The 260570-nt window shown below is 44.5% G+C and overlaps 8 protein-coding genes and 1 long non-coding RNA gene across 16 annotated transcripts; 5 read left to right on the forward strand and 4 right to left on the reverse strand.

Moving 5' to 3' along the window:
* The first annotated feature begins 10956 nt into the window (after positions 1 to 10956).
* On the forward strand, positions 10957 to 13909 carry LOC115151548 (claudin-1). Its single transcript, XM_029695580.1, has 4 exons — positions 10957 to 11435; positions 11780 to 11944; positions 12200 to 12290; positions 12900 to 13909. Exons 1-4 carry the CDS (start codon positions 11216 to 11218, stop codon positions 13063 to 13065), a joined length of 642 nt encoding a protein of 213 aa, XP_029551440.1. The 5' UTR covers positions 10957 to 11215; the 3' UTR covers positions 13066 to 13909.
* Positions 13910 to 22250: 8341 nt separating this feature from the next.
* On the reverse strand, positions 22251 to 24857 carry LOC115151550 (uncharacterized). Its single transcript, XR_003867323.1, has 2 exons — positions 24732 to 24857; positions 22251 to 22818 (listed from the first exon to the last, which is right to left on the reverse strand). It is a non-coding gene; the product is annotated as an uncharacterized LOC115151550 (long non-coding RNA).
* p3h2 (prolyl 3-hydroxylase 2) lies at positions 24595 to 139751 on the forward strand. The gene is made up of 15 exons (XM_029695581.1): positions 24595 to 25251; positions 98028 to 98180; positions 101256 to 101445; positions 112519 to 112650; positions 117707 to 117834; positions 124941 to 125030; positions 125430 to 125470; positions 125976 to 126067; positions 126668 to 126795; positions 131002 to 131097; positions 132549 to 132699; positions 133266 to 133383; positions 137293 to 137368; positions 137583 to 137723; positions 138364 to 139751. The coding sequence occupies exons 1-15, from the start codon at positions 24829 to 24831 to the stop codon at positions 138463 to 138465; spliced, it is 2061 nt and encodes a 686-aa protein (XP_029551441.1). The 5' UTR covers positions 24595 to 24828; the 3' UTR covers positions 138466 to 139751.
* Positions 139752 to 141943: 2192 nt separating this feature from the next.
* Positions 141944 to 143054, reverse strand: LOC115151252 (coiled-coil domain-containing protein 181-like). The gene is made up of 3 exons (XM_029695208.1): positions 143034 to 143054; positions 142507 to 142594; positions 141944 to 142395 (listed from the first exon to the last, which is right to left on the reverse strand). The coding sequence occupies exons 1-3, from the start codon at positions 143052 to 143054 to the stop codon at positions 141944 to 141946; spliced, it is 561 nt and encodes a 186-aa protein (XP_029551068.1).
* Positions 143055 to 151189: 8135 nt separating this feature from the next.
* On the forward strand, positions 151190 to 157221 carry cpox (coproporphyrinogen oxidase). Its single transcript, XM_029695582.1, has 7 exons — positions 151190 to 151833; positions 152544 to 152687; positions 152907 to 153017; positions 153112 to 153253; positions 155660 to 155878; positions 155981 to 156085; positions 156605 to 157221. The coding sequence occupies exons 1-7, from the start codon at positions 151335 to 151337 to the stop codon at positions 156687 to 156689; spliced, it is 1305 nt and encodes a 434-aa protein (XP_029551442.1). The 5' UTR covers positions 151190 to 151334; the 3' UTR covers positions 156690 to 157221.
* A 3346-nt stretch (positions 157222 to 160567) lies between these two features.
* LOC115151553 (transmembrane gamma-carboxyglutamic acid protein 1-like) lies at positions 160568 to 164751 on the reverse strand. Its single transcript, XM_029695583.1, has 4 exons — positions 164416 to 164751; positions 163596 to 163641; positions 162356 to 162519; positions 160568 to 161647 (listed from the first exon to the last, which is right to left on the reverse strand). Exons 2-4 carry the CDS (start codon positions 163603 to 163605, stop codon positions 161261 to 161263), a joined length of 561 nt encoding a protein of 186 aa, XP_029551443.1. The 5' UTR covers positions 163606 to 163641; positions 164416 to 164751; the 3' UTR covers positions 160568 to 161260.
* An 8444-nt stretch (positions 164752 to 173195) lies between these two features.
* On the forward strand, positions 173196 to 183653 carry tmem47 (transmembrane protein 47). The gene is made up of 3 exons (XM_029695584.1): positions 173196 to 173594; positions 182335 to 182475; positions 182637 to 183653. The coding sequence occupies exons 1-3, from the start codon at positions 173369 to 173371 to the stop codon at positions 182813 to 182815; spliced, it is 546 nt and encodes a 181-aa protein (XP_029551444.1). The 5' UTR covers positions 173196 to 173368; the 3' UTR covers positions 182816 to 183653.
* A 2336-nt stretch (positions 183654 to 185989) lies between these two features.
* On the reverse strand, positions 185990 to 201117 carry LOC115151555 (TGF-beta-activated kinase 1 and MAP3K7-binding protein 3-like). Of its 4 annotated transcripts, none has more exons than XM_029695589.1 (8): positions 201009 to 201117; positions 199722 to 199767; positions 199401 to 199571; positions 196014 to 197283; positions 194331 to 194491; positions 187627 to 187720; positions 187431 to 187514; positions 185990 to 186846 (listed from the first exon to the last, which is right to left on the reverse strand). In XM_029695589.1, the coding sequence occupies exons 3-8, from the start codon at positions 199500 to 199502 to the stop codon at positions 186695 to 186697; spliced, it is 1863 nt and encodes a 620-aa protein (XP_029551449.1). In that variant the 5' UTR covers positions 199503 to 199571; positions 199722 to 199767; positions 201009 to 201117; the 3' UTR covers positions 185990 to 186694. The 4 variants fall into 4 exon arrangements, with proteins under 4 accessions (XP_029551449.1, XP_029551446.1, XP_029551448.1 ...); XM_029695586.1 differs by having other exon boundaries at positions 200816 to 201042; XM_029695588.1 differs by lacking the exon at positions 201009 to 201117 and adding an exon at positions 200172 to 200799.
* A 20488-nt stretch (positions 201118 to 221605) lies between these two features.
* On the forward strand, positions 221606 to 247856 carry nexn (nexilin (F actin binding protein)). 5 transcript variants are annotated; one of them, XM_029695591.1, is made up of 16 exons: positions 221615 to 221764; positions 225355 to 225439; positions 230840 to 231401; positions 231913 to 232104; positions 232727 to 232811; positions 233077 to 233225; positions 236515 to 236712; positions 236957 to 237133; positions 238756 to 238944; positions 239155 to 239346; positions 240790 to 240852; positions 245092 to 245289; positions 245640 to 245861; positions 245944 to 246135; positions 246296 to 246659; positions 246948 to 247856. In XM_029695591.1, the coding sequence occupies exons 3-16, from the start codon at positions 230886 to 230888 to the stop codon at positions 246959 to 246961; spliced, it is 2751 nt and encodes a 916-aa protein (XP_029551451.1). In that variant the 5' UTR covers positions 221615 to 221764; positions 225355 to 225439; positions 230840 to 230885; the 3' UTR covers positions 246962 to 247856. The 5 variants fall into 5 exon arrangements, with proteins under 5 accessions (XP_029551450.1, XP_029551452.1, XP_029551454.1 ...); XM_029695590.1 differs by lacking the exon at positions 225355 to 225439 and having other exon boundaries at positions 221606 to 221764; XM_029695592.1 differs by lacking the exon at positions 225355 to 225439 and having other exon boundaries at positions 221606 to 221764; positions 240805 to 240852.
* Positions 247857 to 260570: the final 12714 nt, after the last annotated feature.

Here is a 260570-nt window from a genome sequence, read left to right on the forward strand (position 1 = left end):
TCAAGCATACAGCAATGAATATACTACTGACAGGTCAAGGTGTACATTGGCTAACTCACCTGTTTCGGTCTTTCAGCATCATAAAATGTTCCATGTAATAAACATGTCATAATATATCAAGTAGAGCGTGTAGTAAACTTGAACTATGTAGATATATATTGATCCTGAAGAGCAGTCACTCATGTCTCACCTGAGAATTGAAAGTAAATGCAGACGTCCTGAAATGAGAACATGCCGTGTTGAGACATGGAAAACTAGGAAAATACACACGCCCAGTTTTATCAGATCAACTTTTCGTGCACTCATTGGAGAGGACAGGACAACTCCTAAACAATTCACCCGAGACAGCGGTTTTACTGTTGATGGCAAGCCCAAGAAATGATCTTTACCTTGTTCCTTTGCCACTCCAAATGTGCCAAACCCCTTTTAATTCATGCCATTTACATTTTTCTTGAGCTGATAAGCCTTGGGCACATCTTCAGGAAAAACCGGTAGAGGTTGTCAAAGGCAGAGAGGATTTCTTATTATCAGACTCAAGCAAGCAACTTCTGTAATTACACCAGCCTTTTGAATAGTGTTGACTCAAACTGTGTGAAATTACTTCATAGTAGCCAAAGGTTCTGCTATTTCCCCTAAAAACATTATGGTTGCATTGTTTAACTTTTTTCCACTCCACTGCACTGCAATGAACTGAAATTTGTCAATGTTTGTACATTTTTGCCTTAAAATGATAATGATTCATGGCTTATTTCTTCTGCAGACAGTATTTCAGCCAATGCAGTATTTTATGAAGTGGAAATTGGAGTTAAATGATTTAATGAGTTAATGAGTTAATTATTTGTTCAGTTGTTAATGAGAGATCAGAAGAGGGACACTAAAGGAGGGAAAGATTATGGAGCAGGAATAACATCTCCCCCCTCCCTTATGGAGCAGGAGTAACATCTCCCCCCTCCCTGATGGAGCAGGAGTAACATCTCCCCCCTCCCTTATGGAGCAGGAGTAACATCTCCCCCTCCCTGATGGAACAGGAGTAACATCTCCCCCTCCCTGATGGAGCAGGAGTAACATCTCCCCCCTCTCTGATGGAGCAGGAGTAACATCTCCCCCCTCCCTGATGGAGCAGGAGTAACATCTCCCCCTCCCTGATGGAACAGGAGTAACATCTCCCCCTCCCTGATGGAGCAGGAGTAACATCTCCCCCCTCCCTGATGGAGCAGGAATAACATCTCCCCCCTCCCTGATGGAGCAGGAATAACATCTCCCCCTCCCTGATGGAGCAGGAATAACATCTCCCCCCTCCCTGATGGAGCAGGAATAACATCTCCCCCCTCTCTGATGGAGCAGGAGTAACATCTCCCCCTCCCTGATGGAGCAGGAGTAACATCTCCCCCTCCCTGATGGAGCAGGAGTAACATCTCCCCCTCCCTGATGGAGCAGGAATAACATCTCCCCCCTCCCTGATGGAGCAGGAGTAACATCTCCCCCTCCCTAATGGAGCAGGAATAACATCTCCCCCCTCTCTGATGGAGCAGGAATAACATCTCCCCCTCCCTGATGGAGCAGGAGTAACATCTCCCCCTCCCTGATGGAGCAGGAGTAACATCTCCCCCTCCCTGATGGAGCAGAAGTAACATCTCCCCCTCCCTGATGGAGCAGGAGTAACATCTCCCCCTGCCTTATGGAGCAGGAGTAACATCTCCCCCTCCCTTATGGAGCAGGAATAACATCTCCCCCCTCCCTGATGGAGCAGGAGTAACATCTCCCCCTCCCTTATGGAGCAGGAATAACATCTCCCCCTCCCTGATGGAGCAGGAGTAACATCTCCCCCTGCCTTATGGAGCAGGAGTAACATCTCCCCCTCCCTTATGGAGCAGGAATAACATCTCCCCCCTCCCTGATGGAGCAGGAGTAACATGTCCTCTCTCTAAGCTTATGGAGCAGGAATAACATCTCCCCCTCCCTTATGGAGCAGGAATAACATCTCCCCCCTCCCTGATGGAGCAGGAGTAACATGTCCTCTCTCTAAGCTTATGGAGCAGGATAAGATGTTCTACTCTGCGTAGAAGTGAGGACTTGAGTAAATACGCATGGTTCTTGACTTTGAGTAATAGCCTATCTTAATTAACATTGTCATTGACTGTATGATTCCCATTAGCAGAAACAATTTGTCAGTCAGTGTAATATCATTTCGGCCATAGTTTGGGAAGTAGTTTGGGGGTGGGGTGTGCTGCGATTTTTTTCGCAGACGGCTATATACTGTAGATGTTTTTCTGTGGCTGCAGACGCTATATCGATGTTTTTCTGTGGCTGCAGACGCTATATCGATGTTTTTCTGTGGCTGCAGACGCTATATCGATGTTTTTCTGTGGCTGCAGACGCTATATAGATGTTTTTTGTGGCTGCAGACGCTATATAGATGTTTTTTGCTGCTGCAGACGCTATATAGATGTTTTTTGCTGCTACAGACGCTATATAGATGTTTTTTGCTGCTACAGACGCTATATAGATGTTTTTTGCTGCTACAGATGCTATATAGGTGTTTTTTTGTGGTTACAGACGCTATATAGATGTTTTTTGCTGCTACAGACGCTATATCGATGTTTTTCTGTGGCTGCAGACGCTATATCGATGTTTTTCTGTGGCTGCAGACGCTATATCGATGTTTTTCTGTGGCTGCAGACGCTATATAGATGTTTTTTTATAGATGTCTTTTTGCGGCTACAGATGTCTACCGTAAATTCCGGACTAAAAGCGCAACTTTTTTCCCACGCTTTGAACCTCGCGGCTTAAACAATGACGCGGCTAATATATGGGTTTTTCCCGCTTTCAATTTTTTATTTTTTGTTACAAGCCGTGTTTCGTTAAAGCCTATTTATTTTTGTTACAAGCCGTGCTTCGTTAAAGCCTATTTATTTTTGTTACAAGCCGTGTTTCGTTAAAGCCTGTGTAAAGTTCATTTGTTTCAATGTACCGGTAGGCACCTGTGGCTTATAGACATGTGCGGCTTATTTATGTTCAAAATAAAATAAAAAATGTAATTCAGTGGGTGCGGCTTATATTCAGGTGTGCTCAATAGTCCGGAAATTACGGTATATAGATGTTTTTTTGCGGATACAGACACTATATAGATGTTTTTTGCGGCTACAGACACTTTTTGCATCACCCCTACTTCCCGCGGCTATGATTCTGGCTACCCTCTCAGCAAAAGTGGTGGATCGGAAACATATTAACCTGTATAGTGATTTAATCTGCATCAGCACCCTGTTGAATGCTGGTAGGTGGGAAGCGCGAGAGAGAGAGAGAGGAAGCAAGCATTCACATCATGTTAATAAAAAATAGGCAGCGGACTGTTTGGCCCAGGGCATTGTGCTCTTTGAGCTGTGTGCTGTGCCTGATGCAGGAATGACATCGGACTGGTTTGAGAGCAGCAGTCCTGAGGCCTGTGCTAAGAATGAGTCACCTCCAATACATGCCAAAGCAGTCCTCCGCATGTGTTCAGTCACATCTCTGCTATAGGCCTCAGCCTACCATGAAAGGACGTTTTGTTTTACTGCATTACTGGTGTTACTTCCTGTATGCTATGTAGTTAGTTAACTTGTAATTACTTTGGTGAAGAGAATGTATTCATGTAGTCTGTATCTGCAGATAAGGTACATAAAACAAAACATTAAGTTTGAATGAAAAGAGTTGTATTGCAAAGAAACTGGACAAATGAGTTTATTGTATAGTTACTGTACATGTAGGTCTACATAATAATACATTGTAAATGCATGGTGTCTGTACAATTTACTATAACCTATTAAGTGTGACCAAATTCTGACATTTTAGCAGACACTCTTATCCAGAGCGACTTGGAGTTAGGTTCTTTCCTCAAGGGCATATCAACAGATTTTTTTAACTAGTCGGCTTGGGGATTCAAACCAGCGACCTTTCGGTTACTGGCCCAACACTCTTAACCACTAGGCTACCTGCTGCTCCATGTTACTTTCCCAAGAACGACATTATTGTGAGATGATTTATGTGTCCTTTCTGGTCCAGTCAGTGTCAGTCAGTGTACATATTATCAAACTTCACAGATCTGCCCCCCCTCCAAAACTATGCTGTTTAAATATCCTAAGTATGATTTAACTGATCAAATACATTCTAGATCTATGTCAAAGGTCACAAAGTTCAGTCAGTAATAGGAAAGTGAATAGTGTTTGGGGATAATGAGAATGGGATAATGCTACATTTGGTATTAGGAAGTGATCATGATATTTCAGGGAATAACTGAGGTCAGTATGTGAGATGCTCTAGTTCACAGATCTGACTGCCACTTGTCTTGTAGATCTGTTACTTAGATAGTCTACTAGATGGCAATCTTATCCCAGAATGACAATGGATAGTTAAGCAATAAGGCCCGAGGAGGTGTGATATATGGCCAATATACCACGGCTAAGGGCTGCTCTTTTGCACAACGCAACACGGAGTGCCTGGACACAGCTCTTAGCCGTGGTATATTGGCCATATATCACAAACCCCTGAGGAGCCTTACTGCTATTATAAACTGGTTACCAACGTAATTAGGACAGTAAAACTAAACGTTTTGTCATACCCGTGTTATATGGTCTGATATACCACGGCTGTCAGCCAATCAGAATTCAGGGTTCAAACCACCCAGTTTATAATACCAGATATACTCTACACTACACACAGTGCTGCTCCACAGGTATGTACATAGAACAATTAGCTGGCTTCCTTTTCAGATCTGGAAATTAAGTCACCATTGTTTTTGATTTGCAGGTCATTCTAAATTACGGCAAAGAATTGACCTGCAAACATGTTTTACTTATTGTGTCAGTTTTACCTAGTATGACCTTCCCCGACATTCAGTGAGTAGCCTTGCATTGATTGATTGCAGGGTTACCTCCTCAGACCTGTGACAGGATACAAATGACAAGATAAGAAATTAGAGGCCTGTTTTAGTTGTGGTTGTTAACCTATTGCATTTTTGAGGATACTGTACATTCTATCCAGTGACTATACAGCAGGCCTGGGTTCAAATACTATTTGAAATATTTTAAATACTTTGAACATTTGATGTAGCCTGCCTTGAGTGCCAGATAGGCATGATCTGCACTTTTGGGACTATTCTATTGCTCAATCAATCACAGATAAAGTATTTGAAATGATTTCAAATAGGATTTGAACCCCTTAGTGTTGAGCGATAAAACCAAAATCTTTGTTATTTTTTGTTTTTTTTAACAACTAGACCTAATTGACCAACATTTTTTGATTGTTTGAATCCATTGCGCACCGACCTGTCCGGTCTGAGACAGTGAGACGAGACAGTTGCTTCGTGAGGTATCTCTACCTGAAAATACATGATCTAAGATTGATAGTTGGTATTCAGCAGTCATAAAAGTATGCCTTATTTACTTTGAAGAACTACTGAGATAGTGATGTTGTCAGACAGCATCTCTAATTTACTTTCATTGTGACCAACCTGTGATAATGTGCTGCACAATGTCTGTAACACACACAAATACAGGTCCTATGTGCGATCTAATCAGGATTGTTTGTTAATTAGCCTACGAAACCTCATTTCCAGGAATCAGAACTGGGTGGACCGGCATAGTGCCCTTCCTCCACCATCTTGCTTTTGTGTGATTCCTACGAGCTTTAGCTACAGCTCATCACCTTGAATGTAAATGGCGTCTCTATGTCAGAGTGGAACTGTATTATGATTATGAATACAGCTGCTCAAGGGACAATAATTCTGCTCTAATTATCCATTGTCATATTCTGAAAATGACGCAGAACCCCCGGACACATCATGATGAGGATGTTGGCCTATATTTCAGTGGAAATCAGCATGGACTTGGGCCAAACAATGGAGAATCTAATTCCCCCATGCTATGGAGGCCTCTGTGTTCTTGGGGACCTTCAATGCTGCAGAAATGTTTTGGTACCCTTCCCCAGATCTGTACCTCGACACAATTCCTTCGACCTCATGGCTTGGTTTTTGCTCTGACATGCACTGTCAGCTGTGGGATCTTATATAGACAGGTGTGTGCCTTTCCAAGTCATGTTCAATCAATTGAATTTACCACAGGTGGACTCCAATCAAGTTGTAAAACATCAAGGATGATCAATGGAAACAGGATGCACCTAAGGTCAATTTCGAGTCTCATAGCAAAGGGTCTGAATACTTATGTAAATGATATATTTCTTGAGGATTTTTTTATATCTCCAAGATTTAGAACTGACAAACCTTGTTTATTATGCAATTGTTTTTACTGTATTTTTTTCAATTTATAAATGTTACTCAATGTGGTTATATGGGCTTTAGTAGTAAAGGCCAAAATCTATATTTTTTCAAATGTTTATATTTTTATGGATACCTAATGAGGTCCTAAAATTCAAAATCAAATAGCTAAATTATCCATAGTATGATCATCTTAAAACAATTCCATATGTCAGCTTACACCCCCTCGCCTCCCCCAACGGCTTATAAATAATACATAGTACAGTGCAAATTACAGTACAAGATACATAAAATGGCTGTGTCTCTTCACAGTCCCCTTTGTGCAGTCAGGTATTCTTTTATACATTTTTTAATATGGTTTTATTTCTAGCTTGAGTTACCTGCAGTGGCAGAGTTCCATGTAGTCACGGCTCTATTTAATACTGTGCGTTTTCCAGCCTCTGTTCTGGACCTGGGGACTGTGAAGAGACCTCTGGTTGCATGTGTTGTGTTGTACTGATGAGTGTCTGAACTGTGTGTATCTGTTCTGGACCTGGGGACTGTGAAGAGACCTCTGGTTGCATGTGTTGTGTTGTACTGATGAGTGTCTGAACTGTGTGTATCTGTTCTGGACCTGGGGACTGTGAAGAGACCTCTGGTTGCATGTGTTGTGTTGTACTGATGAGTGTCTGAACTGTGTGTATCTGTTCTGGACCTGGGGACTGTGAAGAGACCTCTGGTTGCATGTGTTGTACTGATGAGTGTCTGAACTGTGTGTATCTGTTCTGGACCTGGGGACTGTGAAGAGACCTCTGGTTGCATGTGTTGTGTTGTACTGATGAGTGTCTGAACTGTGTGTATCTGTTCTGGACCTGGGGACTGTGAAGAGACCTCTGGTTGCATGTGTTGTGTTGTACTGATGAGTGTCTGAACTGTGTGTATCTGTTCTGGACCTGGGGACTGTGAAGAGACCTCTGGTTGCATGTGTTGTGTTGTACCGACGAGTGTCCGAACTGTGTGCCAACTGCTTCAACAGGTAATTCTGTACCTTCAACACATCAATACCTCACACAAAGACCCATAGTGATGCAATCAATCTCTCCTCAACTTTGAATCAGGAGAGATTGACATGCATGTTACTGACATATGCCCTCTGTGTACATCTAAGTGCAATACGTGCTGCTTTGTTCTGGACCACCAATTGCAATTTACCTATGTTCATCGTTGCCGCAGTTGACCACACAGCTGGGCAGTAGTCCAAGTACGACAAAACTAGGGCCTGTAGAACCTGTCTGGTCGACTCAGATGTCAAGAAGGCAGAGCAACGCCCTATCACAGACAGATCTCTTCCCATTTTAACAACCATTGAGTCTATATGTTTTCACCATGACAGCTTGCTATCTAGGGTTACACCCAGCAGTGTAGTCTCCTTAACTTGCTCAATTGCAACAATCTTCAATAATAGATCGAAATGAGGTTTAGCGTTGAGTGACTGATTTGTCTAAAAAATGATGCTTTTAGTTTTTGAGACATTTGTACCAGTCTATTGCTAGTTATCCATTCTAAAACTGACTGGAGCTCTATGTTAAGCCTATTGCTAGTTATCCATTCTATAACTGACTGGAGCTCTGTGTTAAGGGTGTCAGTTATTTATTTTACTGTTGCAGCCAACATGTATACTGTTGAGTCATCAATGTACATAGACACACAGGCATTATTCAAGGTCAGTGGATGTCATTAGTAAAAATAAAAAATAATAATGGCTCAACTGAATTTCCATTAGAAAGGCTTCCATTTACAAAAAACCTTTGTGTGTGTTCTACTAGATAGGTAACTCTCAATCCATAATAAGGCAGAGGAGGCAAATCCATAACACTTTTAACAGTAGGTTATGATAAATTACAATCAAAACTGCACTCAAGTCTAAAAATAGCTCCCACAATCTTCTTTCTATCAATTTCTTTCAGCCAATCATTAGTAATTTGTGTCAGTGTCAAGTATGTTGAGTGCCCTTCCCTATAAGCCTTTTGAAAGTCTGTTGTTCATTTGTTTTCTGTAAAATAACTTTGTATTTGAGCAAACACTATTTTTTTAGGTCATCATGTTGAACCATTAAAGGGTTATCAGCTAATCTTGGGTAGCGGAATGACCTTTGCCCCCCTCCATGTCTGAGGGCACACACTGTCTTCTAGTCTTCTAGTTTTTCTAAATATGTCTATTATATTATGATCACTACATCTGGTGGGTGTACACTGCTTTAGTGAAGAGTGAAGAGGTGACTCCTGGATGCTGGCCTTCTAGGCAGAGTTGCAAAGAAAAAGCCATATCTCTGACTGGCTAATAAAAATAAAAGATTAGGATGGGCAAAAGAACACAGACACTGGACAGAGAAACTCTGCCTGGAAGGCCAGCATCCCGGAGTCACCTCTTAACTGTTGACGTTGAGACTGGTGTTTTGGGGGTACTATTTAATGAAGCTGCCAGTTGAGGACTTGTGAGGCGTCTGTTTCTCAAACTAGACACTCTAATGTACTTGTCCTCTTGCTTAGTTGTGCACCCAGGCCTCCCACTCCTCTTTCTATTCTGGTTAGAGCCAGTTTGCGCTGTTCTGTGAAGGGAGTAGTACACAGTGTTGTACGAGATCTTCAGTTTCTTGGCAATTTCTCGCATGGAATAGCCTTCATTTCTCAGATCAAGAATAGACTGACGAGTTTCAGAAGAAAGTTATTTGTTTCTGGCCATTTTGAGCCTGTAGTCGAACCCACAAATGCTGATGCTCCAGATACTCAACTTTTCTAAAAACGGTACGTTGTTGAAGCACTTTTGGCAGCGATTACAGCCTCGAGTCTTCTTGGGTATGATGCTACAAGCTTGGCACACTTGTAATTGAGGAGTTTCTCCCATTCTTCTCTGCAGATCCTCTTAAGCTATGTCAGGTTGAATGGGAAGCGTTGCTGCACAGCTATTTTCAGGTCTCTCCAGAGATGTTCGATCAGGTTCAAGTCCAGGCTCTGGCTGGGCCACTCAAGGACATTCAGAGACTTTTCCCTAAGCCACTCCTACGTTGTCTTGGCTGTGTGCTTAGGGTCGTTGTCCTGTTGGAAGGTGAACTTTTGCTCTAGTCTGAGGTCCTGAACACTCTGGAGCAGGTTTCCATCAAGGATCTCTCTGTACTTTGCTCCGTTCACCTTTCCCTTGATCCTGACTATTCTCCCAGTCCCTGCCACAACTCCATGTGGGCTGTCAGGTGCCTTTTACTGAGGAGTGACTTTCGTCTCGTCACTCTGCCATAAAGGCCTGATTGGTGGAGTGCTGCAGAGTTGGTTGTCCTTCTGGAAGGTTCTCCCATCTCCACAGAGGAACTCTGTCAGAGTGACCATCGGGTTCTTGGTCACCTCCCTGACCAAGGCCATTCTCCCCCGATTACTCAGTTTGGCCGGACGGCCAGCTCTAGGAAGGGTTTCGGTGGTTCCAAACTTCTTCCATTTTAAGAATGATGGAGGACACTGTGTTCTTTGGGACCTTCAATGCTGCAGACATTTTTGGTACCATTAACCAGATCTGTGCCTTGACACAATCCTGTCTAGGTGCTCCATGGACAATTCCTTCGACCTCATGGCTTGGTTTTTGCTCTGACGTGCACTGTCAACTGTGGGACCTTATATACACAGGTGTGTGCCTTTCCAAATCATGTCCAATCAATTGAATTTACCACAGTTGTAGAAACATCTCAAGGCTGATCAATGGAAACAGGATGCACCTGAGCTCAATTTCGTGTCTCATAGCAAAGGGTCTGAATACTTATGTAAATAAGGTATTTCTTTTTTATGTTTTTTATTCATTTGCAAAAATGTCTAAAAACCTGTTTTTGCTTTGTCATTATGGGGTATTGTGTGTAGATTGATGAGGTTTGTTTTTGTTTTTTTACATTTTCGAATAAGGCTGGAACGTAACAAAATGTGGAAAAAGTCGAGGTGTCTGAATACTTTCCGAATGCATTGTATGTAAATGTGATGTTTCAGGTTTATATATATATATATATATATAAACCTGAAACATCACATTAAGTTTTTGCTTTGTCATTATGGGGTATTGTGTGTAGATTGATGAGGGTGGAGGAGATGATTTAATACATTTTAGAATAAGGCTGTAACGTAACAAAATATGGAAAAAGTCAAGGGGTCCGAATACTCTCCGAATGCATTGTATGTAAACATAAACTGTGTTTAGTATGTGTTTGTGAAACATTTAAATACAGTAAAACTGGCTAGTTTTCAATACAAATTGCATACAAAACCTGTCAATCCTGAAAATGTAAGTCCATTACATAGGCCTAAAATCATCTGCATTGGTTGGAATTTAAAACTGGTTTGGATTTTGTGTCAAACTGGGGAAAAAAATCACCAAGGGTTTGATTTTCATATGGGTTGGAAAAACAGCTCAGACTATGTCATAAACATATACATTTTAATTAGGTGGAAGGCCATCTAATGTGAATATATTGTAATGAAATTAATAAAACACAATTATCACATCACAGCTTTAGTTTTGTACCGTGGAATAAATTTGTCTCAATTGATTTTCGCGTAGTTCTTTAAAAAAAAATTTAAACAGGGCATGAATGATAGAGGGAAAGACTATCACACCCATTATGAGAACGTGCTGAGCTTGTCATAGAAATCGATCTATGTATAACCACTAGCATGCGCTAGTGAATTGTCCCGCAGAAGGTTTAAAAAGCCAAGAGTGAATGCACTACTCACTGAACACAGGCGCAACGCTGAGAGTACGAGATAACGGTCCACAACGCGGCAGGAATATAACTATAACGGAGTCGGGTTTGCTTCAATACATTAAACAGACATTGAGAATCAAGGACATTTCAACAATTTAAAGATTAGATTTTCCACTGTTCATGTGTTTTGTCTATTTTTCATCAACTCCCGTTTTAGTAGCCTTTATTATCAAACATCATCTCATCGGAATACCATGACGAGCTCTGCAGTTCAACTTCCCGGTTATGCTCTTGCTTTGATCGGTCTTGTTGGCTCAATGATTGCCACCACCATGGTGGAGTGGAAAAGGCACTCTTACACAGAGAGCACGGTAACATCAAAGGAAACTTACCTGGGGTTATGGATGTCATGCACCGTCGACGCCACAAGACACACGATGTGCGTCAATTACAAGTCACTCTTTCACCTGCCAGGTAAGTTTTCCTTAGCCATCATCACCCACTATTCGTTCACTAGTGGTCACTCACCTTCAGAGCAGGCACAATATAGCTTAATATAATGGTAGGCTACTTGTTGATGTCCTATTGCAATGAAAAGATACAAATAACCTAATAATACACAATACATGTTGATAATTGAAACAGATGACTACAACCATTTATTATTACAAATGATACTTGTTCACACACTGTTCCAGTGTCTATGTTCTTTCTCTCAGTAAGTTTCACACTGACTTGTGACTTTGATATGGATGTGTTGAATCTTAGTGTATGTTGAGAGTATGCGTTGGCCTTTGACATTTGCCCTGTGCGTGTAGCGGAGATTCTGACCACCCGAGTGGTGATGATCCTCAGTGTCCTGTTGTCAGCCGTTGGGGTGCTGGTAGCCACGCTGGGGATGCGATGCACCCGTTGCCTGGAGGAGGATGAAAAGCAGAAGGATAGAGTAGCCATTGTTGGAGGATTCCTCTTCATCATTGCAGGTACAGTCGGCTACATTATCATGTCAGTAATGAAAGTTGTTTTTATCCATTTAGCTCTGAACAGTAAATGCTACATTGTGAAATGCCCCCAAAAATTGTCCCATCTGATATTACATAACTCTGTGCTTTAGCGTGTAGCCCAAAATGCTGCTTTTACCACTGAAAATGCTGATAGTTTTAACTTTAGGTTGAGTGACAGAAGCTGATAATGAAATAGTGTGTAATAAGATGTTCTAATATTGCTCTTCTCTGTAGGTGTTCTGGCCATATCGGTAACCTCCTGGTTTGCCAACGCCATCATCCAGTCCTTTGAATTCTCAGACTCACCTACTTCCTTACATAACAGGTACTGTCGAGTAGCACGGTAGCAGCATCATCCACAACTCTGTGTGTTAAGAATTGTAATAGTCTTTAGACTGAGCCTTATGAATGCACTACTTTTGACTAAGGACCTATAGGGTGGATCTAGTCAAAAGAAGGGGACAAACTAGGGAATAGGGTGCCATTTGGTGTACAAGCTAAGAAACTACACCTGGCTGTAGTGCAATTTATATCAAATTGTTATTTAGATTTTGAATTCTACACAGTTTATTTAAGCAATAAGGGACGAGGGGTCTAGTATATGTCCAATATACCACAGCTAAGGGCTGTTCTTAGGCACAACGCATTGTGGAGTGCCTGGATACAGCCCTTAGCCGTGGTATATTGGCCATATACCACAAACCCCCGAGGAGCCTTATTGCTATTATAAACTAGTTACCAACGTAATTAGAGCAGTAAAAACAAATGATTTGTCATTCCCGTGGTATATGGTCTGATATACCACGGCTGTCAGCCAATCAGAATTTTGGGCTCGAACCACCCAGTTTATAATCTGTGTTTTGCGGCTGATGTGGACTACATTCTGGGGTGTTGACTGGGTGTGTTCTTTTGTGTTTCTTTTTTAAACCGATAGGTTTGAGTTTGGCAACGCTGTGCTGGTGAGCTGGGGTGCAGGTATCTGCTCTGTGGTGGGCGGATTTCTCCTGGGCTGCAGGTTTCTGTGGAGTTGTCCCCAGGGCTCACGCTCAGTCTCATCCTTCACCCAACCCAAAGTAATCCCTGGCACCCACTATGTTTAAGGGGCCTCACTATGCCTAGAGGAAGCCCTAGGAAGCTGAATTCGTTGAGGCTTAAACCAAGAGAGCCTACTATTCACACCGAAGGACTACAGTAGAGCAGAATACGTGTAGTTACTCAAGTACTCTACTGTGTGTGATTCGCCTACATTATAATTGTGAGAGTTCATTTGGGAGGTCTGTGTGCTCCATGAAAGTATTTTTCTAATTAATTGTGTTTGGATGTGTGGTCATGATGTGTAACACCTGCCATATATCTGTTTTCAACCTCAAGTCAAGTGCCTCCACTAAAGGAATTTTCACATATCGCCAATGTAGCTACCATTTCATTATATACCATCACCAATGTACAATGCTGCAGAGTAGCATTCCTATGACTTCCTCAAAATGTACAGGGGGGAATAAGCAGGAAATCTGGGATCCCCTAACCAGGACTTCTGGGAAACCTAGGAATATTGGTAATGCTACTGGAACTGTGCGACTCTACTGCAGAGTAAGCGTCCATAAATATCAGCTTTATTGAACTGTGCCTGATTGTGTTCTGTTGGTGCCAACAGATTAGAATGCACCTTCCATTTAATGATTTTAACTTTTTACCAAGGGAAAGTATTGGTTTGGACATGCAGATGTGCATACGGTTGGTTGACCAACGACACAGATTGCACATAACAAGAAACTTTATTTTCAAATTTGTAAATTTGAAATGTGCACTTTAGAGTGTACTGTACTGTACTGAAATATTCCCTTAATTTAGTACTTGATCATGTGTTATATATGGTAAATTTGTCATAAATCTTCTGTATTATCAAGATTAATTTGCATAAAGATACTTCATTAGATAAAGATACGACTGAATGTGTAATGTTTTTTTTACAGCCTTCAAATGATGTCCTTTTTACATTTTCTCTTGCTTTGCTTCTATTTGACTCTTTCAGGTTTCAGGTTTTTATAACCTACTACCAAACCCCATTCAAAGACACTTATAACCTACTACCAAACCCCTGTTCAAAGACACTTATAACCTATACCAAACCCCGTTCAAAGGAACTTATAACCTACTACCAAACCCCGTTCAAAGACACTTATAACCTACTACCAAACCCCGTTCAAAGACACTTATAACCTACTACCAAACCCCGTTCAAAGACACTTATAACCTACTACCAAACCCCGTTCAAAGACACTTATAACCTACTACCATACCCCATTCAAAGACACTTATAACCTACTACCAAACCCCGTTCAAAGGCACTTATAACCTACTACCATACCCCATTCAAAGACACTTATAACCTACTACCATACCCCGTTCAAAGACACTTATAACCTACTACCATACCCCATTCAAAGACACTTATAACCTACTACCAAACCCCGTTCAAAGACACTTATAACCTACTACCAAACCCCGTTCAAAGGCACTTCAATATTGGTATTGCCCATTCACCCTCTGAATGACACACATACACTATCCATGTCTCAATTGTCTCAAGGCTTAAAAATCCTTATTTAATCTGTCTCCTACCCTTCACCTACACTGGTTGAAGTGGATTTAACAGGTGACATCAATAAGGGATCATAGCTTTCACCTGGTCAGTCTGTCATGGAAAGAGCAGGTGTTCCTAATGTTTTGTCCACTATATAATAATCAGTTGTAAATTAAAACATAATACTGTACTTGCATCAGCATCAAATGCTTTTGCAAATCATCAAAGGTCTGCATTTCTCTCTCTCCATGACCAGGGTTAGCTATCGGAAATCCCACACACATGTAACAGGTAAGAACTGAAACGCACTTGGCGGCCATTTTAGGGCAGAGTCTATTTAAGGCCGTTTCAATAAAACACTCAGAAACACTACTGATTCCTGGTCCTTTCAGTGAACAACCTGTCAGTTGTTTGACATGTGACAGTAGACCCATGTGTCTCATGCCATTTTAAACAATGTGTATTGAAACCAAATCACACTAAGCCAGTTCTTTTCACACACACATCACACAATGATAAGATCATTATTTCATGTAATTTGCTGGACACAAACTAGGGGTTAAACTGCTCTTGTATGGTAAAAAGCACCAATAGACATTACCTTATTTCTATGTTGTCTGTGGGTGTATTCTTTCCATAAACTGAAAGAGTGGATGGTTCTTCTGTCTGACTATTGCTGTTCTGTTGTTTCGCTCTATATGAAGGTCCTTTATGTCTCCGTGTGAGATTTATAATATAAATGAAAAGGCCTAGTGAGATGCCAGGTTTTTTCAGAAATATATTAATGTTGCCAGGAGAAGCCTAGTAATGGACTAAAGGAGCCCAACATTTCTCCTTTTAGTCCAAGGATCTTACATGTTCTGTTTAAAGGCGAATTGGCTCTGGAAGCCAAAACAGCCAAATACTCCATCTAAACGTGAATTGATTCTCAATTGTGTTACAGTTCTAGAAACAAAAATCCCTTTACTTTTATATCACATCCAAATAATTTCACAAATTCAAAATACACACTGTTTTACTGCTTCTACACCTGCATTGCTTGCTGTTTGGGGGTTTAGGCTGGGTTTCTGTACAGCACTTTGTGACATCAGCTGATGGAAGAAGGGCTTTATAAATACATTTGATTGAATTTGATTGATTACAGACGACAGTATTTCTCAGTGACAACACATTTGTGGCGGCTGTCTTCCATTTACACACAGGTGTTCGGCGATGCAGATAGCTAATTAGCACAGGTAGTCCACTCTGTCTCCCTTCTGTTTGCCGGAAACAAGCGCTGTAACATGGAAACATAGCCGTGTGGGAGACACTAACCTTATAAAGGGGTGCATCAATGTAACTTTTTTTTCTTGTCCATTTGTCCATGAAAAGTCGTGTTTGTAGTCTAATTCAACTAGACTAGCCGGAAAGACCCAAGATGTACAGTTTAAGAATTTCAGTTGGTTTAGTCAATTTGTTTACAATGCCAAAAATATCCCATTCAAGATGACAACTAATTCAATCCAGTGTGCTAGTATATTTTGAAATCAGAATAGCCAGTTGGCAGGTTGGTTAGCTCTCGTTACCTTCAAACACTGTACTTTCACATACAGTACAATGATCTGACATGATGTAGGAGACACCGGCACTGTGTTTTTACTCTGGTCTGGTTGGTCTGTGACAGGGTCAAGGCAAGGACCACATGCAGGCTTCAGTAACGATCCTATTAGTAGTGATGTGTGTATAATGCAAAGGAGAGGAGGTAGGGGAGTGGAGTCGATAGGGACATCTCCTGTTGATGCTCACTATAAATCAGTGTACATAAGATAGAAACCAGTTCACCCATATCTCTCTTATTAAACCTAGCTAGTGCATAATGAGACATGATGTAATGCATTAGTCCAAAATTAGTTTAAAAGGATGTCAAAAGTGTTAAGGTTTTCAGATTTCATAGTCAATATAAATGCTTTTGTCAAACCTTTCTTTGGATGTGCAATTGAGTAAAAGGCTGTAATGACTAATAGTTGGAAGCCTGTTCAAACTACGCCAAATACAGTATTGACTAATAGTTGGAAGCCTGTTCAAATACAGTATTGCAGTTAAAAAAACTAAAAAAACAGAATTAATAAAAGAGCACCTATGCATTAGCATTTCTGTTGTGTCCTTTTTGGGAGATGCCATCAACTTTTTTAATATATATATATATTTTTTTACAGTATTCCAGTCACTCAGGATATCCCATGGATCTTCATCCTCTTCCTCTCTTGCCTACCCACTGCTCGCAAGGTCAACTTTTTACTGGCAGCTACAGTACGTAATGTTATTATACTAAGGTGGCTGGCTAGATAAGAAATTCTTCAGAAAGACAGGAATTACATGAACTCCTGCCTCACCACAGTTTCATTATGAGATGGGCTGTGAGGGAGGAGTAGGGCATAGGCCTAAGACATAACACATTCACTAGTATTACTTCTGTGTACCTAGTAACGAAACAAACAGAAATGGCCTCCCACACAGAACGGATGGGAAGCACACTCCCCATTCTCCCGTAAGTCTAGAATTAGCATATCTACTGTAGGTCCGAGAATTGTCCAGACCTTAACCTCTGACCTAGAAGCAGGGATAGGACACAATGAGATGGTGGTATGCATAGGAAATAATGGTTCTGTGTAGTCCATTCAGTTCTTTTAATATTTGGTCCAGGCATAGAGATACATACTGTACATGTATGTATGTTCAATATCAATGGTTACATTAATAATTGATCTCTATGGGTCCAGGTCCATCCATACTGGATTATTCCTATAATAATGCTCTGGGAGAACCTTGAAGTTAATCACAACATCCTTACTGATTCAAATGCTCGTACTAGATACCAAAGGTTCTCAGTGCTGATCAAAAGTTTGTTGGGAGAAGTAGGGTGGCAAGTAGCATTTGTCAATGTGCCCTTGAGCAAGGCACTGAACACTTAAATTACTAAAATGTCAATGTAAAATTAGTGAGAAACTAATCTTTATCCTAAGTGTTGCTGCCCACTCCCATTGTACCAAGTGCATTTTAATAACAATATCAAAACAGAAAGGGTGAAAATATGACAGGAAGCATTCATTACGAGTTGGCTCTAAAGCAAAAGTGAAAGTAAGGCGGTATGGTCCGGTACAGCGTCCGTACCAGCCAAATAAATAGTCGGGGTAGCCTCCTACGCCTTACCAGTAAAACTTGAGGGAGAGGTTATTTTCCTGGCACCACTCCATCAGGGCCCTCACCATCAGGAAGTCCAGGACCCAGTTGCACAGTGTGGGGTTCAGACCCAAGGCCCTGAGCTTAGTGATGAGCTTAGAGGGCACTATGGTGTTGAAAACTGTAGTTGATGAACATCATTTTTACATAGGTATTCCTCATGTCCAGAAGGGATATGGCAGTGTGCAGTGAGATGGCGATTGTGTCATTTGTGGATCTGTTGGAGCGGTATACAAATTGAAGTGGGTCTAGGGTTTCAAGTAAGGTGGAGGTGATATGATCCTTGACTAGCCTTTCAATGCACTTCATGATGACAGAAGTGAGTGCTACAAGGTGATAGTCATTTAGTTCAGGTACCTTTGCTTTCTTGGGTACAGGAACAATGGTGGACATCTTGAAGCAAGTGGGGACAACAGACTGGGATAAGGAGAGATTGAATGTGTCCGTAAACACTCCAGCCAGCTGGTCTGCTCATGCTCTGAGGAGCGGCTTGGGATGCGTTCTGGGCCGGCAGCCTTGCAAGGGTTAACACGCTGAAATGTCTTACTCACATCGACCATGGATAACGAAAGCTCACAGTCCTCATGAGTGGTGGTGGTCCACGTCAGCAGCACTGTTTTTATCAAAGTGGGCAAAGAAGGTGTGTAGCTTGTCCGACGGCAAGGCAGCAGTGTCTGCGACGTTGTTGTAAAAGTGAAATGACAAATGTTTACGACTAGGCCCCTATTGAATTAAGGCCAGGCACCACAAGCTGAAATGAAAATGTTGCACCTACAGTTGAAGTCGGAAGTTTACATACACCTTAGCAATTTACATTTAAACTCAGTTTTCACAATTCCTGACATTTAATCCTAGTAAAAATTCTCTGTTTTAGGTCAGTTAGGATCACCATTTTATTTGAAGAATGTGAAATGTCAGAATAATAGTAAAGAAAATGATTTATTTCAGCTTTTATTTTTTTCATCACATTCCCAGTGGGTCAGAAATGTACATACACTCAATTAGTATTTGGTAACATAGCCTTTAAATTGTTTAACTTGGGTCAAACGTTTTGGGTAGCCTTCCACAAACTTCCCACAATAAGTTGGGTGAATTTTGGCCCATTCCTCCTGACAGAGCGGTGTAACTGAGTCAGGTTTGTAGGATCCTTGCTCGCACACGCTTTTTCAGTTCTGCCCACAAATTTTCAATAGGATTTAGGTCAGGGCTTTGTGACGGCCACTCCAATACCTTGACTTTGTTGTCCCTAAGCCATTTTGCCACAACTTTGTAAGTATGCTTGGGGTAGGTGTACATCTGTATAATTCAGTGTAGTGAGCTCTGAAATGATTGATTTATGTCCATTTTAAAGTGGATAAAATTCATAGTAGTATGATAAACTAATGAAAATATACTCTATATTTTCATACATTTTTGGAAAAGTTTGTTTACTTTCTAAAAATGTGAATATTAATGGACCAAAATACCAACAAGTCTCAAAATTGATAGGTACAGTTCAAGTCGGAAGTTTACATACAATTAGGTTGGTGTCATTAAAACTCGTTTTTCAATCACTCCACCAATTTCTTGTTAACAAACTATAGTTTTGGCAAGTCGGCTAGGACATCTACTTTGTGCATGACAAAAGTAATTTTTCCAACAATTGTTTACAGACAGATTATTTCACTTACAATTCACTGTATCACAATGGGTCAAACGTTTACATACACTAAGTTGACAGTGCCTTTAAACAGCTTGGAAAATTCAAGAAAATTATGTCATTGCTTTAGAAGCTTCTGATAAGTTAATTGACATAATTTGAGTCAATTGGAGGTGTACCTGTGGATGTATTTCAAGGCCTACCTTCAAACTCAGTGCCTCTTTGCTTGACATCATGGGAAAATCTAAAGAAATCAGCCAAGACCTCAGATAACAAATTGTAGACCTCCACAAGTCTGGTTCATCCTTGGGAGCAATTTCCAAATGCCTGAAGGTACCACGATCATCTGTACAAACAATAGTACGCACGCATTAACACCATGGGACCACGCAGACGTCATACCGCTCAGGAAGGAGATGCGTTCTGTCTCCTAGAGATGAACGTACTTTGGTGTGAAAAGTGCAATCCCAGAACAACAGCTAAGGACCTTGTGAAGATGCTGGAAGAAACAGGTACAAAAGTATCTATATCCACAGTAAAACGAGTCCTATATTGACAACCTGAAAGTCCGCTCAGCAAGGAAGAAGCCACTGCTCCAAAACTGCCATAAAAAAGCCAGACTACGGTTTGCAACTGCACATGGGGAAAAGATCATACTTTTTGGAGAAATGTCCTGTGGTCTGATGAAACAAAAATAGAACTGTTTGGCCATAATGACAATCGTTATGTTTGGAGGAAAAAGGGGGAGGCTTGCAAGCCATAGAACACCATCCCAACTGTGAAGCACGGGGGTGGCAGCATCCGTGCTTTGCTGCAGGAGGGTCTGGTGCACTTCACAAAATGGATGGCTTCATGAGGCAGTAAAATTATGTGGATATATTGAAGCAACATCTCAAGACATCAGTCAGGAAGTTAAAGCTTGGTCGCAAATAGGTCTTCCAAATGGACAATGACCCCAAGCATACTTACAAAGTTGTGGCAAAATGGCTACAGGACAACAAAGTCAAGGTATTGAAGTGGCCATCACAAAGCCCTGACCAAAATCCTATAGAACATTTGTGGGCAGAACTGAAAAAGTGTGTGCGAGCATGGAGGCCTACAAACATGACTCAGTCACACCAGCTCTGTCAGGAGGAAAATTCACCCAACTTATTGTGGGAAGCTTGTGGAAGGCTACCCAAAACGTCTGACCCAAGTTAAGCAATTTAAAGGCAATGCTACCAAATACTAATTGAGTGTATGTAAACTTCTGACCCACTGGGAATGTGATGAAAGAAATAAAAGCTGAAATAAATTATTCTCTCTACTATTATTCTGACATTTCACACTCTTAAAATAAAGTGTTTATCTTAACTGACCTAAGTTAGGGAATTTTTACTCTGATTAAATGTCAGGAATTGTGAAAACTGAGTTTAAATGTATAATAGAGTAAGGCTGTAACGGAACAAAATTGGGAAAAAGTCAAGAGAGCCTGAATACTTTTCGAAGGCACTGTATGCTCCAAAAATGCATTTTACATACAGTACCTGTCAAAAGTTTAGACACCTACTCATTCAAGGGTTTTTCTTTATTTTTACTATTTTCTGGCCATTTTGAGCCTGTATTTGAACCCGCAAATGCTGATGCTCCAGATACAAAACTAGTCAAAGGCCAGTTTTATTGCTTCTTTAATTAGCGCAACAGTTTTTAGCTGTGCTAACATAATTGCAAAAGGGTTTTCTAATGATCAATTAGCCTTTTAAAATAAACTTGGATTAGCTAACAACGTGCCATTGGAACACAGGAGTGATGGTTGCTGGTAATGGGCCTCTGTACGCCTATGTAGATATTCCACACACAAAAAAAAAAAAAATTCACCAATTTCCACCTTCAATAGTCATTTACAACATTAACAATGTCAACACTGTATTTCGGATCAATTTGATGTTATTTTAATGGACAACAAATTTGCTTTTTTTTCCCTTCCAAAAACAAGTTAATTTCTAAGTGACCCCAAACTTTTGAACAGTAGTGTATATATTCCCTTTAGTATATAGAGCATTACTTCTGCCAGGGCTCATAGTGCACTACTTCTGACCAGAGCCCTATGTAGGGAATAGGGTACCATTTGGGACACATATCAGCCTAGTGTGGGGGTTCATTATTAAAGAGAGATACAGTTGGTCTCCATGGCGCACACTAAAACTTGGAATAGTGAAATCGGAAATCTTATCCCTTTGCCAAAACATGCTTTCTGCGCCTGAGCCGAGTTGCCGACTTTTGAAAGTTATCCAAATTACTTAATTTTGACTGGAGTGTAATATGCCTTGCCGCTCATTATATCTAGTGTCAGATAATACCTGTATTGAAGGGTATTGGCTAGACACATGGTTCACCAGTGCCAAACATGTTTATGTTGACAGAGGTGCCTACAGAGTTATCGGTAATCTGAGAAAGTTAACTGTTGTGTAAAGATGACCTAATTGCTGGCTTACTAAACCGATGTAGATGCAGTGGGCCATATACTTTTCACTGTTTAAAAGCATTGAGTGCCCTCTACTGGGGCAATAACAGCATTCATTCAGCAACAGTTGAGTTAGCTGGCAGGTCGAGGATTGTATTACATAGGCTGCAATTATATTCATGACTTAGCTAATCATCCATAGGTAAAAATTTGACAGATCACTTGACGGGTTCCCCAATGGATTAATGAGTTGCCAACAGGTATATCATGGGGATGGTTAATATCACTGTTACGTACGCCTCTAGGAAGAGGGAACGCAACACCCTGCTACAACTCAACTCCATGGAGTGACAGAGGTATGGGATTGTAGGTGCGAGTAAGGATGACAAAAGGCAGAGAATTTACCGTTTACTAGGAATTTATTCCATCACACTGTAAATTTGGGGAAAAGGGGCTGAACAGAACCAAAGCAAGTAAATATCAAAGCCCCCCCTCTCCTACCCACTACTTAACACCACCTGGTGCACTAACCAAAATACAGGGGGTGAATACTACAGGTTATGTATGCCCGCGGGCCTCTTGCCTAAGCACTCCCTAGGTGCCTTCTCCCCTAGGAACAAATTAAACAGAACACAAACATAAGTACACAATTTCAATCATCAAAAACACTGCATCCTATTGGCACACACATACCTCAGAAGCAGCTACACAATTCTCTCACAACCAACACAGGACATAACAATCATCTCTCTCTCTGCAAAAACCAACATAGGACATACCAATCAGCTCTCTTAACAACAACACAGGACATAACAATCATCACTCTTCTGAGCAATAGAACACTGGCTTATATAGCTGGAGAAGGAGTCTGTAATGGGATACAGCTGTATCCTGACGAGGGGGCGGGGTCAGCTCCAATTAGCAATGGCCGACCAATCAGCTGCTTGGGGGAATTCCAGGAAGCCATCCTGCAACACACACATGTAAACAAAACCACAACACAGGAACTGGGGAACGTAACAATCACAATCCATATGGCTCATATTGTGATATGGAAATAGTTATTCTTCCCCATCCAAAACATGGTTGCATTGATTCATAGATACTGTATGCTGTCTTAAGATCTTGTTGTTGAAAGGAATAAAGCAGGTTTCCCCAACAGGCGGCCTGCGGGGCGGTGATTTTAAATGCCCCCAGTTTTCTGAGCACAAAAAATACATGTCTTTTTTATATTTATTTTTGGACATAAAATACTGTAAAAACACCAGCAAATCAGCTCCAAGTGTTTTAATTTGGGAAATTTGTCCCAAAGTATTCCCAAGCATAAAGGAGAGATATATGTGATCGTATACAAATGTAAGCAAGGTTTGAAAGGATTGTTTTAGTCTGTTTGGGCCTCTTGCGGTCAATTTGCAATCTACAAATTATTTGTAATTATGGTCCGGCCCCCTGACCATCACCTCAAGAAAAAAAATCGTCCCACGGCTAGTTGATGATCCCTGGAATAAAGTATTGTTGATATACAGGTAACTGCCAAAATAAAGGAAACACCAACACAAAGTGTCTTAATAGGGCATTGGGCCAGCATGAGCCACCAGAACAGCTTCACGTGTCTAGAAGTCTTCTATGAGAAACTCCATCATTTGGTGTTTTGTTGATGGTGGTGGAAAACACTGTCTGAGGCACCGCTCCAGAATCTCCCATAAGTGTTCAATTGGTCTTAGTTGTGGTGACTGACACACACACACACCGTTTTGTATTGCTATCTTTGTAGGGACCAAGGAATTGATTCCCATCCAAACTCCTATTTTCCCTAACCCTAAATCTAACCCTAACCCCTTAATCCTAACCCCAATTGTAACCCTAAACCTAACCTCTAAACCTAAAATAGCATTTTTCCTCAAATATCTCCAATTTTCCTTGTTTTACCATCCTTGTGAGGACTTCTGGTACCCACAAGGAAAGTTAAACAAACAAAAAACACACACACCAGCCTTTAAACCCCCTACGCTCCTTTGAGACTCCTCTTTTAAAGTCACTGAGATGTCTTCTTCTAGCCATGGTAACCAACATAATGGACCCTAAGCATGATAGGATGTTAATTGTTTAATTAACTCAGGAACTACACCTGTGGAAGCAACTGCTTTCAATATATTTCCTTGTTTTATTTATTTTGGCAGTTACCTATATATGCCATAGGGGCAAGTAATGAAGCTCTGCAGAAAGTACTAGAAAGAGTATTGGGACCTGTAGGGGGAGACCATGTACAGTGATTGAACATTTTCACAGCGTGTTACTCGAGATGATTTGAGCTACTGTGGCGTTGTTCCACTCTAGCCATTCTTCGATCTCAGAGATCACAGAACAAGTTTGGATAAAGGAAAACGTGGATTGAAAAGAGTCCCATTTAACATTGTGTCGCCAAACGTGTGTATTTGTAGGAAAATATAGACTAGAAGGTAGACCTGCAGGGTAGCCTTACCAAACCGTACTATAAAACTCTAAAACTGAACAGTAGTTACTGAATCCCGTGTGTTACTAGTACAGACTATAGATATATATGTTGACACTTTAAACAGTAGGCTACGTCCAGTTAGGATTTCTATTTTTTGTTGTGAAATAGCCTATAGATCTAGGCTGAATGTTGCTATGATCAAATAGTTATTTCGTGTAGTGCCATCGGGCAAATCATAAAGCTTAGTCTAGTAACTTTACAATTGTGTCAAATGACTGCTAATATCGTAAGAACTGTGAGATGTCACCATGCATTTAATCGCCGTGGGGTCGGAGTTAGTGGAGCGAGAGTGGGGGGGTCATTACAGAAAATGTTTCCTTGACTGAAGTAGTCCGATTTCCAAACCGGGTTCAACTTTTAGCTTACCACGTGACTATCACATCTTCTATCTGGACTCCGCAAGCTGCCCTGGTCATTTTAGCACAAAACCCGAGGAGCGTGAAAAACATAACTAACGCCGAAGATGGATGTTGTGCATGTTTCTATCGGTAGTATCTTGTCGATTGTTCTTCAAGCGCTGTTGTTGTCTTCTTCTTCACATGGTTCGTTGGAGCCCTACGACCTTTTATACAACAATGCCGTCGAAGCCTTTTACAGAAGTGACTATAGAGATGTGGTGCGACACATGGAGGGAGCGCTCAGCAGCTACGCAGAGGTCCGCCAGACTAAAGTCCGATGTCGGCTGAGATGCCAGAACCAGCACCCGTTTGATTCCGCCTCCATGGACCTGCAGTTCTTTGACGTGGTTCTCCGAAGATCTAATTGTCAGAACGAGTGCATTGAAGAGACAGTTGGAACACAGTCCATGCACAGAGTTAGCGAGGATGTCATCCAGGATTTCCACAGACGAATCCCGTACAACTATCTTCAGTTGGCTTATCAGAAGGTAAAATATTTTTTTTTAGTAAAATCTCACCAACAACTTTTGATGTAGTTATTTATTATGTGAGTCATCTTTATTGGGCTACAGTGCATCATTTGGTGTCCTACACAGGCAGCTGTATTCTCACCCAGCTGTTGCTGCTGCTGAGCAACGTGACGCCGTCTCTACCCGGTGTGCGGTACGGTGTGCGGTACGGTGTTGCCCTTTCCGTAGCGACGCGACAAAACACATTGTTACGCTCAAGTATATCTGATATAGCCTACTGTATCAGTTTTGGGACTTGAGTGAAACTTTTGTCTTTCCCCATCCCTACTGTCTCCAATTACTAGCGTAAATATAACACATACCGGGCTGTAGTAGCTCAGGTTAGACACTGAGAGGGGAATTACCGTCAGTTCTGTGAAGCATCCCCACAAAACGTACTATTTCTCTGAAGCCAACAGGACTTTCTCACGCAGGTACATCCATAGTGGGCCTACACACCGCAGGTTATGGAATGGTAATAGCCTCTCTGCCTGCGTTCATAACGTTTTCCAGACAATACCTCTGCCATTCAATCGAAACAGGTACACACATCTGTGAACTTGTTCTCCATCAGAGAATTTCATGGTTCCTTTTTAATGGCCTGATGGTGTGCCGTTGTCATGCCAACAGCTGGCAGCAGCCACAGAAGTGTGTGTTTGCTTTGGATGACCGACCAGCCCGTTACACAGAAACTACTACACTGGTATCTGATTACTTTTATTTCTATTTATTTAACAATGCAAGTCGGTTAAGAACAAATTCTTATTTACAATGACACCTACCCCGGCCAAACCCGGACGATGCTGGGCCAATTGTTTTCTGCCCTATGGGACTCCCAATCACGGCCAGATGTGATACAGCCTGGATTACATGGTGGTGCCCCTCAAATCCAGATTTGACATTGGACTGTCTAAAAACACAAACATGTATATGCCTGCCTAACAACATCTCAAAAATAGTGAATTATTCCCATCTCTAAAGCACCAACAACGTCAAATCTATTTGATCAAGATCTATTTGAACTGTGAAGAAATCTCAAGTGCCCCGTTCACCTCCCCTCTTTACCACTAGAACCGCTAAAGCAGTCATTTTCACTGCTCATGATTTTATATTTCTTATTACTCTGCCATTTGTAAAAAAGTCAAGCCCCCTACTTCAAATCAAATTTATTTATGTAGCCCTTCGTACATCAGCTGAAATCTCAAAGTGCTGTACAGAAACCCAGCCTAAAACCCCAAACAGCAAGCAATGCATGTGAAAGAAGCATGACGATGTACTTCATCGACATGTCCTAAATAAGTCTATATAAATAAGTCTATATAAATAAGTCTATATAAATAAGTATATTTAACACACTGTGCTTGTTAGAATCTTAATATCACAAACAGAACTGGAGTTAAAACCAGTTTTATGAGAGCATGTCACTTTTTAAAATGTTTTTCCACCGTTGCTCCTCCTTCTCGTGACAGTAGGGCCTGCTCCGCTCCTTCTCCTGACAGTAGGGCCTGCTCCGCTCCTTCTTCTGACAGTAGGGCCTGCTCCGCTCCTTCTTCTGACAGTAGGGCCTGCTCCGCTCCTTCTCCTGACAGTAGGGCCTGCTCCGCTCCTTCTTCTGACAGTAGGGCCTGCTCCGCTCCTTCTTCTGACAGTAGGGCCTGCTCCTTCTTCTGACAGTAGGGCCTGCTCCTCTCCTTCTTCTGACAGTAGGGCCTGCTCCGCTCCTTCTCCTGACAGTAGGGCCTGCTCCGCTCCTTCTCCTGACAGTAGGGCCTGCTCCGCTCCTTCTCGTGACAGTAGGGCCTGCTCCGCTCCTTCTTCTGACAGTAGGGCCTGCTCCGCTCCTTCTCCTGACAGTAGGGCCTGCTCCGCTCCTTCTTCTGACAGTAGGGCCTGCTCCGCTCCTTCTCCTGACAGTAGGGCCTGCTCCGCTCCTTCTCCTGACAGTAGGGCCTGCTCCGCTCCTTCTCCTGACAGTAGGGCCTGCTCCGCTCCTTCTTCTGACAGTAGGGCCTGCTCCGCTCCTTCTTCTGACAGTAGGGCCTGCTCCGCTCCTTCTTCTGACAGTAGGGCCTGCTCCGCTCCTTCTTCTGACAGTAGGGCCTGCTCCGCTCCTTCTCCTGACAGTAGGGCCTGCTCCGCTCCTTCTTCTGACAGTAGGGCCTGCTCCGCTCCTTCTTCTGACAGTAGGGCCTGCTCCTTCTTCTGACAGTAGGGCCTGCTCCTCTCCTTCTTCTGACAGTAGGGCCTGCTCCGCTCCTTCTCCTGACAGTAGGGCCTGCTCCGCTCCTTCTCCTGACAGTAGGGCCTGCTCCGCTCCTTCTCCTGACAGTAGGGCCTGCTCCGCTCCTTCTCCTGACAGTAGGGCCTGCTCCGCTCCTTCTTCTGACAGTAGGGCCTGCTCCTTCTTCTGACAGTAGGGCCTGCTCCTCTCCTTCTTCTGACAGTAGGGCCTGCTCCGCTCCTTCTTCTGACAGTAGGGCCTGCTAATCTCCTTCTTCTGACAGTAGGGCCTGCTCCGCTCCTTCTCGTGACAGTAGGGCCTGCTCCGCTCCTTCTCCTGACAGTAGGGCCTGCTCCGCTCCTTCTCCTGACAGTAGGGCCTGCTCCGCTCCTTCTCCTGACAGTAGGGCCTGCTCCGCTCCTTCTCGTGACAGTAGGGCCTGCTCCGCTCCTTCTCCTGACAGTAGGGCCTGCTCCGCTCCTTCTCCTGACAGTAGGGCCTGCTCCGCTCCTTCTCCTGACAGTAGGGCCTGCTCCGCTCCTTCTTCTGACAGTAGGGCCTGCTCCGCTCCTTCTTCTGACAGTAGGGCCTGCTCCGCTCCTTCTTCTGACAGTAGGGCCTGCTCCTTCTTCTGACAGTAGGGCCTGCTCCTCTCCTTCTTCTGACAGTAGGGCCTGCTCCGCTCCTTCTCCTGACAGTAGGGCCTGCTCCGCTCCTTCTCCTGACAGTAGGGCCTGCTCCGCTCCTTCTCCTGACAGTAGGGCCTGCTCCGCTCCTTCTTCTGTCAGTAGGGCCTGCTCCCCTCCTTCTCTGACAGTAGGGCCTGCTCCGCTCCTTCTCCTGACAGTAGGGCCTGCTCCGCTCCTTCTCCTGACAGTAGGGCCTGCTCCGCTCCTTCTCCTGACAGTAGGGCCTGCTCCGCTCCTTCTTCTGACAGTAGGGCCTGCTCCGCTCCTTCTTCTGACAGTAGGGCCTGCTCCGCTCCTTCTTCTGACAGTAGGGCCTGCTCCGCTCCTTCTCCTGACAGTAGGGCCTGCTCCGCTCCTTCTTCTGACAGTAGGGCCTGCTCCGCTCCTTCTTCTGACAGTAGGGCCTGCTCCTTCTTCTGACAGTAGGGCCTGCTCCTCTCCTTCTTCTGACAGTAGGGCCTGCTCCGCTCCTTCTCCTGACAGTAGGGCCTGCTCCGCTCCTTCTCCTGACAGTAGGGCCTGCTCCGCTCCTTCTCCTGACAGTAGGGCCTGCTCCGCTCCTTCTCCTGACAGTAGGGCCTGCTCCGCTCCTTCTTCTGACAGTAGGGCCTGCTCCTTCTTCTGACAGTAGGGCCTGCTCCTCTCCTTCTTCTGACAGTAGGGCCTGCTCCGCTCCTTCTTCTGACAGTAGGGCCTGCTAATCTCCTTCTTCTGACAGTAGGGCCTGCTCCGCTCCTTCTCGTGACAGTAGGGCCTGCTCCGCTCCTTCTCCTGACAGTAGGGCCTGCTCCGCTCCTTCTCCTGACAGTAGGGCCTGCTCCGCTCCTTCTCCTGACAGTAGGGCCTGCTCCGCTCCTTCTCGTGACAGTAGGGCCTGCTCCGCTCCTTCTCGTGACAGTAGGGCCTGCTCCGCTCCTTCTCGTGACAGTAGGGCCTGCTCCGCTCCTTCTCGTGACAGTAGGGCCTGCTCCGCTCCTTCTCGTGACAGTAGGGCCTGCTCCGCTCCTTCTCGTGACAGTAGGGCCTGCTCCGCTCCTTCTCCTGACAGTAGGGCCTGCTCCGCTCCTTCTCCTGACAGTAGGGCCTGCTCCGCTCCTTCTCCTGACAGTAGGGCCTGCTCCGCTCCTTCTCCTGACAGTAGGGCCTGCTCCGCTCCTTCTCCTGACAGTAGGGCCTGCTCCGCTCCTTCTTCTGACAGTAGGGCCTGCTCCGCTCCTTCTCGTGACAGTAGGGCCTGCTCCGCTCCTTCTCGTGACAGTAGGGCCTGCTCCGCTCCTTCTCGTGACAGTAGGGCCTGCTCCGCTCCTTCTCGTGACAGTAGGGCCTGCTCCGCTCCTTCTCGTGACAGTAGGGCCTGCTCCGCTCCTTCTCGTGACAGTAGGGCCTGCTCCGCTCCTTCTCCTGACAGTAGGGCCTGCTCCGCTCCTTCTCCTGACAGTAGGGCCTGCTCCGCTCCTTCTCTTGACAGTAGGGCCTGCTCCGCTCCTTCTCCTGACAGTAGGGCCTGCTCCGCTCCTTCTCCTGACAGTAGGGCCTGCTCCTCTCCTTTTTCTGACAGTAGGGCCTGCTCCGCTCCTTCTCCTGACAGTAGGGCCTGCTCCGCTCCTTCTCCTGACAGTAGGGCCTGCTCCGCTCCTTCTCCTGACAGTAGGGCCTGCTCCGCTCCTTTTTCTGACAGTAGGGCCTGCTCCGCTCCTTCTCCTGACAGTAGGGCCTGCTCCGCTCCTTCTCCTGACAGTAGGGCCTGCTCCGCTCCTTCTTCTGACAGTAGGGCCTGCTCCGCTCCTTCTCGTGACAGTAGGGCCTGCTCCGCTCCTTCTCGTGACAGTAGGGCCTGCTCCGCTCTTTCTCGTGACAGTAGGGCCTGCTCCGCTCCTTCTTGTGACAGTAGGGCCTGCTCCGCTCCTTCTCGTGACAGTAGGGCCTGCTCCGCTCCTTCTCGTGACAGTAGGGCCTGCTCCGCTCCTTCTCGTGACAGTAGGGCCTGCTCCGCTCCTTCTCCTGACAGTAGGGCCTGCTCCGCTCCTTCTCGTGACAGTAGGGCCTGCTCCGCTCCTTCTCGTGACAGTAGGGCCTGCTCCGCTCCTTCTCGTGACAGTAGGGCCTGCTCCGCTCCTTCTCGTGACAGTAGGGCCTGCTCCGCTCCTTCTCGTGACAGTAGGGCCTGCTCCGCTCCTTCTCGTGACAGTAGGGCCTGCTCCGCTCCTTCTCCTGACAGTAGGGCCTGCTCCGCTCCTTCTCCTGACAGTAGGGCCTGCTCCGCTCCTTCTCCTGACAGTAGGGCCTGCTCCGCTCCTTCTCCTGACAGTAGGGCCTGCTCCGCTCCTTCTTCTGACAGTAGGGCCTGCTCCGCTCCTTCTCGTGACAGTAGGGCCTGCTCCGCTCCTTCTCGTGACAGTAGGGCCTGCTCCGCTCCTTCTCGTGACAGTAGGGCCTGCTCCGCTCCTTCTCGTGACAGTAGGGCCTGCTCCGCTCCTTCTCGTGACAGTAGGGCCTGCTCCGCTCCTTCTCGTGACAGTAGGGCCTGCTCCGCTCCTTCTCGTGACAGTAGGGCCTGCTCCGCTCCTTCTCGTGACAGTAGGGCCTGCTCCGCTCCTTCTCGTGACAGTAGGGCCTGCTCCGCTCCTTCTCCTGACAGTAGGGCCTGCTCCGCTCCTTCTCCTGACAGTAGGGCCTGCTCCGCTCCTTCTCTTGACAGTAGGGCCTGCTCCGCTCCTTCTCCTGACAGTAGGGCCTGCTCCGCTCCTTCTCCTGACAGTAGGGCCTGCTCCTCTCCTTTTTCTGACAGTAGGGCCTGCTCCGCTCCTTCTCCTGACAGTAGGGCCTGCTCCGCTCCTTCTCCTGACAGTAGGGCCTGCTCCGCTCCTTCTCCTGACAGTAGGGCCTGCTCCGCTCCTTCTCCTGACAGTAGGGCCTGCTCCGCTCCTTCTCCTGACAGTAGGGCCTGCTCCGCTCCTTCTTCTGACAGTAGGGCCTGCTCCGCTCCTTCTTCTGACAGTAGGGCCTGCTCCGCTCCTTCTTCTGACAGTAGGGCCTGCTCCGCTCCTTCTTCTGACAGTAGGGCCTGCTCCGCTCCTTCTTCTGACAGTAGGGCCTGCTCCGCTCCTTCTTCTGACAGTAGGGCCTGCTCCGCTCCTTCTCGTGACAGTAGGGCCTGCTCCGCTCCTTCTCGTGACAGTAGGGCCTGCTCCGCTCTTCTCGTGACAGTAGGGCCTGCTCCGCTCCTTCTCGTGACAGTAGGGCCTGCTCCGCTCCTTCTCGTGACAGTAGGGCCTGCTCCGCTCCTTCTCGTGACAGTAGGGCCTGCTCCGCTCCTTCTCGTGACAGTAGGGCCTGCTCCGCTCCTTCTCGTGACAGTAGGGCCTGCTCCGCTCCTTCTCGTGACAGTAGGGCCTGCTCCGCTCCTTCTCGTGACAGTAGGGCCTGCTCCGCTCCTTCTCGTGACAGTAGGGCCTGCTCCGCTCCTTCTCGTGACAGTAGGGCCTGCTCCGCTCCTTCTCGTGACAGTAGGGCCTGCTCCGCTCCTTCTCGTGACAGTAGGGCCTGCTCCGCTCCTTCTCGTGACAGTAGGGCCTGCTCCGCTCCTTCTCGTGACAGTAGGGCCTGCTCCGCTCCTTCTCGTGACAGTAGGGCCTGCTCCGCTCCTTCTCGTGACAGTAGGGCCTGCTCCGCTCCTTCTCGTGACAGTAGGGCCTGCTCCGCTCCTTCTCCTGACAGTAGGGCCTGCTCCGCTCCTTCTCCTGACAGTAGGGCCTGCTCCGCTCCTTCTCCTGACAGTATGAGAGCATGTCACTTTTTAAAATGTTTTTCCACCGTTGCTCCTCCTTCTCGTGACAGTAGGGCCTGCTCTGCTCCTTTTTCTGACAGTAGGGCCTGCTCCTCTCCTTTTTCTGACAGTAGGGCCTGCTCCTCTCCTTTTTCTGACAGTAGGGCCTGCTCCGCTCCTTTTTCTGACAGTAGGGCCTGCTCCGCTCCTTCTTGTGACTGTTAAAAGTGCATCTGATAATCACCCTGATAATTGCCTCAACTGAACCTAAACCAAACCGAAACAAATTTCACACATATAACAGCAGATTAAATACTTTAAGAAAAGTATGATGGGGGAGAATGGGCGAGTTTAATGAAGCGAACAATGAATAATTATGCAATCACCAATAGTGAATGAAGAACAGATCTATTCTAACTGTAATCTTAGTGGTATGTACCCGATATCAGTCCACTAAATTACATTTACATTAACGTCATTTAGCAGACGCTCTTATCCAGAGCGACTTACAAATTGGTGCATTCACCTTATGATATCCAGTGGAACAACCACTTTACAATAGTGCATCTAAATCTTTTAAGGGGGGGGGGTTAAAGGGTTACTTAATCCTATCCCAGGTATTCCTTAAAGAGGTGGGGTTTCAGGTGTCTCCGGAAGGTGGTGATTGACTCAGTAGAAGCAGTAGTCTAATCTGGCCTACTTGGAGAAGGCTACACAGTGAGAGTGTGCGTTATTGTACATGCTGAACAGCTTTCAATATCTGGGAATATTTCCACATTGGGCAGCAGGTGAGCCAGTGTCTGAGGATGTGGTGGTGAGGCTTGTGGAGCTTTACGTTGGCAAGGGAAGAAATGTCACCATGGATAATTTCTTCACTTCACTGTCAATGGCGAACAAGTTGCTTGTAAAGAAAACAAGTCTGGCCGGCACCATGAACAAAGACAGGAGCTCCCTCCCTCTTCACCAAATAGGGCACATGCATAGCCATGGTACCCCACAACAGTGCTGAAGAATGACAGCATGACAGGGTCACGATAAGGAGAAAACCGGAGACTTTTACGCACAACAAACCAAACAAAAGTGTGTCAAGTAAGTGAAAGTTACCAAAATTGTGTCAACTGTTAGGAAAGGGGATAACGGCTAAATGGAATTCAACTGTTAGAACGTGGCAGTCAGAATGACTGCTCATTAGCTTGAAGGGAGGGTGGGAGTGGTCCGTCAGGGCCCAGCGCTTCTAGTGTACAAAACTTTAGGAACGCCTTCCTAATATTGAGTTGCACCCCCTTTTGGATTTAACAAGTGACATCAATAAGGGATCATATCCTTCACCTGGATTCACCTGGTCAGTCTGTCATGGAAAGAGCAGTAGTTCCTAATGTTTTGTACACTCAGTGTTGTGTGTTGTCGAGCCGGGGGCCGCGTTCGTGGTGTTGTCGAGCCGGGGGCCGCGTTCGTGGTGTTGTCGAGCCGGGGGCGTGCGTGCGCGGTGTTGTCGAGCTGGGGGCCGCGTGTGTGGTGTTGTCGAGCTGGGGGCCGCGTTCGTGGTGTTGTCGAGCCGGGGGCGTGCGTGCGTGGTGTTGTCGAGCCGGGGGCGTGCGTGCGTGGTGTTGTCGAGTTGGGGGGAGCGTTCGTGGTGTTGTCGAGTTGGGGGGAGCGTTCGTGGTGTTGTCGAGCTGGGGGGAGCGTTCGTGGTGTTGTCGAGCTGGGGGGAGCGTTCGTGGAGTTGTCGAGTTGGGGGCGTGCGTGGGTGTTGTCGAGCCGGGGGGTGCTCGCGAAAATGAACAACATTCCTCCATTATTTAACATTCCAGCCTCACACACCCACCTCTGGACCCGCTCTCTGGCATAATGGCCCCTTTCGGGCCTGGCAGCAGAAGGGCCCACAGACACCAACACAGACACGCCAACTGTTCTACCCTAGTCTGACGGGTGCGTGTCCCCAATTCTCCCACCATTTAGCCAGGCAAATATTTTGTTTTCCAGTTGTTTGCTTTACTAAAAGGAGAGACACGCCAGGCTTGTGCAGGAGGTAAAGGGAGACTCTTGTTCTGCCCAAGGTAGCCCCCAGTAGTAGCTGGTGGTTGGCCAGAGCTGGCTCCACATCCTAAAGCCACAGCAGGATCAAAAGCCCTCCGCGGCCCCTGGACTCCCAGGACCTGGACTCATCGGCTCCATTGGCCTCTAGGCTAGGTGCTTATCTCCAGCACATCCTGGGGAGGGTGACCGGTAGGCCACTCTGAGAGATGTGTGAACTGGTGTGAACTGGTGTGAACTGGGGGGGGGGGGGGGTTGCGTCTCTTCAGTGACTTGTTTCCATGCCCATGTTTTGATGTTTTGTTTGTGGCTAGGAAAGTTATTGTGTTAGTGTTCACCATTTATTGCCAATTAACCACAACACATTTATAGAGACAAAGGAACGCAAGGAAATGTCATCACTTGAACATCTGTATTTATTTTGGATTTGGCTAGGGTCAGAGGTTATATACAGCTCTAAATAGGGACAGATGGCCCAACTGTTTGATTTATAATTAATTCATGAAGTTATTTGACATATGAGGATCTGCCTTTGCAAATTCCATCTGGCCCACCATATGACACATTGGACTGCATGTCGCTATGTATCTCATTGTGGATAAACTGATTTCCCATTGTCACTTTGTTTGGGAAACTCCCCCCCACTAGGTCACCACACTGTCTGGATCCTGCTGTTCTTGGAGCCACAGTGTTCCACAGTATTTACTTTGTTTACTTTATGTGACTTTTATTGTTGCATTGTTGAGAAGGAACCTGCCAGTAAGCATTGTGTTGGACATGCGTCTAATAAAACCTCTCTCTCCGGAGTGCCACGTTTATCACCAGTTTTCGCTCAAGGCTCTACACACATGAGCAATTCAGGTACTTGTTTCTCCACTGTGAATGATGGTTTGATATCCACTCAGCAGGCTACCTGTTGTTGTTGTTCAGCTCCAACCCTCTCCTACCTGGATCTCTGAGACGAAGACATGGGCTGGACTTCTGTGGACCTGGGGGGGGGGGGGGGGGTTGTGACCTTAACCAATTACTAGGACTCATTTTTCAGTGATCATCGTGGCATCGGTCTCCTTGAAAGCGTTGTCGTCACGCTGATCCAATTAGCCAACCTGAGCCAACCAGCCAAGAACAGGAGGAAAAGGAGTAGAACCCCAGTAAGGAGGGATCCCACACCAAATGGATCACCAGCTAGGAGGCATCCCCACACCAAATGGATCACCAGCTAGGAGGGATCCCCACACCAAATGGATCACCAGCTAGGAGGGATCCCCACACCAAATGGATCACCAGCTAGGAGGGATCCCCACACCAAATGGATCACCAGCTAGGAGGGATCCCCACACCAAATGGATCACCAGCTAGGAGGGATCCCCACACCAAATGGATCACCAGCTAGGAGGGATCCCCACACCAAATGGATCACCAGCTAGGAGGGATCCCCACACCAAATGGATCACCAGCTAGGAGGCATCCCCACACCAAATGGATCACCAGCTAGGAGGGATCCCCACACCAAATGGATCACCAGCTAGGAGGGATCCCCACACCAAATGGATCACCAGCTAGGAGGGATCCCCACACCAAATGGATCACCAGCTAGGAGGGATCCCCACACCAAATGGATCACCAGCTAGGAGGGATCCCCACACCAAATGGATCACCAGCTAGGAGGCATCACCACACCAAATGGATCACCAGCTAGGAGGGATCCCCCCACCAAATGGATCACCAGCTAGGAGGCATCCCCACACCAAATGGATCACCAGCTAGGAGGGATCCCCACACCGCATGGATCCCCAGCTAGGAGGGATCCCCACACCGAATGGAAGCCCAGCTAGGAGGGATCCCCACACCAAATGGATCACCAGCTAGGAGGGATCCCCACACCAAATGGAACCCCAGCTAGGAGGGATCCCCACACCAAATGGATCACCAGCTAGGAGGGATTCCCACACCAAATGGATCACCAGCTAGGAGGGATCCCCACACCAAATGGATCACCAGCTAGGAGGGATTCCCACACCAAATGGATCACCAGCTAGGAGGGATCCCCACACCAAATGGATCACCAGCTAGGAGGGATCCCCACACCAAATGGATCACCAGCTAGGAGGGATCCCCACACCAAATGGATCACCAGCTAGGAGGGATCCCCACACCAAATGGATCACCAGCTAGGAGGGATCCCCACACTGAATGGATCACCAGCTAGGAGGGATCCCCACACCGAATGGAAGCCCAGCTAGGAGGGATCCCCACACCGAATGGAAGCCCAGCTAGGAGGGATCCCCACACCGAATGGAAGCCCAGCTAGGAGGGATCCCCACACCGAATGGAAGCCCAGCTAGGAGGGATCCCCACACTGAATGGATCACCAGCTAGGAGGGATCCCCACACCGAATGGAAGCCCAGCTAGGAAGGTTGGAGTTGGAAGCTGGGGTTTTTCGAGTGGAAAAATATCAAACAAATTCTCTCACCCACATTTCTATTACACAATGTTCTGGAGCAGTATCTGGCATGGGGAGAGCAGATCCTGGTGTTGTCCTCTGTTGCTGATAATTGAAGAGGATTTAAGTGCTGAGAAGGAGGAAGGGGTCGAGGGACTGAGTATTATTTACATCAAACAGAAATCCATCCCATAATGGCGGTGTCCTGGTGACCCCGGAATAGAGAGAATTTATCTCTGGAACCTGTTGATAAGGGATATTGCTCACCGATGAAGGATAGGAGCTTAGACAGGGAAGATGCATGGTGAAAGAGCCAGAGCACAACCTTCGTCTCCACATTCCTGTGTTGAGAGCCAGCTCTAGCCCACAGGTTAAGGACCAGGAGCGATGCAGGGTTTTCTCTACATGCATTTATTAAGTGGCCCACCTCACTTTTAAATGGATAATCGTTGGATCGATGACTGGAAGTCTACGGGAACAGCTAGCATGTCATTGCTAGCTTTCCCCCTGCTAGTAGCAGTGCACATTAATTTCTGCATGTGTGCCACTCCTGAATCCAGCGCTGGTTGGTTGACTCTGAAGAATGCCATAACTAACTTACTGCACTGTGCCCACGGTGATCATGGCTGGATCTAGACAGAGTGGCACTGGGCTCGGCCAAAGACTGTCTGCATGACTGCCTCTGAGCGGATACCAGCACAGCAGGAATGTGGGTGCAGTCTCCCTAATGAACTGTTCTATGTTACAGCATCACGCTAATGCTCCCTACCTCATTTAACAATCAGAAGGCTAGGGGAAAGGAGGGAAGACGCTGGTGTCGTGTCTTTGGGTACCATTAAACTGAAGATAGGTTTATCAATTAACTCCCTGTAATTATTATCACGCGATTAAACTGATTTAATCGTTTAATTGTAATTAACTAGGAGATCGGGGCACCAAGAAAAATATTCAGATTACAAAGTTATAATTTTTCTAATATAACTTTCCTATATTATAATATAGGCAGATTATCTTCTGGTTTGAATGGTGTATTTTACCTCGCGTCCAGTCTCATTCCAAACGTCGTAAATTGTTGTATCTGCACGAACCCAGTCTTTACTAAAATCATCCATACATCAATTGTCTTAAAATCATTTATTTACTACACTAAGTAATTAACAGAAAACATACAAACAGTAATTATCGTCACAAAGGATTGGTATAGTAATGTGCCCTAATGGCTAACAAGCATGTCTAGTCTGTTAGACAATGGGTCATAAACGGTCAGCTGAGAAGTTACACAGAGTTCATTAATATTAACAATTGACAATTGAAGGCTCACTCATTCGGGAACAATTGCAATCAATATATATTTACGCTCATGTGTCGTCGGGATCCCTTTGGAAGAGTTATGTTCTGATGGAGAGTTTTGTCCGCGTTCTCTCTCTCTCGGTTAGAATGTATCTTTCAGAGCGACATTCATTAATGTCGTCATAGAATGGATGTGGTTGGTCTTCGCGTTCGATGATATAATTTACTTAGCTGCAGACTAATAATTAATATCAAAGACTTGTTCTTATTCTGTCGATATCGATAGTCTAAAAGTTAACCACGTGGTATGGTTCACTTTCAGTAGAGTACTTGGATGATAAAACCTAATGGCCATGGAGTGCAGGCCTGGTCTAAAGAAATGTAAATCAGGGGGTGTTTTATAGTGCCCATAGAACAGGCTTGTCAAATGACGCCTGGTCCTGTATGTGTCCCTGGGGGCGTGCCTATGACTGAGTTAGACTTGGTTACAGAAATACAATTCTATCACATTAACATCAGTACATACATTGAGATGCTATTACAAATAGCTTTATCCTTATTAATACATTTTATACAACCATTATGATGCCAGTCTCATCGCTGAGGCTATTATATAAACAGTTTTATGGTAATATGGCTATATTGTCTCTCTATGAAACATGTGGTAGTAGATTCTCCTCTTGGAATTTTTACAACCCTGGGTTGGGGGGAAGGTAGGTTGGGTGATGGTACAAAGGGGAGGGGGTCAACTGTCCTTCCTGTACCCAACGAGGCCAACGTCATGACACTGGGAAGCACTGCCTAGAAGACTGCAGTGTTTGCGACGGGAGATGAGGCTGCAAAGAGAGCGAGAGAGAGAGAAGAGAGAAACCTGGCCAGGAAGTGACATTCTCAACTGTGTTGACATAATTGTAAAGACTTAATCAATCCACAGAGAGAAGTTGGTTGTCCATGCACTCATTTCTGCATCCAGGAGCAGGGGTAGTGGGGTAGTGTATACTGGGTAGTGTACACTAAAGGCAGGACAGGTGCTTCTGCTGTTTGTTTGATATTGATTCCAGCTCCTTGCTTTAGATCAACCTGGGAATTTGGCTCAATGACACACAGTGCATTCTTAATCAGGTGTAATGTATTGGAGGATCATGGCAGAGAGCAGTAGCCTGATCCAACCAGCCGGTGACCACAGTGGAGGGTTTATCTTACTACTTCTTCTTTTCATTAAAGAGGCGTTCATCAGTTTGAGTGGAGGGCTCCGGGTTTGGCATTGAAGTGAGAGAGTTTTGTGGTTCCTGTATGCTCCGTCCGTGCGTGTGTGTGTGTGTGTGAGTAAATATGTGATGTGATTTCTTGTGTGGCCTGTGAGGGGATGAACTTGAGTGTATCCTTGGGAAGGATCCTTCCATCTTATCAGTTCTGAATGAACTATCTGGGAAGTGAAACTTCCGACAGCTTTGTGAGGATGGACTGCTGTGAGGCCAGACAGCACATCCAGAGAGACCAAAGGGCCATTTGTCTATGGAACTGACCGTTTACTCTTTATCCAGTTTACTGTTAATCCCACAGAACTACACTATGGGCTTTGAGGGAGCGCTGTAGAGGGAGCGGTGTAGAGGGAGCGCTGTAGAGCTGTAGAGGGAGCGCTGTCTGTAGAGCTGTAGAGGGAGCGCTGTAGAGGTGTAGAGGGAGCGCTGTAGAGGTGTAGAGGGAGCGCTGTAGAGGTGTAGAGGGAGCGCTGTAGAGGGAGCGCTGTAGAGGTGTAGAGGGAGCGCTGTAGAGGGAGCGCTGTAGAGGGAGCGCTGTAGAGGTGTAGAGGGAGCGCTGTAGAGGTGTAGAGGGAGCGCTGCAGAGGTGTAGAGGGAGCGCTGTAGAGGTGTAGAGGGAGCGCTGTAGAGGTGTAGAGGGAGCGGTGTAGAGGGAGCGCTGTAGAGGTGTAGAGGGAGCGCTGTAGAGGGAGCGCTGTAGAGGTGTAGAGGGAGCGCTGTAGAGGTGTAGAGGGAGCGCTGTAGAGGTGTAGAGGGAGCGCTGTAGAGGGAGCGCTGTAGAGGGAGCGCTGTAGAGGGAGTGCTGTAGAGGTGTAGAGGGAGCGGTGTAGAGGTGTAGAGGGAGCGCTGTAGAGGGAGCGCTGTAGAGGTGTAGAGGGAGCGCTGTAGAGGTGTAGAGGGAGCGCTGTAGAGGTGTAGAGGGAGCGCTGTAGAGGGAGCGCTGTAGAGGTGTAGAGGGAGCGCTGTAGAGGTGTAGAGGGAGCGGTGTAGAGGGAGCGGTGCAGAGGTGTAGAGGGAGCGCTGTAGAGGGAGCGCTGTAGAGGGAGCGCTGTAGAGGTGTAGAGGGAGCGCTGTAGAGGGAGCGCTGTAGAGGTGTAGAGGGAGCGCTGTAGAGGTGTAGAGGGAGCGCTGTAGAGGTGTAGAGGGAGCGCTGTAGAGGTGTAGAGGGAGCGCTGTAGAGGTGTAGAGGGAGCGGTGCAGAGGTGTAGAGGGAGCGCTGCAGAGGTGTAGAGGGAGCGCTGTAGAGGGAGCGGTGCAGAGGTGTAGAGGGAGCGCTGTAAAGCTGTAGAGGGAGCGCTGTAGAGGGAGTGCTGTAGAGGTGTAGAGGGAGCGCTGCAGAGGTGTAGAGGGAGCGCTGTAAAGCTGTAGAGGGAGCGCTGTAGAGGGAGTGCTGTAGAGGTGTAGAGGGAGCGCTGTAGAGGTGTAGAGGGAGCGGTGTAGAGGGAGCGCTGTAGAGGGAGTGCTGTAGAGGTGTAGAGGGAGCGCTGTAGAGGTGTAGAGGGAGCGGTGTAGAGGGAGCGCTGTAGAGGTGTACAGGGAGCGCTGTAGAGGTGTAGAGGGAGCGGTGTAGAGGGAGCGGTGTAGAGGTGTAGAGGGAGCGCTGTAGAGGTGTAGAGGGAGCGGTGTAGAGGGAGTGCTGTAGAGGTGTACAGGGAGCGCTGTAGAGGGAGCGGTGCAGAGGTGTAGAGGGTCAGTGTAGAGCTGGCGTTGCAACCACCATGCTCTACCAACTGAGCCACAGGGAAGCCTGGTGTAGGGGTAGAGGGGTAGAGGGAGCGCTGTAGAGGGAGAGCGCTGGGTTGGGGTTGGGGAGGGTTGAGATGCTGAGGAGAAAGACTGTGTTGGGGAGGATAGAGATGCTGAGGAGAAAGACTGTGTTGGGGAGGATAGAGATGCTGAGGGGAAAGACTGTGTTGGGGAGGATAGAGATGCTGAGGAGAAAGACTGTGTTGGGGAGGATAGAGATGCTGAGGGGAAAGACTGTGTTGGGGAGGATAGAGATGCTGAGGAGAAAGACTGTGTTGGGGAGGATAGAGATGCTGAGGAGAGACTGGGTTGGGGAGGATTGAGATGCTGAGGAGAAAGACTGTGTTGGGGAGGATAGAGATGCTGAGGAGAAAGACTGTGTTGGGGAGGATAGAGATGCTGAGGGGAAAGACTGTGTTGGGGAGGATAGAGATGCTGAGGAGAGACTGTGTTGGGGAGGATAGAGATGCTGAGGAGAAAGACTGTGTTGGGGAGGATAGAGATGCTGAGGAGAAAGACTGTGTTGGGGAGGATAGAGATGCTGAGGAGAGACTGGGTTGGGGAGGATTGAGATGCTGAGGAGAAAGACTGTGTTGGGGAGGATAGAGATGCTGAGGAGAAAGACTGTGTTGGGGAGGATAGAGATGCTGAGGGGAAAGACTGTGTTGGGGAGGATAGAGATGCTGAGGAGAAAGACTGTGTTGGGGAGGATAGAGATGCTGAGGGGAAAGACTGTGTTGGGGAGGATAGAGATGCTGAGGAGAAAGACTGTGTTGGGGAGGATAGAGATGCTGAGGAGAAAGACTGTGTTGGGGAGGATAGAGATGCTGAGGGGAAAGACTAACTGTGGTGGATTCTTCCTGGGTGTGTCTCACTGTCCAGTCTGTCACAGTGGGGAGAAATGAGAAAGGGGTTGTGTAAACTGGGTTGTGTAAACTGGGTTGTGTAAACTGGGTTGTGTAAACTGGGTTGTGTAAACTGGGTTGTGTAAACTGGGTTGTGTAAACTGGGTTGTGTAAACTGGGTTGTGTAAACTGGGTTGTGTACACTGGGTTGTGTACACTGGGTTGTGTAAACTGGGTTGTGTACACTGGGTTGTGTAAACTGGGTTGTGTACACTGGGTTGTGTAAACTGGGTTGTGTAAACTGGGTTGTGTAAACTGGGTTGTGTAAACTGGGTTGTGTACACTAATGGCAGGACAGAGTTAGTCACCACCAGTTTGGGGTTTTGACTAAGATGACATTGACTGATATTGTGTTCTTATGTTCTTGATTTAAGAGAGTCAGTTTTAGCATTGACTAAGCCCTTGTCTGAGAAGTTACCACATGGAAAGTGACATTCTCAGTGTTTGCTGAGGGATCTTACGTCAGTCTATACTGTAGCTAATTCTGCCTAGCCATGTGCTATAAATTCAGCTAGGTTCTCATGTTGCTTCTCTCCCCTGCGCGGTATTTCCTGGAAGTTCTGGAGAGCTGATGTGTTTAGGGTGGGCGCTATCGAGGTCATGGGGGCAGGAAGTACACTCTATTTTTAAATATTTGGAGAAAAGGGACTTTGAAATTGTCCTCGTCTTTTTATTTTTTCAAATAAATCTAGACGTTATCATCTTCTGTGAAGCCTGGACCATTGCTTAATTGTACATCTGAGGAGATTAGTCTAGCTAGCTTGTACTCTGTGTGCTGCACATTCATGCGATGAATTGAACTCTGTTCTAGTGAATTGAGTTAAACTCAGGGAGGACGACTACCCCCTAACATTGAAGCCACGAAGTTCAAGGCAAACAGCGGTACTGCAGGCCTTGTTTGCAAAAAACAGGATCTTCCATTATAGTGAATTGGAAAATGGCAATCTTAGTGTTTTAATAAAAAATGTAAAAACAATCATGGTACCAATAATTACTTCTGTTACACCAGATGTATCTCCTATAACCGATTATTTTAAAATCACAGAAGAAGTTATAAGGATAATTCAGTTGCTAATAAAAATGTTTAAAAAGGGTTTATTTTAATAAGAACAAATTCTTATTTACAATGACGGCCTACCACGGCCAAACCCGGGCCAATTGTGCACCACCCTATGGGACTCCCAATCACGGCCAGATGTGATGCAGCCTGGATTCAAACCAGGGACTGCAGTGACACCTCTTACACTGAGATGCAGTGACTTAGATCACTGCGCCACTCAATGGCAGCCTGCAGTACCCTGTAGGCCTTCAACTTGAGAGACTCAATGAGAGGGGGCAGCACTGAGTTAGCCTGCAACATCACTTCCTGGAGTAGCTCACTCTGCATGTTATGTCTACATACATTTCCCACACAAGACGCCATCTTAACCAACTTCCTTGGCTTGAAATGTGAGTCTTCATATAGGAATGAATTGTGTCACATGATTGATGGCTTTGTCCATTCATATGTACAGTCATTGGTTAAACTTGACTGAAGTCCTCTGTAGAAACAGAGAACTGAGGAGCTTTGGTATGTGGCTGGGATAGTATAGCAGTGGCCTGGTTCTCAGATGTCAGAGCAGATCCATATGTCTCTGATTACCCACTGGAATACAATCAACACAGCCACACTGCAGGAGCTGATCTGGGGCCTGTGTTGTGCAAGCCATGTCCAATCAGACAGTAGGACAAATGTAGTAGCAATGTTGGATGACATCTACTTTCTGATGCATGAGTCCAATGTGGCAGCTATGTTAGTATTGTTTAAGGCCTTTTGAAATGGCAGACTGGTGACATGTTGCATGTCTCCTTCAATGTCTCGTGATGAATAGTGTTGAAAAATTCATGTATCTCCCCATTCCAGGAATCCTATTTTAAGGATTCCGGATATCTTGCTAATATTCTAATGGGTATTTCTGGAAAACCTAGGGATTTTGGAAAAGTTACCAGAGTTTTGCTGAGAAGACTTAAACAGTTAATGCATCTTTAAGTTTCTATATGAGTGTGAAAAACATGAGTCAGAGGTGCGGTCGCTCTCAGCTCTCACTCGTCAATCCTGAGGCTATGAGGTTGTTTCCTGTGAAATTCAATTAGAGGTGTTCATTGTTTACCCACGGCCTCTATGCTGTCATCAACCCTAGACCCGAGTTTCAGAGAGGCTGGACAACAAACACATGTGTTTATATGACTATGTGTGTCTGTGTGGTGTGTGTGAGAGAGGGGGAAAGAGAGATGGGGGAGATAGAGTACAAACTAAAGGCCAATCTGTTTTGAAAAGCTGGGCTTTATCAAATTGGGAAAAATATGTTCTCTAGTGCATGAAAACCCTAACAAGACCATCGGCTAAGACAACCTTAATCTCCACGGATCAGAATTTGTCTAAATGTCCATCCTTCTTGTCAGATCACTGCCAGACGTCCATCCTTCTTGTCAGATCACTGCCAGACATCCATCCTTCTTGTCAGACCACTGCCAGACGTCCATCCTTCTTGTCAGACCACTGCCAGACGTCCATCCTTCTTGTCAGACCACTGCCAGACGTCCATCCTTCTTGTCAGACCACTGCCAGACGTCCATCCTTCTTGTCAGACCACTGCCAGACGTCCATCCTTCTTGTCAGACCACTGCCAGACGTCCATCCTTCTTGTCAGACCACTGCCAGACGTCCATCCTTCTTGTCAGACCACTGCCAGACGTCCATCCTTCTTGTCAGACCACTGCCAGACGTCCATCCTTCTTGTCAGACCACTGCCAGACGTCCATCCTTCTTGTCAGACCACTGCCAGACGTCCATCCTTCTTGTCAGACCACTGCCAAATGTGCAACGTAGTGATGCACCGATATTACATTTTTGGTCGACACCTATATCCAATATTTTCCTTGCCCAACAAAAACAATACCGATAACTGATATTTAACATTTTAGCGGCCTTATAAGCATTCTAGCACAGTTAAATGAACTTCTTCAGGATTGGTGGGTCCCCTGCGAGACGGTTGAGCTAATATAGGCTAATGCGATTAGCATGAGGTTGTAAGTAACAAGAACATTTCCCAGGACATAGACATATCTGATATTGTCAGAAAGCTTAAATTATTGTTAATCTAAGTGCACTGTCCAATTTTCAGTAGCTATTACAGTGAAAGAATACCATGCTATTGTTTGAGGAGAGTGCACAGTTTTGAACATGAAAAGTTATTAATAAACAAATTAGGCACATTTGGGCAGTCTTGATACAAAATTTTGAAGAGAAATGCAATGGTTCATTGGATCAGCTAAAACTTTGCACAAACACTGCTGCCATGTAGTGGCCAATATCTAGATTGCATCTGGGCTGGAATAATACATTATGGCCTTTCTCTTACATTTCAAATATGATGGTACAAAAACAATACAAAAAAAGTTTCTTTGTATTATCTTTTACCAGATCTAATGTGTTATATTCTCCTACATTCCTTTTCCATTCCCAAAAACTTAAAAGTGTTTCCTTTCAAATGGTACCAAGAAAATGTATATCCTTGCTTCAGGGCCTGACCTACAGGCAGTTAGATTTAGGTATGTAATTTTAGGTGAAAAATGTAAAAAAGGGGGTAATCCTTAAGACTTGCCTTGTTAGTGATAGGGGGCAGTATTCGGAAATTCGGGATAAATGACGTGCCCAAATTAAACTGCCTGCTACTCTGTCCCAGAAGGTAGGATGTGCATATTATTAGTAGATTTGGATAGGAAACACTCTGAAGTTTCTAAAACTGTTTGAATGATGTCTGTGAGTATAACAGAACTCACATGGCAGGCAAAAACCTGAGAAAAATCCAACCAGGAAGTGGGAAATCTGATGCTTGTAGTATTTTCAAGTCATTGCCTAACACACAGTGACTTAGGGTTCATTTTGCACTTCCTAGGCTTCCACTAGATATCAACAGTCTTTAGAACCTTGTTTCAGGCTTTTGCAGTGAACAGAGAGCAAACAAGAAGGCCTTGAAGTTGGTGACTCAGAAAATGACATGACTTCAGTGGTGCGTGTTCACGTGAGAGGTAGCTGTGTTCCATAACGTTTTTGAAGACATTGGAATCGTCCGGTTGGAATATTATGGAAGATTTATGTTAAAAAGGCCCTAAAGATTGATGCCATACGTTGTTTGACATGTTTCTACGAACGTAAATATAACTTTTTTTGATTTTTCGTCGTGAAATTTTTGTCACGCTTCCTACATTTGGAGTAGCTTACTGAATGCGCTAACAACAAGGAGGTATTTGGACACAAATGATGGACTTTATCGAACAAAACAACATTTATTGTGGACCTGGGATAGCTGAGAGTGCGTTCTGATGAAGATCATCAAAGGTAAGTGAATATTTATAATGCTATTTATGATCTTAGATGACTCCAAAATGGCGGGTATCTGTATTGCCTGCTGTTGTTTTCTGAGCGCTGTACTCAGATTATTGCAAAGTGTGCTTTCCCCGTGAAGCTTTTTGAAATCTGTCACAGCGGTTGCATTAAGGAGATGTTTATCTATAATTCTTTGAATAACAGTTTAATATTTTATCAATGTTTATGATGAGTATTTTTGTAAATTGTTGTGCTCATTCACCGGAAGTTTTGGAGGCAAAATATTTTCTGAACATCACGCGCCAATGTAAAATGGGTTTTTTGGATATAAATATGAACTTTATCAAACAAAACATACATGTATTGTGTAACATTGAGTCCTAGGAGTGTCATCTGATGAAGATCGCCAAAGGTTAGTGCTTAATTTTAGCTGTATTTCTGTTTTTTGTGACGCCTCTCCTGCTTGGAAAATGGCTGTGTGGTTTTTCTTGTTTTTAGGCTCTGCAACAGGGTTAAGTAGCTGGTTAGCTATTTATTTTCATGAACTGAAGTTAAATTTCAATAGGCGAACAACAAGTGGCTACCTAGCTAATACTTACTCACAAGGATTCCTAAATCATTGCTAAGAATAATGAAAATGACTGCAGTTTCTACTGGTCATTGTTTTCAGGCTGGTTGTATTGGTGCTAGCTAGGTACCAAGCTAAAGCTAGCTAGCTGCCCCAGCAGTTGTGGTCGAACAAATAATGCTTCGTTCATGGCCGGTGTTTGCTTGTTTGCAGACTTTTTTGTACAGCTTTGACAGTGTTACTGATAGTAGTGGTGGCACTTGGCTTGCACATGCAAATTCAGAACACACAACATTCTATAATAGAAAATAGTTCCATAGTATGTATGTCGTGATGCTGTTACTGTAGTGCAACATCTGAAAGATAGAGCACTTGGTAGTGTGTACCAGTTGGCGAAAGCCAACATCGCCCACGACAGAGAACGGTTGATTGTCAAGGGCAATGAATTCCATTATCTTGGCGTCAATAGATTTCGCCTTTGAGTTGTCTCACTGAAATGTTCTTACTCTTTCAAATGACTGCTCGACTTGTTGACTGCTCAATCCACACAGCAGACATTGTGGGCTAGGTTAGGAGTGCTGTGTTGCACGTGTAGCGCAAAATTACGTCATGTACCTACGTCATATAGGTATGCACATCAGCTTTGACATCGGTTTTTCACATCGGCGTTAAGCTAGACATCGGCCAGATACCGATGTGGCAGTTTTAGCTGATATCGGCCGATTCCGATATGTTCACCGATATATCGTGCATCCCTAGTGCGCAGTACAGGAATACAGCAAGTTCATCCTGGCTTCCCTGTTGATTGTTATTGCACCATTGTCTTAGTGCAGCTTCAATAACCAAACATCTAAGTTTATTTGATACACGTTTTACGAAAAGTGCCTCACTGTCCTCACTCTTCCCCAGACAGCCCTGCTGAAAAGTCTAACATGTGGCAGGTGCGCAACTCTTGACTTTCACTAGGTTATTATGACAAAACGTAGTGCTGAGGGAGAGTGTGTGTATGTTGGCATCATCTACCACTTAGGCCAGATGTCCTCGCAGAACCTTCACTGTACATCCCGTGGCTTCCCCAAAACTCTGGGGTATGTATGTCACGACCCTCACGGAAAGAATCTAGAGTTATTTCACAAGAAGATGTTCCGCTGGCTTCCACAGCACCCCAAGAAGATTAGCTTGGTTGATGGATGGGATGTGGAGAGAGTTTGAGAAGGGGATGGCTGTGATCTGGCACGTCCTGATGACCATAGCAGTCAGTTTGGGTTCATGCCTTTTGGATAACAAAGCCTTTGTCTTGTGAAATAAACCTTCGTAACAGCACTACTGAGAGTGTAATCGGGTTTATGAGCATTGAGCATTCTTGGTTGGGATTCAATCAAATGCAGTTGGCTGACTGCTTCCTGCCAAGGTCATAACCCTGTGAAGATCCCACATGGGGTGTTGGGTTGGAGAGGTAGCTATTTCTTGTGTTAACCTCCCCTGACCAATATGGAAGAAAACCTCCAGTGAGTGTGACAGCTTAGAGATCAGTGTCTGGCTGATCCCCTGACATGGGCCACACATGGTCCCTGTTTGTACAGGGCTTGTTTTTGTTGTCTTAGCTGTATAAAAAGACACTCCACAAGCTTAACCCCCAGTTCAACCTATCGATGTTTCCCTTATGTCAGAGACCTGTCTTGTTAAGTGAAGTATTACATGTATTCTGAATGGAATATCTTTGCTGGTAGTGAGTGTCAGGACTAGCTAGCTCTCCCTGGTGGAGTCTTTCCACTTGCTGTGGAGATTCCTCGTTAGAATGACTTAGTTCCTGGTGAGAACAGACCAGACCAGCACAGATGACAGACAGCTGGTGCCCCTGTCTGCTGTGAGGAGATGAGGTGTGCACTGTTTGGAAAAACATTGAAAGCAGTGTAGAAAGAAGCCATGTAGCCGGCTAGCCACTGAGATCAGCTAAAGCAAGTTACAGAACAAGCGAGTAAATTGTGTTTTGTGCATTTGAAGTGAATGAGCAGGTCTATTTGCAATAGGTCTTCGCGATCGAGACCTTGCCAAATGGATGCTGTGATGTGTACACATCTAGAACAAACTACGCTCTCGTCTGCCCAGGAAAGCAGGCAGCATTAGCTGTGCTCTCTCCATTTAGTACTGAAGGCTTACTTGGAGAAGGAGGGATAATGAGGAAGGATTAACTCTCACTTTAAACCTCTGCCATTGAAACAGAGTAAAACCTGCTTAAAATTCTTCGACAACTATTAGCTCAAGTAGTCTGCTATCGATAAACGTGTGCAGAGTTTTATTTTACAACTGTTTTTACAACGCCCGCCTGCACTTGACTTTATTAGGTCTTGTCAGCTTTATTTTCCAGGCTATTAACTTGTCATTAGGGTGCTAGTTTCAAATCAGACTTGCTGTGTAACATGGTCGGGGAAGCCCTCCTCGTGTTTCAAATCAGACTTGCTGTGTAACATGGTCGGGGAAGCCCTCCTCGTGTTTCAAATCAGACTTGCTGTGTAACATGGTCGGGGAAGCCCTCCTCGTGTTCATTTTCAAAGTATGTAGAGGCTTTGTCTCAGTCATGATTTTCAGGAAGAATTACTGCATTGCCAAAACGACGTCCACATGCATAAGAGGCAAGGCATATGTCTTCCTGGATGCCTACACACAAAAGTGACCATAAAACTCTGGAAAGTAGAGGATGGGAGAGTAAACGAAAGAGATTCCTTGCGGTGAAATCGCAAACATCGTGACAAACCCCCTAAAGACACCATGCAGAATACGTTGGAGTGAAGGAAGAGAGAGTTCTAGAAACTGTCTGCTTGCAGTCTCACGGACGCTAATGCAATCAAATAACTGTATCTGACCATGCATCTCTTAGGAAGATGTTTATTGGGTGGCATGTTTACATTTCTGTGTTGTTTTGTCTCGGAAGCAGGTTTGTTTCGTCAGGCTCCAATCTAACACAGAATTGGGCTTTATTGTAGCTATGCCTTGAGTATAGAGATTCTTGAGGCTCTCAAGGCCACAGAGAGAGGGAGTTAGGGTAAGTTTGGACAATGATTGTCCTAGTTTTTTCTTCTTTGGGAACATGTTGTTTAGAGTTCTCTCAGCTGTTTTTCTGGGGGCTCACATAGTTATAGCATGTCCCCATCGGAAAAGACTTGTCAGATGTGTGTACACAGAGCTGCTCCCCATAATTCTCACGCTTTCCCATCTCAATTAGCCTGGTAAATATAGATGTTTGGTGATCTACACAACTCCTTTCTGTGTACACATTGGTGTCACTCACCTGCTTTGAAGTCTCTTGTTGGGGCTTGAGAGATCATTTTGCATATTGAATGAGATGAGAAAATGGATTAAAGGTTTATTATATGCTCTAGGCCTGTTATGAGAACACAATAATTATTAGTTCAGCACATCACAGCTCGTATACACTGAATGTTCAAAATATTAATAACACCTTCCTAATATTGAGTTGCACCCCCTTTTGCCCTCAGAACAGCCTCAATTCATCGGGACATGGACTCTAAAAGGTGTTGAGAGCTTTTCACAGGGATAGTGGCCCATGTTGACTCCAATGTTTCCCACAGTTGTGTAAAGTTGGCTGGAGGCCCTTTGGGTGGTGGACCATTCTTGATACACATGGGAAACTGTTGAATGTAAAAAACCCAGCAGCGATGCAGTTCTTGACACACTCAAACCGTTTATCTTTTTTCTTAGCATGCCGAAGCAACTACTCTCATTTGCATATAGAACATGTTGCCAATGGCATGTCAGAATATGACTAATTGTGCTAAGTATGTATCTATCTAATGAAGGAGCCCCACATGAGATCAAACACTTGGCAAGACAGTTTACAGTCTAGGAAAAATTAAATCAAGAAAACAATGCCTCTTTTTTGTTCTTGTACAGTGGGCTTCAGCTCAATCACCATATCAGACATCTCCATCTCCATCTCTCCTAGCATTTCCGCAGAACATCCGGAAAACAATCATCTGGGGAATTCTCTCAATTCTCCTGCCATCTTTCAACTTGAAAATGACTCTCAAGAGCTTACTCAGACATGTTCTAAACTGTTCTCAAGAGCTTTCTCAGACATGTTCTAAACTGTTCTCAAGAGCTTACTCAGACATGTTCTAAACTGTTCTCAAGAGCTTACTCAGACATGTTCTAAACTGTTCTCAAGAGCTTTCTCAGACATGTTCTAAACTGTTCTCAAGAGCTTACTCAGACATGTTCTAAACTGTTCTCAAGAGCTTACTCAGACATGTTCTAAACTGTTCTCAAGAGCTTTCTCAGACATGTTCTAAACTGTTCTCAAGAGCTTACTCAGACATGTTCTAAACTGTTCTCAAGAGCTTACTCAGACATGTTCTAAACTGTTCTCAAGAGCTTTCTCAGACATGTTCTAAACTGTTCTCAAGAGCTTACTCAGACATGTTCTAAACTGTTCTCAAGAGCTTACTCAGACATGTTCTAAACTGTTCTCAAGAGCTTACTCAGACATGTTCTAAACTGTTCTCAAGAGCTTTCTCAGACATGTTCTAAACTGTTCTCAAGAGCTTTCTCAGACATGTTCTAAACTGTTCTCAAGAGCTTACTCAGACATGTTCTAAACTGTTCTCAAGAGCTTACTCAGACATGTTCTAAACTGTTCTCAAGAGCTTTCTCAGACATGTTCTAAACTGTTTTCAAGAGCTTACTCAGACATGTTGTAAACTGTTCTCAAGAGCTTACTCAGACATGTTCTAAACTGTTCTCAAGAGCTTACTCAGACATGTTCTAAACTGTTCTCAAGAGCTTTCTCAGACATGTTCTAAACTGTTCTCAAGAGCTTTCTCAGACATGTTCTAAACTGTTTTCAAGAGCTTACTCAGACATGTTCTAAACTGTTCTCCGGGTTGGAGCATAAGATTAAGAGTGAAGCAGCATTTTCCAGGATGTGGGGACCTCGCTGGTACAGTGGAATCATTTCTGGGGAACTACAGTTTCATAAAAAGCTGACGTCTTAGAAATTTGATGGGGCTCATAGTTTCAGAGGCTGGCTTTGATGTTAGTTTACTGGTTAACCCTAAACTCTTGTAAATTTAAGCTCAACATATTCTCTCTTAATGATCTAAATAAGAGTATGCGCGATAGTTACGTGGTTTCAGTTAATTATAGGTGCTATTCCTAAATACTTTTCACATGTTTACTCCATATGCTTTTGAAAGAGAGAGACACTGGGGTCTTGGTGGCCTACTGTACACAAATGTTAATATTCATTACTTAAATTGTAAGGCAGACCTACATTGTATAACTGAGTTAAGTCAGTTTGAGTAATTTTGGTACTCACTATTCATGCAATAGGAATTCCTGAGGGGAACCCTCAAACCAAACCATTCCATGCTTTGAGCGATGGTGCAGATTTCTGGAATGGCTTTCTGCTTGTTTATTTTCACGTCTCCCCTGAGTGAATAAATACTTATGAATTCTACACAGTAGGATGCAGTCATGATTAACCTCTTTGAGGCTGGTTGCTAAGCATCAGTGAAACAAACAGAAGGACCAATGACAGGTCTGGTTCTCTGTGTGGAGACTGCAGGCATCTCTTCATCAGGGTGGAATGTATTTTTATTGGGCTGAGCTGATGGTGAGCCTCACTTCACTGTTCGCTTTGTGGCCTCTAGCAGATGTCTAACTCCTGATGCATACTGGACAGACCAGCTATGACATTCATGAGAAAATTAGGTCCATTTCCCAAGATGGTCTCCTAACAGACTGATTCAGTCTGAATCGGAAGAGAAGTACAGTATGGCATTGTTCCACCATGGTATTTGGACCGTGGTTGGACAGATTGTTGGATATTAAACAACCAGCCTTTTATAGCTTTTTAGGGAGAAATTAGCTCAGTACTGTAGGTTATTACAGTCTATGAATGCGTCCATGCTTGCTTTTCATTTACAGTACATGCTCACCTGTTGTGTCAATATTAGCTTCATTCTAAATTTGATTTGTGCAAAATAATCACTATAATTCTTTGTGCTCAAAAGCATATGAATATTGCATTTCAGCCAATTTAATTGTTAAAGGGGGGAAATTATCACTTAAATTACTTTAAATGTCATAACAGTGCTGCCTGGAGTTGGAGGCAGAGGAGGCACCAGAGTGGTGGGGCAAAAAAAATTCCCTGGGCCCAAGCGATGCAGAACTCCCAAACCAAACAAGCTAAATGTGTTTTAAAGCTCTCTTTGAGGAATACAACACTGAGTTGAAAGCACCTGTTGTTCCGGAAGACTGTGTGATCTTGCTCTCCGTGGCCGACGTGAGAAACTTTTAAACAGTTTAACACTAGCATGGCCGCCGGGCCAGATGGACGGCAGGTAGCCTAGTGGTTAGCGTTGGACTTGTAACCGAAAGGTTGCTAGATCGAATCCCCGAGCTGACAAGGTAAAAATCTGTTGTTCTGCCCCTCAACAAGGCAGTTAACCCACTGTTCCTAGGCCGTCATTGTAAATATGAATTTGTTCTTAACTGACTTATCCATTTAAATAAAGTTAAATGAAATTAAATCACCAAGCTGGGGTTCCTGGGACTAACCATCTCCCTCTGTAACTGAATCCTGGACTTCCTGACGTGACGGACCCAGGTGGTGAGGGTAGGCAACAACACCTCCGCCATGCTGACCCTCAATATGGGGGCTCCTCAAGCGTGTGTGCTTAGTCCCCTCCTGTGCTCCCTGTTCACGACTGCGTGGCTGCGAACAACTCCGACACCATCATCAAGTTGGCTGACGACACGACGGTGGTAGGCTTTATCACCGACGGCGATGAGACGGCCTATAGGGAGAAGGTCAGAGACTTGGCAGTGTGGTGCCATGACAACAACCTCTCCCTCATCGTCAGTAAGTCAAAGGAGCTGATTGTAGACTAGAGGAGAAATAGGGGAGAGCACACCCCCATCCACGTTGATGGGGCTGTTGTGGCAGCATCATCGCTTGGTATGTTAAATGCACCAACCTCTTCCACAAAGTGCTACAGAGGGTGGAGCGGAGAGCCCAGTACATCACTGGGGCTGAGCTCCCTGCCATCCAGGACCTCTATATCAGGCGGTGTCAGAGGAAGGGCCGAAAAATTGCCAAAGGCTCCAGCCACCCAAGCCATAGACTGTTCACTCTGCTACCGTCCGGCAAACGGTACCTGAGCATCGGCTCTCAGACCAACAGGCTCCGAGACAGCTTCTACCCCCAAGCCATAAGACTAATAAATAGCCATAAGACTGCTAAATAGTTAATGAATGGTTACGGGGACTATCTACACTGACCCACATGACTGCACTATATACAGTACACACTCACACTTTTGTACTTATCCTATGCTGCTGTTACATTCTTCATTTTACTCATATTATTATCTACCCTGATGCCTAGTCACTTGAACCTGGTTTCATTTATTTATTCAACCAAGCAAGTCAGTTAAGAACAAATTCTTATTTACAATGATGACCAACCCCGGCCAAACCTGGACCATTTGTGCGCCGCCCTATGGGACTCCCAATCACAGCCAGATGGAATGCAGCCTGGATTCAAACCAGGGACTAGAGTGGAGCAGCGGTCTAAGGCACTGCCTCTCAGTGCAAGAGGCGTCACTCTAGTCCCTTGAGTGGCGCAGTGCCTTAGACCACTGCGCCACTCGGGAGCCCTTCATGTACATACCTACCTCAAATACCTCATACCACTGCACATTCATCTGATACTGCTACTCCCTGTATATATAGTACCAGTCAAAAGTTTGTACACACCTACTCATTCCAGGCCTTTTCTTTATATTTATTATTTTCTACATTGTCGAATAATAGTGAAGACATCAAAACCTATGAAATAACACATGGAATTATGTAGTAACCAAAGAAGTGTTAAACAAATAAAAAATATATTTGAGATTCTTCAAAGTAGCCACCCTTTGCCTTGATGACAGCTTTGCACACTCTTGGCATTCTCTAAACCAGCTTCATGAGGTAGTCACCTGGAATGCTTTTCAATTAACAGGTGTGCCTTGTTAAAAGTTAATTTGTGGAATTTATTTCCTTAATGCGTTTGAGCCAATAATTAGGTAGGGGTGGTTTACAGAAGATCGCCCTATTTGGTAAAAGACCAAGTCCATATTATGGCAAGAACAGCTCAAGTAAGCAAAGAGGAACAACAGTCCATCATTACTTTTAAGACATGAAGGTCAGGCAATCTGGAAAATGTCAAGAACTTTGAAAGTTTCTTCAAGTGCAGCCGCAAAACCATCAAGCGCTATGATGAAACTGGCTCTCGTGAGGACCACCACAGGAAAGGAAGACCCAGAGTTACCTCAAATCATTGCTTCACAAAGTTCAAGTAACAGACACATCTCAACATCAACTGTACAGAGGAGACGTGATTCAGGCCTTCATGGTCGAATTGCTGCAAAGAAACCACTACTGAAGGACACCAATAATAATAAGAAGAGACTTGCTTGGGCCAAGAAACACGAGCAAGGGACATTAGACTGGTGGAAATCTGTCCTTTTGTCTGGTGAGTCCAAATTTGAGATTTTTGGTTCCAACCGCCGTGTCTTTGTGAGTTGCAGAGTAGGTGAATGAATGATCTCTGCATGTGTGGTTCCCACTGTGAAGCATGGAGGAGGAGGTGTGGGGGTGCTTTGCTGGTGACACTGTCAGTGATTGATTTAGAATTCAAGGCACACTTAATCAGCATGTCTACCACAGCATTCTGCAGGGATACACCATCCCATCTGGTTTGGGTTTAGTGGGACTATCATTTGTTTTTCAACAGGACAATGACCCAACACACCTCCAGGCTGTGTAAGGGCTATTTGACCAAGATGGAGAGTGATGGAGTGCTGCATCATGATCTGACCTCCACAATCACCCGACCTCAACCCAACTGAGATGGTTTGGGATGAGTTGGACAGCAGAGTGAAGGAAAAGCAGCCAAAAGGTACTCAGCAAATGTGGGAACTCCTTCAAGATTGTTGGAAAAGCATTCCAGGTGAATCCGGTTCAGAGAATACCAAGAGTGTGCAAAGCTGTCATCAAGGCAAAGGGTGGCTACTTTGAATAATCTCAAATATAAAGTATATTTTGATTTGTTCAACACTTTTTTGGGGTTACAACGTGATTCCCTATGGGTTATTTCATAGTCTTGATGTTTTCACTATTATTTTACAATGTAGAAAACAGTAAAAATAAAGAAACTCAAGTAGGTGTGTCCAAACTGACTGGTACTGTAGCTCCATTCTTGTGTATTTTATTCCTCTCATGTTTCTAATTTGTAGACTCTGCATCGTTGGGAAGCATTTCACCGTTAAGTCTCATGTTTCTAATTTGTAGACTCTGCATCGTTGGGAAGCATTTCGCCGTTAAGTCTACACTTGTTGTATTCAGTGCATGTGACAAATAAAACATTTGATTTGACAGTGATTAATCCATTGTTAAAAAGGTTTTCTGTGGGCTATGATGGGAACAGTTTTTCTAATCAGGTCACATGTTGTTGTTTTTTTTAACTCCTTGGAAAAACTCCTGACCCTGGGGAGGATGTAAACCCTGTCAAACTGTAGCAACCTTGTTCTTGTTCATATGAATTATATTTGTATAAACTAGACTAATGGCGGTTTCCTCTGTAGACACCATGACAACCGTATAGAAAAAGGAATTCATTTTCCCTATAGGAATGGCTGAAATAACCAGAGGTACTCAGTGTTTTAGGACTTCACAAGCTGGCAAGCTCTATTCTGTTGATTGATTACTTGCGGTTAATCCTTTTGAATTTAAAAGGTCTAGCCAGACCACGTTTCAATATCAGCCAAGTTTGATCACGTTCACATGTTCTGCTAACACAAGCAAATGTACTATAAATACATAACGTTATCACTTGGTTTACCCTGGCCAGATTGACAGGGCGAATAGGCTGTATGCAGCTGCTGTTGTTAGTTGCCTACAGTTGATCAGACTGAAAAATCCTCTTGTTTTCTTCTGATAGGCATACGTGCATACATAAATAAATCATATTTGGGTGTAGCATAGGCTGTTGCAACATTTATGTGAAGAGTTATGGCTTGTCTGATGGGAGTGATGTGACAGTTTGCTGAATAAATACCAGAGTAGTGGAAAGCACACTTGAGCATGTGCTCGTGATTTCTGTTAATCTGATTGGACAAGGCGCGCACAGAACCTGCAGCACTCCAATGTGAAGGACATATAAATTGTGCTAGAGTTGACAAATCCTGAGGCAAATCAGTCTAAAAAACTATACCTCTTTTAATACTTTTGTGTCTATTTTTTTTTTTTAAAGCTATATCAAAGTGGTGAGGCACTGCCCCACCTGACTGAAAAGTGCTCGGGCAAATCCCAGCTCACCACACGTTTTCCAGTGGCTCTGGCTCGACGAACATCTCTCTGCTCTCTCTGTCCTCGCTGAGCTCACTAAAAAGGCAGTGTGGTCCTTGCATTAACTGCTCTCTCCCAGCCAACAGTAACCCCAGCTTCTTTTCCTCTCACTCGCCGAGCCCGATGTGGTCTGTCGAAACGTGCAGGCATGTGATAGGCGCCCCGTTCTACAGTATGTTTTCCATGAGCTGTGTCCCAGCCTCTACAGCGGAGGCTGGTCATGACGCCAGGCCACTGCGAGGGTTTTCTGCCCCGTCATGCTGCAGGGAGGCCGTGTGGTGGTAACCATAGTGAAAAGCCTCTGTAATAGGAAGGCCAGGCACTAGGCAATGTCACACTCTGTATCATGTGACCTCAAAGACTGAATCGTGCTGGAATATGACAGGATGGGACTGTAAAAGGAAATGAATTATATGGGAGTCTTGTGTATTCTCTGACTGTGCAGCTGAATTTGCAGAGGTTCTGTTGCACTGTCGATCCAGCCATTACATAACTACCGTATTTTCTAGCCTACAGTACGACTATACCAAAGGTTAGCAGGGATTATGTGAGTGAGGAATTTGATGCTTGAGGGCTTTAGGGAGAAGTGTTGAGAAAATAATTTCTGGCCTGAATGACTGATTTCAATCAGGGCCCCCTGTCCATTGGGAATGCTGTTATGGATGGTAATAGCTGTCACCTTCGGTTCACCCTCTTTCCCCAGTGCCCTCAGACTTACTCCGACTCGTTGGGTCTTGGACAAGGTTTCTAAACAAGTACCACCCTCTGGCTAGACTTTCTGGATGAGGGGGGAGGGGTTATTTTAGTTTTTGTTCATCACCAAGAACACCCCCCTCGAGTACAAGAAGGAAAAAACAGCGTTACACCTCTGTGGGAAGCTGTATACCTCTAAGACCTCTGTTATATTTACCCTGTAAACTGCCAGGGGCGACTTTCACTCACCATCACCTGGTTGACATTTGAAAGGAAGGTAAATGTTTGAAGGGTTTAGAGATGTCTTCAGCCTGGCTTTCTTTTGTCAGCCCCACAACTAACAGCTCTGTGTGGAAAACTCACATAGAAAACAAACAGACATCTCTGTCCCAGGACATAGGACAGGTATAATGAAAGGCTGTAACTATAGCTTACTACTACATGGCTTTGTGGAGTGCCTGGTGAGAGTTGAGCATGCAGACAAGTAGGTCACTTACCTGTCAACCCCGTCCTTGTAATTAAGCATGCTCTTTGGGAATGACCTCCCTTTTGGAAGATCTTACACTATCTTTAGACATACAGGTTGCTCCCAGCACATACCGTACATCTTACACTATCTTTAGACATTAACTCAGGTTGCTCCCAGCACATACCGTACATCTTACACTATCTTTAGACATTAACTCAGGTTGCTCCCAGCACATAGCGTACATCTTACACTATCTTTAGACATTAACTCAGATTGCTCCCAGCACATACCGTACATCTTACACTATCTTTAGACATGCAGGTTGCTCCCAGCACATACCGTACATCTTACACTATCTTTAGACATGCAGGTTGCTCCCAGCACATACCGTACATACTCCCCAGGCTGTCACATAGCAGTTCCCATTGTGACCTTTTTTTACAATGACGTTAACATGTGGAATGCGAAGCTGCAACCTTTTTATTGCTGTGATTATTTCATTTAGACCGTGCTGCTCCCTGCTATTAGCTTTCGGTGCCACACACAATCAGGACCCCAGGACTGCTTACTGCTCAGCAGGGAAAGCTGTGGGGGAACATGTATAGCTCTGCCATCTCAGGATATTGTGTATGATTCCTGGTCAGGAGTGTACTGAATGAACCTAATGGAAATAACAGTCACGACTAGAGGCTTCATGCGGGGCTGTGTCAGGCCACTTCCCTTCCTCTCCAGTTGTGACGCGAGGCAGGAACTAAAGATCAGAGTGGAGCCACCTGCAGGGTTCATGCTCAGGGGTATGTATGACCCCCGTCCCACCCCCGCCTAAACAGGAAATGATGTCAATAACTAATCAGGGAGTTAAAGGGATACCTTTTCTTCCACAGGCCCTGGTGTCCCAATCCCGTCACCAATGATAGTCACTGTGTTCCCCAGTTGTTCATTTACTGTCTATGCCCTCCCCTGCCTGTTATTCTATGGAGAATCTCCCTCCAGGAATCTGTGGGAGGTCCCCCAGGATCCTGTTACTCCTCTGGCTGGCTTACCTCTCGGCTGACTCCTCAAGCTGAAAGCCAGATGGTGACCATGCTTTGGTGGCGGTGTGAGTTTCCCAGACTGCTTTGTGTGCGGAGGCCTGATGGCATTGCTAGGGATTTCCTTTCGTTCCTGGGGATGGACAACTTTCCTCACCATCAAACTGCATGTCTCACTCCTTTCGCTCTGTTCACCTCTTCTCACAGGTCTGAGAGGTCAAGCAGTAGCTGAAAGCACATGGTAAAGGTTTCATGCATTCCTCATGTTGACTAGACATCATTTCCACCATGGCTTACGCTTATCCATTACCTTTACAGTAGATATGTAAAAGGTAAGCCAATAAGGGAAGGGAATAATCTAGCTGATTGGAATGGGGCCAGTCTGTACTCATGCGCTCCTGGCTTGGAGGCCGTCTGTGGAATCATGGCTTGGATCTGGAGAGACACAGTACAATGGAAAGTACTGTATGCTCCACCCATTTACCCTGCAGGGGGTGAACTCTCATCCTTTCTGAAGAAACTCATCCCTTCATGCATCTTCCATTTCCTCATCTACTGGCAGACTGGGCCTCTCCATGTCACTCTGTCAGGGAGACATTTCAGAATAATGGGAAAGAGTTTTGAAAGCGTGGCTTACAGTACCTACAATGGAGGAGAAAGGGTAGGGATGTGTTTCCACATGAAGAACTTGGAAGGTCAATACAGGATTAGTGTGGAGAAAGATTTTTAAATGTGTTGTAGTACATTTATAGTTGATGGGCCGTGGACGATACTGTAAACCTAATGAACTTGCTGAGGTTTTGAACCCAGGGAGGTTTTCTTGTTTCAGTACAAAACTATTGCATGTGTTAGCATAGGATCATAAATCGTCTGGATTATTTCATGTGGGCTTGATGTTTCCTGCCAGGCTCTTACAAATAGTTCAACTTTTCCATCTGAGGGGTTCCTCAGTGGCCATGAGAGTGTGGGCCTTCCCCGGCAGGTCTTGTTAAACGGGAGAGTGATTTATGTTAACGCTGTTGACTGATGAGGAAACCCCTAGACTTGGTGGGCTTGATGACAGAACTGAGGACATTCGGGGCGAGAGTATTTTTTTCCCAACCTGACACTTTTTCCTTCTAAAAATCCTGCGCTTATGATGTAACAGACGATATAAACCTCAACGTATCAAATCAAATTTTCTTAGTCACATGTGTTGAATACACCTTACCGTCAAATGCTTACTTTCAAGTCCTTAACTTTAATTGTTAAAGTATTTACTAAAATAAACTGAAGTAAAAAAAGAAGAAGAAGAAGAAAATAGAAAAATAACAAATAATTAAAGAGCAACAATAACATAACAGTAGCGAGGCTATATACAGGGGGTACTGGTACAGAGTCAATGTGGAGGCTATATACAGGGGGTACCGGTACAGAGTCAATGTGGAGGCTATATACAGGGGGTACCGGTACAGAGTCAATGTGGAGGATATATACAGGGGGTACCGGTACAGAGTCAATGTGGAGGTTATATACAGGGGGTACCGGTACAGAGTCAATGTGGAGGCTATATACAGGGGGTACCGGTACAGAGTCAATGTGGAGGCTATATACAGGGGGTACCGGTACAGAGTCAATGTGGAGGATATATACAGGGGGTACCGGTACAGAGTCAATGTGGAGGTTATATACAGGGGGTACCGGTACAGAGTCAATGTGGAGGATATATACAGGGGGTACCGGTACAGAGTCAATGTGGAGGATATATACAGGGGGTACCGGTACAGAGTCAATGTGGAGGCTATATACAGGGGGTACCGGTACAGAGTCAATGTGGAGGCTATATACAGGGGGTACCGGTACAGAGTCAATGTGGAGGCTATATACAGGGGGTACCGGTACAGAGTCAATGTGGAGGCTATATACAGGGGGTACCGGTACAGAGTCAATGTGGAGGCTATATACAGGGGGTACCGGTACAGAGTCAATGTGGAGGCTATATACAGGGGGTACCGGTACAGAGTCAATGTGGAGGCTATATACAGGGGGTACCGGTACAGAGTCAATGTGGAGGCTATATACAGGGGGTACCGGTACAGAGTCAATGTGGAGGCTATATACAGGGGGTACCGGTACAGAGTCAATGTGGAGGCTATATACAGGGGGTACCGGTACAGAGTCAATGTGGAGGCTATATACAGGGGGTACCGGTACAGAGTCAATGTGGAGGCTATATACAGGGGGTACCGGTACAGAGTCAATGTGGAGGATATATACAGGGGGGTACCGGTACAGAGTCAATGTGGAGGTTATATACAGGGGGTACCGGTACAGAGTCAATGTGGAGGATATATACAGGGGGTACCGGTACAGAGTCAATGTGGAGGTTATATACAGGGGGTACCGGTACAGAGTCAATGTGGAGGCTATATACAGGGGGTACCGGTACAGAGTCAATGTGGAGGCTATATACAGGGGGTACCGGTACAGAGTCAATGTGGAGGCGATATACAGGGGGTACCGGTACAGAGTCAATGTGGAGGCTATATACAGGGGGTACCGGTACAGAGTCAATGTGGAGGCTATATACAGGGGGGTACCGGTACAGAGTCAATGTGGAGGCGATATACAGGGGTACCGGTACAGAGTCAATGTGGAGGCTATATACAGAGGGTACCGGTACAGAGTCAATGTGGAGGCTATATACAGGGGGTACCGGTACAGAGTCAATGTGGAGGCGATATACAGGGGGTACCGGTACAGAGTCAATGTGGAGGCTATATACAGGGGGTACCGGTACAGAGTCAATGTGGAGGCGATATACAGGGGGTACCGGTACAGAGTCAATGTGGAGGCGATATACAGGGGGTACCGGTACAGAGTCAATGTGGAGGCTATATACAGGGGGTACCGGTACAGAGTCAATGTGGAGGCTATATACAGGGGGTACCGGTACAGAGTCAATGTGGAGGCGATATACAGGGGGTACCGGTACAGAGTCAATGTGGAGGATATATACAGGGGGTACCGGTACAGAGTCAATGTGGAGGCTATATACAGGGGGTACCGGTACAGAGTCAATGTGGAGGCGATATACAGGGGGGTACCGGTACAGAGTCAATGTGGAGGCTATATACAGGGGGTACCGGTACAGAGTCAATGTGGAGGCTATATACAGGGGGTACCGGTACAGAGTCAATGTGGAGGCTATATACAGAGGGTACCGGTACAGAGTCAATGTGGAGGCTATATACAGGGGGTACCGGTACAGAGTCAATGTGGAGGCTATATACAGGGGGTACCGGTACAGAGTCAATGTGGAGGATATATACAGGGGGTACCGGTACAGAGTCAATGTGGAGGCTATATACAGGGGGTACCGGTACAGAGTCAATGTGGAGGCGATATACAGGGGGTACCGGTACAGAGTCAATGTGGAGGCTATATACAGGGGGTACCGGTACAGAGTCAATGTGGAGGCTATATACAGGGGGTACCGGTACAGAGTCAATGTGGAGGCTATATACAGGGGGTACCGGTACAGAGTCAATGTGGAGGCTATATACAGGGGGTACCGGTACAGAGTCAATGTGCGGGGGCACAAGTTAGTTGAGGTAATTGAGGTAATATGTACAGTACAGTTCAAAAGTTTGGGGTCACTTAGAAATGTCCTTGTTTTTGAAAGAAAAACACATTTGTTTTGTCCATCAAAATATCATCAAATTGATCAGAAATACAGTGTAGACATTGTTAATGTTGTAAATTACTATTGTAGCTGGAAACAACTGATTTCTTCATAAGTGTACAGAGGCCCATTATCATCAACCATCACTCCTGTGTTCCAATGGCATGTTGTGTTAGCTAATCCAAGTTGATCATTTTAAAAGGCTAATTGATCATTAGAAAACACTTTTGCAATTGTGCTGTCAACTGTAGTTGAACATCTTTCTCTGCTCGAACCATCTCTGTTTGATCCTCATTAGTCGGACCTAGAGAAGCCTGTCCTCCCCGTCCTAGCCCAGTCTAACCCAGTCACTGAGTCAGGCTGCTCTCTGTCCTAGCCCAGTCTAACCCAGTCACTGAGTCAGGCTGCTCTCTGTCCTAGCCCAGTCTAACCCAGTCACAGAGTCAGTCTGCTCTCTGTCCTAGCCCAGTCTAACCCAGTCACTGAGTCAGTCTGCTCTCTGTCCTAGCCCAGTCTAACCCAGTCACTGAGTCAGTCTGCTCTCTGTCCTAGCCCAGTGTAACCCAGTCACTGAGTCAGTCTGCTCTCTGTCCTAGCCCAGTCTAACCCAGTCACTGAGTCACAGTCTGACCTCTGAGTTTGTGGGTAAACAGCGGTGTGTGGACAGTGTTCCAGATTCACCATCCAAGTTTAATACCAGTCTGGGACTCTACAGTGATGAAGATGGACCTTTCAATTAAAGGGATATCTCAGGATTTTAGTAATGAGGCCCTTTATCTACTTATCTAACTTTTCTCTTTCACACTCACTCTCTCCTCCTGTCTCACTCACTCACTCACTCACTCACTCGCACGCACACACCCTCTCTCGCTCTGTCTGTCAGAAAGGGAAGTCGCACGTGGGCGAGAGCATTCTCTTCTTGGTCAAACGGTCTCGCACCGTGTAGTCCGGACGGGCTGCTGGATGATGTTAGCACATGGTTGTCTGTTTCTGGCCTGCTAGCTAGACGCTTGTTACTGTACATCACAGGGCAGATGCATGACACGGTAGCGGTTAAGGGAAAGATGTAGGCTTACATGACTGGTTGCTAGTTATGCTCTCTCTTTGATGCCTGTGAATGAGTGTGTGTCATCAGTTAGTCTGCGATAGGTATTACTGCCTACTGTTCTGTGTTTTAGATTAGTTCATGCCGTGGTATTGTTGTAATACACTCAGAATAGAAACATAAGTACTGCTCATAATTTGGCTGATATCCTTCTCATTCTACTTAATTCTGTTATTTCTGTAGATTCATCTAATAGGAGACATCATGAACAACTCTATAATGACCAAGATATTGACTTTCATTGGTTGTAAAATGTTTGAAAGTGTTTCTTCGTCTTTCATCACATCAAAGCTTGAGACCTCTTTCATGACATCAGTAATCATGCTTGTCCTGTTCAAGGGCCCAATGTGTCTTTTCAGAAGCTCCTAAGCACAAAGGCACACACAAACACTTTCAAGGTTACCAGAAGGAGCGGGGGCCGGGGATTGCAGGATCAGAGGAAAAAGTTGAGCCTTTCAGGAAACCCTTTAATGTTGTTTAATGATGAATTGCTACATTGCTTTTGGGAACGACAGACTCTGGCTGGTGGAAGCATGCCTTTGACTGGGGTTTCTCACTGTGTTGCTGGCAGAAGGCCACACCAACGGATTTTTAATGACCTTAGAAATAGCCCTGGCTGGCAACACCTCTCAACCATCTCAGTCGGTCAGAGGTGTTTTTTTTAGCTTTTTAATGACAGCTATTTTGCGTTTCATAGTGTTGGTCAGTTGGAAAATGTCTTCAACTGAACAGCTTTCCATTTACTCTGACGTGAGACATGCGGTGGTTGTTTTAATTCAGGGTTTAGCTTGTCTAGGCTACAGACTTCTACGCTGTGCTTCTACACCTCCATTGCTTGCTGTTTGGGGTTTTAGGCTGGGTTTCTGTACAGCACTTTGATATATCAAATCAAAGTTTATTTGTCATGTGCGCAGAATAGAGCAGGTGTAGACCTTACAGTGAAATGCTTACTTACAGGCTCTAACCAATAGTGCAAAAAAAGGTGTGTGTGTGTGTGTGTGTCTGTGTGTGTGTGTGTGTGTGTAGGTAAGTAAATAAATAAAACAACAGTAAAAAGACATTTGAAAATAACAGTAGCGAGGCTACATACAGACACCGGTTAGTCAGGCTGATTGTGGTAGTATGTACATGTAGATATGGTTAAAGTGACTATGCATATATGATGAACAGAGAGTAGCAGTAGCGTCAAAGAGGGGTTGGCGGGTGGTGGGACACAATGCAGATAGCCTGGTTAGCCAATGTGCGGGAGCACTGGTTGGTCGGGCCAATTGAGGTAGTATGTACATGAATGTATAGTTAACGTGACTGTGCATATATGATAAACAGAGAGTAGCAGCAGCGTAAAAGAGGGGTTGGGGGGGGCACACAATGCAAATAGTCCGGGTAACCATTTGGTTACCTGTTCAGGAGTCTTATGGCTTGGGAGTAAAAACTGTTGAGAAGCCTTTTTGTCCTAGACTTGGCACTCCGGTACCGCTTGCCATGCGGTAGTAGAGAGAACAATCTATGACTGGGGTGGCTGGGGTCTTTGACAATTTTTAGGGCCTTCCTCTGACACCGCCTGGTGTAGAGGTCCTGGATGGCAGGCAGCTTAGCCCCAGTGATGTACTGGGCCGTACGCACTACCCTCTGTAGTGCCTTGTGGTCGGAGGCCGAGCAATTGCCGTACCAGGCAGTGATGCAACCGGTCAGGATGCTCTCGATGTTGCAGCTGTAGAACCTTTTGAGGATCTCAGGACCCATGCCAAATCTTTTTAGTTTCCTGAGGGGGAATAGGCTTTGTCGTGCTCTCTTCACGACTGTCTTGGTGTGTTTGGACCATTCTAGTTTGTTGGTGATGTGGACACCAAGGAACTTGAAGCTCTCAACCTGCTCCACTACAGCCCCGTCGATGAGAATGGGGACGTGCTCGGTGCTCCTTTTCCTGTAGTCCACAATCATCTCCTTGGTCTTGGTTACGCTGAGGGATAGGTTGTTATTCTGGCACCACCCGGCCAGGTCTCTGACCTCCCTATAGGCTGTCTCGTTGTTGTTGGTGATCAGGCCTACCACTGTTGTGTCGTCAGCAAACTTAATGATGGTGTTGGAGTCGTGCCTGGCCATGCAGTCGTGGGTGAACAGGGAGTACAGGAGGGGACTGAGCACGCACCCCTGGGGAGCTCCAGTGTTGAGGATCAGCGTGGCAGATGTGTTGCTACCTACCCTCACCACCTGGGGGCGGCCCGTCAGGAAGTCCAGGATCCAGTTGCAGAGGGAGGCATTTAGTCCCAGGTTCCTTAGCTTAGTGATGAGCTTTGAGGGTACTATGGTGTTAAACACTGATGTAAGAAGGGCTATATAAATAAATTTGATTTGATTTATAGACGAGGATGTTATCTTTTTAATGATGGAGCATGTTCTGTGCAGTCTTAGTGGTGGGTGATTTTGATGAAAAAGTGTTTTATACTTCAATCGGGATCAGGTGAATGTAAATATTTTGCGACATTCAGCAACTTGAAGAGACCTCTCTCGCTCTCCATCTCTCCCTCCCCTCGCTCTTTCACCCCCCCCCACACTATCCCCTCTTGCCACCTTGGCTCATTCCGAAATGTCATCAATCCCCCAAAATGTCCTGAAATACTTGTATAGTCCCTTGTGTCCAAAGCTGCCACTGAACTATGGGAATTCCACAGTAACAGAGTGATGCTGAGACTCAGATTTTTCCCATTAAAATGCATGTCAAACAAAAACCAATGATTTATAAAATTTAAACAAACCATACAATTCTATGCACAAGGAGTACTTGTAACAATTCGCGCAGAAAAGTTTACAAAGCACGTTTACTTGAAGAACAGTGCAGATGTGCAGAGGTTTGGTAACAGAATGAGGGGACAAACAGCCCCAACCTGGTGAAAGCAAGCCTTTTGACTGGTGTTTATACCTGGAAGTATACAACTGTAAGTGTTTAATGCTCTAATTAAATCAGGTGAATATAAATATTTAGTGACATTCATCAACTTGAAGACGTCCTGTTTCTTCAGACGGTCACGGGACTTGTGTTAGGATGTCACGGGACTGTTAGGTTAGGTTGTCACGGGACTGTTAGGTTAGGTTGTCACGGGACTGTTAGGTTAGGTTGTCACGGGACTGTTAGGTTAGGATGTCACGGGACTTGTGTTAGGATGTCACGGGACTGTTAGGTTAGGTTGTCACGGGACTGTTAGGTTAGGTTGTCACGGGACTGTTAGGTTAGGATGTCACGGGACTTGTGTTAGGATGTCACGGGACTTGTGTTAGGATGTCACGGGACTGTTAGGTTAGGATGTCACGGGACTTGTGTTAGGATGTCACAGGACTTGTGTTAGGATGTCACAGGACTTGTGTTAGGATGTCACAGGACTTGTGTTAGGATGTCACGGGACTTGTGTTAGGTTGTCACGGGACTGTTAGGTTGTCACGGGACTTGTGTTAGGATGTCACGGGACTTGTGTTAGGTTAGGATGTCACGGGACTGTTAGGTTAGGTTGTCACGGGACTTGTGTTAGGTTGTCACGGGACTGTTAGGTTAGGTTGTCACGGGACTTGTGTTAGGTTGTCACGGGACTGTAAGGTTAGGTTGTCACGGGACTTGTGTTAGGTTGTCACGGGACTGTTAGGTTAGGTTGTCACGGGACTGTTAGGTTAGGTTGTCATGTGAGATGTTTTTCTGTGGGTAATGCCTTTTTAAAATGTATAGGGTTTGTGAATGTGCCATATCAGCAGCCAGACAGAACCAGAATTCCTCCAGAAAAGAGCTTGGTTGCATCCCAAATGCCATGCCCTACATTTATTTGTATTTATTTAACTAGGCAAGTCAGTTAAGAACAAATTCTTATTTTCAATGACAGCCTAGGAACAGTGGGTTAACTGCCTTGTTCAGGGGCAGAACGACAGATTTGTACCTTGTCAGCTCGGGGATTTGAACTTGCAACCTTTCCAGCCCAACGCTCTAACCACTAGGCTACCCAGCCCAATGGGCTATAAGGAATCAGTTTGTGTTTGTGTACTCACGTGTGTGTCTCGTTAAATGAGCGGTTAAAGACCTTATTGGATTTAAGCTGGATCCTTATTGACTCCTCTTTAACCTCCTGCTCCTAATCTCTGACATGTGTTTTTATTTCAGAAGACCTCTGCAGGAAAAATACAATATTCAACTGTACCGTATATATGCCGATCTTATTGTATCTGAGCCAAAGCGGGCGGGGTTGAAACCACTGAAACCACTGCCAGGTGGAATGTTTTAGTACAGACCCTGTGAGACCATGTGCCCCGAATGGCACCCTATTCTCAAAATAAAGTGCGCTACTTTCAACCAGAGCCCTATGGGCCCTGGCCTAAAGTAGTAATGGACTACCCTATGGGCCCTGGTCTAAAGTAGTAGAGGACTACCCTATGGGCCCTGGTCTAAAGTAGTAGTGCACTACCCTATGGGCCCTGGTCTAAAGTAGTAGTGGACTACCCTATGGGCCCTGGTCTAAAGTAGTAGTGGACTACCCTATGGGCCCTGGTCTAAAGTAGTAGTGGACTACCCTATGGGCCCTGGTCTAAAGTAGTAGTGGACTACCCTATGGGCCCTGGTCTAAAGTAGTAGTACACTACCCTATGGGCCCTGGTCTAAAGTAGTAGTGGACTACCCTATGGGCCCTGGTCTAAAGTAGTAGTGGACTACCCTATGGGCCCTGGTCTAAAGTAGTAGTGGACTACCCTATGGGCCCTGGTCTAAAGTAGTAGTACACTACCCTATGGGCCCTGGTCTAAAGTAGTAGTGGACTACCCTATGGGCCCTGGTCTAAAGTAGTAGTACACTACCCTATGGGCCCTGGTCTAAAGTAGTAGTACACTACCCTATGGGCCCTGGTCTAAAGTAGTAGTGGACTACCCTATGGGCTCTGGTCTAAAGTAGTACACTACCCTATGGGCTCTGGTCTAAAGTAGTACACTACCCTATGGGCTCTGGTCTAAAGTAGTACACTACCCTATGGGCTCTGGTCTAAAGTAGTGGACTATATAGCGAATAGTGTGTCATTTGGGACTTATCCTGAGACTCTGTGTAGACGAATATCTCTCTCTCTGTAAGTGTTCCAGGATGTCCCATTTTAGAAGCATTACGAAGTGTCTGTCAGTCACTGTCGTCCATGGCATTGATGCCCCAAGTCAGATGAAGGCCACATCTAGAAACGTTTAACTCATATGAACACTACCTATCTTCTGTAGCTTCCTGTACAAAGGAGGTTGATTCAGCATAATAATGTGCTGTCTGTCAGTCACAATGCCTCATCGACGTAGATCTCTCAGGAGGAGGAACGTATAAGATGTAGCAGAGCTCCAGTGGTTACATCCAGGCAGGGGACCTCTGGGCCTCAGCCTGCCCAGGACGGGAGGCCTCTTTGTGGGTTGATGGTGGAGATTGCGCCGCTCTCCTGGAGTGCGGTGGCCTTCTGGCCTAGTTCGCTTACTGTAAGTGGATCGGCTGTTTAGAGCAATCCCTCAACATGCACATACCCATTCAGCAACCCATTGATCGGTGCCGTTTAAGATGAGGGCGATCGTTTTTTTTTACGAACATGGCCTTATTTCTATTACAGCATATTAGATGACTGTCATTCATATTCCATTCACCCAGCTCAATGTAACAGCAATAGGTTTAGGCTACTACATTATACTCAAATTTTTCCTGTACCCATCATGAGGTTGTTACAACCAAGCCTATGAATGAAAGTTTACAACGCAGTTGCAGACAGGTCAAGAGAGAAATTTGAGGTGACAGACAGTGACACATTCAATACCGCCTACACTCTTGCCTGCATCTAGATGATCTAGGGTGTAATCATTAGTCTAACAGAATTGGCGGAATGAATACAACCCTGATCACACAAATGGTTCACTTTCATAGCCACATGCAAACAGCTTGTTGTATTCCTTCTGGTATCTACACACTCTCCTCATCTCACCTTTTTCCCTTCGCTTGTGGACTTCAATGCGTAACACATCAGCTGTCTGTGACCAGGCGAAAAAGCCTTTCCAAACCAAACCTTCATATCATAACCGCTACACGCAGCCTATATCGTTGTCACCATATTAGCTAAAGTATCGTCATAGTCAACATGGCTAATAGAACTAACGTGTTAGTAAACCCGCCAAAATAATGCAGTACAGTCACTAAGCAGTTTAGCAGTTACACTGGCGGGCCTCAGTGGCAAGTAAGTCCAAAAGCTTACTTGCCACTGAGCTTACCCAACTAGCTAACATAGCATCTATCTGTTTGAGCCGGATGTTTGAGTAGGCTAAACTAGCTAGTTGCATTTGGTAGCTAAGTAAGTGAAGTGAAAATAAATGACAATATAGCTAGCTTTCTCTCTCTCTCTCTCTCTCGCTCCTCCTTCATATTTGAATAAATTAATTTGTTCAACTATTGTCTTTCTCTCTCTTTGAGTCAACTACTCACCACATTTAATGCACTGCAGTGCTAGCTAGCTGTAGCTTATACTTTCAATACTAGATTCATTCTCTGATCCTTTGATTGGGTGGACATGTCAGTTCATGCTGCAAGAGCTCAAATTGGTTGGAGGAAGTCCTCCAGAAGTTGTCATAATTACTGTGCAAGTCTATGGAAGGGGGTGAGAACCATGAGCCTCCTAGGTTTTGTATTGAAGTCAGTGTACCCAGAGGAGGACGGAAGCTAGCTGTCCTCCTGCTACACCATGGTGCTACCCTACAGAGTGCTGTTGAGGCTACTGTAGACCTTCTTTGCAAAACAATGTTATAGTCAATTATTTGGTGACGAGAATATATTTTCTGTCATTTTATCTAAAAATTTAACTTTTTATGAAATTCACTGAAGATGGTCCGCCCCTTCCTCCTATGAGGAGCATCAACTGATGCAACCCCCAAACTCCCCCCAAAGCCCACATGCAAACATCCCCACATAGCCTACATACGCACAGAGATTTCCTCTCAGCCATACCCCCAAGCTGGTCCCTGCTGAAGACATTCATAGGGACATGGATCATATTAATGGATTCCATTCCGTATGGTTTGGGTTAAACTCGGCACCTTTCAGGTGCTCAGCTCTGTGACCTTTTAAATGCAGTATCCAGAGCTCAGTGTGTGGCCAAGGGCTATGTGTGTCATGTGTCTTTAAGTTTGCTAGTTAGACAGGATATGGACTATAAATGATCAGACAGAGGGATGTGTGATTGTAAACAAACCACAGCTGGGGTGGTCCTGTTTCTGTTGGTGTTTGTCACACCATCCACAAATCAGGCCTGTGCTTATTTTCTCTTGCGGTTGCTAGTGTTAGTGGCCTTACTGGCTTAGCTAAGAGCTCAGTTTGCTCTGTAATGGGCTCAATCACAGGGAATCATATAGATACTGAGCCAGGTTCTGGTTCTCACCAGGCACGGAATGAAAACCAAATGCACAAGAGGCCTACAGTACACTGCCATGGTCAATTGACTTCCACCAGAAGACGTCCGCAACCGCTCCCGGCCATACCTCCAACAGACAATGCTTAAGACTTGTTCTGAGGGAAGGTTTGTCAGCATAGCAATGAACAGTGGAGGTAGAAAAAGTCAATTGGAAACAGCCTTTTCATAATGAAGTATGAAAATCATTGCTAGCAGTTAGCCTTATCCCCCTGAACAACACATGGACCACATTACCAATGTTTAGGGTTTTGAATTGGAGATTGTCAAGTGTTATGATAGCCAGGGGATACAATATTTTTAATTCCTTACAGATTTAATTTGAAAATATGGTCTAAACTTAATTTCTTACCATTTTTAAGTGTATTTGAAGAAAATAGTCCAAAAGTTATATCTTTATATATACAGTGTGTTTCAAACCGTGTGCTGAACTTAACCACGGAACAAATGACAATTGAAAGTGATGTCAATGTAACTTAATGACAAGGTTGTGCTGAGCCTGCGCTAGAGCTTCACGTTCCGTCCATGTCGTACAACCACAAATAACTTAATGACAGGACACTCACCGTCCCCTCCTAGACCTGCTAGCACGTTCCCTTTCTCCCTTTTCTATTATAGGCCATCACCAAAACCCTGCAACGAGTCATCAGGCGATGGGAGGGCCATGACAGCATCCGTTAGATCTGCTGCTCCCCTCAGGCGGACCCAGGTCTAAAACGGGCAGCTGCTCCTAATGTACAGATAGGCTAGTGGTTTGAGAAGGGTTCCACTGCTAGGAGACGCCAGCCTGCTCTTCGGTGGTTTCAATCTCTCCACTGCTGCCTCGATGATGATGATGATGATATCTGTCAGTAGGTAGGCGTCTCCCAATAGTCTAAAGTGTCTTCTTTGATCTTTTCACCAGTTATTTTATAGCCTTGCAGATGGAGACAAGGAGAGAGAGAGAGAGACTTTAGACTGACACATAGACGTTGAAGACCACTGCTGATTGCTGACACTGTCCATTCCATGTGGCCTTGAGCTCCGTGGCCTTGAGCTTTTGTATATACAGTTGAAGTCGGAAGTTTACATACACCTTAGCCAACTACATTTAAACTCAGTTTTTCCACAATTCCTGACATTTAATCCTAGTAAAAATTCCCTGTCTTAGGTCAGTTAGGATCACCATTTTATTTTATGAATGTGAAATATCAAAATAATAGTAGAGAGAATGATTTATTTCAGCTTTCATCACATTCCCAGTGGGTCAGAAGTTTACATACACTCAATTAGTATTTGGTAGCATTGCCTTTAAATTGTTTAACTTGGGTCAACGTTTCAGGAAGCCTTCAACAAGCTTCCCACAATAAGTTGGGTGAATGTTGGCCCATTCCTCCTGACAGAGCTGGTGTAACTGAGTCAGGTTTGTAAGGCCTCCTTGCTCGCACACACTTTTTCAATTCTGCCCACAAATTTTCCATAGGATTGAGGTCAGGGCTTTGTGATGGCCACTCCAATATCTTGACTTTGTTGTCCTTAAGCCATTTTGCCACAACTTTGTAAGTATGCTTGGGGTCATTGTCCATTTGGAAGACCCATTTGTGACCAAGCTTTAACTTCCTGACTGATGTCTTGAGATGTTGCTTCAATATATCCACAGAATTTTACTGCCTCATGAAGCCATCTATTTTGTGAAGTGCACCAGTCCCTCCTGCAGCAAAGCACCCCCCCAACATGATGCTGCCACCCCCGTGCTTCATGGTTGGGATGGTGTTCTTCAGCTTGCAGGCCTCCCCATTTTTCCATCCAAACATAATGATGGTCATTATGGCCAAACACTATTTTTGTTTCATCAGACCAGAGGACATTTCTCCAAAAAGTATGATCTTTGTCCCCATGTGCAGTTGCAAACCGTATCTGGCTTTTTTATGGAGGTTTTGGAGCAGTGGCATCTTCCTTTTTGAGCAGCCTTTCAGGTTATGTCAATATAGGACTCATTTTACTGTGGATATAGATACTTTTGTACCTGTTTTCTCCAGCATCTTCATAAGGTCCTTTGCTGTTGTTCTGGGATTGATTTGCACTTTTCGCACCAAAGTACGTTTATCTCTAGGAGACAGAACGCCTATCCTTCCTGAGCGGTATGATGGCTGCATGGTCCCATGGTGTTTATACTTGTGTACTATTGTTTGTACAGATGAACGTGGTATCTTCAGGCATTTGGAAATTGCTCCCAAGGATGAACCAGACTTTGTGGAGGTCTACAAAAGAAATTCTGAGGTTTTGACTGATTTCTTTAGATTTTTCCATGATGTCAAGCAAAGAGGCACTGAGGTTGAAGGTAGGCCTTGAAATACATCCACAGGTACACCTCCAATTGACTAAAATTATGTAAATTATGTCAGTTAGCCTATAAGAAGCTTCTAAAGCCGTGACATCATTTTCTGGAATTTTCCAAGCTGTTTAACTTCTTTTGGCTCAAATCCCATTAACGGGATCGATTTGACAACAGCCAATGAAATTGCAGGGTGCCAAATTCAAACAACAGAAATCTCATAATTAAAATTCCTCAAACATACAAGTATTATACACAATTTTAAAGATAAAGTTCTTGTTAATCCAACCACAGTGTCCGATTTCAAAAAGGCTTTACGGCGACAGCATACCTTGCGATTATGTTAGGTCAGCGCCTAGTCACAAAACAACACAGCCATTTTCCAGCCAAAGAGAGGAGTCACAAAAAGCAGAAATAGAGATAAAATGAATCACTAACCTTTGATGATCATCATCAGATGGCACTCATAGGACTTCATGTTACACAATACATGTATGTTTTGTTCGATAAAGTTCATATTTATATCCAAAAATCTCAGTTTACATTGGCGCGTTATGTTCAGTAATGTTTTGCCTCCAAAACATGCGGTGAATTTGCAGAGAGCCACATCAATTTACAGAAATACTCATCATAAACTTTGATGAAAGATACAAGTGTTATACATAGGATTAGAGAGAAACTTCTCCTAAATGCAACCGCGGTGTCAGATTTAAAAAAAGCTTTACGCCGAAAGCACGCCATGCGATGATCTGAGTACAGCGCTCAGCCACCAAAACAAGCCATACAGATACCCGCCATGTTGTGGAGTCAACAAAAGTCAGAAATAGCGTTATAAATATTCACTTACCTTTGATGATCTTCATCGGAATGCACTCCCAGGGATCCCAGTTCCACAATAAATGTTAGTTTTGTTCGATAAAGTCCATTTATGTCCAAATACCTCCTTTTTTTAGTTCACTAATCCAAGTTCACAAACCGCGGGCACTAAGTCCAGACGAAAAGTCAAAAAAGTTCCATTACAGTTCATAGAAACATGTCAAACAATGTATATAATCAATCTTTAGGATGTTTTAATCATAAATCTTCAATAATATTCCAACCGGACAATTCCGTTGTCATTAGAAAGGAAAGGGAACGGAGCTCGCGCTTCACGGCCGCGCGCGATAAACAACTCATAGCTTTCAGCTGAGGCACTTACTGTGACTGGTCTTATTCGTTCCCCTTTCACAATAGAAGCCTGAAACAACTTTCTAAAGACTGTTGACATCTAGTGGAAGCCTTAGGAAGTGCAATCTGACCCCACAGACACTGGATATCGGATAGGAAATCACTTGAAAAACTACAAACCTCAGATTTCCCACTTCCTGGTTGGATTATATGCATATTCTAGCTTCTGGGCCTGAGTAACAGGCAGTTTACTTTGGGCACGCTTTTCATCCAGACGTGAAAATACTGCCCCCTTGCATAACAGGTTAAAAGCACAGTAAACGTAGTGTATGTAAACTTCTGACCCACTGGAATTGTGATACAGTGATTTATAAGTGAAAAAATCTGTCTGTAAACAATTGTTAGAAAAATTTATTTTGTCATGCACAAGGTAGATGTCCTAACCGACTTGCCAAAACTATAGTTTGTTAACAAGAAATTTGTTGAGTTGTTGAAAACGAGTTTTAATGACTCCAACCTAAGTGTATGTAAACTTCCGACTTCAACTGTTTACATACACTTAGGTTGGAGTCATTAAACAGGGGGTACGCAGCTGGAGGGTGAATGTTTGAAGGGGTACGGGACTATAAAAAGTTTGGGAACCACTGCCGTAGAGGAAGGAAACCGCTCAGGGATTTCACCATGAGGCCAATGGTGACTTTAAAACTGTTATGGAGTTGAGTGGCTGTGATAGTTTTTTCCTAAGGATGGATTAACAACATTGTAGTTACTCCGCAATACTAACCTAATTGACAGGGTGAAAAGGAAGCCTGTACAGAATACAAATAGACATTCTTACCCCTTTCTTACAATGACAAAATTTGTTGGGTGGTGGTTGTTAATTTCCAACCCTGTTGAAGGCAGGCCAGGAGATTTTATTAAATCAGCCCCTCTCGAGCAGTAGATCAGCATATCATCCATACACATGTAAGCACGTAACACACACACAACACATGCACACACACACACACACACACACACACACATGCACACACACACATGCACAGACACAACACACACACAGGGACAGACACAACACACACACAGGGACAGTGAGCGAGTGAATGTGAAAGGAAAATATGTAATGTTGCCACATGGTGACCCCCAGGGTCACCAAGATGGCAGGGTGTCGGTGCTACAGAGCAGTACCCCTGAGGGAAGTAGCGAGTCACTGAGAATATGGACAAAAAGAGTTGGCTGTGAGGCTCCTAACACTGCCATACCGCCTGGTTCACTTCTACTGAAGAGTTATTGCTGCTGTCTCACACACACACACACACACACACACACACACACACACACACACACACACACACACACACACACACACACACACACACACACACACACACACACACACACACACACACACACATTCCAAGTCACACTGTGTGTATATGTGTGAGTTTCGGGGTGGGGGTGCTTACTTGTGTGTCTGTGTGTCCTGCTGGTGCTATTGTGGTGCGTAGGATACAGTGTTTTATGGGTAGAATGATTTACTGTACATTCTCTCAGGATTAAAGGGAAAGTTCACCCAGATTACAAAATTACATATTGGTTTTCTTACCCTGTAAGCAGTCTTTGGACAAGGTATGACAGCAATCCATGCTTTCAATTAGTTTCCCTGGCACTGTTTCCAAATGCTAACATTTTAGGATTTGTGGCACAAATCCCATTCAAGTCATGAGACTGATATTAGCATTTTCCACACATGTTCAAATCATCTAAAAGGGTATTTTTGTCAAACCTTGTCCATAGACTGCTTACAGGAACCCAATGTGTCATTTTGTAATTTGGGTGAACTCTCCCTTTAACACATTCATATCCTTTGTTCTCATTGTGTGCATCCAAAATCGCACCCTTTTCCCTATATAGTGCACTACTTTTGACCAGGGTGACATTTAGGACTCCGCCATTGTGTAGCCAAATAAAGTGTTCAAACATGTCTTTGTGATGGAGTTGCCACCCTTTCCTCACTACTTTATATAGGGCCCTATCAAACCTGTGTTGCGGAGAATGCAGGCGGAAATCACAGAATTTTGACATTATAACAGAATTCAACAATATTAAAACTTTGTAGGAAATGAACTAAATGTATTGAACTTATTAGAACATGCATACATTTGGCCAAGTTAATCATAAGACATGAACGCAATCCATCTGCTGATTATTTTCCAGTAACTTTCGTAAAACACAGTGTGAGTGTGTGGTGCGTGACTATGTCTACACTTTGTTTAGCCATTAGCGATGATGCTAATGATAGCTGTCTTCTGGTAGATGGAAAGGCTTTCCCAGAATTCTTCTCAGTTTAATGTTAACTACAAAGTAGCCTATGCCTACCTGGCAGAATTATATTTTTATTTGCATCAATCCAGTGGCCATTTGTTTTGTAGAAACTCTTCAATCACATAAGTGCTACAGAAACATCGCTAACCAAACAATGGTTTCTGGGCTAAAAATCTACATTTCTGTTCACAGAGCTCAGTGGTCTCCTGATGTGGTTTAAGCATCGTTGTGGACTTAGAACATCCAATTATGTTGTTTTCCTATTAAAAAGTTAGATTTTTGAGAACTAAAAAACTAAAAAAAACAGAACTGAATTTAGGAAAAAACTAAATGGAATCAAGTCAAAAATGTAACGGATGTTATAGGGTCCTATTTATACAACCAGTGCCAGCTTGTTAACGCAATGTCAGCTTTTTAACAAAACACTTTGCCTAAACTCCTGTGATTTATGTGTTTTTTATTGTGTGCAGCATATGTTTATGTGCGTTGCTTAATAGAGTTTAATGTTGCACTGTATTTATTCATGGTATGACAGGATTTATTAGACATCCCAAATGGCACCCTATTCTCTACATAGTGTACTACTTTTATGGGCACTGGTCAAAAGTAGTGTACTACATAGGGAATAGGGTGCCATTTGAGATGCATCCTTTGTACAATAGGGGTTCTCTGAGGACTGGACATGAGTTCTGGGTCAGACTAGAGAGGATTTCTTTTTAAGGACACAACCTCATAAACCTTCCCAGCACTGTCCCGTTTGTACAAGACGTCGAGGAAGGAAGGAAGATTAGCCTTGAGGAGAGGATAGCGCTGCTCAGCTATAAACACAGCTAAGAGGCTTGGCGATGATGGACTTCTTCCGTTTCACTGATCTGTGTAAAGAGTCATGAAGAGAAGCAGCAAGCACGTTAACGCTTAAAGGATCATTAGTCCACTGTTAATACTATACCAAAAAAATGGTGTATATCAACAGTCAAATTTTCAAGATTTCAGTACAGAGAAAAAAAAACTGTGGTGATGATGATGATGATGCGTTTTGCATCATGATGATTTAAGTGGTCGCTATACTGTGAGAACCCCGATGTTTAACTGTCTAACCCATATTGGATGCATTTTATGTTTTGATAAACTGCGCTCTGCACTGCCTCCCCCAGAGCTTTCAGAAAACAAACTTCATCCCTGTGTCTTGTTGGCTAAGCCTCCTAAAGATATTTGACCGGAGGAGTAAAACCCTCCTCGGCTGTTGTCCAGGTTAAATGGATTACTGGCCTTATAGTGGCCTCCTAGACTGCTCTTCTGTTTCCTATTGCCTCCTCTTTGCTGTTATGTTGTCCTCAGTAGGGAAACTCCTATGAGAGAAAGGGAGGGCGATGGGAAGAGAGGGAGAGGAGGGGTAAAGAGAGTCTGAGAGGGGGGAGAGTGAGGAAGATGTGTTCCTGAGCCAGGTCTGGTTCTATGTTCCATTATGAGCCAGGTCTGGTTCTATGTTCCATTAGGAGCCAGGTCTGGTTCTATGTTCCATTATGAGCCAGGTCTGGTTCTATGTTCCATTAGGAGCCAGGTCTGGTTCTATGTTCCATTGTGAGCCAGGTCTGGTTCTATGTTCCATTGTGAGCCAGGTCTGGTTCTATGTTCCATTGTGAGCCAGGTCTGGTTCTATGTTCCATTGTGAGCCAGGTCTGGTTCTATGTTCCATTGTGAGCCATGTCTGGTTCTATGTTCCATTGTGAGCCAGGTCTGGTTCTATGTTCCATTAGGAGCCAGGTCTGGTTCTATGTTCCATTAGGAGCCAGGTCTGGTTCTATGTTCCATTAGGAGCCAGGTCTGGTTCTATGTTCCATTAGGAGCCAGGTCTGGTTCTATGTTCCATTAGGAGCCAGGTCTGGTTCTATGTTCCATTGTGAGCCAGGTCTGGTTCTATGTTCCATTGTGAGCCAGGTCTGGTTCTATGTTCCATTGTGAGCCAGGTCTGGTTCTATGTTCCATTAGGAGCCAGGTCTGGTTCTATGTTCCATTGTGAGCCATGTCTGGTTCTATGTTCCATTGTGAGCCAGGTCTGGTTCTATGTTCCATTAGGAGCCAGGTCTGGTTCTATGTTCCATTAGGAGCCAGGTCTGGTTCTATGTTCCATTAGGAGCCAGGTCTGGTTCTATGTTCCATTAGGAGCCAGGTCTGGTTCTATGTTCCATTATTCACATTTACGTCATTTAGCAGACGCTCTTATGCAGAGCGACTTACAAATTGGTGCATTCACCTTATGATATCCAGTGGAACAACCACTTTACAATAGTACATCTATATCTTTTTTTGGGGGGGGTTAGAAGGATTACTTAATCCTATCCCAGGTATTCCTTAAAGGGGTGGGGTTTCAGGTGTCTCCGGAAGGTGGTGAGGGAGCTTGTTCCACCATTGGGGTGCCAGGGCAGCGAACAGTTTTGAGCCATGTCTGGTTCTATGTTCCATTATGAGAATCCAGTAGAGTCGACGGCCAAGAGAGCTGGCAGGCTACTGTCAGAACCAAGGCTCAGTCTCCACTCCTTTCCAAAAATCCCAACCCTTTAGCCACTCACAGACACTCACACAGACACTCACACAGACACTCACACAGACACTCACACACACTCACACAGACACTCACACAGACACTCACACCACCCTGCCACACCGACCTGCCAGCCTGCCTGGTTACTTTGTTAAATGACCCCACGCTGTGCTGTGAGACAATGGTCTTATCAGAACCTCTGGTGAATGGACTCTGCATGGCAGCCCTCCACACACACACACTCTGTCCCTCCCTTTTACAGGAGTCTAACAGTTATCTCATCTCTGTTATTGTCTCACTCAGAGCAGCTTAGCCCTGGCTAACTGATTACATCAAGATAACAAGCTAATTGGAAGTTAGCTAGCTGATGACATTGAATTCACTTAGCTAAACTGTGCGTAAAGTTAGCTAGCTTACAGCTCAGTTGACTTAGCCTACAAAGTGGCCTATTGTAGCCAGCTAGCTAGCTAATCATTTATTGTTTTTTAACATTTAAAAAATATTCACTTATTTGAATTGGTTCTCTCACTGCCTCCGTTTTTTGCATCCTTACAAAAACGAAATAATGGGCACGATCTTCACAATAATTTCGGTGGTAGCAAAGCGCAGCCATGTGGATGAATGGAGACAAGGAACAAAGTATGTTTGTCACCAGAGTGGTTTAGAACGTGTTGTGTCGTTTGACTTTACAAGCGTAATCCACTTTCAATTTCATTAAATCTAAATCACAGTCTGCCACACTTGAAAGCTAGCTCTTGAAACTAACATAGGCAACAACTTCCCCGGATGGAAAACAGTGACGCCCCTTCTACTGGGTGTGGGGAGAGGGGTGTGGAAATGGAACATGGAAATGGAACATGGAAATGGACTCCCCCCCCATTTGATAATGTATTAAAAATCAAAAACTTATATAACACATTTACATAAGTATTCAGACCCTTTACTCAGTCCTTTATTGAAGGACCTTTGGCAGCGATTACAGCCTCGAGTCTTCTTGGGTATGACGCTAAAGCTTGGCATACCTGTATTTGGGGAGTTTCTCCCATTCTTCTGTGCAGATCCTCTCAAGCTCTGTCAGGTTAGATGAGGAGCACTTCTGCACAACTATTTTTAGGTCTCTCCAGAGGATGTTCGATCAGGTTCAAGTCCGGACTCTGGCTGGGCCACTCAAGGACATTCAGAGACTTGTCCCAAAGCCACTCCTGCGTTGTCTTGGCTGTGTGCTTAGGGTTGTTGTCCTGTTGGAAGGTGAACCTTCACCCCAGTCTGAGGTCCTGAGCGCTTTGGAGCAGGCTTTCATCAAGCATCTCTGTACTTTGCTCCATTCATCTTTGCCTCGATCCTGACCAGTCTCCCAGTCCCTGCCACTGAAAACATCCCCACAGCATGATGCTGCCACCACCATGCTTCACCGTAGGGATGGTGCCATTTTTCCTACACACGTGACGCTTGGCATTCAGGACAAAGAGTTCTTGGTTTTCATGGTCTGAGAGTCTTTAGGTGCTTTTTACTGAGGAGTGTCTTCCGTCTGGCCACTCTACCATAAAGGCCTGATTGGTGGAGTGCTGCAGAGATGGTTGTCCTTCTGGAAGGTTCTCCATCTCCACAGAGAACTGATACTATATACTTGTTGTTGGGGTGGGATTGGTATGGGGCGTGTCTAACTCATCGATATATTTATTGAATATTATATGAATCCTACACATTAAAATGGCCAATTTGAGTGCAATCAGTATCTGAGATCAAATTATATTTCAACAAAATAATGTTGCAGGAATGTTAATCTTATCAGTTTCTAACAACAGAAACGATTTCGGAACAATCTGAGATGGTAGATGTCAAAATCCTCTTTCCTGTGCTTTTTGAGGATGTTGATATTTGGAATAGGAGCTGTGCCTGTGAGGGACTCCTCAGAATGTTCTGCTTTTTAAGGTAATGGCTGTGACTTGTGAGGGACTTCTCAGAATGTTCTGCTTTTTAAGGTAATGGCTGTGACTTGTGAGGGACTTCTCAGAATGTTCTGCTTTTTAAGGTAATGGCTGTGACTTGTGAGACTCAATATTGTGCTCTTTTTAAGAATTTGTTTGAGGATGTTGGTGGGATGTTGATACACAGCAGTCCAGAGCAAAGATCAACATTCTTGTGTGACATGTCAATGGTAATATCCTTAAGTGCAGACCCACTTACAGCTAAAGGTTAGGGAGCTAGTAGAAAGGTTATGGAAAATGTAAATGATGTATGTTTTGCATACTGTGACTGGTCTTGAAGATCTGCTCTCCATTTTAAAATGATTTGGACAGCAGGTGAAAAACCATGTGAATGATCCATTTAATTTCAGCTTGCTTTAAATTCATCTAGGGTTCCTAAAGTGTCTGAATGTGTTTCCTTTAAGTAAAGCTTTTCAAATGGAGATGCCTGACACTGCACGCTATGTGAACCGCCTTCCTTTTAAGAACCTCTCATAACTACATGAGCAGATTGATTTCAACATGGAAAAATACATTTTATATTTCTCTGGGGAGGAGGCTGTGAGGGATAGAGTGAATGCTGGGTGGCTGGATGAATGCTGGCATTGTCTGGGCACACACACATACCATAGCCTCCGTTGTGTGTGTGAACAAAGTGCTGGCCTGCTTTTGATTTAACACTCTAACACTGCAGAGAATGACCCCTGACCTGTCTCTGAGGGGTCTGTCTATAAATGTTTCTGGGAAATGTGACTTACTTCCTGAATGTCATCCTCAGGTGGGAACCCCTCTTCAGAGTGATTTTGTGGGAGAGAATTAAACTTTAGAAGTCGTTATCTCATGTTATCTCCTCGGTGGCGTTGGTCAGTTGTATGGGACCAAGAAGCCATTTTGGTGATGAGGGTAGACACTGGCCATTGGCCAGCATGCCACTGCTTTGGCCTGCTGAGGAATGCCATATAGTGCGGGTCTGAAAGCATAGCTATGTATAGCCCACACACACACACAGGCTGACCCACAGACACACCCATTTAACCCTACAGAGTGACAGGGACAAAACACATCGATTGGCTACATTTTCTGGTGCTAATATCTAATTGGAAATCTTTTCCGTTTTCCACCAGAAAGGCCTCCTTTTGGCTGGTGGAAATCATAGATGTTTGAAATTGTGGGCAAGAGTGGTTTAAAATAACACTGGGCTGCCAGGCCTGTTTTTAGAAGCTCCTGGGACAAAGGATTTAATGTTACTGTACACGGGGAGGGAAGGAGGGAGGGAACGTGAGAGAAGTTTAAAGCCCTGATTTCCACCCTGTCTGAAAGTCTCATGCCTCACACACCCACACCTTCTGTTTTCAGGGTGCCACACAAAGCAGACCTTGTGTGGCAGCACAGTTCAAGAAAAGGGGTCAGACTGCGCAGAGTGGGTGATGGTTGACTGAGGATACAGTAGCCAGTGTTGCTTCAGGATAGGTGAGGAGAAACGGGCTAGTCTTTCAATGTCAGTGATTTGACAACAACTCCCATGGGGGTAGAGACATGAGTCCCTCAGGAGTCATAGGAAGTGGTCTGTCCTGTCCAATTACTGACCTCCTGAGAATAGTGATGTTGCCCACAGGACCAGTTTTGGTTACAGAGTACTGCTGTTAGAAACCATAATAAACATCTAGATTTTCTAGCTGGTCAAACCCAGATTTCCACCAGGAGACTGGCATCTGAGATTCTTCATAATGGGCACGGATTGTGTTTTGTTTGCTAATACGTTCTCTACGATGGCCCGCTGTTTCCCACTCTGGGTCCTCTCTCTGTTCCGACCGCAGTGACTGAGCCTCAGTGTTCTCTAATCAAAACCAGCTGGCCCCATCCAGACCACACAGCCAGGGAACCTCTACTGTGTAAAGTGGCAAGATTATTACACCACTGTTTTCTTTGCTTTTCAACAAACATATCTGGACAAGGCCTTTAAAGACGAGAGGGATAAAGAGGGAGGGATAGAGAGGGAGGGATAGATAGAGAGGGAGGGATAGATAGAGAGGGAGGGATAGATAGAGAGGGAGGGATAGATAGAGAGGGATAGATAGAGAGGGATAGATAGAGAGGGATAGATAGAGAGGGATAGATAGAGAGGGAGGGATAGAGAGGGAGGGATAGAGAGGGAGGGATAGAGAGGGAGGGATGAAGACGTCTTGTCTTAGTGAAAGGGGCTGTGTGATGTCTCCCGTCTTATGGACAATTTTTTGCTTCGCTGTGCTGCTTCCCAGATTGCAGTTCCACTGAGATACATATTTAATTGGTCACTGGAAAAGGGGATGTTTGCAAATGTATGGAAGCATGCGAACTGTGTCCTATTCTGAAAGACTGCAAAGAACCCATTACTCCTGCCAATAGTCGACCAATTAGTCTACTCCCTACACTCAGTGAGATATTGGAGGGTATTGTGAGTAGACAAATATGGGAGTACATGGAAAAGAATGATCTGATTACAGCCAATCAGCATGCTTATCGCAAAAAACATTCCACTCCCACTGCATTGGTTGACATGACTGACCAGTGGCTCAATGCTATGGATAATGGCAAGTTTGTGGTTGTACTATTTTTAGATTTCCGTGCAGCATTTGATTTAGTGGATCATGAAATAATTTTGACAAAATTTTTTTTTTTTTACCTTTTATTTAACTAGGCGAGTCAGTTAAGAACATATTCTTATTTTCAATGACGGCCTAGGAACAGTGGGTTAACTGCCTTGTTCAGGGGCAGAACGACAGATTTTTACCTGGTCAGCTCGGGGATTCGATCTTGCAACCTTTCGGTTACTAGTCCAAGGCTACCACTAGGCTACCTGCCGCCCAAAATTAATGCATTATGGTTTTAAGGAGGTAGCATTGAATTGGGTACAGTCATATCTAACTGACAGGAAACAGTCACCTATATCAATGGTTCATTTTCTTCCCCTCATGCGGTAAACTGTGGAATACCGCAGGGCAGCTGCCTTGGGCCACTTCTTTATTTAATATATACCAACGACCTTCCCTATGACTTAGCTGAAACTGAAGCTACTATATTTGCAGATGATACTACAATTTATGCAGCAATACAATCGGTTCAACAGGTACAGCAAGCTTTACAAGGAGATTTGGAGAATATCAGGGAGTGGGTTTCCCAGAACAAACTTGTTTTAAACACCAAGAAAACCAAAGTTATGTTGGTCTGTTCAACTAGGAAAAGGCAAAAACAGCATGGGATACAATTAAGTATGGGAGGAGTACAAATTGAAGAAGTGACAGAAACCAAACTATTGGGAGTGCAGCTAGACAACTGCTTATCATGGTCGTCTCAAATAAATAATCTATGTAAAAAAATATATATTAAAACAGCATGCATAATCAGAAGGATAGCTAAATATTTACCAGGAAAAATTCTTAAGCAAATAACATAAGCATTAATTGAGAGTCAGGTGAACTACTGTTCTGTGGTCTGGGGAAATGCATCAGCAAGTGAAGTTAGGAGGCTGCAGAATGCACAGAACAAAGCGGTAAGGATTGTTTTAAGGTGGAGATATGGTTCTTCTGTTGCAGTCATGCGCAATGTTCTTGGTTGGTCATCAATCGACAAGATATTTGAAAAAAACATGCTTATTTTATAATATACATCATTTAAAATGGCCAAGTTCTATTCACAACGGTATTCAGTTGGTAAGAGACAGACATTCCGTAAATACTAGGAATAGATTGTCCACCATCTATGCGTTATCCAGACAGAAAAGAGAAATAGGCAAAAGAACATTTCAATTTAGAGCAATAAAGAAATGGAATAAATTAACTGAGCAAACCAGAAACCTTTCAATATATACATTTAAACATTATTTTAAAACGATTTAAATATAATACATAAAAATGTTGTGGAACTATAGTAGATGAAGAATCAATATTTTTTAGATTGAGTATTTATTGGGTCATTATGTTAGTATATTATGTATGTTTGTAATAGTGTGTTATGTGAAAATGTGTTCGTATTATAAATTGTATTTTAATGTTTAAGGACTCTTGGAAGATTAGTCCAAATGGGGACTAAAAGACAATCAAATCAAATCAATCAAGCGGTCTTGTCTTAGTGAAAGGGGCTGTGTGATGTCTCTTCAAGCGGCCCATCAGGCTTTTAAGGCATTTCTACCTTACTAGATGAACACACGTTGGGCCCTGGGTGGGGCGAGGACAGCCAGAATGGGGCCAGGTGGGGCGAGGACAGCCAGAATGGTTAAGGGTGGGGTGAGGACAGCCAGAATGGGACCAGGGTGGGGCGAGGACAGCCAGAATGGTTAAGGGTGGGGCGAGGACAGCCAGAATGGTTAAGGGTGGGGCGAGGACAGCCAGAATGGTTAAGGGTGGGGCGAGGACAGCCAGAATGGTTAAGGGTGGGGCGAGGACAGCCAGAATGGGGCCAGGTGGGGTGAGGACAGCCAGAATGGGACCAGGGTGGGGCGAGGACAGCCAGAATGGTTAAGGGTGGGGCGAGGACAGCCAGAATGGTTAAGGGTGGGGCGAGGACAGCCAGAATGGTTAAGGGTGGGGTGAGGACAGCCAGAATGGTTAAGGGTGGGGCGAGGACAGCCAGAATGGGGCCAGGTGGGGTGAGGACAGCCAGAATGGGACCAGGGTGGGGCGAGGACAGCCAGAATGGTTAAGGGTGGGGCGAGGACAGCCAGAATGGTTAAGGGTGGGGCGAGGACAGCCAGAATGGTTAAGGGTGGGGCGAGGACAGCCAGAATGGGGCCAGGTGGGGTGAGGACAGCCAGAATGGGACCAGGGTGGGGCGAGGACAGCCAGAATGGTTAAGGGTGGGGCGAGGACAGCCAGAATGGTTAAGGGTGGGGCGAGGACAGCCAGAATGGTTAAGGGTGGGGTGAGGACAGCCAGAATGGTTAAGGGTGGGGCGAGGACAGCCAGAATGGGGCCAGGTGGGGTGAGGACAGCCAGAATGGGACCAGGGTGGGGCGAGGACAGCCAGAATGGTTAAGGGTGGGGTGAGGACAGCCAGAATGGGGCCAGGTGGGGCGAGGACAGCCAGAATGGGGCCAGGGTGGGGTGAGGACAGCCAGAATGGTTAAGGGTGGGGTGAGGACAGCCAGAATGGTTAAGGGTGGGGCGAGGACAGCCAGAATGGGGCCAGGTGGGGCGAGGACAGCCAGAATGGTTAAGGGTGGGGCGAGGACAGCCAGAATGGTTAAGGGTGGGGTGAGGACAGCCAGAATGGTTAAGGGTGGGGCGAGGACAGCCAGAATGGTTAAGGGTGGGGCGAGGACAGCCAGAATGGTTAAGGGTGGGGTGAGGACAGCCAGAATGGGGCCAGGTGGGGTGAGGACAGCCAGAATGGGGCCAGGTGGGGCGAGGACAGCCAGAATGGTTAAGGGTGGGGTGAGGACAGCCAGAATGGGGCCAGGATGGGGTGAGGACAGCCAGAATGGGACCAGGGTGGGGTGAGGACAGCCAGAATGGGACCAGTGTGGGGGCTGTCAACAGGAAACGGACAGGGGGAGGGAGGGAAGGATGGGGTGAATGTAGGAGGGTTGAGGCAGGGCCGAAAGCTCACAAGTAAGACCCGAAAGCACACTTATGACATCACATAGGAATGTTCCCTTATCACACCCCACGTTCTTAGTACAGACACAGTTTCATTGAGATGTGCTAAACGTGTTATATACGCTAGCCGTGTTGCAGTGTATATAATGGACACTGCGGCTGGCTGGCTGGTTATAGTTGAGAGCTTGTGTGTTAGTGTTTTGTGTTTGAGGAGGAAAAACAAGTCCATGTCTGGTTATTGTAACCGCTGAGCAGAAGTGATCAGAGTCAATGTACCGTAGCCTACTGACGATCTACGGTCCTTGTTTATGTAGCATGAAACGGCTTTAATTAATTAGCTTAACGACTTGAAATGTTTTGAAAGATTTATTTGGAGTAACGTCACAAGAAGCACTCTCTCGCAGGAATTCCACTAACAGTCCGTATGTAGCCATACGTAGCTGCTACTCATGTTGGTATCTGTACTGACGGCGCAAAAACCATGACAGGGAGATGTAGTGGAGTGGTAACGTGCGTACAAGCAGTTGTTCCCGACGCCACTTGGGTACACTGCAGCATCCACAGAGAGGCTCTTGCTGACAAGGGAATGCCTGACAGCTTGAAAGATGTTTTGGACACTACAGTGAAAATGGTCAACTTTGCTAAAGTAAGGCCCCTGAACTCTCGTGTATTTTCTGCTCTATGCAATGATATGGGCTGCGACCACGTAACACTTTTACAACATACAGAAGTCTGCTGGTTATCAAGGGGCAAAGTATTGACATGTTTTTTATTTTACATTGAGAGACGAGCTTAAAGTTTTTTTTACTGACTATAATTTTCACTTGTCTGACCGCTTGCATGATGACGAGTTTCTCACACGACTGGCCTATCTGGGTGATGTTTTTTCTTTCATGGATGATCTGAATCTAGGATTACAGGGACTCTCCGCAACTATATTCAATGTGCGGGGATCAAAATTGAGACTATGATAAAGAAGTAGGAGCTCTTCTCTGTCTGCATTAACAAGGACAACACACAGGTCTTTCCATCATTGTATGATTTTTTGTGTACAAATGAACTCAAGCTTACGGACAATGTCAAATGTGATATAGCGAAGCACCTGAGTGAGTTGGGTGCGCAATTACACAGGTACTTTCCCGAAATGGATGACACAAACAACTGGATTCGTTGTCCCTTTCATGCCTCCAGTTCACTTACCGATATCTGAACAAGAGAGCCTCATCGAAATTGCAACAAGCGGTTCTGTGAAAATGTAATTTAATCAGAAACCACTAAAAGATTTCTAGATTGGGCTGCGCTCAGAGTATCCTGCCTTGGCAAATCGCGTTGTTAAGACACTGATGCCCTTTGCAACCAGGTACCTATGTGAGAGTGGATTCTCGGCCCTCACTAGCATGACAACTAAATACAGGCAGACTGTGTGGAAAATGATTTAAGACTGAGTCTCTCTCCAATACAACCCAACATTACAGAGTTATGAGCATCCTTTCAAGCACACCCTTCTCATTAATCTGTGGTGAGTTATTCACCATTTCCGATGAACAAATCAAGTTTTATATGTAAGATGGTTAAATAAAGAGCAAAATTATTGATTATTATTATATTATTATTTGTGCCCTGATCCTATAAGAGCTCTTTGTCTCTTCCCACAAGCCGGGTTGTGACAAAAACTCACAGTCATTCTTCTGTTTAATAAATGTATCGTATAGTGTGTGTGTGTGGTAGGCTTACAATGATGGCAAAAAACATAATTTGAGAGTGCGCTGATCCTGGTGCTAGAGGGGGTACGCAGCTGGAGGTTGAATGTTTGAAGGGGTACGGGATAGTAAAAAGGTTTGGGAACCATTGCTCTAATAGAACAGTTCATTGAACATACACACATTTTCCTATAGTTGGGGCACACAATGCAGAATACTTCTGCCAAAAACACAGCTGCTACAGCTAGTAATGCCCGTTTACACAAATGAAATGGTTTGTTTAATGCGCCAGTGAGTGCATTTCCAATTACTTTTCTGGGCAAATAGAAGTCCACTCATACTCCCAATTATTAATGATTTACAGTACACACTGTTGAATGGGGATGGTAGTTTTCTTGGACTTTTCGCCAGATGTTTTTATCAAGGTGCCAAGCAGTGATGAATTGTGTGGTAGCTTCTGAAAGTCCAAATTTGACTCAACTTCATAAATATTGGGTTAGCAACAGTAAACTGTCTGTTTGTAAAATGACTGTCTTTAGACCAGTAAATATTATAACACATTATCAAATAAATGTAGTCTGGATTAATACATTATCTTATCATCTTTTATTGCCAGCATTACTTAGTGACTTAAGAGATGACTGGAATGTACTGTATGTGAAGAGCAGTAGGTGATGGAAGTAAATATTGTCTGATGGTATGACGAGTGAAGGAATGTACAGCACTGTCAGTGCCGCTCTGTTTCATCTTGAAATATTCTCCATACATCACACTTCAATATGCACCACCTGGTTTGTGACTTGACTTGAGAAACAATGTCTTCTTTCTAGACTAGGGGTGGCCCGGGGGCCACATTCGGTCTTCAACGAGGTCAAGAGGGTTGCACTGAAAATGTGTTATATTTCCTTGCTGTCAGAATTTGCATAAAAATAGTCCTCTATCCATTGATTTTGGAATTTACGATGCTCCCTGAATGTCTAGCTTTCCTTTTGGGTGATTATTAGTGAGCTGGACACAGTCAACAAAAGAAGAATGTTGGTCCGTTATCATTTATACACAATTTCGATTTGGTTTTAGACTTTTTAAAGTATATCGAGTTTGTCAACAAAAACACTAAAAATAGCACCCCTTGTGTGCACATTCGGTTGTTACTGTATACCCTGTAATGGTACAGAAACGGTATGACCCAACCCGAGCACTAAACTGCTGGCAGTTGTGAAAAAAGTAAATAGTTGGAAGAGTTACAAGGTTGAAAATAATGACATTGTTAATTAGATGCTTTTTTTTCATTAACCGGGCTATTTTCTCTTGAACAATATGGTCTATCTACTGGAAACTCGTGGACAATATGGTCTATCTACTGGAAACTTGTGGACAATATGGTCTATCTGCTGGAAACTCGTGGACAATATGGTCTATCTACTGGAAACTCGTGGACAATATGGTCTATCTGCTGGAAACTCGTGGACAATATGGTCTATCTACTGGAAACTCGTGGACAATATGGACACAGATATAATAATTGAATACATATTTTTTTAAAGTTATTCTATTATAAATTACCGAAGTTAAAATAGATTGCCATAGATTACCTGTTAATTACCAAAAATTCTGGTAACTTTAGTAAACTGCCAGTAGTTTTGCAACCCTAGAGATAATGGATATAATATCAACAAAGCAAGTTTCCTCTTAGATACCTTCTCTGACAGATGTTTAAATTCTACGCTAGTCAGCAGCGGCTAGTCAGCAGCGGCTAGTCAGCAGCGGCTAGTCAGCAGCGGCTAGTCAGCAGCGGCTAGTCAGCAGCGGCTAGTCAGCAGCGCTAGTCAGCAGCGGCTAGTCAGCAGCGCTAGTCAGCAGTGACTAGTCAGCAGTGACTAGTCAGCAGCGCTAGTTAGCAGTGACTAGTCAGCAGTGACTAGTCAGCAGTGACTAGTCAGCAGCGCTAGTTAGCAGTGACTAGTCAGCAGTGACTAGTCAGCAGCGCTAGTCAGCAGCGCTAGTCAGCAGTGGCTAGTCAGCAGCGCTAGTCAGCAGCGCTAGTCAGCAGCGCTAGTCAGCAGTGACTAGTTAGCAGTGACTAGTCAGCAGCGCTAGTCAGCAGCGCTAGTCAGCAGTGACTAGTCAGCAGCGCTAGTTAGCAGTGACTAGTCAGCAGCGCTAGTCAGTAGTGACTAGTCAGCAGCGCTAGTCAGTAGTGACTAGTCAGCAGCGCTAGTCAGCAGCGGCTAGTCAGCAGCGGCTAGTCAGCAGCGCTAGTCAGCAGCGCTAGTCAGCAGTGACTAGTCAGTAGTGGCTAGTCAGCAGTAACTAGTCAGCAGTAACTAGTCAGCAGTGGCTAGTCAGCAGTGGCTAGTCAGCAGCGCTACTCTACTATTACCTCAGAAGTCGTAAACCATTATTGGCTGATGTTGGAGTGCTTTTGTTGTCACACAGACATATCTGCAACTGGAATGTGTTAAATGCAAATTACCAGGGCTAAGGAGCTCACTGTACTGTACTTCTCTAATCGGTGAGCCTTTTTAGCGAAGGTCACACTTCTGTCAGTGAAGGATTAGCAGGCTATGCCGGGTGTTTTAATAGTAGCGGTGAAGAATGTTTATACATGTAATAGCCACTGGCATACATTTGACACCTCAAACGCTACATGCACTCAATGCTATTAGAGAGTAGTTAGGGTGGTGTTGTTCTACAGGTCCCAAGAGAAGGCTCACTCAGTAATAAGCCTGGATGAGGCTAGGGAGTATAGACATCTCTGCCTGTTTCCATTTCTGTGTCCTGACTTCAGATATACTGTAGCGTACACAGTGTGGTACCGTGGAGTTTTGGCATAATTCCTCGAAAGCCCATGCGTGTCTCCCGATCATTTGTGAGGGAGGGATACAGTATGTGCTGGTCTCCTGATCATTTGTGAGGGAGGGATACAGTATGTGTTGGTCTCCTGATCATTTGTGAGGGAGGGATACAGTATGTGCTGGTCTCCCGATCATTTGTGAGGGAGGGATACAGTATGTGCTGGTCTCCCGATCATTTGTGAGGGAGGGATACAGTATGTGCTGGTCTCCTGATCATTTGTGAGGGAGGGATACAGTACGTGCTGGTCTCCCGATCATTTGTGAGGGAGGGATACAGTATGTGCTTGCCGTGACAGCGTCTTTGGCCTGGCTACAGCACTGTTTACATATTTTTGAAGTGAGTGGCTCCTGGGGAGAGAGACCTGCACATGGCCATTTTGACTTGGGCTTCTCACCTGTATCACATCAAGAGGTTTTTACTCAGAGAGTAGCAGGGTTTCCAGAGTACTAGCACCTCTGAACAGAGCGGGCTGTAATTTGCAAACCAAGTGCAATGCGAAAATGTCAGCAGTCAGAACGCAATTAACATTCGGTGTGTGTGTGTGTGTGTGTGTGTGTGTGTGTGTGTGTGGTCCCTAACACAGGTTAGTGTTTAGCTGGGAGGGCAGAGTGAGGGCACTAGTTATTTCCCCCAATACAGGTGCTCCTTTGTACAAGGAGTGCTGGTGGGTAATGGTAGGGTTGTGAGCTTTGAAGTTAAACAGGTGATATACATATTCGTGTGTATAATTTTTTTTTTCTGTTTTGAAATGAAAGGAAAAATCGAACATGTTGATGTGGGGAAAGCCTTATAAGGAACCGTTGATAACAAGGATTGGGGAGGTCAACTGAAAGCAGTTGATCTATTTTGTAAAACTTGCTACTAGAAGACGGTCTGTATCAGAATGATAGTGTTTCTGTGGGAACAGGACGTTTTCTCATCCATCCCACTCACCCACCCCCAAATTGTATCTTAGATGTCCTCCTCGCATCCTGGTTAGGGGGTCAAACCTCCTCCCCTATTTACTAATAGTCTGTCACCACGGCAACTCAACACAGCCCCGGGGAAAGCCCACTGATGCATGTAAGAGAGATTGTGACTGTTGGAGTCCTCACTAGATAAAGAGTATGTGGCTGATTCAACTTCACTTTTCGATACGAGTCCCCTTTCTTGATAATGGAAAGATTTTTGATATACCAGCATTACCTGTGCTACCAAATACACAATTTGATACTGTTAATCTATTGTGCTGTATTCCATCTTTAAACATTTGATCTGCACTGTCATACCCAGGGGATATTTTGACTCATTTCAGGGGGTTTGATTTATGTGCACATGTTTCTAATGAAATAATCTGAGTGGTTGAATCAGGCTTTAATATGTGACAGTTTGATACTGTACTCCTGGCAGTCTCCTCCAAGCCCCTCCAGCCTCCCAGATCTTTTGTCTCTCCATAAACTAGCGACCTCACTGGATGTGTGAGGTCAGCACTGTGGAGTTCCGCTGTAGATGTACCATCGCTAGAGAATGAGTCACTCAGCACGGCTCCTCCAGTCCTGTCTGTTGCCAATGGGATACCCCTGAGGTTCTCATGTTACACTTTTTCATAGGGAACCTTCACGCTTACTTCACCGTTTTTATTTCATTGCGCCATTTTTTTGAAACATCTGTTTTTCCTAGAGGAAACTACTTCACATAATGTAGATTTAAGCAAATGTTGTGAAAACTTTACTTTTGGCACTTTGACCTTCTCTAAGGGTTTTGATGTTGATACAGAATTGTGAACAGAGGTTTGTGATGGTATGGTGGGCAGTCTCCTCCTCCGCTTTCTCTCTCTAGTCTCTCATGTCTCGGGACAATAGGTCTTGCAGTGCTAAGACGCAGCTGTGTTTGTACTGCAGTGGCGTGCTGGACTTTATCCCCATTCCTCCTGCTGACCCTCTCTGGGGGGGAAGGGGGGAGGTTGGGGAGAGGAGAGGAGAGGAGCAGAGTGGTAGGTGGGCTTAGACACTCCCCAGGTGGCTGAATCTCCCCCATCTCCTTTCCTGGACGCCACAGTCCTATCCTTGGCTCTTACTCTCGGACGCAGAAAACTATGGTGGAATTAGCTGTGATTACCGGAAAAGTGGAGAGGTCAGCATTTGGATGGGACACAATAATGCCTCCCCCGTCCTCCTGGCTGTCCTGCCGACAGGCCCTTAGCCTCAGCATGGGTAGTAAGAGGGAGAGGTAGACTGTGCAGGAATGCAGTCAACGGCAGTTTGCTGTTTGGCCTTTCAGAGGTAACCAAGCATGTCCACCCAGTTTTTCTTTCCCCTGCTCCTCTCCGGCAGAGATAAGAGGCTGCTTGGAAAATGAGAGGGGGGAAAAAAGAGGATGATTGTTGATCGGCACAGCCCCAAGTAAAGGGCTCAGCAGCCAGCCTTCCTAGTCAGGAGAGAGCCTGGAGCCGGCCTTTCTGGTCGGGAGAGAGCCTGGAGCCGGCCTTTCTGGTCGGGAGAGAGCCTGGAGCCGGCCTTTCTGGTCGGGAGAGAGCCTGGAGCCGGCCTTCCTGGTCGGGAGAGAGCCTGGAGCCGGCCTTCCTGGTCGGGAGAGAGCCTGGAGCCGGCCTTCCTGGTCGGGAGAGAGCCTGGAGCCGGCCTTCCTGGTCGGGAGAGAGCCTGGAGCCGGCTGTGGAGTTAAAAGCTTGGAGCTGGGTCTTTGGTCCCTGGTCCCTGGTCTCAGACCATTCTTAACTGTAGTCCCAAGGTAAAAAACGTTGCCTTTAGGTTCCACACATCTGGAAGTTCTCACAAAGACTTGTACAATAGCCCACCTGTGCTTCATAACTGCAGCGGTGCTGGTGAAGACAGGAGAATTAAGTCCTCAAGTTTCACAGCACAGGGGGAATCATGTCTGTCTACTGAGAGCTCAGTGCTGTTAGTGAATGATGCTGTTCGTCTGGTTATATTCACCAGCTATGGAGCCTTTGAGTCAGTTTCCCAAATGGTGCTATGGTACCCATGGTGTGTCTTGGCTATTTCAAAGGAAAGAAACATTGGCTAATTCCATTTGTCTGGAGAACAAATGGAAATGGCATGTTATCAAGAACGTTATAAAATCATTAGGTTTTTGGCCAAAACATTTTAAGAGCTACTGCCTTGGAGAACTTTTAGAATAACACTACATGTATGGGGAATATGAGTGTCGAAACAGACCTGCTGGTAGTCAACAAATGTCACACAGGTCACTGAAAGCATCATTGGGCTGTTCTACGGCTAGTTAACATGGACCCTATGTGAGAGTTCAGAGCAATTCGGAGCGGAGATTGTGTCGGTAGGCTGCCAAGCCTAAGACATAACAGCTGCTGGCTTTTACTGAGCTCATTTGTTCCCACTTCCAACGAATTACAACTTATAAAGGCTTTATATAGCATACATAAAGGCTTCATAACCACTACATGAATGCTTCACAAATGATCTCTAAGCATATATCATACTCTTTGTCATTATTATGAAGTCTTTATGTATGCTCTATAAAGCCTTTATAAGCTGTACTTGGTTTAATGTGTGACTGCTCATTTAGATCGTCTGCCCCAAGGCCTGTACAGTATCCATATCACTATTACTAAAACACCCTATCAGGCCTCAGATAGGTGGTTAGTTCAGGAGGCCTCTGATAGGTGGTTAGTTCAGGAGGCCTCTGATAGGTGGTTAGTTCAGGAGGCCTCTGATAGGTGGTTAGTTCAGGAGGCCTCTGATAGGTGGTTAATTCAGGAGGACTCTGATAGGTGGTTAGTTCAGGAGGCCTCTGATAGGTGGTTAGTTCAGGAGGCCTCTGATAGGTGGTTAGTTCAGGAGGCCTCTGATAGGTGGTTAGTTCAGGAGGACTCTGATAGGTGGTTAGTTCAGGAGGCCTCTGATAGTAGTTAGTTCAGGAGGCCTCTGATAGTAGTTAGTTCAGGGGGCCTCTGATAGAAGTCAAAGATGCTTGGAAGGCCCCGTTTCATCCTTCTGTTGTTATTCTAGTTGCATTTTTCTGTAATGGAAGAGAATGCTTGGGATTGGGATCATTATTTCACGCCAATATGCCCACATTTTTATTCCCACCTGTTTCAGATGAGGGTGATGTTGACTGAACGAATGGTGGATTTCCATACCAACAGGATGTGGATAAGAACAGTGTGTCCTTTAAAATCCCTATTCTTCTCTCCTGCTGATCTCCTGCTCAACCAGAAGCATTTTTACTGCAAACTAGATAACTTCATGAATGATAAGCCACAGGAGGCCTTTTGCCTTTTGTAAAGTATTTTGTATTTTTATGCTCAAGTCACTTCTGGTTTTACGGTCCTCTTTGAACTGTAGCTAATGATATGTCACTTTCTTAGGGTACGGTAGATTCCATGCCAATCTTAATTAACACTATCTTTTGTACAGAAAAAGTGTCAGGTCATGAACCTGAACCCGTTCTTTGAATGGCACGATATACACCACATTTTGACTTCATGTTCTCTCTGCTACTGCACGGCAAGTGGTACCGGAGCGCCAAGTCTAGGACCAAAAGGCTCCTTAACAGCTTCTACCCTCAAGCCATAAGACTGCTGAACAATTAATCAAATGCCCCCCTTCCATTTGTTTTGCACACTGCTGCTACTCGATGTTTATTGTCTATGCATATTCACTTCACTCCTACCTATAGTACATGTACACATTACCTCAACTACCTCCGCACACTGACTCAGTATCGGTACCCCCTGTATATAGCCTCATTATTGTTATTTTATTGTTCATTTTTGATTATTTTTTACTTTAGTTTATTTGGTCAATATTTTCTTAACTCTTCTTGAACTGCACTGTTAGTTAAGGGCTTGGAAGTATGCATTTCACGGTAAAGTCTACAATTGTTGTATTCGGCGCATGTGACAAAGTTTGATTCGAAAGCTGCTGCAGTGTCTGCACTGTCAGCATCAATATAATCAAAGACTTTGAGGCCATTGCCTCGGGATGATTACAGGCAATTGTAGTGGCCACTTCTGTAGAAGTGATCAATACCCTTAGGACTTGTCTCGGTGTAGGAGACTGGGAAAGCTTGTCTCGTCTCGGTGTAGGAGACTGGGAAAGCTTGTCTCGTCTCGGTGTAGGAGACTGGGAAAGCTTGTCTCGTCTCGGTGTAGGAGACTAGGAAAGCTTGTCTCGTCTCGGTGTAGGAGGCTGGGAAAGCTTGTCTCGTCTCGGTGTAGGAGACTGGGAAAGCTTGTCTCGTCTCGGTGTAGGAGGCTGGGAAAGCTTGTCTCGGTGTAGGAGACTGGGAAAGCTTGTCTCGGTGTAGGAGACTGGGAAAGCTTGTCTCGTCTCGGTGTAGGAGGCTGGGAAAGCTCGTCTCGGTGTAGGAGACTGGGAAAGCTTGTCTCGTCTCGGTGTAGGAGGCTGGGAAAGCTTGTCTCGTCTCGGTGTAGGAGACTGGGAAAGCTTGTCTCGTCTCGGTGTAGGAGGCTGGGAAAGCTTGTCTCGGTGTAGGAGACTGGGAAAGCTTGTCTCGTCTCGGTGTAGGAGGCTGGGAAAGCTTGTCTCGTCTCAGTGTAGGAGACTGGGAAAGCCTGTCTCGGTGTAGGAGACTGGGAAAGCTCGTCTCGGTGTAGGAGGCTGGGAAAGCTTGTCTCGTCTCGGTGTAGGAGGCTGGGAAAGCTTGTCTCGTCTCGGTGTAGGAGACTGGGAAAGCTTGTCTCGTCTCGGTGTAGGAGACTGGGAAAGCTTGTCTCGGTGTAGGAGGCTGGGAAAGCTTGTCTCTTCGGTGTAGGAGACTGGGAAAGCCTGTCTCGGTGTAGGAGACTGGGAAAGCTTGTCTCGTCTCGGTGTAGGAGACTGGGAAAGCTTGTCTCGTCTCAATGTAGGAGACTGGGAAAGCTTGTCTCGGTGTAGGAGACTGAGAAAGCTTGTCTCGTCTCGGTGTAGGAGACTGGGAAAGCTTGTCTCGTCTCGGTGTAGGAGACGTGTATCGTCTTTGTGTGAGATCAGTGCCATGCTTTGTGTTTCATGTGAAGGGGGCGGTGATGAAAAGGCGAGTCAGGGTGTGTCTCCACTTCCTGAGGTGAACACTGTCATTAATATACTCCACTGTCCTGTACTTACCTTGGCCACACTGATGTAGTTGGTGTTCTGTGCTAATGTCTCTCGCTCTCTTTTTCTCTCTCTTTCTCTCTCCCTCTTGCTCTTTCTCTCTCCTCCCCCATCCTCCCTGTATAGTTGAAACAGTTGGACAAGGCAGCGGCGGCGGCCCACACCTATTTCCAGGCAAACCCGGAGAGCGTGGAGATGGATCAGAACCTGGAGCAGTACAAGGCTCTGGAGGGCACCAACCTGGACCACTTTGTGGACAGAGAGGCACGACCACATCAGGTGAGAGTGTGGAACAGGAACATTTTGTGTCGGTTTTCCAGACTTAGATTAAGCCTAGTCCTGAACCATGAAGTACTTTCAATTGAGTTTTTCTTTTGAGAATGATTTTTGAATCCAGGACTAGGCTTAATCTATGTCCAGGAAACCGCCCCTCGGAGTCCATATCAGGACCTGAAATAAACAACTGTCAATGTTCTTTAGACTGTCACTGATCCATGGAACTTACCGAGGGCCTTTTTGATTACTTAACAAAGTCAGGCTTTGTGTCAATACCTTTAAACGACATCCTTCTATTCTATTTTCCCTGATTTGCTAATCACTAATCTGACATGGTTGGATTGGCAATAGTGTGCTAAGAACCCATGGTTTTACTTATCCAATCACTTATGGGTCAGTAATTACCTAAAGGGAGAAAGGATGCATTGTAATGCTATTGGAACAGGCCCTGCTACAGACAGAGGCTCCTCAGAGCACCCAGTGCTTGCCTTACCGTTGCTTTGGCAGGACCAGGCAGGGTGCTCTCTCTTAAACCCTCTTGCCTCTTTCTGCCAAATAGAATTTGGTATACAGTCTTGGAGTTGAACGTGAGGGTGTTGTCAGGTCTTCATATTGCATTGAATACCGTATGAATCCTGCCTACAGTACAGTTCATACATAGTCCATGCCGGTTAGCGTTATCTGAACCAGGGTCTGTTTTTATCATTGTTTTCCTGCTTCCTTTCTCTCTTTTGCCGTTCTAAATTAAACTTTATGTGGCTGCTTTCTTTGTCTAAATGGTTATTTTGTGGATATATTTTCATGTCTTTAGGATGACAGTGGTCACTACAGTTTAATGAGAGGAGATAAGTTTAGTCCATTGACCTCTGCTTGCGGAGAGCACGGAAGCCAATAAAGGTCTGGCTGTGGAGGGCTGTGTCAATGCTCACACACACTGTTCTCTTTCTGTGGAGGGCTGTGTCAATGCTCACACACACTGTTCTCTTTCTGTGGAGGGCTGTGTCAATGCTCACACACACTGTTCTCATTCTGTGGAGGGCTGTGTCATTGCACACACACACTGTTCTCATTCTGTGGAGGGCTGTGTCAATGCTCACACACACTGTTCTCTTTCTGTGGAGGGCTGTGTCAATGCTCACACACACTGTTCTCATTCTGTGGAGGGCTGTGTCAATGCTCACACACACTGTTCTCATTCTCTGGAGGGCTGTGTCAATGCTCACACACACTGTTCTCTTTCTGTGGAGGGCTGTGTCAATGCTCACACACACTGTTCTCATTCTGTGGAGGGCTGTGTCATTGCACACACACACTGTTCTCATTCTGTGGAGGGCTGTGTCAATGCTCACACACACTGTTCTCTTTCTGTGGAGGGCTGTGTCAATGCTCACACACACTGTTCTCATTCTGTGGAGGGCTGTGTCAATGCTCACACACACTGTTCTCATTCTCTGGAGGGCTGTGTCAATGCTCACACACACTGTTCTCTTTCTGTGGAGGGCTGTGTCAATGCTCACACACACTGTTCTCATTCTGTGGAGGGCTGTGTCAATGCTCACACACACTGTTCTCATTCTGTGGAGGGCTGTGTCAATGCTCACACACACTGTTCTCTTTCTGTGGAGGGCTGTGTCAATGCTCACACACACTGTTCTCATTCTGTGGAGGGCTGTGTCAATGCTCACACACACTGTTCTCATTCTGTGGAGGGCTGTGTCAATGCTCACACACACTGTTCTCATTCTGTGGAGGGCTGTGTCAATGCTCACACACACTATTCTCATTCTGTGGAGGGCTTTGTCAATGCTCACACACACTGTTCTCTTTCTGTGGAGGGCTGTGTCAATGCTCACACACACTGTTCTCATTCTGTGGAGGGCTGTGTCAATGCACACACACACTATTCTCAGTCTGTGGAGGGCTGTGTCAATGCTCACACACACTGTTCTCATTCTGTGGAGGGCTGTGTCAATGCACACACACACTATTCTCATTCTGTGGAGGGCTGTGTCAATGCTCACACACACTAATCTTATTCTGTGGAGGGCTGTGTCAATGCTCACACACACTATTCTCAGTCTGTGGAGGGCTGTGTCAATGCTCACACACACTGTTCTCTTTCTGTGGAGGGCTGTGTCAATGCTCACACACACTATTCTCTTTCTGTGGAGGGCTGTGTCAATGCTCACACACACTGTTCTCATTCTGTGGAGGGCTGTGTCAATGCACACACACACTAATCTCATTCTGTGGAAGGCTGTGTCAATGCACACACACACTGTTCTCATTCTGTGGAGGGCTGTGTCAATGCACACACACACTAATCTCATTCTGTGGAAGGCTGTGTCAATGCACACACACACTAATCTCATTCTGTGGAGGGCTGTGTCAATGCTCACACACACTAATCTTATTCTGTGGAGGGCTGTGTCAATGCTCACACACACTATTCTCAGTCTGTGGAGGGCTGTGTCAATGCTCACACACACTGTTCTCTTTCTGTGGAGGGCTGTGTCAATGCTCACACACACTATTCTCTTTCTGTGGAGGGCTGTGTCAATGCTCACACACACTGTTCTCATTCTGTGGAGGGCTGTGTCAATGCACACACACACTAATCTCATTCTGTGGAGGGCTGTGTCAATGCTCACACACACTATTCTCATTCATTGTATCACTCGGTGGTGTCTTTCTGCCTGTCTGTCTCCACATACAGACTACACTACACAGGTTTACTCTTATGTTTTTGTCATGTAGAAGGCAGATGCAACTTGTATTGAGTAGGTCACAGTAACTGTCTTGGCTGCAACTCTGTGTGTATAGTTATCATGGTCCCAAGCTCAGCTAATTTCTTTCTCCTCTTTTCTCCCCAATGCTCCCCTCACTTATCCTCTCCATCTCTCCCTCTTTGTCCTCCTCCCAAACCCTGTTTTTCCTACCTCTCTCCCTCTCTGTCCTATTCTCAACCTTCTCTCTTCCCCTCTCTCTCTCTTCCCACACTCTACCCCTCTCTCTCTCTCTTCCCACCCTTCATCCCTCCCTCTCTCCCCATTCCACTCTCCCCTTTTCTCCCCACAGAGGTCCTTCTCAGCGGGGGTGAAGCTGTATGACAAGGCAAACTATGAGGAGGCCATCTCCCTGTTCGAGGAGGCCCTCCAAGAGTACTACAGGGCTGACGTGGAGTGTCGGGCCCTCTGCCAGGGGCCCCAGAGGTTTGAGGAGCAGGACCATGTCCTCTACCGCTACAGCCTCTACCAACTGGTCTCAGGTCAGTCACTATCTTGTCCTATGTTTCATAATTCTAGTGTCTATAACACCTCCTTTGTGGTGTCTATGTAGTGTCTTGAACACCTATGTAGGGTCTAGAACACATCCTATGTAGGGTCTATAACACCTATATGTAGTGTCTATAACACCTATGTAGGGTCTATAACTCCTATGTAGTGTCTATAACACCTATGTAGTATATATGTAGGGCCTATAACACCTAGATGAAGTGTGTAACAGCTATGTAGTGTCTAACACCTATGTGTAGTGTCTAACACCTATGTAGTATATATGTAGGGTGTGTAACAGCTATGTAGTGTCTATAACACATGTGTAGTGTCTAAAACCTATGTAGTGTCTAACACCTGTATGTAGTATCTATAACACCTATGCAGTATCTATGTAGGGTCTATAACACCTATATGTAGTGTCTATGTTGTGTCTTATACACCTATGTTATTCATATTGTCTCATGTTTTGTTTTATATACTATTCTTTTTACATATTGTTTTACTGAAATCAGAGTTTGCATTTGTTGGCTCTGAAAGAATTCAACTCTTGTTGTACTCTGATGCTAGGTGACTCAGTGTGTTGACATGAATAGACATACATGAATATGTAGTATGTGGTGTATAGACATACATGAATATGTGGTGTATAGACATACATGAATATTTAGTATGTGGTGTATGGATGTGAGCTGCTTGTTCTGTGTGCTGAGTGTGGCTCCACAGTGCCAGACCAGAACACCTTAGGTCAGAGGTGTCATTTTGCCCCGCAGGCTGCATTTGGTCTTTACCGAGGTCCAGAGGGCCCCACTTAAAATTGGTTATATTGCCTCGCTGTCAAAATTTGCCCATAATTATACTCTATTCATCACTTTTGGCATTTTTGATACCCCTGACTGTCTAGCTTTCATTTTGAAGTCAATAGTCTATACATGTAGATACATTAGAATTTCTACAGTTATTTTTTTATTTTAAATTACTTGAAACTGTCTGCTTTAGTAAATCAAATCAAATCAAATGTATTTATATAGCCCTTCTTACATCAGCTGATATCTCAAAGTGCTGTACAGAAACCCAGCCTAAAACCCCAAACAGCAAGCAATGCAGGTGTAGAAGCACGGTGGCTAGGAAAAACTCCCTAGAAAGGCCAAAACCTAGGAAGAAACCTAGAGAGGAACCAGGCTATGAGGGGTGGCCAGTCCTCTTCTGGCTGTGCCGGGTGGAGATTATAACAGCACATGGCCAAGATGTTCAAATGTTCATAAATGACCAGCATGGTCAAATAATAATAATCATAGTAGTTGTCGAGGGTGCAAGAAGTCAGCAACTCAAGAGTAAGTGTCAGTTGGCTTTTTCATAGCCGATCTTCGAGAGTATCTCTACCGCTCCTGCTGTCTCTAGAGAGTTGAAAACAGCAGGTCTGGGACAGGTAGCACGTCCGGTGAACAGGTCAGGGTTCCATAGCCGCAGGCAGAACAGTTGAAACTGGAGCAGCAGCATGGCCAGGTGGACTGGGGACAGCAAGGAGTCATCATGCCAGGTAGTCCTAAGGCATGGTCCTAGGGCTCAGGTCCTCCGAGAGAGAGAAAGAAAGAAAGAGAGAATAAGAGAGAGCATATTTAAATTCACACAGGACACCGGATAAGACAAGAGAAATACTCCAGATGTAACAGACTGACCCTAGCCCCCCGACACAAACTACTGCAGCATAAATACTGGAGGCTGAGACAGGAGGGGTCAGGAGACACTGTGGCTCCATCCGATGAAACCCCCGGACAGGGCCAAACAGGCAGGATATAACCCCACCCACTTTGCCAAAGCACAGCCCCCACACCACTGGAGGGATATCTCCAACCACCAACTTACCATCCTGAGACAAGGCCGAGTATAGCCCACAAAGATCTCCGCCACGGCACAACCCAAGGGGGGGCGCCAACCCAGACAGGAAGACCACGTCAGTGACTCAACCCACTCAAGTGACGCACACCTCCCAGGGAAGGCATGGAAGAACACCAGTAAGCCAGTGACTCAGCCCCTGTAATAGGGTTAGAGGCAGAGAATCCCAGTGGAGAGAGGGGAACCGGCCAGGCAGAGACAGCAAGGGCGGTTCGTTGCTCCAGCCTTTCCGTTCACCTTCACACCCCTGGGCCAGACTACACTTAATCATAGGACCTACTGATGCATCTCTCACATGGGTAGGCAGACCATTCCATAAAAATGGAGCTCTATAGGAGAAAGCCCTGCCTCCAGCTGTTTGCTTAGAAATTCTAGGGACAATTAGGAGGCCCGCGTCTTGTGACCGTAGCGTACGTGTAGGTATGTACGGCAGGACCAAATCGGAAAGATAGGTAGGAGCAAGCCCATGTAATGCTTTGTAGGTTAGCAGTAAAACCTTGAAATCAGCCCTTGCCTTAACAGGAAGCCAGTGTAGGGAGGCTAACACTGGAGTAATATGATCAAATTTTTTGGTTCTAGTCAGGATTCTAGCAGCCGTATTTAGCACTAACTGAAGTTTATTTAGTGCTTTATCCGGGTAGCCGGAAAGTAGAGCATTGCAGTAGTCCAACCTAGAAGTAACAAAAGCATGGATTAATTTTTCTGCATCATTTTTGGACAGAAAGTTTCAGATTTTTGCAATGTTACGTAGATGGAAAAAAGCTGTCCTTGAAACGGTCTTGATATGTTCTTCAAAAGAGAGATCAGGGTCCAGAGTAACGCTGAGGTCCTTCACAGTTTTATTTGAGACGACTGTACAACCATCCAGATTAATTGTCAGATTCAACAGAAGATCTCTTTGTTTCTTGGGACCTAGAAAAAGCATCTCTGTTTTGTCCGAGTTTAAAAGTAGAAAGTTTGCAGCCATCCACTTCCTTATGTCTGAAACACAGGCTTCTAGCGAGGGAAATTTTGGGGCTTCACCATGTTTCATTGAAATGTACAGCTGTGTGTCATCCGCATAGCAGTGAAATTTAACATTGTGTTTTCGAATGACATCCCCAAGAGGTAAAATATATAGTGAAAACAATAGGAACCTTAAGGAACACCGAAATTTACAGTTGAGGACAAACCATTCACAGAGACAAACTGATATCTTTCTGACAGATAAGATCTAAACCAGGCCAGAACTTGTCCATGTAGACCTATTTGGGTTTCCAATCTCTCCAAAAGAATGTGGTGATCGATGGTATCAAAAGCAGCACTAAGATCTAGGAGCACGAGGACAGACGCAGAACCTCGGTCTGACGTCATTAAAAGGTCATTTACCACCTTCACAAGTGCAGTCTCAGTGCTATGATGGGGTCTAAAACCAGACTGAAGCGTTTCGTATACATTGTTTGTCTTCAGGAAGGCAGTGAGTTGCTGCGCAACAGCTTTTTCTAAAATTTTTGAGAGGAATGGAAGATTCGAAATAGGCCGATTTAGTTTTTTATAATTTCTGGGTCAAGATTTGGCTTTTTCAAGAGAGGCTTTATTACTGCCACTTTTAGTGGTGGATAGAGAGCCGTTTATTATGTTCAACATAGGAGGGCTAAGCACAGGAAGCAGCTCTTTCAGTAGTTTAGTTGGGATAGGGTCCAGTATGCAGCTTGAAGGTTTAGAGGCCATGATTATTTTCATCATTGTGTCAAGAGATATAGTACTAAAACACTTTAGTGTCTCCCTTGATCCTAGGTCCTGGCAGAGTTGTACAGACTAAGGACAATGGAGCTTTGGAGCAATACGCCGATTTAAAGAGGAGTCCGTAATTTGCTTTCTAATGATCATGATCTTTTCCTCAAAGAAGTTCATGAATTCATTACTGCTGAAGTGAAAGCCATCCTCTCTTGGGGAATGCTGCTTTTTAGTTAGCTTTGCGACAGTATCAAAAAGAAATTTCGGATTGTTCTTATTTTCCTCAATTAAGTTGGAAAAATAGGATGATCGAGCAGCAGTGAGGGCTCTTCGATACTGCACGGTACTGTCTTTCCAAGCTAGTCGGAAGACTTCCAGTTTGGTGTGGCGCCATTTCCGTTCCAATTTTCTGGAAGCTTGCTTCAGAGCTTGTGTATTTTCTGTATACCAGGGAGCTAGTTTCTTATGACAAATGTTTTTAGTTTTTAGGGGTGCAACTGCATCTAGGGTATTGTGCAAGTTTAAATTGAGTTCCTCAGTTAGGTGGTTAACTGATTTTTGTCCTCTGATGTCCTTGGGCAGGCAGAGGGAGTCTGGAAGGGCATCAAGGAATCTTTGGGTTGTCTGAGAATTTATAGCACGACTTTAGTAGTTGATTTTTCGGTTTTACAGCTAAGAGAAGGGGTGAAGCTGGACTAAAAACAGAGCTCTCTTCTTCCAGCGGTGGTTAACATTGTTTACAAGCCCCTGGTGCAAAATGTCATTCTCCCCCTCAGAGAAACACAGCCTTGAGTGAAAACAGCAACTTATCATGTTATGGAAGTGTAGCTTTAATGTAGGATGAGAAACTGCTCTTGATATTCAAGTGTTTTGATATGGCGTACAGACCCTTTTTTATATTATCATGACTTTTCTCCCGACACTAGAAAGGATGTACTGACTTGTTTTTGACGTCACACTTTTTGTGTTGAAGATTAGTCCTAGATTAAAAGATATTTGAATCAGGTGAAGTTTGAGATGGCTGCCATGGTTGGGTCAACATTTTCTCAGATTAAGAAGAATTAGCTGAAACATTCTTGCAAACAGGATCTTGATTGATTTGACAAAAACTATTCCCTTGGTTTGGAAATTACTAAGAAAAATTCATATTATGAGGTCAAAACAACATGAATGTTCAAATAAATGAACTGCTATTTCATTTTGAAGGGAGTACCGTTAAACTCTATTTAACAGCAATTATCCCTATGCCATATCTCATGTGGTTCTGCCATTCATTTTCAAGGAGAGCTACTTACCGGGAATTACCTCCTCGAGGATCCTTTTTTCAGATAAATTATTTTTCCACCTGGACTGCTTTATGGCAGAGCTCATTTTGAATGTACCTCCCTTCATCTCTGTTGGCCGTTCAAAGAAAATGTCATGCAAGACTTGATACACCAATGACTCCTCAAACATATTGTGGTTCTTGGCCTTTCCTGTGTAATATCTTGCTATTGTCGTTTCAAAACATTGTTATAGCCAGGAGTTACTCTTTGGCTAAGTGATCCAACAGACCACTGACCATCTTGAAAGGAACTCTAAAAGGGTGGAGATGAGTGTAGGAAAATCAAATTGCTAGTCCAGAGGGTGTTTCAAGGTAACATATTGATTGTTTTAAACAACACAGACGGAGTGTAATGTGTACTTCACACATTCCTCCTTAGTGAATGGTGTGTGTTTGTGGTGGTGTGTTAGCCGTGTCGGTATGTGTGTGTATGACTGCACATGCATAGCCTCATGGGATCTGTATGACGTGCTCCTTAACTACCTTAGACCAGTGTATCCCAGCTACGTTCCTCCAGTAACCCCAACAGCACAAAAACACCTGATTCAGTTTGTCACGGGCTTGATGATTAGTTGACAAGTAGAGTCAGGTGTGCTTGTCTGGGGCCACAACAAAAACATTCACATTCCAGTTCAGGCTTCATCCGTACTAGGACGGTGGATATTGTTCGTCCTCCTGCCGCGAACTCTAGCAGGCTTGTAACTTTGCATGCATGATGTCGCACATGGCTAATTGAATGCCGAACTCTTCATTTAGCTGAAACATCAATCCATGGGTGAGTCAGACCTCTTCATTGAGACAATGCTGAAACATCAATCCATGGGAGAGTCAGTGGCACATTTTCCATTGGTGCCAAAATCAAAATTAAATAAAAGTTATCTTGCAAATTCAGCAGGCTATGGTGTGAAATAGGTTTTTAGAAGTGCTGTCTTTATTTCATTACTTATCGTTGGTGTGAAATAGGTTTTTAGAAGTGCTGTCTTTATTTCATTACTTATCGTTGGTGTGAAATAGGTTTTTAGAAGTGCTGTCTTTATTTCATTACTTATCGTTGGTGTGAAATAGGTTTTTAGAAGTGCTGTCTTTATTTCATTACTTATCGTTGGTGTGAAATAGGTTTTTAGAAGTGCTGTCTTTATTTCATTACTTATCGTTGGTGTGAAATAGGTTTTTAGAAGTGCTGTCTTTATTTCATTACTTATCGTTGGTGTGAAATAGGTTTTTAGAAGTGCTGTCTTTATTTCATTACTTATCGTTGGTGTGAAATAGGTTTTTAGAAGTGCTGTCTTTATTTCATTACTTATCGTTGGTGTGAAATAGGTTTTTAGAAGTGCTGTCTTTATTTCATTACTTATCGTTGGTGTGCTTATCAATGCGCAAGCACCTTTTTTTCTCACTCCGATTAATATTTTTTTATCATTTTATTCAATCAAATGTGTTACTTTTGCGTGAAGTTTAAAATTCATTCTGTCATTACTAAATGTGTAATGTGATATATTTTAACATTACACATTTTTTACACAGAAAAACCCATTTGATTAATAAAATATTTAGTCTGTTGTCTCCCTCAAAGGAAGTGGATGATGACACAATCTTTGCAAGAGGGAAGGAATCTGATTTCATTGGTCCTCAACTCGCAGCTTAGTCATTTAATTGAGGATAAGTGGAGTTAGTCATGAGTTAGCCTGCCCCCGGTTATCCCAAGTTGAACTCAGAGTTGACCAAACTCCTTTAAACCTGCTTCGTAGGATTCCCCTTCTGCTCTGAACCAGTTCCTATCGACACATTTACAGACAAAATACTTTACAATTTACATACTACATGTTAATGTTTTTAAGTGTGTGTGTGTGTGTGTGTGTGTGTGTGTGTGCATCTGTTACACATACGTCAGTACATACACACAACAAGTAGGTCACATGGGGGAGAGGCGTTGTGCGTTGTGTTGCTTTATTTGTTTTTTGGTAAACAAGGTTTGCTTGAGCAATATGAGATGGAACGGAGATCCAGGCACTCATGGCTCTGTATAATACTGTACATTTTCTTGAATTTGTTCTGGACTTGGGGGCTATGAAAAGACCCCTGGTGGCATGTCTGGCGGGTTAAGTGTGTTTTCACTGCTGTGTGTAAATTGACTATGCAAAGAAATTAGAATTTTCAACTCATTCATGTTTCTTAGAAAAACAAGAAGTGATGCAGTCAGTCTTTCCTCAACTCTTAGCCAAGAGAGACTGGCATGCATAGTATTAATATTAGCCTTCTAATTACAATGAAGAGCAAGACATGCCCCTCTGTTCTGTGCCAGCTGCAGCTTAACTAGGTCTTTCTTGGCAGCTCTTGACCATATGACTGGACAATAATCAAGATAAGATAAAACTAGAGCCTGCAGCACTTGCTTTCTGTGGTGTCAAAAAAGTAGAGCATCTCTTTTTTACGGCCAGACCTCTCCCCCATCTTTACAACTATTGAATCTATATGTTTTGACCATGACAATTTATAATCTAAGGTAACAACAAGTAATTTAGTCTCCTCAACTTGTTCAACAGCCACACCATTCATTACCAGATTCAGCTGAGGTCTAGAACTTAGGGAATGATTTGTACCAAATACAATGCTCTTAGTTTTAGATGTTCAGGACCAGTTTATTACTGGTCATCCATTCCAAAAATGTCTGCAACTCTTTGTTAAGGGTTTCAGTGACTTCATTAGCTGTGGTAGTTCACACAGGCTTTGTTTAATGCCAGTGTCACATCATTGGTAAAAAAAATAAGAGAAGAGGACCTAGAGAGCTGCTCTACGGTACACCACACTTTACATGTTTGACATTAGTGAAGCATCCATTAAAGAAAACCCTGAGTTCTATTTGATAGATAGCTCTGAATCCACAATATGGCAGAGGTTGAAAAGCCATAACACATACCGGTGAAATCTAACAGTACAGCTCCCACAATCTTCTTCTTCTTAATTTATTTAAACCAATCATTAGTCATTTGTGTCAGTGCAGTACATGTTGAGTGCCTTTCTCTATCAGCATGCTGAACGTCTGTTGTAAATTTGTTTACAGAGAAATAGCATTATATTTGGTCAAACACAATTTTTTCCAACTGATTGCTAAGCTGATAGGTCTGCTGTTAGAACCAGTAAAGGCCACTTTACCACTCTTGGGTAGCGGAATTACTTTGGCTTCCCTCCAGGCCTGAGGACAAAGACTTTCCTCTAGGCTCAGATTAAAGATATGACAGGTAGGAGAGGCTGTAGAGTCAGCTACCATCCTCAGTAGCTTTCCATCTACGTTGTCAATGCCAGGAGGTTTGTCATTATTGATTGATAATCATTTTTCCACCTCTCCCACTAACTTTACAAAACTCAAACTAATAATGCTTTTCTTTCGTTATTAGTTTTTTATGCATGAGTACGATGGCTCACTGTTTGTTGTTGGCAATTTGTGCCTAAATTTACCCACTTTGCAAATAAAGTAATCATTAAATGAATTGCCAACATCAAATGGTTTTGAGATGAATAACCCATCAGATTTAATGAAAGAAGGAGTTAATCTGCTCATAAATTAATTTACAGTACTTCAAACTTTTCTTTCCATCATTCTTTATATCATTGATCTTGGCTTCATAATACAGTACTATCATCACTATCACAACCACTATCATCATTATCACCACTATCATGACTATCACCACTATTATCACCATCAACATCACTATCACAACCACTACTACTATCACCACTACCACCACTACTATCATCACTAGCACCACTACCATCACTATCAACACCATCATCATCACTATCACAACCACTACCACCACTACTACCACCACCACTATCATCACTACCATCACTACTACTACCACCATCACTATCACTACTACAACCACTACTATCACTATCACCATGACTATCACCACTACCACCACTACTATCACTTTCACCATGACTATCACCACTACCATCACTTTCACCCTCACTACCACCACTACCATCCCTATCACCCTCACTACCATCACTATCACCATCACTATCACCCTCACTACCATCACTATCACCATCACTATCACCATCACTACCACCACTATCACCATCACTACCACCACTACTATCACCACTACCACCACTACTATCACCATCACTATCACCATCACTACCACCACTACCATCACCATCACTACCACCACTACTATCACCATCACTACCACCACTACCATCACCATCACTACCACCACTACTATCACCATCACTATCACCACTATCACCACCACTATCACCACTACCACCACTACTACTGTCACCATCACTACCACCACTACCATCACTATCACCATCACCACCACTATTGCCACTATCCAATTGGCTCCTGTCCTCTCCACTGACTGAACACCTGGCTCCAGCCCCTCCAGCCTGATATCAGTGAACGATACAGTAACGTTACACCACAGCATCATGAAATCAAAATACTGCCTCTCCTAAAGAATCAAAATAGGATTTATTGATAACATCAGGATTTTTTCTCCAATGTGTGAGGGCAACAAATACAAACATGGGCTGGACATCAAATTAACCAATACAAAGACTATCAATGACAGAGTAGACTATCAACGACAGAGTAGACTATCAACGACAGAGTAGGCTATCAACGAGAGAGTAGGCTATCAACGAGAGAGTAGGCTATCAACGAGAGAGTAGGCTATCAACGAGAGAGTAGGCTATCAACGAGAGAGTAGACTACTCTGTCGTAGCCTACTCTACTCTCTGGTAGAACCCAGTGTTGGACTGACCTGTCTAGAATGACCTCTGGTAGAACCCAGTGTTGGACTGACCTGTCTAGAATGATCTCTGGTAGAACCCAGTGTTGGACTGACCTGTCTAGAATGATCTCTGGTAGAACCCAGTGTTGGACTGACCTGTCTAGAATGATCTCTGGTAGAACCCAGTGTTGGACTGACCTGTCTAGAATGACCTCTGGTAGAACCCAGTGTTGGACTGACCTGTCTAGAATGACCTCTGGTAGAACCCAGTGTTGGACTGACCTGTCTAGAATGATCTCTGGGAGAACCCAGTGTTGGACTGACCTGTCTAGAATGATCTCTGGTAGAACCCAGTGTTGGACTGACCTGTCTAGAATGATCTCTGGTAGAACCCAGTGTTGGACTGACCTGTCTAGAATGACCTCTGGTAGAACCCAGTGTTGGACTGACCTGTCTAGAATGATCTCTGGTAGAACCCAGTGTTGGACTGACCTGTCTAGAATGACCTCTGGTAGAACCCAGTGTTGGACTGACCTGTCTAGAATGACCTCTGGTAGAACCCAGTGTTGGACTGACCTGTCTAGAATGATCTCTGGTAGAACCCAGTGTTGGACTGACCTGTCTAGAATTATTATAAATCTAGTACAGAGAATGCAAAGCACAATATCTAAATCAGTGGTGAGATGGCTGACTTATGTGATTTATTTTTTTATTTAACCTTTATTTAACCAGGTAGGCCAGTTGAGAACAAGTTCTCATTTACAACTGCAACCTGGCCAAGATAGAGCAAAGCAGTGCGACACAAACAACAATTACACACAGTCCTATATACAGTGTGTGCAAATGTAGTAAGATTCGGGAGGTAAGGCAATAAATAGGCCATAGTGGCAAAAATAATTACAATTTTGCAATTAAACACTGGAGTGATAGATGTGCAGAAGATGAATGTGCAAGTAGAGATACTGGGGTGCAAAGGAGTAAAAAATAAAAACAATATGGGGATGAGGTAGTTGGGTAGGCTATTTAAAGATGGGCTGTGTACAGATGCAATGATCGGTAAGCTGCTCTGACAGCTGATGCTTAAAGTTAGTGAGGGAGATATAAGACTCCAGCTTCAGTGATTTTTGCAATTCGTTCCAGTCTTTGGCAGCAGAGAACTGGAAGGAAAGGCAGCCAAAGGAGGAGTTGGCTGATGGAGTTGGCTGGTGATAACAATCAAGAATGTATGGTAACCAGTGGAATGAAAAACACTGTATGAAATACCAACATTAGGATAGCCAAATATTGTTAGTGGTTCATCATCATTATTAAACAACTCAATGCTTTCTCATGAATTCACCTGTATCCCCTCCACCCTCCTGTGTATATTTCAGACCACTTCACCCAGGTGCTGCACTGTGAACACGAGTGTGTTAGAGACCTGTCCACCCGGCCCGGTCGTCTGTCTCCCATGGAGAACTACCTGCCTCTACACTACGACTACCTGCAGTTTGCCTACTACCAGCGTGAGTAACATTACCTTACTGCACCATACTGCACCTTACTCTGCCTCTACACTACGACTACCTGCAGTTTGCCTACTACCAGCGTGAGTAACATTACCTTACTGCACTTTACTCTGCCTCTACACTATGACTACCTGCAGTTCACCTACTTCTTGAGTGAGTAACGTTACCTTACTGCACCTTACTGAACCTTACTTCACCTTACTCTGCCTCTACACTATGACTACCTGTAGTTCGCCTACTACCTGAGTGAGTAATGTTACCTTACTGAACCTTACTCTACCCTACTGCACCTTACTGAACCTTACTCTATCCTACTGCACCTTACTGAACCTTACTCTAACCTACTGCACCTTACTGAACTTTACTCTACCCTACTGCACCTTACTGAACCTTACTCTAACCTACTGCACCTTACTGAACCTTACTCTACCCTACTGCACCTTACTGAACCTTACTCTAACCTACTGCACCTTACTGAACCTTACTCTATCCTACTGCACCTTACTGAACCTTACTCTAACCTACTGCACCTTACTGAACCTTACTCTACCCTACTGCACCTTACTGAACCTTACTCTATCCTACTGCACCTTACTGAACCTTACTCTACCCTACTGCACCTTACTGAACCTTACTCTACCATAGTGCACCTTACTGAACCTTACTCTACCCTACTGCACCTTACTGAACCTTACTCTAACCTACTGCACCTTACTGAACCTTACTCTATCCTACTGCACCTTACTGAACCTTACTCTACCCTACTGCACCTTACTGAACCTTACTCTACCCTACTGCACCTTACTTAACCTTACTCTACCCTACTGCACCTTACTTAACCTTACTCTACCCTACTGCACCTTACTGAACCTTACTCTACCCTACTGCACCTTACTGAACCTTACTCTAACCTACTGCACCTTACTGAACCTTACTCTATCCTACTGCACCTTACTGAACCTTACTCTATCCTACTGCACCTTACTGAACCTTACTCTACCCTACTGCACCTTACTGAACCTTACTCTACCCTACTGCACCTTACTTAACCTTACTCTACCCTACTGCACCTTACTGAACCTTACTCTACCCTACTGCACCTTACTGAACCTTACTCTAACCTACTGCACCTTACTGAACCTTACTCTATCCTACTGCACCTTACTGAACCTTACTCTACCCTACTGAACCTTACTGAACCTTACTCTATCCTACTGCACCTTACTGAACCTTACTCTACCCTACTGAACCTTACTGAACCTTACTCTACCCTACTGAACCTTACTGACTCTTACTCTACCCTACTGCACCTTACTGACTCTTACTCTGTCCGACTGCACCTCTAAACTATGGCTGCGTCCAAAATGGCTCCCTATTCCCTATATAGTGCACTACTTTTGACCAGAGCCATTTGGACCCTGGTCTAAAGTAGTGCACTATATAGGGAATAGGGGTGGCATTTGGGATATAGGTTATTACGATTACCTGAAGTTCACCTACTACCAGCATGAGTATTACCTTACTGCACCTTACTTCACCCTGCTTGACCTTGCTTGCAGACAGGGTGTGGTGCTCAGACTACAGGGGTGGCCAACCCTCATCCTGGAGGGTTGCTGTGTATACAGACGTTTGTTGATTGACTAACACACCCACACCCATCTTTAATTAGATAAGTATTCACCTGATGACTCACACAGAGAGCTGGGAAATGCCCAGTCACAGACATTTGAAGGAGCCCTCAAAGAGAGGAAATCACAAAGAGCTGTGGAGAAGACTAGGAACTGTATTCATAAAGCTTAGAGTTAGAGTGCTGATCTAGGATCAGTTTTACCTTTTAGATTGGATGGACAGCACTCTTAATCTGTGATGTTTTGTGAATACAGGCCTACACAATCAACACCCAACAGACTAGGACCACACCTCAGTAGAGAACCACACACTGTTCCATTCAAACTCATCCAGCAACATGAATCCATTATCTGGTGTCCGTATCTAAAAATGTATGCACACATGACTGTAAGTCTCTCTAGATAAAAACGTCTGCTACATGGCATATATTATAATAGGCCGCCAGCCTTTGGTTTCATCCTAAATGGCACCCTATTCACTGTATAGTACACTACTTTTGACCAGAGTCCATCTAGAAATAGGGTGCCTAAATAGGGAATAGGGGGCCATTTGGGACGGTCTGTGTAGTCTGGGCTGATTGGGGATCAGACGTTAGAGGGAGAGAGAGACGGGTTGGCAGGACAGGACAGCACAGCAGCGGAGAGAAGGAGGGAAAAGACGATGTGATGAATACTTATGAGCTCATCAGATCATGTCTAATGCCCCTGCACCATATGTCTAATAAACCAAGTGGATCATGGGATTCTAGGAAAAACAAAGAGCTCAATGAATCATTCCCAACAGCGGCACTTACTGTGTCTTCTTCCCTACATAGTGCACTATTCCCTATATAAAGAACAGGGTACCATTTGGGACACATCTGTGTGAATACCGTGTGAATACCGTGTGAAGCTCTGCAAGGCTCTACAGTTGATGTTACTTGGAGACTGTGGGAGATGCTGTTAACATAATGAGTTATTTATATACAGTTGACGTTAGACTGTGGGAGATGCTGTTAACATAATGAGTTATTTATATACAGTTGACGTTAGACTGTGGGAGATGCTGTTAACATAATGAGTTATTTATATACAGTTGATGTTAGACTGTGAGAGATGCTGTTAACATAATGAGTTATTTATATACAGTTGATGTTAGACTGTGGGAGATGCTGTTAACATAATGAGTTATTTATATACAGGTGATGTTAGACTGTGAGAGATGCTGTTAACATAATGAGTTATTTATATACAGTTGACGTTAGACTGTGGGAGATGCTGTTAACATAATGAGTTATTTATATACAGTTGATGTTAGACTGTGAGAGATGCTGTTAACATAATGAGTTATTTATATACAGTTGATGTTAGACTGTGGGAGATGCTGTTAACATAATGAGTTATTTATATACAGTTGACGTTAGACTGTGGGAGATGCTGTTAACATAATGAGTTATTTATATACAGGTGATGTTAGACTGTGGGAGATGCTGTTAACATAATGAGTTATTTATATACAGTTGACGTTAGACTGTGGGAGATGCTGTTAACATAATGAGTTATTTATATACAGTTGATGTTAGACTGTGAGAGATGCTGTTAACATAATGAGTTATTTATATACAGTTGATGTTAGACTGTGGGAGATGCTGTTAACATAATGAGTTATTTATATACAGTTGATGTTAGACTGTGGGAGATGCTGTTAACATAATGAGTTATTTAATAGGATCTCTATGCTGTTGACAGTGAGGAGTGTCAACGCTGAGTCTATAGCAGGCTGGACTTTCGAGGCAAAGGATAGATTTTCAGTCAGGTTTAAATGCAAAGGCCTTGTTACCCTTTGAGATCATATGGGATTTAAGTTTAAAGTATATGTCTAACTTTTAAATGGGGGAGAGAGGTAAAGAGAGAGAGAGACAGATTGAGAAAAAAGAGCAAGAAAAACTGTCTTAAATGTTCCAAAATGTTTTTCATTGTCTATTGCAATGTTTCATGTCATGCCAATAAACATTTTTAAATTGTTAAAATGGAAATTGAGCGAGAGAGAGAATGTGCAGTCATCCATCAAGTCTCTAATCGCTTGTTAGAAAGACAAGTCTCCTCACTCAGCAGCCTCTCATTGCTCTGCGGGAAGCTGTTTCCTCAATGATCCGTACGGTGACAGTGTAGTTTTTATGGCCTGAAAGCCCCTCGCTGTTTAAGACCTGTGAACCAGGGGAACCTGAGGAGATGTGCTGACCACAGAAACACTCGCTGCCTCTGCCCCTCCAAGAAGTGGTTTCAGAGCCAAGCTGCTTTACAAGCTAGTAAAGCGCACGTGTGTCAGGGTGTATGTGTGTGTGTGTGTGTGGGGGGTGTACAGTGTGTGTTACTAGCAAGTCACTACTCGCTGTAAGATCTTTAGATACAGCAGATATACTGCACGTCCTCCTCACACCTCCCCAGTCCCACCAGCCATCCTCCCCAGTCCCACCAGCCATCCTCCCCAGTCCCACCAGCCATCCTCCCCAGTCCCACCAGCCATCCTCCCCAGTCCCACCAGCCATCCTCCCCAGTCCCACCAGCCATCCTCCCCAGTCCCACCAGCCATCCTCCCCAGTCCCACCAGCCATCCTCCCCAGTCCCACCAGCCATCCTCCCCAGTCCCACCAGCCATCCTCCCCAGTCCCACCAGCCATCCTCCCCAGTCCCACCAGCCATCCTCCCCAGTCCCAGTTCCCTCCTAGCCTGGAGCAGCGGTGTGGGAGTGCGTGTCTGTGTTTCCACTATCTCACCCAGCCTCTGACTGCCTGTCACTGTTCTACAGTCTTGCTCCAGTGTGCTCATGGTTCTGGAATGTTCAGCTGCTAGACTTCCAAAAGCTCCAGACACACATCTCATCCTAGGCCTACGGGGCTTTGTTAGATGTGGCTCTGTCTGTGCTGACCTGTATGAGTGGGAAAACTCTCTTCCTCAACGGTGCAGAAAGTGTAAAGTAGCAAAACTATCCATATACATTAGTGCACTCTGTAGGGAACAGGATGCCATTGGGGACGCAGCCTTACAGGGTAGTTCAGGGAGGGAGTCTGAGGTCTGGTGACAGGTCCTCACACCTAATTCTATTGATCATGTTTCTCTCTCTTTGTTCATCTCGCTCTCTTTTTCTCACTCCTTACCCCCTTCTTTCAATTTCAGTATTCGATTCCATGTTCAATGTTCAGCTTTATTGCCATAGTAGGAACAAGCCAGTGTCGCCAAAGCAACACAACACAGTAATATCTATCTACCTGATAATGTGCACTTTCTCTCACTCTGTCTCTCCAGTCAATTTCAATATTCAATACCGTTTTCAATTCAAACAAGCTTTATCGACACAAGAACCTCACAACGTTGCCAAACAATACAACAGAACAAAACACTACTGTCCATTTCATAATGTCTTCTTTATCTCTCTGTCTCTCCAGTTAACATGGTGGAGGAGGCCTTGGAGTGCGCCCAGTCCTACCTGCTGTTCCACGAGGGGGACGAGTTTATGACAGAAAACGTGGAGTACTATAGAGAGGCTATAGGTCACGACCTCAAACCCCGGGAGGTAAGACCTTAGCTCTTAGCTCTGTTCCCGATATAGTGCACTACTATTAACCAGGACCCATATGGGCTATTCCCTATATAGTACACTACTATTAACCAGGACCCATATGGGCTATTCCCTATATAGTACACTACTATTAACCAGGACCCATATGGGCTATTCCCTATATAGTACACTACTATTAACCAGGACCCATATGGGCTATTCCCTATATAGTACACTACTATTAACCAGGACCCATATGGGCTATTCCCTATATAGTACACTACTATTAACCAGGACCCATATGGGCTATTCCCTATATAGTGCACTACTATTAACCAGGACCCATATGGGCTATTCCCTATATAGTACACTACTATTAACCAGGACCCATATGGGCTATTCCCTATATAGTACACTACTATTACCCAGGACCCATATGGGCTATTCCCTATATAGTACACTACTATTAACCAGGACCCATATGGGCTATTCCCTATATAGTACACTACTATTAACCAGGACCCATATGGGCTATTCCCTATATAGTGCACTACTATTAACCAGGACCCATATGGGCTATTCCCTATATAGTACACTACTATTAACCAGGACCCATATGGGCTATTCCCTATATAGTACACTACTATTAACCAGGACCCATATGGGCTATTCCCTATATAGTACACTACTATTAACCAGGACCCATATGGGCTATTCCCTATATAGTACACTACTATTAACCAGGACCCATATGGGCTATTCCCTATATAGTACACTACTATTAACCAGGACCATAAGAGCTTTTGTAACTTGCATAATTTGTGTTTACTGGGAATGTAAATGTGGCAGTAATTCAGAGCAGACATTGGGGACAGTATGCATTCCACATGGGACACAGCTGTCTACATAAGGAACAAGGTTCTATTTAGGACAGTATGCATTCCACATGGGACACAGCTGTCTACATAAAGAACAAGGTTCTATTTAGGACAGTATGCATTCTACATGGGACATAGCTGTCTACATAAGGAACAAGGTTCTATTTAGGACAGTATGCATTCTACATGGGACACAGCTGTCTACATAGGGAACAAGCTTATTTTTAGGACAGTATGCATTCTACATGGGACACAGCTGTCTACATAGGGAACAAGGTTCTATTTAGGACAGTATGCATTCTACATGGGACACAGTGTCATGTTCTTCAAAATGAGCGGACCAAGACGTAGCGTAAATGGAGTTCCACATCTTTCTAATACTAAGTGAAACTAGAAGCAAAACCACAAAACTTATAGAACGTGAAGTCGTAGTGCCCAAACACACTAACACAAACAATATCCCACAACCAAGGTGGGAACAATGGGGAACTTAAGTATGACCCCCAATTAGAGACAACGATAATCAGCTGCCTCTAATTGGGAACCAAACGAAGCTCACCAACATAGAAATAGGAAAAACTAGAACACCCCCTAGTCACGCCCTGACCTACTACACCATAAAGAACCAAGGAATCTCTATGGTCAGGGCGTGACAGTACCCCCCTCCCCCCCCCACCCAAAGGTGCGGACTCTGGCTGCAAAACCTGAAACCAAATGGGGAGGATAGGGGGGGTGACTAGAACCGGCCATGGTGCCGGGCTGAACGCCGTGCCTGGACTGGGCACCGGCGCAGAGGAAGGCTCCTGCCATGGAGCGGGACCGGACACCGTGCCTGGACTGGGCATCGGCGCAGAGGAAGGCTCCGGCCATGGAGTGAGACTGGACGCCTTGCCTGGAAGCTCCTGGCCGTTGACCGTCCCGGGAAGCTCCGGGCCGTTGACCGTCCCTGGAAGCTCCGGACCGTCGCCGGAGGTTCCGGGCCGTGGACCGTCGCCGGAGGTTCCGGACCATCGCCGGAGGCTCCGGGCCGTTGAACGTCGCCGGAAGGTCCGGGCCGTTGACCATCCCTGGAAACTCCGGACCGTCGCTGGAGGTTCCGGGCCGTGGACCGTCGCCGGAGGTTCCGGGCCGTGGACCGTCGCCGGAGGTTCCGGGCCGTCGCCAGAGGCTCTGGACCGTGAATGCGCACTGGAGGCCTAGTGAGTGGAGCCGGCACAGGTGGCACCGGACTGGTGACACGCACTTCAGGGCGAGTGCGGGGAGCTGGCACAGGACGTACCGGACTGGGGAGGCGCACTGGAGGTCTGGTGCGTGGAGCCGGCACCGGTTTGGTGACACGCACTTCAGGGTTAGTGCGGGGAGCAGGCACAGGACGTACCGGACTGGGGAGGCGCACTGGAGACCTGGTGCGTGGAGCCGGCACAGGTTGTACCAGACTGGTAACACGCTCTTCAGGGCCAATGCTGTGCCGAACACACCAAACCAACATCTCTCTCCCAACTTCTCCATTGCCTCCCTGACGGTCTCTGGCTCTTCAGGGTGAGTGCAGGGAACCGGCACAGGACGTACCGGGCTGGGGAGGCGCACTGGTGGCCTGGTGCGTGGAGCCAGCACAGATGGTACCGGGCAGAGAAGGCGCTCTTCAGCGCGCCTCCGCTGCAGCATACTCCTCGCCAAAACCTCTCTCCGGTATCCCTCGTTGAACTCCTCCAGAGATTGCCATTCGGGCTCTGGCACTCCCCGCTGCTCCGCCGACTGCTTTATGTGCCCCCAACACCCAACAAATGGGGTTTCTGTGGCCGTGGTCCCCGGCGTTGTTGCTGTCTCCCTACGCTCCTTGGCGACTCCCGCCAAGGAAGGATCTCGTGTCCTCCCATGATTTCCTCCCAAGTCCAACTCACTTTCTCCTCCACCGCACGCTGCTTGGTCCTTTCTTGGTGGGATATTCTGTCACGATCGTGAGGATAGACGGACCAAGGCGCAGTGTGAATTGAGTTCCACATCTTTTTAATACAAAGTGAAACTAGAAGCAAAACAACAAAACTTACAAAGAACGTGAAGTCGTAGTGCCCAAACACACTAACACAAACAATATCCCACAACGCAGGTAGGAACAATGGGGAACTTAAGTATGATCCCCAATTAGAGACAACGATAATCAGCTGCCTCTAATTGGGAACCATACCATGCTCACCAACATAGAAATAGGAAAAACTAGAACACCCCCTAGTCACGCCCAGACCTACTACACCATAGAGAACCAAGGGCTCTCTATGGTCAGGGCGTGACAGTACCCCCCCCCCCCCAAAGGTGCGGACTCTGGCCACAAAACCTGAAACCAAATGGGGAGGGTAGGGGGGTGACTAGATCCGGCCATGGCGCCGGGCTGGACTGGGCATCGGCGCAAAGGAGGGCTCCGGCCATGGAGCTGGGCTGGAGGCCGTGCCTGGACTGGACACCGGCGCAGTCGTGTGACACACAGCTGTCTACATAGGGAACAAGGTTCTATTTAGTACAGTATGCATTCCACATGGGACACAGCTGTCTTCATAGGGAACAAGGTTATATTTAGTACCATATGCATTCTACATGGGACACAGCTGTCTACATAGGGAACAAGGTTATTTTTAGGACAGTGTGCATTCTACATGGGACACAGCTGTCTACATAGGGAACAAGGTTCTATTTAGGACAGTATGCATTCTACATGGGACACAGCTGTCTACATAAGGAACAAGGTTCTATTTAGGACAGTGTGCATTCTACATGGGACACAGCTGTCTACATAGGGAACAAGGTTCTATTTAGTACAGTATGCATTCTACATGGGACAATGCGTGCCAGCGGACATTCTGTGCAGCTTATGACTGGTCAGTACTAGTGTGTTTGTATTCCTCAAACCTTCATTCCATATCAATTCAATTTAACAGGTTTTATTGGCATGGAAAACATATCATTGCCAGAGCAAGTGAGGTAGATGATAAACAAAAGTGAAATAAACATATATTTTTTTTTATAGTAAACATTCACTCACAAGTTCCAAAACTAAAGACATTTCAAATGTCATATTATGTATATATACAGTGTTGTAACGATGTGCAAATAGTTCAAGTACAAAAGGGAAAATAAATAAACATAAATATGGGTTGTATTTACAATGGTGTTTGTTCTTCACTGGTTTCCCTTTTCTTGTGGCAACAGGACACATCTTACTGCTGTGATGGCACACTGTGGTATTTCACCCAGTAGATATTGGATTTTATCAAAATTGGGTTTGTTTTTTCGAATTCTTTGTGGGTCTGTGTAATCTGAGGTAAATATCTGTCTCTAATATGGTCATACATTTGGCAGGAGGTTAGGAAGTGCAGCTCAGTTTCCACCTCATTTTGAAGGCAGTGTGCATTTAGCCTGTCTTCTCTTGAGAGCCAGGTATGCCTATGGTGGCCTTTCTCAATTGCAAGGCTATGCTCACTGAGTCTGTACATAGTCAAAGCGTTCCTTAAGTTTGGGTCAGTCACAGTGATCAGGTATTCTGCCACTGTGTTCTCTCTGTTTAGGGCCAAATAGCATTCTAGTTTGCTCTGTTTTTTTGTTAATTCTTTCCAATGTGTCAAGTAATTATCTTTTTGCTTTCTCATGATTTGGTTGGGTCTAATTGTGTTGCTGTCCTGGGGCTCTGTAGGGCCTGTTCGTGTTTGTGAACAGAGCCCCAGGACCAGCTTACTTAGGGGACTCTTCTCCAGGTTCATTTCTCTGTAGGTGATGGCTTTGTTATGGAAGGTTTGGGAATCGCTTCCTTTTAGGTGGTTGTAGAATTTAACGGCTCTTTTCTGGATTTGATTATTACCGGGTATCGGCCCAATTCTGCTCTGCATGCATTATTTAGAGTTTTATGTTGTACACAGAGGATATTTTTGCAGAATTCTACATGCAGAGTCTCAATTTGGTGTTTGTCCCATTTTGTGAATTCCTTGTTGGTGAGCGGACCCCAGACCTCACAACCATAAAGGGCAATGGGTTCTATAACTGATTCAAGTATTTTTAGCCAGATCCTAATTGGTATGTCAAATGTTATGTTCCTTTTGATGGCATAGAAGGCCTTTCTTGCCTTGTCTCTCAGATCGTTCACAGCTTTGTGGAAGTTACCTGTGGTGCTGATGTTTAGACCAAGGTATGTATAGTTTTTGTGTGCTCTAGGGCATTGGTGCCTAGATGGAATTAGTATTTGTGGTCCCGGCGACTGGACCTTTTTTGGAACACCATTATTTTGGTCTTACTGAGATTTACTGTCAGGGCCCAGGTCTGGCAGAATCTGTGTAGAAGATCTAGGTGCTGCTGTAGGCCTTCCTTGGTTGGTGACAGACGCACCAGATCATCAGCACACAGTAAACATTTGACTTTTGACAGATTCTAGTAGGGTGAGGCCGGGTGCTGTAGACTGTTCTATTTCTAGCTTCATTTTGTACTCTTTTCTTGCCTTATTATTTTTGACTTACAGAGGGTACTGTATTTTAATTACCTCTGAACAGCGGGAGGCAGCTTCAAAACCCTCTGCATTTGGTTGGGGTAGCCTGTTTGATTCTCCTGCCATCGTTGGGCTAAAGGGCTTTGACACCTCTCACTTGACACGTCAGTGCTAATTGAAGATGTATCTCTTTGTCCTAGCAAGCTTGGTAGCCTAACTTAGCATTCAGTCCTTATAAAGTAAAATCTATCGTTGTAATATATTTTTCTTCTTGGCTTTTGAAAGTAAAAAAATAGCTTCAGACTAAACATTAGTCACTCAGTTCCAGGTTGGATGTTGTTTTCAGTTTGTTTGCCAGAGCATTTGCTGTATAGCTTGGGCCTTCCAGGAAATTCTATAATTCCGTCCAAAATCAGGTTATAGGTTTGGAGTTTTGATTTGAAGTGAAGGTTATGTTGTGGAGGGTAGCATCCTGTATGTGTCCCTGCCAAAAAATACAAGTTTATCTATCTCTAAATCTATCTTTTTTTAAGAACATGCTGAAAAATGCAGGAGCTCATCTGCTCATCTGCTCATGACATCTCTGTCTCTCTCTGTCCCTTGCTATCTCTCTCGCTCTCTCCCCCTTTCTCTCTCTCATACTCGTCTCACTCTCTCCCTCCTTCCCCCTCTCTGTCTCTCTATGTCTCTCTCTCTCCCTCTCATGTCTCTGTCTCTCTCTCTGACTCTCTCTGTCTCTCTCTCTCTCTCTCTCTCTCTCTCTCCCTCATGTCTCTGTCTCTCTCTCTCTCTCTCTCTCTCTCTCTGTCGCTCTCTCTTTCCCGCTTTCACACTCTCTCTCCCCCCTTTCTTCCCCCATTCTCCCTCTCCCCCTTTCTCCCTCTCGCTCGCTCTCTCTTTTTCTCTCTCCTGCTCTCTCCCGCTCTCTCTCTCTCTCTCTCCCGCTTTCACTCCCTCTCCTCTCTCTCTCTCCCTCCCCCCTTTCTCCCTCTCTTGCTCTCTCTCTCTTTGTCTCTCTCGCTTTCTTTTTCTCTCTCCTGCTCTCTCTCTCTGTCTCTCTGAGGACTCAGGGACCTCATTTACTCAGTATAGAGCAGTAGAGAGCTGTGGTCTGCCTCCCTGCCAAATAGACCTTTCAGCAACAGGGAGTAGGGGGAAATCATGTCCCAATGCCCACAGAAACTCACTGAAACAATTTAGGAGCTGTATGCATTACAAGTGAAAAGAGGATTTTTCTGGCAACCACAAACGCTACTGGCTGCTCGGGTTTCATAACAAAGCGTCACTCCTTTTCGTCTATTGCAGATCTTCGCCCATTCTTTCCCTCATTCTCCCTCTCCTCCTCTCCTCTCCTACTCCCAGCTACTATAATGTAAGTCCAAGACAAGCCTTTTTTATCGGGTCAGGTCCATGCTTAAGAGACGTCAGGCTGCGTTCCTGCCACTCCAGTCACAGCAGTCCTCCTTTAAGGCCCTGCCAGAAAGAACTAGTAAAAAGCTAATCTGTGAAATGCTGAGAGGGCAATATAGCACAGCCCATTGGGTCCATCACTGAGGAGAGGAGAGGATGGTACCCCCCCACTGGGTCATGCCTGTAGGATGCTTGGCAGCTGAAAAGGAAGTAGGGATGTACGTACGGGGGTATAGTACTACAGATGTGTAGTGGTTAGGGTCTTCCTAAACGTTATGCTTCAAAGGAGATTCAATAGATAGGTGATGTGCTAAGTCAAAATGGATTTAACCTTGGAGATTAACAGCCCAACACCTGTGTGTCTCCAGAAGGCTGAGTGGTACCTGCGGCGCCATAGGCAGGAGCTGGAGCTACTGATGATTGGCAGTGAGAACATGCACGTGGAGCTGTCAGAGGGGGTGAGTAGTACGATGAGGACCAATGGCAACCTAGTCTCTTATTGGAACTCTTTGGCCTGTCTGTAAAACTTGTGAATGGCTTTCCTGACTAATGAAAGAGCTTGGGCCGTATGAAGCGTCTCATAGTAGGAGCGCTGATTTAGGATCAGTTTTTGCTTTTTAAATTACAAAATGAATAAGATAGCATGGATGGGGGAGGACCTGATCCTAGATCAGCACTCCTACTCTGAGACACTTGATTCATACTGTGTAGCACAGTAACAGGTGCCTGGTAGTTACACCATTACTCCCTCAGCACACAGCACCGCCTGGTGGCCATGATGGAGAACCGTTGGTGCTGTGTGCTGCATCATTTCCATGTTGTGGACATTTTCTGATCTGTCAATGTTTTCCTTGTAGCATTACTGGACCAGCACAGGAGGCAGAGAGGATTCTAACAGGTGAGCAAGCCCTGAAATATCCCCTTGGAAATGTTCAATAGTTATAATATTTAAAAATAAATTGTATATCTTACGAAGATATGATGCGTTTTACATAGACCGCTAGTAAAACCAGGCTGTATCACATCAGGCCGTGATTGGGAGTCCCATAAGGCGGCGCACAATTGGCCCAGCGTCGTCTGGGTTTGGCCGGGGTAGGCCGTCATTGTAAATAAGAATTTGTTCTTAACTGACGTGCCTAGTTAAATAAAGGTTAAATAAAGAATCTATCTATCTGAATACTTCAATATGTGGTACTTTGAACTGGAGTACTTTGTCTTCTATAAAATTGCACTGACATCTACTGCATACTTCCAGTATGGCAGCCTATATGATGTCACTAGTCTCGTAGTTACTCCTTGACGAGAGACAAAGAAAGGTGTATTTCAGCTGTATTGATGGTCTCCGCCTTATTTAAATGAACTTGATGTACTGACCATACTCTGTTCTTCCATTCCCCCTGCAGGATCCCTTCTGGTACTGATGGATGGATGGAGTACGTGCCCATCTCAGAGAAGAAGAACTTCACCCTGGCCCCGCCACAGGAGCTCAGAGAAGGTACGTCCACATCCTCTGTTCTCTTCACAACTGCTCAAATGTAATGGAATTATTCAATTAGAGTTGACAAAGACATGAGCAAAAAAGGTAATGCCTCAAAATGTTACCATTTGGTAAACTCAGGCCCCCTTTCCAGCGTTGGGGAACGTCCTCCTGTTGGTGTAGAGAACAATTAGCAGGTTAAAAGATTATTTCCTGCAACTCTACACATTTTGTCATGGGGTTCAGAGAACATTTAGCCATTTTTAAGCTCATTTTCTCAGTGTACTCATGTGATATTTGAGTGGACTCAAACATTACAACAAAATCTATGGACTTAAAAACCTAGCTAAAAAACCCTGCTGACATGGGCTAGTTGATCTGCACATGTCTGACAAGTTATAAATAGCTCTCTAAGGTATGCAATGACTGACATGACAAGAGGAAAACGGATTATTCACTACCCAGTTTCAAAATGGCAACCTTTGTATTGTACTATTGCAAGAGGAAGTTGAAAGCCGGACTGGGTTCTTTTCTGGGGGGGGCAACAGTTTGGGAACCACTGCCATTGAGGGGTTAACACGTTTCCTGATCCTCTGTGCTGGTCTGTGTGTTCTGTAGGAGGGCCCCTGGTGTATGACAGTGTGCAGCTGATCCAGAACTCACAGGCCCTGAACGGAACTCAGAGGGTTCTCCTGGATGATGTCATGTCTGTGGAGGAGTGCGCCGAGCTCAAAAACCTGGCCCATGTAAGAGAATTGATATTAAACATATATTAACTACAGTCGATTTGATGTATTTTATCATATTTACACTGGGAACAGTATCGACGTATACACTGTGTGGACACGGTGACTGGGTTCATCAGGAAATGCATAGAGGATGTTGTTCCTACTGTGTCGATTACAACTTATCCAAACCAAAAACACTTGAATCATGGCAGTATTCACACAAAACTGAAAGCGCGTTACACCGCATTTAACCAAAAATCTCATTTTATTGGTCACATACACATGGTTAGCAGATGTTATTGTGAGTGTAGCGAAATGCTTAACCACGGCAAGATGACTGGGAATACGTGTACAAACAGACCAGCTATGCCCTCCGTAAGGCAATCAAATAGGCAAAATGACAGTACAGGGACAAAGTGGAGTCGCAATTCAACGGCTTAGACACGAAACACGTGGCAGGGACTCCATACAACTACTGACTCTAAGGGGAAAGCCTGCCGTATCGCGGACACCATCGCCTCGCTCCCGGACAAGTTCAACACCTTCACTCTCTTCGAGGAAAACAACACAGTGCCGCTCGCGAGGACTGTGGGCTCCCGCCGCTCGCGAGGACTGTGGGCTCCCGCCGCTCGCGAGGACTGTGGGCTCCCGCCGCTCGCGAGGACTGTGGGCTCCCGCCGCTCGCGAGGACTGTGGGCTCCCGCCGCTCGCGAGGACTGTGGGCTCCCGCCGCTCGCGAGGACTGTGGGTTCCCGATCTTTGTAGCATGTTAACCCTTGCTAGGCTGCCGGCCCAGACGGCATCCCAAGCCCCGCCCTCAGAGCATGTGCAGACCAGCTGACTGGAGTGTTTACGGACATATTCAATCTCCCTATCTCAGTCTGTGGTCCCCGCTTGCTTCAAGATGTCCACCATTGTTCTTGTAACCAAGAAAGCAAAGGTAACTGAACTAAATGACTATAGCCCCGTAGCACTCACTTCTGTAATCATGAAGTGCTTTGAGAGGCTGGTTAACTTCTTTTGGCTCAAATCCCGTTAACGGGATCGATTTGACAACAGCCAGTGAAATTGCAGAGCGCCAAATTCAAACAACAGAAATCTAAATATTCACTTACCTTTGATGATCTTCATCGGAATGCACTCCCAGGGATCCCAGTTCCACAATAAATGTTCATTTTGTTCGATAAAGCCCATCATTTATGTCCAAACCCCTCCTTTTTGTTTGCGCGTCTAGTTCACTAATCCAAATGCACAAACCGTGGGCACTAAGTCCTGACGAAAACTATAAAAAGTTCCATTACAGTTCGTAGAAACATGTCAAACGATGTATATAATCAATCTTTAGGATGTTTTTATCATAAATCTTCAATAATATTCCAACCGGACAATTCCGTTGTCATTAGAAAGGAAAGGGAACGGAGCTCGCGCTTCACGGCCGCGAGCAATAAACAACTCATAGCTTTCAGCTGAGGCACTTACTGTGACTGGTCTTATTCACTCCCCTTTCACAATAGAAGCCTGAAACAACTTTCTAAAGACTGTTGACATCTAGTGGAAGCCTTGTGAACTGACCCCATTTACACTGGATATTGGATACACAATCACTTGAAAAACTACAAACCTCAGATTTCCCACTTCCTGGTTGGATTTTTCTCAGGTTTTTGCCTGCCATATGAGTTCTGTTATACTCACAGACATTATTTTAACAGTTTGGAAACTTTAGAGTGTTTTCTATCCAAATCCACTAATTATATGCATATTATTATATGCATATTATAGCTTCTGGGCCTGAGTAACAGTCAGTTTACTTTGGGCACGCTTTTCATCCGGACGTGAAAATACTGCCCCCTTGCATAACAGGTTAAGGGTCATATCACCTCTACCTTACCTGACACCCTAGACCCACCACAATTTGCATACCTCCCCAACAGATCCACGGACGACGCAATCGCCATCGCACTGCACACTACCCTATCCCACCTGGACAAGAGAAATACCCATGTAAGAATGCTGTTCTTTGACTACAGCAACACCATAGTGCCTTCCAAGCTCATCACTAAGCTCAGGGCTTTGGGTCTAACCCCTCCCTGTTCAACTATACATCCTGACGGGCCGACCCCACGTGGTGAAGGTAGGCAACAACATCTCCACCACACTGATCCTCAAGACAGGGGTTCTACAGGGATGCGTGCTCAGCTCCTCCTGTAATCCCTGTTCACCCACGACTGCGTTTTCACGCACGGATCCAACTCAATCATCAAGTTTGCTGATGAAAACAGTGGTAGGTCTGATTACCAACAACAACGAGACAGCCTCCAGGGAGGAGGAGCGGGCTAAAGGAGGAGGTGAGGGCCCTGGTGTAGTGGTGCCAGGAAAATAACCTCAATGTTTAAAAAACAAAGGAGTTGATAGTGGACTACAGGAGGCAGCATAGAGAGCACGCCCCATCCACATCGACGGGGCCACAGTCGAAAGGGTTAAAAGCTTCAAGTTCCTCGGCGTGCACATCACTGACGACCTGAAATGGTCCCTTCATAATGACAGCATGGTGGAGAAGGTGCAACAGCGCATCTTCAACCTCAGGAGGCTGAAGAAATTTGACTTGGCCCCTATGACCCTCATGAACTTGTTCAGATGCACCATTGAGATCCTTCTGTCGGGTTGTATCACCGCCTGGTACGGCAACTGCACCGCCCGCAACCACAGGGCTACAGATGGTGGTGTGGTCAGCCCAACGCCTCACCGGGGGCACACTCCCTGCCCTCCAGGACATCTACAGCACCCGTTGTCACAGGAAGGCCAAGAAGATCATCAAGCCGGCTTCCGCCCAGTACCCTGTCCTGAACCTTAGTCACTGTTACTAGCCGGCTATCACCCGGTACTCTACCCTGCACCTTAGAGACTGCTGCCCTGTTTACAAAGTCAAGGAACACTGGTCACTTTAATAATGTCTACATACTGTTTTACCCACTTCATACTGTATTCTATTCAAGGCTCATCCTATATATACATATTTTCTGTACACATATTGTCCATACTGTCTATACACAACATTCACATACACTACACATACATACACTACACACTATACATACACTACACAGTTCACATACCTGCTCGTCGAATATCTCATTCCAAAATCATGGGCATTAATATGGAGCTGGTCCACCCTTTGCTGCTATAACAGCATCCACTCTTCTGGGAAGGCTTTTCACTAGATGTTGGAACATTGCTGCAGGGACTTCAGCCAAGAGCATTAGTGAGGTCGGCAACTGATGTTGGGCGATTAGGCCTGTCTCGCAGTTGGCGTTCTAATTCATCCCAAAGGTGTTCGATGGGGTTGAGGTCAGGGCTCTCTGTGCAGGCCAGTCAAGTTCTTCCATGCTCGACAAACCATTTCTGTATAGACCTCGCTTTGTGCACGGGGCATTGTCATGCTGAAACAGGAAAGGGCCTTCCCCAAGCTGTTGCCACAAAGTTGGAAGCACAGAATCATCTAAAATGTCATTGTATGCTGTAATGTTAAGATTTCCCTTCACTGGAACTAAGGGTTCTAGCCCGAACCATGAAAAACAACCCTAGACCATTATTCCTCCTCCACCAAACTTAACAGTTGGCACTATGCATTCGGGCAAGTAGCGTTTTCCTGGCATCCGCCAAACCCATATTCGTCCGTCGGACTGCCAGATGGTGAAGCATGATTGATCACTCCAGAGGACGTGTTTCCACTGCTCCAGATCCAGTGGCAGCGAGCTTTACACCACTCCAGCCGACGCTTGATCTTAGGCTTGTTTGAGACTGCTCGGCCATGGAAACCCATCACATCTCATCAAACTCCTGACTAATGAGGGGGATAAAACATTTTTTGATTAAGGCTGTAACGTAACAAAATGTGGAAAAAGTCAAGGGGTCTGAATTCTTTCCGAAGGCACTGTAGACAGCTTTTGGATTACTGTTACAGTGCTATTTATTTTAATTGGATTCGTGCCTATATTTCAATATTTCTTTCTTTAAATGTTGTATTATTTGTGTACTTGTTTGATGTTGTATTGCATTGTTAGGAGCTAGTAACATAAGCATGTCGCTGCACCCGCTATATCACCTGCTTAACTGGGTACACCACCGATGCACTTTGATTTGTGTTTTAACATGTTTACATTGTCATTGACACACTATCATTGTTATGAGTGCAGGGGTTTATGCGTCTCTGTGTTTGGTCCACAGACTGTCACTATGGCAGGAGATGGATACAGAGGGAAGATGTCTCCTCACACACCCAACGAGAGGTTTGAGGGAGCCACTGTGCTAAAAGCACTGCAGGTCAGCAAGCGTCTATACAGAGACACACATTGCAGGACATAAAACAAACCTCCGTTTGAAACCAGATAGTAATGATTACAGTATGAACACTTACTTAACACTTCATTTGTATTGCCCTTTTCATAAAATAATCTCTCAGTATCACTCCTTTCTTGAAGTTATCAAAAGTCACTATTTCAGTACTTTAGTAGGCAACTAGAGAATATTTTCAGGTCCTTATCAGACAACATGTTGAAGTGAATGTTTATACCATGTTTCTACTGTGGTTCTACCATGTTTCTACTGTGGTTCTACCATGTTTCTACTGTGGTTCTACCATGTTTCTACTGTGGTTCTACCATGTTTCTACTGTGGTTCTACCGTGTTTTACCATGTTTATACCATGTTTCTACTGTGTTTTACCATGTTTCTACCGGGTTTCTACTGTGGTTCTACCATGTTTCTACTGTGGTTCTACCATGTTTCTATTGTGGTTCTACCATGTTTCTATTGTGGTTCTACCATGTTTCTACTGTGGTTCTACCATGTTTCTACTGTGGTTCTACCATGTTTCTACTGTGTTTCTACTGTGGTTCTACCGTGTTTCTACTGTGGTTCTACTGTGGTTCTACCATGTTTCTACTGTGTTTTACCATGTTTATACCATGTTTCTACTGTGTTTTACCATATTTAACTGTGTTTTACCATGTTTATACCATATTTAACTGTGGTTCTACCATGTTTCTACTGTGTTCTACCATGTTTCTACTGTGGTTCTACCATGTTTCTACTGTGGTTCTACCATGTTTCTACTGTGTTCTACCATGTTTCTACTGTGGTTCTACCGTGTTTTACCATGTTTATACCATGTTTCTACTGTGGTTCTACCATGTTTCTACTGTGGTTCTACCATGTTTCTATTGTGGTTCTACCATGTTTCTACTGTGGTTCTACCATGTTTCTACTGTGGTTCTACCATGTTTCTATTGTGGTTCTACCATGTTTCTACTGTGGTTCTACCATGTTTCTACTGTGTTTTACCATGTTTCTACCGTGTTTTACCATGTTTCTACCATGTTTCTACTGTGGTTCTACCATGTTTCTACTGTGGTTCTACCATGTTTCTACTGTGGTTCTACCGTGGTTCTACTGTGGTTCTACTGTGGTTCTACCATGGTTCTACTGTATTTTACCATGTTTATACCATGTTTCTACTGTGTTTTACCATATTTAACTGTGTTTTACCATGTTTATACCATATTTAACTGTGGTTCTACCATGTTTCTACTGTGGTTCTACCATGTTTCTACTGTGGTTCTACCATGTTTCTACTGTGTTTTACCATGTTTCTACCGTGTTTCTACTGTGGTTGTACCATGTTTCTACTGTGTTTCTACTGTGTTTTACCATCTTTCTACTCTGTTTCTACTGTGTTTTGTTTCTACAATGTTGTTTCTGTGTTTTACCTTCAGTACGGCTATGAGGGCCGTGTCCCTCTGAAGAGCGCTCGTCTGTTCTATGACGTCAGCGAGAGGGCCAGGCGCATCATCGAGTCTTACTTCCTGCTCAACTCAACACTCCACTTCTCCTACACACACCTGGTGTGCCGTACCGCCATCACAGGTGAGCCAATGTCCCAGTGACCATGTCTTGTTCTAGAGGGTTTGTTCGACATTGCAGGCATATGTTAAATGACTGACCTACAAATCACCTTGCATCATACATAAGTTATTTTATTATTTGTAGATCAGTCACAACTTACCCACAATGCTTCACAGAATTGATGCTCTCAAACATGCCCATTGATTATTGTATCAATATATCTGTTGTTGAGTTCCTGCCCGACTAGATCTGTAGGCATTGCATTGCATCAACCAATGGTTGCATTCCATGTCATCGACGGTGCTTTCGAGCATCAGATGGCTGTATCATTTGATATAGCTAATATGTTAATACCAATCCATGCAATGTAGGATCTGGCATGCGTCTGCAATGTAGTCGGGCAGGAACTTGACCCTTATCAACCTTTCCTTATAGTGTCATATAACTTTGTGAGTGTCATGTGATTTTGTAAGTTTGAGCATGTTGGTTCAGTCAAATTTTGTTTGTTTGCCTCTGTGTAGGTTAAGTAAACTTAGTCTGTTTTGTGCTGTTCTGGGGTTAATAAAGTTGATCTCTGTTTGGTTCAGGGCAACAGGACCATAGAAATGACCTGAGCCATCCCATCCACGCTGACAACTGTCTGTTAGACCCAGAGGCCAACGAGTGCTGGAAAGAACCACCAGCCTACACCTACAGAGACTACAGGTTAGAGCTTATACCTTAAGCAATAAGGCCCGAGGGGGTGTGATATATGGCCAATATACCACGTCTAAGGGCTGTTTAACATTTAACATTTAAGTCATTTAGCAGACGCTCTTATCCAGAGCGACTTACAAATTGGTGCATTCACCTATAATATCCAGTAGAACAACCACTTTACAATAGTGCATCTAAATCTTTTAAAGGGGGGGGGGGTTAGAAGGATTACTTTATCCTATCCCAGGTATTCCTTAAAGAGGTGGGGTTTCAGGTGTCTCCGGAAGGTGGTGATTGACTCCGCTGTCCTGGCATCGTGAGGGAGCTTGTTCCACCATTGGGGTGCCAGAGCGGCGAACAGTTTTGACTGGGCTGAGCGGGAACTGTGCTTCCTCAGAGGTAGGGAGGCGAGCAGGCCAGAGGTGGATGAACGCAGTGCCCTTGTTTGGGTGTAGGGCCTGATCAGAGCCTGAAGGTACGGAGGTGCCGTTCCCCTCACAGCTCCGTAGGCAAGCACCATGGTCTTGTAGCGGATGCGAGCTTCAACTGGAAGCCAGTGGAGAGAGCGGAGGAGCGGGGTGACGTGAGAGAACTTGGGAAGGTTGAACACCAGACGGGCTGCGGCGTTCTGGATGAGTTGTAGGGGTTTGATGGCACAGGCAGGGAGCCCAGCCAACAGCGAGTTGCAGTAATCCAGACGGGAGATGACAAGTGCCTGGATTAGGACCTGCGCCGCTTCCTGTGTAAGGCAGGGTCGTACTCTGCGAATGTTGTAGAGCATGAACCTACAGGATCGGGTCACCGCCTTGATGTTAGTGGAGAACGACAGGGTGTTGTCCAGGATCACGCCAAGGTTCTTAGCACTCTGGGAGGAGGACACAAGGGAGTTGTCAACCGTGATGGCGAGATCATGGAACGGGCAGTCCTTCCCCGGGAGGAAGAGCAGCTCCGTCTTGCCGAGGTTCAGCTTGAGGTGGTGATCCGTCATCCACACTGATATGTCTGCCAGACATGCAGAGATGCGATTCGCCACCTGGTTGTCAGAAGGGGGAAAGGAGAAGATTAATTGTGTGTCGTCTGCATAGCAATGATAGGAGAGACCGTGTGAGGATATGACAGAGCCAAGTGACTTGGTGTATAGCGAGAATAGGAGAGGGCCTAGAACAGAGCCCTGGGGGACACCATTGGTGAGAGCACGTGGTGCGGAGACAGATTCTCGCCACGCCACCTGGTAGGAGCGACCTGTCAGGTAGGACGCAATCCAAGCGTGGGCCGCGCCGGAGATGCCCAGCTCGGAGAGGGTGGAGAGGAGGATCTGATGGTTCACAGTATCAAAGGCAGCAGATAGGTCTAGAAGGATGAGAGCAGAGGAGAGAGAGTTAGCTTTAGCAGTGCGGAGAGCCTCCGTGACACAGAGAAGAGCAGTCTCAGTTGAATGCCCAGTCTTGAAACCTGACTGATTAGGATCAAGAAGGTCGTTCTGAGAGAGATAGCAGGAGAGCTGGCCAAGGACGGCACGTTCAAGAGTTTTGGAGAGAAAAGAAAGAAGGGATACTGGTCTGTAGTTGTTGACATCGGAGGGATCGAGTGTAGGTTTTTTCAGAAGGGGTGCAACTCTCGCTCTCTTGAAGACGGAAGGGACGTAGCCAGCGGTCAAGGATGAGTTGATGAGCGAGGTGAGGTAGGGGAGAAGGTCTCCGGAAATGGTCTGGAGAAGAGAGGAGGGGATAGGGTCAAGTGGGCAGGTTGTTTGGCGGCCGGCCGTCACAAGACGCGAGATTTCATCTGGAGAGAGAGGGGAGAAAGAGGTCAAAGCACAGGGTAGGGCAGTGTGAGCAGGACCAGCGGTGTCGCTTGACTTAGCAAACGAGGATCGGATGTCGTCAACCTTCTTTTCAAAATGGTTGACGAAGTCATCCGCAGTGAGGGAGGAGGGGGGGGGGAGGGGGAGGAGGATTCAGGAGGGAGGATAAGGTAGCAAAAAGCTTCCTAGGGTTAGAGGCAGATGCTTGGAATTTAGAGTGGTAGAAAGTGGCTTTAGCAGCAGAGACAGAAGAGGAAAATGTAGAGAGGAGGGAGTGAAAGGATGCGAGGTCCGCAGGGAGGCGAGTTTTCCTCCATTTCCGCTCGGCTGCCCGGAGCCCTGTTCTGTGAGCTCGCAGTGAGTCGTCGAGCCACGGAGCAGGAGGGGAGGACCGAGCCGGCCTGGAGGATAGGGGACAGAGAAAATCAAAGGATGCAGAGAGGGAGGAGAGGAGGGTTGAGGAGGCAAAATCAGGAGATAGGTTGGAGAAGGTTTGAGCAGAGGGAAGAGATGATAGGATGGAAGAGGAGAGAGTAGCAGGAGAGAGAGAGCGAAGGTTGGGACGGCGCAATACCATCCGAGTAGGGGCAGAGTGAGAAGTTTTTGATGAGAGCGAGAGGGAAAAGGATACAAGGTAGTGGTCGGAGACTTGGAGAGGAGTTGCAATGAGATTAGTGTTCTTAGGCACACCGCATTGCGTCATGCATAGATACAGCCCTCAGCCGTGGTATATTTGCCATATATCACAAAATCCTGAGGTGCCTTATTGCTATTATAATCTGGTTACCAACATAATTAGAGCAGTAAAAATAAATGTTTTGTCATACCCATGGTATACCGTCTGATATACCACGGCTTTCAGCCAATCAGCATTCAGGGCTCGAACCACCCAGTTTATAATGGATCTTAGGGTTGAAGCTTAGTTCTGGTCCAAGGCTAAGCTGCTTCCTAACTACACTGAACAAAAATTGAAACGCAACATGCAACAATTTCAGATTTTACTGAGTTACAGTTCATATAAGGAAATCAGTTAATTGAAATAAATTCATTAGGCCCTAATATTTGGATTTCACATGACTGGAAATACAGATATGCATCTGTTGGTCACAAATACCTTTTTTTAAAAAAGGTAGGTGCGTGGATCAGAAAAGTAGTCAGTATCTGAAGAGACCACTATTTGCCTCATGCAGTGCGACACATCTCCTTCGTGTATGGTTTGATCAGGCTGTTGACTGTGGCCTGTGGAATGTTGTCCCACTCCTCTTCAATGGCTGTGTGAAGTTGCTGGATATTGGCGCGAACTGGAAAATGCTGTTGTATACGTTGATCCAGAGCATCCCAAACATGCTCTACGGGTGACATGTCTGGTGAGTATGCAGACCATGGAAGAACTGGGACAATTTCAGCATCCAGGAATAGTGTACAGATCCTTGCGACATGGGGCTGTGCATTATCATGCTGAAACATGAGGTGATGGTGGCAGATGAATGGCACGACAATGGGCCTCAGGATCTCATCACGGTATCTCTGTTCATTCAAATTGCCATCAATAAAATGTAATTGTGTTAGTTTTCCATAGCTTATGCCTGCCCATACCATAACCCCACCGCCACCATGGGGCACTCTGTTTACAACGTTGACATCAGCAAACTGCTCGCCCACATGACGCCATACATTTTTGAGAAAAAGCTTCTTTTTTTGTGGCATTGTATTGTGGGACAAAACTGCACATTTTAGATTGTCTTTTTATTGTCCCCAGCATAAGGTGCACCTGTGTAATGATCATGCTGTTTAGTCAGCTTCTTGATATGCCACACCTGTCAGGTGGATGGATTATCTTGGCGAAGGAGAAATGCTCACTAACAGGGATGTAAACAAATATTTGTGCACGGAATTTGAGAGAAATAAACTTTTAGTGCGTATGCAACATTTATGGAATCTTTTATTTCAGCTCATGAAACATGAGACCAACACTTTACATGTTGCGTTTATATTTTTTATTCAGTATACATTGAAATGTACTCATGCTACCAATGGCACCATACTATTCCATTACCTAGTGTTCCATAAGCATGGCCAGTATACATTTCCAATGGTTTTCATTGTGTTCTCAGTGCTCTGTTGTACCTGAATGGAGACTTTGAGGGCGGGGAGTTCATCTTCACAGAAATGGATGCCAAAACAGTCACAGTGAGTCCTCTCCTGAGAAGGGACATTTTTTGTTGGCTGTATTTCCTGACATTTTTATTAGTTTTACTATCTTACCCTTTCTTCTGTACTTTTTCATGGCAAGTTTCTGTCATTTGGAACTTAGTGTATATAAAGCTGGAGCTTTCCACATCCACTGTGATCCCATTTCATAACGACAGTCAGGTGTGACCATGGTCTCCCCCTCCTCCCCCAGGCTCAGGTGAAGCCAAAGTGTGGTCGTATGGTGGGCTTCTCGTCTGGAGGGGAGAACCCCCATGGGGTGAGGGCCGTCACCAGGGGGCAGAGGTGTGCCGTGGCCCTGTGGTTCACCTTGGACCCCCTCTTCAGAGAACTGGTAAACTGTCATGATGACCCCATCTATCATAATATCTTTCATAGTGACACATATAGAGGATAGTATATCATGCTATGTATATTATTGCTTTTTGTTTATGAAGATGTTTATTGGTATTTGTTTATGAAGATGTTTATTGGTATTTGTTTATGAAGATGTTTATTGGTATTTATTTAGGAAGATGTTTATTGGTATTTATTTAGGAGTATGTTTATTGGTATTTGTTTAGGAGTATGTTTATTGGTATTTATTTAGGAAGATGTTTATTGGTATTTGTTTAGGAAGATGTTTATTGGTATTTGTTTAGGAGTATGTTTATTGGTATTTATTTAGGAAGATGTTTATTGGTATTTGTTTAGGAGTATGTTTATTGGTATTTATTTAGGAAGATGTTTATTGGTATTTGTTTAGGAGTATGTTTATTGGTATTTGTTTAGGAGTATGTTTATTGGTATTTGTTTAGGAGTATGTTTATTGGTATTTGTTTAGGAGTATGTTTATTGGTATTTGTTTAGGAGTATGTTTATTGGTATTTGTTTAGGAGTATGTTTATTGGTATTTGTTTAGAGAGATGTTTGTATCATAATACATTGTTCCTGTTTTTTCCCCTCCCCTCCCCTCTCCCCCCTCTCTCCTCCAGGAGCGTCTACAGGCTGATGAGGTGGTGCAGGCATTGGACAACCAGAGCAGCCAATCAAAGTGGGACACGAGCCTCAACATCAACCCCAAAGATGAACTGTAGTAGCCAACCAACACCCAGCTCTGCATCCCCCAAATCTTTATCTGTCTATTTATTTAATGAAGTTTGGATCAGAACAATTTTATTTTTGTACTGTTTGATGTGCAGGTTATATCGTTGTTGTTCTTAGTTTTGTTGTCATCGTGGCTTTAGTGTTGTTGTGATTTTTATTTATGTAAATACCAGTACTTGAGTTCCCATTTGGGTCTTAGTCACTAGAGAGAAAAACTATCTCTGTTGGGTTGAAACCCAGTCATTGTGCCTCACACTTTAAAGTTCCAGGTCACCTTGTGATGAACTTTAAAGTTCCAGGTCACCTTTGTGATGAACATTAAAGTGCCAGGTCACTTTGTGATTCATATACGAGGTTGTTACAATCCCACCCTGTCCTACATACGTCCAGTTCGTACTGCACTGTGAACAAGCCAAAGAGAAGAACGCCAGTTGTTTCTCTCTGTTATAAAAAATAAATGTCTGTTTATGCTTTGGTTTATAATGTTTAAAACATGCACTCATAAAACAATATTTCTTTCAGGCGGAGTGTAAACACAGTAAATGTTTATCTATTTATTCATTGAAATATTGTCTTGAATATGCATTTACCGAGAGAAAGATGTCGGGCATTATTTTTACAAACAGGGAGCTATAATCCTTTTCAGTGACGGACAGTAATGTCTGATCTTATCTGTCCCGACTTTATGTGCACTTCCTGTTTGTAGTGTGATAAAGACGTCATCACTCCCTAGCTCTGGTCCATGACGTTTGTGCGTCTTACTAGTGTTAGCAAGCCTTAGTAACGCCTCGGACCAGAGCTAATCCCTCCAACACAGAGTAAGATAACTGTTTACAAGTTAGCTGACACAATGATGTGTGTTTTAAAGATAGACAGCTGCTATTGCAATTGTCGGCATTTGATATTAGAACCTTTTTAATAAAAGATGTAATTTATTCCTGTTTAAAGGAATGATTATTTTAAGGTGGCGTAACAAGTGTCCTTTCCTTTCAAAACGTCCTCATTTCATGGGTAACAATAGACAGGCACTGTTCTAGTCCAATGGAAAGAATGTGCCTTGTGTGTACTGTGATATTTCAATGATACAACTGCTAACTAAATGTAACTTATCATTTTAAGTTAATAGAGTAGGGTTTTAGCTTATCTTTTGATAGGGAGGATGGCCACTTTTGTCTAACTAATATTTAAATATGAATTGCTGTAACACAAACAAATTGTTGTATCCATCTCTTTTGTTGTAATGTGTAATAAACTAAAAAGACAATATTGCATAAAATAGTTTTAACTGTATCCTTCATTTGGGAATGTGTACATTGTTTACAGTTTGTCAACACATTTTAAATAGGTTCAGTTAACAAACATTTAGAGAAGTGGTTTTTGCAAAAATGTATTCGAAAATCTAGACATGAATATGACAGCAGTAAATCATTAAATCCTTTTTCTATACTGAACAAAAATATAAACGCAACATGTAAAGTGTTGGTCCCATGTTTCATGAGCTGAAATAAAAGATGCACGAAATGTTCCATACGCACAAAAAACGTATTTCTCTCAAATTTGTTTACATCCCTGTTAATGAGCATTTCTCCTTTGCCAAGATAATCTATCCACCTGACAGGTGTGGCATATAAAGAAGCTGATTAAACAGCATGATCATTACACAGGTGCACCTTGTGCTGGGGACAATAAAAGGACACTCTAAAATGTGCAGTTTTGTCATACAACACAATGCTACAGATGCCTTATGTTTTGAGGGAGCATGCAATTGGCATGCTGACTGCAGGAATGTCCACCAGAGTTGTTGTCAGAGAATTTTATGTTAATTTCTCTACCATGTGCAGCCTCCATCGTTTTAGAGAATTTGGCAGTACCTCCAACCTGCCTCACAACCGCAGACCACATGTAACCACACCAGCCCAGGACCCCCACATCCGGCTTCTTCACCTGCGGGATGGTCTGAGACCAGCCAACCGGAAAGCTGATGAAACTGGGTTTGCACAACCAAAGAATTTCTGCACAAACTGCCAGAAACCGTCTCAGGGAAGCTCATCTGTGTCCTCACCAGGGTCTTGACCTGACTGCAGCATCTGTACACAGTTCCTGGAAGCTAAAAATGTCCCAGTTCTTCCAAGGCCTGAATACTCGCCAGACATGTCACCCATTGAGCACGTTTAGGATGCTCTGGATAAACGTGTACGACAGTGTGTTACAGTTACTGACAACAAATTCACACAGCCATTGAAGAGGAGTGGGACAACATTCCACAGGCCACAATAAACAGCCTGATCAACTCTATGCAAAGGAGATGTGTCGTGCTGCATGAGGCAAATGTTGGTCACACCAGATATAGTCCTAGTCTGGGTTTTTCTGATCCAAGTCGCTACTTTTTTTTAGGTATATGTGACCAACAGATGCATATTTATATTCTGAGTTGTGAAATCCATAGAGTAGGGCCTAATAAGTTTATTTCAATTGACTGATTTCCTTATACTGTATGAACTGTAACTCAGTAAAATCTTTGAAATTGTTGCATGTTGAGTTTATTTTTGTTCAGGGTAATTACACATTATATATACATTATCGAGCCATCTTTCTTTTTAAATCTCTAACATCTATAGTCATCTATGTCACTACTATAAATGAATAAACGTAAGAATAAACTTAAAAACACTCTTGACAAACAATTTAGGGTTTGATTCAATCCGTATCGCCGAAGTTGAATCGAGCCCTTAAAGTTATTATGGTAACAGCAGCAATATGGCTTCCCACACTGGGACTGTCTACCCACACTGAGACTTCATACTAGCCCTGAGACTGCCTACTAGCCCTGAGACTGCCTACTAGCCCTGAGACTGCCTACTAGCCCTGAGACTGCCTACTAGTCCTGAGACTGCCTACTAGCCCTGAGACTGCCTACTAGTCCTGAGACTGCCTACTAGCCCTGAGACGACTGCCTACTAGCCCTGAGACGACTGCCTACTAGCCCTGAGACTGCCTACTAGCCCTGAGACTGCCTACTAGCCCTGAGACTGCCTACTAGTCCTGAGACTGCCTACTAGCCCTGAGACGACTGCCTACTAGCCCTGAGACTGCCTACTAGTCCTGAGACTGCCTACTAGCCCTGAGACAACAGCCTACTAGCCCTGAGACAACAGCCTACTAGCCCTGAGACGACTGCCTACTAGCCCTGAGACAACAGCCTACTAGTCCTGAGACAACTGCCTACTAGCCCTGAGACAACTGCCTACTAGCCCTGAGACGACTGCCTACTAGCCCTGAGACTGCCTACTAGCCCTGAGACAACTGCCTACTAGCCCTGAGACAACAACCTACTAGCCCTGAGACTGCCTACTAGCCCTGAGACTGCCTACTAGCCCTGAGACTGCCTACTAGCCCTGAGACTGCCTACTAGCCCTGAGACAACTGCCTACTAGCCCTGAGACTGCCTACTAGCCCTGAGACGACTGCCTAGTAGTCCTGAGACGACTGCCTACTAGCCCTGAGAGGGGGCAACATCAGGCTGTGGCTCTCCATGTCCTTCAGGCTGACCGTCTGTCTTCCCTCCCCACCTCCACCTCCAGGCTTGCTACCCTGCCCTCCTCCTTCAGCTTCATGTGGGGAGATTGTCAGCTCAGAGTGCTTACCCGACACCTCCCTCTCTACCTCCATGTCCTTGCCGTTGATCGGGCTGTGGCACTCCTGTACTACCACCTCTGTCCTGTGGGTGGCGCCACTGTAGCTCTCGCTATACTTCAACGGGGGCATCACCAGATCCACCAGCGTTTCTTTGAAGTGAAGGCGTCGGCGCAGAGTCATGTCCGGTGCTTGCTGATCCCCCAGCAGCCGATTGGCCAGCTGGATCTTCTCCATTATGTACTTCTCTTCGTCAGGTTGGTCCTCCAGCACCGGAGGGGGCAGAGCTACAGAGGATCCGCCCTTATATGGACTGTCTCAGTTGGAGTCGAACTCCAGAGTTTCCAAAAGCGAGGGCCACCTCTCCTCCTTGCACGCTCTCTTCTCCTATTTTGGGCTTTTCTTGTCCTTCCTTCCTCGCTTATTGTTCTCCTCTTCCTCCTCCTCCTTGTCTATTTCGACGTTGATGTCCTCATAGTCAGGGTGCTGTTGAGGAGGAACAACGGTTCATTATCATTAGTGCACACTGTAGCAAAACGTTTTTATTGGCCAAATGTCCAGTTTTGTAACGTTTGCTATCGTTCGGTTCCGAGTGAATACATCCCAGGAGAGATCTGAGTGATAGTTATATCTACCCGAGTCTCTCAACAGATAGTGTGTTAGCAAGCAATATGTTAATTAGGTACTTTGACGACTTTGTGTGTGTCTGTGTGTGGTTATCAATAATTTATCCAGTGCAGAGCCATATTCCCTGACACAGTGAAAGTTAAGTGTCTGAATGTGACTCAGTAGCTAGGTTTCCGTCCAATTGGAAAATATTCTACATTCTGCATGACTCCCACCAGAGATGTTTCCTAGAAATGTACTTGTTGGGGATTAAAAAAAAAAAAAACTGTGCGGAATGACGTAGTGCACATAAACATACCTTTTCCACTTCATTTCCCATGTATCAAATAAAAAATACTTTGTGAGAGACATGCCGACTGTGTGTGTGCGTGCGTGCGTGCGTGCGTGTGTGTGCTGCTATCAATAATATATCCAGTGCAGAGCCGTATTCAAGACCCTCGATATTTATTGGAAAGGAGCATCAAGCTCATCACCTTGCACTTTCACCCCCCTGTGAAGTTCACCATCATTTATTTAATCTGTAGCCTAATAAACTGCATGTTTTCCTGACCAGTCATCGCATGACTTCACATTTACTTCGATTTTATCAATATTTGCGCATTGAAAGTGTTTCCACCGACATTTCTCTGATAATTAATTTTACCGACACAAAAAGATCCCACCTTTCCATCAGGCCTCTCGTGACATTTTTAATCCGGCATGTACTTAAGTCACATAATAATGTTGGAAACCTGGTTAGTGACATGGATTCACACTCAGACACTGAGACGTGGCACACAAGGAGTACAACACCCCACTCTGACAGACAGAGGAAGAGACGGGCGACCCACCAGCCCACTGACCTACTGCCACACTCCTCCCCTCCTCACTGATCAGCCAATCCCCACTGACCTACTGCCAGTCACTCCTCACTGATCAGCCAATCCCCACTGACCTACTCCCAGTCACTCCTCCCCTCCTCACTGATCAGCCAATCCCCACTGACCTACTGCCAGTCACTCCTCCCCTCCTCACTGATCAGCCAATCCCCACTGACCTACTGCCAGTCACTCCTCCCCTCCTCACTGATCAGCCAATCCCCACTGACCTACTCCCAGTCACTCCTCCCCTCCTCACTGATCAACCAATCCCCACTGACCTACTCCCAGTCACTCCTCCCCTCCTCACTGATCAGCCAATCCCCACTGACCTACTCCCAGTCACTCCTCACTGATCAACCAATCCCCACTGACCTACTGCCAGTCACTCCTCCCCTCCTCACTGATCAGCCAATCCCCACTGACCTACTGCCAGTCACTCCTCCCGTCCTCACTGATCAGCCAATCCCCACTGACCTACTCCCACACTCCTCCCCTCCTCACTGATCAACCAATCCCCACTGACCTACTCCCAGTCACTCCTCCCCTCCTCACTGATCAGCCAATCCCCACTGACCTATCCCAGTCACTCCTCACTGATCAACCAATCCCCACTGACCTACTGCCAGTCACTCCTCCCCTCCTTACTGATCAGCCAATCCCCACTGACCTACTGCCAGTCACTCCTCCCCTCCTCACTGATCAGCCAATCCCCACTGACCTACTGCCAGTCACTCCTCCCCTCCTCACTGATCAACCAATCCCCACTGACCTACTGCCAGTCACTCCTCCCCTCCTCACTGATCAGCCAATCCCCACTGACCTACTGCCACACTCCTCCCCTCCTCACTGATCAGCCAATCCCCACTGACCTACTGCCAGTCACTCCTCACTGATCAGCCAATCCCCACTGACCTACTCCCAGTCACTCCTCCCCTCCTCACTGATCAGCCAATCCCCACTGACCTACTGCCAGTCACTCCTCCCCTCCTCACTGATCAGCCAATCCCCACTGACCTACTGCCAGTCACTCCTCCCCTCCTCACTGATCAGCCAATCCCCACCGACCTACTCCCAGTCACTCCTCCCCTCCTCACTGATCAACCAATCCCCACTGACCTACTCCCAGTCACTCCTCCCCTCCTCACTGATCAGCCAATCCCCACTGACCTACTCCCAGTCACTCCTCACTGATCAACCAATCCCCACTGACCTACTGCCAGTCACTCCTCCCCTCCTCACTGATCAGCCAATCCCCACTGACCTACTGCCAGTCACTCCTCCCGTCCTCACTGATCAGCCAATCCCCACTGACCTACTCCCACACTCCTCCCCTCCTCACTGATCAACCAATCCCCACTGACCTACTCCCAGTCACTCCTCCCCTCCTCACTGATCAGCCAATCCCCACTGACCTACTCCCAGTCACTCCTCACTGATCAACCAATCCCCACTGACCTACTGCCAGTCACTCCTCCCCTCCTTACTGATCAGCCAATCCCCACTGACCTACTGCCAGTCACTCCTCCCCTCCTCACTGATCAGCCAATCCCCACTGACCTACTGCCAGTCACTCCTCCCCTCCTCACTGATCAACCAATCCCCACTGACCTACTGCCAGTCACTCCTCCCCTCCTCACTGATCAGCCAATCCCCACTGACCTACTCCCACACTCCTCCCCTCCTCACTGATCAACCAATCCCCACTGACCTACTGCCAGTCACTCCTCCCCTCCTCACTGATCAGCCAATCCCCACTGACCTACTCCCAGTCACTCCTCCCCTCCTCACTGATCAACCAATTCCCACTGACCTACCAGGCCTTTGCTCCTCCCCTCCTCACTGATCAGCCAATCCCCACTGACCTACTGCCAGTCACTCCTCCCCTCCTCACTGATCAACCAATCCCCACTGACCTACTGCCAGTCACTCCTCCCCTCCTCACTGATCAACCAATCCCCACTGACCTACTGCCAGTCACTCCTCCCCTCCTCACTGATCAACCAATCCCCACTGACCTACTGCCAGTCACTCCTCCCCTCCTCACTGATCAGCCAATCCCCAATGACCTACTGCCAGTCACTCCTCCCCTCCTCACTGATCAGCCAATCCCCACTGACCTACTGCCAGTCACTCCTCCCCTCCTCACTGATCAGCCAATCCCCACTGACCAACTGCCAGTCACTCCTCCCCTCCTCACTGATCAGCCAATCCCCACTGACCTACTGCCAGTCACTCCTCCCCTCCTCACTGATTAGCCAATCCCCACTGACCTACTCCCAGTCACTCCTCCCCTCCTCACTGATCAGCCAATCCTCACTGACCTACTGCCAGTCACTCCTCCCCTCCTCACTGATCAGCCAATCCCCACTGACCTACTGCCAGTCACTCCTCCCCTCCTCACTGATCAACCAATCCCCACTGATCTACTGCCAGTCACTTCTCCCCTCCTCACTGATCAGCCAATCCCCACTGATCTACTGCCAGTCACTCCTCACTGATCAACCAATCCCCACTGACCTACTGCCAGTCACTCCTCCCCTCCTCACTGATCAGCCAATCCCCACTGACCTACTGCCAGTCACTCCTCCCGTCCTCACTGATCAGCCAATCCCCACTGACCTACTCCCACACTCCTCCCCTCCTCACTGATCAACCAATCCCCACTGACCTACTCCCAGTCACTCCTCCCCTCCTCACTGATCAGCCAATCCCCACTGACCTACTCCCAGTCACTCCTCACTGATCAACCAATCCCCACTGAACTACTGCCAGTCACTCCTCCCCTCCTTACTGATCAGCCAATCCCCACTGACCTACTGCCAGTCACTCCTCCCCTCCTCACTGATCAGCCAATCCCCACTGACCTACTGCCAGTCACTCCTCCCCTCCTCACTGATCAACCAATCCCCACTGACCTACTGCCAGTCACTCCTCCCCTCCTCACTGATCAGCCAATCCCCACTGACCTACTCCCACACTCCTCCCCTCCTCACTGATCAACCAATCCCCACTGACCTACTGCCAGTCACTCCTCCCCTCCTCACTGATCAGCCAATCCCCACTGACCTACTCCCAGTCACTCCTCCCCTCCTCACTGATCAACCAATTCCCACTGACCTACCAGGCCTTTGCTCCTCCCCTCCTCACTGATCAGCCAATCCCCACTGACCTACTGCCAGTCACTCCTCCCCTCCTCACTGATCAACCAATCCCCACTGACCTACTGCCAGTCACTCCTCCCCTCCTCACTGATCAACCAATCCCCACTGACCTACTGCCAGTCACTCCTCCCCTCCTCACTGATCAACCAATCCCCACTGACCTACTGCCAGTCACTCCTCCCCTCCTCACTGATCAGCCAATCCCCAATGACCTACTGCCAGTCACTCCTCCCCTCCTCACTGATCAGCCAATCCCCACTGACCTACTGCCAGTCACTCCTCCCCTCCTCACTGATCAGCCAATCCCCACTGACCAACTGCCAGTCACTCCTCCCCTCCTCACTGATCAGCCAATCCCCACTGACCTACTGCCAGTCACTCCTCCCCTCCTCACTGATTAGCCAATCCCCACTGACCTACTCCCAGTCACTCCTCCCCTCCTCACTGATCAGCCAATCCTCACTGACCTACTGCCAGTCACTCCTCCCCTCCTCACTGATCAGCCAATCCCCACTGACCTACTGCCAGTCACTCCTCCCCTCCTCACTGATCAACCAATCCCCACTGATCTACTGCCAGTCACTTCTCCCCTCCTCACTGATCAGCCAATCCCCACTGATCTACTGCCAGTCACTTCTCCCCTCCTCACTGATCAGCCAATCCCCACTGACCTCCTCCCAGTCACTCCTCCCCTCCTCACTGATCAGCCAATCCCCACTGACCTACTCCCAGTCACTCCTCCCCTCCTCACTGATCAACCAATCCCCACTGACCTACTCCCAGTCACTCCTCCCCTCCTCACTGATCAGCCAATCCCCACTGACCTCCTCCCAGTCACTCCTCACTGATCAACCAATCCCCACTGACCTACTGCCAGTCACTCCTCCCCTCCTCACTGATCAGCCAATCCCCACTGACCTACTGCCAGTCACTCCTCCCCTCCTCACTGATCAGCCAATCCCCACTGACCTACTGCCAGTCACTCCTCACTGATCAACCAATCCCCACTGACCTACTCCCACACTCCTCCCCTCCTCACTGATCAACCAATCCCCACTGACCTACTGCCAGTCACTCCTCCCCTCCTCACTGATCAGCCAATCCCCACTGACCTACTGCCAGTCACTCCTCCCCTCCTCACTGATCAACCAATCCCCACTGACCTACTGCCAGTCACTCCTCCCCTCCTCACTGATCAGCCAATCCCCACTGACCTACTCCCAGTCACTCCTCCCCTCCTCACTGATCAACCAATCCCCACTGACCTACTGCCAGTCACTCCTCCCCTCCTCACTGATCAGCCAATCCCCACTGACCTACTGCCAGTCACTCTTCCCCTCCTCACTGATCAACCAATCCCCACTGACCTACTGCCAGTCACTCCTCCCCTCCTCACTGATCAGCCAATCCCCACTGATCTACTGCCAGTCACTCCTCCCCTCCTCACTGATCAGCCAATCCCCACTGACCTACTGCCAGTCACTCCTCCCCTTCTCACTGATCAGCCAATCCCCACTGACCTACTGCCAGTCACTCCTCCCCTCCTCACTGATCAACCAATCCCCACTGACCTACTCCCAGTCACTCCTCCCCTCCTCACTGATCAGCCAATCCCCACTGACCTACTCCCAGTCACTCCTCCCCTCCTCACTGATCAGCCAATCCCCACTGACCTACTGCCAGTCACTCCTCCCCTCCTCACTGATCAACCAATCCCCACTGACCTACTGCCAGTCACTCCTCCCCTCCTCACTGATCAGCCAATCCCCACTGACCTACTGCCAGTCACTCCTCCCCTCCTCACTGATCAGCCAATCCCCACTGACCTACTGCCAGTCACTCCTCCCCTCCTCACTGATCAGCCAATCCCCACTGACCTACTCCCAGTCACTCCTCCCCTCCTCACTGATCAACCAATCCCCACTGACCTACTGCCAGTCACTCCTCCCCTCCTCACTGATCAGCCAATCCCCACTGACCTACTCCCAGTCACTCCTCCCCTCCTCACTGATCAGCCAATCCCCACTAACCTACCAGGCCTTTGCTCCTCCCCTCCTCACTGATCAGCCAATCCCCACTGACCTACTGCCAGTCACTCCTCCCCTCCTCACTGATCAACCAATCCCCACTGACCTACTGCCAGTCACTCCTCCCCTCCTCACTGATCAACCAATCCCCACTGACCTACTGCCAGTCACTCCTCCCCTCCTCACTGATCAGCCAATCCCCACTGACCTACTGCCAGTCACTCCTCCCCTCCTCACTGATCAGCCAATCCCCACTGACCTACCTGGCTGTCGCTCCTCCCCTTTTCGCTGATCAACCAATCCCCACTGACCTACCTGGCCGTCGTTCCTCCCCTCTTCCCTGATCAACCAATCCCCACTGATTTACCTGGCAGTCACCCCTCCCCTCCTCTCTGATCAGCCAATCCAGGTCCTTCAAAAATGTTGTCCTCATTCTCCTATTGGGTCCTGGTGCTGGTCACCACCTGACTTGTCTTTTTCAAATGAAGCAGAACAACCAGACAGGATCAACCAGACAGGATCAACCAGACAGGATCAACCAGAGCAGGCCCACTGGTGAAGTCCACAGGAGGTTGGTGGTACCTTAATTGGGGAGGACGGGCTTGTGGTAATCCTGGAGCGGAATACGCTGGAATGGTATCAAACAAATGGATTATATCTGTTAGATACCATTCCATTAGCGCCGTTCCAGAAATGATTATGAGCCTTCCTCAACTCAGCAGCCTCCACTGGTGAAGATTGCCCCAACTTTGAACTTTCAAAGAGTATCCATATTTGCCTTTAGGCCAAAGTCAATTCTCTTTCAATTTACACCAGATCGGGGCAGTTTGTGCACTGACAATCCCTCGTAACACAAAAAGAGAATACAATTCCCAACTCTGTAAGCACGCATCACAAGCGTTCAACTCACAGATCATCAGTCATATAGTATAGTGGACCTGTATTCATTCTGACTCATGATGACCCTCTCCTGGCCGAATGATGCATAGCGCAGGAGAAACACTTCAACCTGCTACAGCTGCAGTTTGCATTACATTATGGGACGATATTGTGAGATACACTGTCTTAACTGCGATCGGAGTTACTGTTAGATGTATTGCAGCTTGTAAAATCCTGCTGATACAACAGGATAGCATGATGTGACAAACAGTCAGACGTAGTCTGGTTTCTATGGTCCACGAGTAAACAGCCTAGAATGGGATAAAGCTCTCCGTAGTCTAAATATTATTATAACAGGGTGGTTCAAGCCCTGATTGCTGACTGGCTGAAAGCCGTATACCGATACAACATGTATTTGTATTGTTCTAGTTACATTGGTAACCAGTTTATAATAGCAATAAGGCACCTCTGGGGTTTGTGGTGTATCCGCGTTGCGTCGTGATTAAGATCCGCCACTAGCTGTACCACACCCCCTCGGGCCTTATTGCTTAACAATTGGCTGCTATTTCTACAAACATAGTCTACACGCTTTATTGTATGACAAAAGCCTAAAATAACAACAAACGAAGAGCTATGTATGCAATAGAGAAGTTGCAAATACAATCCCATCAAAATAAACACACCGCGAATAAAAATAAAACACGTTTGTATTATATCCTCTTCTATGGACTCTGTCTGTCTGTTTTACCGGCCTACATGTTCGTGATTCAGCCAGAACACCGGTCCAGATCATCTCCTCTGCTTCTTCCTCTCCCTGGCGTAACTAATTAGGGGTTAATATTGCTGTTGTCATAGATAATTAGAACAACATGCACATGCTTAAACCAGAAAACAGACACACACACAAATACGTTTTGTTATTCTATTCTTATAGTGATCTAAAATTAATTTCCATTCGAAATCCTATTTTCCCAAACCCCTAACCCACCTCTTATCCTAATTCCAACCCTAATTGTAACCCTAACCATAAATCTAACCCCTAAACTTAAAATAACATTTGTCCTCATGAAGACGTGTCCCCACAAGGGAGAATGTTCCATGTTTTTCTATCCTTGTGAGGATTTTAGGTCCACCACAAGGATAGAAGAACCAACCCAAACACACTTCCGTTCGTCTGCGTAATGGGGCAGCTTTAATATTGTACAACCTTTTTAAAAAGGTTGGAGCACAAAGCAATCCTTTTTCTGATCATTTTAATCTACGATTTGTGTGAGAAAAAAATGCATATGGCATCATTTTCTTCGTGCGTTACAGGAACAAGAAAATAAATCCATCAGTCATTATGCGCCAATTCCTCTTATCTTGACAGAGCGCGACGGGTCCCTTGTCACGTTCTGGTTAGTAAAGACACGCCTACAGAACAGCACTGGCTTGTGGGTCTTGCTGTTTGCTGCAGTTCACTATCACTTAAACAAGCCTGCAAAGTCTCCTCGGAAACACCATTTCCCAGGCTTCATCGCTCGGTTCAAAGCAAGTACACACCCCCCCGGACCTTTAGAGAAGTGTCTGCCTGCACGGCTGTCAACTTGGTGATAGTATTTCTCCGTTTTTGCTAGATGTCTACCAACTTGTACATTTTACACGGAGACGACAGCTAGATCATTTACTACTCATGGCTACCATCGTTCTTTATTCCATAAACAGAACGGCGCAAACCACCGTGAGACAATGTTTGATTCCTTATTCAAAGGGAGCTTCCAGAGTGGACTCGCACCTTTCTGTCTTCCTTAAAACTTCAGTCCGCAGGTTAACTTCGCTTCCGAGAGTGATATGGGTTCCCAAAGCCACTGGGCGAACCAGGAGAGGCGCAGTGCTGGTAGCTGGAGCAGCGGCGGCAGTGGCGGGGTTTGTGGCCGGCGCTACTCACTTTCAGCGAGCTGAAATGGCGTCAGTGATCCCCAAAACCGAGGAGAAGGACACGGAGATAGCGGAGAAATGCAAGACATTCATGTCTCCGCCGTGTACCGACGTCAAAGTTCTGCAGCAGAGGAAAGAAGAGATGTGCACGAGGATGGAGATGCTGATCATGGAGACGCAGGCGGAGTTCTGCAGAGCGCTCGAGGAGGTGGACGGCGGCAAGTTCAAAGTGGACCGATGGGAACGGAAAGAAGGCAAGTATCTCCCGGTTGGCACGTGCCAATGTGCGCCCATGGATAGACTAGTCAGTCAACCTCTACCTAAATCCGGTGTATAACCTTACTTAGGCCTATCTGGCAACTACGGATCTGGCAACTATCAACCCTGGCACATTCACAATGACACAAGCAAAACATAGAAGTGTTCAATGAATGTACAAAAACTAATCCGAAGGTTGTCCACCCTGTCCTTAGTCCAGATAGGTCTAGTAACCAGCCACACGGTCTTATTCTGAACCCATGGCAGTATTGGTATGGCAATATAGCAAAGTGCTTGGGGTTTTGGGCCTTTCTTTAGTGTAATAACATAAAGTCTGCCTGTCTGTCTCTGTGCTGCCTATATGTTCGTCCATGCCTGTCTTTCCGTCTCTGTTCGTCCATGCCTGTCTGTTTCCGTCTGTCTGTTCGTCCATGCCTGTCTGTTTCCGTCTGTCTGTTCGTCCATGCCTGTCTGTTTCCGTCTCTGTTCGTCCATGCCTGTCTGTTTCCGTCTCTGTTCGTCCATGCCTGTCTGTTTCAGTCTCTGTTCGTCCATGCCTGTCTGTTTCCGTCTCTGTTCGTCCATGCCTGTCTGTTTCCGTCTCTGTTCGTCCATGCCTGTCTGTTTCCGTCTCTGTTCGTCCATGCCTGTCTGTTTCCGTCTCTGTTCGTCCATTGGTCGGTCAATCCGTCTGTCTGTCTTTCAGGTGGCGGGGGCATCAGCTGTGTGTTGCAGGATGGGAAGGTGTTTGAGAAGGCGGGGGTTAACGTGTCCGTGGTGTTTGGGAACCTGACCGAGGAGGCCGCCAAGCAGATGCGCAGCAGAGGGAAGGTCCTCAAAGGAAAAGATGGTGAGTAAAGCCCTCAGAGTTCATATCAACCTCATAAACTACAGCAGAACTTTCTGTTGTCTTGCAGTACAGTGTGTCACCTCATGGTACATGGTTCACCCAAGACCAGAGATGGCCGTTCTGATAACAGAATGTGTTAAAGGAATCAGGATTGGAACCTTGAGTCGGACTATGGTTGAGATGAATTGTATTTAATTGTATTGTTTTGTCCTCTCCCAGGCAAGCTGCCGTTCTGTGCCATGGGCGTGAGCTCCGTCATCCACCCCACGAACCCCCACATTCCCACAGTGCACTTCAACTACAGATACTTTGAGATAGAAGAAGGAGACGGTGAGGCTGTGACCTATGATCTCATACCATTCAATAGTCAGAGCGGACATAATGAATGATCACTCTTGTCTCTTTCTTTCTTTTCTCCCCCCAGGTACTAAACAGTGGTGGTTTGGTGGGGGTACAGACCTGACTCCTACCTATGTCAATAAGGAGGATGGTGCTCACTTTCACAACAGTCTGAAGGAGGCCTGTGACAAACATCACCCTCAGTACTACCCCGACTTCAAGAAGTGGTACGACACGTATCTGTGACACGATGTGAAAAAAGTGTGTGTGTGTGTGTGTGACTACACTGGGTGGGCCTCTACTGTTCAGCATTGATAAGAAGACCGTTTGTTCAGTGGTATCTAGATAGAAAATTACATTGTGAGTGAGTGTGGGTACTGTTCATCTTTGTGTGTCAGTGTTGTGTGGCTTCCTATAGGCTCTTTGCGTTTTACACATTCATTCAGTTCTGCCATTTTTTTCCCCCAGGTTGACATTATCTTGAACTTCTCAAGTCAAACATACAGTAGTTGTATTTTTAAATAACTTTTGGTTGCATTTTCATTTAGCGTAATATCATTATTCTAACCTAATAACTACCTCTGTGTCTAGAGTCATTGAATCTAGTAGCTCTACATTTCTACCATGTTTTCAGCCCGAGGTCGATGCCCGCAAGGAAATCTCATTGGCATAATACAAAAATCCGTCAGTTTAAACTAGAGATCTGTTTTTTTTTGCATTGGATGCATTTCAATCCACCACCTCCGCCGATGTATCACTATGACAGGTGACAGAGCTAGAGTGGTGTTTGTCAGACCATGAGACATCCCGAAAATCAGTCTTCTCACAAAATCGTCTGTAGCATCCGAACGGTTTGGCCTATAAAACTATTACGACGTCTCTATGGAAAGACGAGACTTTCACGACCTTTGCTCTACCACCTCCACAAGTGTCAGGAGACTCGTCTAAATTCGGTACAGCCGGTCTGTCGACTTCTGTCTGAACCGTTTTTGGCTACACACTAATATGAACCGTTTGGGCTACACCCCTCTTTACAAAGGTTAGAGTCTCAAGGACATATACACTACCGTTGAAAAGTTTGGGGTGACTTAGAAATGTCCTTGTTTTTGAAAGAAAAGCACATTTTTTTTGTCCATTAAAATAGCATCAATTTGATCATAAATACAGTGTAGATATTGTTATTGTTGTAAATGACTATTGTTGCTGGAATATGGAAAATCTTCATAGGCGTACAGAGGCCCATTATCAGTAACCATCACTCCTGTTCCAATGGCACGTTGTGTTAGCTAATCCAATTTTATAATTTTATAAGGCTAATTGATCATTAGAAAACCCTTTTGCAATTATGTTAGCACAGCTGGAAACTGTTGTCCTGATTTAAAGAAGCAATACAACTGGCCTTCTTTAGACTAGTTGAGTATCTGGAGCGTCAGCATTTGTGGGTTCGATTACAGGCTCAAAATGGCCAGAAACAGACTTTCTTCTGAAACTCGTCAGTCTATTCCTGTTTTGAGAAATGAAGGTTATTCCATGCGAGGTTATTCCAAATTGCCAAGAATCTGAAGATCTCATACAACGCTGTGTACTACTCCCTTCACAGAACAGCGCAAACTGGCTCTAACCAGAATAGAAAGAGGAGTGGGAGGCCCCGGTGCACAACTGAGCAAGAGGACAAGTACATTAGAGTGTCTAGTTTGAGAAACAGACGCCTCACAAGTCCTCAACTTGCAGCTTCATTAAATAGTACCTGCAAAACACCAGTCTCAACGTCAACAGTGAAGAGGTGACTCCTGGATGCTGGCCTTCCAGGCAGAGTTACAAAGAAAAAGCCATATCTCAGACTGACCAATAAAAATAAAAGATTAAGATGGGCAAAAGAACACAGACACTGGACAGAGAAACTCTGCCTAGAAGGCCAGCATCCAGGAGTCGCCTCTTCACTGTTGACGTTGAGACTGGTGTTTTGCGGGTACTATTTAATGAAGCTAACAGTACATGTCGGTTGTTTTCCTCTCAGACCCCCACAGGCCTCACAAGACTCATCTGAAGGTCCCCCGGTACCAGTTGAAAACATGTATGGAAGTATATATGTATATATTTAATGCCAAATATATGGGGTTAAATGCATGTAAAAAAGTTTTCCTCTCAAATATATGAGAGACGCATCAGAATATACTTCCTTTTTTACATGTTTTTGGGACTCTGTTGTTCCATGTAGTGAATATGTTATTCAGTGTTGTATAGCAGTATGACCAAAAAATAAATGCTCTTCAAATATAATTTTTTAAATATATATATATTTTGGATACTTCAATGGGTCTTAAAATTCTAAATCAAATAGCTAAATGATCCTTGGTATGACCTCCTTAAAACTGTTCCATATAGTTTAGTAGAACCCCCCCACCACCACCACTCCCCGGCTTAGACGGGGCTCAGACTCTGATGGTACTGCACTGTACCAGTTGTTATGCAATTTTGCAGGGACTGTAAATCTTAATAACATGGGAAACACTTTATTTAAAGCCTGCTGAATCTAAGTTCTAAAGCAGTATAAGTAGTGCTACCATGCAACAGAACATGTTTCCTCAAGCTTAGTTCATTCAAAACACTCCTCCTGCTGTGCTGCCCTGTAGGTGTGACCGGTACTTCTACATCCCCCATCGTGGCGAGACGCGGGGCATCGGTGGCATCTTCTTTGACGACCTGGACTCTCCCAGCCAGGAGGAGGCGTTCAGCTTCGTTAGGAGCTGTGCCCAGACCGTGGTGCCCTGTTACCTGCCCATCGTCCAGAAACACCTCAATGATCCCTTCAGCCCAGAGGAGAAGGACTGGCAGCAGGTGCGGAGAGGAAGGTGGGTACAGATGATGTGTGTGCCATTTAATAAATACACCGTGTGTGAATTCTCACAATCATGCCTGTCTTCTGTCTCTAACTTGTGCGTGTGTGTTTTCAGGTATGTGGAGTTTAACCTGGTGTATGACAGAGGGGTGAAGTTTGGACTGGCCACGCCAGGCTCCAGGATCGAGAGCATCCTCATGTCCCTGCCCCTCACAGCCAAGTGAGTTCTGTGGCATCACACGGTCGTGCTGCTGCTGCTAGCGCTGAGTGTATATCACTGGTGATTGGGTACTGGGCTGGTGAGGACTATGGGTGTGCTACTGTCTACAGGAATGTATGTGTGTTGTTGAACAGACATGAGAATAGGGATCACATCAGCGTCGTGATCATCTCTCCCTGGTTAATAGCACAGGTTCAGAGAGGGAAATGCTAGTGTCAGTCAATCTACCAATCAATCATATTACCAATCAATCTTCCAATCATATAATCCATTTCTTTATTGTTCCAATTGGGAAACGTAGTGTACCGCAGCCAGGGTAAGAAACAACGTTAAAACAATAACCATAAAACAGATGAATTTGAAAGGAAATGAGAGCTGGCTTCCCGTTGAGTCAAGGAGACGGTACTCAGTATGTCCGTGTGGTGCGTCCTATTGTATCAACCAGAGACGGGCCTGTGGAGTCAACTCTGAAGTAGCCCCAGGTCTCTCATTCATGCTGACGGTATTCTCTCTCCCCAGGTGGGAGTACATGCATGAGCCTCCTAAAGGCACCCTGGAGGCCGATATGCTGGAGGTGTTACGAAACCCTAAGGAGTGGGTCTGACACGGACGTTGCCATGGCGATAACATCCTGACTCAACCTGGTGATGACTGGAACAGGTGTCTGTCCCCTTTCAACTGCAGATCGTTGCTTTTTCTCATTGGTCAACTCAACTGCAAACTCATCACAGACACTTAGCTAGTGTTACTAGAAAAAGCACACTCGCTCTTATTGCTTTTACACTTTGTTTTAATAATGTCTGTGTCTGATAAGCCTTGTTACCACTGCCTGAATTGCTTTATCATGGATGTCTTTTCCTTTTTGGATCGATTGCTTCATCTGTCTCTCAGTGCCCTCTGGTTGTGTTCACCAGGCAGTCTAGGCACCAAACAGATGAGGGGGGAAAAGGAAAAACCGTTTTCAAACTGTTTTCTTCTATCTGTTCGTGCTGAATGTGTACAAGAAGAGAAAGTGGATCTGAACCCCTCGGTGTGTGTGGGCTACGCCGTTGATGTAAAACATCATTAAATATGTTTTTATATCCTATCTGTCATCCACCAACAGAATTTATTAATACAAGTTCTATGAGAAAGTGCATCGTCAAGATTGGAGCTTGTGATCTTCTGTTCTCTAACCCAGGATCTAGTCTGGTGAGCCAGAAAGGGGGAGGGCACCAGGATTGTTTGGTTACATACTTAAAGAAGCTAGTTGGGCAGCCCGTTTTTTTTTAAAAACACACAAATCAGATTTTTTTTTAAATTGTCATGTGCCGAATACAACAGGTGTAGACCTTACAGAGTAATGCAGAATACAACAGGTGTAGACCTTGCAGAATACAACAGGTGTACACCTTACAGTGAAATGCTGAATACAAGCCCAGCTCTGAAAAAGAGCTGATGTGACGTGATTGGTCCAAAGACCCATTAGTGGAAAAAAATATAATAATTGGGCTGCCTGTGTAAACACAGCCATGTTAGACCCAGGGGTGTATTCACACTGAAGCAAACAGGTGGTGCAATGGTCAGGTCTATTTAGGCATGGTTAATGAATCACTACATATATAGTTACGATTGTTTAAACAGCATTTTTAAATAGCAGAGATTGTCCACAGGATGGATAAAGATGGTACTCACGTCATGCTTTTGTTTTATACTACAAGGAAAGGGTTGGATACATTTGGAGGCACTTACAGAAGATGGCTCCACATGTTTGAAAGTATTTTATTACAAATTAATTCAAGCTCAGTACATATCCAAAGGTTTACCATATATTTACATGAATGTGTTTGCTTAAGGCATTGTAAAAACAGGATTTCAAAAGGTAACAGTACAATAATAGGTCATGTCCAGAAACTCATGTCTTCTACCACCTACATATAGACACTTAAAAGATCTGAAATGATTGGACAGATATAAGCAAAATAGGCTTGGTGGAATAGTTGTTATCAGAGGGAAAGGTGGAACTATCCCCATATTGCTTTAGCACAGGGCTGGGAAACTGACCCTTTCGAAGGCCATCAGATCAGTAATATAATGATAGGAACTGTCAGGGTTTCAACTTACTACTGTTGAGAGTTACAATAGAAAACACAAAGTGCAATTTCCAAATGTGGTTGTGCATCAGCCGTTTCTCTTACGTCTAGTCACTGATTAGTCGTTCAATTAGCTCATGTCAGCTAAACATTTTTACATAGCTGGTCACTAAAACAAGCAATCTAAACTTTTTATTATGGTAAAATTATAAGCCGGGGGCCCCTATTGATTTTGTTAATCTCAATCAGATATTAACTGCAAAAAAATTCTCTCCACCCTATGGCAAAATGTGCAGAATTGCAGGAAATTTACTGTTAAACAGCAATTTTTCCTCTGCCCCATGGCAAAATGAGTAGAATTGTATGAAATTAAGTATACTTATCTGCTGTCAAGGGGGGGGATGTGGGTATGCAGTCCCTCATGAGTTTTTTTGTAGCCCCCACCACCATCAAAGTTGCCCCATCCCTGCTTTAACCATCAAATCCTCTCAGATCTCCACAAGTGTTTAGGGAAGGGTTCTCCAACCCTGTTCCTGAAGAGCTACCTTCCTGTAGGGTTTCTCTCCAACACTGTTCCTGAAGAGCTACCTTCCTGTAGGGTTTCTCCAACCCTGTTCCTGAAGAGCTACCTTCCTGTAGGGTTTCTCTCCAACACTGTTCCTGAAGAGCTACCTTCCTGTAGGGTTTCTCCAACCCTGTTCCTGAAGAGCTACCTTCCTGTAGGGTTTCTCTCCAACACTGTTCCTGAAGAGCTACCTTCCTGTAGGGTTTCTCCAACCCTGTTCCTGAAGAGCTACCTTCCTGTAGGGTTTCTCTCCAACACTGTTCCTGAAGAGCTACCTTCCTGTAGGTTTTCAGTCCAACCCTAATCTAACACACCTGATTCTAATAATTAGCTGGTTGATGAGCTGAACCAGGTTAGTTACAACTGGGGTTGGAGTGAAAACCTACAGGAGGGTAGCTCTCCAGGAACAGGATTGGAGAGAGAACCTACAGGAGGGTAACTCTCCAGGAACAGGATTGGAGAGAGAACCTACAGGAGGGTAACTCTCCAGGAACAGGATTGGAGAGCCCTGGTTTAAGGTGTAAGGGCCATTTCTGGACAGGGCCATAAACCCAACCAAAATGGCTACCTCAACCAGCACATCCCAATCACAGGTCATATAGCATAGGGACAAGTGCTGCAGTTCCACAGGTCAGTCCTCTCATACATCTCCGGTGTACAGATTACACAGGCCCCGTGCACACTCAAGCCCTACAACTGATGTATAACACATTTGGCAGAATGGTTGTGATGCAACGCAAAACAAATCTACAAAAATAATCACACAAGCGTTGTTGAGAAACTGCACAATTACAGTGTAAATATTATTGTGCAGACAAAGGCCGTACTTCAATCCGTAGAACGCTGTCGACAATACGCCTTCTAAAGGCAATGTTCCCACCGTTCGCTGAGATCGCATTAACAGTAAACGTTGCAATGTCGGCACAATCGGGAATTACTGTTAAAATGTCAACGCACTTTGACGCGGATAAGATTGAACCCCGGTCAAACTCTACATTGTCTCAAGAAATAAGTGTTTACAGGGCCATTTGTCATATTACATGTATCAATATCACTTATAATAATGAATATTACGCAGATATTTAGTGTTAAGGATGTCTGCATTTAGTCGCCCAGTTGCATAATTAGCATGTAAAATATACAGTTGACCAATAGCTGATGATATTATTGGTGAGTAGTGCTGAGTAGAACCAAACCAACTGTGTCCTAGTATTCATTATCAAACGGCTCAGTTTGATCCTCAACACAAGTGCCTTCTGTCACACACCTCATGTTCTTCATACCGTTGTTATCAATACAGTCAGTGTTATCCACAGTAAAAGAAAAATGCGCTCTCACACACATGCACTGTGCGTAGTGACATTTAATACTGTATGTAGACCAAAGAGAGAAAATGGGTAATTGTCTGTAGCTTCCTGTCCCATGTTCCCTCGCAGGTCACGCCTGCGCTGCATGCCAGCACAGCTCCCATAATGTCACACGGAGACTCTATGCCCTATTTAGTGCACTAATACCCATGTGGACTAGTCAAAATTAGTGCACTACATAGGGAATAGGGTACCATTTGGGATGCAGCCGTAGGGAATGTGGTCTGAGAATATTGACTGTCCCTGACTAATTCATATGACGCTGGGATAGACCCATCCAAGTCTACGTATACAAAGCTAACCAAAATGTATGGCAAAAATGACTACTTTTTATTTTTTTTACAATTCACTCCCCGAACATTCAAAACAACTACCGGTGTGTGTGTATATATATATATATATATATATATATATATATATATATAGTGAATTGTAAAAAAAATTAAAAACTAGTTATTTTTGCCATATATATATTTCCTTTTTTAGAAGTATGGAAATCAGAACTGTTTTCTTTTTTTACTTTACACCCTACAATGCACCATTCATCAAGCCTCCAGGGTAGTCATAACATCACTGATGTATGGCAGTATGGTTAAATAACTGTACATTTGGGTATATCAAAATCAAACATTTGGTATCATCGTCACCATCACTCCACCCCTATCTGATGGTCAGTGCAAGCATCAACGTTATTGCATCCAACACCTCTGAGTTAGTGTAGTAACATAACAGTTAGAGGGAGGTGAGACGGAGGGTGAGACAGGGCAGGAGGATCTAAGCTCATGTGTCAAACTTATTCCACTGAGGTTGTCCCTCCTTCCTTCCACTGAGGTTTTCCCTCCTTCCTTCCACTGAGGTTTTCCCTCCTTCCTTCCACTGAGGTTTTCCCTCCTTCCTTCCACTGAGGTTTTCCCTCCTTCCTTCCACTGAGGTTTTCCCTCCTTCCTTCCACTGAGGTTTTCCCTCCCTTGGACCTGATTGATAAATGAAGGTCATTGATTAGTTAGTACCTCCCCTCAGCTGGTTTAGGTCTGAATTGAGAGGGGAAAAAACACACCAGCAGACAGGCGGCCCTCCATGGAATGAGTTTGACACCCCTGATCTAGCTGGATGGGGGCCAGAGAGAGAGGAGGGTCAGTTGAGACGGGGCATGGAGGGGGGGGGGGTCACATCACTTCCCATGGCCAATGATGTCCTCATACGGCGGAGGCTCTGTCTCTATGTGCACATCTGTGTGGCCGACCACCTCCTCGTAGGACGGGGGTGGATCTCCTCTGCCTCCCCTCGTCGACGTGACCTCCGAGCCCGGGTCGGCGGGGCTGCTGTTGACGCTGAGCTGGTCCATGGAGATCAACGATAGGGTGGGGTCCCGGTGGGAGTGGCCCAGGGCGGGGTTGCGTTCCGAGCGCTTGCGGGAGTGGCAGCGCCACACAGTGATGGCCACGCCGGAGATCAGGAGCACCAGGAGCAAGGGGAGGATCAGGTAAAGGGAGTGGACTCTGCCCTCCAACTGCTGCCCGCCACTGCTCTCCCGCACATACTCCTCCCAGAACTGTTGCTGCAGCCAATCAGAGAGATACACCTTCAGAATTATCCGCTTAGAATAAAATCAAGGGGCATGAGTTATATGTTAAAGAATATAACAAAGAAATGAACGTGAATGTAACAAATAATCAAGATTTCACTGTAATATGGAATGTTCTAGAAATGCCATTTCCATCTGCAACGTTCTGAATGTCACGCTTCAGAAAACACACACACACACACACACACACACACACACACACACACACACACACACACACACACACACACACACACACACACACACACACACACACACAGTTGTCCGTATGTGTGTGATGCACTACATCCCTCTGTGTGACTGACTGCCTTCCCACCCTGACAATAGATATTGTAATGATCCTCTCCCTACTGAGCAGCTCTCTCTCTTTCTCAAGGAGTCAGCTGCTCTTCTTGCTGACTATCACCCCTTCCTGAAAAACAGGAACATTCCACTGGCCAGCACACTGGAGTAGGACTACAAGTGTTTTTGTTAGAGTGAGAATGTGTGTGTCTCTCAATAAGGGAGCAAGAGCAAAACAAAGAGAATTGTGTGTGTTGCATACAGGGTTGGGGTCAATTCCATTTCAATTTAGAAAGTCAACAAGGAAGTCAAACATTCAAATTGTCCTTAATGCTTAGCATTTACTTCCTGAATTGAAATGGAATTCACCCCAACCCTGGTTGCGTGCATCTCACTCACAGTTTTCTCATCGTTCTCAAAGGCCTCCCTGGCTTCCTCGTATGTGCAGATCTCCTCTCTGCACTCTCTCTGGATGTTACCCTGACGGATCTCCTCTAGCAGGTAGCCGTTGTCCCTGCGCAGACGCCTCAGCACTGTGTTGGCGAGGTCCGACGGCAAGAACACTGTCAGAGAGAGAGAGAAAACATGAAGGGAGGGAAAGAGAAGGGAGAAAAAGAAAGGAAGATCAGAGAGAGAGAGACGGAAACAGACAGACGGAGAGGGGGATAGAGAGAGAGGGATGGAGGTGGAGAGAGAGACGGAGAGAAGCAGGAATAGAGAGGGAGCGAGAGAGAGATGGGTAGAGAGAGAGGGAGGGATAGAGGGACAGAGAAGGGAGGGATAGAGAGAAATATATAGGAGAGAGGGATAGAGAGAGAGAAAAAGAGAAGGAGGGATAGAGAGAGAGAGGGATAGAGAGAGAGATAGGGAGGGATAGAGAGAGGGAGGGATTGAGAGAGAGGGAGGTATAGAGAGAGAGATAGGGAGGGATAGAGAGAGAGAGAGGGATAGGAGGGATAGAGAGAGAGGGAGGGATAGAGAGAGAGGGACGGAGCGAGAGAGGAGGGAGAGGATAGAGGGGGAGGGATAGAGAGAGCGAGAGAGAGAGATAGCGAGAGGCATGGATTTAATTTAACTAGGCAAGTCAGTTAAGAACAAATTCTTATTTACAATGACGGCCTCCACCGGCCAAACCCGGACGTTGCTGGGCCAATTGTGCACCGCCTTATGGGACTCCCAATCATGGCCCTTTGTGATACAGTCTGGATTCGAACCTGGGTGTCTGTAGTGACGCCTCTAGTATTGAGATACAGTGTCTTAGAACACTGTGCCACTCGGGATAGAGAGAGGCAAAGAGAAAAAGAGGCAGAGGTTGATACAAAGAAAGTAGAAAAAGAGGGAAATGCCTACTAACTACATTTCTGTATAAAACAAAAGCTTCTTTGATTAGAAGGGCCAACCATGGCCAGCATAAGAGAAACTAGCTCTTGGAATCAAGACAGGCGGACAGAGCAGCCCTCTGTTTAGCTGATCTGGGATCAGACCAGAGGCTGTGGACAGGAACCATATTGTGTTTAAACGCCCCAGGAATGCCAGATTAGACTCACTGTATTTTCCTGGGTCAACCATGTTATGGAGTTTAAACAAGGCCCTTCCCTGCAGGTAGATTAGTAGGCCTAGGGGATAGCCTACAACTTACCACTCCGCATGATTCCTTCTGTTCTGTTTGGGATGGGTGACAGTGTCTGTTGATAGAAAAACATTCACCAAAAACAGTTACCAACTTTAATGAGCAGAAACGGGTCAACAGCTGAGTCATACAACAGGTGGTTCAGATATTTACAGAATTCTACATATCCAAACTAGAAAGTAGGCCATCATTTCCACTGGGTGTTCAGGACACTTTTCCCACAGAGCGTCAATGTTCACTATTATTCCCACTGAAGTGCTGCCCTAACAACCGCCCAATGGAAATGACCGTCACAAGCAGTGTGCTGTGAATTTCAGACATCCGTGGCTAAAAACCGACTGACCCAAAGCTAACCAGGGTGACAGGAATGTTACTGCCATGACCGAAATAGCCTGAAAGACCAACACAAATGTAATAAACACAGCGCCGTACGCGCCAGCTCTGACCGTCTCCTGGAAAGCCGCACAGGATGTGAATTGTTCAAGCGTTTTTTTTTTAGAACAGTTAAAACATAAGTTATAGTGACTGCTATATCAAATACATGATGTAATCTTTGGGGATATTATTAATATTATTATAGCTGCCTATATGTGTCATGGATAACATCTGAGATTGACGCTTGTCTTGCTAACGGTTAACGGTTAACGGTTCGCTTGCTGACAAGCGGATGATCTGTATCCAACCTCCCGGTCTGCTTTACTACATTGTAACAAACGACTCCTATCATTCCAATGAGGAGATATTTCCGCGGGCCGCTTCAAGAACACACGAAATATTCAAGGCATTTAATTTGTCAAATGAAAATGGTAAAGAATTGAACTTTATTTACCTATTTTCCTTTAGGAATGCGCTCTGTACTCCAGTATCGCCTCGACCCCATTATATTGCTACGCACGCGCAAAAGCCCGTTCAAAAGCTATTTTCTTGTTCCAGTTTAAAGGGACAGTCAACAGGAATTTTTGTCACCGAGAACTCGCATCATACCAAGTGACTGACATCAAATCCCTTCTATGTGCTATTTCTACACAATCATTATTAGTTTTACATTATGAATTACTATCCAACTGGGAGTGAGTGTGCAGCAAGAATGAAATAGTCCGTAAACTACTCTCGGTTCACAATTAGGCCTACTGGAGCTGTGCTATGCACCAGGAAATGTTGCATGTCAAACTTGATTTACGGGGTTCCCATGGTCTTGCGGGCATTGACTCCTGAGTGAACAGCAGTCAGTGCATGGACTTTGGTCTTTAGGTTCTGCACTGGCCTACCATAGTCTAGCCACTAAGCATTTTAGAAACAAAATGTGTGCTGCACTGTGCACTGAAATGACATATCAACTAAATGATCTCTTGAATAACATAAAAAGATAGCACTATACGGTATAGTTTAATTGTTGGTCTCAGTAGCATCAGACTATCAATCAATCTATAAACCTAAAGGGATGACAATATTCTAGTATCCTATATCACAAACACCATTGGCCAACACATTTACTGTAGATTGACTGTACATCTCTGGTGCAATAGTTTAGATGTCAGACTGACAGACCCAAGGTTGTGGGTTTCCATCCCATTCAGGGCAGGCTATCCCCTGAACTCGCAGCACTGGTGTCAGAAGTAGGATGCCACTTCCCTGAGACCATTGGCGGTGTACCCAGGAGGCACGTGAGGAGCTAGAGACACTGATGAATGCAGAGCCAGGCACATTTCCCAGAGGATGGAGGTAGTGTAGCTGTAGCGGCCTTCGTAACCCTAAAACACCAACCAAGTTAGTAGGACTACTGCACCAGCTCATCAAGAGGTTAGGATCTTTAGGTATACATGGCCTAGATGGTGCACTGATTCACAGAAGATTGTGGATTTGGCCTTGCTGAGCTCTTATAGTAGGCACTCTGCTGATATCCTTCCTTACGATAAGTAGTCTGTACTTGAGAAATGTGAAGTTTGTGTGATTGTTAGTGGGACAATTGATGGCTAAAACCATCAAACTAGTATCAGTAGGTTAAAGGATCATGAAAATAAAAAAATAACTGTTGTGCACATTGTTATAAACTCAGCATTCTATTTATCTTTATCGCATCAATTCAGGCAATTTATCGCGATATGGATTTTTTTCATATCGCCTAGCTCTAGCCTAACCCCAAACAATGTGTCTGTGTGTCTGTGTGTCTGTGTGTGTGTGTGTGTGTGTGTGTGTGTGTGTGTGTGTGTGTGTGTGTGTGTGTGTGTGTGTGTGTGTGTGTGTGTGTGTGTGTGTGTATGCGCGCATTTGTATGCTAGGACTTTAGGACGAGTGTGTCTCGTGGCAAGGCCTTTTTACATCATCTCTGATGATTACACATCAGGGGTGGCAGGTAGCCTAGTGGTTAGAGCGTTGGGCCAGTAACCGAAAGGTTGCCAGATCGAATCCCTGAGCTGCCAAGGTAAAACTCTGAACAAGGTAGTTAACCCACTGTTCCTAAGCCGTCATTGTAAATAAGAATTTGTTCTTAACTGACTTGCCTAGTAAAATAAAACATTGTAATCAGGATCCTCACAGGGGAATAGCAAGGTACTGAGTGGCTCATCACCCACAAACCCCTTAATCCTAAAAAAACAGTCCCCACTTTTCCTTGTTTTACTATCCTTGTGGGGACTTCTGTTCGCAACAAGGATAGTAAAACCAAACACACACATTAATTCAAGAAACAACAAACACATGATTGTTTGTTGAAATGACATTTTTTCCCCAGTGGGATGCATGATACATACCATATCTAACCACGTGGAGCATCTCCCGTCTGTACCTCTGGTGCAATTCTAATGCCTTGGGGTATTGTTTTTAGGTGAACAAAAGGTTCCAACCAAGACAACAGAGGTGGAAGGTCGACCCTACGACAAAGAGGATTTTATGTCTCTATATTTTGGTCATTGCCAGATAATAGGTTTTCAACCACACTATCAAAGATGAAGCAGAAGTGTGTAAATTGAACTGACGTCTGTGCCCCAGACCTAGCGGCAGGATAAAGTGACTAAGGGGGCAGTTGAAATTGGCGAGGAGGAAAAAAAAAAATTTGGGGGGGGTTCTTGCATCTGAATGTTATTGAGTTTTCCTTATGCCAGGCTATACCACAATAAACATAAAGTTTGAATGCAAAGACTCCGAGATCATTGAGTGCTTTTGAAATCTCTTATGCGCTGTAGCAGCACAATGGACAGCACCCTACAGCTAGGCCATTTTGGTCATATAGGCTACAAGATAGATAGGGCAATTCACCTATTACAAACAGCCTAGCTGTCTTACCAAAATAATGCAAAATAATACAAACTAAATGCTGAAAGTAGTAGCCTAGTTATTCATGCACGCAAGCAAAAATACTGAATAGCAGTTTGGCTTAGAATACCGGCATAACTGCGAATGAATGAGAACAGAACAAACCAGCGGTACCAAGTAGTAGCCCGAGTAAACTAAATATCCGATCGATAAAGGCATGCCACAATCTATATTTAGGCCAGTAACAGTAAACCAACACAGTAAACAAAAGGCAAATGGAGATCCAAATAAACTCAACATAGCCTACAGTCCACAGCCTACAGTCTACCACAGTGAGATGCAGCCTACAGCATACCACAGTGAGATGTATCCTAAAGCCTACAGTTTACCACAGTGAGATGCAGCCGACAGCCTAAAGTCTACTACAATGAGATGTAGCCTACAGCCTACTGCAGTGAGATGTAGCCTACAGCCTACCACAGTGAGATGCAGCCTACAGCCTACAGTCTACTACAATGAGATGTAGCCTACAGCCTACTGCAGTGAGATGTAGCCTACAGCCTACTACAGTGAGATGCAGCCTACAGCCTACCACAGTGAGATGTAGCCTACAGTCTACTACAATGAGATGTAGCCTACAGCCTACAGCCTACTGCAGTGAGATGTAGCCTACAGTCTACCACAGTGAGATGCAGCCTACAGCCTACCACAGTGAGATGTATCCTAAAGCCTATAGTCTACCACAGTGAGATGCAGCCGACAGCCTAAAGTCTACTACAATGAGATGTAGCCTACAGCCTACTGCAGTGAGATGTAGCCTACAGCCTACCACAGTGAGATGCAGCCTACAGTCTACCACAGTGAGATGCAGCCTACAGTCTACCACAGTGAGATGCAGCCTACAGCCTACAGTCTACTACAATGAGATGTAGCCTACAGCCTACTGCAGTGAGATGTAGCCTACAGCCTACTACAGTGAGATGCAGCCTACAGTCTACCACAGTGAGATGTAGCCTACAGCCTACAGTCTACTACAATGAGATGTAGCCTACAGCCTACAGCCTACTGCAGTGAGATGTAGCCTACAGTCTACCACAGTGAGATGCAGCCTACAGCCTACTACAGTGAGATGTAGCCTACAGCCTACTACAGTGAGATGCAGCCTACAACCTACCACAGTGAGATGCAGCCTACAGGCTACTACAGTGAGATGTAGCCTACAGTCTACAGCCTACTACAGTGAGATGCAGTCTACAGCCTACTACAGTGAGATGTAGCCTACAGCCTACTACAGTGAGATGCAGCGTACTACAGTGAGATGTAGCCTACAGCCTACCACAGTGAGATGTAGCCTACAGCCTACTACAGTGAGATGTAGCCTACAGTCTACTACAGTGAGATGTAGCCTACAGCCTACAGTCTACTACAATGAGATGTAGCCTACAGCCTACTGCAGTGAGCTGTATCCTAAAGTCTACAGTCTACTACAGTGAGATGTAGACTACAGTCTACAGTCTACCACAGTGAGATGTAGCCAACAGCCTACAGTCTACTACAATGAGATGTACTCTATAGCTTACTGCATTGAGATGTGTCCTAAATCCTACAGACTACTACAGTGAGATGTATCCTAAAACCTACAGCCTACTACAGTGAGATGCAGCCTACAGCCTACTACAGTGAGATGCAACCTACAGTCTACCACAGTGAGATGTAGCCTACAGCCTACAGTCTACTACAATGAGATGTAGCCTACAGCCTACAGCAGTGAGATGCCCACTACAGTGAGATGCAGCCTACAGTCTACTACAGTGAGATGCAGTCTACAGTCTACTACAGTGAGATGCAGTCTACAGTCTACTACAGTGAGATGCAGTCTACAGTCTACAGCCTACTAAAGTAAGATGCAGACTACAGTCTACTACAGTGAGATGCAGCCTACAGCCTACAGCCTACTACAGTGAGATGTAGCCTACAGTCTACTACAGTGAGATGTAGCCTACAGCCTACTACAGTGAGATGCAGCCTACAGCCTACAGCCTACTACAGTGAGATGCAGCCTACAGCCTACTACAGTGAGATGTAGCCTACAGTCTACTACAGTGAGATGTAGCCTACAGTCTACTACAGTAAGATGCAGACTACAGCCTACTACAGTGAGATGCAGCCTACAGCCTACTACAGTGAGATGCACTCTACAGTCTACTACAGTGAGATGCAGTCTACATCCTACTACAGTGAGATGCAGCCTACAGTCTACTACAGTGAGATGCAGCCTACAGCCTACTACAGTGAGATGTAGCCTACAGTCTACTACAGTGAGATGCAGCCTACAGCCTACTACAGTGAGATGCAGCCTACAGTCTACTACAGTGAGATGCTGCCTACAGCCTACTACAGTAAGATGCAGACTACAGCCTACTACAGTGAGATGCAGCCTACAGCCTACTACAGTGAGATGTAGCCTACAGTCTACTACAGTGAGATGTAGCCTACAGTCTACTACAGTGAGATGTAGCCTACAGCCTACTACAGTGAGATGCAGCCTACAGCCTACTACAGTGAGATGCAGCCTACAGCCTACTACAGTGAGATGCAGCCTACAGCCCACTACAGTGAGATGCAGCCTACAGCCCACTACAGTGAGATGCAGCCTACAGCCCACTACAGTGAGATGCAGCCTACAGTCTACTACAGTGAGATGCAGTCTACAGTCTAGTACAGTGTGATGCAGTCTACAGTCTACAGCCTACTACAGTAAGATGCAGACTACAGTCTACTACAGTGAGATGCAGCCTACAGCCTACTACAGTGAGATGTAGCCTACAGTCTACTACAGTGAGATGTAGCCTACAGCCTACTACAGTGAGATGCAGCCTACAGCCTACTACAGTGAGATGCAGCCTACAGCCTACTACAGTGAGATGTAGCCTACAGTCTACTACAGTGAGATGTAGCCTACAGTCTACTACAGTAAGATGCAGACTAAAGCCTACTACAGTGAGATGCAGCCTACAGCCTACTACAGTGAGATGCACTCTACAGTCTACTACAGTGAGATGCAGTCTACATCCTACTACAGTGAGATGCAGCCTACAGTCTACTACAGTGAGATGCAGCCTACAGCCTACTACAGTGAGATGTAGCCTACAGTCTACTACAGTGAGATGCAGCCTACAGCCTACTACAGTGAGATGCAGCCTACAGTCTACTACAGTGAGATGCTGCCTACAGCCTACTACAGTAAGATGCAGACTACAGCCTACTACAGTGAGATACAGCCTACAGCCTACAGCCTACTACAGTGAGATGTAGCCTACAGTCTACTACAGTGAGATGTAGCCTACAGTCTACTACAGTGAGATGTAGCCTACAGTCTACTACAGTGAGATGCAGCCTACAGCCTACTACAGTGAGATGCAGCCTACAGCCTACTACAGTGAGATGCAGCCTACAGCCCACTACAGTGAGATGCAGCCTACAGCCCACTACAGTGAGATGCAGCCTACAGCCCACTACAGTGAGATGCAGCCTACAGTCTACTACAGTGAGATGCAGTCTACAGTCTACTACAGTGAGATGCAGTCTACAGTCTACAGCCTACTACAGTAAGATGCAGACTACAGTCTGCTACAGTGAGATGCAGCCTACAGCCTACTACAGTGAGATGTAGCCTACAGTCTACTACAGTGAGATATAGCCTACAGCCTACTACAGTGAGATGCAGCCTACAGCCTACAGCCTACTACAGTGAGATGCAGCCTACAGCCTACTACAGTGAGATGTAGCCTACAGTCTACTACAGTAAGATGCAGACTACAGCCTACTACAGTGAGATGCAGCCTACAGCCTACTACAGTGAGATGCAGCCTACAGTCTACTACAGTGAGATGCAGTCTACATCCTACTACAGTGAGATGCAGCCTACAGTCTACTACAGTGAGATGCAGTCTACATCCTACTACAGTGAGATGCAGCCTACAGCCTACTACAGTGAGATGTAGCCTACAGCCTACTACAGTGAGATGCTGCCTACAGCCTACTACAGTGAGATGTAGTCTACAGTCTACTACAGTGAGATGTAGCCTACAGCCTACTACAGTGAGATGCAGCCTACAGCCTACAGCCTACTACAGTGAGATGCAGCCTACAGCCTACTACAGTGAGATGTAGCCTACAGTCTACTACAGCAAGATGCAGACTACAGCCTACTACAGTGAGATGCAGCCTACAGCCTACTACAGTGAGATGCAGCCTACATCCTACTACAGTGAGATGCAGTCTACATCCTACTACAGTGAGATGCAGCCTACAGCCTACTACAGTGAGATGTAGCCTACAGCCTACTACAGTGAGATGCAGCCATGCATAGCCATCTTTCTAAATAAATAGGCCTATACAGGGCATCTTCAAACATGGGAAATCATGTCGCTCGCTCATTAGTTCAGCTACGCTTTGTGATGCAATACACGTCTGTGAATCCAATTCGACCCACGTAATCAATTAAGCAATGCCAGCCTAGCATAAACACTTTTCCAATATTTAGAGACTCAAAAAACAATAGGTTACCAAGACGACCATAATAGACTGTAGCCTATCTATCTCTATGATGAAACTTACCAATATGTAGCTATACCCAGGGGTGTCATTTGGGCTCTTGCATTGGAATTATATTGAATTCTGTTTATATCACGCTATACCACAATAACCAATGGTTTTGAACAAGAATTGACAGGTTCAATGGCACGATATCTCGCTGCGCTCTATCAGCACCATACGGCGCCCTACATAATAAAGCAAGATTTTGACAGACACCAACCAGGTAGATTGTTTCAATCTTACCTTTTCAAAAGAGTTGCAGCTTCCTTGATGCTCTGTGGAACTTCCTGAATAATCGATCATTCCTCTCCCCCCGAAATCTTCTTGTAAGAGACCCCTCAAATGCCAGATGAGCTTTTCTCGGGTGTAGCATGCTTCTTCTGTGTTGACTGAAGACGCATGTAGCTGCGGACACCACAAGTCAGTCCCTGTTTCAGTGCAGTAAGCACAGTCGGCATAGCGTAGAGAGGCCCAGAGAATCATTGTAGGATATCAAGTGGGGTCCATTTGTCCTCACTGGAGACAGAGTGGATGATTTCAGTCTGCAAAAACTCAGCTTCCACCGAATCTGTTTTGCTTAGATTCAGCAGTGGTTTCACTTTTTTCACATCTAGAAAGTCATGGCTCTCTAGGTCAAGGGCACAAAGGGCCTCCACCAGTTGGCCGTTGCATTCGATGAATTGTTCTGACATTTCACCATGACAGCATCCAACATGCTGAATCAATCAATCAAAAACAGAAGGTCCGGTAAACAGGTCAGGGTTCCATAGCGGCAGGCAGAACAGTTGAAACTGGAGCAGCAGCACGACCAGGTGGACTGGGGACAACCAGGAGTCATCAGGCCAGGTAGTCCTGAGACATGTTCCTAGGGCTGTGCACCATGGTGGCCGTAAACTTAAAGCCGGGGTCCGTCACCGCCTTCAGCAGCCATGTAGTCTCCAGTCTTACTTTTGTGTTGCAGGAACATACTTTTTTCTCTCGCTTTTTATGGAAACCCAAAGGAGTCACACCTAACCACCCAGTGGCTTTACATAGCCCCCTAAACACACATCGGCATGTCGTGTCCATTGTGCTGACACAGCACAGTGGAGATACAGATTTGTTTTGCGCCAACCTGTCACGCTATTTTTATATAGAGGAATAATACTAAGACGGAGGGGTTAACGGTTTAATTGAGGGGGCTAAGCCGCTTGTGCCCAGTGTGTTGAGTAATTCAGTTTACAAGCTTAGGAAAAGCCTATTCATTTTTAGTTTATTTACTTGTCACAAAATATAAAATTCACAGTGTCTAATCAAACTCCAGTCAGTGATCACATTTGCCAGTAATTTGAAATTGACACTCAACACATCACGTATGGGTCTAGACATGATGGGAGTGAAATGAACCATGAATCAAATGAAATAATTGCACTTGTCAGAAAACCCCTATGTTGATAAAATAATTGCACTTGAAATCAAATGTGCAACTTTGGAATAAATTGCCTTTCATAGTAATAATCAAATGTGTGTGGGAGTGGGACAGTCTTTTCCCCCCTAAAAATCATTAATAGCTAATTACTGGATACTTCCTTGTGGAAATAAGAATCGGATAGGTTCAATTATAAAAATGCGATTTCATATCCCCTGTTTCCCCATGAGGGAGGGGGGAGGGGAGGGGGGGGGGGTATGGGCCAATCTCTGGAAGAGACTGACGAAAATCCAGTGGGAGTCCTTAGGCACTAGGACCCTGCAGGTGCCTCTCTGTGATATTTCAGCAATGTTCAGTGCAGTCGGACGACTTGCATCAGCAGTAGTGATACGGTACCTGCAGCAGCGTCCCTGACGCGCAGAGGCTGTCCACCCTCCACTCACAGCAGATTACGAAATTATTGGTTTGAGACCCAACCGCCAGCCCACGGTCCTCGGAGAAAGATACTTTTGTTTACCATCCCATGGCTTCATCCGTCAGTGGAACGGAGGAGGTGCGCGTGTCGGCGTTGACACCGCTGAAGTTGGTGGGCTTGGTGTGTGTCTTCCTTGCGCTATGCCTGGATGTCGGGGCCGTGTTGAGCCCCGCGTGGGTAACGGCGTATAACCAGTACTACCTGTCTCTGTGGGAGTCCTGCTGGAAGCCTGTCAACTCGGACACATGGCAGTGCAACACAACGCTCGAGACTGGTGAGAGAGACCTGCCTCGTGTTCACTAATGTCAATAGACCTATTACTGTTCGAAATGCCCATATGCATCTATACTGTGTTTATGTTGAGGTACAATGGTAATTTGTTTCAATGACCATGATGATATGCTATGCATCCATTGAGGAACATATAAATTCAGAGATGAAAGGGGCGCCTGCTGCTGAGTTTACTGGTGCATCAGTACAATCACTGTTTTATTTTTTTCTCTGCTCAGTAATAATTTATGTTGCAGCTAAAAGGTAGGGATAGCAAGAGCATCATTTTCCCCATCCAGTCTCTGTTATCAAATGTATGATGCACGCTCTAAAGTTGGCTTTTCAAAGTTTTAAATAGTTTATTTCAAACTTAAAGGACTTGTTATAATTAATTATGGCCATTTAAAATATCCTTTACTTGCCCTCTTCTATTCGCCCAACCCACCACTAAATGATGTGGGAATTTTGTCCAGCTGGGGTTTATTGGGCTTTTGTTGCCGACAAAATGAGCCTTTGTTGGGGTCCTCTGCCGACCAAGGAGCGAGGGCAACTTTGAGAAGCAAACTCCCCAGAGATCCAAATGCTGAGAGATTAGTAACCAGGGAAACAAGTGGCACATTCTAGAAATGCTGTTTTCCCCACTGAAAATGGAACTTATTTTTCATCCAGCATGGAAGTTTTTGTGGAAACAAGCTGTATTTTGATTACTCCACCAGGTGTTCAATGTGTCTTTTTATCTAGTTGGTTGGCTGCAGATTGTGTGTTGTGCAGTCAGTGAATACGTGTTTTTGTTTGTCTGAATACACTGTTTTGGTTATGTGATGAGTATCCTAACTGAGGGGTCATTTTGGCACTGCTCCTCTCGCCTGTCACTCTGAGACAAAGTGCAGCTTGATTCCTTATAAAGACATGGAGTCTCTGTGTCGCCAGCAGCCAGCATACCACAGTAACTGCACACAGCAAACTGCCCATTTCCTCAGTTTGGCCTTGCACTAGACTTAGGGATCAATTTGACTCACAGTAATCAGTCAGTCTCTCTCCCCAATATCTAAGTTTCCTCAGTGTCATGCCCAGGGCATTAAACAAATTGTGTTTGTATTGTATTTACCCGGTTGGTGCACTTAAGAACACATTCTGCTGAGGTGTTGTGTATAGATGTGTATTCATGTCCTACAAGCAGGTTGGTGCACTTAAGGAGTTCTGCAGGGTTGACGTGCATGCATAGATGTGCATACCATTAAAGATGCAGTCCAGGAACTTAAGCACTTACAAATTCCTAACATATTGTTTGAATTGGAATTTGCAACATATCAGATAAAATGGATGACGTGGTACACAATTGTGCCCAATTGTCGGGGGAGACATTTTGGCTCGTGAGCACTACTTTCAAAACTCTCTGAGATTATACAAAACCTCTGGAGCATCCCTTTTTAATGCAGAAGACATGTAAATGGGTAACATTTGGATATTACACTCAATCACACACACTCTCCATCTCTCTCATACACACACACACACACACACACACACACACACACACACACACACACACACACACACACACAGGGGTAGACAGTCTCAGGAGTGTGGTGCGTCTGTGTGAGACATTTTGCGCTGATGCCAAACCAGTGAGAGAGGAGAAACGAATGTGGAGTGAGTGTGTGAGTGCACTTAGCAGGCACTACTCATCACTATTAGTGCTGATCTCAGTTCAGTTAGAGGTGAAGAAACTCTCCAGGTTCTGATCTGACAGTTAATCCCCCTTATTGTCTCAGGCCGAGAGTGGCCCTGAAGGCCAATCCAGATTTTTTTAATAGAGATGATTGCTCCTGAAATACACATAGGGAAATGTAATTAATGATCAGATTGGATCTTGCTAATCTCCATTTCTATCTGTCATCATACAGAACCTAAACTGCATCCCAAATAGCACCCTAATCCATATATATTGCACTGTTTTCGACCAGAGCTCAAAAGTAGCCCTATAAGGAATAGGGTGTAATTTGGGATGCATCCTGTATTAAAAGTTGGCGCTTCCTGTCCTTCTAGCACTGAGACTCCTGGCTGTATTTTTCTCACGCAGTATGTGTGTCAGTTCTAAGTCTCTGAACTTCTACAATGAGCTTCTGTATCCTGCTGTTACACAACTGATTGAGACTGATAACCACTGCAGTGATTCCTGCAATTTCAGCCTTAGTCAAAAACTTCTATGCGATTCCAATAGAAAAATCCTATCAGATTTTGGAACCAGCTATAGGATACATTTTGGAACCAATCCTATAGGATTTTATCCTAGAGGTCTGGTTCCATAATCTGATAGGGTTTTATCCTATAGGACTGGTTCCATAATTTGATAGGGTTTTATCCTATAGGACTGGTTCCATAATCTGATAGGGTTTTATCCTATAGGACTGGTTCCATAATCTGATAGGGTTTTATCCTATAGGACTGGTTCCATAATCTGATAGGGTTTCATCATATTGGACTGGTTCCATAATCTGATAGGGTTTTATCCTATTGGACTGGTTCTATAATCTGATAGGGTTTTATCCTATTGGACTGGTTCTATAATCTGATAGGGTTTTATCCTATAGGACTGGTTCCATAATCTGATAGGGTTTTTCTATTGGATTCTCGTATTGGAATCCTATCAGATCCTATAAAATAGAATCCCAGAGGAGTCCAATAGGACTGGTTCCCAAATTTGATATGATTGAATCACTCCCATGTTGTGGTGGTGTGTTGAAGATGTTGAGAACCGCAGGGAATTATCACTGGCAAAGAGATGGAGATTGTTCCTCAGTTTACTGGTCTTTAATCCTGATTGTAGTTTAACATAAATGTTCAGTTTTCTGTGCCATATTTAGCTCTGAGATTGTCCAATTAAAGCTACTGTGATCGGTCCAAAGAGGTTCCGATCTATGCGTAGCGAGGGGTGGTGTAAACAGAGGAAGAGTCGGCTTTTTAAATTACAAAAATCTTAATTATATATTTAATGTTTACAGAATGGCACTCGGCCGGTTCAAACGGGAAACAAAATCCAAGCCCTGTTCAGAGTACTTCACTTTCAAACCAAACAATCCTTTCCATAATCATTCAATTATATTTTGTGGCTAAACTTTAGTTTTGTCTCGCGGGTACAGGGTTCACTCAAGGAAGTTCTTCCTCTTTTAAGCCGTCCTTTGTCTCTCAATGTCCTCTTCTGTACTTTTATCCTTTCTTCGTTATAGATTTCTCCTTTCTTTGTCCCTCCCTCCATTGTTCTCTTCGTGCGTAATGGCCTCCGTCCCTTCACCTGCGCCGGTAAGGAGGGGTGTGTTCCGGGATTCCTGGAGTGGGAATCTCTTCTAACCAGTGAAATAGAAATGATCAGATTCAGTGTGGCCTTTGAATAGTCTTAGTTTAAACAATGTAAACACAACAACAATTTGCCCTCTCTATTGATTTCGATATGATGAGTGATTAACAAAATTGTGTTGCATTTAGCTTTCGGCGTTGGCGACCCACTTGAAACAAAATGTAACAATCCACAATGTCTTCTACAAATTGTCCTGTAACCAGTGATATACAGTAAACATTCCCAGATTCCGTACGTTTTTTTTAGTAAGGTTAGTTTGAACAGGACGTGTAACCGTTCTGTTAATTTCAATGTGCTATCAAAATGAGTATTTGTCAAATAAGTGTTGCGTTGTCTTTCCGTTTTGGCCACAGCCCCAAATCAAAGTGCATCACTCCAAAGTGTACCTGGTTGTCTCCAGCAGATGTTTTCAGTTTCCATGTGTTTTTGAGTTGTTAGTTTTAACAGCGCATGCAATTCCATTTCCCCTCTAATCAATATGAGTGATTTAATTGGCACATGTCAAAACACCATGGTGCATATGCAGTTTATAAGGTGCTTCAAAAAATACTAATACAAGTAATATGATTACTATTGTGGCACATGTATGTGTAGGTAGTAGCCTACATTTTATGTTAAGGTTTTCAAAACTGTTTATTGATGATTGATTTGGACACGTCAAAACGGTGTTTTGACATTGGGCTATTTATCAAAAGTTATTGTAACGGGAAGCAGCAACAGCGTCATTTTCAACTTATGTTTTAGGAATTTAAATGGAACTTTCAACATTCATTACCTATAGTATTTAATTAGGTAACAACTGCTGAATGAGTCCAACGTGATTTGATTTATTTAGATCTACCAGAAATCATGAAAGCGGGGTTGACTTGCCTATTATAAAGGCACATATATTTAGCAATAATAAACAAGATAAACATTCCTCATTTACTATAAAAACACAGTGACTCGAAAATAACATACAAATGTCTTCAACTTAGCTAGAGTTGAGCTGACAGGCGTTTTGCCCTGCTTCGCTATGGCTTTAGTCATCAATCTGGCAAGAGGGCAACATTTTACTAATATTGTGTTTATTAATAGTGTTTCCCCCCCTAGAAAGCTATGACCTTTGGCTTTTACCTGGACTTGTTTATTTATATCTGAGAAAAATAACACTTTTCAACCCATATGTTCTAGTACACAATCCAAGTGTAATAAAACGTATACAAATATGATTAAAAAATATATATATATTCAATAATGAAGCCTTTTCATACTTTATAATATGTCCATATATAGTTCTACCCAAAATATTTACTTATGACAACCAAATATAATTTATTGGGTTAAATAAAGAAGAAAAAAACATTCTAATAGGATTTTGATTGGGGTGACAAAATCCTACAAGATTTAGCAAAAACCTATAGGATCCAATCTGATTACTTTTGATTTACAATAAGAAAGAAAGTAGTCAAATACAACTGCGGTACCTGGTTCGAATCCAGGTTGCATCACATCCGGCCGTGATTGGGAGTCCCATAGGAAGGCGCACAATTGGCCCAGCGCTGTCTGGGTTTGGCCGGGGTAGGCCGTCCTTGTAAATTAGAATTTGTTCTTAACTGACTTGCCAAGTTAAGGAATGACAATATTTCCAATTATACTGAACACAACATGTGAAGTGTTGGTCCCATGTTTCATGAGCTGAAATAAAAGATCCCAGCCATTTTACATATGTACAAAAAGCTTATTTCTCTCAAATTTGTTTACATCCCTGTTAATGAGCATTTCTCCTTTGCCAAGATAATCCATCTACCTGACAGGTGTGGCACATCGAGAAGCTGATTAAACAGCATTATCATTACTCAGGTGCCCCTTGTGATGGGGACAATAAAAGGCCACTCTAAAATGTGCAGTCTTGTCACACAACCCAATGCCACAGATGTGTCAAGTTTTGAGGGAGTGTGCAATTGGCATGCCAACTGCAGGAATGTCCACCAGAGCTGTTGCCAGATAATTTAATGTTAATTTCTCTACCATAAGCCGCTTCCAATGTCATTTTAGAGAATTTGGCAGTACGTCCAACCAGCCTCACAACCACAGACCATGTGTAACCACGCCAGCCCAGGACCGCCACATCCGGCTTCTTCACCTGCGGGATCGTCTGAGACCAGCCAACCAGACAGCTGATGAAACTTCTGCACAGACTGTCAGAAACCATCTCAGGGAAGCTAATCTGTGTGCTCGTCGTCCTCACCAGTGTCTTGACATGGCTGCAGTTTGTCGTTGTAACTGACTTCAGTGGGCAATTTCTCACCTTCGATGGCCACTCACACGCTGAAGAAGTGTGCTCTTCGCGGATGAATTCCGGTTTCAACTGTACCGGGCAGATAACAGACCGCGTGTACGGCGTTGTGTGGGCGAACGGTTTGCTGATGTCAACGTTGTGAACAGAGTGCCCCATGGTGGGGTTATGGTATGGGGAGGCATAAGCTACAGACAATGAACACAATTGCATTTTATTGATGGCAATTTGAATGCACAGAGATATTGTGACGAGATCCTGAGGCCCATTGTCGTGCCATTTATCTGCCGCCATCACTTCATGTTTCAGCATGATAATGCACAGCCCCATGTCGCAAGGATCTGTACACTATTCCTGGAAGACAGATGTACCAGTTCTTCCATGGCCTGTATTCTCACCAGACATGACACCCCTTGAGCATTTTTGGGATGCTCTGGATCGACATGTACAACAGCGTTTTCCAGTTCCTGACAATATCCAGCAACTTCACACAGCCATTGAAGAGGAGTGGGACAACATTCCACAGGCCACAATCAACACCCTGATCAACTTTATGCGAAGGAGATGTGTTGCGCTGCATAAAGCAAATGGTGGTCACACCAGATACTGACTTTTTTTTTAAGGTATCTGTGACCAACAGATGCATATCTGTATTCCCAGTCATGTGAAATCCATAGATTAAGTCCTAATGGATTTTATTTCAATTGTCTAATTTCCTCATATGAACTGTAACTCAGTAAAATCTATGAAATTGTTCCATGTTGCATTTTCATATTGTTGTTCAGTGTAGCGACAAAGAGGAGTTAGTGAAGCTCCCACGGTCGGAGAGGCAGCCAATGAGGTCGCTGGAAATGAGAGGCTTCCTGTGATGACAGGACCATTTTTTTGTAGAAGCAATATTTGGTCCGTGAAGGGAATGTTTATGTTCGAGCAGCTCGGCCAGTGGAATGATGTTTCCCCCCGACGAGTGGAACTGTAGTATAAGCAGCTTACACACTGTCACTTTCCCTCATTGTCGACTGGTTTGATCATCCCGTCTGCCTTGCCATAGAGGGAAAGGGTTTGCCATTAAGTTTTAAGCCACTTAGCTGTGATTGTAATGAATATTACACATCTTAAATTGGCCTTGTTTATTGATATGTCCAACTATTCAAGCTGTTTCTAACACACATGCATCCACGTACCCACGCACGCACCTTTTCTAATGGAAAAACAATCTATTTTCTCTGATGGTATTTACTTTGCCATTATGCCTTTTGTAAGTTAATCAACCTCATAACATCCCTTGTCTGTTTACATATACCATACCCCCACCCAGCCCACAGATTGTTGATGAACAAGTCTAGACTGTTGCTCCTAACAATAAAACATCTATATCACTCAGCTGTTCTTGTAGCCCACTCAGTGGACGTGAATGGAAGCCAGTACACCTCCCAGTTAATTAAGAGTGTCTAGCAGGGAGCTATAATAGACCACATTTACATGTAGTCAATTAGCAGACACTCTTAATCAGAGAGACTTACAGCAGCAATTAGAGTAAAGTGCCTTGCTCAAGGGCGCATGAACAGATTTTCTTTTACCTAGTCAGCTCAGGGACTTGAACCTGCAACGTTTCAGTTACTGACCCAATGCTCTTATCCACTAGGCTGCCTGCTGCCTCTAAGACTAAGCTTGTAAACATTCTATGGTTGAGGGTGAAGTTGCCCCACTAATGGTTAAGGTTAGGATTGGGTGAGGGGACGCTGATCTGAGTCTGGGGGTAGCCAGAGTCTGGGGGTAGCCAGAGTCTGGGGGTAGCCAGAGTCTGGGGGTAGCCAGAGTCTGGGGGTAGCCAGAGTCTGGGGGTAGCCAGAGTCTGGGGGTAGCCATTTGATTAGATGTTCAGGAGTCATATGGCTTGGTGGTAGAAGCTGTTTAGAAGCCTCTAGGACCTAGACTTTGCTCCGGTACCGCTTGCCGTGCGTTAGCAGAGAGAACTGTCTATGACTAGGGTGGCTGGAGTCTTTGACAATGTTTAGGGCCTTCCTCTGACACCGCCTGGTATAGAGGTCCTGGATGGCAGGAAGCTTGGCTCCAGTGATGTACTGGGCCGTACTCACTACCCTCTGTAGTGCCTTGCGGTCAGAGGCCGAGCAGTTGCCATACGAGATGGTGATGCAACCAGTCAGGATGCTCTCTGGTGCAGCTGTAGAACCTTTTGAGGATCTGAGGACCCATGCCAAATCTTTTCGGTCTCCTGAGGGGGAATAGGTTTTGTCGTGCCCTCTTCACGTCTTGGTGTGCTTGGACTATGTTAGTTTGTTGGTCATGTGGACATTAAGGAACTTGTAGCTCATTCCATACACAGTGGTTGGATATAGTAATCCAGTAGTTTCTCCCCCCTGTGTGTCTCTAGCCCCCCTCTCCTATCCCTGTTAGCATTCCAGCGAGGACAGAGTGCTATTCTAGTCTCTACATTAGATGAGTGATTTGGAGTACTTCTTGAAACTGCTGCTGACTTTGCATCGAGCAGGCAGGAGGGACACCTATTATTCAGTCACCCAGAGAATAACTGTCTACTTCTGCACTAAGAGGTCTAGCAGTGAGTGAGAGTGAGTGAGATTGTGTGTTAGTTTTCATACATTTTTGCTGTGTTGGGTACAAATGTGATTTTAGTGCAGGTTTAACATTCTTGGACCATACGCCACGCTGTTGACATGGATCACTAGGCTAATAACCCCCCATGAAAAGATTTTCCTGGCAAACCTCTGTCAGATCCTCAGAATACTCTTCCCATGAGGAATAAGAAGCCTTCTGTTACCAGATGGTGTGGGTGGAATGTCAGACTTTCATGTCGATGGCTGTCATTTTTCACTGTGGCTGTGTACTTGGGCATGTCTGTGAGACTTCACATTGCTATGTTACAGACCATCTCTCTCGCTTTCTCTCTCTCTCTAGTCAATAAAATAGGGAAGTGCTTGAGTGCGTTCAGACTTTTATTTTTGACAAATTTTTCTCTTTCAAATAAAGGTGCTACAGTGTGTTCAGTACAGATCCATAATACATAACTGAGCAGGGTTTTCTACGCTCTCTCTCTCTGTGCCCCCCCTTTCTGTCTCTCTCCCTCAGACTGGCAGATTGCCACGTTGGCCCTGTTGCTGGGTGGTGCTGCCCTCATCCTGTTCTCCTTCCTGGTGGCTCTGGTGTCAGTGTGTGTCGGCTCCAGGAGCCGCTGCTACAGACCTGTCGCTGTCCTGCTGTCCGCTGCAGGTACAGTATGGCATGAATACATGCTTACACATCTTCAAACAGAGACACGCACATACTGTACACAGCACACACAGTTTATAACTAGAGAATCTTCATTTTTCTCTGATCTTGTAATTTCATGTGCTCTGTTTCTTCTCTGCTTCACTCCCTTACTCTAACAGTGGTGCTGCAGGTCTGCAGTCTGGTCCTCTACACCATTAAGTTCATTGAGACGGTCAGCTTGAGGATAAACCATGAGTTTAACTGGGGCTATGGCCTGGCCTGGGGGGCCACCATCTTCTCTTTCGGAGGGGCCATTCTCTATTGCCTCAACCCCAAGAACTATGAAGACTACTACTAAACCCTGCAAGAGGAGAAGAGAGCCCTCTACACAACTTCATGTCCCCCCCCCCCCCCCCCCCCCAACTCACTGTGATAGCAGGCTATGCGCTGAACTTAGTCTGTTTTATATAACTGTTAGAGAAAATGAATAAACAACAGTAGTGTCTATAGGCTCCATTCAGACCATCATACAATTGTACTGTACCAGATGGTTGGCTCACAGGCTTAAAGGGACACTCTTACTCACATTATGATGTTGTGTTCTCCAAGGGAATCTCTGCCTGTGTTGTGACTGATGTCTGCTATAGGCTAAGTGGTAAGGCTGAAGAGCCAATCAGACAGTTCAATGGAATCCTAATGTCCAATCAGATACATCAGTGAAACCATGTCAGGTCCCCTTTATGATAGGAACTTCAGCAGGAGTTGGCAGGCACAATGCTGTCAGTAATGACCAATCAAAGAAGGGACCGGTGAGAGTGATGGACATAGACCAATCAGAGAGCAGAAGGATAGTCCAGGTGGACAGATTGATCTTGAAGAGGAAAGCTGTAGAATACGAGACTCACCTAAGGAAAGGAATCAAGGATGCATACCTTCACCCCACTAACATAATGAACAAAAATACAAACGCAACAATTTCAAGGATTTTACTGAGTTACAGTTCATATAAGGAAATCCGTAAACTTTAATTCATGAATTAGGCTCTAATCTATGGATTTCATATGACGGCAGGGGAGCAGCCATGCGTGGGCTGGGAGGGCATAGGCCCACCCACTTGGGAGGCAGGCCCACCCACTGTGGTGCCAGGCCCAGCCAATCTGAATTAGTTTTTCTCCACAAAAGGGCTTTATTACAGACAGAAATACTCCTCAATTTCATCAGCTGTCTGGGTGGCTGGTCTCAGATGATCATGCCGGTGAAGAAGCCGGATGTGGAGGTCCTGGGCTGGCGTGGTTACACATGGTCTGTGATTTGGACGTACTGCCAAATTCACAAAAATTATGTTGGAGGCGGCTTATGGTAGAGGAATTAACATTAAATTCTCTGGCAACAGCTCTAGAAGACGTCCCTGCAGTCCGCAAGCCAATTACACGCTCCCTCAAAACTTGAGACATCTGTGGCATTGTATTGTGTGGCAAAACTGCACATTTTAGAGTGTCCCTTTAAAGTCCCCAGCACAAGGTGCACCTGTGTAATGATCATGCCGTTTATTCAGCTTCTTGATATGCCACACCTGTCAGGTGTATCTTGGCAAAGGAGAAATGCTCACAAACAGGGATGTAAACATTTGTGCACAAAATTGGAGAGAAGCTTTTTGTGTGTATGAAAAATTTCTGGGATCTTTTATTTCAGCTCATGAAACATGGGACAAGCACTTTACATGTTACGTTTATATTTTTGTTCAGTATATTTGTGATTACCTTTGTCTTTCATCTGTGATAATCTAAAAGAGGACTGGATGGGTTCAGGCAGGCAACATAGAGGAGTTTAACTAGTGGTTTTCTTTCACATATCGGCTTCCCTGTGGCTCAGTTGGTAGAGCATGGTGGTTGCAACGCCAGCATGGTGTGTGCAATGCCAGCATGGTGTGTGCAACGCCAGGGTTGTGGGTTCGATTCCCACGGGGGGCCAGTACAAAACATATTTTTTTGAAATGCATGAAATGTAGACATTCACTACTGTAAGTCACTCTGGATAAGAGCGTCTGCTAAATGACTAAAATGTAAATGTAAATATCCTGCTCCTCTAGATCAATTCATATGAAGGGGAGGTGACAAGGAGAGGAAGCCACTATAGACTATTGGTACGCGCCCCAATGCCACAAACAAGAGATGGTATAATTGGTTAGGCCAGAGGTCACGACACATTCTAGGCAAAGTATTACTGGTTAAACATTAGTTCAGGCTACACACAACCATTAAGTAGCAGTTAGGCATAATCCAAGACTGTGCGGCCTAACCCCAGCTGTGCCGGCTTCAGATAACAGCAGTTGATATAACTATGTACAGTAGTTTGAGTTGGCTTTGTGTGTTAAATACTTTAATACAGTGTAGTAGATAAGGTGTGCGAAGGCGGCAATTGACCAGTGTTGTAGTGTGTGGGGCCTGAAGTGATATGATCAAACAGCCAGTGGAGGCTGCTGAGGGGAGGACGGCTCATAATGGCTGGAACGGAGCGAATGGAATGGCGTCAAACCATGTGTTTGATACCATTCTGCTCCTGCCGTTACCCCGAGCCCGTCCTCCCCAATTAAGGTGCCACCAATCACCTGTGCACTCACATACTTCCCATGTGATGCCTCTTGGTCCACACTAGACGTTTCCCAAATGGCACCCTATTCCCTATATAGTTCACTACTGACAAGGGGCCCTGGTCAAAAGTAGTGCACTATGTGGGGAATAGGGTGCCATTTGGGACAAAGTAGAGCTTATGTACAAAGGCCTCTTAATACTGCACTATTATAGAAAATGTTTTGAATATACTCTCATCCATAACTTAAAATTAAAGTTAGTCTTTACATTAAAAAACAATACATGCAAATGAAGATAGTAGGAACTCTTGAGGTAGAAATATGGGAGTGTAAAGGAGTAGCGAAGTATGTGTGCTGAGAGTGACTCTACATCTGCATTGCCTGCTGTTTGGGGTTTAGGCTGGGTTTCTGTGACATCAGCTGATGGAAGAAGGGCTTGATAAATAAAGTTGATTGCTGATGTGTGTCTGATGCCTACTGCTTTGTTTGCTAATACAATAAAACTAGTCATGAAAAAGACTTGCGTGTTTAACTTGCATTAGGGGATAGCCCAGTCAAAGCAAGCAGTAGCTCATTAAAGGCCCAGTGCAGTCAATCTAGATTTTGTGTTTTACATTTCCACACAAGGTTGGAATAATACTGTGAAAATGATAAACGCCCCGTTAGTTTTTTTTCATACCGCTCTTATACAGAGAATTACAAACCCCTCTGCCAATAAAAACAAGTTGTTTTCCCCTCTTCACTCAGACCAATCCTAGATAGCCCTTGCAAAATTGCTGTTTCTTTTGACCATTTAAATGTAAAAACAAATCACAGTAAGGTACTTAAATTGTTACCCAGAAATGATTTGATATTAAGCTAAAAACGGCTATATTGGACCTTTAAACTAAAATGCCACAAACTACAGGAAATACAAAAAAACACGAGAAACTACAGGAAATATTCCAGGTGTAAGCAACAGTCACATAGAATCAGCTCCTTTATTAAGTACAGCAACTTGAGGCATTTGCACAGGAAAATTGACATTTTTAACACGGAATACAGTGTGGGCATAATATGCATACAAGTACCAGGAATATATTCATATGCAAGTCTCTTTAGTGTTTTTCATTTGATGAAAGGGGGAGCTCTTGGGTACAGAGCTGATACAGTGTATAATCTACATTAGGATGAGTTCATCAGACCCTTTCTTTTAGCCATTGCATTGTCCCACTGTCAGAGAGAGTGCAGTGCAGCCCTGGCCATTTGTAGAGGAATGTCCCACTGTAAGAAGCGCCTGCGTTCGTCCACGGGGTTTGGGAATGGGCTCAGTCGTGTAAACAGGGCAGTCATTCATTCTGCAACGGAATGTTCACTCTGTAAACCACGCCTCTTCTTCCTGCGTACTTTAAAAACAACGCTCCAGTAGTTGTAGCCACACCCACTGTCCGCTCAACAGCGGACAGGTTTCCATGGGAACAGTCTTCCGCTTTCCTCTCCTGTAAAAATGCTTTCCTCCAATGGAAACAAGGGTCAAAGTGCAAGGGGGGGGGGGGGGGGGTTATCACACAAAGCCATGGGCGGGGACCAATTGGAGGAGTTTACAGGGATGGAGGAAGTAAGGGTGGGGGGGGGGTGACTACTATCCGGGATAGGGCTGGACAAGGTTCAGGTGTAGCGCGGCATCTCGCACTGTTCACAGCGGTTGAGTGCAGGGTGGTTGAGGAAGGTGCATTCTTCACAGCTCCACTGGGCTCCCTCAAAGTCCTCGTCCCTCTGAGGGGGCCCCGCAGCTACAGGCTTGGCGTTCCGCTCCACCTCTGGGAGAAAGACAGAGTCTTAGTATCACACAGACAAACACAGCATATAAAACAGTCTTAGTATCACAGACAAACACAGCATATAAACAGTCTTAGCATCACACAGACAAACATAGCATATATAGTCTTAGTAAAAAAAATTGTACAAACAATAAGAAGTGGACACTCCACCACTGTTTTGGTAAAACGCTGAAGGATATGGCTGGAGAAAATGTAACCACTCAAATTCATAGACAGGGCTATGGATTCAAGGACTGACCATCCATGATACCAAAATTAGTTTGAACCATGTTCTGAGGTTATGCAGTGTTTGTCTACAATTATGTTGTTTACAAACAATGGAGTAAAACAAGCTTACATGTTGGGTTCTGACAGGGTACGACAGTTGAACTAAGCTCATGAAGCATTTATATTGGTTCTATTCTTCAATAATTCATTTGATATATATATATATATATATATATATATATCATTCATTGAAAAGTATAAAAATAAAAAAAGGATGTATCAATTGCAGATTGCCCCTTTAAGTAAATTGTTACCAATGTTTACAATGGTACGATAGAGGACATCATGGTTCTCACCTTTCCTTCCTGGCTTGGGCGGTACCACAGGACCGGTCTGTATGTTCTTATAAAAGTTGTTCTCAGCTTTCGGATCAAACTTCCCTGTGGAAATGATACAATAAGTACAGCATTGGTAGTTTGACTCCTGAATGGGTGTTCCTGTACACTGCATCTTCAAAAGCCTGTGTGTGTGTGTGTGTGTGTGTGTACACACCTCTAGACTGCAGCAGATCAGTCTCTTTCAGGGTGCAGTCGATATCAATCTGAAGCTGTCTGTTCAGACTGCGTAATCGGGTCATCTCTTCAGGCTGGAACAGGCACAAACACCAGTGGATTGGATGAGAGATGAGACACAAAAATACAGATAACAGAAGGTTTCCTACCAAATCTAATACTCTGCAAAGACTTACAAATACCCATCTATGTGATAAGAATTAGATCAAAGCTGTTTGTGCATGCACATATACAGGTAACCGCTAAAATAAATGAAACACCAACATTAAGTGTCTTAATAGGGCGTTGGGCCAGAATGAGCCAGAACAGCTGCAATGCACCTTGGCACAAATTCTACAACTTTCTGGAACTCTATTGGAGGGATGACACCATTCTTCCATCATGTGGTGTTTTGTTGATGGTGGTGGAAAACGCTGTCCAGAATCTCCATTAAGTGTTCAATTGGGTTGAGATCTGGTGACTAAGACGGCAATGGCATAGGGTTTACATTGTTTTCATGCATTGTCATCCTATGAGGGCATAGTCATGGTAGCCAAAATAAATGGCCATCCCAGCATTTTTATACATGACCCTAAGCACGATGGGACATTCATTACTTAATTAACTCTGGAACATCACCTGTGTGGAAGCACCTGCTTTAAATATACTTCGCATCCCTCATTTACTCAAGTGTTTCCATTATCTTGGCTGTTACCTGTACAGTATATGGTTATTTACGCTGAACAAAAATATAAAAACACAACATGCAACAATTTGAAAGATTTTACTGAATTCAGTTTATTTAAGGAAATCAGTCAATTGAAATAAATAAATGAGGCCCTAATCTATGTATATCTCATGACTGGGAATACAGATATACATCTGTTGGTCACAGATACCTTTAACATAAGCTGTGGATCAGAACACCAGTCAGTATCTGGTGTGAACATTATTTGTCTCATGCAGCGCGACACATCTCCGTCGCATAGAGTTGATCAGGCTGTTGATTGTGGCCTGTGGAATGTTGTCCCCACTCTTCAAACTTGCTGGATATTGGCAGGAACTGGAAAATGCTGTCGTACACATTGATCCAGAGCATCCCAAACATGATCAATGGGTGACATGTCTGGTGAGTATGCAGGCCATGGAAGAACTGGGTCATTTTCAGCTTCCAGGAATTGTGTACAGATCCTTGCGACATGGGGCTGTGCATTATCATGCTGAAACATGAGGTGGTGGCGGCGGATGAATGGCACGACAATGGGCCTCAGGATCTCGTAACGATATCTCTGTGAATTTAAATTGCCATCTATAAAATGCAATTGTGTTCATTGTCTGTAGCTTATGCCTGCCCAGTTGTGGAAAAAGTACCCAATTGTCATACTTGAGTAAGAGTAAAGATAATTTAATAGAAAGTGACAAGTAAAAGTGAAGCTCACCCAGTAAAATACTACTTGAGTAAAAGTATAAAATTATTTGGTTTTAAATATACTTAAGTATCAAAAGCAAATGTTATTGCTAAAATATACTTAAGTATCAAAAGTAAAAGTATAAATAATTTCAAATTCCTTATATTAAGCAAATCAAATGGCATCATTTTCATGTTTAAAAGAATGTACGGATAGCCAGGGGCACACAACAGACATATTTTACAAGCAAAGCATGTGATTAGTGAGTCCGCCAGATCAGAGGTAGTAGGGATGAACAGGGATTTTCTCTTGATAAGTATGTGAATTGGAGCGTTTCAGTCAGAGTACTTTTGGATGTCAGGGAAAATGTATGGAGTAAAAAGTACATTATTTTCTTTAGGAATGTAGTTAAGTAAAAGGTTGTCCATAATATAAATAGTAGAGTAAAAGTAAAGATACCCCAAAAACGACTTAAGTAGTACTTTAAAGTATTTTTACACTTCTGTTCCTGCCCATACCATAACCCCACCACGGGGCACTCTGTTGACAACATTGACATCAGAAAACCACTTGTCCACACGACACCAGACACGTGGTCTGCGGTTATGAGGCCAGTTAGACATACTTCCAAATTCTCTAAAACGATGTGGGAGGTGGCTTATGGTAGAGAAATGAACATTCAGTTATCTGGCAACTGCTCTGGTGGACATTTCTGCAGTCAGCATGCCAACTGCACGCTCCCTCATTTTAGAGTGGACATTTTATTGTCCCCTGTATAATGATCATGCTGTTTAATTAGCTTCTTTATATGCCACACATGTCAAGTGGATGGGTTATCTTGGAAAAGGAGAAATGCTCACTAACAGGAATGTAAAACATTTGTGCATAACATTTCAGAGAAATAATATTTTTGTGCGTATGGAACATTTCTGGGATCTTTTATTTCAGCTCATGAAACATGGGACCAACACTTTACATGTTGCATGAAATGTTTTGTTCAGTGTAGATACACAACATGACCAAAAGTATTTGGACACCTGCTCGTCGAACATGTCATTCCAAAATCATGGGCATTAATATGGAGTTGGTCCCCCCCTTTGATGCTATAACAGCCTCCACTCTTCTGGGAAGGCTTTCCACTAGATGTTGGAACATTGCTATAGGGACTTGCTTCCATTCAGCCACAAGAGCATTAGTGAGGTCAGGCACTGATGTGTTTCTTGGCCCAAGCAAGTCTCTTATTATTATTGGTGTCCTTTAGTAGTGGTTTCTTTGCAGCAATTCGACCATGAAGGCCTGATTTAACCAGTCTACTCTGAACAGTTGATGTTGAGATGTGTCTGTTAATGAACTGAAGAATTTATTTGGGCTGCAATTTCTGAGGCTGGTAACTAATTAACTTATCCTCCGCAGCGGTAACTCTGGGTCTTCCTTTCCTGTGGTGGTTCTCATGAGATCCAGTTTCATTTTTAGACCTTCACGTATTAACCTCTCTTGGGGAGGTGGGACGCAAGCGTCCCACCCACGGTTCACACTATTCAACAGCCAGTGAAAAATCAGAGCGCCAAATTCAAAACCACAAAATGTCATAATTCAAAGTTCTCAAACATACGACTATTTTACACCATTTTAAAGATACACGTCTCCTTAACCTGTTGGGGCTAGGGGGCAGTATTTGCACGGCCGGATAAAAAAACGTACCCGATTTAAACTGGTTACTACTCTTGCCCAGAATCGAGAATATGCATATAATTAGTAGATTTGGATAGAAAACACTAAAGTTTCTAAAACTGTTTGAATGGTGTCTGTGACTATAACAGAACTCATATGGCAGGCCAAAACCTGAGAAGATTCCATACAGGAAGTGCCCTGTCTGACAATTTATTGTCCTTCCGTAGCCTCTCTATCGAAAATACAGCATCTGTGCTGTAACGTGACATTTAAGGCTTCCAATGCCTCTCAGAAGGCGCCAGAAAGTGTAATGAGATGTCTGCAGTCTCTGGGCTAAGTACAGCAGCTCTGTTTGTTACTGGCCTGCCTGGGGACAGTGACACTGGAGATGCGCGTTCATGTGAATTCTCCATTTTGTTCTTTCAGTCTTTGAATGAATACAACGTCGCCCGGTTGGAATATTATCGCTATTTTACGAGAAAAAACGCATAAAAAATTGATTTTAAACAGCGTTTGACATGCTTTGAAGTACGGTAATGGAATATTTTGAATTTTTTTGTCACGAAATGCGCTCGCGCGTCACCCTTCGGATTGTGACCTGAACGCACAAACAAAACTGAGCTATTTCAATATAACTATGGATTATTTGGAACCAAAACAACATTTGTTGTTGAAGTAGAAGTCCTGGGAGTGCATTCTGACGAAGAACAGCAAAAAATAATCCAATTTTCTTATAGTAAATCTGAGTTTGGTGAGGGCCAAACTTGGTGGGTGTCAAAATAGCTAGCCGTGATGGCCGGGCTACCTACTCGGAATATTGCAAAATGTGCTTTCGCCGAAAAGCTATTTTAAAATCTGACACCGCGATTGCATAAAGGAGTTCTGTATCTATAATTCTTAAAATAATTGTTATGCATTTTGTGAACGTTAATCGTGAGTAATTTAGTAAATTCACCGGAAGTTTTCGGTGGGTATGCTAGTTCTGAACATCACATGCTAATGTAAAAAGCTGGTTTTTGATATAAATATGAACTTGATTGAACAAAACATGCATGTATTGTATGACATAATGTCCTAGGAGTGTCATCTGATGAAGATCATCAAAGGTTAGTGCTGCATTTAGCTGTGGTTTTGGTTTTTGTGACATATATGCTTGCTTTGAAAATGGCTGTGTGATTATTTTTGGCAGGGTACTCTCCTGACATAATCTAATGTTTTGCTTTCGCTGTAAAGCCTTTTTGAAATCGGACAATGTGATTAGATTAACGAGAGTCTTATCTTTAAAATGGTGTAAAATAGTCCTATGTTTGAGAACTTTGAATTATGACATTTTGTGGTTTTAAATTTGGCGCTCTGATTTGTCACTGGCTGTTGAATATCGATTTCGTACCACGTACCCTAGAGAGGTTAATGTAACCACATTCGCCGTAAAGCCTTTTTGAAATCGGACAAAGCATAAAGTTAAATTATATTAGGACAGTTCCAACACAAGAAAAACCACACAGCCATTTTCCTAGCAAGGACAGGCGTCACAAAAACCAGAAAACCAGCTAAAATTATGCACTAACCTTTGACGAGCTTCATCAGATGACACTCCTAGGACATTATGTTACACAATACATGCATTTTCTGTTCGATCAAGTTGATATTTATATCCAAAAACAGCATTTTACATTGGCGCGTGATGTTCAGAAAATATTTTGCCTCCAATACTGCCGGTGAATCAGCACTACAATTTACAAAAATACTCATCATAAACGTTGATAAAATGTTAAACTGTTATTCAAAGAATTATAGATGAACATCTCCTTTATGCAACCGCTGTGACAGATTTCAAAAAAGCTTCACGGGGAAAGCACTCTTTTCAATAATCGGAGTACTGAGCTCAGAAAAAGACATCAAGCAATACAGATACCCGCCATTTTGGAGTCATCTAAAATCATAAATAGCATTAGATATATTCACTTACCTTTGATGATCTTCATCAGAAGGCACTTCCAGGAATGCCAGGTCCACAATAAATGTTTTGTTCGATAAAGTCCATAATTTATGTCCAAATACCTCCTTGTTGTTTGCGTGTTCAGTAAGCTATTCCAAGTGTAGGAAGCGCGGCCAAAATGTCAAGACGAAAAGTCAAAAAAAGTTATATTTACGTTCGTTCAAACATGTCAAACGTTGTATAGCATCAATCTTTAGGGCCTTTTTAACTTAGAACTTCAATAATATTCCAACCGGACGATTCCAATGTCTTGAAAAACGTTTTGGAACACAGCTACCCCTCACGTGAATGCGCGCCAATGAACTCATGAGCTTTCCTGAGTCAACAACTTCCAACTTCCTTTGTCGGCTCTCTGTTCACCATAGACGCCTCAAACAACTTTCTAAAGACTGTTGACATCTAGTGGAAGCCTTAGGAAGCGCAAAATGAACCCTAAGTCACTGTGTGTTAGATAGGCAATGACTTGAAAAGACTACAAGAACCAGATTTCCCACTTCCTGGTTGGATTTTTCTCAGGTCTTTGCCTGCCATATGAGTTCTGTTATACTCACAGACATCATTCAAACAGCTTTAGAAACTTCAGAGTGTTTTCTATCCAAATCTACTAATAATATGCATATTCTAGTTCCTGGGCCCGAGTAGTAGGCAGTTTAATTTGGGTACGTTTTTCATCCGGCTGTGAAAGCTGGTTGAGAGAATGCCAAGAGTGTGCAAAGCTGTCAAGGCAAAGGGTGGCTACTTTGAAGAATCTCAAATATTAAATACATTTTGATTCGGATAACACTTTTTTGGTTGCTACATAATTCCATGTGTTATTTAATAGTTTTGATGTCTTCACTATTATTCTACAATGTAGAAAATAGTAAAAATAAAGAAAAACCCTTAAATGAGTAGGTGTTTTGACTGGTACTTTAGCTGTGCAGCGACACTCAACATCCAATCTGACAGAGCTTGAGAGGATCTGAAGAGAAGAATAGGAAAAACTCCCCAAATACAGGTGTGCCAAGCTTGTAGCATCATACCAAAGAAGACTCGAGGCTGTAATTACTGCCGAAGGTGCTTCAACAAAGTACTGAGTAAAGGGTCTAAATACTTATGTAAAATGTATTATTTTCAAAATGTTTTATATACACTTTCCGAATGCACTGTACATCTCTTTCTTGACTTAAGTTATACAATTTTTGTTCCTTTAAATCATTTCTGTCCGCAACATCAACTTCTAAGGCTGCTGTGATATCAGTTTTATTGTTTATAAATTAGCCAAAATGTCTATAAACCTGTTTTTTCTTTGTCATTATGGGGTAATGTGTGTAGACTGACGAGGGAATAAAAAAATATTGAAAAAATATTAGTATAAGGCTGTAACGTAACAAAATGTGGAAAAAGTAAAGGGGTCGGAATACTTTCCGAAGGCACTATATGTATGTAGCTAGTGAGTGTGTGCTATTGCATTTAAAGGTATGTGTGAGCGCACACATGCCACGTTATGTACTATATGCCTTCAAAAGGTGTGTGTGTTCGTGTATGCATGTGTAATCACCGTGTGTGCCTTTACACTTCACAGGTGTGTGTGTGTGCACGCCATGTTATGTCCCTTCACATCTGTGTGTACCGCCCCTCTCTTACCCGGGGGATGAGGCTGCTGCTGTTGACTCGTCTGAAGCGTCTCTGGAGGGCGTCGTACTCCATGTCGTTGACATCTGCCTTCAGCTGCTCCACTTTCTGCCTCTCCATGAGCAGCTCCTTCAGCAGACGCTCCATCCGGGCCCTCTGGTGCAGCAGGAGAGCTGGGGGAAACAGTGAAGGGAACACAGCGCTTCAGATGGGATGAAGGAATACACAGGTGGATGTGCAGGAATGGTTCTGTGCACAGATGAACAAACGCAAACGAGCAAGCACACCAAATGCATACACACAGGAACACACCCTCACGTACATACTATAGAGTCCTGCATCGGGTCGGATACCCACAGTTCCCCGCAATATATAAATAAATAAATATTATATATATATATATATTTTTTTAATCAGCTGGCGGATCTGAATACTTCCCGAATGCACTGAATGTATGTAAATTCTTTAATTTTGACACACCTTTGCTATTCATAAACTGTCCATACGCACCCATATATACACTACCGGTCAAAAGTTTGTACACACCTACTCATGTAAGTGTTTTTCTTTATTTTTACTATTTTCTACATTGTAGAACAGTGAAGACATCAAAACTATGAAATAACACATATGGAATCATTTAGTAACCACCCAAAAAAGTGTCAAATAAAATCAAAATATATTTTATATTTGAGATTCTTCAAATAGCCACCCTTTGCCTTGATGACTGCTTTGACATATTTTCATTAAAAATGTTATTTTGATGAATTTATTCATACTATTTCATCCTTGCACAAGATATAGTCCAGACACAAATCTAGGGTTGCTACCCAAGCAGGCTGGTAGTTCGTTCTATCGGTTCGGTTGCCAGAGACGCAACCAGTCGTTCAGTCTTTTTGTTCTGTATCTATGGACGTGACCCAGTCGTTGGTTCTAAATGTTCTTATCCCTTGCTTGCTAGCCAGCCAACTGCGGCTAAGTTACAGTCATGTCAAACCGTGCAGACAGAATAACAGTAGCTGCATTTGTTTAAGCTGTTTTCTAGTGATTTTTTTTTGGATACATTCATAACAATGAACTAATGATGCAATTTCACCTGGCGTAGAAAATGTACTCTCTCATCAGGACTCTGTTGTTCGAGAGCTAGCCAACAACACTGCTAACACAATCACTTCAAACTGAAGCTGGAAAGACTGCAAACGAGCTGCACTTCGTTTCGTTTGTCCTGTTATCTATTGAAATATACAAAGAACTATCCATAAAAATTATGCAGATTCATGATTTCGACCTGCTGAGAAAAGCTGCCTGCCTGTCTGTCTCATCCCGACTCCCAACACGTTCATTATTATGGGACAGCTGAAGACCAAATTTGAATAATGAAACAATGTTAGTCTAAAAGAAATGGGAGATGATCTCTTCCATAAAAAGCATCTAGACATTAAGTTTATAAACTGTCTGGCTGGGCTGATGAGACAGTGGAATTGCGCAGTCAGATGGAACAGAGTAAATAGGCATTTTAACGTCATATATTTAGCCGGTGGTAACTTGTGGAATAGACACTGGCTGGGAATGTGGTTTTAACCGATAAACATTTAGGATTAGACCCACCCATTGTATAAAGAGCAAATAAGCGCACTGGTAAACACACAAATGCGTGCGCACACACACACTTATCCATCCATAAGCCGTGCCTACCCTGGGTGTAAGCGTAGTCATCGGAGCCTGAGCTGGACCGGCGGGGCATGCGGTTGGCGATGTGGCTGGCGATGTTACCGGGCAGAGCCGAGATGGGCAGGATAGGCGCCGGGGCCAGAGCATGGTGCTCCCCCTGGTCCACCATGTTGAGCAGAGACTCAGGAGGGGAGCTTGAGGGGGGCCTCTGCTGGGCCTGGCCAGGGGACACTTTGATCTTAAAGGTGTAGCCCGCCTGGCTGGCCGGCTGGGGCGAGGAGGCAGGTCTGGGCCGCGCGGGGCCCTGGTGCAGGTAGACCCCGGGGTGGAATGCGGCGGGGCCCCCGCCACTAAGGCCTCGCTGGGGTGAGCTGGGTGAGGGGCTTGTGGCCATGTAGAGCGTCTGGCCCGGGGGACAGTGGACGGGGGAGTTGCTGCGGGGCCGTGTGCCCTCCAAGGTGATCTCGATCTGGTTCTTCAGGGAACTCTTGGGCAGGTAGGGCCGGTAGATGGGCTGCTGCTGTTGGTGGTGCTGGTGGTATGGCATGCTGGCCAGGGTGGGAGGGCTGATTGGCAGGAAGACATGGGTCTGCTGGTGCTGGGGGTGGGGCTGGTGCTGGGGGTGGGGCTGGTGTTGGACTTGATGCTGGGGCTGTACCTGCTGTTGGGGTTGCACTTGGTGGGGTTGGTGCTGGGGTGAGCTATAGGGGGACTGGTAGGTGGGAGTGGCGTAGGGCGAGGGCTGATACACAGGCTGCCCGGGCGAAGGCCAAGGAGAGGGCTGGGGGCTCTGGGAGGGGGAGGGACGGAGGTAGAGGGCATTGCCGCCACTGTTACCATAGTGACCGACGGGGATATGCAGGGCCTGGGGGGCGTTGGGAAGGTTCTGGGAGAGGGTGACCGTGATGGGATTCATGGTGTAGCGGGGAACGGGGGAGTAGGTAGGGGACATGCCCTGCATGGGAGGAGGGGTGGGGGTGCTGGCTGAGCGCCCCCCGTGCTCCTTCATGAAGAAGGGGTTGTAACCCGGCGAGGGTGCCATGGTGGCGGGGGCCGAGAGGGGTTCCTGGAAGCCGGCCCGCGGAAGCTCGATGTGACCGTCGCTGGAGCTATGCACCAGGGAGCGCCCACCCCCGTTGGGCTTGCCCGCCTCCGGGGGAGGGTAGCCCAACTGGATGTGCAGCATGTGGTTCCGGCTCAGGCGAACCTCCTCCGGACTGTGGAACTCCCCATAGAGGTATCTGTTACTCTCCTGAGCCAGTAGGCGGCAGCATATATCCAGGTTATTGTTGTTCTGGAGGAGAGGAGACAGCAGACAGGAGAACAGCAAGCTCAGTGATGGAGGCCAGACTGGAGTTCTATAGCGGTCACTGCTCTCTGTCTATTAACTGTAGAAAACAGAGGGTCACTAACCCCGACTAAATCGTAGACTAAACCCCACAAACAGCTGTCAATGTTCAACTTCATGTGTAACAGCATACAGGAACTTCAACAAGAAAATGAGTACGTTTGTAGCCTGTTGTGTATCTATGCTTCCAAAATGGCACCTTAACATTGTGTAGACCGAGCACGCGTGTGCCATTGCGCGAATGTTAATTTTGCACATCCACACCAGACGCGATCCAGACACGCAGGTTGAAATGTCAAAACGAACACTGAACCAACTAAACACAGCAAAAAAGAAACGTCCCTTTTTCAGGATCCTGTCTTTCAAAGAAAATTCGTAAAAATCCAAATAACTTCACAGATCTTCATTGTAAAGGGTTTAAACACTGTTTCCCATGCTTGTTCAATGAACCATAAACAATTAATGAACATGCACCTGTGGAACGGTCGTTAAGACACTAACAGGCTAACTACACTGCTCGCGTCGCATGCGTGAGCTTTGCAAAATAAATTTAGAAATCTATATTATTCAATTATTGTGCGCACCAACGAGCATCCCCTCAAGGTGTAGGGTCTGTCATGGTCTGGGGTAGTGTGTCACAGCATCATCGGACTGAGCTTGTTGTCATTGCAGGCAATCTCAACACGTGCATTACAGGGAAGACATCCTCCTCCCTCATGTGGTACCCTTCCTGCAGGCTCATCCTGACATGACCCTCCAGCATGACAATGCCACCAGCCATACTGCTCATTCTGTGCGTGATTTCCTGCAAGACAGGAATGTCAGTGTTCTGCCATGGCCAGTGAAGAGCCCGGATCCCCATTGAGCACGTCTGGGACCTGTTGGATCGGAGGGTGAGGGCTAGGGCCATTCCCCCAGAAATGTCCGGGAACTTGCCTTGGTGGAAGAGTGGGGTAACATCTCACAGCAAGAACTGGCAAATCTGGTGGAGTCCATGAGGAGGAGATGCACTGCAGTACTTAATGCAGCTGGTGGCCACACCAGAAACTGACTGTTACATTTGATTTTGACCCCCCCTTTGTTCAGGGATACATTATTCCATTTCTGTTAGTCACATGTCTGTGGAACTTGTTCAGTTTATGTCTCAGTTGTTGAATCTTGTTATGTTCATACAAATATTTACACATGTTAAGTTTGCTGAAAAGAAACACATTTGCCATTGAGAGGACGCTTCTTTTTTTGCTGAGTTTATATTAATTTGGGGACAGGTCGAAACGCATGAATGATTCACGTACATGCTGTTGCTAGCTAATTTGTTCTGGGATATAAACATTGGGTTGTTAAATGCACACTGTCCTTTTTTCCCTGGATCTTTGTAGAATTTTGACCCATTTCGAGTCACAAAATAGTGTGTTCTCTAGTCTGACATTTAACCCCCAGATAAAAGATAGAAGGGGAAATAATAGTTTCTAGTAGAGGCGGCAGGTAGCTTAGTGGTTAGAGCGCCAGTAACCGAAAGGTCGCGAGATCGAATCCCCGAGCTGACAAGATAAAAATCTGTTGTTTTGCCCCTGAACAAGGCAGTTAACCAACTGTTCCTGTAAATAAAAATGTGTTCTTTACTGACTTGCCTAGTTAAATAAGGGTTAAATATAATTTTTTAAATATAAAATAGTAATCTCTCCTCCATCAGTAGTCTTCTTCTTCTGACTGTCGGTTGGCAACCAACTTTAAGGTGCATTACCACCACCAACTGGACTGGAGTGTGGACCTCAGTTCATCTTTCAATCACCCACGTGGTTAAATGATCTTAAAAACCAATGAGGAGACGGAAGAGGCGGGACTTTAGCGCCTGACTACGCAGACGTGCGCGAACAGTTTAGATGAAATTATTGAATAAAATGTAAGTGTATTTTTATTTTGCAGAGTGGTCTGCATGTAATTCCCTATGCAGTACACTACTTTTGACCAGGGCCAATATGGCTCTGGTCAAAAGTAACACAATAGGGTGCCATTTGGGACGTAGGGTATGTGCTCATAGCTGTCTGTCTGCTGTATCCTACCTGCAGAAGGCACTGGGACACTACTCCCTCTGGGATCTCGGGGAAGCGCTGCTTGAGGTCCTGCAGGATGTGATAGTCTAGCGGAGGGCCTCCCTGCGCCATCCTGAGCCCAGAGAGTCACTGACCCTACAGCCGTAAACGCTGCTGCTGCACCTGTGCTCCTCTCATCCCCTACACACACACACACACAGTCAGTGTCAACATGGAAAGTTTGCATCAATCATTTTCGTGTCACATCAGCCCATCCATACACCAGACAGCATTAAATGTCTGTCCAAATCAGTACTTTAAATAGAAGCACAAGTCAGTCGTTGAGCTTACATTCGAAAGGTAGGAGGCTTTTTGGCAGCTTTGTTCAGCGGCTCCTCTGCAACAATAACAATTAGGCAACACATGTTATACACAGGTATCGGCCCTAAAGACCAGACAGACAAGTCGACATTACGATAAAGCAGCAAAGATAGTTTAACCGGGCTAAAACTGGTCGAGAACCCCATCGGACAATTCACATAACAGCCGGATTTGGCTGTTACAGAAGCATGGCATGGATCTGTCTCTGTTGTTTGTTTAGTCATCTCACTGCACCAAGCAACGACCCGAAATCCAAGACAGATAACATGACAATGTTGGCAAGTGTTACCTAACGTTAGCTAGCTCATACTGAACACTAACGTGGTAGCTAGCAAAACTAGCAAAGCGTTAGAATAATCGACAACAGTGGCATTTAAGCCATCTAGTTACCTGACTAACGTTAAAGCGTTAGTTACCTACCGTTTTCACTCTGCAGTGGACACTGATCTGACTCATAATTTGTGGTGAACCATGCTACAATGTCAACTGGTAACTAGCTAGCTAGTTTCTTTAGACATAGAGCTTAGCTTAGACTGAACCAAGCTAGCTACCTAGCTTTCACCAACATAAACAAAATAGCGCACCGTCCAAGTACTAGTAAGTTAAGTAACCAACCAACTAGTTACATTAGCTAGCTAATGTTACCTGGCTGGCTAACTAACTGTAAGCTAGCCAACTTAGTGGTTTTTTTATAAGCTCGTTATATATACACTCAATCATGATGCGAATTGATGATGGCTACGAGTAACTAACTAGCAAACATAAAGTATCGAGCTAAAGAGTAACGTTAGCTAGCTAACGTAAGATAGCTCGCTAGAGGCCAACTTCTTAAGGTGGTATGCTGACCAGAAAGGCACACAACAACAAGCACGCTGACATAGCTAATTACGTTAGCCAGATAGCTGGCCACGGTTCCTTTCTTTATATATTAAATAACTAGCTACTGTACAGATAGACTTAAGCTAACTACAGAAGTGATATGGCTACCATTAGCTTTCTTGCTGACTATTACATCGAAACCAAGCCAAGGCGGACACCATAGCTTGCTAGCTACTTCGACTTACCATGAGCTTACTCACTCTTGTCATGGACCATTATAACGTTTAAGAGAAAGCACGTTAATGTGATATTTTCCGAAAGTGACAGACGAATATGTATTTCACTCTTGACGGATAAAGCGATTATGTTACATTCCAAGACAAGGCCGTCGTCAATACAACGTACGAAATTGCCTCTATCGCGAAAGATGTCACTCACAGTTGATCAAACCAGGAAGTTGTATTTTGCGCCCTTGTTCTTCGATGAGGTTTAACGCTGGTTGGCATCCAGTAAATGTTGCATTACCGCCATCAACTAGACTGGGGTATAAATCCCTTTTACTTTGCATGGGGAAAATTAAAACAAATAAATATATCCTACCATCTAACCCTACACTCATTAATAACCCACCTCCCTATTTCACTATTTAAACGTATCTAGTCCTACCTCAGGTCAACGGCCAAGAAGGACTGGACACCACCACTCAACACACCCTGTACATCTTCTGACATCAAATGTCATACACCCAAATACCTCTCTGCCGCTGCCACCCCATCCTCTACTTTCTAACCATTGCTATGAACACTAAAAAGCCAATCTTACTGAAGCATATATCACTTGTTGGCCTATCACTCTCTACTACTCACACAAATCCTCACATGATCCATTCAGTGGCGGTTCTAGACCATTTCAACTGGGGGGGGGGGGGGGGCAAGCTGGGGCCAGTTGTACTGTTAGAGGGGCCAGTTACATTAGACGTTATTGTTGTCATATCGTTTTCTTCACTGCATTGCAGGCATTAGCAGGCAAAAGACCATGTTCATAATCATCATCGTTGTCAGTGTCTAATAACGGATGTAAAAAAAGAACGATAGCAAAAATGAGTTATGTAAAAATTATTTCATACTCCACATTTAGGGGGGCCACAAGGGGGTCCAAAATTGTTGTCACAGGGGCACTGGCCCCAAACTGAGCAATCGGGGGTGAAGGGCCTTGGTCTGGTAGGTGACCAAGAACCTGATGGTCACTCTGACAGAGCTCCAGAGTTCATCTGTGGAGATGGGAGAACCTTCCAGAAGGACAACCATCTCTGCAGCACTCCACCAACCAGGCATTTATCGTAGAGTGGCCAGACGGAAGCCACTCCTCAGGAAAAGGCACATGACTGCCCGCTTGGAGTTTGCCTAAAGGCACCTAAAGACTCTCAGACGTTGAGAAACAAGATTCTCTGGTCTGATGAAATCTAGATTGAACTATTTGGCCTGAAAGCTAAGCATCCCGTCTGGAGGAAACCTGGCACCATCCCTATGGTGAAGCATGGGGGTGGCAACATCATGCTGTGGGGATGTTTTTCAGTGGCAGGGACTGGGAGACTGGTCAGGATCAAGGGAAAGATGAAAGTAGCAGAGTACAGAGAGATCCTTGATGAAAACCTGCTCCAAAGCACTCAGGACCTCAGTCTGGGGTGAAGGTTCACCTTCCAACAGGAGAACGACCCTAAGCACACAACCAAGACAACGCTTGAGTGGCTTCAGGACAAGTCTCTGAATGTCCTTGAGTGGCCCAGCCAGAGCCCGGACTTGAACCTGATCGAACATCTCTGGAGAGACCTGAAAATAGTTGTGCAGCAATGCTCCCCATCCAACCTGACAGAGCTTGAGAGGATCTGCAGAGAAGAATGGGAGAAACTCCCCAAATACAGGTGTGCCAAGCTTGTAGCTTCATACCCAAGAAGACTCGAGGCTGTAATCGCTGTTAAAGGTGCTTCAACAAAGTACTGAGTAAAGGGTCGGAATACTTATGTAAATGTAATATTTCAAAAAAATGTATATATATTTTCCGAATGCGCTTTACATCTCGTTCTTGCCTTCTCAAGTTATGCCATTTTCGTTCCTTTAATCATTTTTGTCAGCAACATCAACTCCTAAAGCTGCTCCCCCACTAGATAGCACAGCCACCTCATACTCTGCTTCAAAACTCAATAGGACAGACAGTGTCTTCTCAGTTTCACCATGCTTGGGACCGGGTCACAGGTCTTGTCCCGAGGCGTGTGACGCGAAGTGCCCGCTCCCTCTGGGCAGAAGAAAACCTGAAAATCATTACAAGTCCACCTCAAGCTACTTTCACAGATTTAAAAGTACGCAATTAATTTTTTCTACCCAGCCTGAGACTACATATGGTTCAACCAAAAAGCAGGGGTCCACGTTCTCCAAAAATGTCACTCCCACTGGGCCAGCATCATCCTTTGCATGACCATCATGGCGAGGCTCCGACTCTGAGGTCTTTACCACACCTGCCAATGCAGGTAATTCATCCTCACTTTCGTCAGGTTCAATTTCTACTTGGCGCCATTCTTCCTCAACACACATCTTCCTTCTGCCCTCGGCTTTTCTGCTTCTTCCTCGCTGTCCATAACTATGTCTATCCGTTCACCAAGCTCATGCCGTGTCTCCAGCCGCTGTATTGTCCAGCCGCTGTATTGAACATGCACTGATGGCCTTTCTCCAATACTCAACTACTGTTCCTTAGCCCAATGTACTAGTCTGGCAATCTCTGGCCTCTCCATGCTCCCAAAACGTGCCACAGTCGCCAGCCAGGTCTCCTCCTCATTATCCAAAGAACACTCACTGGGAGTCAGCATGTTGCTTACCTCCTCTCTCTCTCTCTCTCTCTCTCTCTCTCTCTCTCTCTCTCTCTCTCACACACACACACACACACACACTATTGCTCCCAGTCTCCCCCTCCAACCTTTTCTAGCATGAGAGCTACTTTAAAAAAATTAAACGCTGTTAGCTCCTAATAGTTTTTTTTCTATCTTTCAAATAGGCACATGCTTCTCTTCTCCTCTACCCTGCAACTCTTCGCCGCGTTCTTGGTGTACAAGACATGTGTTTTCTGTCAATATATCTGGTAATATAATGGTTAATAAGCAGTATTTGGCATGGCAGGTCCCTTAAAGTTCTCTTTTTTATTTTTATGAATTCTTTTTTCTTCGTTGTATTTTTCCTGTTTTGGGATTTTTTCCCTTTTTTTACTCTCAATGTAACAATTATTCATAGAGAAACAACGAAAATGTATGTTCTAAGTCCATGTCAATGCTTAAATCACATCAGAAGTGTCACGTCCTGACCAGTGAAAAGGGTCATTTTGCCATAGTAGAATGGTCAGGGCGTGGCAGGGGGGTTGTTTTGTGTGTTTTGGGGTTGGTTTGTTTCTAGGGGAATTTGTTCTAGTTTTCTGTTTCTATGTTTCATTTTCCATGTGTGGCCGAGTATATTTTCCAATCAGAGGCAGGATGTCTTTCGTTGTCTCTGATTGGAAGCCATACTTAGGCAGCCTGTTTTCCTTTGGATTTTGTGGGTTGTTTTCCGTTTAGTTGTTTTACCTGACGGAACTGTTGGTCGTTGTTATTTTGCTGTTTAAGTGTTCTCTTAAAATAAATTAAGTATGAGCACTCAACACGCTGCGCCTTGGTCTGTTCACTACGACGCCTGTGACAAGAAGACCATTTCTGAAGTCTAGAAAAAAACGAACACATTTACATTTTTTGGTGTAATTCCCCTTTAATTGTGTATCGATCAAGAGAAGAATAGAGCTTGCCAGCTTTGTATTTTTTTATTTTTTTATTTCACCTTTATTTAACCAGGTAGGCCAGTTGAGAACAAGTTCTCATTTACAACTGCGACCTGTCAAAGATAAAGCAAAGCAGTGCGACACAAACAACACAGAGTTACACATGGAATAAACAAAAGTACAGTCAATAACACAATAGAAATGTCAATATACAGTGTGTGCAAATGTAGCAAGATTAGGGAGGTAAGGCAATAAATAGGCCATAGTGGCGAAATAATTACAATTTAGCAATTAAACACTGGAGGGATTGATGTGCAGAAGATGAATGTGCAAGTAGAGATACTGGGGTGCAAAAGAGCAAAAAATAAATAACAATATGGGGATGAGCTAGTTGGGTGGGCTATTTACAGATGGGCAGTGTACAGGTACAATGATCGGTAAGCTGCTCTGACAGCTGATGCTTAAAGTTAGTGAAGGAGATATAAGACTCCAGCTTCAGTGATTTTTGCAATTCATTCCAGTCATTGGCAGCAGAGAACTGGAAGGAAAGGCGGCCAAAGGAGGAGCTGGCTTTGGGGATAACCAGTGAAATATACATTCTGGAGCGCGTGCTATGGGTGGGTGCTGCTATGGTGAACAGTGAGCTTAGATAAGGCGGGGCTATACCTAGCAAAGATATGAAGCAGGGCCAGCCAATGAGAGCATACAGGTCGCAGTGGTGGGTAGTATATGGGGCTTTGGTGACAAAACAGATGGCACTGTGATAGACTACATCCAATTTGCTGAGTAGAGTGTTGGAGGCTATATTGTAAATGACATCGCCAAAGTCAAGGATCGGTAGGATAGTCAGTTTTACGAGGGTATGTTTGGCAGCATGGTGTCGTCTGCGTAGAGGTGGATCAGAGAATCACCAATAGCAAGAGCGACTACATTGATGTATACAGAGAAAAGAATCGGCCTGAGAATTGAACCCTGTGGCACCCCCATAGAGACTGCCAGAGGTCCGGACAACAGGCCCTCCGATTTGACACACTGAACTCTATCTGAGAAGTAGTTGGTGAACCAGGCAAGGCAGTCATTTGAGAAACCAAGGCTGTACAGTCTGCCGATAAGAATGCGGTGATTGACAGAGTTGAAAGCCTTGGCCAGGTCGATGAAGACGGCTGCACTGTATTGTCTTTTATCGATGGCAGTTATGATATTGTTTAGGACCTTGAGCGTGGTTGAGGTGCACCCATGACCAGCTCGGAAACCAGATTGCATAGCGGAGAAGGTACGGTGGGATTCGAAATGGTCGGTGATCTGTTTGTTAACTTGGCTTTCGAAGACTTTAGAAAGGCAGTGTAGGATAGATACAGGTCTGTAACAGTTTGGGTCTAGAGTGTCTCCCCCTTCGAAGAGGGGGATGACCACGGCAATTTTCCAATCTTCAGGGATCTCAGACGATACGACAGAGAGATTGAACAGGCTAGCTTGTAGTCCTAAAAAACAGAAATGAGTCACCTCTAGTTCGTTCAGCCATTCCTATGGGGAAAATTAATGGGGAAAGAGTAGGGTTTTGGGATAAACGCCAAAAATTAGGTTTGAGGTTAACCCAGGCTGAGGAGATCTTATTTGTTTTGTTCTATGAGAGAATATCAGTCAGTTAACATGATCTTTATGAATGTTGATGTATTTATGTGCTTTATCTGCTTTTGTTATTACATAAATGCATCATAATTAACAAAAAGTGACGTTAACTTATTAAGATTATCCCATAGAACAAAACGTATAGCATCTCCTAAGCCTGTGTTTACCACAGACCTTATTTTCGGCGTTTATCACACACCCAAAAAAATACTAAAACGGCATTAATTTCCCCATAGGCTTTGTCCAACAAACCATGGTGGAGTTATAGCCTCTTAAACTCACCAAAGGCAAGCATGAGAACACTGGCAGACTTACAATTAGGCATGAAACATTTGGAGCTATCTTATATCTGTAAATGATCCTTGGTATGACCATCTTACAATAATTCAATATATTAGTTAAGTAGAAACCCAGCCTTAGAGTCTATGGGGATAAAATACGAATTTCTTTAGTAAAAGGAGGTGCTGCTAATATTACTGCCATCGTTATCAAGGCAGAGAACATGTACATTAAATGACCAAAAGTATGTGGACACCTGCTCATCAAACATCCTTTTCCAAAATCATGGACATGAATATAGAGTTGGTCCCCCCTTTGCTGCTGTAACAGCCTCAACTCTTCTGGGAAGGCTTTCCACTGCTCCAGAGTGCAATGGCAACGAGCTTTACATCACTGCAGCCAACGTTTGGGATTGCGTATGGTGATCTTCGGCTTGTGTGCGGATGCTTGGCCATGGAAACCCATTTCATGAAGCTCCTGACAAACAGTTATTGTGCTGATGTTGCTTCCAGAGGCAGTTTGGAATTCGGTAGTGAGTGTTGCCGCCGAGGACAGACGATTTTTACACGCTACGCACTTCAGCACTCGTTGGACCCGTTCTATGAGCTTGTGTGGCCTACCACTTCACAGCTGAGCCGCTGTTGCGCCTGGGCTTCCCACTTCACAATAACAGTAATTACAGTTGACAGGGGCAGCTCTAGCAGGGCAGAAATTTGACAAACAGACCTGTTGACTGGAATGACTGGAACGAATTGCAAAAATCGCTGAAGCTGGAGACTTATATTTTCCTCACTAACTTTAAACATCAGCTATCTGAGCAGATAACCGATCGCTGTACATAGCCCATCTGTAAATAGCCCACCCAATCTACCTACCTCATCCCCATATTGTTTTTATTTACTTTTCTGCTCTTTTGCACACCAGTATTTCTACTTGCACATCACCATCTGCTCATCTATCACTCCAGTGTTAATTTGCTAAATTGTAATTACTTCGCTACTATGGCCTATTTATTGCCTTACCTCCTCACGCCATTTGCACACACTGTATATAGACTTTCTTTTTTCTATTGTGTTATTGACTGTACGCTTGTTTATTCCATGTATAACTCTGTGTTGTTGTTTGTGTTGCACTGCTTTGCTTTATCTTGGCCATGTCGCAGTTGTAAATGAGAACTTGTTCTCAACTAGCTTATCTGGTCAAATAAAGGTGAAATAAAAATAAAAAAGTTGTAAGGTGGCATCCTATGACGTTGCCATGTTGAAAGTCACTGAGCTCTTCAGTATGACCATTCTTTTGCCAAGGTTTGTCTATGGAGATTGCATGGCTTGTATACACCTGTCAGCAACGGGTCTGGCTGAAAAAGCCGAATCCACAAATTTTAAGGGGTGTCCACATACTTTTGTATATATAGTGTAAGTAAAGTCCATCTAACTGATGCTCTGGCCTAAAAGATTATGGCATGTCATACTCTTTTTGGCCTTACAGCATCAGATACATGGGCTACATATAGTAAGAGAGAGGGGCACTGTTTCGCTCGCTCGGATGCTTTCTCCAGTGAGATTGTTTCAGCCACTTGCGAATTGAAGGAAATTGCACTGCTTAGATGCTGGAATTATTTGGATGAACGTGCAAAGGTAACCTACTTTTTGAAGTGATTCATTTGACAATAAGATGAAAACATCATGACTGGTTGTGTTCATGGCACATTGAAAGGGAATACATGTTAAATGTCTTTACTATAAATCCCATGAAAAAAAATTGAGGAGGGGGGGCTCAGACTGGCCTTTGCCTGGGACCTCCAAATCACTAAGTCTGACCCTGTGTGTGATTTATTGTAGAATGCATTGTTTTTCATTATAATGACCCAACCAAAGCCAGGCAGGCGGGTTGTCCACTTTGACGCTGCTCTGCCTGTCCCGTCCTTCACACCTGCCTCGCTCTGCTTGCTCCATCCACCCACTTCTGGTAGGAGAGCCCTGCCACAGAGAGTGATAGAGGCCTCTAGTGGCCCAAAAGGCCGCATTTGCAGTGGTGGAAGCCATTAAGTGGAAGCCATTGAGGGCTTCCACCACTTTAAGGTAGTAAACTGGTTGGGACTAGGGCTGTTGGTTGAGACTAGGGCTGTTACAGTGACCATATTACTGCGGAGTCATGACTTCAGTCAAATTCCATGTGACTGCTGAGTTGCCGTGACTAGGCTTCTCCAAAACTGTGCTCTGACACATCTGATGGTCATTAGTAGCCTAACAGACTTGCTAAAGGCCAGTCGCTAATGGTCTGGTACTCAGCGCTCTATTATCCCTCCATCAGGTCCTAATGGTCTGGTACTCAGGGCTCTACTGTCCCTCCATCAGGTTCTAATGGTCTGGTACTCAGGGCTCTATTGTCCCTCCATCAGGTCCTAATGGTCTGGTACTCAGGGCTCTACTGTCCCTCCATCAGGTTCTAATGGTCTGGTACTCAGGGCTCTATTGTCCCTCCATCAGGTCCTAATGGTCTGGTACTCAGGGCTCTACTGTCCCTCCATCAGGTTCTAATGGTCTGGTACTCAGGGCTCTATTGTCCCTCCATCAGGTCCTAATGGTCTGGTACTCAGGGCTCTACTGTCCCTCCATCAGGTTCTAATGGTCTGGTACTCAGGGCTCTATTGTCCCTCCATCAGGTCCTAATGGTCTGGTACTCAGGGCTCTACTGTCCCTCCATCAGGTTCTAATGGTCTGGTACTCAGGGCTCTATTGTCCCTCCATCAGGTCCTAATGGTCTTGTACTCAGCGCTCTATTGTCCCTCCATCAGGTCCTAATGGTCTGGTACTCAGGGCTCTATTGTCCCTCCATCAGGTCCTAATGGTCTGGTACTCAGGGCTCTACTGTCCCTCCATCAGGTCCTAATGGTCTGGTACTCAGGGCTCTATTGTCCCTCCATCTGGTCCTAATGGTCTGGTACTCAGGGCTCTATTGTCCCTCCATCAGGTCCTAATGGCCTGGTACTCAGGGCTCTATTGTTCCTCTAATCACTCTGACATCAATGCAAATGCAATCTAAAATAAAATCAAACACTTCATGGGAGCCCTTCAGAGTTTGAGTGGAATAGGAGCGCCTCATAGCTGGTTGATGCATAGAATTAAATACGTGTTCCTGTTGCTCTACATTTCTATAAGCTAAGCTATGCAATTGCTTGAGAAAACAGAGTTTTGATAGCCTCTATTAAAAAGAGGAGGATCGCATCAGCTTTCTATAAGCTACTATATTTATTTCTCAACATTCCAAATTTAAAAACAAAAAAATATTTCACCTTTATTTAACCAGGTAGGCTAGTTGAGAACAAGTTCTCATTTACAACTGCGACCTGGCCAATATAAAGCAAAGCAGTGTGACACAGACAACAACACAGAGTTACACATGGAGTAAACAATATAAAAGCCAATAACACATATTAAGCACGTTGCTTCTTGTTATAACCGGAGCAGCCTACCTGGCTGGCATGAAAATATACCGTGGGAAAAGCGTCCTCCATTTGCTAATCAACTGCATGGTTGGGTAGGTTACTTTCGAAATGTAATCTGTTACAGTTACTAGTTACCTGTTGAAAATTGTAGTCAATTGGATTCAGTTACTTTTAGATTACTGTCCCCTTAAGAGGCATTAGAAGAAAACAATGTATGTTACCAATTGAACGACATCTATTGGAAAAATCAATGTTAAAGTTTACATAGCTGGCCATATATGGATGTTACATTTTACTTTATGGGTTGGTTATATAGGCTTCTTCTAACCCATTGCTTTATTCTACATATAATAATACAATTAAATTATATCTTTACATTAAAAACCAAAGTCTATCAGAATTCCAGTCATTCCAATAAATGTTATACCCCTTGATCTTCAAGAATAGGACTTGGAAATATGGAAGTATATATTAGCCAAATTGTTTTACCTGAGCATAACCCCAAAACGAAGGACTTATTAGCCAGCCCTACTCTGTTGTTTATGATTTTGTTGTCATGAAGGACTGATTGGGCTCATTGACTCGAGTTGAAATTTAAATGCTGCACTCATGGAATGGCATGCTTTGAGCACTACTGAAAGTGCTGTTTACATGTGAAAAATGAATGCAATATGCTGCATTTGCTATAGGCCTAAAGTTTACCTTTTTATTCGTGACACTGACATCTTCATAATATACAGCTGTTTAAAGGGCAAATCCACAGATGAAACAATACCAAAATTATCACCTCACCTCTGTTTTGGTAAAAGCTGAGGGATGGCCTGGAGAAATGTAACCACTCTCAGAGTAATAGACAGGGCTATGGATACAAGGACTGACCATCCATGATATCAAAAAATATTGTTTTAACCATGTTATAAGGCTATACAATGTTTGTTTATATTTACAATGTTTACAAACATTGGAGAAAAACAAGCTTATATGGGTTCTCAGGGATTGTGACAGGTGAACTAAACTCATGAGGCATTTAGAAGTTATATTCTTCAAGAATTAATGGATATATATAATTTATAAGTCCAAAAGTCCAAAGGATGTAGCAACTACAGATGGCCCCTTTAAGTCTATCAAAAGTGTGCGTGTTTGAGCACGTGTCCATTAGGCCTATGGATTGTTTTTTATCAGCGTGAATTAGATGGAGCATGAAACCCCCACTTGTATTCCATAGGCTGGGATCCGCACTATGCAGCTGCTGCAAGAGCGCATTTTTCACTGGCTGTCCACTGGTTTCAAAAACAGCTTAAACTTCTTGAATTCAACCATTATCGGGTTCAAATACACATTTAGATTTGTGAACAGGCACAAATAGCTCAATGAGAGAGCAGCAGTGTTTCACATCACTGATGTCATCCATCCTTAAACATCCTTTCTGAATTTAAAAGTAATCCTCGAAGTAATCATATAGTTTTTCAAAAGTATCTGTAATCTGATTACAAAATTTTTGCTGGTAACGTAACAGATTACAGTTACCGTGTTTTTGTAATCTCTTACATGTAACGGATTACACGTAATACATGTCATCCGTATGCACTTGAACAGGGTTGGAGAGTAACGGATTACACGTAATCCGTTACTCTCCAACCCTGTTCAAGTGCATACGGATGACATGTATTTTGTCCCCTGCCCCTGTTCTGACAGTTGCATGATAATGGCCCATTCTAAATCAAAACTAATTTTACACATATTATTTAGTATATGTAAAGACAAGATTACATTGGGAATAGTCTGAGTGGTCAGAATATTATCACTTGTGGATGATGCCCAGAGTGCGCAGTCCGGCTTTTTCAAATCACAGTGGCATACATCACGCAGCCTAGCCCATAGTTCTATATGTTTTGATAAGGTTTGTAACACAGCTAAAGTGGCCAAATAACTCCAAACGTAGCCTATAGGCCTAGGACTCCTGGAACATGGTTGGAGAGCCCATAGCCTACAGAGTCTAGTGAAACATGTGTTCTTAAAATTCCTGTCATTGTGCAATCACGAGTTTTGACTAGCTACTATTTAAAAGCGGATGCCAGCTTTCTGGTGCTTACAAATTAAGAACATTAATTTACATTACAGTGTAGCCTAAGGGTACAGGGCGAGACCAGATGCAGACACGGGAGGCAGATGCTTCGAGTCTCTGATATTTATTATAATCCAAGGGACAGGCAAAAGATCATAACATGGTCAGAGTCCAGGAGGTACAGGGTGGCAGGCAGGCCCGAGGTCAGGACAGGCACTATGGTCAGGCAGGCGGGTTCAGAGTGGAGGCAGGCAAGGGTCAAAACCAGGAGGACAAAACAGAGAAAAGGAAAAGAATAGACACACAGAATACCACACTGTTTGACTTCACAAGACGAACTGGCAACAGACAAACAGGGAACACAGGAATAAGTACCCAGATACTAATGAGGAAAACGGGTGACACCTGGAGGTGGGTGGAGACAATCACAAAAACAGGTGAAACAGATCAGAGCATGACAGGAGCCTACCTGGCATATAAAAAAAGTAACTGCACCAAATCTCCATTCCCTATTCGAGTGCTATGAATTACATTTTTTTTTGTGGGCCATTCTAAATAAAAAATCATTCTACACATATATTAGTAGACTATATGTAAAGACCAGATTAAATTGAGAATACTGCTTGAGAATATTATCAAGGGCTTGTCAAATTGTGAATGAGAGACTGATTAAGTGTGTGCAGACTGCACAACAAACAGAGCACAGTGCTTCCCTTTCATGCAACTTTTTTTCATCATCAAATTAAGCGTATAGGAGGAGCTGTTTCTTTGTTAACCGCTCAACACAGAATAACCACATGTGCCCACTCCCTGGGAAATCGTTTGGAGACAAACATCCTTTCTATTTTATTCAGCTATCTTCAATTGTATTGTTCTTACTATAAAATAATGCCACAGGAATTCTAGGCAAATCTTGCGTGCTAAATGAGCTAGTTTAGCACACAGCCATATGGCATAGCCAGATCAGGGCCGAACACAACGTTTCCCACTCCAGGATGCTGGCCTTCTAGGCAGAGTTGCAAAGAAAAAGCCATATCTCAGACTGGCCAATAAAAAGAAAAGATTAAGATGGGCAAAAGAACACAGACACTGGACAGAGGAACTCTGCCTAGAAGGCCGCCTCTTCACTGTTGACGTTGAGACTGGTGTTTTGTGGGTACTATTTAATGAAGCTGCCAGTTGAGGACTTGTGAGGAGTCTGTTTCTCAAACTAGAATAGTGTACTCAAACTAATGTACGTGTCCTCTTGCTCAGTTGTGCACTGGGGCCTCCCACTCCTCTTTCTATTCTGGTTAGAGACAGTTTGCGCTGTTCTGTGAAGGGAGTGGTACACAGCGTTGTAAGAGATCTTCAGTTTCTCGGTAATTTCTCACATGGAATAGCCTTAATTTCTCAGAACAAGTATAGACTGATGAGTTTCAGAAGAAAGTCCTTTGTTTCTGGCGATTTTGAGATACTCAACTAGTTTAAAGAAAGACAGTTTTATTGCTTTTTTAATCAGAACAACAGTTTTCAGCTGTGCTAACATAATTGCAAAAGGGTTTTCTAATGATCAATTAGCCTTTTAAAATGATCAACTTGGATTAGCTAACACAACGTGCCATTGGAACACAGGGGTGATGGTTGCTGATAACGGGCCTCTGTACGCCTATGTAGATATTCCATTAATAATCAGGCATTTCCAGCTACAATAGTCATTTACAACATTAACAATGTCTACACTGTATTTCAGATCCATTTGATGTTATTTTAATGGACATTTATTTAGCTTTTCTTTCAAAAACAAGGACATTTCTAAATTACTCCAAACCTTTGAACTGTAGGGTATATGTATATATTTTTTAGCTAAGCGGGTGGGGCTCAAACAGTGTCACCATTGGGATAGTGGTATTACAATAAATGCAGTTACATTTTTTTTATTCTAGTTCGTATCATACAGCTTCTTTGCTCCTTGTCTTAAATACATAAGAAAACATTACACTTGTGTTTTATTGTGAAGTGCATTACCTTCTATAATTCCCTTTGTAAAAAATAGATGCACTGCCAACTTTACCCATTTATCACCACTAGGGGGCAGCGATGACTGTTACAAAAGTTTTGGATCGTGAATTACTTTAGTAGCGAATAAGAACTCCCACTTATCAGGCACTGCCTCAAGTCTAAAACAGCAGGGGTACAAATGGAGATTAGTAAATCAATATTTGTATTGATACTTACATTACCAAAGAGAATGTATCAAATATGGAACAGAGGATTTGTATCTATTTAAAGAGGAGAACCAGAATGGTGTGAAAACGTACAGTATACTGATGAATAATGAACCTGATTTCTATGTTGGCATAACACTACTGCACTGTTATGGTCATTGAGTTTAGAGCTGACAAGTGTCTACTGAATTATATCAGCACATAAATAAAAAAGTAACATAAGATTGCGTTGGAATCTCCGGTTACCGAAATTGATCATGGTTTTAGGTCGTCATATGAGTAAACCAATGCCAGTCAGTGACACAGATCAGAGCTGTGGATACTGGAAATGTTATTTGTAATTGATAAGTAAACTGCTTCACTGCTGGGCACTTGGACACCGAGCCAGGACTCACTTGTTGTGGGTCTTAATATAGCCAGTGCCTGTTAACTGATACATTAGGTGTCTGTAAGTAGATCTAGAGGAAATGGGGGTCTTTTTGGTCCCACAGGGCCACCATTGGGACCAGATTCCGCCCCTGTGCCCTGTTAAAAAATGTGCCCAAAATTTGTCTGGAGGCTTCTGGAATGGCAGAAAAGGTTCTCAAGAAATCAAAAAAAATTTCTCTGTACCACTTGATAATGGTTCAAATGAACAAGGCTATGTAGGCAACATTTGATTAAAAAAACATATGTGTACGTTGCAACTATTATATAAGTGCTTACTCTAGTGTGGAAAGGTTTCTAGTCCTTGAATGATAGCCATAATCCAAAGTGAGCTCCTGTATCAGAACAACTGTAGGCTCGCTATGGCCAGAGACTAATACCTGTGACATGCCCTTGAAACAGCATATTTCCATAGATGTTACAGTTCTTTAAGTGGCCATAATGTAGTTCAGTGGAGCACAGTGGTGATCTCTGTTCTCCTGTAAATATTATAGGCCTACATTAGGGAAAGGGGCAGTGGAGTGCTTTCAAAGAAGTATGGTGATATTTTATGCCTACACACCCTGCCTTTAAAATAACTTAAGACTAATTCCTCAATGCCAGTAGCAACACTTCAACAGAGATAACTTGGTCAACAGTTGGGGGAAGGCCCTTTCCTGTTTCAGCATGACAATGCCCCCGTGCACAAAGCAAGGTCAATACAGAAATGGTTTATCGAGATTGGTGTGGAAGAACTTGACTGGCCTGCACAGTGCCCTGACCTCAACCCCACCGAACACCTTTGGGATGAATTGGAACTTCGACTGCGAGCCAAGCCTAATCGCCCAACATCAGTGCCCGACCTCACTAATGCTCTTGTGGCTGAATGGAAGCAAGTCCCCGCAGTAATGTTCCTACATCTAGTGGAAAGCCTTCCCAGAAGAGTGTAGGCTGTTATAGTAACAAAGGTGGGACCAACTCCATATTAATGCCCATGATTTTGGAATGAGATGTTCGACAAGCAGGTGTCCACTGTCCACATACTTTTTTTTTTATTTAGAGGGAAAGTTAATGTACATACAGTATTATGTTATCTTGGGTATCCTTTTAGCAGGGTATCATTTTATATCACACTTACCAATTACATTTAACTGAATCATTACAGTAGTGGCCATCACTTGGCCAGTATCCCTGAACCAGCATAGTGACAGTCTGACGAGATGCTCCACTAACAGAAAGAGGGCTGTATGGGCCGTACCACTCTGAGGCAGGACCGAGGAGTGTTTTGGCTGTGCCACAGCAGCTGGCCTGGCCTGATTCAGGCTAGCTGTCGCCAGACTTGATTGGTTCCCACAGCTGTGGTGCTATTTAAGGCAGTCCCCTTTTAATCCTTGATGGTCTATGGGTCTCTGGATGGGACTAGTGCCCCTCGGCCTTGGGATTTCAGTAACTAACTCCTTCCACTGTCCACCTACTGGCCGGGGACTTTAATGCAGGCAAACTAAAATCAGTTTTACCAAATTTTTACCAGCATGTCTCATGTGCAACAAGGGGAAAATAAATCCTAGACCACCTTTACTCCACACACAGAGATGCATACAAAGCTCTCCCCCACCCTCCATTTGGCAAATCTGACCATAATTCTATCCTCCTGATTCCTGCTTACAAGCAAAAACTAAAGCAGGAAGTACCACTGACTCGCACAATACGGAAGTGGTCAGATGACGCGGATGCTACACTACAGGACTGTTTTGCTAGCACAGACTGGAATATGTTCTGGGATTCATCCGATGGCATTGAGGAGTACACCACCTCAGTCATTGGCTTCATCAGTAAGGGCATTGACGACGTTGTCCCCACAGTGACCGTACGTACATATCCGAACCAGAAGCCATGGATTACAGGCAACATCCGCATCGAGCTAAAGACTAGAGCTGCAGCTTTCAAGGACTGGGAGACTATTCGGGACGCTTACAAGAAATCCCGCTATGCCCTCAGACGAACCATCAAACAAGCAAAGCGTCAATACAGGATTAAGATTGAATCCTACTACACTGGCTCTGATGCTCGTCGGATGTGGCAGGGCCTGAAAACTATTATGGATTACAAAGGGTAACCCAGACACGAGCTGCCCAGTGACGCGAGCCTACCAGACGAGCTAAATGCCTTTTATGCTCGCTTCGAGGCAAGCAACAATGAAGCATGCACGAGAGCAAGCAACAATGAAGCATGCACGAGGCAAGCAACAATGAAGCATGCACGAGAGCACAAGCTGTTCTGGATGACTGTGTAATAACGCTCTCCGTAGCCGATGTGAACAAAACCTTTAAACAGGTCAACATTCACAAAGCCGCTGGGCCAGATGGATTACCAGGACGTGTACTCAAAGCATGCGTGGACCAACTGTCAAGTGTCTTCACTGACATTTTCAACCTCTCCCTGACTGAGTCTGTAATACCTACATGTTTCAAGCAGACCACCATAGTCCCTGTGCCCAAGGAAGCAAAGGTTACCTGCTTAAATGATTACCGCCCCGTGGCACTCATGTCGGTAGCCATGAAGTGCTTTGAAAGGCTGGTCATGGACCACATCAACAGCATCCTCCTGGACACCCTAGACCCACTCCAATTTGCATACCGCCCCAAAAGATCCACAGATGACACAATCTCAATCGCACTCCACACTGCCCTTTCTCACCTGGACAAAAGGAACACCTATGTGAGAATGATGTTCATTGACTACAGGTCAGCGTTCAACACCATAGTGCCCACGAAGCTCATCACTAAGCTAAGGACTCTGGGACTAAACACCTCCCTCTGCAACTGGATCCTGGACTTCCTGACGGGCCACCCCCAGGTGGTAAGAGTAGGCAACAACACGTCTGCCACGCTGATCCTTAACACTGGGACCCCTCAGGGGTGTGTACTTAGTCCCCTCCTGTATTCCCTGTTCACCCAAGACTGCGTGGCCAAACACGACTCCAACACCATCATTAAGTTTGTTGATGACACAACAGTGGTAAGCCTGATCACCGACAACGATGAGACGGCCTATAGGGAGGAGGTCAGAGAACTGGCAGTGTGGTGCCAGGAAAACAACCTCTCCCTCAATGTGAGCAAGACAAAGCAGCTGATTGTGGACTACAGGAAAAGGCGGGCCAAACAGGCCCCCATTAACATCGATGAGGCTGTAGTGGAGCGGGTCAAGAGTTTCATTTTCCTTGGGGTCCACATCACCAACGAACTATCATGGTCCAAACATACTAAGACAGTCGTGAAGAGGGCCCGACGAAACCTTTTCCTCCTCAGGAGACTGAAAATATTTGGCATGGGTCCCCAGATCCTCAAAAGGTTCTACAGCTGCACCATCGAGAGCATCCTTACCGGTTGCATCACCGCCTGGTATGGCAACTGCTCGGCATTTGACCGCAAGAGGGTAGTGCGAGCGGCCCAGTACATCACTGGGGCCAAGCTTTCTGCCATCCAGGACCTATACAATAGGCGGTGTCAGAGGAAAGCCCATAAAATTGTCGGAGACTCCAGTCAGTAGACTTCTGTCTCATTCAAAGACCATCTCCACAACTCCTTAGTGTCCTTCTTTATAAATAATTCAAAGTCTCACTGTATCCTGTCTGTCAAATCAACAGTTTAAAATCTGACACCGTAGTCTACAGAATAGGCCCAACACAGCGTGTCTTTTTCACTGACTGTGACCTGTAGCACTAGGAGAGATGCATGCTGGTCTGGCTCTCAGGTTTCAGTTCCAGACATTAGCCCAAGGGTTGCGTCCTGGTATGCTGGCAGGTTGACGTTTATTGTCATGAATCTTGCCCTGGAGGCAGAACTTAGCGATTTCCGCTTGATGGGCCAGCTGCAAAGTCCAAGTAGGCCATATGTAAAAATTCATGAATACCAAAATTAGTTTTTGGCCTTAAATTTAAGGTTAGGGTTAGACATTATGGTTAGCAGTGTGGTTAGGGTTAGGATTAGGTTTAAAATCAGATTTCATGACTTTGTTGTTGTGCCAGCTAGTCACCACTCTGCAGAGCTGCGTCCAGAACAAGATTCATGACAATAAATGGCAACCTGCAGTATGGTGGGGGATTTCCTAAAGACCTGTCTAATCACCAGTCATCTCAGTAGCTGAGTGAAAATCATGTCACTTTCTGCATATTGACTGACAACGACGAGTTATTCTGTTTTCTTTCCATTCTAAAACTCTATAAAATCACTGCTTATAAGAACGTAATGCACAGACTGATAAGAGCTGACAAATGTGTCCAAAGCAATGGTTCTATTTATATATTTCACCACGGAGAGCACTACTTTCTCATTGTAGAGGAGAACGTAGCTTACTATTAGGAGTAGTGGGGTTTGTAATGTCATACGTGTCACACATCAGTTTGCAAACAATGTAAAAAAAAAATATTTCATTCAGTTAATAAAGCTGCATACACGCATGGTCTCTTTTTTGCTTTCTTGAGTAAGGCAGCTCCAAAATGCAGGTGTTTCAGCCTAGCTCAGTGCTTTCTTTGTTGGTGGGGTGAGCCAGTAGAAAATACTGAGCATTGTGCCGTGATTGGCTCAGTGTTCTGTCACTCATGGGGTGTAACGGCTGTCGTGAGAAAGAGTAGACCAAGGTGCAGCGGAGTTAGTGTTCATCATTGAATATTTAATAAAGAAAGAACACTATACAAACAAAACAAGAAAACCGACAGCAAACAGTCCTGTCAGGTGCAAACACTAACAGAAACAATTACCCACAAAACCCAAAGGAAAACATGCTCCTTATGTGTGACTCCCAATCAGCAACAACGAGCTTCAGCTGTGCCTGATTGGGAGCCACACACGGCCCAAAACAAAGAAATACAAAAACGTAGAAAAAGGAACATAGAACGCCCACCCAACGCCCACCCAACGCCCACCCAATGTAATACCCTGGCCTAACCAAAATAAAGAACAAAAACCCCTCTCTATGGCCAGGGCGTTCCATGGGGACAGTATGTCATCACCAAGTTTAAGTGCTTAGGGTAGACATCCAAAATGTCAGGCCTTTGGGTCCTGCCATAGAGTTATATTACAAGTGCCCTTCCAAGAAGGCTCAAGGTCATTGGCCACAGAAAAAATGACATCAAGTCATGTTATATGTACAGTAGCTTTGATTGGACTGATCATGTTAACATCTTACTTTCAAAGTCATAGCTAGCAGTCATCATCATGAATCAAGTCATTAATCTACTGGCAAAACATTTTTAATCCTTGTCTTATAAAGAGAAATAGGGAAGAGAAATTATAGATAAAACGTATCGGTGCTCATTGGCCATTGGACATAAAGATTACACAACAAGTTGGAAATCGCAAATTCAACAATGAGTCGTTTGGAAGGAATCAGTGGCTAACTGCAAGCTATTCAATGGAGTGGCTGTGTGTTTTTTTCAGAGTTCCCACCATAAATCCAGAGAATGCCAGACTTTGATGACAAAGTCTGATGACAAAATTTGCCCGCAAGGACTGCTGTGCCTCCTTCACAAGGTGAAACCAAAAATGTATTGTATGCTTCTGCATAAATTATGTAATATGCAAGGGAGATAGGTATACAGTAGCTAAGAAAGTAATACTAAGTGTATGTTGTGTAGTAAGCTGTTAGTAGCCCATGTGCCTCACCCTAATAGTTTGGTCTATTTTCACCTCTTAATTTTGCCTACTGTTCTAACTTGGTGGTGCACATATTTTTAGAGACATTTTATCATCGAATGTTGTAAAAGCTTTCATTGTCTGTTTATATGCCCCCCTTTATTTATCCTATGGTTCTGACTTGGTGTACAGGGAGAACACTGTAAGAACGGCCCATGTTCTGAATTCTGTCGCTGTACATTTCAAAAGTGCTGAACAAATAGTTATATTGACTACGTCCGTCGTCGCTTGCTCATTAATGTCTTAATCAAAATTATGGATTGCCTCTCATCTGCTTGTCATCCCCTTATGCCATAGTTTGTAGATCTCAATTGTCAGTAGAAACCACATTTGTTTACGCAAGTCAGCCATATCAGCTATGTTTCTTTAAAGGCAGTAAATGAGGCAGAATGAACTGTTTCACTGCCAGGCAAGGCTCCGCTGATAGCCAGGTGTAGCAGTGGTAAGGTGTTGGGACTCTGCTGTTGGGACAGCTTTATGTAGGCCCTTACAGTTTGTGGGCACCGTTTGTCACCGTTATAGTGCAATTCATGTATTGTTTAGTGTTGTGTTGTGTAGTGGCTTTGCTGGCATAAGTCCTAATTTATATATTTTTTTTTTGCCCCACCAAGATTTACATGCTAAAATCGCTACTGGGTATAGCCTATGGGTAAATGCTTGACCCTAAATTACTGATACTGTATATGGAATATGAGCTAGTAAGACTGTAAATGTGTTATTGAGTTCAGTATTGCACAAATGTCAGACATTTTTGTAGTAGCAGTAGTTGTAGTATTAGCAGTAGCAGAAGTAGTAGTAGTAGTAGTAGTAGTAGTAGTAGTAGTAGTAGTAGTAGCAGTAGCAGAAGTAGTAGTAGTAGTAGTAGTAGCAGCAGTAGTATTAGGGGTAGTAGTAGTAGTTGTAGTAGCAGTAAGTTGTAGTAGCAGTAGCAGTAGTAGTAGTAGTAGTAGTAGCAGTAGTAGTAGCAATAGTAGTAGCAGAAGTAGTAGTAGCAGCAGTAGTAGTAGCAGTAGCAGAAGTAGTAGTAGTAGTAGTAGTAGTAGCAGCAGTAGTAATAGCAATAGTAATAGCAGTAGCAGAAGTAGTAGTAGTAGTAGTATCAGTAGTAGTATCAGTAGTAGTATCAGTAGTAGTAGTAGTAGTAGTAGTAGTAGTAGTAGTAGCAGCAGTAGTAGTAGCAATAGTAGTAGCAGTAGCAGTAGCAGAAGTAGTAGTAGTAGTAGTAGCAGTATAAGTGGTACTAGTGCTATTGCAAAAAGAAAACAAGCCAATGAAAGGTAGGTTAAATAGTTTATTAAAATGTATACATTTACTCACAAAATAATTGTTCCAATGGCAGGGATTATAATTTTACAGATAAAAACACTGTGTGTCTGGGTTAATGGCAGAGAAAACTGCAGCTGTATCTGTGTTGAGCGAACAGGAAGGACCGTGCGTATTTGAGGCGACAGCTGAAGCTGGCGCGCGCGGAATGCGGTAGACGGCCAAAGTAGCGGTACTTTCATGAAAGCTGGTGGCGGATACTTGACCTCACCCATTAGACTTTGAGTCGTGAACGCGCGCAGGCTTCTCCGTGCTTTGACAAATTGGGTTTTCTATACTTGACATTACATTTGTTTTAATCCACTATCTGCACAGAAAAGTCCTAAAATAAGGAGGATATTACACTGAAACAGGTAAACTTTTTCCTGCAAAACTTTACTTTAAGATAATGTCTTATATGTGGATCTTAAAATTCACCTGTTGGGGAGAGTTTACATTTTGCCTCTCAATGGTTGATCTGGAAATTGAGATTTGTAACGTGAAGGAGAACATAATGCTATTCAGAAGACTAAGCAAAATATAATTTAGTAATAAAAAAAATTGAAATATTGAAAGTGATATATTTCAATCAAGCCTAGTTGACTTTGCTTTGACATTCAGCTGTTTTATTTAGCTGTAAAATAAAAGATGATGATAGTTTGGTTTACTCCAGCATGAAAGGGCTAACATGAGCAAACATCAAACAAAGACATCTTTTTTTTCATATACACAGATTGTTCTAGCACCTTGTCATGGTAGTTAGTGGCAGCTGAGTGTACTATTAACCAAAAATAGGACTTGACTTGCCAGGCCTAAATGTATTGGTTAAAGATGATATAGCAGTTCAAGTTAATCTACACAAATCCTTCCATGAATTGTGTGGTCAAGAAAAGTATTTATGAGTGTAACTATATCAGGGTAATGCAATAGCCTGTAGATCATATGTAGGGTAATTAATACCTTTTGATTATTTTTTGCCAACCTGTAAACTTCATAATTGATACAGTAGGATACTTACGTTTATATACCATATTGAAGTGCTTCAACAATACACTGTAAAAATAGAAAGTCTTCCGAAATCATAATTGTGTAATGAAACCATAAAAAGTAATGCACCTAAGCCGATATCTGATGTTTGGAGGGTGTTTGAAGATAAACATAATCTAAGTGTTTCAGTACACAGAATGTGTTTTAAAACAGAAATGTAGTACTCTGAAACACCCAAAGTGGTTCTTGAGGGTGGCAGGTAGCCCAGCGGTTAAGTGTGTTGGGCCAGTAACCAAAAGGTTGCTGGTTCAGATCCCTGAGCCGGCAAGGTGTTAAAATCTGCTGTTCTGCCTTTGAGCAAGGCAGCAAACAACTTCTGTTGTGGATGGTGATTAAGGCAGCCCCCCGCACCTCTCTGGTTCAGAGGGGTTAGGTTGAATGCGGAAGATGCATTTCAACCTGAATATTGGTGTTTTTAAGATGTTTCAGTGCATGTAAAAGGCAGCATCAAAACACAAAACCTGTGTTTCTTATACAGTCAATGCTTTAGAAAAGCAAATGGTTTATAGCCTGAATTGATGATAGGGGCCTATGAGGCAGTAAATTGGTCCATTTCGTAAAAGTTTGCCAACTCAACCACACTGTAAAAATAATTCTGGAGTGAACTGAAATTGACAAGAAGAATAACCAACATATAATTAATAATAATGTATGCAAGTAATGCAGAGCCCGTTCTCTATTGGTAACGCACCCGATTTAGACAGGTCAGCCCTCTCCTCACCGATGACCGGGGTTAAAATCCCAGCTCCAACCCTTCCGTCTGTTTCTCTCACTCCCACTGTTTCTCCCACTATCTGTATCCCCTATGTCATTTCATAACTATCATAATAAAACAAATCCCACGACAGTGTTCTCCGTTTTACTCTACGACCCTCACAAGTGTCATGAGACTCATCTGAAGGTAGCCCATACAAACTAATGGATTGTGCCAACAAAAATAAGGGGTTAAATATGTGTCCAAAACAACCAAAAATATTTCCTGAGTTTTCTTATATCTCCTAGATATAGGAAATACACTTCAAAACCTTATGATACATTTTTTTGACTGTCTTACTTGGACAGGAAGAGGCACAACGCTCGCTCACCATTCAACATTCTTAGTTTTATTAGATAAGTTTTAAAAGATTGACATTTCGGCCTTCAATGGCCTTCTTCAGAATAATTGTTTGCCATTTAGAAATGTGTTATTCAATGTGTTTCTATGGGCTATAGTAGTAAAGGCCAAATTCAATATAAAAAAAAATATTTGATAAAATATAATTTTCTTTCTATCCCTGAAGGGGTCCTAACATTCAAAATGAAATAGCTAAACAATGCATTGTATGCCCATCTTAAAACAATTCCATATGTTAGCTTAGTACACCCTAAAATAAGGTAAATCCAACTTAATATGTTGCTCAAAATGTATCTTTCATGAGGATAACCAAAAAGAGAGACAATTGAGTGACTGAACTCATTGGAAGTCTGGTTTTAATCTCCTTGCATTTCCTATCTCGCCACGTGTGTCACAGGCGTCAAAGTGAGTAGACCAAGGTGCAGCGTGGAATATGTTCATCTTGAGTTTAATGAAAGAAATGAACACTTTACAAATTAAACAAAAAATGACAGCAGACAGTTCCGTCAGGTACTTACAACTAAACGGAAAACAACTACCCACAAAACCCAAAGGAAAAACAGGCTGCCTAAGTATGGTTCCTAATCAGAGACAACGATAGACAGCAGCCTCTGGTTAGGAACCATACTCGGCCCAACACAAAGAAATACAACACATAGAATGCCCACCCCACACCCTGACCTAACCACATAGAGAAACAAACCCTCTCTCTCAGGTCAGGGCGTCACAACGTGACTCTGTTTTTAGAGGATTGTGGGTAATTCAAAATGTTTAGACTTTATGATTCTTTCACACAGTGTTGTATGCGTGTTTGAAGAAAGAAAAGTATGTTTTTATATTAGTATTACGCTTGTTGTGCCATGAGGTGTAATGGATCATGATGAATGCATATCAAAACCATCAGACAAATTACGGTCAATGAGGACAACATCCATTTCCACATTCATGCGTGGCAATGGAAAACACTAGTGCTGAATCATCAGTTCTTTCAGTTTAACCTGTAGTTACTGCTGGTGGTTTGAACACTTTGCTTGACAGTGCCTGCTGAAGTGGTATATAATAGCAAATGCATAAAACAATGTTAAACTTTAAGACACCAGGCAAAGGGATTTAATTCTGCACTGGACAGGATTCAAATCATCAGAATGCTGTTTGGATGCTTAAGAGAGAGGAAACTGCACCAATTCTGCACTAAATTGGACTCGAAACACCAAAATAGTGTTTTCATCCTTTTCTGTTAGTGTTCCTAGTCCCTGGCAAGGTGTTGCACCATGTAACGTTTCAAAACGTCTCAGGATGATGTTTTTCAATACTCCAACAAAGTTAAAGATCTGTCTCCTTGAAGTTGGTGGCAGTACAGCTGCCACAAAGCACTTCATTTTAACAGTGTATTATAAAAATGCATGAAATTATATTGTATTTTGGCAAAAGCCTACAACATCTTTGTAGAGAGATGGTGACTTGGACATTGTGTTTGCTTACTGTTTCCCCAAATTGTGCCATTTTGTCCATTTGTGATTTGCACAGACACAATATTGTGATAAAAAGGGTATATTTATTTAATTTATAGGAATTATAGACTTTATTATCATGCCTGGTTATCACAGCTGGATTGAAGAGGGCAGTGCAGTCTGTTGACCAGCTCCACAGCTGTGACAGACCTTCTGAACCCAGTCTAATGGTTCATTGGACAGAGGGAAACATAGCCAGTCGAGATAACCTCTTAGAAAGTAGTCTTGAGTTATTCATATTTTGGTAAAATCAAGTTAATTACCTGTTACTCTCTCTGTTCTCAACCTTCAGACTGGTAATCCACACCATCAACATCATAGTAGTTGTCGCAATCAAAGTAATTGCTGTGATATGTGCCAACGCAGCTGTTCATCAGGTGTGTAATGCGAGATTGATCTAACTATACACTGTTAATTAAGTAGGCCTGTTAATCAACAAATCAACATTTGGTACATTTAGGTCTACAATTGAAGTTTTCAATCCATGAATCAATGAAATCAATCAAATGTTATTTGATGGCCTGTCTCTTTTTATTAAGCACTTTGTTAACCCCAAACCTCCCTGACTGTTTACTTCAGTATCATTACCAAGTGAATTGATGAGAATACACTCTACATTTAGCTTAAATTTCTAACACATTGATAACCTTTCTAGTGTCTGATGATTCTATGGCCAAATTTTCTCTTGCTCATCCGATTGTCTGGGACTAAATCTGCTACTTAGGCTGGTACTAAGTCTGGTATTAAGTCTGGTACTAAGGCTGTTATTAAGGATGGTACTAAGGCTATTATTAAGGCTGTTATTAAGGATGGTACTAAGTCTGGTATTAAGTCTGGTACTAAGGCTGTTATTAAGGATGGTACTAAGGCTATTATTAAGGCTGTTATTAAGGATGGTACTAAGGCGGTTATTAAGTCTGGTACTAAGGCTGTTATTAAGGATGGTACTAAGGCTATTATTAAGGCTGTTATTAAGGATGGTACTAAGGCGGTTATTAAGTCTGGTACTAAGGTTGTTACTAAGGTGGTTACTAAGGCTGTTACTAAGGCTGGTATAAGGTCTGGTACTAAGGCTGTTACTAAGGCTGGTACTAAGGCTGTTACTAAGGCTGGTACTAAGGCTGGTACTAAGGTTGTTACTAAGGCGGTTACTAAGGCTGTTACTAAGGCTGGTATTAAGTCTGGTACTAAGGCTGTTATTAAGGCTGGTACTAAGGCTAGTACTAAGGCTGGTACTAAGTCTGGTACTAAGGCTGGTACTAAGGCTGGTAATAAGTCTGGTACTAAGGCTGTTATTAAGGCTGGTACTAAGGCTGGTATTAAGGCTGTTATTAAGTCTGCTACTAAGTCTGGTACTAAGTCTGGTACTAAGTCTGGTACTAAGGCTGGTACTAAGTCTGGTACTAAGTCTGGTACTAAGGCTGGTACTAAGTCTGGTACTAAGTCTGGTACTAAGGCTGGTATTAAGTCTGGTACTAAGGCTGGTACTAAGTCTGGTACTAAGTCTGGTACTAAGGCTGTTATTAAGTCTGGTACTAAGGTCTGGTACTAAGGCTGGTACTAAGGCTGTTATTAAGGCTGGTACTAAGGCTGGTATTAAGGCTGGTACTAAGTCTGGTATTAAGTCTGGTACAAAGGCTGGTACTAAGTCTTATGTTTTGTCAAGGGTCTGTTGGGTGACATGTGGCTACCGACCCTCGCTCAGTCCAACCGCATACCACTCATCAGAAATAGCCATGAACACATGGCCTGGACACACAAGCGGGCTATACTTAGTGTCCTGGCCCTGCATAATGTGCTGTGGCTCAGCATACTGAGGGGAGGAGGTGGAGGACGAGCACCCCTTTCCTTCCCCAAAATGCAGCAGCCATGAGGTGCCTGCCTCCCCAAACAGACACCCGCAAAACTCCAGCTGCTCTGCAAAAAAAGAGATATTTATCATGTGATATTCTGTAGTGTATTGATCAATCGCATGTATTTTATAGAGCTTTTTTACAGCAGTTATCACAAAGTACTTCACAGTACACTTTGTTTGCTGTACAGTATAAATATATGTAGGGTACACTCTTCAGTTTGTCCCCATAGTGGAACCATTTTTGGTGCTGGGTAGAACCCTTTCTAGAACCCTCTATGGAGGGTTCTTCAAAGAACCAACACCCTGTATATATACTGAACAAAAATATAAACTCAATATGCAACAATTTTAAAGATTTTACAGAGTTATAGTTCATAGAAGGAAATCAGTCAATTTAAATAAATTCATTAGGCCCTAATCTATGGATTTTACATGACTGGGCAGGGGTGCAGCCATGGGTGGTCCTTGGAGGGCATAGGCCCACCCACTTGAAAGCCAGGCCCACCCACTGGGGAGTCAGGCCCAGCCAATCAGAATGAATTTTCACCAACAAAATGGCTTTATTACAGACATAAATATTTGTGTTGTGTGAAAAAAAAAAACATTTTAAAGTGACCTTTTATTGTCCCCAGCACAAGGTGCACCTGTGGAACAATCATGCTGTTTAATTAGCTTCTTGATTCGCCACACCTGTCAGGTGGATGGATTATTTTAGCTAAGGACAAGTGCTCACTAACAGGGATGTAAACATATTTGTGCACAAAATTTGAGAGAAATAAGTGTGAAAATTTGTGCAAATGGAACATTTCTGTGATTTTTTATTTCAGCTCATGAACATGGGACCAACACTTTACATGCTGCGTTTATATTTTTGTTCAGTGTAGTTCTGCCTAGAACCCTGTATGAGAGGTTCTGCTTAGAACCGTCTACAAAGGGTCATACCAAGAACCATTTTATCATCTAAAGATTATTCTTGGAACTGCTATGAATGGTTCCCCCAGCCTTATTAGCCTTTAAAATGTTATTATTTATGACAATAGATTATATACGTCATAAGGCTTTTCTTTGAGGGCCTAGTTATACCCTAACACAGTGGTGTTAGAGCAAATCCTGGTTGACAGGTCACATTAGGCCTGCAAACCACATTATGCTGGCTTGCAAAGTGACGTGTAATTCCTATTGGAATCCAGCCAGAGTTAGGATATCCAACAAGTGCAAATGTTAATCACCCGTAACTTGCATTCGGCATGACTACCACGATAGGGAAGATTGAATACTGAGACTACCTCAATCATCTAAACTGGAAAAAACATCTCAGTAACGGGTCCAATAAATCCAATTACTGATAGATTGGATTATTTTTACAAACTGTATATTTTTTATCTTCCTTTAGCATAAAACTAATCAACCAATCAATGCAATGCAAAAACACAGAGATTAACGTAAAACAAACAATTCTGAAAATCTCCATGCAATAGAGCATCCTGGGAAATATTACAGTTGGTTTTATGTAGAACCCTTCTTGCCTTACAAAGAATCATCAAAGAACCCTTTCTTCCAAAAACAGTTCTTAGGATGTTAAAGTTTCAAGGTAGAACCCTTTGCCTTACAAAAAACTATTGTCTTACAAAAAGGGTTCTTCAGATCAAAATGGTTCTTGGTAGAAACTTTTTGGACCCCTTTTTTTAAAGAGTGTAGTGAAACAGATACAGATATTAAAAGTTACACACATTATTGAAGTCCATACATGTATTGGCTAGCCATTTACCTCACCAGATTTCAGAAAGGGCAATACATAATGTTTACTGGTAAAATTGTTGCCCTAGTTTTGCATTCGGTATAGGGCATTCAATAAACTCAATCTGAAGTTCATCATTGGTAGAAATGTTTCACCATTACGTAGCATGTCTTTTAGGAAAACTGAGGGGAATGAGACTACATTTTGCTAGCGTTTTTCTTTAGAGTATGTTTAATGATGGGGCAGAGGAGCCTCATAAACATTTTAAAGGGATATACAGTGCATTTGTAAAGTATTCAGACCCCTTGACTTTTTCCACATTTTGTTAAGTTACAGCCTTATTCTAAAATGGACTAAATCGTTTTTTCCCCTCATCAATCTACACATAGTACCCCATAATGACAAAGCAAAAACAGGTTTTTAGAAATGTTTGCTAATTTATACAAAAAAATTAATATATATATCACATAAGTATTCAGACTGTGGCGAAGTGTTGGAGTGGTGGAGTAACGAAAATGGAAGATTCTCTGTGTCTGTGACGCCCGCCGTTTGGTGCGACACAGACCCGGTCCCAAGCAGGGTGAAACTGAAAAGACACTGTCTGTCCTATTGAGTATTGAAGCAGAGTATGAGGTGGCGGTGCTATCTAGTGGGGGAGCAGCCTTAGAAGTTGATGTTGCGGACAAAAATGATTAAAGGAACAAAAATGGTATAACTTGAGAAGTCAAGAAAGAGATGTACAGTGCATTCGAAAAGTATATATAAAACCTTTTGAAAATAATACATTTACATAAGTATTTAGACCCTTTACTCAGTACTTTGTCGAAGAATCTTCGGCAGCGATTACAGCCTCGAGTCTTCTTGGGCTTGGCACACCTGTATTTGGGGAGTTTCTCCCATTCTTCTCTGCAGATCCTCTCAAGCTCTGCCAGGTTGGATGGGGAGCGTCGCTGCACAGCTATTTTCAGGTCTCTGCAGAGATGTTCGATCAGGTTCAAGCCCGGGCTCTGGCTGGGCCACTCAAGGACATTCAGAGACTTGTCCTGATGCCACTCCTGCGTTGTCTTGGCTGAGGTCCTGAGCGCTCTGGAGCAGGTTTTCATCAAGGATCTCTCTGTACTTTGCTCCGTTCAATCATGCCTCGATCCTGACTAGTCTCCCAGCTGCTGAAAAACATCCCCACAGCATGATGCTGCCACCACCATGCTTCACTGTAGGGATGGTGCCAGGTTTCCTCCAGATGTGACGCTTGGCATTCAGGCCAAAGGGTTCAATCTTGGTTTCATCAGACCAGAGCATCTTGTTTCTCATGGTCTGAGAGTCCTTTAGGGGGCTTTTGGAAAACTCCAAGCGGGCTGTTTATGTGCCTTTTACTGAGAATTGGCTTCCGTCTGGCCACTCTACCATAAAGGCCTGATTGGTGAAGTGCTGCAGAGATGGTTGTCCTTCTGGAAGGTTCTCCCATCTCAACAGAGGAACTCTGGAGCTCTCTCAGAGTGACCATCGGGTTCTTGGTCACCTCCCTGACCAAGACCCTTCTCCCGCGGTTGCTCAGTTTGGCCGGGTCGGGCCAGCTCTAAGAAGTCTAAGTGGTTCCAAACTCCTTTAATTTAAGAATGATGGAAGCCACTGTGTTCTTGGGGACCTTCAAAGCTGCAGAAATGTTTTGTTACCCTTCCCCTGATCTGTGCCTCGACACAATCCTGTCTCGGAGCGAGACGGACAATTCCTTTGAACTCATGACTTGGTTTTTGCTCTGACATGCACTGTCAACTGTGGGATCTTATATAGACAGGTGTGTGTCTTTCCAAATAATGTCCAATCAATTGAATTGACCACAGGTGGACTCCCATCAAGTTGTAGAAACATCTCATGGATGATCATTGGAAACAGGATGCACCTGAGCTCAATTTTGAGTGTCATAGAAAAGGGTCTGAATACTTATGTAAATAAGGTATTTATGTTTTTTTTCCACTTTGTCATGATAGGGTATTATTGTGTGTAGATTAATACATTTAAGAATATGGCTGTATCTTAAAACAATTTGGAAAAGGGGAAGGGGTCTGAATACTTACCGAATGCACTGTAAATTATGAATAGTACATGATTATGTGAAGCGAAAGAAGAGAAAGATGTTTGTTGTTATTGTACCATACCATAATGGTGTTTTTATTTCTTTGACAGGTAACATTTGAAGAGGGCCCTGTTGATTTGTCAGCGTGGCGTGAACATGACTGAGGTGGCACAAAATATTGCTGATGTCGCATACGACATGACTGATGTGGCACATGATATGTGTGATGAAGCACACGAAATGAGTGATAAAGGGAACAACGACGACATGAACGAGTTGCATGGCCGTGTGGGACACAAAGAGGACGATGTGGAACACGACAAGCATGATGAGGCATACAAAAATAACGATGTGTCCCATGATGAACATGATGAGGCACAAGAAAAGAATGAGGCGCACAGCGACAATGAGGAAGAAGTTCACACCGAAGAGGATGAGGTTCACACAGAGCCCGAGGAAGAGGAGGAGGAAGAAGATGAGGCACACGATAGGAATGATGTGGAGCACAAAGAAAATTATAGAGTTAAGGACAAGGTAAGGCAAAGGTCAAGATCCAGGAAGGAGAAGAACGATGTGGCACAAAATGGAGTGGCACATGACATGAACGATGAGTCAGAGAAAGAAGAGAAGGACCAGTCACAGAACGTATCTGAGGTGGCTCTGAAACAAGAGGTGAGTCACGGCCCTGGGTGTTCATCCTGCTATCAACAGTTGACATGGATATATGTGATATGTACTTTGCTTCTGGATAGTTTTACCATTCAAAAGAGTCAATCTGAAGTGTAGCACGTTGCTGAGTAAACCACAGATGTTACACTAGGGCAGGGATGGGCAACTGGCCGGCTGTGGGCCGTAACGCCCCCCTTTTCTAGGCTCGTGGATCAAATTTTGCTTAGGGCCCCCAAAAGGCTAGGGCCGGCTCTGACTACGTGTGGGTAAGAATTTGGGTACGCAGACCCGCTAGCCACTGCGGCCCCTCATGATGAGTTCAGATTTTTTGTGGCCCCCACCCCCATCAAAGTTGCCTATCCTTGCATTAGGGATTGACGGCCTTTAGATCTTTCATAAAGTTTCTGTAACGTTTAGCTAAATAGCACTATTCAAAACGTCTTTTAGATCTGAGAACCACACTCCTATATATGAACCTTAGCAATTCATTTCTTTTATTTTCGTCTTACTCCAGAGACTTCTGAGCTCCAAAAAGCCGGTGGCCAGGAGCTACGTGCCCCAGATCGGTAAGGCTGATGTGAAGAACAAGTTTGAGGCCATGCAGAAGGCCAGGGAGGAGCGCAACAGTAGGAGGAGCCTAGAGGAGCACCAGAAAAGGAAGGAGCAGTACGTCAAGGAGAGGGAATACAACCGCAGGAAGCAACAGGTCGGAGGTCAAACACCGAGAGAGATAACCCCAATTAACTGTAACCTGCATGGCATGGAGCACGATCCTCAACAACAGCAGTGTAGGTGTACTGGAAAACTCATATCAGCATCATATCACTTTGCACAAAAAAATCTCAACATTCTATTAAAATATCTTAACAATTATGTTATAGATGTGCTTGGTTTGTGCTTATGTCAATTTAGGGCAAACTTATACCCAAAACATGGGGATAATTGAGACCATACTAAATACATTTTCTATTTTACGCATGTTGTCCTTTATTACAAGCTGTATCACAGGAAACATTATAGTAAAACAAGCAACGTCTGATACAAGGGTGGAACACCTTGATACTCAGGAGGAGGGAAGAAAACGCCCTGTACTGTCGTAGCCAACTCTTAGAGACCGGATGCATAAGTGTTGATCTCTCCCTATGTCACAACCGCATGATCCAATCAGAGGCCTCCCTGTAGGTCACATGCTCGTGCTATTTTACCAGATTAGGACCTTGAGTACATTCTGGGCCCAGCATGGCTCCTGGGGTGGCCAGCGTGCAGAGCAGATGATCCCAGATAAACTGGTAACCTCTCAGCCAAGCTCTGCCTCTGATCCACCACAGATAAAAGAACTACTCGCCTCCAGTGATGAGGAGGAGGAGGTGAAGCCGGCCAAGATAGAGAAATCCTACGTCCCCAAGATCACAGGTAGGAAATGGGGGGTAGGTGGGCTGGGAGAGGGCTGAGGAGGAGGGTGCTGTCCTATTCCTCATCTCACCCATTGGGTTGTATTCATTAGGCAACAAATGGAAGGAAACAGACTGAAACAGGGTGAGACTACCTGAACTTTATAATTAACGCTCATTGTCATGTTCCATTGCAAACTGTTGTAAAACATTGCGGGCCTAATGAACACGACCCTGGTGTTTGTACCGTGGTCTCATCATCAACATGTGGGGTCTACACTCTACAGGCAGCGTGAAAGGGAAGTTCGCCGAGATGGAGAAGCAGAGACAAGAGGAGGAGAGGAAGCGGATGGAGGAGGAGAGGAAGAAGCGCGCCACCCAGGACATCATAGAGAAAGCGAAGATGCAGAAGGAGCTGGCCAAGAAAGCCGCAGCGGTAAGCTTGCGGGATTCCTTCGTTGGGACAGAGGTATACTGTAATGTAGCCTATAAGGAAAGTGGTACATCAGGGCTGGATTGCTCAATCGCTGCCCCCATTGAGGGACTGGCCTCCACCTCTGTGTAATCAGTCAGGTAATCCCCAACTGCCACCTGGATGATGTATTTTAAGAGCCATTTGAAAGGCTAACAGGTGCTGCAATGGACTTGAGTGGTGCTGCAATCCATTGCAGCACTGAGAGCACATATCGTGTCTGATACAATATATACTATCAGAGATACAGTACCGGTCAAAAGTTTTAGAACACCAACTCATTCAAGGGTTTTTCTTTATTTTAGTATTTTCTACATTGTAGAATAATAGTGAAGAGATCAAAACTATGAAATAACACATATGGAATCATGTAGTAACCAAAAAAGTGTTAAACAAAAAACAAATATTTTATATTTGAGATTCTTCAGAGTAGCCATCCTTTGCCTTAATGACAGCTTTGCACACTCTTGGCATTCTCTCAACCAGCTTCATGAGGTAGTCACCTGGAATGCATTTAAATTAACAGGTGTGCCTTCTTAAAATAATTTATTTCCTTCTTAATGCGTTCGAGCCAATCAGTTGTGTTGTGACAAGGTAGGGGGGCATACAGAAGATAGCCCTATTTGGTAAAAGAGCAAGTCTATATTATGGCAAGAACAGCTCAAATAAGCAAAGAGAAACGACAGTCTATCATTACTATCAAGCGCTATGATGAAACTGGCTCTCATGAGGACCGCCACAGGAATGGAAGACCCAGAGTTACCTCTGCTGCAGAGGATAAGTTCATTAGAGTTACCAGCCTCAGAAATTGCAGCCCAAATAAATGCTTCACAGAGTTCAAGTAACAGACACATCTCAACATCAACTGTTCAGAGGAGACTGTGTGAATCAGGCCTTCATGGTCGAAATGCTGCAAAGGAATCACTACTAAAGGACACCAATTAGAAGAGACGGCTTGGGCCAAGAAACACGAGCAATGGACATCAGACTGATGGAAATGTGTCTTTTTGTCTGGAGTCCAAATTGGATATTTTTGGTTCCAACCACTGTATCTTTGTGAGACACAGTGTGGGTGAACGGATGATCTCCGCATGTGTATTTCCCACCGTAAAGCATGGAGGAGGTGTTATGATGTGGGGGTGCTTTGCTGGTGACACTGTCTGTGATTTAACCAGCATGGCTACCACAGCATTCTGCAGAGATGCGCCATCACATCTGGTTTGGCTTAGTGGGACTATCATTTGTTTTTCAACAGTACAATGACCCAAAACACACCTCCGGGCTGTGTGAGGGCTATTTGACCAAGAAGGAGAGTGATGGAGTGCTGCATCAGATGACCTGGCCTCCACAATTCCCCGACCTCAACCAAATTGAGATGGTTTGGGATGAGTCGGACTGCAGATTGAAGGAAAAACAGCCAACAAGTGCTCAGCATTTGTGGGAACTCCTTCAAGACTGTTGGAAAAGTATTCCAGGTGAAGCTGGTTGAGAGAATGCCAAGTGTGTGCAAAGCTGTCATCAAGGCAAAGGGGGGCTATTTGAAGAATTTCAAATATAAAATATATTTTGATTAGTTTAACACGTTTATAGTTTTGATGTCTTCACTATTATTCTACAATGTAGAAATTTGTGAAAATAAAGAAAACCCTTGAACGAGTAAGTGTTGTAAAACTTTTGATAGGTAGTGTATATCATATAAATCTTCAGATGTGTCATCACACAGCCTTCTTCAGATACAGGCCTTAGAATGTGCTATAAACTGAAATAGGCTGGCTGCTTAAGAAGCATTCAACACTAGCTGTGCATTAAAGCTAGGCTAGCCTCTGCCACGAGCTTTCATCTCACCTTCGGTATGACGTGAGTGAAGCCTGGAAGCCGAGTCTAACGCTAGGCTAGCTGTAGTTGTAGCCATGCCAAACTGGATTAAAGCCAGTTCTTCATTACCAAATCGATGTTGACCTAGATACAAAAAGGTACTGGATGGTTACAAGTAATAACACGTTTTTTTTACATTTCAAATTTGTTCAAATTTATAATGCTAATTTCTAGTATACAATAGAAAACATTCATGTTATTCTTTCAAATTCAATTGAAATACACCTGCTAATACACCTGTGGCACCTGCTAACCTTTGCGTGCCATTTCAGGATCACTCTAATGAATATGTTAATGACCTTGTACTAGATAGGGAATTACATAGTACTTACTACTACTAGACTAATTATAATGTAATTAAATTAAAGGAAGAGTGGTCTTGAACACACTTTCTATCTAGGCACAGGGCAATTGCAGAGATGTTCCAATATAGTTATTCTGACAAAGCCTATTGAAAGGGTTTCCTTTTTGTGGAAATACGTTTGGTTTGGCTGTGGATGGACAGGCTGCATGGATATTGTCTGTTTATATTCAGTGCTTACTGTTCACACAGTGTTGTTATTAGTTCTACTCCACTGAATTACAGTGATTTGTCTCTTGAACATGATGAAAGCTAGATACACCTATCTCTTCATTGTCTCCTTTCACTGCAACCTACTGCATGTCCCTATATTGTAAAAGTTAGTGAAAACTTGGGGAATTCTTCCTGGTTTAATGAGCCTGGGAGGTAGCTTCAATCAGAGCCAGTACTGACTGAGTGGGATAGAAACAACTGAGCTAATGAGTTCTACTGCTGCTGCTTGAGCCACAGAGACTGCCGGGTGTAGACAGCATGTGACCGGTAACTGTTTCCCACACCACTGACTGTCTAAATTAGCCCCTGCCTCCCAGCTAGCTGACCGAATTAGACTGTCCTATCTTAGGGCTGACATTCACTGACAGGTCTACTGCAAATGTTGGCCATTACCAAAAGAATGTTCTCCTTCAAGGCCTATCTTCTGTGTGTGTGTGTGTGTGTGTGTGTGTGTGTGTGTGTGTGTGTGTGTGTGTGTTTGTGTGTGTGTGTGTGTGTGTGTGTGTGTGTGTGTGTGTGTGTGTGTGTGTGTGTGTGTGTGTGTGTGTGTGTGTGTTTTGTTTGTTTGTGGGGATTTTCTTTTTTAGTTGGGAGGTATCAACTAATAATTTCATAATGTATAACATAGGTTTAGTCCATTACTTGAATAAACACGACCACTTCAGCATTTGTAAAGTTCACAGACCAGGAAATGGTTTGTTTTGTTGATGTTTGATGTGCTAAATGAAGTACTGTCTTGTCTTATCATATCTTATGTTATTGTAATTTACTCTTCTAACAATGGCATTTGTCCATTTATGTCAGGAGGGAGATGACACCATCCTGGTCCGTGTGGTGCCGGCAAAGCCGTCACGACCTCCAGGCAGGATCAAGATGAACTTTGAGGACCTGGAGAAGAACCGTGAGGAAGAGCAGAAGAAGAGGACAGAGGAGGAGAAGAAGAAGCGCTACAACGAGAACAGGCGCTCCTTCCGCGAGGCCAAGCGGAGCTCGGTCGTCCAGGTGAGCTGAGGAGAACCTCTCCCATAGGCTTCGGCAGGACTGGCAGCATAGCTGTTTCTAGAAATCTAATATTTCAGGAAAACCATTATTTCTGTGTCAATTCTTCATGGTGGTCTAGGTGTAGATTGAGCATAGGTGTTTCTAGGAAAATCTAATATTTCATAAAAGCTATTATATTCTATCTGTGTCAATACTTCATGTGGATATGGTGGTCTCTGATGTAGAATGATTGTGTCAACACCAGGATGAGGATGAGGAACAGCCCACAGAGAAGGAGCAGGTGACTCCTGGGAAGCTAAAAATGACATTTGAGGAGGCTGAGAAGGAGAGGCAGGAATGCCTGAGAAAGCAGGCAGAGAGGGAGGCTAAACAACGTCTGCAGGACGAGAAGAAAGCCTTCGAGGAGGCCAAGCTGGAAATGGTGACTGATCTTATAAAATATCTTATTCACTTATTAGCACATCACATTTCCATGTCCTGTTCTTTCCTTGTGAGAGCTGAGATACGGTATTTCAGTGCTAGATCAACCTTGGAGGTAAATTGGCATTCCGTGTCAACCCTGCACATTCCCTTCCCAAACCCTTACATTCAGTGCTTTCCTCTTGTGCTTTTGAAGTTGACTTGTGCTGTCTTTGATAATAATTTCAAAAATGTATCTGTCAGAGCTTGACTGTTGTTGTGTAATGTAAACTCAGCAAAAAAAAGAAACGTCACTTTTTCTGGATCCTGTGTTTCAAAGATAATTCGTAAATATTCCAAATAACTACACATATCTTCATTGTAAAGGGTTTAAACACTGTTTCCCATGCTTCAATGAACAATAAACAATTCATGAACATGCACCAGTGGAATGGTCGTTAAGACACTAACAGCTTACAGATGGTAGGCGCCTATTACAGCGCTACAGGGAGACAGAACAGGCAGCTGATCGTCCTCGCAGTGGCAGACCACGTGTAACAACACCTGCACAGGATCGGTACATCCGAACATCACACCTGTGGGACAGGTACAGGATGGCAACAACAACTGCCGACCTACACCAGGAACGCATAATCCCTCCATCAGTGCTCAGACTGTCTGCGATAGGCTGAGAGAGGCTGGACTGAGGGCTTGTAGGCCTGTTGTAAGGCAGGTCCTCACCAGACATCACCGGCAACAACGTCACCTATGGACACAAACCCACCATCGCTGGACCAGACAAGACTGGCAAAAAGTGCTCTTCACTGACGAGTCACGGTTTTGTCTCACTAGGGCTGATGGTCGGATTCACGTTCATCGTCAAAGGAATGAGCGTTACACCGAGGCCTGTACTCTGGAGCGGGATCGATTTTGGAGGTGGAGGGTCCGTCATGGTCTGGGGCGGTGTGTCACAGCATTGTCAGACTGAGCTTGTCATTGCAGGCAATCTCAACGCTGTGCGTTACAGGGAAGATATCCTCCTCCCTCATGTGGTACCCTTCCTGCTGGCTCACCCCGATATGACCCTACAGCATGACAATGCCACCAGCCATACTGCTCGTTCTGTACGTGATTTCCTGCACGACAGGAATGTCAGTGTTCTGCCATGGCCAGTGAAGAGCCCGGATCTCAATCCCATTGAGCACATCTTAGACCTGTTGGATCGGAGGGTGAGGGCTAGGGACATTCCCCCCAGAAATGTCCGGGAACTTGCAGGTGCCTTGGTGGAAGAGTGGGGTAACATCTCACAGCAAGAACTGGCAAATCTGGTGCAGTCCATGAGGAGGAGATGCAATGCAGTACTTAATGCAGCTGGTGGCCACACCAGATACTGACTGTTACTTTTGATTTTGACCCCCACTTTGTTCAGGGACACATTATTCAATTTCTGTTAGTCACATGTGTCACGTCTGTTGTCGTTAGGGGACCAAAGCGCAGCGTGTCAATAGTTCCACATTTTATTTACTCTGTGAAACTCATGCAATACATAAAAATAACTGAATAGACAAAAAACAACAAACCGCAAGCCACTGTATTTCCCTAGCCTTGGGCCTGGTGTGACTTTGGAACTGTATGTACTTGCAGGGAGACGATGAGGAGGACTCACAAGGAGCTCAAGGCGAGAGAGAGGTCATCCAGCCTGGTAAACTGAGGTTGAGCTTCGAGGAGCTTGAGAAACAGAGGGTAGAGAATGAACGCAAAGCAGCAGAGGTTGAATACAAGAGACGAATGGAAGAGGAGAGGAGGGCTTTCGCCGAGGCCAGGAAAAGCATGGTCAGTGAGTGTGATGTGATGGTCACTTCGCCTCGTCCCATATCTGTTTGTGTTGTCTTGCCAGCTCCTATACCAAAAGTCCAGCACAAGCAGATCTGGGACCAGGGATATAATCATTGTCTTTACAGCTTCTTTTTTATGTTTAACATTGTGAGCCCCGAGATGTCAGACACTAGTTTGAGCTCTCTCGTCGTTGTCCTCCTTCCCCAGATAGTGGATGACGATGACGAGGTGTTGATGGCCATGCTGAACCTGGAGGGCAGCAAGCCAGGGAAGCTGTGTGTCAGCTTTGAGGACAAGGAGCGTCAGAGGAGAGAGGCGGAGGAGAAGAAAGCAGAGGAGGAGGCCAAGAGGAGGCTGGAGGAGGAGAAGAGGCTCTTCGCAGAGGCCCGCAAGAATATGGTAGGACTGGGTAACATAACCATAGAGATCCTACAATTTACTAGTGGAATTTGGTATCCTAGCAACATGACAAAAAAATCTGCCATCTTGGTCAGGAAAACGTTAATTCTAGAAATGGATCAAATATGGTATAACTATGGTATAAAACAATACATTTGTGAATTATAGGATCTCTATGAACATACCTCTGCAGGCAGCACCAGCATATAGCATATGAAGCCCTGCGCTAACATGTCGACTGAAGTAGGCTAAGTTCAGAAGAAGGATGTGGAAAGATTGAAATGATTTTGATTACTCATCATGTATAGAGCCATAGTGAGTAACGTTTCGTAACTTGTTTTTGTGTGTGAATGTCACAAACGAATACCTTCAGTTTCCCATGCTGTGTGATGTCCTGAGCTCTGCTTGATCAGTGTCATCTGAGCACATTATTAATGTTATGGTCACACTTTAAACAAACTACAAATTACATTTGCTCATACATGATTTGTGAAGCATATATGTAGGCCTTTTTAAGTGCTTTTGAATACTTCATTATCCTTTCATAAGTTAAGAAGTTATAGTGTTAACACTTGAAGAGTTGTTCTTTTTTTTATTACTATAATTTATTTTGTGTATAATTATTTGGGGGGGGGGATTTTATCCCCTTTCTATCCCCAATTCCAATCGTGTCTCATCGCTAGCACTCCCCAACGTGCTCGGAAGGTGAAGGTCGAGTCATGCGTCCCCCAAAACATGACCCGCCAAACCGTGCTTCTTAACACCTTCCCTTCTTAACCCGGAAGCCAGCCACACCAACATGTCAGAGGAAACACTGTTCACCTGATGACCAAGGTCAGCCTGCAGGCGCCTGCAGGCTCTCCACAAGGAGTCGCTAGCGTGCGATGAGCCAAGTAAAGCCCCCGCGGCCAAACCCTCCCCTGACCCAGACGATGCTGGGTCAATTGTGCACTGTCTTATGGGACTCCCGATCACGGCCATTTGTGATACAGCCCGGGATCGAACCAAGATCTGTAGTGCTTTAGACCGCTGCCCCACTCGAGAGCCCATTATTATATATTTTTTTAAATGAATTAAGTTTATTTCACGAAGCATATATAACAGTGTCATAAGCACATCTTAAAGTGTCAATACAAAACTTGACCTTTTTTTAAATAAACTCTAATGTCAACTGGAATGACAGAGTTATGACTTGCCTGTCACGACCTATATATTGAACAACACTTGAAGTGTTACTGTTATGGTTGATTTACAGTGTGACCAATGTTTCTACAATCTACTGAAAACTAACGCCAATATTAACATTTGAGGTAGGCTGTATTTAGTATAGGAACTCAATCTCTAATTGGACTCTAATTGGACATGGATTAATCATACATGATGATGTAACGTTACTGTACATACTCAAATGGTACACTTCCAATTGCTGTTCCTACTTTCAAGATGATCTCCTTAAAGAGCCCCCTGGATCTGGAAAAATCTAAGACTTCATATCAAGATGGAGAAGTAAGATATTTTCACTTTCAAATGACAATTGTATTTGTACACTGACTAAGAAGAAATAGTGATTGCCATGAAATGCTAATACTGTAAGTTCTTACTGTGAATACAAGGTTGTGAATGGACTGCTCTTCATCATGTGTCCTGCTTATTCTGACTCTGATTCTACAAGGACAATGAAAGGCTTCTACCTTACTATTATAGAATGAGTTAAAGATCTTCATGTCATCCAAAAGCTTTTTACAGGATCATCTGATGAGAAATTCAATGTAATTTGGTTGCCGTAGCTTTTCTGTTCAATGTGATTATGTTGCTTTATCTTTGCTTTTCATCGGATACTTCATTGTTTGTGTTTCATTGTGGGAGGGTTTAGGTGGTGGGTTAAATTGTTATTGGAAGCTGATATGATGCAATGATCGATTTGGGATTGAAGATTGTGATGTTGGTGATAGAGGGGATAGATGTCTTTTCTAGTTGTTTGTAACTTATTTTGTACATAATGTTTCTGCCTGTCACATCGTTCCACATTTTCTTTATTAAACTGTGAAACTATGCAATATTTACAAATAAACTGAAAGAACAAAACAACAAACCGTGATGAAGAGTTACAAAATACACCTACAATACCCCCCCCCCCAAAGGTGCGGACACCGAAAGCACCTAAAACAACAACAACAAAAAAAAACTAAAAAAGGGAGGGTTAGGGTGGGTGACTAATGTCTATGGCGGTTCTGGTGCAGTACGAAGAACCTTCTCATCCCGCGGATCCTCCAGCAGAGGAGGCGGCTCCAGTTCGGGGCGTAACCCCTGCTCCGCCCACTGATCCCTCCGCTTTTGTGTCAGCGAACCCTGGATCGTCGCCGAAGGACCCGGACCGTGGACCATCACTGGAGGTTCTGGACTACGGACCGCCGCTGGAGGTTCTGGACTGCGGACCGCCGCTGGAGGTTCTGGACTGCGGACCACCGCTGGAGACTCTGGACTGCGGACCGCCGCTGGAGACTCTGGACTGCGGACCGCCGCTGGAGACTTTGGACTGCGGACCGCCGCTGGAGACTCTGGACTTGGGACCACCGCTAAAGACTCTGGACTAGGGACCGTCGCTGGAGGTTCCGGACTGTGGACCGTCTCAGGAGGTTCCGGACTGTGGGCCATCTCAGGAGGTTCCGGACTGTGGGCCATCTCAGGAGGTTCCGGGCTGTGGGCCGTCTCAGGAGGTTCCGGGCTGTGGGCCGTCTCAGGAGGTTCCGGGCTTGAGGCCGTCTCAAGAGGTTCCGAGCTTGAGGCCGTCTCAGGAGGTTCCGGGCTGTAGGCCTTCTCAGGAGGTTCCGGACTGTAAAACATCGCTGGAAATTCTGGACTGGGCACTGTCACCGGAAGCTCTGGACTGGGAACTGTCACTGGAAGCTCTGGATTGGGAACTGTCGCCGGAAGCTGTGGACTGGGAACTGTCGCCGGAAGCTCTGGACTGGGAACTGTCGCCGGAAGCTCTGGACTGGGAATGCGCACTGGAGGCCTGATGCGTGGGGCTGGCACAGGTGGCGCCAGACTGGTAACACACACCTCAGGGCGAGTACGGAGAGCAGGAACAGGACACACCGGACTGGAGAGACTCACTGGAGGCCGGGTGCGTGGAGCAGGTACAGGTGGCGCCAGACTGGTAACACGCACCTCAGGGCGAGTACGGGGAGCTGACTCAGATGGCACCAAACTGATAACACGTTCCTTTGGGAAATATCCGTGCATCCCCCACCAACTCAACAACTCTCCTATCTCTCTCTTCTCCTGGATTGGCTCTGGTTCCCTCCTCGGCTCTGCCGACTGCTCTATGTGCCCCCCCAAAAACATTTCTTGGGGTTTCTGTGGCCTTCCTCCCCGACTTCGTAGCTGTCCCTCCTTTGCTGCTTCCGCCTGCTTCCCTGGCAAACAAAGCCCAACATAGAAATACAAAACTAGAACATAACAACATAGAAAATCTAAACCAGAAAAAAACACTGTCACGCCCTGACCTACTCTACCATAGAAAATAACAGCTTTCTATGGTCAGGACGTGACACTGCCACCATCTCTTATGACCAAAAAGTCCTTCTGGACATCAGAACTCTGATTACTCACCTCGAACTGGACAAAGATTTTTTTATTTAACAAGTCAGATTCAAAGGATTCCAGAGCAGGCCCAAATCCCCGTCATTCGCAAGAAGAGGAGACGCCGATACAGGGGACGCTGATCCGGGTGCCTTGTGAGAATTCATCGGCAAGTGGGTAACCCGCCTCTACCATCTGTCCTATTGGCCAGCGTGCAATCATTGGATAATAAACTGGATGAGCTCCGTTCGAGACTTTTCTACCAATGGGACATTAAAAACTGTAATATCCTATGTTTCACCAAGTTGTGGCTGAACAACGACATGGATAATATACAGTTGGCTGGGTTTTCTATGCATCAGCTAGACAGAACAGTTACCTCCGGTAAGACGAGGGGTGGTGGTCTGTGTATATTTGTCAATAACAGCTGGTGCATGAAATCTAATATTAAAGAAGTCTCTATGTTTTGCTTGCCTGAGGTAGAGTACCTCATGATAAGCTGTAGACCACACTATTTACCAAGAGAGTTTCCATCTATATTTTTTGTAGCTGTCTATTTACCTTCACAAACTGATGCTGGCACTAAGACCACACCTTGTTCTCAACTAGCCTACCTGGTTAAATAAAGGTGAAATAAAAATAAAAATAAAACCTAACGAGCTGTATAAGACCATAATCAAACAAGAAAATGCTCATCCAGAGGCGGTGCTCCCAGTGGCTGGGGACTTTAATACAGGAAAACTTAAACCAGTTTTACGTCATTTCTACCAGCATGTCACATATATAACCAGAGGGGAAAAAAACTCTAGACCACCTTTACTCCACACACAGAGACGCATACAAAGCTCTCCATCACCCTCCATTTGGCAAATCTGACCATAATTCTATCCTCTGATTCCTGCTTACAAGCAAAAACTAAAGCAGGAAGTACCAGTGACTCGCTCAATATGGAAGTTGTCAGATGACGCAAATGCTAAGCTACAGGACTGTTTTGCTAGCATAGACTGGAATATGTTCCGGGATTCATCCAATGGCATTGAGGCATTGAGGACTATACTACATCAGTCACCAGCTTCATCAACAAGTGCATTGATGACGTTGTCCCCACAGTGACCGTACATACATATCCCAACCAGAAGCCATGGATTACAGGCAACATCCTCACTGTGTTAAAGGGTAGATCTGCCGCTTTCAAGGAGCGGGACTAAAACCCGGACACTTATAAGAAATCCCGCTATGCCCTCCGACGAACCATCAAACAGGCAAAGTGTCAATACAGCACTAAGATTGAATTCTACGACATCGGCTTTGACACTCGTCGGATGTGACAGGGCTTGCACACTATTACAGACTTCAAACGGAAGCCCAGGCACGAGCTGTCCAGTGACATGAGCCTACCAGACGAGCTAAATTACTTCTATGCACTCTTCAAGGCGAGCAACACTGAAGCATGGATGAGAGCACCACCTGTTCCGGACAACTGTGTGATCACGCTCTCCGTAGCCGATGTGAGTAAGACCTTGAAACAGGTCAACATTCACAAGGCTGCAGGGCCAGATGGATTACCAGGACACGTACTCAGAGCATGCGCTGACCAACTGGCAAGTGTCCTCACTGACATTTTCAACCTGTCCTTAACCTAGTCTGTAATACCTACATGTTTCAAGCAGACCACCATAGTCCTTGTGCCCAAGAACGCCAAGGTAACCTGACTTATTGACTCCAATTCGCATACCTCCCCAGCAGATCCACAGATGACAAAATCTCTATTGCACTCCACACTCCCCTTTCCCACATGGACAAAAGAAACACCTACTATGCATAGTCACTTTACCCCTACCTACAGTAGATGGACATATTACCTCAATTACCTCGACTAACTTGTACCCCCGCACATTGACTAGGTACCGATATCGCCTGTATATAGCCTAGTTATTGTTATTTTATTGTATAGCTTTTTTATTATTTTTACTTTCATTTATTTAGTAAATATTTTCTTAACTCTTATTTTTGTTGGTTAAGGGCTTGTAAGTAAGCATTTCACGATAAGGTCTACACCTGTTGTATTTGGCGCATATGACAAACAAACTTTGATTGGATTCTAATTGGTTTATTGGGAGATTGTCAATGACACCATGCTCTGTGTTTGTGTGCCGGTAGGTGCTAGATGAGGATGAGGACGGAATGGTCAAGAGCGACTCCCAGGAAGCATTGCACCCTGGAAAACTGGAGATGAACTTCGAAGAGCTGCAAAAGCAGAAGGAGGAAGCCGATAGGAGGTGCAAGGTGGAGGCGCGCAAAAAGAAAATGGAGCAGGAGAAACAGGAGTTTGAACAGCTCAGACAAGAGATGGGAGAGGTCAGTCATCAACATGGTATCAGTCTCACAATGCTGTTAAAGACCCACGTGAGAAGTCTCATGGATATTGGCATGGAACTACCAACTGCAGAGATTGATAACAAGATGAGGAGAACCAGGGGCCATATTTATAAAGTATCTCTGGGTAGGAGTACTGATTTAGGACCAGTGTAGCCTTTTATACCATAATCACAAGATAACATTGACCTGATCCTAGATCAGCACTCTTACTCTGAGACACTTGATGCATACAGCCTAATTTCTTATGTGTTGAAATTATTAGGCCTATGCTTCTGTTTTGTCTGTATCCTTAAAACTAATCTTATCACTATATGCGTTTCTCTCCTAAGGATGTGGTGAATGAGAGCTCTGATACAGTAAGTAAGGAGTATGAGGAGCTGAAGAAACTCAAGAGGACCGGCTCCATCCAGGCCAAGAACCTCAAGTCCAAGTTTGAGAAGATCAAGCAGTTGAAAGACGAGGAGATCCAGAAGAAGATTGAGGATGTGAGAGCAAAGAGAAAGGCTGTAGATGAGGAAATCAAAGAGAGGGAAGAAGAGAGGATCCAGGAGGTATATATTTTAGCATGATCCTTCAGAATCGCATTGGAACTCCAAATGCGTCGGTCTGTATCATGTTATACTGTTTTTTCAGGATGATGATGAAAGCAAAAAGGACACAGAGAAGGGGGCTGAGGAGGCTCCGTTCAGACAGAAGGTAGACATGCGCGCACGGTTTGAACAAATGGCCAGAGCCAGAGAGGAGGAGGAAAGGAAGAGGGTGGACGAACAGAAGCTTCAGAGGATGCAGTTCGAGCAGCAAGAGATTGATGCCGCTCTCCAAAAAGTAAATCCCTCTTTCATCGGGTTCAATCATCGGGTTTCTCGTTGTTAAACTGTTGACGACGTCCCTGACTCGCATGACATTCTAATAACGCATGACAGTTCAGTGGAGGGAGGGTTTCCAAAAATTAAAAATGTTATATCATGTGTCATATCTTTGTCAGAAAAGGGAAGATGAGGAGGAGGAAGAGGGAAGCATCATTAATAGCTCGGCAGCCTATGAGGATGAGGAAGACCACGCCAGGTCGGGGGCTCCGTGGTTTAAGAAGCCGCTGAAGAACCAATCGGTGGTGGACGCCGAGCCAGTGCGATTCACAGTGAAGATCACCGGGGAGCCCAAGCCGGAGGTGACCTGGTGGTTTGAGGGGGAGATGCTCCAGGACTGTGAAGACTATCAGTACATAGAGAGAGGAGAGACATTCTGCCTCTACCTGCCAGAGACCTTCCCAGAGGACGAGGGAGAGTACATGTGCAAGGCTGTCAACAGCAGAGGCACCGCCGCCAGCACCTGCATCCTAACGATAGAAAGTAAGCAATCGTCCATCTGACTGTCACTGCATGCCTGCATGATGCCACTTCCTGATTTGGTTTTCTGATCTTCCTATGATTGGATGGGATCGCATGCTCCTCCTCCTGATCTTCCTAAGATTGGATGGGATTGCATGCTCCTCTTTCTGATCTTCCTATGATTGGATGGGATCGCATGCTCCTCTTCCTGATCTTCCTACGATTGGAATGGATCGCATGCTCCTCTTCCTCATCGGCTTGTTTCAGTTTCAGCCGTGGGTAATCCCATCTTCTGTTTCTCTCTTCCAGCTGACGACTACTGATGCTCTACTTTTTCTGGAACTTTCCCTGTCTCTCTCACTCCTTTTGTAAAATGTCATCCCTCATGGTAGGGCCAAAAAGAGGAGGAAACAGCATTATGCTCTCCATTCCTTCTCGGGATACACACAACATGAAAAGTGCAATATCGTGTTATTTACGTATTGCTCATCATTCATCAATAAAGCTGCACTCCCTTTCAGTATTATGTTTAGGATGAAATCTGTGCCAAATCACATATTGATCCCCTGAGTGATTGCTGTTATGAATGATGTTCAGATTGATTACATCATATACATTACATCATATATCAAGGCTGTTCAACTTTGGTCCTGGAGGTCTGAAACACTTCTGGTTTTCATCCTCTCCTTCTAATCAGGGACTAATTCAGACTTGGGACACCAGGTGAGTGCAATTAACTACCAGGTAGAAACAAAAAACTGAAATGTTTTGGCATTCCAGGACCGGAATTGAATAACACTGTCATAAATCATAACATCTTTTTATCAGGTAAAGTCTCCCTTCAAAGGTAAAATTTCAGAAAGTTCCATTTCAGAATATGGTGCAACCCAATTTAAAGCCTAATGAAATCCCTGTAAAATATACATAGCAGTATGCATTGCACGGTTAATTTGCAGAATTGGCTACTAATAAAATAATGATCTAATTAGGATTTTTGTTTCTTTTCATTTTGAATATTTGAATAATTATCTGAAAGGTTTGGTTGTAATGTACACTTAGATTTTTCATATCCCAAAAGTATTTTTCACATTGAGTTAAAGTACAACTCTACAGGAAATTGATGATATAATTGTCTTGGACACTGTTGTATGGCTTGAAATATAGTGACATGTTTGTGATATGTTTATTTAAAGTTTTAATAAAATGTGCTAAATACTAGTCTCTTTGTAACTGTTCTATCATCTTTATAAAACATTAGCTACTGTAACTTAAATGTATGGAGGGATGTATTTTATTACGCCGTAAGACAGCTCGACAGACAGTTGACAATAGACTCTATTTTCAGTTGCACCTTTTTCATGGTACATACTGTATCTTTTAATTAACATGGATCAATGGTAGGTGTATGTAATATACAGGTAATTGCAACAAAAAAGGGACCACCAATTTAAAGTGTCTTAATAGGGCATTGGGCCACCACGAGGCACCAGAACAGTGTCCACGCACCTTGTCATGGATTCCAACAGAGTTCCAGTGTTTGGAACTCTGTTGGAGGGATGCGACACCATTCTTCCATGAGAAATTCCATCATTTGGTGTTTTGTTGATGGTGGTGGAAAACGCTATCTCAGGCGCCGCTCCAGAATCTCCCATAAGTGTTCATATGTGTTGATGTCTGGTGACTGAGACAGCCATGGCATATGGCTTACATTGTTTTCATGCTCATTAAGCCATTCAGTGACCACTCGTGTCCTGTGGATGGGCATTGTCATCCTATGAGGGCATAGCCATGGTAGAATCTTTATGCATGACGGGCTGTTAATTGCTGCTCAATTAAGTCAGGAACCACACCTGTGTGGAAGCACCTGCTTTCAATATACTTTGTATCCCTCATTTACTGAAGTGATGCCGTTATCCTGGCAGTTACCTGTATATATTCCTTGACATAATACAATTTAACCAATGTCAAAATACACTGAGTGTACAAAACATTAGGAACACCTGCTCTTTCCATGAGACTGACCAGGTGAATCCAGGTGAAAGATATGATCCATTATTGATGTTAAATCCACTTCAATCAGTGTAGATGAAGGGGAGGAGTCAGGTTGAAGATGGAATGTTAGGGCAAGACAAAATATTTAAGCCCCTTTGAATGGGGTATGATAGTAGGTGCCAGGCGAACCTGTTTGGTTGTGTCAAGAACTGCAATGCTGCTGGGTTTTCCACGCTCAACAGTTTCCTGTGTGTATCAAGAATGGGCCACCACCCAAAGGACATCCAGCCAACTTGGCATAACTGTGGGAAGCATTGGAGTCAACATGGGCCAGCATCCCTCTGGTATGCTTTCGACACCTTGTAGAGACCATGCCCCGATGAAGTGATGCTGTTCTGAGGGCAAAAGGGATTGCAACTAATGAAGGTGTTCCTAACATTTTGTACACTCAGTGTATATTAAAACCTATACATTCATCAGCAACAACTTGTAAATGATTTTCTTTATCACAAAAAAATAGGACAACAGGAAAACAGTGTTATATGAACAGTACCTATTGCAGGGTGTTGTGTGTGGATGCAAAACACACATAGCTAAGAGAAAGTATCACAAAAACTGCTTTTTTAAACCATAATCATACCGTAGATTAATAAAATGTACCGCTTTTACAAAATTATGGTGAAGCTAAGAAGACAAGAGCACGATAGAAGAGCCTCGTTCCATCCCTCCTTCAGACGTTCCTGTGGAAGTCTCTGTCTGGCTGTGGTTGTCCATTTAGCAGAATGCCACAGAACAGACCTTTGCAGCAGTTAGCTAGCATCGCTCCCAAAGCCAAGTTTTCAAGCACTGCGTTCCAGAAGGCAAACATGTACAGGGTCTTGTTGCAGTACTGGCCATCTGAACGGGTCGGGTCGTAGTTGGGTTGGTATATAGAGAAGATCCACACATTTCCTGCAGACAGTTTTGACAAATAGGTCATAAAGAAAACAATATCATGTTTCAATTACATTTATATTGACAATATACAGACCTGTAGAACGTGACTTGGCCACACCTTCTGTGTAGTATTATACTTTGTCATTGTTTGTTTTGTTTGTATAGTGCATATTTCCCCCATCATTGTAAGCAATCAGATTGCTCACCTAATCTGTGACACTCACAGTGGTGGAAAAAGTACCCAGTTGTCACACTTAAGTAAAAGTAAAGAAACATTAATAGAAAATGATTAAAGTAAAAGTGAAAGTCAGCCAGTAAAATACTACTTGAGTAAAAGTCTAAAAGTATTTGGTTTTAAATATAATTAAGTATCAAAAGTATTAATACATTTAAATTCCATATATTAAGCAAACCAGAAAACAATACGTTTCAATTAAATTTATATGAACAATATACAGACCTGAAAATATATTTTATGTTTTGTGTATTACATAAAAGTACTGACTTTTTTAAAACTTGAAATGTGTCGATAATGAAAGAAAACAATTACAGCCCTCTACCTTGTGTTCATGTTTCTACAGCAGTACTTTCTCTCACCAGCAATGATCCAACAGAACCCTGACAAAGCCAGCAAGAGCTGCAGTGAGACACAGATACAGCTCTTTGGGGTCTGCTGCCCCCTCCCCTCTGGGTCCCAGGGGAACAACATCCATGTTGTCATAATCAGGTTGAAGATGGCCATCCCTTGCAGGTAGCTGGGGATGTATGGTTGCTGGGGGCAATCATTTCTGTACATGACACCTATGTATGGAAATAAACACTTTAGGTGGTAATAAACAATATGATGGAGGTAACAGGATTGAATAGGGGGGGGGGGGGTTCCACAGGAAATGCATGTCTAAACAGAAATGGGTTCTAGCCTGTAACTGACCTATGGCGATCCGGGCAACAGTTTTAACAGTGAACACAAGTGTGGCCCATACTGGAGAGAGGGACAGAGAAAGGACTGAAAGTCACCAACATGTTTTCCCCTCTCACATAATTGGAGACACAACGCAGACACTAATAATAATAATAATTAGAATTGATTGTATGTACTGTATAGCACTTTACCAGATGCTCAATGCACTTTACATTGTAATACGTTGTAATATAGTTTGAAAAAAAACAACTTTTGAATCTGTTGTTTCAATAATGCTGTGGATTGTGGAATGACCCACCTGTAAGTCGTGGCGGTTGTGGTGGTGGAGGATCCAATTTCAACTTCCATACAACACCCACTGTTACTGACACGGGCTGACCAGCTTGGGGAGCTAGACAGTTAGTGGGAATATTATATTGACATTTCCGAAAGATGTCAAATACTCTGAAATATTTCACAAAAATCACAAGGTGCAAATTGTAAAGTCTGATAGGAAGACATAGACCTGCTATGCTTGTTCAAAGTAGAGTAGCTATGATCATAGCAAGACATTTATATACAATGTCAGGGATAACTTTTAGTAAAACTATGTCCATCGAGGTAATACCCTTTGTGAACTTCTTCCTGTCTGGGGGGGCCCTCAAAATCAATAGATATTTGCCAAAACCAAGGCTTGTACAGTATTGTGCTGTATCATACCTATACGGTACTTCACTCCCCTATTCAGTTCCAGTACAGCTGTACTGTCAGTACAGTTTCGATGCCTATTGCTATTTTTTGAAAGACTCAAGCATACTATCTCTACTTCTATTTATCATAACTCTGAGCCTTTTGGTTACAGTGGTAACAGTTATATTTGCATCATTAGTAATATACTGTATCTCAATATCCAAATGTAAGGATGGAACATACAGTACATAAACAATATTAAGCAACCTTGAAAATGATTTGATAACCCCTGTAAACGTCTAAAACATAAGTGGCAATTTTGTAGTTGCTGCTGTACTTACCAGCCATTTCAGCTGACAGTGTCTGTTCTTCCCATTATCTGTGTAATGTCGTCCTTCTTTCTCAGAGGTAGTGTTATGGGAAATTGAACAACAAAAAATTTGGGGATTTTGTAAAGCTAATGTCAAAGGAATGTTGATGGTCCAGATATTTGTTTATGTTTTGCATTTAGAGTGTCACTAGACCACACCTCCTGTGTAGTATTATACTTTGTTATTGTTTGTATAGTGCATATCCCCTTCATTGAAAACAATCAGATTGCTCACCAGATCTTTGACACACACAGTTGTGCAGAAAGTACCCAATTGTCATTCTTGAGTAAAAGTAAAGATACCTTAATAGAAAATGACTCAAGTAAAAGTCAGCCAGTAAAAAATGACTTCAGTTAAAGTCTAAAAGTATTTGGTTTTAAATATACTTAAGTATCAAAAGTAAATGTAATTGTTAAAATATACTTAAGTATGAAACGTAAAAGTAAAAGTATGAATCATTAAAAATTCCTTATATTAAGCAAACCAGACGGCACAATTGTTATGGTTTTTAAATTTACGGATAGCCAGAGGCACACTCCAACACTCAGACACCATTTACAAATGGAGCATTTGTGTTTAGTCAGTCCACCAGATCATCGGTAATAGGGATGACCAGGGATGTTCTCTTGATTAGTGCACAAATTTTACCATTTTCTGTCCTGCTAAGCATTCAAAATGTAACAAGTATTTTTAACCTCATGGCTTGGTTTTTGTTCTGACATGCACTGTCAACTGTAGGACCTTATATAGACTGGTGTATGCCATTCCAAATTATGTCCAATCAATTTACAACAGGTGGACTCCAATCATGTTGTAGAAACACCTCAATGAGATGATCAATGGAAACGGGGTGCACCTGAGCTCAATTTCAAGTCTCATAGCAAAGGGTCTGAATAAGGTATTTATGTTTTTTTTTACATTTTAGTCATTTAGCAGACACTCTTATCCAGAGCAACTTACAGTAGTGAATGCATACATTTCATGCATTTTTTTCCCCATACTGGCCCCCTGTGGGAATTGAACCAACAACCCTGGCATTGCAAACACCATTGCAAACCATGCTCTACCAACTGAGCCACATCTGCAAACACTTCTAAAATCCTGTTTTTTGCTTTGTCATTAATAAGGTTTTGAAGTTTCTGTCCTATATCTAGGAGACATAAGAAAGCTCACAAACATTTGTTTTTTTGGACACGCCTTATTTTTGTTGACGCAAAACTACCTCCATACTTCCATTAATTTGTATGGGTTACCTTCAGACGAGTCCTGTGACACTTGTGGGAGGTTTATAGCAAAGCGGAAAACACTATCGTACTCGTGAGAGTCTCCCCCATATTAGTTTGTATCCCAAACGGTTTGGACGCTACCAAACAGAAGTTGGCACATCGACTTCAGATGAGTCCCGTTGTCATAATAGTTTGTAGGCCAAACCGTTCGTACCCTACAGACATTATCGTGAGAAGACCGATTTTCGGGATGTCTCTTGGTCTGACAAACAGCTCTGTAGCTCTGCCACTTTCCACCGCAGATGGGCAACATTTTTACATTTTTTACATTTTAGTCATTTAGCAGACGCTCTTATCCAGAGCGACTTACAGTAGTGAATGCATACATTTCATACAATTTCATACATTTTTTTTTCTGTGCTGGCCCCCCGTGGGAATCGAACCCACAACCCTGGTGTTGCAAACACCATGCTCTACCAACTGAGCTACAGGGAAGGCCGGATGCAGTGGATTGAGACGCAGTCCATGCAAAATGATATCTCTAGCTTAAATGATCTCTAGTTTAAACTGACAGATTTTTTAAAAATTATGTTCATTAGATTGACGCACGAGTGAACAAGAAACTGGATGTCTACCTGTTCAAATTATAAATAGGGGTGTCAGCGGTCTTCTTTGGCGGTGGCAGGTTCAGTGGGCAAGCCAAGAACTGGAGAGCAGCGGCTTGTTCCTAACCAACCTGTGTTGGTATAAATCTTCAGAAAAGTGCTCGACCCAGACGACCCCAAAGATGACCATCCTGTCTCAAAGAAGAACAGGTGGGGGATATGGAGTTGAGGGGTCCTTGGAATTCTTAGAAAAGAAACATCCTGAATGGGGAGAGCAGAGGAGGGTGCGAAAGCACAAGAAGTGGATGAATAGTCTGAAACTTTGCTTTCGCTTTCTGCTTGCTCTTGTTATAACATCTGGCTTGCTCTATGTGGGCGTTGAAGTGGGAAAAGATAGGAAAATATTGCGCGAGGTGATTATGTGTGTACAATAAGTGAGAGAGTATAAATAATTATTGTACATAGATTGAAAGAAGAACATAAGACCAGAATAGAAATAGAGAGTGAGTGTTCAGGCCTAGTGGGTCGCTGGATAAAAGCACAGGAGGAATTCAATTTTATTTTTTAAGGATTAAGATTTTAATAGGATAGTTATTTAACTCAACATGTCCTAATTTAATTGGCTGATGAGTTATTCAATCTAAGAAAATAGATAATGTGGTAGCAAATAGAAGTATAGCAACAGGGTTTCTATGAGAACAGACAGGAAATGGAACTGACATAGATGAGCTGTACTGGCCGATATATGAAGAACAGGAAGTTAACGTGATGACTAGGGCCTACCACATTAGTAGGGGAGAGGGCATAGAGGTTGCATATGGCTCAGTAAAGAAATTAGAAGTCCTAGCGAATGGAGAAGAGATTAGGTTATATGAAAAAGGAGTAAGAAAAGCCTGTGTTATGGTTACTAAGCTGGAGATAGAGACCTGATATTCATCTTAAGATGAATGCACTAACTGTAAGTCGCTCTGGATAAGACCGTCGGCTAAATTACGAAAATGTCAAAGTAAAATGTAGATGCTCTACAGACCATCAGTAAATTTCAAATATATAACCCTAAACTTAACCCTAACCCTATCCTTAAGCCTTATCCCAACCCTTATTCTAAACCATAACCTTAGCAATCAGTTGCTTATCAACAGATAGTATGACCATCTAAAAGCCATTTTCAGACGTGTAGAGGACAAAGTGCCCTCTACAGGAGAACACCACAGTCATGCAGATGCTGCCCAAGCTGTTGAACCAGAAAACAAACTAGATAGGCCTACGTGACAGTACCTCTGGTGGACTCATGGTTGGGGGGGGACATATGGAGTACACCAACACGTTGCCTAGAGATACAGAGAATACACACGGAATAGTGTGAGACAGTAGGACTAATACTCACATGCATATTGTGTAACGAATGTATTGTTTACTTTGTGGCATACTGCGTAGACCATGCATTGTTGACTATGTGAAGAGGACTATTCTGCAACTTAATGTGTTCAGTCCTATAGTTTGTGCCCCAACGTATATATCATATCTATTCTATACTAAACAAAAATAAATGCTACATGCTGTAACGTATACGCTGGAAATCAGGAAGCAGGTGCAGAAGGTGAGTTTAATAGTAATAAAAAGGCAGATCAACAAAACAAGAAAACAGGAGAAGAGTATTGAACGTGACAAAACCAATAGTGCCTGATGACTGAGGGCTAAATAAAGGGAGAATAATCAATGTGATGATGAAGTCCAGGTTTGTGTAACGATGGGGAGCAGGTGTTCGTAATGATGGTTGCCAGTTAGTAGACCGGCGACGTCAAGCGCTGGAGCGGATGAGCGGGAGTAGGCGTGACAGTACCACCCCCCTGATGCACGGCTCCAGCCACAGGATGACGCGCACCTCTGGGCTGTACCCCTCCCAGTCCACCAGGTACTGGAGCCAACCCCAACAACGTCGGGAGTCCAGGAGGGACCTGACAACATAGTCGGGGTTCCCATCGATGTCCAGGGGAGGTGGAGGGGTATCGCGGGGGGCGGTACCAGCCAGACGACCAGAACCACCGGGCCTAAGGACGGAAACATGAAAAGAGGGTGAAATCCAGTAGTTGATGGGGAGTTGTAAACAATATGTTACCTCGTTGATCCTCCGGAAGGACATTGAAGGACCCCACAAACCGGGGGCTCAGCTTCTGGCAGGGCAGGCAGAGTGGGAGGTTCCTGGTGGAGAGCCAGACATAAATCACCAGGATGGAACATGGTAGCCTCACTGCGGTGGCAGTCCGCCTGCTCCTTCTGGTGGCGGATGGCGCTGGAGCCTCACGTGGGCAGCATTCCAAAACTCCTCTGAGCTCTGGAACCACTCGTCCACCGCAGGAACTCCGGTCAGTCTTGGGGGGCCAGGGTCAGGTGATATCCCAGGACGCACTGGGAGTCAGCCCGGTGAAGGAGTAACAAAGTGAGATCTGGGCGTACTCCACCTAGGGAAGGAACCGGGCCCACTCCTCCTTCCGGTCTTGGCAGAGACTCCTAAGTAACCTCCCCAGCTCCTTTTTGTTTTTGTTTTTAAGGGGTGGATCAGCTTAATATTGCGGAAAGAATGTTGCTTCCATCAATGTAATTGTCTGCATCATTTCCAATCCCGCATATATTTTTGGGGTAAATATATATATCCATATACATACATATACACATACACATACCTATATAGACAGACATACTTTTTTTTTTAATATACCATTATTATTCCCCGCAAACCCTACCACCCTTCCCCCAATTGGAGTAAAGCAATAAACACTTAGGCTTCTACCTTCAGTTTATATACACATTTTACAGACACAATCTATTTTACAATAGTTATATTTTGTTTGTTTTTAGTTCTTCCTCTATTTCTGATGTCCATCCAGTTTGATTTCTATTTGTAACTGTGCTATTTCACAAATGTTCTGAACCTATATACAATTTACAGACCCCGTATGTTTTACATTGGTTATCTTGTTATTAGTCCCACCCATCAGCTCCATTCAACCCCTCCCATCTATCTCTCAACATCATCCATTTTGGATTTCTATTTGCCATATATTTTTCAACTGTGCAGTGATGCTTCACAAAAGTATTGAACCCTTCTACAGATTGTAAATTAAAAATTAAAATTTTTGCTAAAATAATTATTATATTAGTGATTGATTGACTATGGCTTTTCAAATTACCCAGTGTTGCTATCTGCAGCGTTAGTTCTAGGCAAATGTTGCAATTCTTCAGCCATTCCTGGACCTGTGACTAAAAACAAGCTACATATGGACAATACCAAAATAAATGATCTATTGACTCTGCCTCCTCACAGCAGAATCTGCAGAGCTGGGAAGATTGTATCCCCCATATATATATATATATATATATATATATATATATATATATATATATATATATATATATATATATATATATATATATATATAAAAACATTCTATTGGTTGCAAGAATTTTGAATAGTAATTTATAATAATACATTTGCGTATCAATTCATAAACCATGTGCCATGGAATGGACACATCGGAAATCTCTTCCCAACTATTTTGCAATTTATATGGCACAGCTGTCTATTTTTTTGTCCTTAAATTAAATCGGTATATGTTTTTATTTTTATCACACTTTTCTTTAACCATTTATGTTCTTTTATACAGGGCTGACATACAAGTTCCTTACTTTTTCCCCCTTCTACTTGCCTCTTCCATTTTTGTGGCAATGCTGCAGTTAATTGGTTGTAATTTTGGGTAGAGCAGATGTTTCCATATGTCTGTTAGCTGTATGTGTGACATAACTCCACCAGTCCTATTTATGATATCATTCACTAAAATTATACCTTTTTTAAACACTTCTTTGAAAAAGATGTTTTTTTTATCAATTAGTATATTTGAGTTTAACCACAATATTTGTTGTATTATTTGTTCTGTCTTTTCTGGTGGATTAAACTGAAATTGCAACCAACTTTCTAAGGCTTGTTTAAAAAATAATGATACCTTGGAGATTATTTATTTTTCAAACAACCGAAAGTGAGCAGGTGCAATCTGAATAAAGGGAAAAAGGCCCATCTTAAACATAGGTGTCACGGATGTGTGGAGAGACGGACCAAGGCGCAGCGTGATTAAAGTTCCACATCTTTATTTAGTGCGAACTTCCAAACAAAACAAGTAAACAATCAACGAACCGTGACATCAGCGGTGCTACATGCACTTAACTCAAAACAATATCCCACAAAACACAGGTGGGAAAAAGGCTACCTAAATAGGATCCCCAATTAGAGGCAACGATTACCAGCTGCCTCTAATTGGGAACCATACCAAGCTCACCAACATAAAAATAATAAACCTAGAACACCCCCTAGTCACGCCTTGACCTACTATACCATAGAGAACCAAGGGCTCTCTCTGGTCAGGGCGTGACAATAGGATTAGACATTCTTACCAATTTACTAGAGAACCAGTTTGGATTTAAGTATAACTTTTGTATGACTGATGCCTTTAGTGAGAGGTCCAATGCTTTAATAATTTCTGCCCTCCGAATTCATATTCATTATATAAATAGGCCCTTTTAATTTTGTCTGGCTTGCCGTTCCAAATAAAATGGAATACTTTTTGTTCATATAATTTAAAAAGCAGGTCACTAGGTGTAGGCAAAATCATAAGCAAATAGGTAAACTGTGATATGACTAAAGAGTTAATCAGGGTGATTTTTCCACAAATAGACAGGTATTTTCCTTTCCATGGTAGCTGGATCTTATCTATTTTTGCTAACTTTCTATAAAAATGTATTGGAGTGAGATCATTTATTTATTTTGGGATTTGTATACCGAGTATGTCCACATCTCCGTCAGACCATTTAATTGGTAAACATGAATCATCAGCGTACAATGACATCTTAGTTTTTAAGCCACGGATTTCTAATCCCTTAATATTATTGCTTGATCTAATTTTAACAGCTAACATTTTGATGGCAATAATAAATAGATATGCCGATAGTGGACAACCTTGTTTTACTCCTCTAGATAGTTTAAAACTTTCTGAGATGTAGCCATTATTTACTATTTTACACCTAGGGTTACTATACATAATTTTAACCCATTTTATAAGAGATTCCCCAAAATTGAAATATTCTAGGCATTTATATATAAACTCCAGTCGTACTTTATCAAAATCAGCTATGAAAACCAGGTCTGGTGTCCCCGATATTTCCCCAGCTCCTAGTTGATCCTATCCACCTGCCCGTTGGACTGAGGCCGGTACCCAGATGTGAGGCTGGCCGTGGCCCCCAGCTTCTCCATGAAGGCTCTCCATACCCGCAACATGAATTGGAGGCCACCGTCAGAGACGATGTCCTCCGGAAGACCTGCTGAAACAGTGCCTCAGCGACCTGGAGAGCGGTAGTGAGACCAGAGAGAGGGATAAAACGGCAGGATTTTGACAATCTGTCCACAACAACCATAATAGCGGTGGAACCATCAGATGGGGTAAGATCAGTAACAAAATGTATGGACAGATGGGACCAAGGCCACTGAGGTACGGGAAAGGGAAGGAGTTTCCATGCTGGAGCGTGCTGGGGAGATTTGGTTTGGGCATGTACGGAGCAGCAGTTGACATAGCTGGCGACATCTTGCGTCAAGGTAGGCCGACAGTACATGGCGGTAATGGATTGAACGGTGCGGGTGATACCTGGGTGTCCAGCGGCGAGTGATGTGTGCACCCAGGTCAACAGCCAATCCCTTACCCCCGCGGGGACGTAGGTGCGCTCCGGAAAGCAGATAGCAGGCGCGGGTTCCCTCTCCAGAGCCTGGCGGATGTCCATGTCTACATTCCAAAGTACAGGGGCAACGACTCGGGAGGGTGGAATGATGGACACACTCAGAACAGGAACAACTCCCAAATTGTGGAGACGGAACAGGGCTTTGATGTTCTTTGAACATCTCCCTGTCCGTATGTACTCCAGGTTCCAATGGTCGGTGAGTAGTAGGCACATGGATACAATTTCTGTGGGTTACCGTGGCGTTGGCACAGGACGGCCCCCATGCCCACTTCAAAAGCGTCCACCTTCACCACGAAGGGCAGCGTAGGATCTGGGTGTTTCAGCAACGGGGAGAAGGTGAAACCCCCCTTCAGTAGGCGGAAGGCCTCATCAGTTGCAGGACTCCACACCAACTTATGGGGACCACCCTTGAGGAGAGAGGTGTGGGGAGAGGCGATGGAGCTAAAGTTTTTAATGAAGCAGCGGTAGAATTTGACAAACCCCCAAAAACGTTGTAGCCCCTTTGCAGTTGTTGTGACTGGCCATGACCAGACTGCCTCGACCTTCCTCTCATCCACTGTCACCCCCTGCGGGCTGATCCGGTTAATCAAGAAGACAGTGATCTGATGGAACTGGCACTTCTCCGTTTTCACATACAGGCAGTTCTCCAGTAGGTGTCCCAGGACTACTCGGACGTGGGCGATGTGATCCTCCAAGGTGGCCGAGGAGACCAGGATGTGATATACATGACCACCTGGCGCCCGAGCATGTCCCGGAACACCTCGTTCATGAATGCCTGGAACACCGACGAAGCATTGGCTAATCTATAAAGCATCACCAAGTACTCATAGTGGCCATACATCGTGCTGAAGGTCATTTTCCATTCATCCCCTTCCCGGATGCAGGTCAGATTGTAGGCACTCTGCAGGTCCAGTTTAGGAAAAACAGGCACCGCGGAGCTGTTCGATAACGGCCGGCACCAATTTGAAGAGGGTAGCAGTACCTGGTGGTGATGGAATTGAGGCCTCTGTAATCGATGCACGGATGTAGATCTCCGTCCTTCTTGGCCACGAAGAAGAAGCCTGCCGATGCATGGGAGGTGAATGGGCGACAGGTGTCACGGATCTTGGAGAAAAATTCCCGGAGATCCTGGTAAACCTCCGGGATGTCGGGCTGGAAGGCTACCACAGGACTCTCAACCGACGTGGAACCACAGGGTAAGAGAAAGCAGATCTTCCCGCATCCGAGTGCCCAGGTGGTGATTTTCATCCTCAACTAGGAGATGGTGGGGTCATGACGTTGGAGCTACGTGAGACCGAAGATGCTTAGTGTACGGTGCAGTGATGATGAGGAAGGGAAGGCTTTCTTGGAGCATGGATCCCACGGTGAGGGTGACTGGTGCTGTGATGTGTGTGATTGTGCCGGATCCCAATGGTCGATTAAGGAGAGGA

The sequence above is a fragment of the Salmo trutta genome, chromosome 17 (assembly GCF_901001165.1).
Source record: "Salmo trutta chromosome 17, fSalTru1.1, whole genome shotgun sequence".
Lineage (NCBI taxonomy): Eukaryota > Metazoa > Chordata > Actinopteri > Salmoniformes > Salmonidae > Salmo > Salmo trutta.

Bases quoted from the DNA above. Each gene is read 5' to 3' on its own strand.
- LOC115151548 (XM_029695580.1), top strand. From the start codon at position 11,216: ATGACGAGCTCTGCAGTTCAACTTCCCGGTTATGCTCTTGCTTTGATC. The intron at 11,945-12,199 runs GTACAGTCGGCT...TCTTCTCTGTAG, and splicing joins ATTCCTCTTCATCATTGCAG to GTGTTCTGGCCATATCGGTA. The intron at 12,291-12,899 runs GTACTGTCGAGT...TTAAACCGATAG, and splicing joins CCTACTTCCTTACATAACAG to GTTTGAGTTTGGCAACGCTG.
- p3h2 (XM_029695581.1), top strand. From the start codon at position 24,829: ATGGATGTTGTGCATGTTTCTATCGGTAGTATCTTGTCGATTGTTCTT. The intron at 101,446-112,518 runs GTCAGTCACTAT...TGTATATTTCAG, and splicing joins CCTCTACCAACTGGTCTCAG to ACCACTTCACCCAGGTGCTG. The intron at 126,796-131,001 runs GTAAGAGAATTG...TTTGGTCCACAG, and splicing joins AGCTCAAAAACCTGGCCCAT to ACTGTCACTATGGCAGGAGA.
- LOC115151252 (XM_029695208.1), bottom strand. From the start codon at position 143,054: ATGGGAAATGAAGTGGAAAAG. The intron at 142,595-143,033 runs GTATGTTTATGT...CCTCCTCAACAG, and splicing joins TGGGAAATGAAGTGGAAAAG to CACCCTGACTATGAGGACAT. The intron at 142,396-142,506 runs GCCCAAAATAGG...GATCCTCTGTAG, and splicing joins AGGAAGGAAGGACAAGAAAA to CTCTGCCCCCTCCGGTGCTG.
- cpox (XM_029695582.1), top strand. From the start codon at position 151,335: ATGGCTACCATCGTTCTTTATTCCATAAACAGAACGGCGCAAACCACC. The intron at 153,254-155,659 runs GTACGACACGTA...GCTGCCCTGTAG, and splicing joins TACCCCGACTTCAAGAAGTG to GTGTGACCGGTACTTCTACA. The intron at 155,879-155,980 runs GTGGGTACAGAT...GTGTGTTTTCAG, and splicing joins CAGCAGGTGCGGAGAGGAAG to GTATGTGGAGTTTAACCTGG.
- LOC115151553 (XM_029695583.1), bottom strand. The intron at 161,648-162,355 runs GTGAGTGAGATG...GATTGGCTGCAG, and splicing joins TTGAGAACGATGAGAAAACT to CAACAGTTCTGGGAGGAGTA.
- tmem47 (XM_029695584.1), top strand. From the start codon at position 173,369: ATGGCTTCATCCGTCAGTGGAACGGAGGAGGTGCGCGTGTCGGCGTTG. The intron at 173,595-182,334 runs GTGAGAGAGACC...TCTCTCCCTCAG, and splicing joins CAACACAACGCTCGAGACTG to ACTGGCAGATTGCCACGTTG. The intron at 182,476-182,636 runs GTACAGTATGGC...TTACTCTAACAG, and splicing joins TGTCCTGCTGTCCGCTGCAG to TGGTGCTGCAGGTCTGCAGT.
- LOC115151555 (XM_029695589.1), bottom strand. From the start codon at position 199,502: ATGGCGCAGGGAGGCCCTCCGCTAGACTATCACATCCTGCAGGACCTC. The intron at 187,721-194,330 runs GTAAGAGAGGGG...TGCCTGTTCCAG, and splicing joins GCAGCAGCCTCATCCCCCGG to CCTGAAGAGATGACCCGATT. The intron at 187,515-187,626 runs GTGTGTACACAC...TCATTTCCACAG, and splicing joins TGATCTGCTGCAGTCTAGAG to GGAAGTTTGATCCGAAAGCT.
- nexn (XM_029695590.1), top strand. From the start codon at position 230,886: ATGACTGAGGTGGCACAAAATATTGCTGATGTCGCATACGACATGACT. The intron at 236,713-236,956 runs GTGAGCTGAGGA...TGTCAACACCAG, and splicing joins AGCGGAGCTCGGTCGTCCAG to GATGAGGATGAGGAACAGCC. The intron at 245,290-245,639 runs GTCAGTCATCAA...TTCTCTCCTAAG, and splicing joins TCAGACAAGAGATGGGAGAG to GATGTGGTGAATGAGAGCTC.